Source organism: Pinus tabuliformis, chromosome J (assembly GCF_031772625.1).
Source record: "Pinus tabuliformis cultivar Carrire ecotype Pingquan chromosome J, CPIR1, whole genome shotgun sequence".
Classification (NCBI taxonomy): Eukaryota; Viridiplantae; Streptophyta; class Pinopsida; order Pinales; family Pinaceae; genus Pinus; species Pinus tabuliformis.
In genome coordinates this window covers 984,548,577-984,836,934 of record NC_142295.1, presented here as the reverse complement: position 1 = coordinate 984,836,934, position 288,358 = coordinate 984,548,577, and the positions used below count along the sequence as shown (strand labels likewise).

At 40.0% G+C, this 288,358-nt stretch overlaps 1 protein-coding gene across 3 annotated transcripts; it reads right to left on the bottom strand.

The window, feature by feature from the left end:
- Positions 1 to 83,050: 83,050 nt before the first annotated feature.
- LOC149230157 (bifunctional 3-dehydroquinate dehydratase/shikimate dehydrogenase, chloroplastic-like) lies at positions 83,051 to 261,253 on the bottom strand. 3 transcript variants are annotated; one of them, XM_089378870.1, is made up of 10 exons: positions 260,912 to 261,251; positions 205,128 to 205,233; positions 153,140 to 153,358; positions 151,975 to 152,321; positions 113,258 to 113,336; positions 113,043 to 113,151; positions 112,737 to 112,883; positions 112,444 to 112,592; positions 83,623 to 83,785; positions 83,051 to 83,522 (listed from the first exon to the last, which is right to left on the bottom strand). In XM_089378870.1, exons 1-10 carry the CDS (start codon positions 261,193 to 261,195, stop codon positions 83,482 to 83,484), a joined length of 1,644 nt encoding a protein of 547 aa, XP_089234996.1. In that variant the 5' UTR covers positions 261,196 to 261,251; the 3' UTR covers positions 83,051 to 83,481. The 3 variants fall into 3 exon arrangements, with proteins under 3 accessions (XP_089234996.1, XP_089234997.1, XP_089234998.1); XM_089378871.1 differs by having other exon boundaries at positions 113,258 to 113,321; positions 260,912 to 261,250; XM_089378872.1 differs by lacking the exon at positions 153,140 to 153,358 and having other exon boundaries at positions 260,912 to 261,253.
- Positions 261,254 to 288,358: the final 27,105 nt, after the last annotated feature.

Below are 288,358 nucleotides of genomic sequence, written 5' to 3'. Positions count from 1 at the left end.
GACCAAATATATATATTCTAAATGCTTTAGAAATTTTCCAATATTTAACAAATGTGCCTTTTTTTCTAGTGGCTTCCATCTTATTCCTCTCATCTTTCGGCACATGGAAATAAAGGGGCCAACTAATTCAAACCTGTGAATGCTTCTTCGGGAGTCTTGTTTTCCAATGCTTGATGAGGTACCAAGTTTTGAACATATACCATTGTATGTGTGGCTTCTACCCAGAGTAATTTTGGAAACTTTTGATCAGGCAACATAGCTCGAGCAACTTGTACAATGGACCTATTCTTTCTGTCAGCCACTCCATTTTAATCAAGATTATAAGGTATAATAGTTTCCTTCTTAATTCCATCCTTCTTTCAAAATTCAATGAATTCATTTCAAATGTTGAAAAAATGCAGCAAGAAAATCTCAATTTGATTTTGCCTTGGTCAAATTGAGAAAAATTGAATTTCCACATTAACAAACAATATGGATGTAGTCAACTTGTGTGACATGACTCTTGTCACTTAGTTAACGCAGTAAATTCGAGTTAGAGGAGTTAGAGTTTAGTTAAGAATGTGTGATTGCTAATTTGTAGAAATTGTTGGCTTAGTGGGGCCTGGCCCATGTTCAGAAATGATTTAGCCAAGCAAATCTCGGTACTACTGGCTCTTTCGGCAACAGTACGAGGAGCGTGGACTAAGGTCTCACTCAAAGTAGTATGGGAGGGTGCTAGAACTAGGCTTCCGCACCCTGGGGATGTCTGATATGAGGTGATTTATACACAGCCCAACCTTCGCACTTATTGCGCTACGCGCACCAGCAAGCACCCCACACCCTGTGGTACTGTCTTCGTGCAGTTCTAGCTGCAGCGCAACCCGTGTTATTTGCCCAAGTCTTCCTTAATTAGGCTCTGTTAGCTGATTACTTAGATTATGTTCATATATAAGCATTCATACAAGTATTCATCAATTGCGCGCAATAAATAAATGGAGTAAAAGTAATGTACAACATCAAAATACGGATTCAAGAACAGATGCATAGAGTAAACTTTTCTTTATTAACTTTCAATCCCAAGTACAAAACCGACTCCACCCTATGCACTCAATTGCAGAGCCTCTTCCTACTAATATGACCTAGTACGCTCCAGATTCAACTCTAACTTCGAACCATGCCTTTGCTATTCTATCTATCAGTCACTACTTTTACAACTTAAAGCCTCGCTGTATTTATACAATCCCATGGTACACGAACCATGGGTAGGCCGACACAACTTTACATTAAATTACAATATTTTAGGGTGGACAACCCTATGACTCATCCTAGACTTCGCGCTCTATGCCTGCAATTCATGGAGTCTTACAATCTAATTGACCAAAACTTGGGCTTTGAGCCCCAAAAATGTGATGCGGGGGATCCCATGCCTAACAAGCCCCCAACATAATCATCATGACTCATCTCAAGTCACTCTACTAGTGCAGTGATCTTGGCATGGAGCCCCTCCAACTGTGCTTATGCTACGCGAAGGTTCGTAGCGCACTGTTCTGTCGTCTGCTGTATCTGCTCCATTCCTGCTTCTGAATCATCTGCGTCTGACTCATGTCTTAATTTCATCGTGGGCACGCAGCCTAGGACCAAGCCTTCAAACAGAATTCCATCTGGGAGGAGCGGGTTCTGGAGTGCGCTCTTAGCGGCATCCAATTCCTTGGGTACTTTTGCTTTCCCTTTTCGTGGAGGGACATACTCGGGCAGTTTTGCTACAGTGCGCACCAGCTGGATGTCTTCTTCCATTTCTTCATCCACCTCTATCTCCTCTATGAAAGCCTGGAGGTCCTCCTCCTCATCATCTGTCTCAAGGTTAACAGTCTTGCCCTTTTCTTCCATATAAAGTTTACCAAACCGCAGATTTTGCGGGGACATGCGGACTGGTACCGATGCCTGTGTATCCGTCTTGGGCCTCGACGTCCGGGGCGATTTCGGAATTTCTGGTGCATTCCCCACCTACACCATAAGGCTCTGTGCGGCTTCCCTAGTGGTACTCTCTACAAATCCCACACCTCTCGTGGTATTTTTCATCTTGTTCGAGCTGTCTGTAGTTGTTCACAACTTTGGAGGCTCAAACACCGCTTGGCACTCAACACTCTGTGCCCTTTGTAAAAACTCAAATCTCAAACTAAAAAGTGTTGTCTTGTGGCTAGCCTTGCTAGTTTTATAGCGTCTTTCGAATTTGATTTGACCCTTCCCCCCATTTCAGAGTTATTAATGCATTCCTGGCAATAGATCGTCCCAAATCTAGTTCTGACTTCGTGTCTTAATTGCCCGCTGCTCGCTCCTCGTTGTCTTAAATTGGACATCTTGTCATGAACAGTGACACCAATGGTCACTTCCTAGCCTATCCGCACGTTAGCGTAGCCCCTTCTGTGTGGGCGCAATGCTTGTGAGATGCTGATGCTGCGTACAACCTCCTTATCGTGCAGCTCCCTGATAGACTCTTTTATAGTCCCGCGCTCTCTTTCAACTACTTGGAGCGTTGAGACTGTGCTCCCTATGACTAGTCAGGTGGTCGCACCACCTGTGCGAGACTTCAATTCACCTTCCAGCCTAGTTCATGGGCATTCCTTAATTACGCTCGCAATAGTTAGTGCCGCGCGTTCTTCCTTATGCGGTGCGCTCCCCTGGTTACTTTGTTTGGTAAGGTGTGGTCGCAGCCATGATAGCATAGTCACAAAGTCTCGGCGACAATCTTCTAATTCAGTAGTATGGTTGTTCTTATCTTGTCTTGTCATTCTTAGTTTATCGACAAGACATGCTTGCGTGATTTTGTTTTCCAGTTTTTTGATCTCCGCATCCATTAACATGCTCTTCTTCCTCAGTCGTACCCGATCTTCTTCAAGTTCACGAAGTTTAAAGTTCCCTCGCCGAACAGCTTCTTGAATCTACATATGTTCACCCTCGCGTAGCTGCATAATTCCTTCGTCCTGGTCCTCGCGTACTGTCCCAACCGTGGGAACTATTGCATGAAGATTCCTTTCCCCCAAGATTATGGTCTCGACTCTGCTCCTCAGCTTTAGAATCATCTTCACGCTCAGGTTTTTGCACATGGCCCTATAGGCCCATCAAATCACTGGCACGCGCAGGTCCCAACCAGTTCGTCTCGCCTAGTGAACCCTGTTCAGGACTGCGCATACCTTATTGAATGCTTCCACGTGGAGCACAGACTGACTGAGGTCTCACCTGAGGCAGTATGGGAGGGTGCTAGAACTAGGTTTCACACCTTGGGGATGTCTGATATGAAGTGATTGGTACGAGGTCCAACCTTCGCACTTACTGTGCTAGACATACCAGCGGGCACCCCGCACCCTGCAATACTATCTTCGCGCAGTTCTAGCCGCAGCGTGACCCGTGTTATTTACCCAAGTCTTCCTTAATTAGGCTCTGTTAGCTGATTACTTAGATTATTTTCATATATAAGCATTCATACAAGTATTCATCAATTGCACACAGTAAATAAACAGAGTAAAAGTAATGTATAACATCAAAATACAGATTCAAGAACAGATGCACAAAGTAAACTTCTCTTTATTAACTTTCAATCCCAAGTACAGACCCGACTCCACCCTGCGCACTCAGCTGCAGGGGTCCACGCACTCAGCTGTGGACTCTACTAGGCCTCTGCGCACTCAGCTGCAGAGCCTCTTCCTACTACTATGACCTAGTACTCTCCAGATTCAACTCTAACCTTGAACCATGCCTTCGCTATTCTATCTATCAGTCACTACTTTTACAACTTAGAGCCTCGCTCTATTTGTACAATCCCATGGTCTGCAGACCATGGGTAGGCCGACACAACTTTACATTAAATTACAATATTTTAGGGCGGACAACCCTATGACTCATCCTAGACTTCGCGCTCCGTGCCTGCAATTCGCAAAGTCTTACAATCTAATTGACCAAAACTTGGGCTTTGAGCCCCAAAAACGTGTTGTGGGGGATCCCATGTCCAACAAAAATCAAGGTCAATTATTTCAAGTTGTTTTCAGTTTAATTAGTTCTAATTATTGGAGGAACTAGTGGAAGGTCAGTTGTGGAGTGGGACTTTAGCCTAACTCAATGATCATCTAGTTAACTGATCAATCAACCCAAAATAGCTAGTGCATGTAGAGAATTTGAGTTCCCCATGTGTGGTGGAGATTCCAAGGTAGTGTAACATAAGTTGTAGACTAGTCTTGAGTGTACAGGTGTTGCATGCAGTCAGATGATCAACCTTGGGAATTGCACAATAATTTTGGAGGAAATTCCTTAATAATAGGGGCTTGATTTCCTCAAGAATTTTGTAAGGAAATAGGGGCTCAAGCAAAGGAAAAAATTGACTAAGTATGGGTCAGAGCTTCTTAGCAGGCAGAGAGATGAGTTATTCACTTATAGGTTGAGCTCAGATTGAGCTAGCAATTTTAATACATCTCTATTCATCATATTAATGCAAGAAGGAAAAGGGGTTTTTAGCAGATTTATTTCCCCTGTTAAAATACTGTGTGCATGTGTGTTATTTCTCATTGCATGTCTTTTATTGATGTTCTAAATTATGAATTTAATTCTGCAGAGTAGTAGAGTAGGTTTTTGTCTTGGGATTTTCATTAAAATTTCATGAGCAGTGGCAAATCTACACCATAATTTCTACATGAAATGTACTCTCCACAATTTTCAGACCTAAAGATTTTTATTTTCTTCCATTTTTTATTCTTTATCAATGCCTTGAAGTCCTTGAACATATCAATATACTCATCTTTATGCTTCAAATTGTATATCCACTTCTTGGAGAAGTCATTAATGAATATTATGTAGTAGATATGTCCACCAATAGAGTGCACAAACATGGGTTTGCACAGGTCAAAAATGAATGAATTGAATAATATCATTGGTCTTGTTCCTACTAGAGGGGAATGGTCCCCTTGTCTTGTTTCCACTGGCACACCCCAGACATACTCCATCATGACTAGCTTGAACATTTGGAGTCCCAGATACTAACTTCCTAAATTTCGGTATGGCTTCATAATGTAGATGTGCCAACCTTTGGTTCCATAACTCACTTTGATGATTAGTGTCATGGACCATTTCTAGTATAGGTCTTCCATTGACTATAAATAATCCTTCAAATCTAAATCCCAAGGTGAAAGCATCTCTCATGTGAGATTCCATAGACCATATGAGGAATTTTCCTTTGATGAAATCTACTCTCATACACTTATCTTCCAAAGAAAAAATAGATAGTGAGTTCTTGTTTAATCCCGAAACGTACATTACATCATGGAGAAGAATGGATTCATTAGAGTCTAAATGAAATTTTACAAAACCAAAACCCTTCACAGGATTAGAATTGTCTCCAAGAATGATTGTCAAACTTGTCTCCTTCTCAACTAGGTTAGAGAGGACTTCCTTATACTCAAATATATGGCCAAAAGCCGCATTATCTATTATTCAAACAAGCTTACAAAATAGAATAAAAGATAGATCAAAAACTTAAAAATTATCCTCTTCGATGGGAAACCTCCTTTTTTTTCCAAGGAAAAAATCAAACTTTTTATTAAGGCAATAAAAAGTTACATTTGTAGATGCAATTAAGCATTCCATGTACTATATGTCCATCAGGAAACCATAGAGTAGTTCATTCTAGGTTGAATGTACAATTGTGTACTATCCAAACCCATGACCAACAAAAACAGATCAATTGACTGTTCCTGGGCCTCCTCTATTTCGAGGAAAAAAATCTAAACAGGAACATGAAGATTGTGCAAAAATACAAAAAGTAGAGTTTTGATGTTAGCCTCACTCTCTCAAAAATCAATAATAAATCCAATTATTAAATTAAATAAATAAAATCATGATAATTCCTCAAACTAAGGAGTCTAGTTTGGATGAGAGATTCTCTCCAACTAGCTCTCCTAAATTAGTGTGTAAGTTGAGAAATTGTCTCAACCAAGTGAGTCTAAGATAGACACACTATCTTAAGACCACTTACTCATGTATTTAAATGTATTATTAAATTATTTGAATAATGTGAATTACATGAGCATGAGAGACCACATGATGGCTCTCTACCTTTTCCGCCAATTTAATTTTTGTGTGTTAATTTGCTATGCATATGGTTATATGGCTTTTTGATTCTTCTTCATGTGGTATCAGAGCTTTTTGAGGGAACCTGTGTAAGGAGTGTTCAGCAGAGCCTGTGCACAGATTGAGCCTGGGAAGTCCATCGAACGTGGAAGCCAGTTTAAGTCGGTCATAAAATGTGAAGTCTGCGTAAAGGAATTGAAGTCCTCTTGGTGTGTGCCAAATTTCCTGAATTCTTTCATAATCTCTTGTGTTTTGATCCATGTCACCATGGGTTGCAGAAACTGTGTAATCGCAAGCTCGCATTGCATCAATACCATCATGATTTCTTGTAAGGTTTTGTGCTCATAGCAGAAGTCTGATCCATCAAACCATGGTACTCAAAGGTAGAGATCAGTCGTTTCTGTATTATATATAGTAAAATCTGTCATCTTGTGCCAGAAAGACCCAGATCCAAGTGGTACCGAAACAATATTCATGAAATTGAGTTTAGGGTTACGGATCAGGCATTGAAGGCACCAGCTTTGTTTTCGTGAAGTCCTGTAATTTCTTATTTCATGGCTTTATTAAACCACGGGCTTGCATTCTGTTGAAGACATAGGTCAAACGGTCCCGATCGACCCAGAATTTGTAAATTAGGTTTTCGTATGAAGTTCCGGAATCCTCATCTTTTATTCTAAAAAGCATTTTTTTTTTGTTATCTTCTAGCATCGTAATTGTTTGCTCTGCGTTAGCAGTTTAAAACAGTTATGGCTCGGTCCATCTACTAGTGCATATGACAATTTTTAACTTTTTAAACACACTACTTGTTATATTATAATCTAGAATACAACAGTCTTAGGGTTCTCGAACTAGGGATCATGGCCTTTATATACATCCCTGATACAAGGACACAACTAAGGCTTGGTGTCAGTCACTTTGACCACCAATCTACTCTAAACAAGATAACACTTGACCTACTCGTTGATGGTGGCCACACACAAAATTTTCAACCCACGTATCTTGAATACATTTGGTGGTTGTCTTGCCTTCCCATTTACTGATCACTGCAACTACATCTTCAATTGCTTATCCAGCCACTATCAATCATCACATATCCTTTTGTGTCACTGAACTTTGGCTTATCGATCAGCGCACTAGTAGCCCTCCTGCTCCATTAGGATGACTGCTCATTGGTTCTTCTGGAACTGCCCACTTTTCACTCAAATCTTCCCATCTGCAACTCTTGAATCACAACTCAATTAATCTACCTCCTAACAGTCAACACAACTCCTTTAGGTCACTGTACTTTAGCAATCAGTTTGTTACATACTACATATGAAATACCATTATTCACAACTTCATTTGTGAATAATTCTCAACCTTGCAGATATGCCCACATGTCAACCTCCTTCCCACTTCAAAAGGTTGATCCTAGGGCCTCCAAAATTGTCCTTCCTCAACGGCATATCAACTGCTTATATCACCCTTCTTAGGGCTTTCAAATCTTCCCACATATAGTCACTCCTTAAATGATCTATGGAATTTGTAAATAACTCTCTTATCTTTGATTTCTCAACACCAACTCAATGAACTAGCGCTCCTTCATACCTACTGTTTAAGCCCATGAACGATCCTTTTCTGCTTTTACTAGGTCACCCTTCTCGTTCTCATTCCTTCTCAAACTTCTGCCCACAATGAAGAGTCATTTTGCCTCCCTTTCTAGGATCTCGGCCCTCTTCATTCATCATAGATTTGGGTTGTTCTTTAACTAAGATTTGGACAAATTTCATTAACCTTCAAAGTTTCCTTGAATCTGCCCACTTCTACTCACCCATGACAACCCACATTACCCTCTACCTTTTCCCCTTACACACACTTATTGGACAAACTTCAAAGCTGATCTATGTGACTATACATGCATATAGAGAACCCTAACTAGGGCTTCAAGATCTGTTGTCCTAAATCCTTTAGGATCAACTCCAACTAACAACTCTCCTCAACAGTCATCTGAACTCTTGTAGCCCTTCCACAGGTCTCAACACATGCTTGACCTCTCCTTTATGTCACTGTTTCTTACATCAAAAATTTCAACCTACATTCAAGGGTTTGTGGCTACATAAACTAGCCATGTAGCAACCCTCATCTCATCTTTAAGTACCCTCCTTCACATGCGCTAAGATATGAGGTAGCTCAGACTTAGGATCTACAAACATATAGGCCTTATGACCTCCTTCCCATCATGATTAGGGGCTTAACCCCATACTACATATATGCGATCTCTTACCTCTTCATAGCCAAGGATCTCAACCTTTCTTTTATGATATTCTTGGCTCCCCAACGCAGATCAGCCTTCCTCCTTCAGCGAGAAATCTTAGAAAATTTCCCTCATTGCTACAACTCCTTGAGTAACGACGAATCTGCTGCAAGATGCCTTTTGGAGGATACATTACCCTTATGGAGCAGAACTAAACCATCTCTAGTAGCCCTATTGGAAATACTAACAGGGGGGTGAATCAATATTTCTTTTCAATTGTTATTTTTACCAGTTATATTCTTCATAATTTAATCAGAGAAATGTAGAATAACAATTTTATTAAGTATAAATAACTAAATACAATAATTGTTGAGGGCACCGAGCCTTCAATGTTCCAATCAACAACCTGTATCCAAGAACCAACTTGGAATTTTAATGAGGCTTCGACCCTATTCTTTTCAAGGCTCCTACCTTGTGTTTAGGGGCACCAACCCCTAGGACACCAATCCTTTTGTCTTTTTGAGAGAGAATAAGAATAATACTTACTTGAATGTCTTTGACAAATTCTTCACTGTACAATCAGCTCCAAAGACTCTGCTGCTCAATCACCTTGTTGTACTGTGTCAACGTGCTCTTCTTTACCAATCCATTATTCAAGATATTACTTCATTGTTCAAAGGTGAGCTCTCACTGTGTTGTCTTCAATTCTGGGCTTCACTTAATCAACTGATTGTTCACAAAAATCTGAGTTCCACTGTGTATAAGAAGCTGCTCAAAATGGAGTTGTGGACACACTTCAAGCGTATATGCACCACACTTCAAGTATAGAAAGTGATATGCACTATGGAGTTGAGATTATAGAACCTTCAATCCACCTTTCTTATCATAACAATCATTGCCAAGAGATAGACATGTAGGAGACTGAGAGTTAGTTCTGTAGGAGACAAAGAGATGGTCTTGTAGGAGGCTGAGAGTCAATTCTGAAGGAGGTTGAGAAATAGACAGTCCTGAAGGAGGCCGAGAACTAGCTCGGTTGGAGGCCCTAGAAATAGTTCTGAAGGAGGTCCGAGAAGTAGTCCTGAAGGAGGCCCAAGAAGCAGTCCTCATGGAGGTCGAGAGATGGTCTTGCAATGGGTCTGAGAACCAGTCCAAAAGACAATCCTGTGGTGAGCACGAAATCCTGCAATGTGTTGATCCAAGGACTAGTATTTCATTCTAGGCTAGACACAAATATAAGAAGCAGTTTCTTTAGTCACTGAGATATAGCCCTTCTTCCTCTTCCTAAAAAGTTCACGAGATGTGAACCTGCGGTTGCCTTTGATCTTCGTTGATGATTGAACTGATGACAGAATAATGAATTTAAATGCCTAATATATAGTGTTTCTGTAATGGTAAATGAAGAGACATGTCTTTACAAATAGACTGACATGAGTATCCTAGTGTATAGGTCGAATCATAAGTAAATATATAAATTTTGACTTAAAAATTCATTTTCTCACTATTCACTAGGATTTTGGAGGCGAGTAAGGGCTCATTGGAAAGAGGAAAAAATCATCTTTCAGATGGCATGGAAATTATTAAGAAGAGATGCCTCTAAGGTGGTGAAAAATATTTTTCTTTGTCACTTCCTTTGAGTTATTTAGTGCAGAAGAGGATTAGGACAGTGTGGCTTCATTATAGGAGTCAAGTCATCATGAAAGTAATGCGATGATGGTGTAGTAATCAATAGGAGAGTGATTAGGACAATGTGGTTTCGCTATAGAAGTCAATTCATCATGAAAGTAGTGCAGTGATGGTGTAGCATAGGAGAGTTTAACTAGCATATTTTCCATCAATGACAATTATTAACCAACACCCTACTTGGCCTAGTAGCTCGGCCTACTCTTAGAGCTACATCTCTAAAAATCCTATTATCAAATGATCTCCTTCACTTGATTTTCAATAGCCTTGATCCTTAGCCTCTTCAAATAGTTTCTCTAGACTTAGGGGTTTGGTACTTTCATCTTAGGAAATAATAATAATTTTCATTTAGATTTTAAACCCCTTGTTGTGTCTAAAACCTCTCTTCTTGGGTTCTTCACCCACAAACCATTTTGTGGTGTAAACTCACACAAACCCAACTCCTAGGGTTGTGGGGTACCTCCCAAGATACATAATTCAACAAGTTCTAGAAGTTATCCTTATTAAAATAGTCCATCTCCATCATAGAGATTGGGAAGATCGGCTTCCAGAAGCATTGTGGGCATACAAGATCACCTTGCGGAATACAATTGAATTTTCACCATATGAATTAGTATATGGTAAACAAGTCTCGCATCCTATTGAGTTTCAAATAAATACATTTAAAACAACAACAAGGCTAGCCTTAAATATTTCATAGGAACAACAAAAAAATATAATACAACACAATAAATTGAATGAAACATGACAAGAGGCTATTCATCACACCATATTTATTTAACAACAAAATATGAGATGACATGACAAATTTATTAAGAAGAAGAAATTTCAATAAGATGATTGGGACCTTCAATTTAATTCCAAGTTTAACAATTTTAAAGGGAAATTCACTACTCATTGGCTAGGACCTTATGGTAATAGAAGTTTTTTATTATGGGTAAGGGAAGTTTAAATGATCCAGGAGGATTCCATTGATTCAGTTGCACAGGTGTTCAAGTGTCATCATCAGTGTTCAGTATCATCGTCAATTGAATTCGGTGTTGTCAGTTTTGACAGTATTGGTTATGGATCAGGTTTTTCAAGTAATGTTATGGTTTCATGTTGTTCAATTGATATGGGTTTGTACCTGGCTATCAACTTATGTTCATTGACAATTCCGCCAGGATTTGGTCGATGACATGTGTCTTGTCCTGCACTCGCAAGTTGATCATCGACATGGTTATGTCATCCGTTGCAGAGATTCGATATGGTTCATCAATAGGTTGTTGTCGCAAATGCCACTTGTGTCGACGATGTGCATTTGGTTTCATGCGACAAATTTCGCTAATGTCGCTTAGTGACAATAGATTGTAAAAGGGTAGATAAATTTCATGTACTAAACCCTAATCTACATCTAAGCCCAAAACCTATGCTAAAACCTAAGTCTTCAACCTTAATACATTGAAAAATGTATTAAAAACTAAGTTCTATTGCATAAAACCCTAAACCTATCACTATGTGCTAAAAAACTAAGTGTAAAACCTTACCACATAACCCTCAGTCTATTGTAAATACATTCAAAACATTATAAAACTACAAAACAGACCTTAACCACCAGTTTGACCGCGCGGGCAGCCTAAGTGCAATGGGGACATGTGAGCAGAGTTAACTAGTGGCTTGGAGTTCACTGCAGGAGTAGACTGTAGTGGAAACCGCAGCGGAGTTGCATGTGAACGTGTTGTGGATAAACCATTGAATTAGTCAACCGCAATCATGAGCCGTCGGTTCTATAAACAGAAACACCAACCGTCAGCGGAACCGTCGGAAGTCAGTTGCCATGTGAACACTATTATCATAACTGTCGTAGTTTGAATAGCAACACTGCCAGAGGTTGCAGCCTGCGGTTAGACCACAGCAGGTCACATGCAACTGTCAAACCGCCTCTACCCGATTAGCTGACCACCAATGGTCAAGTTCTTATCCAAAATTATTTTGGGTGTTTTGTTGGGTTTTTATGGTTTGTTTTGTTTCAAACTAATGCGACCACCATGTAACCTAGCCTAGGTGTCCAAACCCAACTAGACTAAGCTCTTAATCCTATCCAGACTCAACCAATTCATCCTGTAATCAGCCCAAGGAGGTTTCAATGTATCCACAGGCCTTTAAAAGGTAGTTTTGCTTCATTGATGAAGGAGAGTAGTTTTGGTTTTTGTATGCAGATTCTGGAGGTCATAGGCAGTTTTGTTTTCAGTGTAACAGGAGCATCCGGAGTCAGAATTGGGAACCGTGATAGGCGTTGGAAAGCTAGTTCAGAGGGCTATCTATTGAAAATGATTAGAAGTGCCCACGTGCACATTCAGACTGATCAAATCTTTGTGTAATCAAATCCTTCTTTTCATTCCAAATAAAAACGGTCGCCCATCTTGAAAGCGGACCCGGAGATGTAGTCCATCAGGGACGAACTCCATCATCAATCTCATTGTCTGGTATAACTATGTTTTAACAGTATATTGATTCATTTCTTATGCATCCTAATTGTGTTTAATCAGTTTCCATAAAGTCTTCCTTTTAAGCAGTTTTCCTCGATTTATGTGCTTTGAGCTAACATTCAATTCATTAATGGTTAATCGATTCTACATCAGTTTAAGTCTATGATCATTTTGGATCATATAATTTGGTATCAAAGCAGGTTGCATTTGTAAAATTTTCCACTAAATGTTAACCAGGTCAAAGTCACAACGAGGAGAAGGAATCCTTAAGCAGATCGATCTAGAGATTGGAAAGCAACGAGTCGTTCATAAATCGACCATGTCAGGACCTGATGTAGGTGAAAACATTGAAACTAAGATGAGTGATGAATAGTTTCAGCGAGCATTCTTGACTATGCAGCAGATGTTGAGAGAACTTTACGAAGACAAGAAGGCAAGAGATGCAGCTTCTTCTTCAAAGACATCGGAGAAGGACAAAGATAAATGGAAGACTGGTAAACCACCTTCACCTCCATCATCTCCATCATCATCATCATCTTCTCCTTCTTCTTCTTCCAATGCAGAATCTGAAACGGAAAAGAAACCTAAGAAAACATCTCTTTTGAAACTTGATGTGAAATTTGAGTTACCTATTTATGATGGCGAAATGAATCCTGAAAAGCTAGATAACTGGATTAAGCAGTTAGAAGTGTATTGTCGCATTTAGAACATTTCTAACGATAAAACAAAAATTCAGTTAGCTACACTTAGAATGGGGGGAACAACTTTAATCTGGTGGGAAAGTAAAACTCATATAAATGTGAAGCATAAAGAAAAAGTCATCTTGTCATGGTCTAAGTTTTTAAAAGCTCTTAGGAAATAATTCTATCCTTTAGGATACATGCACCAAGCTGTTATTGATTGGTAGCATCTGAGGCAAGGTAAAGGGCAGAGTGTTCAGGAGTTTACTCAGGAGTTCAGAAAGAAAGCATTGGCACTTGATATTTCATTGGATACATGTGAAACTTTGTTAAAAGACATCGGCAGTTTACATTTATATTTGCATCATACTTTATTGATGTTTAATCCTGATGATTTTGATGAGGTGTTTTTTCAAGCCATACATATCGAATTAGGTGGCAGACCATTCAAGTTTTCATCGCAGTCATCCAAAGAGTTGGAAACCAAAGATTCCAGTGATAGTAAGGGGAAGAACATTTCAAAGAGAAAGAAATCAATGATCGTTCAGAAGGAAAGACCTCCTTGTTCTCATTGCCAGAGAATCAGTCATGATCAATCTAAGTGTTGGAAACTTCATCCAGAACTTAAGCCCAAAAAGTTCCTTAAGGAGAAGAATGAAAAGAATGCCATTGCAGCAGTACAGCAAGATCTAGGTTCAGATTTAGGTGATGAAAGGAGGATAACGCTATGGTTACGACAGGTAAAACTTCTGACACTGGTTCAAGTTTGAAAAATATTGCATCTTCATCAAACATGAATCCTTCAAATGAGGATAAAAGAGTTGAATTGTTTAAATACAAAGATAGATACAATGTTTGATAGTGGATCACAGGCGAATTTAATCTTTGAATATTTAGTTAAAAGTTTGGGGAAACACAGAATCATCCAAGTCCTTACCCATTAGGATGGCTAAATAAATCAACTCAGATAAAAGTCACCAAACAGTGTCGATTAAGATTTGCCATAATAGCTAATTACATTGATGAAGTGGAATTAGATGTGGTTCCAGTAGACATATGTGGAGTTGTCTTAGGAAGTCCTTATCTTTATGATCGTGATGCAATATTTTACAGGATAGAACATAAATATCACCTTAAGAAAGATGGGGTTGAATTTATTATCAGGGCACATCAAAACAAAAATCATTTGAATTCAGTTAATGTTAATCAGATGAAGCAATTAATAATTTCAAACAAGAGATTTATAATCATGTGTATGAAAGGAAAGAATAACAATCGACATGATGGTTGTTTAAGTTATGAGACTCAGCTTAAAGATGGTTTTTTTAAAGAGATAGAAACTATGCCAGTTCTATGTAAAACTAAAAATCTTAATCATAAGCAAGGAATACAACATGAATTACAGTTTGTGCCTAAATATCCTATTCCTAATGTCAGAATGAATCAATTCAGTTTAAAGTTTGGAACTTAACAAATATAGGGATACCGGTCAGTATTGGGGAAAGTCAGTGTTCAATTTCTCTTGTATTGTGTTGCCATGTCATGTCTCGAATAGTTTGGAAACCTATTTTCAAGTGGAGAGGAAATCTATTTATTCTCATATCAAGCCTTTTTCTAAAGCAATGTCAAAGTATCTAAGGAGAACTTATGCATCAAAGGAAAGTGATAATCAATGGAAACATCATTTAAATAAAGGAAAAGTGATTCAAACAAATCAACAACTAATTCAATACTTTCATAATCGAACTAAGCTGCAGCAAATTTCACCTTACAGTTGGATAGGTTCATTATAGCAAGTTCAATTAGTAAATAGGAAACAGGAAAGTATGATTAATCAAGTATCTGGATTGATGTCAAAAGTATCTTTGATTGTCTCTGTTATTCTGCAAAATAGATTGTTGATACATGTTGATGGTATTAAACAACATCCAGTAGAGACTATTTTCAAAGATTATGAATCACTAACTCATGGTTCTTCATGGAAAGAAATCAATTGCCATGTTGATAACAGGTTGTTTTCCCATCGTCGCAAGTTGTTCATACTGCAGATGGATGGAACAGATCACTGACTCAAAATGTGCCATGGTCAGCATCATCACGGTCATCACTTGCAAGTGATTGATCGAATGTATTGGTACATCATCTGGTCAATGTGGAAAGAGAGTGAGTTCTACCCTCATCGACTATTTGATTAGTCAAACTTTTGTGGTCCAAAATCTTTCAAGTGGAGAGGAATGATCCAAGAGGATTCTGTTGATTCAGTTTCACAGGTGTTTAAGTGTCGTTGTCAATATTCAGTATCTTTGTCAATTCAATTCGGTGTCGTCAGTTTCGATAGTATTGGTTATGGATCAGGTTGTTCAGGTAATGTTATGGTTTCATGGAATTCAGTTGATGTGGGTTTGTACTTGGTTGTCGACTTATGTTCATCGATAGTTCCACCAGGATTTGGTCGATGACATGTGTCTTATCGTTCACTCGCAATTTTATCATCAACATGGTTATGCCGTCTGTTGCAGAGGTTCCATATGGTTCGTCGACAGGTTGTCATCACAAATTCCACTTGTGTCGACGACGTGCATTTGGTTTCATGCGACAAATGTCGCTAATCTCGCTTAGTGACGATAGATTGTAAAAGAGTAGATAAATTTCATGTACTAAACCCTAATATACATCTAAGCCCAAAACCTATGCTAAAACCTAAGTCTTCAACCTTAATACATTGAAAAATGTATTAAAAAACTAAGTTCTATTGCATAAAACCCTAAACCTATCACTATGTGCTAAAAAACTAAGTGTAAAACCTTACCACATAACCCTCGATCTATTGTAAATACATTCAAAACATTATAAAACTACAAAACAAACCTTAACCACCATTTTGACTGCGCGGGCAGCCTGACCGCAGCGGGGACATGTGAGCGGAGTTCACTGGTGGCTTGGAGTTCACCGTCGGAGTAGACTGTAGTGGAAACCGCAATGGAGTTGCATGTGTATGTGTTGTGGATAAACCATCGAGTTAGTCAAGCACAGTCATAAGCTGTCAGCTCTATAAACTGCAACACCAACCGTCAGCGGAACCGTCGAAAGTCGGTTGCCATGTGAACACTACTACCGTAACCACGGGAGTTTGAATAAAGGAACTGCCAAAGGTGGTAGCCTGCGGTTAGACCGTCATTGGTCACACACAGCCACCAAACTGCCTCCGCCTGGTTATCTGAATACCAGCGGTCAAGTTCTTATCCAAAGTTATTTTGGGTGTTTTTTTGGGTTTTTGTGGTTTGTTTTGTTTCAAACTAATGCAGCCACAATGTAACCTAGCCTAGGTGTCCAAACCCAACTAGACCGAGCTCTTAATCCTATCCAAACTCAACCAATTAATCCTGTAATTAGCCCAAGGAGGTTTCAATGTATCCACGGGCCTTTAAAAGGTAGTTTTGCTTCATTTATGAAGGAGAGTAGTTTTGGTTTTTGTATGCAGATTCTGGAGGTCATAGCCAGTTTTGTTTTCAGTGTAACAGGATCATTCGGAGTTGGAATTGGGAACCATGACAGGCGTTGGAAATTTGGTTCAGAGGGCTATTTGTTAATAATGAACAGAAATGCTTGCATGCACATTCATACTTATCAAATATTTGTGTAATCAACTCCTTCTTTTCATTCCTAATAAAAACGATCGCCCATCTTGAAAGCGAACCCGAAGACGTAGTCCATCAGGGACAAACTCCATCATCAATCTCACTATCTGGTATAACTGTGTTTTTATAGTATATTGCTTCATTTCTTATACATCCTAATTGTTTCTAATCGGCTATCGTAAAGTCTTCCTTTCAAGAAGTTTTCCTCGATTTCCATGCTTTGAGCTAACATTCAATTCATTAATGGTTAATCGATCCTACATCAGTTTAAGTCTATGATCATTTCAGATCATTAAAAATATTGATGAAGAAGGAGTTACTTTTATGGTAAATGGTAATATGTTATGACTTGATCAAAGACCTTTAACCATAAAATAATGTGTTAATAGTCTACTATAGCAATTTGAAATGGAGATTATAAGTAAGAGGAGTTTTCCTCTTACTCTTATCTCAAATTGAACCCAGAGATTAGTGACCAATACATCCACTGTTATGCTCTTAACCTACAAAAAGATACCCAAATACAGAATATGCAAAGAAAGATACCCATAACATAGAATAGTGAGAGACAATAGCAAATATTTTATTATTCAGAAAGCAATGTTCACTGGCCTCTTCGAGGGGGCAACCTCCAATAGAGCAGAGCTCGATTCAAAAATAAGACACGATGCTCCTCGCAGGGAGTCTCTATCCTTTATATATGGCTCATACATGCAATACCATGGATCAATACCATGGGTTTTATTAATACCATCTATCTAATACTACGGCCCATTTGCAACTAACTGTGGTCCCGTCATTAATTGTGGGTTAACCACTTACAATTATTAATATGGGCTTTATTGACTCTTGACTATGACTCGATCCCATTACATAAATAAGGGGGTTAGGGTGGGACCCTAACATGCCCTCCCCCTTAAGACTAGCCTTGTCCTCAAGGCTGAAGCTGCGGAAACTGTTGAAGAATAGTGGCTGGTTCCCAAGTTGCATCTTCTGGAGAGGTGTCCTCCCACTTGACGAGGACTTCCCTAATCATGCGGCCCCGCAGGTGCCTGTCTCATGTGTCTAGGACCTGTTCAGCTTGGAGCCAGATTGACCCTTCTTCGTCCAATTCAGGTAGACTGGTTTGAATTCTGCAATTGTTCCCAATCACTTTCTTGAGGCATGAGACATGGAAAACTGGATGGATTTTTGCAGTAGGTGGAAAAGCCAACTTGTAAGCCACTTCTCCAATGCGCTAAAGTACTTGATATGGTCCGTAGAATTTTGGAGATAGTTTCTGACAACCCTTGTCTTTGAGTGATGTTTGCTTATATGGTTGCAGCCTTAAAAAGACCTGATCCCCTTCTTGAAATTGGCGCTCTGAGCAATGCTGGTCTACCTGTTGCTTCATGCGGTTTTGAGCTTGATGAAGATTCTCTCTAAGATGGGCGAGCATGGTTGCACGGTGTTGTAGGAGTTGATCCACTGCTTGTACCTTTGAGCACCCCTTGATATAAGAAGCAGGGGAAGGAGGGAGTTGACCATATACTGCTTCATAGGGAGTCATTTTGGTGGTGGCATGATAGTTGGTGTTATACCACCATTCAGCCAGAGGTAACCACTGTACCCAAAGATGTTGCTTTTCTGAAGTGAAACACCTAAGGTAGGTTTCCAGACATTTGTTGACAGCTTCAGTTTGACCATCCGTTTGTGGATGATAGGAAGTACTGAGTTTTAGTTGAGTGCCTTGTAGCCTGAAGAGTTCCTGCCAAAAATTACTGGTGAAGATTGGGTCGCGATCAAACACAATAGAAGTGGGCATGCCATGCAATTTAAAGATCTGATCCATAAAATATTGAGCGACCAAAGTCGGTGTAAACGGGTGGGGTAGGGCACCGAAATGAGCATACTTCGAAATTCTGTCCACAACCACCATGATGACTGACTTGTTTCCTGACTTTGGAAGACCTGTAATGAAATCCATAGAAACCTTCGTCCATATTGATGCCGGGATGGGCAACGGTTGTAATGTGCCTGGTGCGTTGACGGTCTCCCCTTTGTGGCGTTGACAGACATCTCATTCTGCTACGAAAGTAAGGATGTCCTTTTTCATGCCTGTCCAAAAAAATGATCTTCTGGTGCGAGCATACGTCTTCTGCAAGCCTGAATGTCCTGCAATGGGGATGAGTGCAATTCTGCCAAAATTCAACCTTTGAGGGTGGATGTTGGTGATATTACGACTCTGTCCCTGTAGCGAAGAATCTCATCCTGCCATGGGTAGCCCTTGGTGGAATTTGGATCCGCCTGCAATTGAGAAATGAGTTGGGAGAGCCCGGGATGTGAAAACCATTCCCTGCGAGCCTCTTCAATCCATTCTGGAATGGGGAGGGAAATTGCTAGCAGAGTACTTTCCTCCTCAAATTGGCGAGATAATGCATCTGCTACACTATTGTCTTGCCCTTTCTTTTAAATGATCTCATAATCATATCCCAGCATTTTGGCGAGCCATTTATTTTGTTGTGGGGAGCATAGGCGTTGCTCCAAAAAATATTTAAGACTGTGATGGTCTGTGCGGATTTGGAAACGTTGCCCCAATAAGTAAGGCTTCCAGGTCTCTACTGCATGTAAGATAGCCATCATTTCCTTCTCGTAGGTAGATTGGCCCAGATTCTTCCCACTTAGTTGTTGGTTTGTGAAGGCCAAAGGTCGTCCTTCCTGCATTAAGACCGCCCCAATACCCGTACCCGAAGCATCACATTCAATGACAAAAGATTTGGTGAAATCAAGTAGTGCTAAGACTGGAGTGGAACACATGTCATTTTTGAGAGTTGTAAAGCCCTGTTGTGCATCCTCATTCCAGAAGAATGAATTTTTCTTCAGGAGTTGAGTGAGGGGCTTCGCTATGCGACCATAATTGCAGACAAATTTTTGATAATAGCCTGTGAGACCCAAAAATCCTCTCAGGCTCTTCAAGGTCCTAGGTTGAGGCTAATCCTACATTGCCTGGATCTTTTTGGGGTCCACCTTGACACCTTCACACCCCATAATGTGGCCCAAATACTCAACTTCTTCCATGCCAAACGAACACTTGGACATCTTAACAAATAATTTATGCTTGCGGAGCAGTTGCAAGAGTAGATCTACATGCTGAAGATGTGCGGCCCAAGTGCAACTATAGATGAGGATGTCATCGAAGAAGACAAGGACAAATTTCCTGAGATATGGTTTGAGAAGGTGGTTCATAAGGCTCTGAAAAGTAGATGGGGCATTACAAAGACCGAATGGCATGACCAGGAACTCATAATGGCCTTCATGAGTTCGGAAAGCAGTCTTTGGAATGTCGACTTCCTTCATGCGAATTTGGTGGTAGCCTGAGCGCAGATCCAGCTTAGTGAAGAATTGAGCCCCATTGAGTTCATCCAGCAAATCATCAACCACCAGGATGGGAAATTTATCTTTGATTGTAAACTTATTGAGGGCCCTGAAGTCTGGACACATCCGCCACTCCCCATTTTTCTTGATCACCATGACCACCGGTGATGAATAAGGACTAATGCTGGGACGAATGACACCTGCTTCCAAAAGTTCCTTGATTATTTTTTCTATTTCATTCTTTTGGGTGAAGGGATATCTGTATGGGTGCACATTTGGGGGTTGGGCCCCTGGAACCAAGGTGATGCTATCATCATGTTCCCCTCTCGAGGGTGGAAGCTCATGAGGCTTGTCAAAGACTGGCAAATGGTTATTTAAAATCTGTTGCATCTCAGGATGAATCGGCAGAGACTTGGTTGCGACTGCCTGGATAGCATTAAATTGAGCTATAACTCCATGATGGCCCTTTTTTTAGCAATTTTTCCATCCTATGCGCGCTGATGATAGAGGGAGCTCCCGCCTGGAGCCCACGGAGGGTATGTGTGGAGTTGTTCTGCTTAAAACTCATATATAACTCCTGGAAATCCATTGTGATTGGCCCAAGAGTGTGAAGCCATTCAGCACCGAGGACAATGTCGCACCCTCCCATGTGTATGGAAAACATGTGGGTCTTCAACTGATAATCCCCCATTTGAAGTTTGACATTTTCACAGCGGCCTTCACATTTCATTGTGCCCCCATCCGCAATTTGGACTTGGAAGTTAGAAACTGCTCATACAAAACAATGCACTGCTTCCGCGACTTTATGATGGATGGAATTATGTGTACTTCCACTATCAATCAAGACTACTATTGGGCGATGTTTAATAAAACCTCTGATTTTGAGAGTTTGAGGTGAAGAAATCCCTGCCAAAGCATGCAGTGAAATAACTGGTTCGTCAGGGACATTGTCCTTTTGGTTGTCCTCTTCTACCGCCTCATGTTCCTCAAGTGGTGGATCTTCCTCCGATGAGCTGTAGTCAGTGGCATCAATTTGAAAAAATTTGGGCTCCTTGCATTTATGACCTGGGGAGTATTTTTCATCACAGTAGTAACATAATCCTTGCTTTCTTCTTTCGGCCATTTCTGCAGGTGACACCTTTTGGACCTTAAGTGTTTGAGTCGTGTTGTGAGCCTGTGGGGGGTGACCCTTAGCAGAGAAATTTGGGCGACTGTACTGGGCTACTAATGCACGTTCCACGTTACGAGCTACCTTGCAAGCCTCCGTCCATGTGGGAGGATGGTGTAGTAGGACTTGGGATTTTATGGCTTCTTTAAGACTGCTGATAAAACATTCTATGTAGAACACATCTGAGAGACCCCTAGCGCAAAAGGCTAAGGCTTCAAAGGTTGTAATATATTCATCCATTGTGCCAGTCTGTCGGAGCTTAGTAAGACGACCCAAAAAAGAAGATTCCTGGTCAAAGCGGTCTGTAAGAGCTTTTTTGAAGTTGGTCCAACCTAGAAAAGGTCCATTGCAACATTGATGCCATTCCCACCATTGCCACCTTTCATTGTCCAAGTACATGCTCCCCACCATAAGCTGAGTCTCATTATCTAAGATGTTATTCAGATTGAAATACTGCTCCATTTGTGCTATCCATGTTGCTGGGTGAGAACCATCAAATTTATGCATATCCAACTTGGGAGGTCGCTTATTGGATTGTTGGTGGGTGCCCCAGACGTGAGGAGAGTGGCTAGACTCACCCTCACTATGTCCATTGCCATTATACGCCTCCTCGTGGGCTTCCTCCTGCCCTTCGAGATTAGGGTAGATATTCTGTCAAGTTGACTTTGGATGGATTGCAAGGTTCGTTCAAGTTTGTCAATCCTCTCATTGGCCATAGCTTGAGCTCTAGTTTCTACCATGCACTGATCAGATGTTCTTGAGATTTGGGACCGCCCAAAAAAAAAATTTCAGTAAGAATTGAATGGTAGCACCGTGCTCAACTCGTCGTTCTGATTCTGATGGGCTAGATCACCAATAAGCGCGCCTTATGAATACTGTAGTCACCAAATCCTCAAAATGTCAATGCTGCCAAAATTCCTGCGAAAATTATGCCCCGGCATAGGAACCCCACACAACTACTCAGGTCTGGTGGATCTGAGAGATCTGAATGGCGGATCAGATAGCTCTGGGCGGCAGAACAGACTGCTGTTGCAGATCTGATGGATCTAATAGATCAGAATGGTTGGTCTGCTAACTCGGAACTGCAGGACTGATGTCTGTTGTTGCTGCACCCCTTTGTACGAGCGGATCTGGCAGAGATGATGCGTGATCCCAAGATAGAAAAGGGAACTATGGTCTCGAGGAGTTTCAGGTGCTACAGATCGCAATACACATAAGGGTTTGACAGTAGTACTCGGCCCAATGTTTCAGGGCTCTAACTAAGGAGGATCAACCGTACCCTTAGCCGTACAACCTGACTACACTATCGTACGGGCGAGTAATCTCTCCGAGTGCTGTTCTCGGTGTACTGTAGCAGCAATACGGCCGACGGTTTATCTATGGCGAGGTTGCGGAGGAGCTAAGGGGCTTCCGATATACCCAGAAGGTACTTGGAAGACAGTCTGTACGCAGTTCTATCTAATGCGCTACTACTCAAAGGGGTACCCACAGGGGTTACAAGGGAGTCCAACAAGCGTGACCACCTCTTATATTTCTTGCATGCATGCCTCCCTAAATCCGCAGGTTTATGTGCTCAACGACAGATCTCGTGGTTTAAAGACGCCGGAACACATCTCTAGCCAAAAAAAAAATTGCTAAGAAATGGAGATCCCACTAGCCCTGGAAAGTGCTCTGATACCACTTGTTATGCTCTTAACCTGCAAAAAGATACCCAAATACAGAATATGCGAAGAAAGATACCCAGAACATAGAATAGTGAGAGACAACAGCAAATATTTTATTATTCAGAAATCAATGTTCACTGGCCTCTTCGAGGGGGCAATCTCCAATAGAGCAGAGCTCGATTCAAAAATAAGACACGATGCTCCTCGCAGGGAGTCTCTATCCTTTATATATGGCTCATACATGCAATACCATGGATCAGTACCATGGGTTTTATTAATACCATCTATCTAACCACTTACAATTATTAATATGGGCTTTATTGACTCTTGACTATGACTCGATCCCATTACATAAATAAGGGGGTTAGGGTGGGACCCTAACATCCACAGAATATGTGTACCAAGCAGATCCACTCGAAGGGATCACTTCTTTCCATCTCAACCATGGAGCCTAACCCCAAGGGTGTCGAGAGAATTGAATCTGTGACCTCTCAATAGCAAAGGTACTTTAACCACAAGGACTCGACCAATTGAGCTAACCCTGCGGCTAGCATATATATATATATATATATATATATAATGTTTCATTGCGAAAACCAATTCTTTGACATAGTTGAACATGAACTCTACTTGAAAACTAAATTTCTAGTAAGCAAAGTTCAAAATAATTATAAGATATTTCCAATTCAAATTTTATCAATATTTCATTTTTTTACTGTTAAATTTATATAAATTAAATATTGCAAAGGCCAACTTGATTATATAAATTTACTCTTTTGGAATATCCAAGCATTTAGAATCATTTCTTTGATTATCATATTTTAGTTTAGAAGATTATTTCTAGATATCCATAATTCAAATATGAAAACTTCAAAAATTTCCAAATTTATAGTCTTCAAATCAACAGATTTTCAGCCACCACTGGAATTTCTATATAGAAATTACTAAACAAAAAAAAAAGTTGTTTTCGGAGTTCAGGAAAAATTCCATACATTCTATCATGAAATTCTTCAACAAAACATGTTCAAAATTAGCCATCTATAGAATTCTATGTAGAACTCAAATCAACATCAACAATAGAGGATTCTTCCATGGATATCATCAACATCAATATTCTTCCAAAGGTCCAGTAGCCCAAAATTTTACGGACAAATTCAGGGTAAACCAAGGATTTTGAAGGTAAATGGTTTCTCAGTTAAATTGTTATTTTACATGTGATTTTTTTTTCCCCTTAGAAAAATCTAGGCAAATCAACCCCGGAGTGAATATTTTAAAGCCTATCAGCCAAACTAGCAGGACCTAACCCCAAGGGCGTTGAGGAGAATTGACCCTGTGACCTCCCAATCGGTGAGGTACTTAACAATGGGGACTCAACCAGCTGAGCTAACCCTTGGGGCTTTGTTTTACATATGAATATGTATATAGACAAACCTGAATAATTCTTTCAAACTTTATGGTATATATCATATCTTTCCATATCATAGAATTAAATCATATTCTACAATTTATAAAATATTTTAAACTAAACGATATATCACCCCCTAATACCATTATTACATCCGTTCATATCCAATTATACATGACATGAATTCTAGGTTTCATTGTAATGATATTGCTAAAAAATGATTTCAAAGTAGGATGCCTCAATCATCAGTATTAAATGAACCTTGAAGTAGATATCACTTGAACTAGCCGTTATCATAGAGATATGTAAAATTGGCAATTGTCACATCCTCTTGACTCCATTCTAGTTCAAAACTTCATTTCAACACATAGTTTGATAAGGTGTGGCAAAGGGAAAATTACGAAATTGAGCATCTCGTCTTGCACTTTAGGTTACAAAGATGGGTCTAGTGATGTGATATGAGCCAGATGATTCCAAGGTCCTACAAACATATCCAAAGTGCAGCCTAAGATTTTAAAAGATAATATGGTGGTCATTTTCCCATATATTTACAAGTGGTAATGATAAAGTCACACTAGAATTTTTCGAGACTTATAACAAAATTCGAGAACAAGTTGGTGATTTAAGGTTGCAAGTGATGGAAATCTCTTTAGCTCGAGCTACAAAATTATCACAGGGAGGGGAAAGTGGTTTAAGAACTAGAGATTGAAAGAAAACCGTTGGAAATAACTGTTAAAAGATCTGGAGCAAGCAGTGAGCTACGAAACATAATTATGAGGAAATTGTTAAAAATTGAATAGGTGTGGCATCATGCTCATCATCTAGAAGTATATAAATTGTGAAAGGAGGTATGGCCTTGTTTTATTTTACCATTTGAGGCAATTGATGTGTTTTCAAGCAGACAAGAAGATAAATTTTCCATTTTCTCTATAGAGTATAAATTTTCCATTTTCTTTATAGAGTAGTATGAAGACAATGGCTAAAGGAATTCCAAGAAACTCTATCTAGAAAGGAGTTTATTTGATTTTGAAAAATTGTAGTTGAATATGAGTTACAAATAAAAATTATACATGGGAGAATTTTTGGTTATAAATCAATTATAGAAATTCTCGTTGAAATAGAGCAACAAGGTGAGAAATTTGGCTCTGACAAAGCTGGGGATTCAAAATTGGATAACAAAGCAAAGGGTTGAAAAATGAGAAGTTCAAAAATTGAGTTTAAAAATATGATGAATGATTTGAACCTTAAGGAGGAGATAAGGGTTTCAAGGGTTTGAAAAACTAAAGGCCCAAAACAAAAAGAAATCAAGGATTTGAAATCACATGCAAAAGAGAAAAAGAAGGGTTTAAAATCCTAGGCCATAAAGAAAAAAGTAGTAAAAACAAAGAATAGGAAAGACCCCTTCGATGTCAGTCCTCCTCTTGAGAGAAGAGTCACATGAAACATGACAAGGAATAAAGGAAAACAAAGGATTGATGAAAGAGATGTCCATGAAAAATAGGTTATTGAGATTGATGAGCTAGGTGGATATTGGTGGCCACCCATCTATTCCACTTGGACCCCCACCGTTGTTTCTTTCAGTTTCCTTAATTGTAGCACAACTTACTATTTTTTGTAGTTTTTCGGGTCTTAAACTTTAGGAGTCATTTTAAGGGCTTAAAAGATGTTGTTTGGAAAAATGGAGAGATAAACAAAATGAAAGAACATTTTACAAATCGTTTTTGGCCTCCACTTGGAGATCTTCGAAACAACGTATTATGATAGTCAAACGGAGATTGTATGCCAAAGTTACAACCCTGGGAAATTGATGTTCCAACTAACCCTAGGAAATTGACGTTCTTTCACCTCCTAGGGTTATGTTTTTGGATTTTTAGGGTTTCCCATTATTTCTTAATTATAAAAAAGCTTCGAAGCCTCATTGTAACACATTTCAGAAGACATGTAGTTGTCACATCTCTTCTCAGAGGTAAACTACCATCACCCCAACTAGTTTATTTCCATTCTGCATGTAACAATTTTCAGTACTTTGTTGTTAATGAATTAATTTTTTTTTCATTGTATCTTTTTGTTTCTATTTATATATGTATTTCATATCGTTCCTGCATAAAACTGGATCAGTGGTATCAGAGCAGTCTACTCTTTCTCTGTCTTTATGTGCATGTCCCCAAAGAGGTCAAGGAACAAGGAGTTGGGACTTGAACTAGTTGAACCCTTGCAAAACCGTCTCCACTAACACTGATGACCTCCCATGGTGAAATAAAAGAAAGATGAGAGAGTAGGAGATCCTATCAAACTGTTGCTCGAAGAAGCACTCGAGCGGAAAATGAACGAGATTATGGACAACTTTTCCCAGATCCTTTGGCAGATGCCCATCAATGGGGAAGGTACAAGTGAACTTCTATATCTCTACATTCGAAGGTCAAATATATGCAGACGTTGTATATAAATGGTTTAATCTGTTGGAGGGTTATTTTTCAGTCCATAGTTTCTTCGATAGGGAGAAGATTACTTTTGCACTACTTAAGGTCGCCCCTCATGTCAAGGACTGGTGGGAAACATACTGTGAGAAAAGGGTAGAGGAACCCTCTCTTTTCACAGACTCACCCACTTGAAACTTTTTCTGAGATGTTGTCAAGGAACAATATTACGCCGTGGGGAGCTATGGGGAAAAATACATACAATGGGCAACACTACGACAACAAAGGGACCAAGATGTGCATGAGCTCACAAATATATTTCATACTCTATGCACAAACTTGGGTATTAAAGACTCTGAGTGACATCTAGTGCTCAAGTGTCGCGACTGTCTACAAAACATATTCAAGAAGAAATGGAGATCCTAGACATCTCCTTTCTTGGTGCAGCATACCGATGTGCTGCCAAGATTGAACAAAAATTTAAATAGAAGAAGTAAGATTTTAGATCTACAAATCCGAAGCAGAGAAAAGGCGCCCCCAAAACACAGAACAAAGCCAAGGTGGGGTGATATAGGACAACCAATTGAAGCCGCAAGCAAAGAAAAACACCACGAAGATGAAGAAGGACATTGGGAAGTGGTGTGAGTTCCACAAGAGCCCCACTCACAACACAAGTGAGTGTCATGCCAAGTATTCACTATTGGTTGAGCTAAAGGCTTCGGAGTTAGATGCATGTTCTGACTCAGAGTCATATCTTGACAAGGGGAATGAAAAAGAGAAGAAAATTAATGATGCAGATCCTAGTGCCACATTTTTCCACCACCAAGGTCCAGAGTATTGAGCTTGAAGACTGAGAGGAAAGGAAGTGTTTCTTCCACTCACAGATGTGGGTGAAGGGGTCACTGTTTCATTTCATTGTTGACAATGGGAGCCAAAGGAACCTCATCTCAGCAGAATTTATTAAGCGATGGGCCTGTTGACCACACCACACCTGCAACCATACACCATCAGGTGGCTCCACCAAGGATGAGATCTTTGCATCAGCCAGTAGTGTCACTTTCCCTACAACGTCAAACCCTTCATGGATGAGGTACTGTGTGGTGTTTCTCCTCTTGAAGTTTGTTATGTATTATTAGCCCAACCATACTTGTGGAAGTTTCATGTTGTGTATGATTCGAGAACTTGCACTATTATTATTACTTTGGGTAATAAGTTATACAAGATATCAGAGGTAGCCACACCTACTGCCATCTCTTTGATCTCTGCTAAGAAATGCAATAAGATCATCTCTAAGAACAAGAAATTTGTTTTCTTTCTGATTTTCTCTCAAAGCAAGGGGGAGATTGTGGCCACACCATGGCCCCCGAGAAGGGTTCCTCCATGCAACATAAACAAGTGGATAAGGTTGTGGAAGAATACAGGGACATCTTCTCCTCACCCACAAGGGTACCTTTGCATTGTTAGGTCAAACATTCAATCGATCTAACTCCCGGAACACCTCTACCAAATGGGCCGATATACCACCGCTCCATTATGGTAAATGAAGAGATCAAGTGGCAGATCCAGGAGTTGCTACAAAAAGTGCACATCCGACCAAGTTCCTCACCTTGTGGAAGCCTAATTATGCATGTACAAAAGAAGGATGGGACCTGGAAGCTCTGAATTTATTATTAGGCACTAAACAAAATCACTGTCATAAACAAGTATCCAATCCAACAAATTGATGACCTTTTAGACCAGCTCAAGGGGGCCAAGTATTTCAACAAGATCGATTTGAAGTCTGGCTATCACCAAGGTCTAATAGATCCCATAGAGATATGGAAGACCACCTTCACATCCAAGGAAGGCCTTTTTGAATGGTTGGTCATGCCTTTCGGGTTGGAAAATTCCCATGCTACTTTTATGAGGTTGATGGATGACATCTTGCAGCCTTTCACCAAATCGTTCATGGTTTTTTATCTGGACAACATCCTCATCTTCAACAAGGGTTGGGAAGAGCACTTGCAATGCATTCAACAAGTTCTTCAAACCCTGCGACAGCACAAACTGTGTGCCAACTTAGAGAAATGCACCTTTGGCATGAGCCAGGTCCAATATCTGGTTTACATCATAGATGAGCAAGGTATGCATGTGGATCCGATTAAGATCCAATTCATTCAGGTTTGGCCATCCCCGACCACTCTAACAAAGCTTCACATCTTTTTGGGCCTTACCAATTTTTATTGGAGGTTTGGGATTCTCCCATATCACTTGGCCTTTGAGTTACATTACCAAGGGCGGGGCGAAAGAAAACTTTTCTTGGTCCTAGTCCCAACAAAAGGTGTTCATTAAGCTGAATCATTGCCTCTACTCTACACCTATACTCACATTGTCATACCTGCAATAGCCATTTGAAATTGAGACAAGCGCCTCTAATTATGTTATTGTTGCAGTTCTCACCCAACATAGGCATTTAGTGGCATATCACAGTGAGACACTTTCCGATACAGTTCGAAAGCAATCCACCTATGATAAAAAAAATGTATTATATCATTCAGGCTTGTCGACAAAGGAAACAATACATTATGGGGAAGGAGATGGTCATTCACATAGATCACCGACCTCTTCAATTTATACAGACACAAGGGAAGTTGCAAAACAATTTCCATTAGAAGTGGTTTACATATGTGTAACAATTCCCTTTGAACATTAAATACAAAAAGGGAAGCACCAATCATGTTGCATATTTCCTCAGTCAACCCCCAGTTGCAGCAATGACTATTGTTCTCAACTCTTATGGCCACAAGGCCTCTGGATGGCCGCAATTATATAAAAATTATCCAGAGTTCACCACCACACACTAGATGCTAGTGGATGGAAAGAAAATTCCAAATTTCCACCTTCATGATGAATTATTATGCTACCTGTGCCAGCTTTGTGTTCTTTCAAGTGACCATGCCAAGCTGATTTGGGAGGTGCACCACAGTCAGGTCACAAGAAACTTTGGTGTGGAGAAAATTGTAGTCGTACTACAAAAGTATGTTTATTGGCCAAAACTATGACAAGATGTTGGAAAATATATTAGATCTTGAACTGTCTCTGTCATATGTTGGTGGAATTATATTTATTATAATTCCAACATTTAATTATTGAATCCGGGATCGTAAGATTTAGAGATGCAAGCACAGGAAATGCAAGGCTAGAGCCTATTCTAGCCTATGCTAACAATTAACACTAGAAAGAACTAATAACTAAGGATTATCACTTGTCATTGGATTGTGGGACTCTAATGCTTATCAGGTTTTGAACCACAATCTTTCATTAAAAATGTTCATATGGTTTTATATATGTAGCTTATTAGGTCTTGAGACTTCAGTGGTTTTAATCCTATAGTGACAAAAACCCATTAAACATGTTGCAGAAAGTAAATTGACGAAATGTAAATGTTGGCAATTATAAGCAAAAGTGTGCGAGGCAAGTAAAGAAAACAAGGAAATAAAATACAAAAAATGCATTAACAAACTATAAAAAATAAATGATAAGCAGGCTTAGAGATATATTGTAGGTTCTCATTTGTTGTAGGAATGTTTTGTCAAGTAGTTGCAAAGCTCCAATCAATTAAAGAATCTGAAACTGCAAATTATGTATTTTTCATACCCTGTTCTAATACAAAACCTGGTACTGAATTAAGTATAGAAAGGCCAGAAATTGAAATTCTGAATAAGTACCGAATTAAGTACGAAAATTATGTCAATCAAAATTCTGAATAAGTACTGAATTAAGCACGAAAATTTTGTAGATTAAAAAAATGAATATTAAAGTGTCTTAATAAACCATTTTTAAGTTTGTTTGACTCTTAAGCCTGAGAAAAATCAATTTGAATTTCATTGTAACATGTTCTATTAACAAATCTGAAAACAGAGAAAGCGAATTTAGAAAAACTAAAAACTGGAATAAAACATTAAACAAAATTTGCATTTAAGAAAACTGTATATTTTTTGAATATTACTCTACTCTACAAATAAAAATCAGGACGTTAACTGAGTCAAGGGGCCCTTCCCGGCCAAGAAACATGAATAGAGACTTAGATCAAAATAATGTGCAAAGCTTCAAAAACTAAATATTCATTACAATAGTATCAACTTCAACTTGCAAATGGAAGTTCAAATTTATTACAAAAGAGCAACTCAAAATAATGATAACCTATATGCGTCCTCTCCTTTCTCGTTGTGTAGATCTATTCTTTATATTACAATGGAGAAGAAGTGGTGATCCAAAGGATCATATCAACGTCCATAAAACTCTAACTCCCATACTATAATTGAGATAACAAATAATTTTTAAAATGGTCTTGTTATGATTTTGGAAAGCATTATATTATTGTTGGAGATAGAAACTATGCCACTTGGCATTAGTTTTACTTTCCTCCAAGTTTGGATGTAACTACAAATCTAAACGTAACTAGTTGTAGTTGTTGATGCACAGGTGCAGAATCAGGTACTGAATTAAGTACTGAATTTTTGTAGGTGGAATTTAGGTTTGAATGTAACTTTGAATAAAGTCTTTTTCTTCACATGCGAGCTAGGTGTGAACATAAATCCATCCATAAACATGTAGTTGCAACCCATGTCATCTTGAGAAGTTTCAATGTGTTAAACTTTACTTAGTATCGAAACTGATATAAGTACCAAATTGTCAAATTCCAGTACTAGAACTTGTTGTTTGGGCACATAAACATATTAGTAAATCGTCATTGGAAAACCACATTAAAAACTCATTTAATCATTAAAAATACAAGAAATCATTAATAATTAACCACAAGGTAAAATGAATGCATTTGGTGAAAATTGGTAATATAATAATTACAGAATATGTTATAAATGTATGAATATGACTTGTAAATGAAAGGTTTGGATAGCCAATATGATAACATATATAGGGCCCAACATCCCCTCATGCCTAAGACTTTTCATGCCCTCATGCAAACAAAATATGGACTACGAAGGAATGATGGATGATATAAGATGATAATGAAGATAATAGCTAAAGAAATATGGACTTGGAAACTTATAAGACCATTACTTATTTTGTGATTCTTTTCTCAGATAAGAAACAATGACCTCATCCTCTTATTGAGAGCATTTAGATGATGATTTTGTGAATACCTTATGATGTACAAGTAGAAGACACTATAGATATTCATGTACCACAATCATTCTTATGGTCTTCCTAGAATATGCATTAATATATTTGGAAATGGGGGTTTAATGGTGGTTTAAGAAAGGTGAAGAAATAGGAAGTGGTTAATCATCAAGATTCCTTAAATTTTAATGAGCTAAAGAGCCTTTAAACATGTTTTACCTCACGTATATCTTTTGAATTTTGATTTGCACCATAGGCTATAATGGAATTTGTATGACGCTGAAGATGAGGAAGAGTAAGGTTGAGAGTCCTGAATGATCTGGAAGAGCTGGAGTTGATGAGTGCTAATATGATATGTTGAAGGAAGCTAAAGAGAATGAACTGAAGATGTTGAAAAGATCCTAACAACGATTCCCCCATGTCTAAGGTTTTGCATGTCCTCATGCAAACAAAGTGAAGTACTGAAGAATTAAGGCGAGCTGTTGAGATGGCTCTAATACGAAAAGGGACCTGAAAAACAAAACAATGGAACTAATGAGATGAATACTGAACAAAAATAAGTCATCTCAGATTTATTAAAATTATGCTAAACTAACACCAAGCATAAAAGAAATTCCAAATCACTCATTATATATGATTTCATCAATCATTAACAGTTTTATCCTCAAGAAAAAGAAAAATTTTATAAATTTAATAGGCTCTCCTTCTTTGTAGGCAGGAGGCTTTTTATGATTACAACAAATGATGAATCAATCAAGAATTAGTCATTACTAACCAAATCCCAAAGTCTTATAGTCATCCAAGTATTACAGATAAGCTTTGCAGTTGAGTTTTATTATTTCTCTATGATCATAGTTCCCACTTCTAAGGTAACTAAATCTTAGATATAGTATGAAAAACCAATGATAGAGGACTCAAGGTTACCTTAAGGCCACTCTTTAGCAAGAAATTTATGGAGTTTATTTTTCCTTGACTTCAATCCACACATGATTCCTTTTGATTGTAACATTGTAGAGTAACCATCATACGTGTAGACAAAAGCCTTGGTTTGGTTGACACTTCTTTAGGTAGAATGCCCCATTTCCTATGAGCATCCATATCCCTGATGGGTTTTCCTAGTGATATCACAGGTTAGTACCCACTGCCAACATGAGTCTATAGCCTCAATGAGTTAACCTCTTAAACCTATTTTACATTGAATGCTCTAGTCCCATGTTTCCTACCATTTTAATTTTAAATTATGGATATTGCTTTTGCAATTGGTATATGGGGGAGAGGCTTCAAAAAGGCCCTTAAAGGAATAGGATGACACCTTTCAAAGTGACTTAGATTACCTGCATAATGTCTTAGACGCATAAGGTACTTATAGGTACTCAAAGGACATAGCATGAATGAGCCATTTTAATGTGAGATGGATGAAGTTGCCAAAGAATAACCAAAAGACACATAAACTCCTATGAATCATACTTTCCATGTATGCTTTTGCTTTTGAAGTAGTGTTCCACTATGAGTAGAGAATTTAGTAACTTTTTTGCAAGTCTTAGTAAAGATGCTCGGATACCATTTTTTGGTGTTATGGTTATAGTATTCAAGTTGTTTTTCATTGGTATCATTGTATGGACCTCTTAACTTTGTTATGATCCCCTTAGTATGTTTTGGTAACTATATTTTGAGCACTTGTTTTGTATTGATAATCAGAAATCTATATGAACAAGAGAAACGAAATTCCAAAAAAAGAAAAGGTATATCAACTATGAATAGTTTGGAATTATCATTCAATTCAAATTTTATGAAAATGAAATATGATATCAAATACTCCCTTAAGTGTTCCATTTTGTTGATGAAGATATTTTTTCCGCTTTTGAAAACATTCTTCCAGTATATAGGCGTCCCTAAATGAATAAGATCCTTGAATTCTGCTTTGTCTTGCAAAATAGTGAATTGGTACCAAAATTTTAAGTACTAGTTAGATGAAATATGGTACCAGATAGTTGATACGTACTATGGACATCAAGGAGATTGCCTTCACATAAAATTCCAAACAAAGTTATCATATCATACTTTATTGAAAATAAAAACTAGAAACAAGTCTAACTATCAGAAAGAAATAATAAGTGGGAAAGCAAAGTAATAATTGAACCATGTTGTTGTTGGAATAAGACCAAGTAGCAATATTTGTTAAAACAATATGTAGCTAAAAGAGACCTCAACAAAATTACGCAATAGGAACATAGATCTCCCATTTTCAACTACTTGTCTCTCTCTTTTTTAATTGTTAACATTCCCACTTATACAAAACAAATGAGAAAGATGATGCATTATATTTTAGAATTAAGCTAACTATTATATGTAGCAATTATTTATTTATTTATTATCCTACTCTACTTGAGAAAAAGAAGTTCTTCTCCTCAAGTATAGAATTATTTCCAATATAACCATGTGCGCAATAAATATAAAAATGCATTCATACTCAAGTTTAAAATATAATGTTCAATGCATGCCTGAGTATGAAGAACTGTCTGTTTTAATGATGATATCAAGAAGTAAGGAAGAATGGAGTGGTATGGCCTTACAATCACTTGAAACCAACTTTCAAAAAAATCAAAATGCTATTGGTTTACCTCTTTATTTGGCTCATTTAGCATATCATCCTTTACTATGCCATGCATATCTTCTATTATTAGATGATTATCCTTGTGTTCTTAGAGGATATATAGATAGACATGTCAAAAATTCTCCAATCTCGAGTTCTAATGCTTGCTTTCCATTAAATGCAGTCCATGATTCTTCAATTTCCTCAACAAGTTTTCAAGAGTAAAGATCTTCATGTGGATGTGATTCATGGAGTTGTTGTTCTTCTACTACTTCTAGGAAGGCAGATAATTTATTGGCTACTGTCAAGATTTGTTCTTCCTAAGAAGAAGAGACCCCAACTGCTGCTAGGATTTGAGAGAATTCTTTGAAAGTCTTGATCATCCTTGAATATTGCTTTTTTGGTTGCTAATCACTATGATGCACATGGATTATTGTACAAAATTATTATTAAAAATCCTAAAGAAATAAGAAGGAAACACACTTAAAACAAATGTAAGCAAACCAATAATGTATTCAAAGCACCACCATCCTACTAAGAGCCTGTTGTCACCAAGTTATTTGTTCACACAAGTTAGGCTTCTCTTCTTTTCATGAATCAATCTAAATGAAAACACATTTGAAAAGAAAAAGAAAGAAAAATGAGCCTTCAGATCCTACCTCTAATTCTATGCATATGAAAAAGAAACCAGAAAATCAATTAGTGACAACTAGGCTTTGGATCAACCCCACCATAGTGGATGTGTGACTCTTCACTCACATGTTATCGTACTTTCTCCACCCTCCAGTTGTCCCTGTAACAAAAATCATGCAGAAATCTTGTTAAGAAAACTATGCTCTAATCCCTTTAGCACCTCCCCAGAAACAACGCCAAAAAATGTTGGTGGAATTATATGTATTATAATTCCAACATTTAACTATTGAATCTGGGATCATAATACTTAGAGATGTAAGCATAGGAAATGCGGGACTAGAGTATATTCTAACATATGCTAACAATTAACACTAGAAGGAACTAATCACTAAGGATTATCACTTGTCACTGGACTGTGGGACTCTAATGCTTATCAGGTTTTGAACCACAATCTTTTGTTAACAATGTTCATGTGGTTATATATATATATATATATATATATATATATATATAGCTTATTAGGTCTTGAGACTTTAGTGGTTTTAATCCTATAGTGACAAAAACCCATTAAACATTCTGCAGAAAATTAAATGTAAAAACTATCAGCAAAAGTGTGTGAGGCAAATATAGAAAACAAGGCAATAAACTACAAGAAATGCATTAACAAACTATCAAAAATAAATGCTAAGTAGGCTTAGAGATACATTGTAGGTCCTTATTCTCTGTAGGAATATTTTACCAAGTCGCTGCAAAACTCCAATCAATTAAAGAATCCTAAACTGCAAATTACATATTTTTAATACCTCATTCTAATACAGAACCTAGTACTAAATTAAGTACAGAAAGGCTGGAATTTGAAATTTTGGATAAGTAACGAATTAAGTACGAAAATTATGTAAATTGAAATTATGAATAAGTACCGAATTAAGTACGTGAATTTTGTAGATTGAAATTATGAATATTAAAACGTGTTAAGAAACCAGTTTTAAATTTGTTTGACTCTTAAACCTAAGAAAAATCAATTTGAATTTAATTGTAACATGTTCTATTAAAAAAAAAAAAATCAATTTAGCAAAACGAAAAATTGGAATAAAGCATTAAACAAAATCTACAATTAAGAAAACTAAATGCTTTCTTAATATTACTCTACTCTACAAATAAAAATCGGGACATTACCTAAGTCATGGGGACCTTCCCGACCTGGAAACATGCCTAGAGACTTAGATCAAGTAATGTGCAAAGCTTCAACTATTAAATCTTCATTAAAATAGTCTCAACTTCAACTTGCAAACAAAAGTTTAAATTTATTACGAAAGATCAACTCAAAATAATGATAACCTCTATGTGTCCTCTCATTTCTCGTTGTGCAGATCTATTCTTTATATTACAATGGAGAGGAAGTGATGTTCTAAAGGATCCTATCAACTTCCATAAAACTCTAACTCCCGTACTATTATTGAGATAACAAATAATATTTAAAAATGGTCTTGTTATGATTTTGGAATGTATTTTATTATTGTTGGAGATAGAAACAATGCCACTTGGAAATAATTTTACTTTCCTCCAAGTTTGGACGTAACTGCAAATCTAGACATAATTGGTTGTAACTGTTGCTGCATAGGTACAGAATCAGGTACCAAATTTCTGGAAAATGCCAAACTGGTACCGAATTAAGTACCAAATTTCTTTAGGTGGAATTTAGGTTTGAATGTAACTTTGAATAACGTCTTGAGCTTCACATGTGAGCTAGGTGTGAACATAAATCCATCCATAAAAATGTAGTTACAACCCACATCATCTTGAGAAGTGCCAATTTGTTAACCTTTACTTAGTATTGAAATTGATATAAGTACAGAATTGTCAAATTCTAGTACTAAAACTTGGTTTTTGGGCACATAAACATATTAGTAAATTGTCATTGGAAAACCACGTTAAAACTCATTTAATCATTAAAAATATAAAAAATCATTAATAATTAACCACGTGGTAAAATGAATGCATGTAGTGAAAACTGGTAATATAATAGTTACAGAATATGTTATAAATCTATGAATATGGCTTGTAAATGAAAGGTTTGGATAGCCAATACGATGACATATCCAGGGCCCAACACCATCGCCAAGCCAACCATCAAGAAGCAAGACCTCTACACTCCTCTGCCTACTCCCAGCCAACCCTAGGAATCCATATCCATGAACTATCCGTCTGGTCTCCCTTCTACCAAGCATGGTAATGATTATGTATTTGTGGTCTTGGACCGATTTTCTAAGATGGCTATATTTGCAGCCTGCAAAAAGAGTATCACAACAAAGGACACTGCCAAACTCTTCTTTGAACGAGTGTGGGTACATTTTTGGATCTCGCAAACCATTATATCATATCGTGATAACAGGTTCTTGAGCACATTTTGGTCGAGCGTCTGGACACTATTGGACACCATGCTCACCATGTCGATTGCATTCCATCCCCTGACTAATAGCCAGACATAGGTCATCAATGGGATGATAATGCACATAATACACATGTACAACTCCAAGCATCTATGAAGCCGGGATGAGACATTTCCTTATGTGTAACACAAATATAACAGATCTATCCATAACCCTATTGGTCGTAATCCCTTTCAAGTGGGTTTGGGATTTCAATCATTGTGTCTGATTGATGTTTCCATACCTCAGGCGACTACATAAACAAAATCCACACATGTACAACCCAAGGGTGATAAAGAAACCAGATTTATTGAACACATCCAGCACATATGCCAATAGGTTCACAGCATCTTGGAGAAGTTTAATGTCAAGTACAAGCAATGGCATGATCAACATAGGGCGCCACGTAAGTTTCAGGTGGGCAACAAATTTGGTTGCATTTGCAGAAAGAACACCTTGTCGAAGCCCATCAGAATATCCGACCAATCTAATACAAGCCTTACACCATCACCAAGGTTGTGGGTGATAACACTTTTGAGCTCAACATTCCCCCATTCCTTGGCCTGCACTTAGTGTTCAATGTGGACCGCCTTTGACCATACTTTCCATCATTGTTGGACACATCAAACATTGCAGACAACTAACACCAACAGAGATCAACCCAAACTGCATGGAACATGACACAACTAATCGAATTATGGACACACAGATTAATACCACTCATCAACAGAAGATCCAATTGTATTGGGTTGTCAAAGATGACCAACTCCTGCACCAAGGAAAGTGGCTCACCAGGGACCAAGTTCAGCAGAAGTTTTCCCATCTCATGGAGGCACTCAATGCAATAGGGACCATTGCTTCCTAAGGGGGGGGGGACTGATACGGTTGGATATTGGTGGCCACCCACCTATTCCACTTGGACCCCCACCATTGTTTCTTTCATTTTCCTTAATTGTATCACAACTTACTATTTTTAGTAGTTTTTCGGGTCCTAAACTTCCAAAGTCGTTTTGAAGGCCTAAAAGACTTTTTTAGGGAAACTGAAGAGACTAGAAAAGTGCAAGACTAATTTACCAAGATATTTTCAAATTCCTCTTGAATTCTTCGAATCGAGGTATTATGTTAGTCAAACAGAGATCATATGCCAAAGTTATGACCTTGAGAAGTTGATGTTCCAACTAACCCCAACGGGGCCCAGAAGCTTTTGGCGCTTCATCTTATAGGGTTAGGTTTTTGGATGTTTAGGGTTTCCCATTATTTCTTAATGATAAAAAGGCCTTTGAGCCTCATTGTAAGACAACTCATAAGACATGTAGCCACCACATCTCTTTTAAGAGATAAGAAACTATCGCTCGAACTAGTTTATTTCCATTTTGCATGTAACAATTTTTCAGTACTTTGTTATTAATGAATTAAAGTTCTATTCTCGATGCAGTTTTGTGTTTTTGTTTATATATGTATTTCATTTCGTTTCTGCATAAATCCAGATCAATTGAGTATTTGAAAGGGGATTGATCATAGAGGAGAATGAGGATGATATATTTCTAAAAAGTTTAGTGAAGAAATTCAAAATGAAGTCTACTTCAAAAGATTCATCAAAATTTGGTATATATGACAACAAATAATAATGAAGGCATGGAAACAAAATCAAAAGATTCTACAGTTGTAGACCTTCTAGAAAACATTATAGCTGAAGGTCTCTTTGGACATTTTCTAGTTGAAAAACCTCTTGGGAAAGAAGAATTTGTACCTACTACTTCAAAAGTATAGAAAGAAAAAAAAGTAAAATTAAAAGACTAAAAACAGAGTTTCAAGAGCTAGAATTACTAGATAGGTATATAAAGAATGAAAATGAAATGCTCAAATGTAATGTTGAAAAAATACAAAGAGAGAAGGAACAATAGGCAGAAAAAGGAAATTATTAGCTAAACAAGCTAGGACATGGTAAGCCTCAAGGGATAGCTCAATTGGTCGAGTTCCTATTGCTAAGTACCTCACCTATCAGGAGGTCACGGGGTAAAATATCCTCGACGCCCTTGCGGTTAGGCCTTGCTAATTTGGTCAGCAAGTAGATCCCTTCAGGTTGATCTACCTAGATTTTCCCATGGATTTAGCGGCCACTCAATGTTCGTGAACAACCCTTAAAAAAAAGGTCAGGACATGGTATAGGAAAATCCAAAAACGAAAGGTGAAAATAAGAGGCATGAAATTACGCTGAATATACAAAAACAAAATAATAAGGCTAAAATATCTAGCTTGAATATTGTACATGATGCTTCATAGCACATCTAAAACCTTAATACAACGAAATTTTAAAATTTTCCCAAGGGAGGTAGAGTATTTTTAGGACAAATAAGAAATTTTGTTACATGAGGACATGTAACACCTTCTATATGGGAGGGATGTTGGGCCTTCATTTTTAACACTTTGATCACTCATTTTTTCTACAATTTTGTCTTCTAAACATATAACCTACAATGCTTTATACCACATTTTCGCTCCATTTTGTCATAATGCCTACTATATACAATATAGGGCACCAAGAAAGAATTTTAAGGTAAATTGTTTGTTGGAATTATGACTAATGTGTTGTTCTTGATGGCAACCTACTTGATCAAGATGTCAACATTATGGTTACAGGACGATTATGTAGGCTAGTAGATTATGCAAGCTGGTACAAATGTGACAGAGGTGATGGACAGAGGAATGTCAAATTTAGAGACAAATGAATGATAGAGGTGAAGTTTGGGAATGTATACATGGATTCTATGCATAAGGGTCGCATACATAATCCAAACCATGGTAACTTGAATACTAGGGGTCTTTACCATGGTATTGGCCCATAGTAATGAGTGTGTCAATGATTATTATATCGCGTCAAAGAATACCAATGAAATTACTAAGGGATTGGCCTAAGGTATTGGCTAAGGTATATAAGGAGATGGAGATCAAAGTGTTATGGGTGCAAGTATTGTGTTGTTTATGAATGATTTGATCTGAAACAGGTCTACACCAAGAATCAAGGAGAAGACTCAGATCTGAAGTATGGTGACATGTATGCTTGTTTTATGTACTTATTGAAAATGTCTAACAATGATAGATATGTGGTTGTAATAATGCTATGATATGAATGAAGTATTCTAAAGTATGTAATTTTGACAGTAAGGGTTGTAGAGTATGAATATTATGTTTACAACGAAAGTTTTCAGATCTGTATGTAGGTTTGTCTCAGGTTAGTTGCATACATACGCTAATCAACTTCTGGGTAGTCGCGATATTTTTTGAGAAGTGTTTTTCAGTTGTGTATATTTGTACGCAGGTGTTGTGAATGGTAAAAGCATACATACATAGATGTTTTTTGTGGAAGTCGCATACATATGCTAGGGTTTTGTAGTATGGCTTATTGATGACATCTGATCAATTTTGTTTTGTTTGTTGTTGTCTGTTGATGATGTATCTATTATAGTAATATGTGTTTGATAGTAATGATTGGGTTGAATTGATTATGAAATGGAATGTTGATTAGTAATGATAATACAATGTGGTGATCTGCAATTGGCTTAATGATCTATGATTGATTTAGTGGGTGTTTCAGTAATGCAATGATTTAGACTTAGTTGTGAGTCATTTGAGATTTGTACACGGGTATTATACAGGGGAAGCGCATACATATGCGAATATGATTCAGAATAGTAGTGTATATACTTTGATATGTGTTTGACCAAGGTTTGCAATGACAACACTATGTTTCTATGATGATGAACAATGCATGGTTTGGTTGTTGTGCTTTGGTATGATCTAATGGTTTATATAGGGTATGGAATAGTTGCAATGGGTAAGGTTCAGTGATTGTTTTGTTGGATGATTTTATTCAGTATTTGTTTTCAGTATTATATTTGGTTTGGGATTAATGATAGAAGTGGGTCTAGTCTGAAAATATTATGAAAGGTGGCCTACTTGTTTGATGTTTTTATTCAGGTGGATCTAGTATGAAATATTATGAAACATAGTCCACAAGAAGTGCCAAGGGTTGTAGCCTTCAGTAAGGAATTCAAAGCTTCCTTCCAATAGTAGCTAGTGAATTTGTGTAGGGGATAGGTGCTCCCTTGCGGTAGGAGCCGGTAAACGAGATCAGGGGGTTGGAGCTCCCTTCCAATGGGTGTTGAAGAACGAGAGAAGGTTGTAGCCTTCTGCAAGTGGGTTCTTGCGCACTGGTATGAATCTTGCCAATACACGATTGTAAGAAGTTTGTATTTATAATGAAAATAAGACAAAGACGACGACAACAGTGGTTTTCTCCCACATTGGGTTTCCACCTGAAATCCTGGTGTTCATCTGTGTTGATATGTTTCTTGTCTGTTGATGATCTATCTGCTTCTCACTGCTCATGATTATTGTTTAATTAATAAATAATGAAGTAATGATGCACTGGTTAAAGATAAACTGTTGATGAGATATATGAAAAGTTAGTTAACTTGATATATGTTGTTTTCCTTTACTAAAGTCACGTACATATGTTGGTTGCATGAATGACAATAGCGTATGGAAATCAGAATATGAAAAGAAAATTTCAAAGTAAGTTTAAAATACTTATTCACAACCCCCCCCCTGGTATTTTTCCCAATAATTGGTACTGGAGAAGGTCACTTCTGTTGAAGCTCAGCTACTTGAAGTGATTCACGAACGATGGGAAAGAAGAAAAAGAAGAATGAACCTCAAAGGAAGAAGTCAAATTAGGAGAACAATGACAGTGATGCATCTGATGCTATAGAATATCTGCATTTATGGGTCAAGAACAATATGCAGCAGAAGAACAAGGCAAGTCAGAAACCATGGACAATAAAGGTATGTTTATGTTAAGTGATGATAACTATCAAGAATGGAAATAAGAGATTAAGTCTCAATTAATAAATCTAGAATTTGATGTTTGGGATTTAGTATGTAATGGTTGCACTAAAACTCCTCCATCAAGTGAAGAATTACAAAAGAATAATGTTGCATTAAATGAAATCATTGGTAACTAATCAGATTCAACATTAGGAGAGGTTATGCACTATGAAACTGCAAAGGAAGTATGGGATAATCTGTAGGTCATTCATGAAGGTAAATTAAAGGAAGATTGTTCATCAAGAGAACCATCAGGTAATATTATTTCTAAATATGTGTCAAAGGATGAGTATGATGATAAAACAACCTTTGTTATATCAAATGGAGTTATTGTTTCAAAATATGACAAGTTAGAAGAAATTCTTAATCTTAGAAGAAAACTTGATTTTGATTTAAAAAAGATTAACAATCTTAAGGATAAGTTGTAGGCATGTGATGTCAGGGATCATGCCAAATCAATGAGTGTTGCAATAGAATCTAAACAATATTGTGAAGAACTTGAAGTTGAAATCATCTCTCTAAGAGCATACCTTGAAAAGTCAAACAAGTGAAATAAATAACTACTTCAAGTATTTGAAGAACAAAAGAATGGGTTGAAGGAAGAGATTATCAAATCAAAGGAGCAATTGGAAGAGGGATGAAGGGTTGAAGAAGGAATAAGGAAGAAATATCTGGGAAAGGAATATCAATACCAAAGAATAGAGGTTGAGGTAAACATTCCAAAAGGTAAATTAGAAGAAAATGATAAACACTTGATATTTCAAGATAGTACTAAGATTTTGGATAACATTCATAGTAGTCAAATGTCTCCTTACATTAAATCTGGTCTTAGTTTTCATAAAACTGCAAAAGGAGAATCTAGCTCTCGGGCTTGTGCAAGGATATTGAAGGATAAGAATACAAAATATGAATTCTTGTTAAAGATATAAGAAGTCAACCATATCAACATCCAAGGAAGATTAATTTTTAAAAGAAATAATTTCTCCTAATAATAGAAACATTAATCGATTCGCTCATCTGGTCAATAATGTTGAATGCTTTATATGTCATAATTATGGACATGTTACAACCAATTGCAAAAGCAGATTGTTTCGATCTCAAGCAAATATCCACTTCACGGGAAGTTCATCAACCCCCAGGTACTTAGGTTTCTTTAAGGGATATTTATTTTCTTGCAACATATTTGGTCAGAAAGCTATAGATTGCAATAATAGGAATATGAAACAAAAATATTATAATTCCTCTACTCCCTTTTCTGGTCATATAAGATGTTATACGTGTAACAAGTTTGACTGCGTACTAAAATAATACATGAACAAGTCAATGGACCTCCACAGAGAACGTGGCAAGAATTCAAATAAGAATATTATTTCCAAAAGACCTGAGAAGGATGGATCCACTAGCACTTCGCATAATAAGAAAAAAGAAGAAGAAAAAACTAGGTGTGGTCTTGCTCTATGCTCATTTAAAGATGAAGGAGAATGGTACATAGATAGCGGATACTCAAATCACATGACTAGAGATAAGGAAAAGTTTGAGTTTCTGAAGAAAAATAAAGATGGTAAGGCGATTCTTGGAAATAGTGCTCCAACAAAAGTTATGGGAAAAGGTAGAATCAAACTTGAGAAGTATGAAAAAGCAGTTGATGCATTATTAGCTCAAGGGCTAAAACAAAATATTCTAAGTTTAGGTCAAATGTCTGACAAAGGACGTATAATTATATTTACAACAACTAAATGAAAAGTTATAGATGAAGAAACTGGAAAGGTTATAGCAAGAGGATACAAAAATCCAGACAAATTATGTGTTAGCAGAGAAGAATTCAAGCAAGAAGTATAGTTTCTCTTCCTCTTCAGATTCAGAATAAAAGAAGATAGTTTATACAATGAGGTACATGACCTCATGAAGAGAAGGTGATGATTATCAAGTCCACAGGATTAGTAGTATATGATCTCAGGGGGAGCTATGCATGAGCATCTTGGTGATAGTTCTCTAGTTTGGTTTGTTATTTATTTGGTGATGCCTATACTGCTAACTTTGCATTGATAAAGTAGCAATGAACAAAAACAGGTATGGTATGTTCAGGGGGAGCTGCTGTCATGAAAATATCATCATTGTGCTTTCTGTACGCAGATATTATGAGGGAAAAACACGAGTTTTGATCTAGACAATCACATATGTTTCTCTAAGATAAAGAAACAATGGGACAAAATCAGGGGGAGTTTCTAATATGCTTTAATCAAATATTATTTGGCTTTCTAGTTCTGACATTGATTTGTTACAGTCTGATGATGATGCTCAGTTGTTACTTAGAAATGATTCATAAATGTGTCATTGTTGCTTTGGTTCTTTTGATGGATGTATTGATTGCTGAACTAGATATAATCAGATTTGATAATGATAAGTTGGATTTCTTGATCATTTCTTGTTGCATGATGATGTTCATGATGAATATATATCATTTGGTGATGTATAGTCGTTGATGTTGTTATTGGTAGAGATACATATTCTACCATCATTTTGTCATTAGTGATGATGAAGTCTTGGATGATGACTATATATTGCTTAAGTTGCACTTAGTGAAGTTGATCCTACACAATAGACTTGATGAAGATGATGTGCATGCTATGGTAGTTATTGACAATGGTTGATGATGATGAGTTTATGTTCACTCACTGCTTGTTGACATTTATATGTTGTTGTCATTATGTCTTTAATGATGCATAGGTTGGATATGGTGAAGTTATGAATGATTCCTATATGTTGCTTGGGAAAAGTTGTTATGATGTTGTTACATAGTTCTATGTGATATTCTTGGTTCTATCATATGTTGTTGATGCATGGAAAGATATGTTGCTTATGGTGTTGTGCTGCAAGAGATTAATAAGATGTTCATAGATTGTGGCTCTTCCTACAAATGGAAAGAACATGTTGATCTTGATGATATGAGGTTACTGGGATGAACTGCTGACAGAGATTTACTGCGCTATCTTATGCTTCTATTATAGCTACTTGGTGATGTTTAGAAGCATTGCATATTTGGTCAAAAGTCGATGATATTGGAGCTACATTATCATATCTTACATATTGATGATGAGGATGTTCATGCTGTTATCTATGTTGCTGCGATCAAATATTCATGGTGCAGGTTCCTATATGGTGTATGATGGTTGTTGATGACTATCATGGTCTTGCTACCTCATGAGCAAAGTTCTTAGTTTTGGTTATAAGTGTCATATATGTCTCTTGATGTAAAGGTCATGTAAATATCCATGTTATAAATCATTGTAAAATTCAATCATGTATGGGTTATTGGGGTCAAGTCATTTATGTATGTAATCCCATTATTTTGGGCAATTGATGTAATGGTGAGTCAAATATGTAACCCCATTGTGTTGGATGATTGATGTAATCATGAGCCATTGGTGATAGGAAAGGTCATACTTGGTTGAGTCATAAAGTCATGTGTTTTTATTGTATATATTTAGAGGTTCTATCATATGCTCAGGGGGAACATGGTTAGTATGTGATCCATATTTAAATAGGAACGCAAAAAATTACAAAGATAACCATAAACACAGAGATGCAGCGGAAATAATACTTCATTTCATTAATGTAAAATATTGAAATATGCTTACAAACAGAAATGGAAACAAATTAGCTAGGGCGATGGTAGCTTATCTCTGAGAAGAGATGTGGTGGCTACGTGCCTCTGAACTGCCTTACAATGAGGCTCAAGGGCCTTTTTATTATTGAACAATAAGAGAAAACCCTAAAGAACCAAAACCTAAACCCGAGGAGATGTAACACCAAGAGTTTATGGGCCCCGTTGGGGTGAGTTGGATAGCCAACTTCCCGGGGTCATGACTTGGTCATATTATCTCTGTTTGACACACATGATAACTCGTTGGAAAGATCTCTCCGAGGACTACGAAGAACAAAGCAATTTTAGTTAGGAAATAGCTGGCGGTATATTGCCAAAAAAACGTCGTTTAGGGCCTCAAAACGGCTTCGAAAATTTAGGACCCGAAAAATTGCTAAAAATAGTAAATTGTGCTACAATTAAGGAAACTGAAAAACTGAAAGAAGAAATGGTGGGGATCCACGTGGAATTGGCGATTGGCCACCAATATCCACCTGGATCATTCCTCCCCCCTTAGGAAGCAATGGTCCCCATTGCGTTGAGTTCCACCATGAGATGAGGAAACTTTTGTTGAACTTGGTCCCTAGTGAGCCACTTGCCCTGGTGAAGGAGTTGGCCTGGTTTGACAACTCGATAGAGTTGGGTATTTTGCTGGCGAGTGTGCTTGATCTATGTTTCCATGATCCGATCAGTTGCAGCTTTTTCCATGCAATCTGGATTTAACTCTGTGGGTGTGAGTTGTTATGCAACGTCAAATGTGTATAGTAATGGTGGAAAGTATAGCCGAAGGCGGTCCACATTGAACATTGGGTGCAGGCCAAGGAATGGGGGAATGTTGAGCTCAAATGCATTGTCTCCCATAGCCTTGGTAATGGTGTAAGGACCATATCGGAGTGGTCCGAGTTTCCGATAGGCTCCGGTAAGGCGTTCCTTTTGCAAATGCAACCAGACTTTGTCGCCCACTTGAAACTTGTGTGGCACCCGATGTTGATCATGTCACTGCTTGTACTTGGCATTTGATTTCTCCATAATGTCATGGACCTGCTAGTGAATATGTTGGATGTGCTCAATGAATCTGTTTTCCTTATTTGTTTCGGACTGGACGTGAGCCGAATCAGTGTGAGTAGCTGCAAATGGCATGGCCATATCAATGGGACATAACCTAAAAAGGGTTGTGTCCAGTCGAGCTGTGGAGAGCCCAGTTGTAGCTGTGTTGAACATAGGGGAGGATCTCGTCCCATGTGCGTGGATGCTTTGAGTTGTACATGCACAGAATTTGTACGATCATCTTGTTGACAACCTCTGTCTAGCCATCAGTTTGAGGATGGAAGGTTGTGGACTTAGTGAGTTTGGTGTCCAACATTGACCAGAGACTGGACAAAAATGTACTAAGGAACTTGTCGTCCTGATCTGAGATGATAGACTGTGGGATCCTAAAGTGTACCCACACTTGTTCAAAGAAGAATTTAGCAGTGGCTTCGGCTGTGATATTCTTCTTGCAGGCCACCATAATGGCCATCTTTGATAACCTATTGATGACCAAAAAAACACAGTCATTTCCATGCTTAGTGGAAGGAAGGCCTAACATGTAATCCATGGAGATGGATTCCCAAGGTAAACTAGGGGTAGGCAACGGGGTATAGAGGCCTTGCTTCTTGATGGTCGGTTTTAATGGCGTAGGCAGTGCATGATCTGATGTACTTCCCGACATCCTATTGAAGATTCGGCCCATAGAAATACTTCTGTAGTAATGCCATTGTTTTCTCGACCCCGAAATGCCCAACAGCCCGACTGTAGTGTGCTTCTCAAATCATCTTGGCGCGCTCACTTGAAGGAACACAAAGGTGACCCAGGTGGCATAACAAGGCATCTTGGAGGTGAAAATTTGGAACATGTTGATCCTCCAAGAGTGTCTGGTATGTGTGGCCGAATTCTGGGTCGCTTTTATAGAGAAGTGGCCAATCAAAAGTCTCATGCCCACAAGAGTTGAGCACGGTGGTTAATGCCATGATCAATAGTCGACTGAGGCAACCTGCAACCTTATTGGTGCTACCCTTCTTATACTTGATATTCAAATGGAATTGTTGCAGGTATGTGGACCACTTCTGATGGCGATCATTCTACAATTTCCCTTGGGTCTGTATGAACTGCAAGGGTCGGTTGTCTGTGTGGATGAATGTTTCCTTGCCCAAAATGTAATGCTTCCAATGTCGGCAGGCCTGGACAACAGAATAGATCTCTTTGTCATAAGTGGGATACTTTCGAACTGTGTCTAAAAGTGTCTCACTGTGATATGCCACTAGATGCATGTGTTGAGTAAGGACTGCCCCAATAGCATAGTCAAGGCATCTGTCTCGACCTCAAATGGTTGTTGCAAGTCTAGTAATGCGAACACTGGTGCTGAGAAAAGGCGATCTTTCAACTCTATGAATGCCTTCTGTTGAAATTCAGACCAAAAGAATTTCACTTTCGCTCCTCCCTTGGTGACTTGACTCAAGGGCCAAGTGATATGAGAAAATCCCAACACGAACCTACGGTAGAAGTTGGCAAGACCTAGAAAGCTGCGGAATTCTGTTAGAGTGGTTGGAGATGGCCAATCTTGAATGACTTGGATCTTGGTTGGATCCACATGCACCCCCTGTTCATCAATAATGTATCCCAGATACTGAACCTGGGTCATGCCAAAAGTGAATTTTTCCAAATTGGCATATAACTTGTGTTGCAGCAGTATTTGGAGAACCTGTCGGATGTGGTGGAGGTGCTCTTCCCAACTTTGGCGCTAAAGATCAGGATGTCATCCAAGTATACCACTACAAACGAGTTATTGAATGGTCGCAAAATGTCATCCATTAGCCTCATGAAGGTTGCAGGAGCATTCGTCAATCCGAAAGGCATAACCAACCATTCGAAATGAAGGTAGTCTTCCACACATTGAAGGGTTCGATTGGTATCTGGTGATATCCTGAATTCAAATCGATATTGCTAAAATATTTTTCCCCCTTCAGTTGGTCGAGGAGGTCATCAATCCATGGGATATGGTACCTATTACGGACAATGATCTTGTTCAGCACCCAATAGTCAATACAGAGTCTCCAAGTCCCATCCTTCTTCTGTACCAACACGATCGGGCTCCCAAAGGGCAATGAACTTGGACGGATGTCACCTTTCTGCAGCAGCTCCTGAATCTGCCTCTTGATTTCATCATTCTCTAGAACAGAGCGCTGATAGATTGTTCCATTGGGTAGCGGCGCACCTGGGGTCAGAACGATGGAGTGCTTGACCTGACAGTGCAGAGGAACCCCTGCGGGGGAGGTGAAGATGTCCCCGTACTCCTCCACGACCTTGTTCATCTGTTGTTGTCATGTGGAGGGGCCCTATCTGGAGGTCATGGCCACCATCTTCTCCTTTCCTTGAGGGCGTATCATCAGGAAAACAAATTTCCCAGTTTTGGAAATGAGCTTACTGCATTGTTTTGCAGTAACCGAAGAGATGGCAGTAGGTGGTGCTACCTCTGGTATCCTGTAAAACTTATTTCCCAAAGTAACAATAACAGCACGGGGCCTTGATTCATACACAGCTTGTCGCTTCCACAATTATGGTTGTCCTAATAATAAATCACAAACTTCAAGGGGAGAAATGTCACACAATACCTCATCCGTGAAGGGCTTGATGTTGTATGGAAGGCGACACTGCTGGCTCACGCGAAGATCTCGTCCTTGGTGAAGCCACTGGATGGTGTACGGTTGTGGATGTGATGTGGTCAATAAGCCCAGCCGCTTCACGAACTCTACCTAAATGAGGTTCTTTTGGCTCCCATTGTCGACAATGAACTGTAGCAGGGAGCCCTTTACCCACATCTGGGAGTGGAAGAGATGCTCCTCCTCCTCTAGATCTTCGGATTCCTCCTTCTGGATCTTCGTGGTGGCAACGGTGGCATTGGGCTCCGCATCGATAAGCTGCTTCCCTTTGTCATTCCCGTTGTCGGGTTCTGACTCAGAGTCGGAACATGCATCTAATTCTGAAACCTTTAGCTCGGCCACCAGTGACTGCTTGGCCTGACACTCACTTGTGTTGTGAGTGGAGCTCTTATGGAACTCACACCACTTTCTCGTGTCCTTTTTTGGCTTCGCGGCGCTGTTCTTTGCTTGCAGCTTTGGCGGGTTGTCTTGGACCGCCCCGCCTTGGCTTTGTCCTTTGTTCTGCGGTTTGGGGACACCTTTCCCTTGCTTCAGATTCGCAGATCCAAAGTCTCGCTTCTTCTGTTTAAACTTTTGCTCGACCTTGACGGCATATCGGTATGCCATGCCGAGCGAGGAGATGTTCAGGAATTCTATTTCTTCCTGGATGTACTTGTGTAGGTAGCTGTGGTATTTGAGTACCAAATGCTGCTTTGAATCCTTGATACCCAACTTTGTGTGAAGGGTATGGAAAATATTGGTAAACTCCGGCATGTCTTGGTCCCTTCCCTGCCGCAGCATGGTCCACTTTATGTATTGATCCTCATAGCTTCTGACATGGTAGTACTGCTCCTTGATGGCATCCCGGAATGAATTCCAAGTGGGTGCGGCTGAAAATAGTGAGCCTATACTTTCATCCTTCTGCTCGCAGTGGGTTTCCCACCAGTCCTTGATGTGGGGGATTGCTTTAAGAAGAGCGAAAATAATCTTTTCCTGATTGGAAAAATCATGAACAGAAAAATAACCCTCTAGCAGATTTAACCATTTATCGACGACATCTGTGTCTATCTGACCCTCGAATAGGGGGATTTCAAAATTAACTTGTACCTTAAATGGTGTGGCATTTCCAAAGTAGCTGTTGGAAGCCAATGCGTTGCCCCTAGGTAGTCGCTAAAGGATCTGGGCAAAGCTGTCCATCATCGCATTCCTTTGTCGCTCGAGGGCTTCTTCGAGCAAGATTTTGATAGGATCTCCTACCCCCTCGTCTTTCTTTTCATCTGCCATGGGAGGCCATCAGGATTTGTGAGGCTGGTCTTGCAAAGGTTTGACCAGTTCAAGCCCTAACTCCTTATATCACGACCTCATTGGGGACATGAAAAGAAAAACAGAGAAAAAAAGCAGACCACTCTAATACCACTGATCTGGATTTAAACAGGAACGCAACAAATTACAGAGATAACCATAAACGCAGAGATGCAGCAGAAATAATACTTCATTTCATTAATGTAAAACACTGAAATATGCTTACAAACAGAAATGGAAACAAATCAGCTAGGGCGATGGTAGCTTATCTCTGAGAAGAGATGTGGTTGCTACATGCCTCTGCATTGCCTTACAATGAGGCTCAAGGGTCTTTTTATTATTGAACAATAAGAGCAAACCCTAAACAACCAAAACCTTAACCCAAGGAGATGTAACACCAAGAGTTTATGGGCCCTGTTGGGGTGAGTTGGACAGCCAACTTCTCGGGGTCGTGACTTGGTCATATTATCTCTGTTTAACGCGCATGATAACTCGTTGGAAAGATCTCTCCGAGGACTAAGACGGAAAAGATGAATTTAGTAAAAAAATTCTAGTAGTAGATTTCCAAAAAAACGTCATTTAGGGCCTCAAAATGGCTCCAGAAGTTTAAGACCTGAAAAACTGCTAAAAATAGTAAATTGTGCTACAATTAAGGAAATTGAAAAAATGAAAGAAGAAATGGTGGGGGTCCACGTGGAATTGGTTGGTGGCCACCAATGTCCACCTAGATCAGTATGCATCTTTTAGCAGATCAGGCCTACAGTAGGGCAGAGAAGCCTTCATTCAAGATTGGTCAGCCCTTTTCCCTTGATGTCAAAGGGGGAGAGAAGCATGGTGTTTGGATGAGTATGCTTGGAGAAACTTGGTAGGAAATCTTGGTATTTGCAGGTGTGATTGCAGGAAATCTCAGATGGTACCCAAACACCAAAATGGTTGCCATCAAGTCCAAAGGGGGAGATTGTTGGCATTATGGCTAATGTGTTGTCCTTGATGAAAACCTACATGATCAAGATGTCAACATTATGGTAACAAGATGATTATGCAGGTTTGTATAGATGTGACAAAGGTGATTTTTATAGCACCATTTACCACTCTTGGTAGATCTGATGCTCTGATTATGGCCTAGGGCAACCCTTCCTTCCAGACTTGGTCCAAAATCTAAAAAACAGCGTTTTATTCCCTATATGCTACTTTGCTTTGTGATAAAAGCGTGTACACATGGGTCAGGATATATCCAACCCACGTACATATGTTAAAACACTTAAATAAAATAAATTTCCTTAATTTCAGGTAGAGTTCATGGGTTTTACCTGTTACTCACCTCCTATTGCTCGTGGCCCAACTGTTTCCCAGCTGAAAAAACTAATTTAGAGAGGTATAAATAAACCTCCATGGGAAGGCCTTAAGAGAGAAAGGATGAGACATTGATACTATAGTGAGATTATCCATGATCAAGTCTGAAGAATCCCTGTGCCTCCTACACTCCCCAAAGCTTCAGGAAACACTTGTTTCCTTGATTATAGATATCCCCCATCTTGCTTGAGATATCCTTGTATTGGTGATGGAGGAAGATTGTTGAAGGCCGGGAAAAGGTGGATCCAGAGGACGGTTCTGCTTGGAGCCGGAGGACTCAAGTTGTATTTCTCCACCTTATTTATAGCTTACTTCAATAAAAAGGAATGTTGTTCTGTTTCCGATATGAAATGTGTTTATGCATCAAAATTATGTTGTAATTCGTTTATGGATCTTATATTGATGTATAATTAGTCATTCATTTGTATGATTTAAAGTTAACATCATGTATATGCTTTATGTTTCTACTGTCATGTATGTTCCATTTGAATAATTTTCAAGTTTCAAGAACATTGGGAGAAATTGAGGGTTTGCACCCTATGGGATCTACCCAAACAAAGGACATCCGGGTAAGGACACTCCTACACGATTTAGTAGAATAAGGATTTTTTATGATTGTTTGAGCATTTCTTGTTAAGGTTTGCCCTCTGCTCTGTTGGGGTTCTCAACCCAAATCCCTAGGGTGGTTTCACCCATAACAGAATTGGCGACTCTGCTGGGGATAACAATCTTGTTATTCCTGGTTTGGGTTGTTTGTTCTCAATCAGGGTTCACTTTCTTGATTGCTTGCTTTTACAGTATTGTTTGGTCCATTAGTGTCCCAAGCATCAAGTCTGATCTTCCTGATCATACCTTGGTTTTGTTTTTCCTTATAAAATTTTGTATGCGTTGTTTATTTTTTTTACAGTAGCGTATACATGCAGGTTTCTGTAAAGAAGACTTATGTATACGTGAGTTTCCTGTATTAGAAACGCGTGTGCACGCTTCTGTGTTTTTACACAATCGTGTATGAAATTTTTTGGATGATTTTTTCAAATCTTTCTGCCCAGTTAGGTTTGTAGCCTGGTGATTTCTGTTGTTGTATGGTCATTTGTTGTCTGGAGAATTTACTTTTCCTACAAGCTTTATTTTTCAAAATCTCCTTCTCACTGAAAATATTTGGCCTAGGTTTGCTTCTTAAGCAAGTTTGTAGTTTGTATCTTGGTATTCAAGGCTTCGTTTTGAAGTTCTTGGTTGTTCTGGTATTCTAGAACAGGAAATTGTTTTCAATTTCCTTTTTCAGCCTGGATTTCAAGTTCTCTTGCTTTGCTTTCCCTTATTTGGTGGCCTTATTGCTTTTCTTGCTTTTTGAGAGTCTTTTTGACAAGTTTGAAAGTATTTCTTTCCTTGCCTTCTGGTCAGTTTGTCGAAATCTTTTGTTGCTATTTGGGTCAGTTTGTACAAGTTGTAGACTTTCTTGTTCAAGTTTCATTCATTTTCAAGTTTATAACTTGCAAGATTGAAAGATTCCTTGTGCTTATTTATTGATCTTTTCAGTAGTACTTTTCTGACTTCAAAAAGTTGTTTTTGTTCCCTTAAAAGAAAAAGCTCACAAAAAACATTGTTGTTGTTTTTCTTTTTCCAAGTTTTTGGTTTACAGTTTTGTTTGCTTTATTGTTGAAAAGCGAATTGCGATCTTTTGCAATTTGTTCTGCTTGTTTTGAAGAGAGATTTGTGTTCAAATTTTTGTCCTCTTCAGTTTTAAGTTGGCTCATTGTCTCTACAAAGTATTGCATTTGCTTATGAAGGTTGTTTAGGATCTTGCATCATCATTGTAACTTGCATTAGGGTAGTTTTCATTTTAAGGCATTCTTAGTCTTTTTATTTTTTGGGCGTGTAAAGATTGTTTCAGAAAAGAAAAGAAAAATATTGTGCTTTATATAAGTTTCCGTAGAACCCAAGTAGAGGTCACTCTTAATCGAAGAAAATGTCTACATTCATATAGTTAGTTTTCTATTGGTTTCTTTTGCATCATAAAAACATCATCAGTTTCACTCCCATATTTCCCCCTGACTTAAAGAACAACGATATAAAATCAAGCGATTAATAAAATGAACTAGAAATTTTATTGTTGTCATTAAACAAACACCAACAAGTTTAGGTTCATTAGGGCCTTGGATTAGGTGAGTGGAGAGTTAACTCTCCAAGGCCGCTCAAATTACAAAACGTAGAAGTTGAATAAAGAGCAAAACCCAATATCGTTAGAAAGACTGGAAAATCTCTGTGACTAGGAGTTAAGCACGAGGGAGAGTGAAGACAAGGAAGAGAGATACCCCCTCTCCTACTTGTTGGATCCTGCCTCACGATTATTCCACCCGACTTTTGATACGAGTTGGTATCCATAGTTTCCTTTCCTAGGAATCGCATAGGTGGCTGCGGAGGGGAATCCTGTGGCACCTGAGGCTGACGTTGCATCACGTTCAGCAGTACTTCTGGAGGGTACCCTTGCAAAGCTTGGGTGCTTTCACCGGCAAAGGTTGTTGTTTGGAGGTCAGTGTAACTGCTTCTGATACCTTCGCTAGTAGGCCTGGGGCATAATTACCCCAGTCTATTTTCAGAAGGCCCTTGATTTTGGATTTCTTGTATTTTGGTGTCTGGTCCTAATCACCCGGAGCGGAAATACTTGAGAGTTGTTTGATTGCTTGTATCTTTAGGGACTTTTAGAGAGTGCTCTTTGCTCCTAGTTGGCCTAGCTTTATAACTTTTTTGAGTCTTTAAGTAGATTTCTTAAAAATAATTCAAAGTGGTTGATCGACTAGCTCGTCAGTCTAAGAGACTTCGTGAGCTATCACCTACGAGTCTTGAGCCTTCTCCTAAAAGGCGTAGGAGCAATACTGCCAGTGGTTTTCAACCAGTGGCAGCAGACGTATCGAAGTTTGATCCTCCAGTTGGAGTCATTCATTCACAAGATAGACATGGCACAAGTAGAGAGTTAGAGAGGAACACTCCAGTTCTTTCTCAAGTCCTCTTCCAGTCGGAAGATAATATTGAGGTTGAAGAGCTTCCTGAGTCAATTGCGGCTCCTAATTCTCCTCTTCCTCCCAATCATCCAAACATTCTATTGTACATCGGAACTTTGACCAACAAGCCTTTGATCCTAGGTTTACATCAATCTATTTCTTTGATGACCACTGCTGGAAGCATGGCATCCATGACAAGTGCTATGAGTATGCAGACTCCCATATCTATATAAGGAGGAGGAACAATTTCTACACCTTCTGTTACCCTATCATTGCTATATTTTGTTCTACTTCCATTCCATCATCGAGTGGAAGTTCTCAAGTTGCTGCCTCTGGCATTGGTTTTTTCCTTTTTGGAATGCCAACTAGCGTGATTCCTTCGGTTCCATTGAGTATTCCATTAGTTGCCTTCACATCCATGGTGAGTGGTTCAGCTCTTTTCAAGGTTTCCCATTTAGGGGTGGTCATATACCACATTCCAACCCAATTGTGGGATCCATGCCTTTCTCCTATTCATGTCAAGGTAATAATCCACTTCAAAGCTGGACAAACCATGTAGTTAGTGGTTTAGGAGTCGGGAATCAATCTTATTTCAATCAACAAGGGAATATGTCGTATTCTTCTATCAATTCTTTTCAAAAAATTTCTCCCTATACTAATGCATGGAATCCTTATTAGGGGTTTTCAGCTCCTTTTAACACTTCTTTAGGGGCAACTTTACTAGTTACGGAGGATTTGCAGCAGGAGTTGGTTAAAATCTAAATTTCGCTAGATCACAAGGGTCTCCTTATGGTTCAATTGGGTCTAAGAATTACTTTGGGCAACCTGGTGCCTTCACAAATCTAGGTCATTCTTTTCAGAACGTTGGGAGTTCCGCCCACACCAGGTGGAATCCTCAGGGTCTGCCACGACTCCCTTTTCTGACAACATTAAACTTACCAGATCTCACTAAATTGACAAATGATCCAATTAGGTATAACCCGGTTTGGCCTCCGGTCCCAACCAAACTTCCCTTCGATATCCCAAAATTCGAAGGGAAGACAGGTGAAGATCCGGGTGACCACGTAACCACCTTCCACTTATGGTGTTCGTCCAACTCCCTGATAGATGATTCAATCAGGTTGAGATTATTTCAATGTACCCTAACTGGAAATGCAGCTAAGTGGTACATAGAGCTACCAGGGGGCACCTTCACTTCTTTCGGTGATTTGGCTACTATCTTTTTGAACCATTTTCAATTGCCTGTCCGATATGATGCCGGAACTGAGCTTCTGGCTAATTTCCAACAAGATCACACGACTCACATTTCTGATCATATTCAAGAATGGAGGAGAAGGAATAGGCTCATCAAAGTGAATATCCCACAAGAATTTCTTCTCGAATGGTTTCTTAAATCATTACAACCTGATATCTCTAAGGACATGTCCCTCTCCGGTGTTTTCACTGAAGAGCAGGCTATTTTTAGAGCCCAACAATTAGAACTGATCTATTCTCAATCTGGGGTTCTTCAAAAAATTCTACTTGGCGCTCCTAGATCCAAGGTGGATATAGCCAAACCAAATCCAGGTCCCCATGCGGACGGGCTAGTTAGATCAATTGATGTAAACACGGTTAACCCGCTAAATCAACTGCAGCAGTTGTCTTTACAAACGGCTTCCTCTATGCAGGCATCGCCATCCACATCTACATCTTCTCAACCTACGTCTATAAACACCATCCAAACTTCTAACCCCAAAGGAAATCAACAATCCGATGGAAAGAAGAAAGGACAAGGTAGGAAGAAGAACTAGGATGGGAAGGGCAATGCGAACAAACCCGACAATGATGTCAGAGAGGGTAAGAAAGAGTCCAAGAAAAAGGTAAAATTTCCATGCAAGTTATGCAATGGGGATCATTTGACTCATCTCTGCCCTAAGATCCAAGATGCTTAGCGCTTATTAGCGCAGTAGGGGTCTTCTAGCTCCCAGGCTGTTCTCACTAACCCTTTTCCCCAAGGGCAGCAATTACTTGCTGGCACAAATTCTAATGCTGGTACCCCCGCAGGGGGCAACCAGGAAGGGGACAATTTGTCAAATGTTTATATGATGAGCTCACATATCGACGTCGCTACGTGATCATGTGATTACGGTGAAACAAAATCATCTAAGGCTAAGTCTGCTTCCAATGCCTCAGAGCTGCTCCATATTGAGAGGCCCTCTATTGAGTCTATAACTCAGATGTCGAAAGGCTTCTCAAAGCGCTCGACCATTAACCCTAATGCTAGGGCAGCCTAAAACTACTCGATTGTAGAAGATCTGGCTCAGAGTCCTAGCGCTATGTCAGCATTAGAGGTACTCCAATCGCGCCCTGCTTAGAGGAGTGCTTTGCTCTTGGCAATCAGAGCAGTTAGATCCAAAAAAATCTCTTGTGCTCACTTTTGATATGTCAAACATCAAAAAGAGACTTCCCCATCATATGGCTTTCCAGATAAAGTCTGCATATCAAAATACTAATATCTTTTGAACAATTATAGATGAGGGGGCTTCGACATGTGTGATGTCCATGTCATGTTGGAAGGCCATTGGATCACCTTAAGTTGTTCCTTCACCGACTCTATTGACGGCATTTAATGGACATTATCATAGGCTGCATGGGATTATTCCAGCCTTTCCCATCTGTGTTGGGGGAAAGGTGGTAAATGTTGAGGTAGAAATTGTCAATGCGAACCTAGATTACAACCTCCTCTCAAGCAGGAATTCAATTTACAAGATGGATGCCATAGTTTCATCATTATTTCACATCCTTTGTTTTCCTCATGAGGGAAGGATTGTGAAAATTGATCAGATGGGTTATTCTCTGGGTGATTCTCATGCATACTCTGACTCTATTGTTCCATTAGTGGACAATCCCAGGCAACCTATTAAGAATTTAGGAGTTGGGATGTACTCTTCTTTAATGGGTATTTTTGATCTCCCTACTCCTTCAGCTAGAATCAATGTTATTTCATCCTCCAGGGGACCTTCTCAAAGAGAGTTCTTTCGAACTCATTATTTTTTGGACCCTTGGCCCTTACCTTCATCTACTACCACATTAGATGGAGGGCATGTAGGTGGAATGGCATTCCCCATGTCTACGATAGAAATCGCTTATCAGTCTATCGTTAACTCTACAAAATCCCATCCTACTCCTTTCTCACCAGAGGAGTTAGATGGAGATGTGGCTCCGGCCTGGACCCTCGATTCAACTTCAGCTCAGGATTTCCTAGATACAGTCTTACCATCTGAGGAAGCAATTCTGGAGGCAATGATGGGTGTTGATAGACCATGGGATGATTTACATCATCATTCATATTTCCTCCCTCATTTGTGCAAAATTGAGTCAAGTTTGTCCAGTTTGTCTACTAGTGATGTTCATACAGTTTTAAACCCTTTGGCTCCAGCACATTTTTCTGCCGAAGGTAACATGTTGGTTATCTCATGAACTGTACCTGTGAACATCTTTAGGAATCCTAACATAATAGAAAATGTCTTCATCGAAGCTGATTGTTCCCCTGAAGAAATTCAAATTTACACTGATCTCTTCAAAGAGTTTCGAAATGTGTTCGCTTGGTCTTATAAGTAAATGCCTAGAATAGATCCATCTATAGTCTAGCATGAGATCAAGACATACGAAAATGCTAAACCTATTAGTCAAAAACTTCGACCGGTCAATCCTAGAAAAGCAACAGCTATTAAAGCTAAAGTTGGAAAGCTACTTAAGGCGGGCTTTATATACCCCGTTCCTCTGATTGAGCGGGTCTCTAATCCAGTCCCTATAGATAAAAAGCAAGGAACGATCCGAGTATGTATTGACTTTAGGGACCTAAATAAGACTTGTCCATGAAACAATTACCCCACGTCCTTTATTGATCAAATTATTGATGAATGTGCGGGTAATGAAATTTTTTCGTTCATGGATGGATTTTTTGGTTACAATCAAATTACTATCTGTCCAGAAGATCAACACAGAACAACCTTTATTTGTCCTTGGGGTGCGTTTTCATACAAAAAGATGCCTTTTGGCCTTAAAAATGTTGAAGCCACCTTTCAGCGGGCCATGTATTATGATTTTCACGACATCAAACACGTTATCGAAGCATTTTTGGATGATTTAGTTGCTCGTTCTCGAAAGAGGATTGATTATCCTAAACACCTTTGGTTGATCTTTGAACGGTATCGTTTTTATAAAATCTAGTTGAATCCAAATAAGTGCGTTTTCGCCATCACATCCGGTCGGTTGTTAGGATTCATCATATCAACAAAAGGGATTCGTGTTGATCCCTTCAAGGTTGAGGCAATACTTCAGTTGCCTCCCCCATCTTCCATTCATTAACTTCAATGTCTCTAAGGAAAGGCAAATTTCTTGAGGAGATTTATAGCAAATTACGCTAAGATTACAAAAGGATTTATGCGTTTGCTTAAGAAAGGAGTCCCATTTTTATGGGATGATTTCGCATAGCGATCTTTTGATGCTTTGAAAAAAGCATTAACTTCTGCTCCATTGTTGAGTCCACCCAATTATAGCAGAGATTTCCTTTTGTATCTCGCTACTGCAGAATCAACCATTGATATGGTTCTGGTTCAGGAAGATGATTCTTTTTGTGAGAATGTAATATACTACCTAAGTCGAGGCTTGGTAGGCCCTGAACTATGTTATTCTCCCATCGAGAAATTGGCTTTGGCAGCTATCCATGTTGTCCAGCGGCTTCGGCATTACATTCTGCTTCGAAAAAAATTTGTCTTAGCATCCATCAATCCATTTCAGTTTGTTCTCAGTAGGCAAGTGATTGGGGGAAAATATAATATATGGATTGTTATTTTGCAAGAATTCGATCTAGAATTCATGTCGCCTAATCTAAAAAATCTTTAGTACTGACAGAGTTGATATCAGAACTGCCTTGTGAAGAAGCAGTTATTTACGAGGAAAATTTTCCCGATGAACATTTATTTCACATTTCTTCACAAGATTCTTGGTATGGAGATATCATTATATATCTCCAGACTTCGAAGTTTCCACCTTCTTTCTCTAAAGATGAGCGTAGAAAGTTGTGTCACCTTGCTAAGAATTATGTTATTATAGGTGACACATTATATCGTCAGGGGATTGATTCAATCCTTAGGCATTGTTTAACTTTGGAGGAAGTTGAGTCAGTTCTTAATGATTTCCACAGTGGATCTTGTGGCGGTCATCTATCATGGCTTGCAACAGCCCAAAAAAATTTGCAAGCAGCCTACTTTTGGCCTTCGCTTTTCAAAGATTGTATTGAAGCAGTCAAAATATGCCATCCTTGTCAAGTCTATACTCGGAAAATGTGCACGCATCCAGCTCCGCTTTTCCTTGTTATCACCGTCGATCCTTTCATGAAGTAGGGCATTGATTTTACTACTTGTAATCCGCATTCGGTCGGGAATCACAAGTACATCATTGTGGTCGTAGACTACTTTACAAAGTGGGCTGAGCCCATGCCCACTTTAAAAAGCGATAGTGAAATAGCGGCCTTGTTTCTCTTCAATCAGGTTATTTCACGATTTGGTATCCTTAAAGAGATTGTCACTGACCATGGAAGTCACTTCCAAAATAAATTGATGTTTGAATTGGCTCTCAAGTTGGGCTTCCAGCAAAAGCATTCATCTCCATATTACCCTCAAGCCAATGGGTAGGTTGAAGCTATGAATAAGTCCCTTAAAATCATCTTGCAAATGACTATTGACAAAGATCGATCCAATTGGTACATCATGTTGCATCCGACACTTTGGGCATACCGAACGTCAGTTAAGACTGCCACTGGTTTTACTCCTTTTAAACTAGTTTACAGATCAAAATCTATCATTCCTATCGAATGTGAAATTCCTTCTCTTAAGCTAGTTGTAGAACTTCTTCCAGAGACTTCTAGTCTCGAGGAAGGCCTCATTCATTTGGAGCATCTTGATGAGCAGCGTTGAGATTCTGCCATAACAAAAAAGCCCATAAGAAAAGGATAAAAACTCAGTACGATAAAGTTGTCCGTCCTCAGAATTTTTCTGAAGGCGACCTTGTCCTAGTCTATGATCAAGACAAAGACACCCTGGGGGCAAGCAAGTTCAAATCTATGTGGTACAGTCCCTTTATAGTCAAGCGCTTTTTGAAAAAGGGGGCTTATGAATTAATTGACTTTCAAGGAAACAAGTTGGCAGAGCCCATAAATGGGCTCTACCTTAAAAATTACTTTACTTAGGCTTCGGTCAAGCACTTACTTGTTTGTATATATTTTATGTTTGTACATATCTATCTAGCGGTTTTAGTGATGTCGATATTTTTGATCTACTTTGGCAGGTATTGATGGACGATTTAGTATATCTAGGATTCGCCGATGGTGCGAGTAAACATACCTGGAACCTTGCTTCTGCGGCTTGGGTGATTTATTATCCATCTGTCCAGTTGATGGTTTCGAGGAGTATGTATCGGTCCTGCTTCGAATAATATTGTCGAATACACTGTCGTTATTAATTTGCTCTCTGAAGCAATATCTCTTGGTATTGATTCGTTAGTAGTTTATTTAGACTCACAACTGGTGGTATCTCAGCTGAATAACACTTATCAGGTACAAGATACCTATTTATATCGCCAATTTTTTAGAGTGAGATTGTTGCAACAATCATTTGTTTATATCACATATGTTCACATTCCATGATCAGAAAAATCATTAGCAGATTCTATTGCTAATCAAGCATTAGATTGGCATATCAATCCTTCATCAAATTAAAAAACATAAAAAATAATCGAAAATATCATCTATATATACCATAAAATCGTCTGAATGTAGATAGAGTGTTTATGTCCAAAAAATAATATAAAAAAAAAATTGGGACAAAATTCCCTACAAAATCTGTGTAGAAATTTTGAATAATAAACACTTATTCACAGAGATTATCCCGATTATACACTATTGCGGAATATATGCACAATACATAACCTCCTCTACGTTGATCATCAATTTAGCAGCATTAAAAACAATGAAACATCAATCGCATGCACACATTAACACAGTATGTAACCTGGGGAAAGAATACAGTTGAAAACCCCACACTATCTGTATATTACAATGATTGAGAACATGTAACAATACATAGTACAATACACCTCTCAAGTACTCAGTACTATCTCCACCTGTTACACACAAACTAGCTCAGATCTGAATCAATCACAGGTTCAAATCTCCTCCGCTACTTGCCTGCCTCCACTGCGCAATCCTGCATGAAAATAATGATGAATGGATGATCCAAACTCATATTTCCTTGGCTGAACCACACAATCCTCATTGGCAATACTCAATCCATGCATGTGCAAAATCTCATGCACAACTATAGTCAAAACTGACAGTTGTCTTGCCCTTTCACTCACCTCTAACACCTGTCTCCATTGAACTGTCCATGCACTGAGTTAACTGATGTATTCTTTAGTTTCTTTATGAGTTAATAATTAGTGAATTAATTAATAATTAATTCACATCACTCATCACTAGTGTATTCTGCAGTTAGACTAAATACAACTAGTTCAACCAAGTCAAACTGAACACAACTCCATCAACTCCTCAATCAACTCCACCAAACTCAACCACTTGAGTTCTAACTAAAGTCCTTCATGCAATAGCTCAACTGACTCATAAGAAAAGCGTATTTCCTTCTGACAGCTGCATGTGCCACATTTGTAGCTCGAACTAAAGTGCTCGAAGAGGATAAGATAATGTTTATAGTCCAAATATTCTTAAGAGCTAATAATATTCGACTGTTCTATTTTTAGCCTGGCAGTCTAAAAATAAACTCCGCCCATATGTCTAAAAATAGAAGTCCATCTATTTTTACCAACATGACCAATCATCCACAAATAGCATCCTGAAACTCATAGACCATGATCCATATGTCTAAAAATAGACATAGTCTAAAAATAGACTTTGCACCAAAAATAGCCTGCGGGCCTACTTAGTGAAGGCGACTTCTTTTCACTAAGCTCCATCATCTTGTTGCATTTTCAACAATCTGGGCTTATGCCCATCATCATGTCCAATCATAAAAAGATTTGATCATCTATATAGTTGGCTCAGGATGAGCAGCTAGAAAATAAACAACAACATTGGCTACACGTCGGAATAGCCACACCCAGTCCTGTGGTACTCCTACAATGCGACGCTGCATCTCCTCGGGTGGAACCTCTATGGCTTTCATGGGTACTTGGTGAGTTAGCCTCACCAAGTTCCTCTGAATTGCATGAACAACTCTCTCCGTCTTAGCTGTAGCCCCTTTAGCATCTTGCCCGCGACGCCTATGTCTGGGAAATCCGTCAGGTCTCACTGGTCCCACATTTGAAACATGATCAATATATTTTGTAAGTGTCTTGTCTCATCAAAAATATTTTTAAGTTCATTCAAAAAAAAAAACCAAAAAAATCTTAAAAATTAAAAAATTGTTACCTATGGCACCCCACGTTGCATGCGATGGTAACACTAAATCTGGATCTCCTCGGAAATCCATCCCGGCATAGGGGTAGTCATCAACTGCGATGACCTATTGATCCCGCCATGCGAAAAACTCATCATCAAAAGTGTTGAAAATGCAACAAGATGATGGAGCTTAGTGAAAAGAAGTCGCCTTCACTAAGTGGGCCCGCATGCTATTTTTGGTGCAAAGTCTATTTTTAGACATATGGGATCATGGTCTATAAGTTGCAGGATGCTATTTGTAGATGATTGGTCATGTTGGTAAAAATAGATGGACTTCTATTTTTAGACATATGGGCGGAGTCTATTTTTAGACTGCCAATCTAAAAATAGAACAGTCGAATATTATTAGCTCTTAATAATATTTGGACTATAAACATTATCTTATCCTCTTGCAGTACTTCATTTCGAGCTACGGATGTGGCACAAGCAGCTGTCAGAAGGAAATACGCTTTTCTTATGGGTCAGTTGAGTTATTGCATGATGGAATTCAGTTAAAACTCAAGTGATTGAGTTTGGTGGAGTTGATTGAGGAGTTGATGGAGTTGTGTTCAGTTTGACTTAGTTGAACTAGTTGTATTTAGTCTAACTGCAGAATACACTAGTGATGAGTGATGTGAATTAATTATTAATTAATTCACTAATTATTAACTCATAAAGCAACTAAAGAATACATCAGTTAACTCAGTGCATGGACAGTTCAGTGGAGACAGGTGTTAGAGGTGGAGACTACTATCAGTTGTGACTATAGCTGTGCATGAGATTTGCACAATCAGCGATTGAGATTGCCAATGAGGATTGTGCAGTAAAAGCCAAGGGAAAACGAGCTTGGAAAGCAATCATTCTCACATTGAATTGCGCAGTAGAGGTAGGCAGACAGCAGAGGAGATTTGAACATGTGACTTGATTCAGATCTGAGCTAGTTTGTGTGTAACGGGTGGAGATAGTACTGAGTACTTGTGAGGAGTATTGTACTATGTATTGTTACATGTTCTCTATCATTATAATATACAGATAGTTGGGGGCTTTCAGCTGCATGCTTTCCCCAGTACATACTGTGTTAATGTGCGCATGCGATTGATGTTTCATTGCTTTTAATTTCGCAAAATTGATGATCAACGTAGAGGAGGTTATGTATTATGCATGCATTCCGCAAATAGTGTATAATTAGGACAATCTCTGTGAATAAGGGTCATATTATTCAAAATTTCTACAAAAAGTTGCCCTGGGCAAATCGCCACCCCTAAGGCGTTTCATCAGGTCAACCCACCTACCCATTCATGGATCTCTAGGGCTGCTGATAGTCGATAATACCTTGGGTCGAAGCCCAGGTACTTTCTCAAAGAAGAATGAGCATAAGATTGTGCCATACCCAAAATTCTTTGCCTGACCCTTCTGAATGGAGATCAATTGGTTCTTCATATTGGTCAGTAGAGGCATGCACCAATCAAACATTGTGATGAGACATTCCACTGCGAGGCTCATAGATACTCGTGAGGCCTGATGTAAAGCAGCTGAGCCATTTACCCTGGCAATGGTAAATAGTAAAATCTTCAAGGACAAGCTCTCTACGTGTTTGATTGGAATCTGACTTCCAATCTTTTCAGGATGATCGGGACAGTATATGTGGACGTAGTCTTCTACAGTAAGACTACCCCTCGTCCTGTTAGTCGAATGCACCACCTCTCCCCTTTGGGAAGGACTGGTAATAAAGTATATATCTTCGATATCGATCCTTAGGGTCATCTGATCGATCCTGAAGGTGTCATCCTCTGCGCTCCAATAATGAATCAAAAGCTCAAGTAATCGTGTGTTGGATTTCATATTTGGCATCTTAAAAAATTTTAGCAAACCGCAGCCTCTTAAAGCATCCAAAGCATTTTGGTCCTCCATTACGTCATTATCTATAGCTCTCTTTCGCTCCAGGTGATGGTCATCCTGTCCAAAAAGATGTTTCAAACCGTTAGTTTTATGTTTTAAAAATTTTACTCACACACATGCGGGTTCCCTTTTCACACAATCGCGTGTAGGGTCGTCGTTTACATGGGTTCCCTTTTCACACAGTCACATGTAGGGTCATCGTTTACGCGGGTTACCCATATTCAACCTGCGTGTACGCAGAGTTGAATTTTTTAACATATTTTCCCACGTCAAAACTTGAAAAAAATATCTAAAAAGTATCACAAACAATTAAAAGCAGGATATAAGGGTTACTTGGAAGTTTTGGAGTGATTTGAACGGTTCAATTGGTCAAAGGAAGCTTGCTTGAGTTTGTCTCCACAACTCCTTGCTCAAAACACAAATGAAAAAACTATGAGTCCAAAAGTCCTTATATAAGTTGGAAAATACAAAATATTTTTTCAAAAATTGATTTTTGTCTTATGGACTTTTTGACCTTTTGGCTTGGAGTGTCGAGACTGGGTTGTCTTTATAGGAAATTTTGGAGACTTCTTCGAGACATCATTTTGGTCCCATGACCGCAGACCCGTCATGACAGGTATCGTTTTCTTACTGGCATATAGGTTAGGGAATACCACTTTTCGCTGCATTTTGCATACTAGCCTCCATACTATGATACATTAGCCATAGGGTTGGCCCCATCGTATCTTAGTTCGCAAACCATTTTCACTCGCCGACTTTAAAAATCATGATGCGATGGTAGAGCCATCTTTTACATGGGCATCTTAGTTAGGTCCTCACTAGCATTGGCTGCCCATGCTGTTATATTGAGTAGGCTCGAGAGTCCTCTTTAGTCCCACTATGACTTGTGCATTGAAGACTCATTCTCATTCTTCTGCACCACTTTCTGGCCTTATACCCTAAAGGCTCGTTTGTGTTGAGTTGTACTGCTGCATTGCATATTGACTACTTGCACCTTTTGGCCTTGAGTCGGCTTCACTTGTACTCATGTTTAAGCCACTTATCGACCATGTCTTATGCAAAATCAACCTTGCAATCACTTAGCCTCTGCAACTTGACACACCCTTATACCCATGGAAAGAACATCCCTTTGAGTGTCCTTGACCAATTTCGCCACCTTGCATTGAGCATACGAATGTTCCCCTCCTAGGAACTAGAGCATCTTTTTTTTTCGACACTCATTCTTTCCACTATACTATAGCATTCTTTTATTCTTTTTCAAGCTTCATATAAAAGAAAAAGACAAAAAAATATATTCCAAAAAAAAAAACAGGAACGGGACATTATTTCCATATTTTGATGGCAACTAGAGTCGGTCGTGTCACCCTTGAACAAAGCACTCAAAAGAAAGTATTTCCTCCATTGGGGTGAGCTTTAGTTTGACTTAGGAGAGCCTCCGATTGGTTAACTTCCAATCATATGGAGAGTTTGTTTATGCCTCCTGCATGACAAACTTATACAAAGTTATCATATGTTGCCTTGTAGTCACAGTTGAGTCGTGCTTTTGTTCAAGGGAAGTAAACCTGAGTCGGCCTCTCTGCGGTGTCTCTTGACCTATTTTTCAGTCAACCATCCCTGGTTTTCAACATCATATTCATTATCACATTAGTTTTATTGGCTCTTTTCTTGTGCTGGTTTGAGAAGGTCTCCATTGACTTCTTGTTGGCGGGTCTTGTCCTTATCGACTACGACAAATTTCTTTGAGGGAAAATCTAGAGCCGCCCCCTGGCCCTATTTTCATTATTCATAGGTCACCTTGTGCTCAACATCGATCAATATTATGGGTCTTTTACTGGGTGGTTTCCCTTGTGTTCGACATCAACTTTCATTATCACACATTGGGATTCGTGCAGTGCCTTGGTTTCCATTTGACCCTATTGGCGGATTCCTCGCCTCTGTGTCAGCTTTCATTATTGGTTGGTTCAGAGGATTTCTATCGTGCACTAGCTACATCTTGTGTACGCCAGAAACGTGCTTCGGTTGGGTTACTACATCTTTGTTCGTCTGATTCCTTCCACATTATTGGCCTATGGGTTACACTTGCGCTAGATTGATGAAGGATGCCTTAATGCCTTCCTTCTAGCGGATCTTTTCCCATCAACTTTAGCGCATTTCTCTATGAAAGAGATCTAGAGTCCATTTGGCAGTACCTTATGGTTTGCAGTCATCAATGGCAGATTCCTTCGCTACCGACAGTGGGAAAACATCATTGTCTCCTGATTGATAGATTCTTTCAAGTGTTCGACTACAGTACATTTATTCGCACTTGTTAGATTGTATTGGGTACCTTGACTCTCATCATCATTATCGATGAGTAGTCTCGCGTTTGTTAACGATATACATCAATGACCGGTAATCAAAATATTTCTCACACGATCGACTTCATATCATTCATTCCCATTGCGTAGAAATGTACCAAGGCAGTCAGTGAAGACCTCGGGTTTGCATCAGCATGTCCTAGTTCACATGTCAGTTGCTCATGTTTCTGCTAGTTGACACCATCCACATTATATGTTGCAGTTCCTTACAGCAACATCTTATATGCTGGCACCCGAGTTGCAGTGTAGTACCATTTATTCCATCATGTTCACTTGGTACTATTTGGATCAGTTTCTTGGCTTCAGTGATCAGCTTCATACTTCAGCATCATTGATCAGCTCTTTATATGTGATATTCAAACATGTACTTTCTTGATTATGATCAGATGATCCATTATGTATTTCCAGTTCCTTTATACTTGTATGCATATTGGATCCGCTTTTGTCCTTGACATGCGGACATGCTTTACTATTTCTGAGTGTGGGTATGCCCGCCTCAGAAAATAGTTTCTTTCTAATCTCTTTCGAGGGCTTGGCAAGTTGAATTCTGGTGAACTCCTCCTTGGTCTCAGCATTATTCCTTTCATACACTTAATACATTTCGGCCATCATGTACCCCTTCTAACCTCATATATTAGGGAGCATCTGTTATAGCACCACTTACCACTCTTAGTAGATCTGATGCTCTAATTGTGGCCAGGGAAACCCTTCCTTCCAGACTTGGTCCAAAATCTAAAAAACGATGTTTTATTCCCTATACGCTACTTTGCCCTGTGATAAAAGCGTGTACATGTGGGTCAGCATATATCCAACCCACATACATATGTTAAAACACTTTAAAAAATTAAATTTCCTTAATTTCAGGCGGAGTTCACGGGTTTTACCTATTACTCACCTCCTATTTCCCATGGCCCAACTGTTTCCCAACTGAAAAAAAAAAACTAATTTGGAGAGGTATAAATAAACCTCCATGGGAAGGCCTTAAGGGAGAAAGGATGAGATATTGATACTATAGTGAGATTATCCCTAATCAAGTCTAAAGAATCCATGTGCCTCCCGCACTCCCTAAAGCTTCAGGAAACACTTATTTCCTTGATTATAGATATCCCCCATATTGCTTGAGATATCCTTGTATTGGTGATGGAGGAAGATTGTTGAAGGCTGGGAAAGGACGGATCCAGAGTACGATTTTTCTTGGAGCCAGAGAAGGACTCAGGTCGTATTTCTCCACCTTACTTATAGCTTACTTCAATAAAAAGGAATGATGTTTTGTTTCCAATATGAAATGTGTTTATGCATCAAAGTTATGTTGTAATTCATTTATGGATCTTATATTGATGTATAATTAGTCATTCATTTATATGATTTAAAGTTAACATCATGTATATGCTTTATGTTTCTACTGTCGTGTATGTTCCATTTGAAAAAATTTCAGGTTTCAAGAACATTGGGAGAAGCTGAGGGTTTGCACCCTGCGGGATCTACCCAAATGAAGGACATCCAGGTAAAGACACTCCTACACGATTTAGTAGAATAAGGATTTTTGATGATTTTTTGAGCATATCTTGTTGAGGTTTTCCCTCTGCTCTGTTGGGGTTCTCAACCCAAAGCCCTAGGGTGGTTTCACTCGTAACAGTGTTGGAAAAAGGAATGTCAAGTTCAGAAACAGATGAATGATAAAGATGAAGCTTGGGAAAGTATACATGAATCCTATGCATAAGGGTTGTGTACATACGCAAGTATTGTGAAGTAAAGTCACGTACAAAATCCACACCATGGTAACTTGAATACCAGGGATCTTTACCATAGTATTGGCCCATAGTAATGAGTGTTTCAACGGTTATTTGAACCTGTAAAAGAATACCAAAGTCATTACTAAGGGATTGACCTAAGTTATTGGCTGAGGCTAATGCTATATAAGGATATGGAGATCAAAGTGTTATGGGTGCAAGTGTTGTGTTATTTATGATTGATTTGATCTGAAACATGTGTGCACCAAAAAGAAAAGAGAAGACTAAGATATTAAAGATCTGAAGTATGGTGACATGTGTGCTTGTTTGATTTACATAATGAAAATGTATAACAATGATAGATTTGTGGTTGTCGCATACATACGCGGATCGACTTCTGGGCAGTCGCGTATATATATTCTGTGAAGTGTCAGTTTGTGCAGATTTGTACGATGGTGTTGTGAATGGTAAACACGTACATACGCAGATGTGTTTTGTGGAAGTCACATACATATTCTAGGGTTTTGCAGCATGGCTTGTTGATGACATCTAATCAGTTCCATTTTGTTTGCTATTATCTGTCGATGATGTCTCTATCATAATAATTTGTGTTTGACAGTACTGATTGGATTGAATTGATTATGAAATGGAATGTTGATTAGTGATGATACTACAGTAATATGTAATTGACTCAGTGATCTGTAATTGATTTGGGACATGATTCAGTGGTTGTTTCAGTAACGCAGTGATTTGAGATCTGTATGCAGGTACTATATAGGGGAAGCGTGTACATACACATATATGGTTCCAAACAGTAGCGTATATATTTTGATGTGTGTTTGACCAAGGTTTACAGTGACAACACTGTGTTTCTGTGATGATGAACAATGCATGGTTTGGTTGTTGTGCATTGGTATGATCTGATGGTTTATATCTGATATGGAATAATTGCAATGGATAAGATTTAGTGATTGGTTTGTTGGATGATTTGATTCAATGTTTGGTTTCAGTATTATATTTGGTTTGGGCTTAATGATGGAAGTGGGTCCATTCTAAAATATGATGAGAGGTGGCCTACAGGTTTGATGTTTTGAATAAGGTGGATCTAGTATGAAATATTATGAAACATGGTCCACAAGAGGTGTTGAGGGTTGGAGCCTTCAGTAAGGGAGTCAAAACTTCCTTTCAATGGTAGCTAGTGAATTTGTGAAAGGGGTAGGTGCTCCCTTCCGATAGGAGCCGATAAACGAGATTAGCAGGTTGGAGCTCATTTCCAGTGGGTGTTGGAGGACGAGAGAAAAGTGTAGCCTTCTGTAGGTGGGTGTCTACCTACTGGTATGAGTTTGCGTCAATACAAGATTGTAAGAAGTTTTTATTTATAATAAAAAGAAGACAGAGACGATGACATCAATGGTTTTCTCCCAAATTAGGTTTCCACCTAAAATCCTGATGTTCATGTGTGTTGATGATCTATATGCTTCTCACTACTCATTATTACTGTTTAATTAATAAATAATGAAGTAATGACGCACTTGTTAAAGACAAAATGATGATGAGATATATGAAAATTTGGTTAACTGGATATACGTTGTTTGCCTTTCCTAAAGTCGCATACATATGTTGGTTGCATGAATGAGAGTAACGTATGGAAATCAAAATATGAAAATAAAATTTTACAGTCCGAGTTTAAAATATTGATTCACCTCCCTCCCTCTCAATATTTTTCCACAACATTGTCTATTTTAATGCATTTTTGCTCTTTTAATTAGCAATATAGGTTATAAATCATTTTACTAATAAGTTGCTACAAGAATAATAGATTATGTAGCAACTGTGTTGCTTTTTGGTAGCATCGAATGTGCTCTAGCCATGAAAATTGGTGGAGAGGCTAAGGCACATGAGACCTCCATGTCCTAGAAATTGTTTGGGGAAATTCCAACCCGATGGAGAGGTATTAAAATAATTAATATTTTTAATGGGGTTCCTAAGTCTAAACTTACGAAAATTAAAATATTAATGTGTATTAATATAATGTGAGTGAGAAAGTTTGAAATAACGAGGATCAAGCCAGATCTAATCTTGGTCGTTGATTAGGGACTTAATTTCAGTCGTTGAATCGTCAATGAGAAAAGTATAAGAGGTGGCTTGAGGGTCGGTTGGAGACACATCAAGACACCAAGAGAGATCAGTCAGTTCGATTTTTTGGGGCGAGGTTTGCTGAGGAAATCGAACAAGTGATCAACTGCAGTGAGGGGAAGCTCGGCAGGAGGTCGAGGAATACATATCAGAGAGGCAACAATGTCAGAAGAGGCGGCGTAGAGCCTAGGAAGGCTGACGCAGAGGCAGCAAGGGTTGACGCAGAGGCTAGGGAGGTCAGCAAAGAGGATGCAGAGGGCCAAAAGGTTGACGCATAAGTCGTAGAGGCTGACGTAGTGGACACAGAGAGCTTCAAAGGCCGTGCTAAGGTGATCCAGTGGGACAAACTGAGAGCAGATTAGCCAGGAGAGGGTGACGCAATTCTAGAGAGGGTGACACAGTTCTAGAGGAGTGCTTGGAGCAACTTTCGCAGTCCAGCACAAGGAACAGTCAGAGTCAATGTGGGGTTGTTCATCTGGCTGTTGATTTGCCGGAATATGTCTCTGGAGAGAGGTATTGCTGCCAAGGATATTCTCTGAAGGGTGATACAATTATGGCACCTTAGTTATATTCAGAATCTGCTTAATAATAAAACCCTCTATATGTCGCATTGGTTTTCCCGCATTGGGTTTTTCCAGGGACGATTGTCCAAAAATAATGGTGTCCCTTGTGTTGTCTCAATTTATTTTAGTTGTTGATCTGTATGTTTGTGAAGGCTACAATTGTGTTTATTTCGATGTTTATATTATTAAATAACTTGTTAATGTAAATAACAAGTAGGAGATAATAAACCAGATATTGTAGTAGGGGTTTCTGATGTGTTAGATTCAGGAATTTTCACATGGTATCAGAGCGATTGGAGATCAAGGAGGATTGAAGACACCAACAGAAGAAATATGAGGATTTGCAGTAGAGAAGCAACTGTCTCGAGAGACAGCGTTGTTCCAGAGCTGAAGAGGCAAGAGGAGTGACGTAGTGCTAAGAGGGTGATGCAAAGGCTCACACAGAGCCCGCGTCAACATTCTGAGCTAGAAAACAAAGCCAACGCAGAGGCAAGGGGGGCAGATTAGGTCTATGCAATGCCCAGTCATCTTTCTCAGCTAGGAAGGATCGATGTTGAGGCCAGGAGGAGCTGATCCAGCTATCACTGTGATTGCACAGAGCCAGAAAGGGCTCAGATTCTTCAATTGTAGGGGGGCTAAAGGAGCTGTGCAGATTGTGATTTGAGGAGCTGGTGGGACGTTGTTTTTGTCTGTACAGAACAGTGTCGAAGGAGACGAAACCAAAGTAGAGGGAAGCACTACCTCGACAGATTTCTAGCCAAGAAATCCAGATCTGAGTTACAGCAACAAAGGGGGATTAGAGAGGAGTGATTCGACAGTTGGTAGGAGGATTTCCAAGAGGGGAGTCAAGACTCAGAGGGAATCTAGGAGAGGAGCAGAGATGGAAGTGAATAGATTGAGGGATCATGACAGATTGGACGAGGCATCCAATTTTGTCATCTAGAAGGCCAGGATCCTAACAATCCTGGATAAACATCGCATCAAGGACCATGCCTTGAGAACCGTAGCTACCCCAGTTGACCTAGATGGGAGAAGTATGAGGAGGCCCAAGCAAAGGTGAAATGCATGATTTTAGAAAAGGTCAAGGATCATTTCATACCACATATTGCTAAGAAGAACACAACAAGAAAAATGTGGGAGACCTTGACCACCTTGTACCAGGGCTCGTCTGTGTAGCGGAAGATGTTATTGGAGAATTAGTTGAGATGTAGAAAGGAGAGGAGATAGATCACTTCCTCCTCAGGTTGCAAGGAATTCACAACCAACTTACTTCTGTGGGGTCTACACCGGATCCAGAGTTTATGGTCAAGACTGCTCTGAATGCAGTCTCCAAGGACTGGGAGACGTTTGTCCAAAGCATTTTGGGCAGAGCAACTCCCCATAGTTGGGAGGGGATGTGGGCAGCTCTTCGACAAGAAGAGATTGGGAGGTTTACCAAGGTGAGGAGTAGTGGTAAGGGAGTTCGAGCCAAGAAAGAGGAGGAGGATGCGGCTCTAACATCTACGAGGCAACAAGGGAAGAGGAAGAAGGACATCTCCAAGGTCAAGTGCTTCAATTGTGGGGAGCTGGGACACTATGCATCTCAGTGCCCCAGGAAGAAAGGCAAGGGATAAGATTCTGACTCAAAGGCAGCTCTAGCAAAGGTGGAGAAGGATGTTGAGACTGATGATGATTGTGTCATGAATGCTCATGCACCTCTAGAGAAGAGGTAGGAGACATAGAGTTGTAGTCGAGAGGAGTACATGCACGGGCATGATCCTTGAGGTACCCAAACTCTTGGATCATATCCGGCTACAGGAGCCCTTAACGACAATAGCATGATGATAGGTGTCGGGTGGAGCAAGGTGTGATGGCGCAGCAAGGCAGTGCTAGAGTGCAGAATTTTGTAGCAGTGCAATTAAGGTTGCAACAACGGGAGAGGCACAAAGGTGTTTGCAGTGGCAGCAGAGGGAGCACAGGATAGAAGCTAAGATAATTTCAGCATCACAAGGCTTCTAGAATGATTGGGATGTCAGTATTTGGGTGAAGTCAGTTACTTACTTCTCGGTAACTGAGTTGCAGTGCAGCGGTTAGTAGTGGCAGTGCTATAGGTAGAATGATGCAGCTTTTTGAGAGGGAGATGCAATACAGATGTAGCAATGACAGTGGCAGTGTCATGGACAATGGTATAGGGAGCAATAGTGCAGTGGATGTAAGGCAACAGGCCAAGCATCAGCACAGGTACCGATGCGGAGGATCAATGTGACATTTCAGTAGGTGAAGCATTACTAGAGCACATTCCTTGCTAAGAGGGAGTGTTGATTTTTGGTAGCATCGAATGTGCTCCAGCCATAAAAATTGGTGGAGAGGCTAAGGCACATGAGATCTCCAAGACCCAGAAATCATTTGTGGAAATTCCACCCGAATGGAGAGATATTCAAATAATTAATATTTTTAATGGGGTTCCTAAGTCTAAACTTAGGAAAATTAAAATATTAATGTGTATTATAATATGGGTGAGAAAGTTCTAAATAAAGAGGATCAAGCCAGATCTAATCTTAGCCGTTGATTAGGGACTTAATCTCGGCCATTGAATCTTCAACAGGAAAAGTATAAGAGGAGTCTTGAGGGTCAGTTGGAGACACATTAAGACATCAAGAGAGATCACTTAGTTCGATTTTCTGGGTCGAGGTTTGCTGAGAAAATCGAACAAGTGATTAGTTGCAGTGAGGGGAAGCTCGGCAGGAGGCCGAGGAATACATATTAGAGAGGGAACAGAGTGTCGGAAGAGGCAGCGCAGAGCCTAGGAAGGTTGACGCAGAGGCTAGGGAGGCCAACTAGAGGACGCAGAGGGCCAAAAGGCTAACACAAAAGCCATAGAGGCTGATGTAGTGGACGCAAAGTGCTTCAAAGGCTATGCTGAGGTGATCCAGTGGGATAGACTGGGATCAGATTAGCCAAGATAGGGTGACGCAATTCCAGAGGAGTGCTTGGAGCAGCTTTCGATGTCCAGCACAAGGAACAGTCAGAGTCATTGTGGGGTTGTTCATCTGGCTGTTGATTTGCCGGAGTATCTATCTCCAGAGAGAGGTATTGCTGCCAAGGATATTCTCTGAAGAGTGAGCCACTTCTGGCACCCTAGTTGTATTCAAAATATGCTTAATAATAAAACCTTCTATATGTTGCACCGTTTTCCCGCATTGGGTTTTTCCGGGGACGATTATCCAAAAATAATGGTGTCCCTTGTGTTGTCTCGGTTTGTTTCAGTCATTGATCTATATGTTTGTGAATGCTGCAATTGTGTTTCTTTCGATGTTTATATTATTAAATAGCATGTTAATGTAAATAACGAGTAGGAGATAATAAACCAGATATTGCAATAGGGGTTTCTAATGTGTTAGATTCAGGAATTTTCACACTATGTATTATGTAGTAGAGTTTGTGATAGATTTATCATATTCTAAGGTTGCAAGTATCCAAAGGAGAAACCACAACTTGGAGGAGATCACAAATGATATGGAGATGAATATGTGTTCGTCAGCTAAGTTCTAGAGTAAACCGATCAGCAACAAAAATCAATAAAAGTCCAGGTCAACGAGAACTTTATGACATGTTTGACCACATCAACACAAATCCAATTTTAGAATCATCTTGAATATTGATCTATAGATTCTATGCAACTAGTCATTAAGTTCGTAATAGAGGGAACGATAACCTATGACTACCAAGGTGAATAAGAATCATATTTTTCAATTTTAGAAATACCTATTCTACAGTTGTGTTAAGTTTGTAAATCCGTACACTCAGGGCTGATAGTGATATTGACAAATCACTTCAGAAGGAACCTAGATGTTATACAAATAGTATTGTTAAATGTCGATGCCAATTGATCTATATAAGAAATCGTTTTTTGATATTGTTGAAACTTTGCAATTTGTTTCTTGAAGTTAATATAAACACAGTGATTTGTACCTTTCATATGTTTCAATTTTGAAGAAATGTATTAAGTCTGTGACATTTCTTGCAACAAACCCTAAGCCAAGAGGGCCCCCCATGTGAGGATACTTGTTTCTTAGTTAATTTTAATTAGTTATTGATTCATGTTGTAGTTTTGATTCGATGCTTAAATAATTTACTATATTTATATTTTATAGATTGATTTGATTAATGTTCACAATTTGCTGATTTCAATATTGTTTGATGCTTTTATCAAAGCTACAGGAATGTTGATGTATGGTTTGTAATTAAAGAAAATTAATTTGTTGTTATTATAAAAATCATCATTCATATTAAATAGTTAAAAATTGTAATGGGATGTTAAACCAAGTAACTTTGTAGATGACAAATTTGATTAACTCTTGTAGCATTTTATTCAATTGTTTTCAAAATTGTCATTAAGTAATTAACTCTTAGAGATAACTAAACCCTGCATAGATAGCAGAAACACATCACAAGATTACAATTCCGATTGATAATTAAGTGAAAGGAATTTAAGAACAATTAAGTTATCTGAAATGGGTAAGTCGGTTATCAAATTATGGTTTCCAAGGTGAGGTCTCATTATCAATAGTGATAAATGGCTAAAGGGTATAGAGACACTTTTTGTTCTAATTAAGGTAATGGAAAAGAATCATATCGGTTTTGTTTCACTATGCATATATGATCAGTATTCCTTGTTGATTTGGGGTAGCAGCGGATGTGCTATAGCCATGAAAATTGGTAGAGAGGCTAAAGCACATGAGATCTCCAAGACCCAGAAATGGTTTGGGCAGATTCTTCCCAGTTTAGGAGATATTAAAATAATTAATATTTTTAATAGAGTTCCTAAATCGAAACTTAGGAAAAATAAAATATTAATGGGTATTAATATAAAACTGGATTAGCAGGTTCCAAAAGTCATGGATCAAGCCAAAACTAATTATAGTCGTTGATTAGAGATATAATCTCAATTGTTGAAGGACCAACAAGAAAAGTATAAGAGGAGGCTTGAGGGTCAGTTGGAGAAAACACCAGAGTGATCAGTCATTCAATAAACTAGAGCGAGGTTGCTAAGTAAAGTCGAATCAATGATCAGGTGCGAGGGGCAGTGGGTACTGGATAGAGAGGCAGAGATAGTGCCGAGAGACCAGCGCAAAGGAAGAGAGGCAGACGCAGAAGCCAGAGCAGGGCACGCAAAGCCCAACAGAGACAACGCAGAGGCCAAAGGGCCTGCGTCATCCACGCAGAAGGCAACAAGAGTGACCCAAAGGGTCCCAGAGGTTGCGCAGTGCCTCAAAGGGCTGACACAGAGGGCTCTAAGGCTGACGCAGAGGCCAGGAGGGCTGACGCAGTGCTTCAGTGTTGCTGGAGAGGGTTTCATTGGGAAAGTTTTTTGAATACCTGCTTCTGAATAGAGAAGTATTATTTTCGGTTATTTTTCTCTGTTATGTGAGCCAGTTTGGCACCCAATTGTACTCAAGGATATATTGCATAATAATACAACCCTCTAAATTGTTGCACCGATTTTCCCACATTGTGTTTTTCCGGGGATGAGTTGTCCAAAAATAACGGTGTCACTTGTGTGTTTGCTATTTATTTCAACTGTTGATCTGTGGATGGTTGAAATTGTATTGTGTTTATTTCGATGTTTATATGTTTAAATAACTTGTTCGTAATTAACAAGTAGGAGAAATAAACTAGAATAATACAGATAAAATTTCTAATGGATAGACTTAGAAATTTCAGCATGGTATCAGAGCGTGGTTGCAAATCACAAGAGAGCTAAAGGCATCAACTGAAGCAGAGCATTTGCAGTAGAAAACAATTGTCCCGAGCGACAGAAGCCATTCATTGCAGAAAGCGACAGAAGAAGGATTGACGTAGAGGGACTGCGTCATCAATCTGGGCCAGAGACAGGCCAACGCAAAGGCTGAGGATGGCAGAAAGGGTCTCATGCAGAGCCACGCAGCGAGCAGGAGGGTTGACGCAGTTGGCTGGGGAGGCATTTTTGCCAGTTTCGGGATTGCGCAGAGCCTAGAGGCTCAGTCCTTCAGTTGTTGGGGCATAGGAAGCTGTGGGCAATTTGTGGGCAGTGAAGCTAGTGGGACGATGTGGGCAAAACAATACCTACCAGGGCTAAACCAAGGTAGAGAGATTCGCTACCGAGGCAGATTTCTAGCCAAGGAATCCAGATCGGTGTTGCAGGTGCATAAAATATCGGAGAGGTGTGACTTGACGATTGGCGGGAGGATTTCTAGAAGGGAAATCAAGACTCAAAGGGAGTCTAGCAAAAAACTTCCAGCGGGAAGTAGAGAGACTCAACAGGAGTTGAAGAGAGAACTTCCGGAGGGAAGTAGAGAGATTCAGAGGAGTCGACAAGAAGAGCAGAGATATGGCCATGAATGGGATGAAGGATCAGGACAGGCTAGACGGGGCATCCAACTTTGTGGTCTAAAAGGCCAGGATCCTGTCCATTCTAGATAGACATCGCATCAAGGCCTTCGCCTTGAGAATAGTGGCAATCCCATTTGACCCAGCTAATAATGAGAAGTACGAGGAAGCAATGGCCATGCAAAATGCATCATCCTTGATGGGGTCAAGGATCATGTGGTCCAACATATTGTCGAGAAGGAGACGACAAAGGAAATGTGGGACACCTTGAAGAAGTTGTAACAACATACTTCCGTGTAGAGGAAGATGTTACTTGAGAATCATTTGCGGTCATACCAGATGCAAAAGGGGCAGCAGATAGATCACTTCCTCGAGAGATTGAAGGAGATCTGGGACCAACTGACTTCCATAGGGGCCACACCGGATGAGGAGATGTTGGTGAGGACCGCTCTAAATGCAGTCTCCGAGGAGTGGGAGTAATTTGTCCAGAGCATTCTAGGCAGGGTGAATCTTCTAGATTGGGAAGAATTGTGGACGGCTCTTTGCCAAGAAGAGATTAGACAACTGAGAAAAATGGGAAGTAGCAGCAAAGGAGTCTGGATCAAGAAGGAAGAAGAAGAGGATACGGCCCTGGCATCTGCGAGAAAGCAAGAGAAGAGGAAGAAAAAGGACCTCTACAAGGTCAAGTGCTTCAACTGTGAGGAACTGGGTCATTATGCGAACCAATGTCCGAGGAAGAAGAACAAGGGAGAGACGTCTGACTCCAAGGCAGTGCCAACGAAGGCCGAAAAAGAGGTAGAAGAGGATGGCGATTGTGCCATGAATGCTCATGTACCTCTAGAGAAGAGGCGGGGTGACATCGAACTATAGTCAAGAAAACTACAGGCGATGAGGGGCAAGATCCTTGAGGTACCCAACCTCAAGGATTATACCTTTCTAAGGGAGCCTCGAGGAGAGAATAGTAGGACTGGCAGATGTAGGTAGAAACATATGCGTATGAAGCGACAGAGAGTGCTACAGTGCAGGAGTCCCCGGACAGCGCGAGACTAGCAGGCTGCAGCAGTGCGAGAGGCACGAAGAGTGTTGCAACAGTGCATGATGGCACATAAAGGTTTGCAGTGGTGCGGGACGCATGGAGTTGTTGAAGCAGCACAAGGCAGTAGAGGGAGCACTTATTAGTGGCAGAGAGAGCTTCAGCATCGGGAGTGTTTCTAGCCTGACAAGGATGTCAATAGTTGGGTGGATCAGTTACTTAATTCTCAGTAACTAAGTTGCAATGCAATAGCAATTGGCAGTAGCACGATGCAACATGATGAGAATGGGTTGCAGTGCAGTAGCAATTGGCAGTAGCACGATGCAACATGATGAGAATGGGTTGCAGTGCAGATGCAGTGTTGGGAGAAAGGACCAGCAGTAGCATGAATGCAGAGGGAGCTATCGTATGGATGTAGTAGTGGTAGTGGCAGAGCCATGGGTAGTAGTACAGGATGCAATAGTGCAGAGGATGTTGGGCGGGGAGGCCTAGCATTAGCACAGGAACCGATGCCATATAATTAGGGTGATACTCAATGTGGAGTATTACTAGAGCACAGTAATCGCTAAGAGGGAGTGTTGATTTGGGGTAGCATCGGATGTGCTCTAGCCATGAAAATTGGTGGAGAGGCTAAAGCACATGAGATCTCAAAACTCAGAAATGGTTTGGGCGGATTCTTCCCGGTTTAGGAGATATTAAAATAATTAATATTTTTAATGAAGTTCCTAAGTCTAAACTTAGGAAAAAATAAAATATTAATGTGTATTAATATAAAACTAGGTTAGAAGGTTCCAAAAGTCATGGATCAAGCCAAATCTAATCTTAGCCGTTGATTAGAGATGTAACCTCGGCCGTTGAAGGACCAACATGGAAAGTATAAGAGGAGGCTTGAGGGTCAGTTGGAGAAAACACCAGGGTGATCAGTGATTCGATTTACTAGAGCGGGGTTGCTAAGTAAAGTCGAATCAGTGATCAGCAGCGAGGGGCAGTGAGTACTAGACAGAGATGCAGCGATAGTGTCGAGAGACCAGCGCAGAGGTAGAGAGGTAGACGCAGAAGCCAGAGCAGGCCACGCAGAGTCCAACAGAGACAACGCAGAGGCCAGAGGGCCTGCATCATCCATGCAGAAGGCAGCAGGAGTGACGCATAGGGTCCCAAAGGTTGCGCAGTGCCTCAGAGGGTTGACGCAGAGGGTTCTGAGGCTGACACAGAGGCCAAAAGGGCTGATGCAGTGCTTCAGTGTTGCTAGAGAGGGTTTCGTGGGGCAAGTTTTCTGAATACCTACTTCCGAATAGAGGGGTATCACTGTCGGTTATTTTTCTCTATCAGGTGAGCCAGTTTGGCACCCAGTTGTACTCAAGGATATCTGCATAATAATACAACCCTCAGAATTGTTGCACTTGTTTTCTCGCATTGGATTTTTCTGGGGACGATTTGTCCAAAAATAACGATGTCACTTGTGTGTTTGCTATTTCTTTCAGCTGTTTATCTGTAGATGGTTGAGACTGTATTGTGTTTATTTCGATGTTTATATGTTTAAATAACTTGTTCGTAATTAACAAGTAGTAGAAATAAACCAAATAAATACATATAAAATTTCTAACAGATAAACTTAGAAATTTCAACATTCCTCATTGGGCTTTGGTTAACAAAAACACTATAAAGGACTTGAGAAAAAACCTAGTTAGATTTCCTTGCATGTGTTTGACTCTCTTCTAAATTGCTTTGTTAGACCTACACCTAGGCCAATGGTGGGGGTCATGACTATAGTATATCTTATATTTGGCAACATTTGGTGTGGTACCCACAATAGTTCAGAGTTTACAGCAAATCCACCTCACAGCAAGGGTACATAACCAAGGTGATTGATAAGGAAGAACTTGGTAAATAATCCATTCTTACCACAAGAAAATAAGAACTCTAGAGTAATGTATCATAACCGATAGGACAAAAGAAGAGACAAATTCAAGAATGATGCAATCAAAAGTATTGGTTGATCATTACAAGAAATATCATGAAGTCATCAAATGGGGGCAATGAAAGATTGAGAGGAGAAAATATGCCATAGTTACAACTAACGAGGAAAAGGAACTTGATCATGTCCTAGCAGACAATTTGAGAATATGCATCATATATAACACTGTTAAGGTTTCTACAAAGGATGAGACATGGATGCAACCGACTTTTGATAGGGAGGTACATAGAGATCATCTGTGGCTTAAGACAGAAATTTATAGTTCATACAAAATTGTAGAATTAGATTCCAAGCAATCAAAGATTGGAAAAATTCTAGCCCCAATTAAAGTATAATCACAGGAAATGAAGAACCAGAAACCCTATATAGTGTTGCAGCTACCTCGGGGATGGTCTCAGCTACCTAGGGAAAAGGCCATCTACCATTATGGTTCATTCCATAAGCTCCTTTATTTAACCTACAATAGTCATGGTGACCAAAGGATGACCCTTCCAACCATGAAACTGTACTTTTGAATAACATTGATCAATTATCAAATGTGAACGATGGATTGTGGGAATAGATCTAAAAGAATTTCCAAACGCACGATGATCCACTTGCTGACAGAAGAATAATATGTGCCGCTGCATGATTTATCTCTCTTAATTATGATTAGCTGGCCTTCGTTATTTTAGACCTTTATTATTATGTTTAAGTAGCTTTTAAGGCATGGACTATTGTTTTTTTGTATCCTGGGAGGAAATTGTGTGCTCTGGCTTTACTAGAGCCCTAGGCTCGTACAGTTTCTTTTGTTGAAACAACTTTCAACAACCCATTTTTTCAATTGTTTTATAAAATGCTCTGTCCATACTTGTTTTATTAATAATTAGGTGGAAGCATTTTATCCTCAATTAAAATAACCACCTCCAAAAAACATCAAAAATGTGGACGGCTGTACTAAGGCCATAATGGAAACATGTCTAGCACATGGTGAGCCAACTTGCAACTATGACCACAGCGTGAACGCCCTAACACCCAAGCTTGACATTGATAACAAAATGTCGTGAATCATGAGACCACCTTATTTTATTGCATTACATTTCATAAGCATCCACACACCTTTTATTAGCCAATTTTGCATCACCTAGCAGTTTCATTCAACTAAAATATTAAACATTATCTCACAGCTCTAGTATTTGTATCTTGAAAGTGTTGCCAAGATGCCTGAGAGACTTTATTTGTAAAGTGAAAAAACACTTTTATAACACTCCTAGCTAAAAGGATCCCAAAAGCATAGATAACTTCCACATATAATACATATGATCCACTTCTGCTTCAACTAGGCACTTCATACGTCTCCCATAATTTATCATGAGAACAAATAATTTTATCCAGAAGAATTATGACCTACAAATGTCAATAGAGCACAGAATTTTTTTCCAAAAGACAATGTCATTCCAAAGAACCTTTCAGAACTGAAACGCAATGTAGCACCAACAAGCTCCAAATAATCGCAGCTACATATGTCTCCAAAATCTGCCCAAGCATGTCTTACAGTCTGGCAACGATTTCCCGCATTAATACCCCAGGTGCTGCATTTAGTTGAAAAATCTACATTAGAAAACCATGAAGTTTTAGGTGCAACTATCCTATAGAAAAATAGTTATGTTCATATATCTTAAAATGTTTTACCTGGAGTACCAGTAAAGAGTTCAAATTGACCCATGGCCTGCCTTATAAACATTTCCAACCCGCTTACAACAGTAGCCCCAGCCTCTTCTGCTTCTCGTAAGAGTCTAGTAACTTTTGGTGTGTAAACAGCATCAAAAACAAGATCGTATGCCACTAAAGCTTCCTGAACAGTAAATCATGCATAAAAAACGAGATCGTATGCCCCTAAAGCTTCCTTAACAGACTCATGCATCAAAAACAAGATCGTATGCCCCTAAAGCTTCCTGAACAAGTAACTCGTGCATCAAAACCACCCTTTGAGTTCATGTCATCGAATGAAATAAGTATCTTTCTGGATACAAATAACTTATCCATATATATATGGCAAAAATTGGATACAAAGAACTTATCATACTAATGATAAACAAAATTACCGTATTTTGTCATTCAGGTATGTACAAGAATACCCTTTATGCTGCACAAAAGGACAACTCAATTGCATGCTTCCTTCAAACAAAAATATTCTTTAATTAAAATCAAAATTTTATTAGTTTTTTAGTAGTAGAAACTCAAGAGCTTTGTAATGAACAGAAGTTCATTAAATAACTTGGAATAATGTAATTATGATCAAATGTATGGAAATGCTCCACCAAGTTTATGGGAAGGGGGATGAGGGAACCGGGAGATAGATAGGGGTGCGTGTAAGAGCAACCCCAAATTAGGAATGAGGGACATTGGAATATATATATATATATATATATAAACATGATTCAGATTCAAATTCAATAATGAAATACATTGATTCATACATTATAAATGATTCAATGAAATAGAAATAGTAAAATATTGTATACATTGATTTAAATTCATCATTCATTATTCTAGAATCTAATTAGTACTAGGAAAAATAGTAGATATTAAAGTCTAAAGATTGGAATAGTAAATTGAAACTACTCAAACTCAAAAATGGTAAAAAGTGACAAGTCAAAGACTTGGTCTAAGGTTATTAATATCTAGAGTCGAGACTCAAAAGTTAAAATAAAAAATGAACCACGGCCAATGAACCAATGCTATCAGAACTAGATCATGATTGAACCGATAAACCCCAAAATTGTGAACTAGACAAACAAACAAAAAAAGCCATAAATATTCATATCCATCCATATGATTCCAAACCATTAAAAACAAAAATGCAAAGTTTCTCATATATATATCAAGGGTACATATAACCAAAATAGCACAGAGTGCAATCCATATTTGAATCAAAAACACATCAACAAAGAGACTCTAGATGGCCTCTATAATCCAAAAATGTTCATACTACAACAAATACCTAGATATCATCAAAATGTGTATATTGGGATCCTAATCATCAATATCACCCTCTAAGCATTAAAATAAGATAGAAAAACTTAGCATGTCAAGTCGAGATTTTGTTTGAGTGATAGGTACAATTTTACTAGGGTCATGACAAAGAAGTTCAATAATCAATGCTACCAACATCAAGGTACATAGAGGGCTTGGTGCTCTTGATTAAATCCTACTTCCATACCATCATACATCATAGAATCCAATGAAAACATTGCAATCTCCCCAACCATGAAATCCTGAAAACTATTAAATACATTGTATTTTGAGTGGGATCTCAAATTCTACTTTTTCCATATGAAATCCAATGAGGTCAAAACCACTCTCAAACACCCTGAGTCAATTAATGGTAATATTAAAAATTTAAGGATGGAAATGAAAGATAGAGGAGGATGAAAAAGTAGGATAAAGGAGAATGATGAAAATGAAAGATAAAGGAGGATGAAAATGAAATATAGAGGATGAAAAAGTAAGATAAAGGAGAATGATGAAAATGAAAGATAAAGGAGGATGAAAATGAAATATAAAGGAGAATGTCACTTTTACCTTAAGAATTTAACATTACCATTAATTATATGGTATTGGCAAAACCCTAGGATTGAATATTAGGCTTCCCCACTTAAATTATTGTTTTCAAGCAAAATTCAGCACGGACACCCATCCCTTTTTGATGGGGGGACACCCACAAGCACCCCTTTTGCGGAAACACGTCCTCCACATTGAGGAGACATTTTCCTCTATGTCTCCCTGAGTTTCCCCAAAAGGGGGATGTGAGGAAACATTTTCCTAGGCATCCTCCCATCCCGAGTGCATGGGAAACATGGGGAGAATGCATGTGTCACCATGGAACACTGATGTATTGATTTGCTATAGGTAGGTTAATTAATAATTACCACGTGAGTCGTGACAAAGATTTATAAACATGCATGGATTATACTTTCCATCATGTCATTGATCTCTTATGTCTCTTTGAAATATTTGTTATTGTGCATAATTTATACTTGTGTCTCTTACAAGTGGTATTAGAGTCTTACAAAGAAAATTTCCAAATAAAGATAAAAGATGAATGATATGAATTGAAAATACAATTCACATGTGTTTGTAAATACACCACATATGGTAATTATTAATTAGGCAGCTTATACATTTAATCATAACTAGTAAATTATAATATGCTAGCCTACATAATCTAGCCTATTTAACAAACTTATGTTCACTACAGTGTATACGAAAACTAATCTAGAGCAAAAGTAGAAGCAATGGCTACCCATAGATAGGATTGCAGTGCATTGCAGGCATCATAGGAGATGTTGATTAAAAAGCTAAAGAGTATGTAAGTCATACCCATGCTCAATCCAAGCTAACAAAGCATATCTTGCAATTGGTTATACTAAACATTCAAGTTTGGAGCCCCCTTAGCTACAACATACAAGACCAAGTACATAATGACTAGAAAAGGCTCATAATTGAGTCTACAACTGTAATCCAATTTTGTTGCACTTGACAAAAAGTAGATCCAAAAGCTCAAGCCACCTACACCTACTCCTCTTTCCATGTCATACTCTGCCTATAGTATGTCTTGGTTACCACCAAAGACTTACTTCACCTTTGACAATCCATCCTTGAGATTGTTTCAGCCATCTTATGAAGCAACATATATACCTCCAAGGATCTAACTAAACCATATGTTATTCATCTTTCTTTGCTTGATGAGAAAGTTCACACATGATACATTTCGCCACTAACTTGAACTCTCTTCAGTCACCCCTAACTTGTATGTTGGAGGTGAAGAGAATGTTTATTTCAAATAAGTGGCATCCTTTATAATTCAACACTAAAGTCGATAGGAAAACTATCCCTAGGCTAGTCCACTAGGAGACTTTTGGGAAGGAGTGGAGGCATGTGGGAAAGGAGTGGAGGTATGTGTCATTAGTGAACCTTTGGTGAAGGTATTTTTCTTGGTTGATGGGGACAAGCCTGCAATGGGCAATTTGTATGAGGCCATGAATAGGGCCAAGGAAGCTATTCATACCTATTATGAGCACAGGAAGGGTGAGGGATATGGAAAATAATTATTCATATGGAAGTTGATTGATGATCAATGGAACATTATACCCCATTAACCCATTCATGTTGCAAGGCTCTATCTCAAGCCACAATCTCTTACTCATGATTTAGATTTGATCATGAAGTTTTGGATAGATTATTCTCACATGTTCAACAAATGATGCCAAGTTTGCTTAAACACTTGGATATTTCTATACAAATGGAGATACACAGGATGACTGCCAGAACATTTGGATTTTTTATTGTTGTTCAAGACAAGACTACTAGAATGCTAGGTAAGCTTTATTTTATCTTTACTACCCCTTTGAAAATCTATGGCTCATTTTTCCTTTTTCACAGGCCTCGTTTCTCTCTCTAAGAACAACAAAAGACCCTTGGAGATTAGTAGTAGTTATAGCTTGATGGAGGCTTCTTTAGGACCACATTGATGAATGATATGAGAATGAAGAAATCCCTAGAACATGAACACACTACACATGGGAGGTCAAGAGCATAAAGGAAAGAAAATGCCCTAGCTTGGAGGAGAATTGGAGCATGCTAAGAGACAAAGGGAAATACTTGGGAGGTATGTCCTAGCTTGGAGGAGGCTTGGAACATGCCAAGAGACAAAGGGAAATACTCAATGGAGGTATTCCCTAGGTTGGAACAATATTTTGGTCAAAGGAGAACACTTAATGTCTAGCATTCAACTTCAAGGGAGCATTGTGGTGGCTTGATCATGAATATACCACTTGCAAGAGGGACACTTGGCGCATAAAGCGCTTTAAAAACCCAAACTAGCTAAGAGGGATTGTTAAATTTGGTAGCCCGAACCCAAGAGTATATACAATATTATGAAGACGAAACCTAGTTACATATTTCAACAGTCGGCTCACCTTGAAACAAATATAAATACCCCAAAGGGGTATTCTCCAACACACACACTTTGGATTGCTCTGAAATTTTCACAAGGGTTTGAGGTCATCACTCTCTCGCATATCTGAGGCTCTACTTCACTCTCGCTTGGCTACAGGAGCCTCGCATTCTGTCACAGAACTATATTTTGCTACAGAACTATACTTCTCGTGGTTCATTACAGGATGATTCTCTCACTCAAATTGCAGAACATCTCTTGCTCTATTACAAGACTATTCACAAAACCGATCTTGCATTGCCTTTAGGACTACACTGTGGTTACATGACACTACTCTTATGTCTACTCTCTCATGACTACTCTTGCGATATGTATGTATGTGAGGACACAGTTCATATAATGTTTGCACTCAGTTCGTATGGCATTTGCACACAGTTCGTATGGTGTTTGCATTCAGTTCGTATAATATTTTTGTGGCTTCAACACTCAGTTTGTATGGCACTTGTACACAGTTCGTATATAAAGTTTGGATTGCATTGTTGTGTGTTATCCTTATACAATTCGTATGCACTATTGTATGGTATCCTATAGTACGTATGGCTCTACGATGGAAGTTTACATACAGTATACAACTCGTATGGTATGTCTTCTCTGAGAATTGTGGCTTCTATACCTAGTTCGTATGACTTCAATATACAATTTGTTTGGTATGTTTCTCTATGGCATTGACTTACAGTTGCAAGTCTTCAATCTATGATTTGATTGATGGCATCAAAACCTTGTATTTTCTCAATATCATGGTTCATATTCTTTCTAGGATATATGTTGAGATCTTGTCATCAGGAACCCTAAAGTGAAACCCTAAGGAGGCTTGTAATCCTGATTCAAACATTCAAATGACAAAGATTTTCCTGATTGTCTCTTCTATGACACATATGATATGATGGCAGCTCTAAAGGACATATGAACAGTGACCCTAAGGAACCCTATATCAGTGATATTCAGGTTGGCAGCTAATGATATTCTTGACATATTATAGTGATCATCAAGAAAGTGAGAAAGCAGTCTATGTAACTGTCATCATGACAGTGACATAAAAAGTCATTCCTATACTTGTAGAATTGCCTTTAATGTAGGAATCCTTATGTACTTAAGTGACTTAGCACACCTATGTCTCTACATGATGATAGTAGTAATGCTTTGCTCCGTTATGACAGTGACCTCGTTACAACAAGGATCTCGATGTATCAATTCGACAAAGGTAGGGATGTATGATAGCTAATATTTCTGGTTGGCCCTAGGAGGCCTAATATGTTTAATTGTACTTTGTATCTCAACTGAACAATTGATGAACATCTAATAAAAGTAGAAGAATTGAATTCTTGTTTTTCCCCCTTGAGGGGTTTTTCCCTAGTCTTAGACCAAATCCTGGTGTCTCTATGTGTGCTTGCTTTTCTTCTGTTGTTCCTTTATGTTCTGCTGCATTGTTGTTGATATTGTTCTTTCTACATAATTGCTACTGAGGTTATGATGTTATGGGAATGCAAGATATAAAGGATGAAAAGTACGTTAATACAATTATCTAAAGCAAAGAACAATATAGCCCCAAGAAAATTAACACCGACAAATGATACAAACCCTTCCTGGCAACTCGCTCAGCTGGACTGGCTAACTCGCATTGCTTGGACAACTTTCTCTATAGAATATTTTGGCCTCCCTTTTCCTGCCTCTCTGGCACTAGAAAATTGCTAGGAAACTCCTCCGGAATTCTCTTTGCCGCTCCCTCTCTCTGATGCTCTCCCTCTGGCTCGAACTCTTCCCTTGCTAAATTTCTACGCATTGGGTAGCTCGATCTGTCAAGCTCTCTCTCACACAACTATGTAAAACTATATCTATCTCCATCCCATCGATCTGCTCTTACAATATCTCGTTGGATCTTCAACAGACATGATTAGATCCTCATCAACGACTAAGATCATCTTAGACTCAATCTGTGTGAGTCTCTAGAGCATTCTCGATCATCCTTAATTAATTCTCATTAATTAATCAATTTTCCTAAGTTAGACTTAGGCATTTTTTAATTATTGATCAATTAATTTAATTAAGGCATTTCACAAGCTTATCTTACGAAATCTTTTCTGGGTTTTGGAGATCTCATGTTCCTTAGCCTCTTAGACACAAATTGAGAATAGAACACCTATCCAATGCTACCAAAATCTAACATGTATGTCCTAGCTTGGAACATTGTTTGATCAAACGACGCCACTTGATGACAAAGATCTATGAAAATTCGGCTAACCCTGAATCCTATTGCAGCAACTAATGTTATTTCTTCTATTTGTTAATTTACTTAAACAAATTATTTGTTGTGTGCTACAACAAATATTGAAACAAATACACTGCAACCTTCACAGAATAAATATTGCGGAAGAAATAAAAATGCTGGAAGAATAGATGCACACACACACAAATACAAAGTTATTTTTGGACTACGTCCCCGAAAAACCCAACTCAAGAAAACCGGTGCAGTAGCTGAGGATTTTAATATTATGCAGTAGTAAATCTAAGTACAAGACTATGGATGCTCAAATCTAGCAATTCATACAAAGAAATGACTGACAATAAATCTAGTGAGAAAAATCTCACTCCCACAAGCAATCTGACACTGACCTTCACTCAAGTTAAGCTGCTCTTTGCTGCCTCTACGCAATCATTGTGTTAGCCTACACAGTACTGCGTCCTCACAACTCGGAATTGCTTTCACTCTCATTATCTGATCAACTGTTGTCTGGAATATGGATCCTCATAGCCTCCGAACTATGTCTCTGGCTTCTGGCACTAAATCACTACTTCTCCCCAACAAAATATGGAATCCCCTTTGAAGCACTGTGTTGCCTCTATGTGGCTCTGTGTTGCCTCTCTGTGGCACTTACTGTCTTTCTGCAGTGCACTCAATGCAACTGGAAAAACTTCCTCTGGCCTTACTATCCCTGCCCCTCTCTCACTAGCTCTCTCTCTGGCAACTCAATGTTGCTACGCTGGAAATCGATTTGCCAGTGAAATCGAATTGTTGGTGTGACTTCTCCAAGACCCATTGAGTTTCTTCTTATAATCTCTCGTTGAGACATCAACGACCACGATTAAAACTTAATCGATGGCTAGGATTAACTAGAACTCGATCCAAGTCTTTTTCTAGAAGATTCTCACCATGACTTAATTAATACCCTTTAATTAATCATATTTCCTAAGTTTAGACTTAGGAGATATTAAAAACTAATTAATTATTTTAATTAAGTCATCTCTAGGTGGAATTTCGAATAAGGATTTTTGGGTTTTGGAGAATATATGTATTCTAGCCTCTCCACCAAATTTCGTGGCTAGAACACATCTGATGCTACAAAAACTAACACTCCCTCTTAGTGACGAATGTGTTCTAGCGTTGCAACCCACTGAAGAAACACCCTGTCTCTGTGCCACCTCCTATCACGCTACTGATGTCTGACCATCGTTGTTCACCAGCTACTATGCAACTCTGATATATGCTGCATCTGTGTTGCTGTTGAACCGCTGCCAACACTGCATCTGCACTGCAACTCCCTTTCCATCCGTTGTTGCTGCAACTGAAACAACTGCAACTGAAAAGCATCCAAAATATTAAATCAATTGTGATCAGTATGATGCATCTACCTCCCAAGTCTCTGATTGCTGCTAGTCTTTGCACTGTTACTGAAGCCTCTACACTGCTGTTGAGTCTACTCTATGCCAACTGCACTACTACCAACTCTGCACTGTGCTGCCCAGTATCTGACTGCTACTAGCCATTGCATCTGTCACTCTGGCATCTGACTACACCATCTGCCACTGATCCATCCTGCTACTGAAATATTGCGGGCTCCCGTAGCAAGGTTATGATTGAAGAGGTGGACCTCCTCAAGAATCATGCCCATCCTGTAGCTCTCTGGGGCTACAAAAACAAATCCCCCACCTCACTCCTAGAGGTATATCGGTGATCATGGCAAACGCTTCCTCCAATCTAGAGGACAAATTGTCGATCTCTACATGAGCTTGGTCTTTCTTTTCCTCCTTGTCCTTCTTCTTGAGAGGACACTATGAAAATTCCTAAATCGAAATCTCTACTGCAACAATTGATGATATTTCTCCTATTTGTTAATTTCCTTTAAACAAATTACTTGCAGTTTACTACGGAAAATATCGAAATACATACACTGCAGCCTTCACTTAATTAAATATAATGCGGAAACAAGAAACTGAGCAAGAAAGAAAATACAACACAATGATACCATTATTTTTTGACAAAAGTCCCCTTAAAAACCCAATTCAGGAAAATCGATGCACCAAATCTGACGGTTTTATTATTATGCAGTAGTAATTTCTAAATACAAATTCTGGATGCCTTGCTGGCTTTCTAGTACAAAGAATATCACTCGGTAGAAGAAATTAGTGAGATTACCTCACTCTACACTGCAAGTCCTAGCTGATCCGACAGCGGAACCAACGAGTCCCCTAATACCTCTGCACTGCCCCTACGCAGTCATTGCATGGGCCTGCGTCACTGCCTTTGAGGCATTGCGTCACCTCTCTGCTAGATCGATTTTCTCTCAGGAGCTTCGACTTCATCCCCCTCGGCTTAGAACGTTAAACTCCCAACAAAATCTTGGACTTCTACTTGCAAGGCACTGTGCTGCTCTGCGTGAGCCCTTCCTGGCTCTGTGTCACCCTCACTGGGCACTATGTTGCATCCTCTATGTCTTTCTCTACCTCTCTGCTGTGTATTCTTGGCTCGAGAGAAGATCCTCCAGCCAAAACTATCTTTCCCCCTCTGTGTGATTACCATGAAATCACTATGATGCTCTCTAGCTCAGCAATTCGATCTAACTGATCAACTCTCCGTGTGTCTTCCAAATGACCCTCAAGCCTCCTTAAATAATCTTCTCGTTGACATTCAACAACCCAGATTAGAAGTTAATCAATGGCTAAGATCATTTATGCTTGATCCTCATCTTCTTCTAGAAGTTATACCCACAGTTAGATTAATACCCATTAATTATTTTAATTTCCTAAGTTTAGACTTAGGGGCCCATTAAAAATAATTAATTATTTTAATAAAAATGTCTCTGGGTGGAATTTCCCAAAACTCTTTTTGGGTTCTTTGGAATACATTTTCTTAAGCCTCCCTGCAAAATTTGACTTAGAGCACATCCAATGCTACCAAAAATCAACACTCCCTCTTAGCGAGGAATGTGCTTTAGCAATGCCTCCCACTGAAGCATCACCCTGACTTCATAACATGGTCCTCTGCATTGGTGACGTCTAACATGCTGTCCACCAACTACTGCACTATTGCTACAACTGTATTGCTGCTGACACTGCTACTGTCAACACTGCGTCTGTACTACAATTCCCTCTTAAGTGTTGCATCTGTACTGCTGCTAGCACTGCCACTACTAACACTCATCTGCACTGCAACTGAAAAACATCCCAAAATCTGAACAAGTGTTCAGCATAGATGCATCTCGATGTTGAAGATCTGACTGTTGCTAGTCCCATGCTATCCCTCTGAAGCCACTGCGTTGTTGTTGCTACTGCACTGTGCCTCCCTGCACTGCTGCAACTCTACACTACGCTGCTCAGACTTGGCGTTCTAGCCACTGCATATGTCGCTCCAACACTCCTCTACACCAACTTACACTGGTCCATCCTGCTACTTCTGATCTGGGCTCCCGTAGCAACGAATTGATCCGAGAGGTGGGCTCCTAAAGGATCCTACCCATCTGTAGCTCTTTCAAACGACAGCTCTAAATCACCCACCTCCCTCCTGGAGGTATCTCAGTTGTCATGGAAAACTCCTCCCCCTCGATCTTCACGGGTGCAGCCTTCAAATCGTGCTTCTCATCTTTGTCCTTCTTCCTGAGATGGCACTGTGTTGTATAGCGACCCATTTCACCACTTGAAGCATTTGATCTTCGAGATGTCCTTCTTACGCCTCCGCTGCTCCTACTGCCCCTTGGATGCAAGGGCTGCATTCTCTTCCTCCTCCTTGGGCTTCGACCCACTGCTGCTTCTTCCATCAAGCTTACACTTGACTAGATCTCTCCCCAACTCTTCTTGCTTTAGAGTTGCCCACATACTATCCCAGTCTGGCAAAGCTGCCTTTGCCCAGGATGCTTTGGACAAAGACTTGCCACTCTTCTAACACTGAGTTTAGGGCTAGCCTCACCATCTCGGAACCTTGAGGTGTGGACCCCACAGCTACTAACTCGTCCTGGGTCTCCTGGAGCTTTGTGAGGAATGGATCAATGCACTCCCCCTTCTGCATCTGTGCAGATCTCAATTTCTACTCTAAGTACATCTTTCGCTGCTCGGAAGATCCTTGATACTGTGTTGCCAAGGCATCCCACATCTCCTTAGCAGTCCCTCTGCTAGCGATGTGGCAAACCGCATGATCCTTTACTCCATCAAGGATCACCCTCTTGGCCTTCGCCATTTCTCCCCTGTAATTCTTCAGAGGATCTGGATCTACAGGTTCAACCACCACGCTGTCGACATAGGCCTTGAGAAAATGCTCATCTAGAAGGCACGACACCCTTGCCTTCCAGATAACATCGTTGGATGCCCAATCCAACCTGTCCTGATCTCTCAACCCACTGGCTGCCATCTCTGCCCAGAAAATGTCGAACTGCTCCTCTCTGTTTTTTACTGATGCTGCTCAGCCAATAAGAAAACGGACTTCTTGGCGAGAAGTCTACTGAGGAAAAATTCTCTCATTGTGCTTCTTCTCTCTTCTGACGATTTTCTGCCCAGCAAAATACCAGTAGAAAATTGCATCCCACCAGCTCCTTCCTCAACGCTGAGGCTCTGCGTTGCTCCCTCTGGCTTAGCAAGATTTCGATCTGGAAGTCTTCCCTCTCTGTCGACTCACTCAGAGAGAGACTTTCCTCGAAAATTTTGCCTTCCTAGCCTGGATTGTGCAATCGCTCTGGGGATCCGAACTGTTGCCCCCTGCAGCTATTCGACCTCCTTCTCTGCTCAAATCCGGGTTGTCTCGGACTGCTCTTCTTGTTTCACCTCACTGCTCTGATACCATGTAAAAATTCCTAAACCAGAATCCCTACTGCAGCAATTGATGATATTTCTCCTATTTGTTAATTTCCTCTAAACAAATTACTTGTAGTTTACTACGGCAAATATCGAAATACATACAATGCAGCCTTCACTCAATAAATATAATGCGGAAACAAGAAACTGAGCAAGAAAGAAAATACAACACAATGACAACGTTATTTTTGGACAAATGTCCCCAGAAAAACCCAATGCGGGAAAATCGGTGCAACAGATCTGAGGGTTTTATTATTATGCAGTAGTAATTTTTGAATACAAACTCTGGATGCCTCGCTGGCTATCCAGTACAGAGAATATCACTCAGCAGAAGAAATTAGTGAGATTACCTCACTCTACACTGCAAGTCCCGACTGATCCGGCAGCTGAACCAATGAGTCCCCGGCTACCTCTGCGCTGCCCCTACACAGTCACTGCGTGGGCTTGCATCACTGCCTTTGAGGCACTGCATCACCTCTCTGTTGGATCGATTTGCTCTCAGGAGCTTCGACTTCAGCCCTCCCGGCTCAAAACGTCAAACCCCTAGCAAAATCTCAGACTTCTGCTTGGAAGGCCTTGCGCTACTCTGCGTGAGGCTGTGAGCCCTTCCTGGCTTTGCGTCACCCTCACTGGGGCACTGCATTGCCTCCTCTGCGTCTATATTTGTCTCTCTGATGTGTATTCTTGGCTCCGGAGAAGATACTCTAGCCAAAACTCTCTGCCCCTCTACGTGATCACCACGAAATCACTGCGTTGCTCTCTGGCTCAACAATTCGATCTGACTAATCAACTCTCGGTGTGTCTTCCAAATGACCCTCAAGCCTCCTTAAATAATCTTCTCGTTGACATTCAACGACCCAAATTAGAAGCTAATCAATGGCTAAGATCATTTATGCTTGATCCTCGTCTTCTTCTAGAAGTTACACCCATAGTTAGATTAATACCCATTAATTATTTTAATTTCCTAAGTTTAGACTTAGGGACCCATTAAAAATAATTAATTATTTTAATAAAACTGTCTCTGGGTGGAATTTCCCAAAACACTTTCTGGGTTCTTTGGAATACATGTGCCCAAGCCTCCCTACAAAATTTGAGACTTAGAGCACATCCGATGCTACCAGAAATCAATAGACATTGGGTACTGTAGTGGCCAAGCTCACCACATCTGAAGCATTTGACCTTGGAAAGGTCCTTCTTCCTCCTGCGCTGCTCCTGCTACCCCTTTGATGCGAGGGCCATATTCTCCTCTTCCTTCACTTGCTTCGTCCCACTGCTGCTGCTGCCACTGATGGTGCTTTTCACCAAATCTCGCCTCATCTCCTCCTGTTGTAGATCAACCCACATTCAATCGCACTATGGCTGTTGTTGTTGCTGCCACTGATGGTGCTCGTCACCAAATCTCACCTCATCTCCTCCTGCTGCAGATCAGCCCACATTCAATCCCACTCTGGCAACTTGTCTATGCCCAGAATACTCTGGACGAAGACCTGTCAGTCTTTGGAAAGGTTGTTTAGAGCTAACCGCATCAATTATGTAGGCTGGGGCATTGATCCTACTGCAGACAGTTGGTCTCGGACATCCTGAATCCTAGTGAGGAAGGGGTCTATGCGTTCCCCCTTCTGCATCCTGGTGCAACTCAACTTTTCCTCAAGATACATCTTCCGCTGCTTGGAAGATCCCTAGTATAGCGTAGCGAGAGCTTTCCACATCTGCTTAACAGTATCTTTGCCAGTTATGTGAGACACCATGTGATCTCGAACCCCATCGAGAATCAGCCTCTTTGTTTTCGCCATCTCCTTCTTGGAGGCCTTCAACTAATCTGCATTCGTGGGTACAACTACCACATTATCGATGTAGGCTTTGAGTTCGTATTCATCTAGAAGATAGGAAATTCTTGCCTTCCAGATCACGTAGTTGGAGGCTTTGTCCAACCAATCCTGATCTCTCAGCCTTGTTGATGCCATCTCTGCAAAAAGTTGAACTCCTCCGTGCAACCGCTGACTGGCTCTACGCACTCCCTGCTGGAGTGGGAAAATCTGCTCACAACTACTGTTGCTCTGCAGTGAAAAATTGAACTTCTAGACTAGAAGTTCCCTGAGGAAAGAATTCCCTCAGTGTGTGCTCTTCCTTCCTCCTGACGTTATTTTGCACCAACAAACTGCTGCAAAATAACTGCGTCCCAGCTGAAGATCTTCTCTACAAGGAAAATATTGCTTCTCCCTCTGCCTCTGGTAATCTTTGATTTGGAAAATTTATTCTCTGTCGACTCTCTCAGAGAAATAAACTTTTCCTCAAAAATTGACCCTCCTGGCCAAAGGGACAGTGTAGGCCCTGAGGTTTCAAACAGCTGGATACATGGTGCTTCAAAGCTCCTTCTTCCAGCCTGCAACTGAGCTCTCCAGCTTCAACCTATGCTCTGATGCCATGTGAAAATTCGGCTAAACTCGAATCCTATTGCAGCAACTGATGTTATTTCTTCTATTTGTTAATTTACTTAAACAAATTATTTGTTGTGTGCTATGGCAAATATCGAAACAAATACACTACAACCTTCATAAAATAAATATTGCGGAAGAAATAAAAATGCTGGAAGAATTGATGCACACACACGCACACAAATACACAGTTACATTTTGGACTAAGTCCCTGGAAAACCCAACTCGGGAAAAACGGTGCAGCCGCTAAGGGTTTTAATATTATGCAGTAGTAAATCTAAGTACAAGACTATGGATGCTCAAATCTAGCAATCCATACAGAGAAATGATTGACAATAAATCTACTAAGAAAAATCTCACTTCCACAGGCACTCCGATACCAACCTTCGCTCAAGTTGAGCTGCTTTTTGCTGCCTCTATGTAGTCACTGTGCTAGCCTATGCAGTACTGCGTCCTCACAACTTAGAACTACTTTCCCTCTCGCTATCTGATCAATTGTTGTCTGGAAGATGGATCCTCCTAGAGTCTGGACTCTCTCTTCGGCTTTGGGCACTGAATCATGACTTCTCCCCAGCAAAATACAGAATCCCATCTGAAGCACTGCGCTGCCTCTCTATGGCACTTACTGCCTCTATGTAGTGCACTCACTAGAACTAGAAAAACTTCTTCCGACCTTACTCTCCCAGCGCCTCTCTCACTACTTCGAGCTCATTCGCTCTCTCTCCGGCAACTCAGCGCTGCTACTCTGGGAATCGATTTGCTAGTGAAATCAAACTGCTAGTGTGTGTTCTCCAAGCCCCATCGAGTTTCTTCTTATAATCTCTTGATGAGACATCAACGGCCACGATTAAAACTTAATCGATGGCTAAGATTAACTAGAACTCGACCCAAGTCTTTTTCTAGAAGATTCTCACCATAACTTAATTAATACACTTTAATTAATCATATTTTCTAAGTTTAGACAAGAAATATTAAAAACTGATTAATTATTTTAATTAATTCGTCTCTAGGTGGAATTTCCTAAAACGATTTCTAGGATTTCGAGAATACATGTATTCTAGCCTCTCCACCAAATTTCGTGGCTAGAACATATCCGATGCTAGAAAAACTAACAAGATCCACTTCAAGGAAGCATCATGGTAGCTTGATTATGAACTTGCCCCTTGCAAGAGGGGCATTCAATGAAAAAAGGGCTTTCAAAACATGATAAAGCGACTTTATCGTGCATTACACATTATTGGAGGCATATTCCCCATATTTGGAGGCATGTTTCCACTTCTGGGGTATGTGAGCTCAAGGACAATTCTCTAAGGCCTTTTCTACATATTTGGAGGCATGCTTCACCTTTGCAATGGGATATTGGGTGAGAACGCTTTGTTTGAGGAATTTTCTACATATTTCTTAAAGATCTTTGCATGAGGAGATGCCATGTGGCATTGTTGACCCTCAAATGAATAATAAATACATTCTTTGAAAGGATGTCATGAAATAAAAAGATGACAAGTGGCAACATGGAATCATTTTATTCGTTCAAAAACTAAATGGAGCGCTACACACAAGGGAGATTCTAGGGCATTCTAAAAAGAAATATTATCTTACGAACTAGGGTTTGATTTGAAAATATAAATAGAGTAGAAGATTCATTCGCTGGAGGTGTGGTTGGAATTGTGGGAGATCCCCTCCAAGCTTAGTTGAAGGTATATTGGGACAAAAATGTCAAGGGGCATTTAAAATGAGGTTCATCCATTTTTTTTTTCTGTTTTATTGGTTTGACTTGATGGACAAAAAGTACTTGCACATATTTGCTAGAATAATATTTGTAGAAAGGCATTTTTGTTCCAATAAGATGTTAGGGTTGAGATGAAACTCTCACTTCATCTTGTTGTAATTATTGGGTTTAATTGATGGATATTTGTTATTGTATTGTCTGGTTAGGTTTGTTCACCTTATTTTGAGGGTTACCCTAGCTAGGATTTCAAGGTTAAGTGTGGCATGTCTAGGCTCTCTTGATCTTGGGTGAAATTATATTTGAGGACATATGTATGGTTGACAGATCATCCCATAAAGAGAGATTCTTACTTGAATCTACTTTATTTATGATTTCATTTGTGGTTGTCATTTAATGATTCATGGTTACACATTATTACTTGGTTGATTTTTGCACCTATTGTTGAGACTCGGGAGTATCTTTGGAAGAGTTCTCCTTCAATCTTTGGCATATTGAGGTAAATCCGTATGGTTAATTTAATCATGTTTGTAGCAGCCTAACGTGCCTCTTCCATATTGTTTAAACCCTCTTGATTGTTCATCTTGACTCCATCACCCATTGGATAGGCACTAGTCTTGGCAATTCACCATCCCTTTTATTTCTAAAGCATAGCTTACAATTTTTTTTGAGGAATTCCCACTTGAGCTAGATGAGAGCCAACCTAAAGTGACAAGAAGAGTTGCTATGGTGACAATCAGAAAACTTCCTAAGTGCCTCTAGGGTTGCACTAGTTTTTGAGACTTGAAGTATCTTTGAGTGCATGTTTAGGAAAAAATAGATTAAAATTTCAATGTCTCTCATTTCTTTGTTTCAAATTTCAACGCCTTTATTATTCTTCTCATATTCATTCTAGTTGCTAAAGAAAAATAGTACCCAATTTACAATCATTTCACATTTGGGTGCTTAGTCAAATAGGAACCTCTTCAGGTGTTGAGCGCAACTTTAGTGAATTTGAAAAAAATACACACCAAGAAGTGCAACAAGTTAAATATTTCGAAATTAAAAATTTATTTTTTTATAAATTACAATTTATGACTCGTTACCGCAAAATCTAGTAGGCCTAGTGCAAAGCCTCACTAGGCAGGTCCAGACCTTGGCGCAACAAGAGATCTGCTACCATAGTCACCTCAACAACCTTTCTCTAACTATTTAATGGTATTTACACAAGGGAGACTTCCCTATATAGATCATCTAAGGATATTCAATAAGAATGGTTCAAGGTGATGGATGAGGATAAATGACTGGGAGGATACTGGAGGAGCCTGGAGGGTTAAAATAATCTCTACCAAAGTACAAGAACTGTGTCCCTAGACCTCTTAAGCAAATTATAGGGCTATTATAAGTTAGGGTTTGACAGAATTTCAACGATAGGCCATGCAATGTCATATAACAACCAAAAGAAATAGTCTTACAATGATTAATCAACAAAGGATCAAGACTATCAATTAGATATGCAAGGTTTAGGGTTTGCAATGGATATTTTATGGCTGAAACATGCATAAAACAACATAATGATGACATCAGCCCTAGAAATAGGGTTTTAACATGCAATAAATCAAAATGTTAGATTTTGCTTTTTTAACAATTATTTAATGCAATTCCTACTTAGAGGGAAATAACACATCAAATAAAATTACTTTTAGCAATATTTCAAAGAAACCCTAACCCTAGATATCTAGAATTTAAGAGAGAAGAAAGAGAAATTAGTAAAAGCAGAAGGTTTTATCACCACCACCTAGACTAGTGCCTTGATTTAAATGGGTAATGGAGTTGCCTAGGGTAAATGCAATGAGGATGGCCTTTTTGAAGAGGGTGAGAGGGATAAAACTTCTTTTTACAAACACTAGTGACTTCCTTAATATCAAGAGATGCACAATTCAAAGTTCTCTTAATGGATTCAAGAAAAATAATTTTGCATGGCATAGAGGTCAATATTTCTAGATAAATTTAATAATTTTAACCATGGCACATGTATAAACCCTAATTTATAGAATATAACATGCAAAATATAGAATATATGCAATAACTATTGGAAATACTAAGAGGGGGGTTAATCAATATTTCCCTTATTTTTCACAATTGATTATTTTATCCTTTTAAACATTCAGAGCATCAAACATAAAACAAAATAACATCACATCAATACACAGAAGATGTCACTCAACAGGGTTTGTTATGTATGGTTTACATACAAATTTACCAGATAAATTGGAAGGAAGTACAGGACTCCCCAAGGGGTTTTACCAGCAATGCTGAAAGAAGAAATGCTCCCTGAATGAGTTTGGGCTCCCGTACTAGGGGCAATGACCCAACTACAATCTGCTTTTCATAAAGCTATTGCCTATGTTGTTGCACTTCACAGCCACTGCTATCCATTGTTGTCCACTACTACCATTGTTATCCATTGCTGCCACTATTGTCCACTGTTGCTACTATCTCTGTCCACTTCTGTCCCACAAGGTTCTATTGCACTTAGTCATTTGGTCTCACAACATTCTACTCACAAAAAGCACGAGTAACATTGCCATACATCACACTCCTAGTGAATCTCAAATTCTCAGCTACATCAGATAGTTGTCAATCCTCTCACACCAAGCCTGGGGTGCTTGCTTCAAACCATAGAGATATTTCTTCAACCTTCTTATACGAGATTCCTGATCATGAACCTCAAGCCCCTCGGGTTGTTCCACATCTATGGTCTTGCTATTACTTGTAAGTTTTCCCTCGGTACATCCCGAACATATACCTTCATGCTCTTCTTTGAACTCAGGCATCCCTGTCACTATCTATCTCACATCGGGTAGGGCCTTACAATGAAGATGGGCAGACCTCCGGTGCCGTTGAAGAGATGTGTCACACGACATGGTCCCCAATGGACTTCCTGCAATTTGATACAAAGTGCCAACCCTGAACCCAAGAGTAAAAGCATCTTTAAAATTCCTTTTCCAAGCACGTACCTTTCCATCGATGAATGCCACCTTGTAACCTTTGTCTTCCATCGCCAAAATGGATACCAGGTTCTTCTTGAGTTCAGGTACGTAAAGAACTTCTTGTAAATGAATCGTGTTACCCTGATTCAATTGAAGGGTAACATTCCCTACACCCTTTACGGGATAGGTGGCATCGTCTCCAAGTTTGTTTCCTTCTCTATCAAATTAGAGAGAGCTTCCTTGTATCCGGTGAAGTGCCTTGAAGCACCACTATCAATAAGCCAATTTCCTAAAGTGTCCGGAGAAGAGGTGGTGGAGCCAGGCCGATATAAGACAATACTCCTTTTGCTTATTGTTAACAACATTTGATTCTTCATACCTGGAGTTCCTTGCTTTCTTAGAGGGTTGACCATTTCCTTGATGTCCTGCATTCATTTTTCCTTTGCCATTGTACCTGTCATTCCTTCGTGTGAAAACTCTATCACTGCAACATTTGATTTACTTTTCCTACTTATTCTTCAATAAGTTATTTATGAAATTCCTTCAATAAACATTAAAATAAATTCGGCTATAGATATCACACCGTAATACAGAAACAAACACTTGTATAAGAATCAACATATTGATACAGATATTTTGGACAATAGTCCTCGGAAAAACCCAATGTGGGAAAACCGGTGCAGCAAGGGAGGATTTTATTATTCAGCAATTCTTCAATACAACTGGGTGCCAAACTGGCTTACCCACAGAGAGAAAAATTCTCCAGCACTTCTCCTAGTCCCAGCGTCAGCTTGGCTGACCTCTGTGTCTAGTCAATTTAATGTCTTAAATTGCTTTACATAAATTATCAATCCGGGTATCGTAAACTGATGAAGTGTGGTGCACCATATGTGCTTAGTTAACCTTTCTCTTACTTCGTTGTTTTATAGTTTATGTTGTTTTTGGGGTTTTGTTCTTGTTGGTTTTCTAAAGTGTTTAATGCAAATGGAAATCCTATTCTAAGGTCTTAAGAATACTTTTAAAGGACAAGTATGGATAAAGATTTCAAGACAAGGCCTATGTCCCTAATGCTAACTTCCAAAACTTAGCACTTCAAAAGAACTTAAAACATGTTATTGACGGAATTAGTATTTAAACAAAAGTGTAAATATACAGCTAATTCAATCAAAATAAAATGCAATAACCAAACAATGAGCTAGTGACTATGAGACCCAGTATCCTTGCTGCTTCAGCAGAAGGACAAGATGATTCTATCATGTCATTAGTCATTAAAAGGCTATGTGCATCACTAATCTACAATCAAAATAAAATGCAACAACCAAACAATGAGCTAGTGACTATGAGACCCAGTATCCTTGCTGCTTCAGCAAAAGGACAAGATGATTCTATCATGTCATTAGTCATTAAAAGGTTATGTGCATCACTAATCTACAATCAAAATAGAATGCAATTTATGTACAGCTAATATACAGAAGCATAACAAAATTAAATGCAGAATTAAATGACAACTATACAAGGCTTTAGTGTGCAGGGGCCCTCTGCCACTTGCATGAATTAAAATTGCATGAATGAAAAATCTAATCTATCAAACTTGAAAGCAATTAAATAACATAATGAAATCAAAGCAATATTTACAAAATGAAATCTACTCTACCTTACATTCTAATATGCTCCATGACATCTACTTCACATCTCCTTCCATGTTGAGAACATCAAAGCTTTATTCAATTTCTTCAAAAGTACAAAGTACAACAAAGTTCTCCAAAGCTTTCAAAAGCCATCAAGGAAGAACTACAAACTTAAGAACTAGGGACTAAAAAGACTAACAAATGAAGGAGAGAGATCTCCTATTTATACAAAAAGATGAGAGCCATCTTATTAATGAGAGTCCATGAATCTCTCCCTCTACCTCTAGAGTCCTAATCAAAATAGGCACTGATAAGACACGTCTTCTTAGAGTTACAATACAATTAGGAGATGTGACACATATCCTCATGATCCCATGATTCTTTCCAACCAAATTCGAATTTAGCCTTAGAGTGCCACATAAGGGTCTTCTAGAAGTCTCCTTTCAACCTACACATGTCAACAACCTCAACCCATTTGTTAGGTATAAGCATATGCACATTATTTTCTAATTTTTAACCACAAATTCACTTAAAAGACTTAGAATTAATAAAGATTGGAAAAACATAAATGTGGCCCAATTATAATGAAAAGTGGGATGAATGTGGTGACATAGTAGTGAAGTGGAGGTGATATAATGGACATAATAGTGAAAGTGTAATGGAAATGAATGACATTTTCAAGGCTCAACACTCTGCGTGGCTCCCAGACACTTCTGCGTCAGCCCCTACTTGACTGCGTCAGCCCTGGGCCTCTCTGCATCACCCACACAAGCCCTCTAGTGACTGCGCAGTCTCTTGCTGCCTCTACATCTGCCTGAAATGCCCTACGTTTGCCTCTCCTGCCTCAGCGCTGGTCTCCAGTGGTTGATCCCTTCTCTATTTTCTGTACTTGTTGCCTCCTGACTGCTCACTAGACCACTAGTTCGAATTTCTCAGCTAACCCCACTCCAGAAATTGAACTGACTGGTCTCCCTCAGTGTATCCTCCAAGTGACCCTCAAGCCTCCTCTTATACTTTTCTCATTGACAAATCAACGGCCGAGATTAAGTCCCTAATCAACGGCTAAGATTAACTATGGCTTGATCCATGATTTTTGGACCCTTCTAACACAGTTTTATATTAATTCACATTAATATTTTATTTTCCCTAGGTTTAAACTTAGGGACTCCATTAAAAATATTAATTATTTTAATATCTCCCAAATTGTTTAGAATCTACCCAAACCATTTCTAGGTATTGGAGATCTCATGTGCTTTAGCCTCTCCACCAATTTTCATGGCTAGAGCACATCTGATGCTGCCCCAAATCAACACTTTGATCATTGTTGTTGAAGTTGCCCCTGGAATGATTATGATCATCATCATGTGATGTGTCCCTTCTAGTTGGACACTCCCTTGCATAATGGCCAAACTTATTACAAACAAAGCACCTGCCCTTTCTTCCACCCTTAGATCTGGGCTTTCCATTGAAATGACCTTTAGACCCTGCATTATTTCTCCTTTTGGCATGAGCAGAGAAAGCAGTGGGGTTGCCTCTATTAGAAGGCATTTCTTGCTCCACCATTCTTGTTTCTTCCTGAATGCATCTTGACATTAATTCTTCAAATCCCAGAATTCGATCATTATTGAGAATACTGGTTCTGAATATATACCACTCGGGTGGGAGTCCTCCAAGAGTAGTGATAGTAAGTTCCCTGTCAGATATGATTTCTCCAACCGATAGAAGATCATTCTTGATTTCGGTGATCCGTAAGAAGTAGGATTGAATATCCTCGTCCTTGCCCTTCTTAATATCCTTCAATGTATTTTTAAGAAATAAAATTTGATTACATCACTAACCTTGAACATGTTGACCAGCCTATCATTTATTTCCTTGGAGGTGTTTAGATTGGAGATGTAGGCCACCAGACGCTTGTCAATGGAATCTCTGATAATCTTCTTCACTTTGACTTCAACCTTGGTGTACTTGTTCTTTGTAGCAATTGGTGCATTTGATGGAGGCTCAGGGATTTTACCCTTCACATAATCCAACACTTCTTGTTCTTCCAATGTTAGATCAAGAGACATCTTCCATCCGTGATAGTCATATTTTTCACGGAGCTTGTCTTCAGCCGGGAAGTGGGATGAGGAACCCATTGAGCCTTTGACCTTGTCCAACTGTCTTTGGTGATTGCTCTTTCACTCTTGCTTGGGCTTTGCCTTCACCTCAGCTCTGATACCATGTTAAATTTTGGTATGTTCTATGCTCAAGAGCAATTTACTTCAAATTTCTTATTAGTCCAATATCAATTTCCAAATTAGCAATCACATCAGCATGATAGTAAAATGCAGATAGAACATAAACATAAACAGTAGAAGACAAGCCAAGACAAGAGGACACAAGATGTGGCACCAGCCAAGGACAAACCCCAATGTGGGGAAATCCTTGATTAATTCTTCTTATATTCTTCAATAGTTCAGTAGAGAGAGAGATAGTACAAATATACAAAAATGATATTTATGACAGCAGTAGAAAGTCCATCATTCTGCTAATGATGACTGTTCAAAGATGCAGCCCTGAATCCAATCACTAAGAGTGCTGAAGCAAATCCTTTGAGTAGATCATCAATCTAGTAGCCCTCCACATAACACTGCTGCAACATTCCTCTGATTGCTTGCTGCTCCTGCAATTCTGGTTAGGGCACAATATGCAGCCCTTAATCAACAAACTAAGTCTTCTAGGGTTGTGGTCCACCTAGGAGAGACTCCCCTTTATCCACGCTGCCTCCTGCAAGCAATGTACACCTCAATGCTGCCTTGGAACAGCCTTAGCTGCTTGCTATGGCTTGCAGCCTAGCAAAGCAGCTAGCTGTAGCTTTCACCCTGCCCAAATGACACTCAAATGGCAGTGTTTCCTTCCAGAAGATCTCGGCCTAGCTGTCTACTCTTGGCAGCACCCAAATGCATAACCAATTCTGCCCTACGCTGTCTTGAAGACAGACTTCTTCATCGCAATGCATCTCCTTATGACTGTAACTTCCAACCTTGCTAACAGCCCTTTAATTCAAGCCTTAAGGCTGCTTATTTGCCTTGCTGTCACCAACAGCATACAAAGGTTTCAGCGTTGTTCATCAAGAATTCTACACGCTATGATGAGGGCTCCTCTTGCTGTGCTAGGTCTCCTTCTTAGCTGTGTATAAGGGCTCCATTGTCTGTGGCTTTAGGGCTCTCTTGACAGTGAATTAGGGCTCCTTTATGACTGCGGATTAGGGCTTCTTTAGGCTGCATATATGAACTTCTTCAGGCAGCGTATTAGGGCCTTCATTGACAGCACATTAAGGCTACTCCTTGACTATTTATAACGGCCTCTTGGACAACGGATTAGGGCCTCCCTTTAAGTGTAGATTAGAGCTCTTCTTGACAGCATATAGAGCCTACCTTAACTGCGGATGGAGCCTTCCCTTTGATGCAGATTAGAGCCTCCTCTATTGCGTATAAGAGCTCCTTTGATCTGCGGCCAGATCTCCTTCAAGACTGCGGCTAGGGCTTCTCCCTTAGTCTCCTCTTCACCTGCGGCTAGGGCCACTTCCTCTTGACCTCTCTTGCCACCAAACCCAAACGAGTGGAGAGAGATCATGAGAGAAGTGTGTGTAACAAATGACTCGAGGCCTCCTCTATTTATAATGCCACGTTGAGGTTGAGCTCGAGGTAATTTGGTTGTTGGCCGACCTTGACAAATTGTCAAAAATACAAATAAATTCATATCTTCATAAATATATGTCAGAATCAGATGTTCTTTGATCAATCCTACACCTCTAGAAGGGAGGAATAGAAAAATATCAGCTGCCATAAATAAGATGACCCACATGGAGTTTGGCCCTAGTTGCCAATTTTAACACAATGTCATTCTTTTTAGTCTTCTGGAACTTGGCTAGGAGTTGCAAGCCTTCTTTGACAATGGCCCATCTTTTGTTAAATGCTTCGTGGAGCTAGACGAAGTCTTTAAGTCCCCCTGCATGCAAGTCTAGGAAACAATCTCAAGCATTTCCTTCCAATGAGAGGGCAAACAACATCATACTGATCTCTTCCTCTTCAATCATCCTTCCAACAACACACCAATAAAACTCATTTGTATGTTTCTCAGCCATGATTGCATCAGTCCTATTAAATTTGGGCAGCCATTCTGTTGAAATTTCTAAGTCTAACCGTCAAAAAATTTCTAGCACTATCTGGTTTATTTCACCTCCTTGTTTAATTACTGAACAAGTTATTTAACCATGTAAATACTGAAACACAATGCAATCTCAACCATCTACAAATCATCAACTGAAAGAAATAGACAAACACATAAGGGACATCATTATTTTTTGGACAATCGTCCCCGGAAAAACCCAACTTGGGAAAACCGGAGCAGCGGTTCTGAGGTTTTATTCTTAAGTACCTTTTCTTGAGCACAACTGGGTGCTAAACAGGCTCACTCGACAAAGAAATCAATCCGGCAGTAATACCTCTCTTCGGAAGCAGATATTCGATAAGTCTGCTCCACGAAACTCTCTCCAACGCCTCTTTGAGGCTCTGCGTCAGCCCTCCTGGCCTTTGCGTCAGCCTACAGATGCTCTGCGCTAGGACGCAGGCCCTCTGGCCCTCTGCACAGTCACTCTGGCCCTCTGCGTGGCTCCTGCTGGCTATGCGTAGCCTTCTCTGCCTTTGTGTTGATCTTTCGACACTATCTTTGCCTCTCTGCTATGCACTCACTGCCCCTCGCTGCAATTCTGATCACTGGTTCAATTTCTCTCAGTAAACCTCGCTCCAAAAAATTGAACTGACTGATCAATCTTGGTGTGTCTCCAACTGACCCTCAAGCCTCCTCTTATACTTTTTCTGTTGCTGGGGCATAATGGCCCCAGCAACTGAAGAAACTGAGCCTCTTGGCTTTGCGCAATCCCGGTAGTGGTTGAATCGCTCCTCTGGCCAATTGCGTCACTCCTACCTAGCTTAAAAAGATGACGTGGCTCCTCGTGAGCCTCTTCTTCCTTCCTCTGCTTCTGTGTTGGCCTCTCTCTGGCTCGAAACGATGACACAGGCCCTCTACATCACTCCTTCTCTGCTGCTTTCTGCTTAGGAACAACTTTTGTCTCTCAGGACAGCTGTTTCTGCTGCAAATTTTCTGATTCAGCCGGTGCCTTCAACTCTCCTGTGATCTGCAATGCTCTGATACCATGTTGAAATTTCAAAGTCTAATTTGTTATAAATTTTCCTGCATTATCTGGTTTATTTCACCTAATTGTTTAATTATTGAACAAGTTATTTAACCATATAGATACTTAAATAAACACAATGCAGTCTCAACCATCTACAGATCATCAACTGAAAGAAATAGACAAACACACAAGGGGCACTGTTATTTTTGGACAATCGTCCCCGAAAAAACCCAACTTGGGAAAACCGGTGCAGTAGTTCTTAGGGTTTTATTATTAAGCAGCTTTTTTTGAGTACAACTAGGTGCCAAACTGGCTCACCCAACAGAGAAATTAATCTGGAAGTAATACCTCTCTTTTGAAGCACATATTCGGCAAGTCTGCTCCACGAAACTCTCTCCAACGCCTCTTTGAGGCTCTATGTCAGCCTACAGATGCTTTGCATTGGCTTTTTGGCCCTCTGCACAGTCACTCTGACCCTCTGCATGACTCCTACTGGCTCTGCATAGCCTTCTCTGCCTCTACACTGGTCTTTCGACACTATCTCTGCCTCTCTGTTATGCACTCACTGCCCCTCATTGCAACTCTGATCACTAGTTCGATTTCTCTTAGCAAACCCTGCTCCAGAAAATTGAACTGACTAATCAACTTGGTGTATCTCCAACTGACCCTCAAGCCTCCTCTTATACTTTTTCTGTTGAGTTTTCAATGGCCGAGATTACATCTCTAATCAACAGCTAAGATTAGATTTGGCTTGATCCATGTCATTTAGAACCTTCTAACCCAGTTTTATATTAATACCCATTAATATTTTTATTTTCCTAAGTTTAGACTTAGGAACCCATTAAAAATATTAATTATTTTAATATCTATCTCTCTGGGTAGAATTTCCCCAAACCATTTCTGGGTCTTGGAGATCTCATGTGCTTTAGCCTCTCCACCAATTTTTATGGCTAGAGAACATCCGATGCTACCCCAAATCAACACATTCTTCATACTTGACATGAAGCTTATGGGGGGTACCCCTAAATGGCACTCATGTCAAGAGGCTTGTATTCGATGTTAAGCCATGACTTGGCCAATGTGGTTGAAGTAGGACTACCAAAGAGATTCTTGATTATAGGAGAGGGAAAATTTATAGATGATGTAAAAGAGATAGTAATCTTATGATTAGTCTTCTTCCTAGGAGGAATGGCTCCTTTTGACCTACTACCAGAGGGTTGAGAGGGGGAATTGGTGTTAGGAATCGCTAGATGAGAAATTCTAACTCGGGATTTGGAATGTTCTCATCAATTAATATTGAAGCATAGACTTCGGATCACGAGGAGGTGGACTCAACTCCTCCCCAGTAACAGTGCCAAAAATGTTACTGCAAAAAATAGCAAGCCTAGTGCAAAGCCTCACTAAGCATGTCCAAACCTTGGGGAAACAAGAGATCGGCTACCACTATCAACTCAACAGTGTTTCTCCAGCTATTTAATGGTATTTACAGTACAAAAGAGGTTTCCCTATATAGATCACCTACGGATATTCAATAAGGGTTCAAGGTGATGGGTGAGGTCTAATCACTGGGATAGGGTGCTAATAGAGCCTAGAGGGCTAAGATAATCTTTACGAAACTATAATCACTCTATCCCTATACCTCTTAACCAAATTATAGGGTTGTTATAAGTTAGGGTTTGACAGATTTTCAATGATAGGGCATGCAATGTCATATAATAGCCAAAAGAAAGTCTTACAATAATTAATCAACAAAGGATCAAGACTATTAATTAGATATGCAACCTTTAGAGTTTGCAATTGACTTTTTATGGCTGAAATATGTGTAAAACAACAATATAATAATGATGACTAATATTTCCTCTACAATGAAACTGTATCCTCTGGTTTCAGGGAAATTTACTCATTAGTCATCATTGTTCCTCTAGATAACCGGATTCGTCCTATAGGCCCCACGAATCCCAAATCCATCGTGTCCGACACGATTCTCTCGAGATTCGTGTCCAAAAACCATGACACGTCGTGTCCTATTTTGACATGTCGAATCCGATTGCGTGTCACAATTTTGGCAACGTGTCCTATTTTCCAGGACTCGTTAGGCAGCAAAAGTGACCTGCATGGGTATGAAAAGGCCGCATTTGGTCATTACAGCCACGCATATTTTCATTTGGCAAGAATTTTGGCAGCTTAATGATCAAGTCTAGGCCTTAGTATTGATATGCTATTCATGGTAATGTTAAATTCTTAAAGTAAAAGTGATGTCACTTTTACTTAAATTTTTAACATTACCATGAAATGACTCAGGATGTTTGAGAGTGATTCCGGCCTCATTGGATTTCATATGGAGAAAGTAGAATCTTAGATTTCATTCAAAATCCAACAGACTTAGTAGTTTTTCAGGATTTTAGGATTGGGGGATTGCAATGTTTCCATTGAATTTTGTCATGTATTAGGGTATGGAACTCGTATTTGATCAAGAGCACCAATCCCTCTATGTACCTTGATGTTAGTGACATTGGTTGTCGAACTCCTGTATCATGACCCTCCTAAAAATGTACGCATCACTCAAACAAAATCTTGACTTGACATGTTATGCTTGTTCTATCTTATGTTAATGCTTAAAGGGTGATATTAATGACAAATATCCCTATACAGATACAGAGGTAATGACAAAGATACCTCTGGATATTAATGCTTAGAGGGTGATATTAATAACAAAGATCCTGATTTTCCAACAAGACTAAAAAATTAGACATTTCTCATGGTGGCAAGAGGGCCAAGCATAAGAAATAGATAATAGATTGACATGTATTTGAATTTTGTATGTACTATGCATGCTAATAGCTATAGATGAAGACCTATATTTGAAATCAATAAATTTGTATCATTAATTAAAATTTGTGTAAGAAATATCTAATTTTTAATATATATATATATATATATATATTTTAAATATATATATATATATATATATATTAATAAAATAATATATAACGAATCCTACGTGTCCTATTCCGGGGGGTCAACGTGTTCGAATCCGACACCACGAATCCTGAATCCTACGAATCCCGAATCCCCGTGTCAGGTGACTACATAACTGCTTTCCCTTCTTCATGCAACTGTAGATTACCACTCTCCATTATGATTCCCAAGATGTTGAAGGTGGTTCACGTTGGTTACATGCGAGGTTTCCTTGACATGTGGTTGTGCAAATTATTATTTCCAGTTGATGTGCAGGAACATTATCTTCCGGGATATTGGTTTTCCAACTAAGGATTAGGGCATCTTAAAACTACATAGAAATTCTGTTCATCTTAACATCCAATTATTGTAAATATAGAATAACAATAAATAATGTAGACTCTAAACATAATGGAGATCAACCATGATAAGCTTACATAACAAAACAGGTTAAACCCTATCATTACTTGAATTTAAGAAATTATTCCAGCTTCCACTAATGCAACCATAAAATACTTATGTCAGTGAATAGAGGAAAACCTTCGATATAGGTGACTCCATCACATTTGGATGCATTCCAACAGAAGTAGTGTTTGCAAGAATCATTCCATTCTCTTGACAAAAGCTGTCCAACTTGTCTAGAGGGATAGCTTCCCCTCCAACTAAATTCGCCAGTGCCTTTGCCCTTTCTTAAAGGTTGAATAGACATAACAAACAGAATCAAACTAAATACAGTAGTGTGAGAGTATAATTAAGATAACAACATGCAATCTCCTTGAGGAAAACACATAATATCTATGTTATTCCGTGTAACTTAAGGGAAAAGAAGATACCATAATTACGATTAGCAATCACAACCCTCGCTCCCTTTTCTTTTGCCCCATATGCAAGGGCTTTACCAGCTCCTCCAGCTCCAACAACCACGAAGAGTCTTCCAGAAAGAGGGGAAGTATTTCCCCAATCTCCACTGCTAAGTCTACCTGTGAGACAAATGCCAAAGCTCATTGAGAAACAACCATAAGCAACTAACCAATCAGTCTATATGGGCTAATTTTATTGTTTCAATAACAATAGACCCATTCAAAAGGGAGAAAAGAAGAATGGTGTAAGAAACAAGACAAAGGTGGGAAATTGGGTACCTTTTAGTCCATCCTCAATTGCAGAAATGGCACCTGTATAGTCTGTGTTATACCCAATAAGTTTTCCATCACTTGGCCTCCTCACTATTGTATTTACTGCTCCAATAGACTGAATAACATAGAACATATGACACCATCAGGTCTTCATCTAATTGACATTCCTTTTCTTTCATTCAACAATATATCAGAAAAAAAAACAATAGCAGGAATGATACCTGAGCAATTGGTTCCACTTCGTCGCAACATTGAACAGCAGCCTCCTTGTGAGGTATTGTAACACTGATTTTAAACAAACTTCATCTCAGAAATATGAAAGCAAAACTTTGGCAGGTTAAATAACTCTTAAAACTGGAGATTGACAAGCATTTTTAGCATTCATGTAAAAACAAGTAATATGTGTGCGCAGTATTCATACAGAAATATTTTTAATGAGTAATTTTAATAAAACAGTTAACCACCTTTAGAGATTAAATCCTTAGTAATTTAGTAAAGTCACATCTTCATCAAACATCAAATCATAAAGCATTATGATTTATATCAATGTTACAGACATCATGCTGGTGAATGTGTCCCCAAGTGTCAGGACTTCAAAAAGCAACTTATAGGCAACAATGGGGAAAATATTGGCAAACTTAAAAAATACACAAATCCTATTTTTTCATTTCTATTTTTTTTAAACATCTACAGCAACAATAAGTTCAATAAACAGAATGATATTGAAAACATAATCCATTAGGGTTGTGATATTTTGTATTATTCACTTGAGAAGGAATATGAAAAATCACAACTGAATAGGAACAGATATTGGGAGTCCAAGGGACCTCTTGGAAGATGAATCCAAAGGTCAAGATCGTGTATTTATACGTGTATCATGTTAATGAAATGCAATATCATGCTTATCTCCATTCATGTGTTTTCCAACAGTGGTACCAGAGCAACAGGTTTGTGTATTCCATTTATCAGCTAGCAATTAAAGGACTTGTCACCCACAATTTGTCCTGCACAAAATTGGGGGGTTCAAAAGAGCTGATAGCAGCCAGTAGATGCAAACAGTGAAGGCTTTATGAGTTCTGAAGAATTTGCTGAATTTCAAAAATGGGGAAGGATTTTTCAAAATTCGGATGACACAGATGAGCAATGCAGTAGACAGTTAGGTGAGAAGATTCACAGTTCTCACACCTACCAAGAAGGAACTAGTAGTTCTGCTAGTGAAGCTTGTCATGACAATGGTTATGATATAGTTGAGAGTCTTCAGAGGAACGCAACCACAAAGAAACATGGGATTTTGTCTCAGTACATCACTACACAGACTGAAGTTCCTTCTGCAGACTTAACAGATACCACTGGATAACAGCTCTCCCTGTCCATATATACAATAAAAGCAGAGCATGGACATGAATGCAGTCCTCCCATGTTTATGATAAATCTATAGCAACTAGTAATTTCATTTGTACCTATGTTGCAGGAAACACGTAAACGCCCTGCATTCCGCCCATGTTTCTGCATGGGAATGCTGAAACACGTTTCGCAGGGGTGAAATGTGTTTCACAATTTTGGAATGTGTTTCAACCCCACAGAAATGAGTTTCAGGTGCCATACAACACGTTTCCATGCATAAATTCAGAAATGAGGGCCCAGATTTGCTTGGGACCCACAAATAATTTTTTAATCATTTACTCAATAATTTAATATATTAAATTGTCTTTTTAATATTTTTTTCGAGACAGGGCGTAGAGCAGAAAGCGAAAGGGTGTTCTGTTAAGTCACTCCATGGTGTAAAGGTCACCAGTTCAAAACCAAGGTTATTCGGAAGCAGAAGCGGGAGCAGAAGCAGGGAGCGGGAGTGGAAGCAGGAGCGGGGAGTGACATTTTCAAAAGCTCCCAGTTTGGGAGTGAATCGGGAGCGAATTTTTATATAATATATATTTTTATATATTTTGATGCATATATGTCAACAAAAGCATGTAGAATGATGAATTAGATATAAAAAGCATAAAAACATGGATTACACCATATAACATCAATCATCTAGAAGTTATAATCTTCATCAACCACGTCCACAAGTTACAAGTTCTCATTTATATAGCATGTAAGGGTGCACATAACCAAAATAGCATCAAGTGTAATCCATCTCTGAACTGAAAATACATCAACAAGTAGGCTCTATATGGCCTCTAGTATCCAAAAAAATCATGCTACAACAAATAGCTACATATCATCAAAATCATTGTCTATCTTGGGATCTTTGTCATTAATATCACCCTCTAAGCAATTAACATAAGATAGAAAAAATGTAGCATGTCAAGTCAAGATTTTGTTTGAGTGATGGGTACATTTTTAGTAGGGGCATGATAGAAGAGTTCGACAACCAATGTCACTAACATGAAGGTACATAGAGAGCTTGGTGTGTGAAAATTTCTAACTCGAAATTCTACTGCAGTAACTAATTTATTTCACCTACTTATTTCTCACAATAAGTTATTTACGAAATCCCTTTAGCAAATATTAAAATAAATTCTACTACAGTTATTACATAATTTCATATAGAAAATACAAGCACAAGAACCAATCACTTCAACACAGTTATTTTTAGACAATTGTCCCCGGAAAAACCCAATGTGGGAAAACTGGTGCAGCAGATGAGAGTTTTATTAATCTTCAGCAACAATTGTTTTTACAAGGAATGATTTTACAGAGAAACTGAGACACTACTAAGAGAAAACACCTGAGACAAGGTTTATCCCTTCCTTGGAAACTTTCTGACACCCTGGAGACCCTTCTCCCAGCTCTGTGTCACTCTTGAGTCACTCTGCGTGGTTCTGCGTCCCTCTGCATCAGCCTACGTGAGGACTGCGTCTTCCCTTTGCGTTGTCTCTCAATACCTTTGCGTCACCTCCTTTGTTGATTTTGGATAGCATCGGATGTGCTCTAGCCATGAAAATTAGTGGATAGGCTAAAGCACATGAGATCTCCAAGACCACGAAACGGTTTGGGGAAATTCTACCTGGTGAAGGAGATATTAAAATAAATAATATTTTTAATGGGTTCCTAAGTCTAATCTTAGGAAAATAAAAATATTAATGGGTATTAATATAAAACTGGGTTAGAAGGTTCTAAAGGACATGGATCAAGCCAAATCTAATCTTAGTCGTTGATTAGAGATATAATCTCAGTTGTTGAAGACTCAACAAGAAAAGTATAAGAGGAGGCTCGAGGGTCAGTTGGAGATACACCAGATTGATCAGTCAGTTCGATTTTCTAGAGCGGGGCTTGCTAAGAGAAATCGAACCAGTGATCAGAGTTGTAGCGAGGGGCAGTGAGTGCAAGGCAGAGAGGCAAAGATAGTGTTGGAAGACCAGCACAGAGGCAGAGAGGCAGACGCAAAGCCAGAGGGAGCCACGCAGAGGCCAGCAGTGACTGCGAAGAGGCCTAGAGGGCTTGCGTGATTGACGCAGAGGGCCAGAGAGGCTGCGCAGAGCCTCAGAGGGATGGCGCAAAGGGTTTCAACCTGACGCAGAGGCCAGGAGGGTTGACAATGTCTCATAGAGGTGCTGAAGAGGGTTTCGTGGAGTAGACTTTCAGAATATTTGCTTCCGAAGGGAGGTACTACTGCCAGATTATTGTCTCTGTCGAGTGAGCCAGTTTGGCACCTAGTGTATTCAAGAAAATTTGCTTAATAATAAAACTCTCAGAACTGCTGCACTAGTTTTCCCAAGTTGGGTTTTTCCGAGGACGATTGTCCAAAAATAACGGTGTCCCTTGTGTGTTTGTCTATTTCTTTCAACTAATGATCTGTAGATGGTTGAGACTATATTGTGTTTATTTCAGTATTTAGATGGTTAAATAACTCGTTAGCAATTAAACAAGTAGGCAAAATAAACCAGAGAATACAGAAAAATTTCTAACGGCAATACTTAGAAATTTCAACATCCTCCTCAGTCACTAACTGCTGTTGATGCCCTCCTCTTCCTCCACCCTGCAACTCTCCCTCTGAAATCGATCTCCTTCTCTTCGAGAATCAATTTTCCTTGGGATACTGAGTATCTACTGGTGTGTCTCCAAATGATCCTCAAGTCTCCTCTTCTACTTTTCCTGTTGATGAATCAACGGTCGAGATTAAGTCTCTAATCAACAACTAAGATTAAAACAAACTTGATCCTTGTCTCTTAGAAGCTTCTCACCCTTATCTTTATTAATACCCATTAATACTTTTATTTTCCTAAGTTTAGAGTCTAGACTTAGGAACCCATTAAAAATATTAACTATTTTATTAACTCCTCATCCGGGTGGAATTTCTCCAAACGATTTCTAGGTCTTGGAAATCTCATGTATTCTAGCCCCTCCACAAAATTTTGGAGCTAGAGCACATCCGATGCTACCCAAAATCAACATGCTGCTCTTGATTAAATATAAGTCCCATACCCTAGTACATGAAAAAATCCAATGGAAACATTGCAATCCCCACAATCCTAAAATCCTGAAAAACTGATAAGTCTATTGGATTTTGAGTGAGATCTAAAATTCTACTTTCTCTATATGAAATCCAATGAGGTTGGAACCACTCCCAAACATCCTGAGTCATTTCGTGGTAATGTTAAAAATTTAAGTAAAAGGGCTTTAATAATTTAACATTACCATGAATTGGATATTAGTACTAGGGCCATAAGCTTGAATATTAGGGATGCCCTACTCAAAAAAACCTTGTTTCTTTGAAAAAAATTGTGTTTGGAACATCTTTGTGACAAAAGTTTTGTGAAAAAATTTGGAAGTGAATTTTTTGCGAGAGCGCGACGGGAGCGAATTTTGGGAGCGCACTCCCAAGTCGCGCCCGATTCGCTCTGGGAGCAATTTGAAGGGGGGGAGTCGCTCCCTCGCAACCCTATTCAAAACTCCATGGGCAAAAATCCAACCATGCTAAGGCTGGTATGGCCTAGATAGGGTGCGATCCCCGAGTGATTTTGACAGCCTAGATGCTCCTGGGTCGCAGCTACCCAAGCCACAGGTTAGTCATGCCAATGATCTCAAGACTCACATAAACTAGCAAACAAAAAAATTATCTTTTCATGATTTCTAGAAGCTTCTAAAAATCAAAATTGTCTTATAAATGAGGTTGTCCCTGTAATATCCTTTTTTAAATATTTAGTACTATTTCTAACAAATTCCTTCAAGAATTTTTCTTGTAAACCCTCAACAAATTAAACTACAAATAAAATAGAGAATTTGCTAGAAATATCCATTTTTAAAAATTATGATAAAAAATGGATAATTTCTTCAATGAAAATATACCATAAAATTTCCCAAAAACAAATAAAATTGTTAGCCTTTAAATTACCAATTCAAAAAAATGGAGAGAAAATAAGGCAAAAACCCCAATTTATTTATTAAATGATCTTGAGAAGGGGGATTACAACACTAATTCTCATGAAAACTTGGTACCAGAAACTCCGTTGGTTTCTTCTGGATTCTACGCAATCTTCAAACTGCAGCAACAGCCTCATGTGAAATTTCCTTGATTGCAATCACTGGAAATTATTCTTCTATCTTATACAAATTATTTGTCTTCCAAAATTAATTACGGCAAATAACAAATAAAATCACCACTGCAATTTTCACCAACAATAATAGGAACTGAGAAAATAATGCACACATAAAATTTAGACACTGATATTTTTGGACAATAGTCCCTGGGAAAACCCCCTGTGTGGGGAAACCAGTGCAACAGATGAGGGTTTATATTATTAATAAATATTCAGCAATTGAGAATTACAATCGTTTACCTAACACTGGCAAAGCTCCGACAAATATTGTTCTCCACTCCTACTGGCAAAATCGAACTGGGAAAACATAAGTCTCCCTCTGCAAATTCACACAACCTCTCCTAGGCTATTTGCACGTCCAAAAATTTGCACTGGCAAACTAAAGAGTACGAACTCGCCACCCAGAAACTCGCACTGCCTCCGGGAAAATTAAACTTGTGTATTATCCTGCCTCCAGCAACCTGATAAACCCATTCGCTCTACCTCTAGAAAGATATACAGCAACTGGCAACTCACATCGGCTGAACTGGTTGCATGCACTGTCTGACTTGACTTTCTCTCTACAGAATAATTCGGCCTCCTTTCTCTTATCGAAATACTTAAATATCGGTAAAGAATTTCTCTGGAAATTCTCGAATCTCGCTATCACTGTGCCCTTGCTATCACTACAATTTTGTGTCTCAAATGTGATCTCCAAGTGCCCCATTGATTTGCTTTTATAATCTTGCGTTGACGAATCAATGACCACGATCTAACTCCAATCAATGGCTAAGATCATCTTGACCCCTTCTCATGAATTTTCTAGAGATCACTAGAGCAAAATCAATTTGTTCCAAGAAAGGTCGATTTGTACGGAATAGTGATTCCAGCAGGTAGAGGGAGTAGCAACAGCTCAATATTTTCGCTGAGCAAATTTTCTTATCTGAGCACAAAGTGTTTTGCAGCAGTTTGCTAGAGCAGGATCCATGTCGGGTGGAAGAGAAAGTGCATACACAAAGGGAGGAATTTCCAAATTTTACTAGAGAGTTTCTAGTTCCAGTTTTCTGGAGGAGATCCATATTTTTCCAGTAGCAAAAGGTCGTGCGAGTTTGCCAAACTAGCCAATTCGAGTTGTTGGGATTACAGTTCATGTTCCAGTTTTCCAGAGGACATTCAGAAAGATTGAGCGAATAGTTCTAGGAAGCAACTAAAGGTAGAGTGAGGCAGACAGAGCAGTTTTGCACATTCCATAAGGGAGTGCGAGTTTCATAACAGGAAGCCAAGTAGGAAACATGACGAGATTCTAGTTTTGAGATTTTGCAGAGATGGCCATAGTCGGGCTTAGGGATCAAGACAAATTAGCCAGTGCCTCCAACTATGTTATTTGGAAGGCTAAGACATCCTTTCTCCTTGATGAGCATGGTCTAAAGACCTACGCAAAGAACATTGTGGAAGAACCTATTGATGCAGATCAGCTAAAAGAATTGAAGAAGGAGATGGCCAAAACGAAGTGGATGATCCTGGATGGAGTCCGAGACCATATAATCTTGCATATATCGGTCAAGAAGATGTTGGATGCTCTCGCAAGGCTATACCAGAATCCTTTCGAGTAGCGGAAGACGTTCTTGAAAGAGAAGTTGAGGAACATCACGATGCATTAGGGTAAGGCATTGACCCCTTTTTCACTAGAATTCAGGAAATTCGGGATCAACTTGTAGCCGTAGGAGAAGTGCCTCAAGATACAAAGCTTGAGCGTTTAGTGTCTCAGAGGATTGGGAAATATTTTTCCAAGGTATTCTGGAACAAGATACATTACCAAGGTGGGGCAAGATGTGGTCAAACCTACAGTAGGAGGAGATGAGGCGAGCACTGGTAAAGACATCCATCAACGGTAGTAGCAGCAAGGGATCGAAAGGTGTGAAGAAGGAAAATAATGTGGCCCTTGCATCGAAGGGTCCCACTGAGGGACAAGGTTCGTAGGGGGAGAAGAAGAAAAAGAAGGATCTATCTAAGGTCAAGTGCTTCAGTTGTGGCAAGTTTGGCCACTACATTACTCAGTGTCCTCAGAGGAAAAAGGAAAAGCAGGAGAAGCAGGATCAGGCAGCAGCATCCGCAGAGATAGACAAGTTCTCCTCCAGGTCAGAGGAAGACTTCGCCATGTTTGCAACTATACCTCCAAGAGTGAGGTGGGGTGATATGGAGCTTTAGTCCAAGAGTTGCACAGAGAGTCGGGCAAGGTTCAGTGAGGCGAGCATCAGATGGTGTTTCCTCATGGATCATCACCTTGCCATAGGGGCCCACAATCTTTAGCAGCAAGAGGATCAATGTCAATTGGTGTAGTCAGATTCAAGAGTCACAGTTGCAAACTAGTAGAAGTAAGAAAGCCTAGTAGCAATCAAATGCTTAGGAGACAGTGGCAACATAGAAATGCAATTGATTCAGTATTTTGGATGCTTCTCAGTTGCAGTAGCAGCAACAACAGTTGAGAGGGAGTAGAGTTGCAGTGCAGATGTAGAGTTGGCAGCGGTACAAGATGTACAATGCAGTGTCAGCAGTAGCACAGATGCAGCAGCATGGTTCAACTACAGTCAGTGGCAGATGAATCAGAGTTAGTGCAGTGGTTCATGGACAGTGGTTGAGCACACAACGCAGTGACTAAGGGGACAACGCAGTGACTGAGGACGCAGAACGGTGACTGAGGGAGCAGCGTAATCATTTCCACCAAAGTTTCTTGTCAAACATCAGCAGCATGTATGGGAGGATGATGTAGGGACAAAGTGTTGTAGCAGTGCTACATTAGAACACCTTCCTCGCTAAGAGGGAGTGTTAGTTTTTGTAGCATCGAATGGTGTTCTAGTCTCGAGACTTTGTGGAGAGGCTAAAACACAGGAGTTCTCCAAAACCCAAAAATCGTTTATGGAAATTCCACCTAGAGATGGCTCAATTAAATTAATTGACCATAATTAAAAATTTCCTAAGTCTAACTTAGGAAAAGTGGTTAATTAATAGGAATTAATTGAGAAAGGTGTGAATCATCTAGAAACTCACATGGATCGACTTGGAGATGATCTCAACCATCGATTAAGTTTTAATCATGGTCGTTGGAGTCCCAACTGGAGATTATAAGAAGAGGTCGATGGGTAGATGGAGGACACACCAGTGCAGATACTCAATTTCCCAGGCAGGTCAATTTCTCAATAGCAAGAGTGATTCAGCAGTGGAGGTCGAGCCAGTGAGTGAGTAGTAGGTGGCAGGAGAGGTCAGCAGTGATCCAGAGGAAGTTTTCCAGTTCCAGAGAGTTAGGAAGAGGAGGCCTAAATTTTTCTCCAGGAAGCAGCGCAGGGACTGTGCAGTTGCTTCAACATAGTAGTTTGATTGGGTTGAAGGGAAGGTCGTTTTCAATTCTAGAGGTCGGGAAGATTTTCCAAGGGGCTGGAGAAGCATTTTCCCTGCCAGGAACAAGCAAGACAGATAAGATTGGCAACAATACCAAGCCAAGCATGTGAGGGTCTGCGCTAGGGTGATGCAGGGCCTGCGCAAAGCAGGTGGACGACTTGCTTTTCAGACGCAGTCAGGTGTCGAGATTGCTCAGAGAGAGGGTAAAATCCCTTAGTATATTTTTTCCAGTATTTATCTTGGGTAGAATCGCCAGTGTGGTGACATTTTATTGTATTCAGAATTTCTGCATAACAATAATAATATAAACCCTCACCTGTTGCATCTGGTTTTCCCACATTAGGATTTTTTGGGGACTTTTGTCCAAAAATAACGATGTCATTTTTATGTGTGTGTGCTAGCATTTCTCAGTTTCCAGCGCTTTTATTTTCTACAACATTTTATTTGTAAAGATTACAGTGTGATTAATTTGTTGTTGTCGTAGCAATAAACTGCAAAATTGATTTTATAGTTAGAAGAATTAATTCCAGTTGTTGCAATAGAAATTTCGTAGAAATTTTCACACATAGTATGAGACATATTGGTCACATAGACACCAAGCTGCTACAAATGTTACATACTATTGTGCATTTGAGTTATTGCCTCTATGATTACAAGGTCCTTACCTATGCATTCATTTTTTATTATTAGGCATAGATCATTGCCTACATACTGTTACCGCTCGAACTAACAGGGGTCCTAGGAGGGAATCCTAAAAGGGAAACTACTAGGTCAAGGGCAACAATGGAGGGATAGCCCACTGTCACCTCAGTTAAGGCTCCCTGCACTTTACAGACTTTCATCGATGGGAGGGGACTCGATATAAAGGGAATCACTAGATAAATGAGACAATAAGAGGATAAGGAGTGATTCCTAAGGCCTATTCACAAGAGAGACTCAATTGCATGGTTTCGCTACTTGAGAAGCAAGGTGTAAGGCTCTCTAAGAAGGGCGAAGGGAATTTCAAAGGCTAGGGTTTGCAAATAAGACTTGTAAAAGAGGGACCTAGTCCTAGAAATCCTTGTGAAAACTTGGTTTAAAAATGGTCTTTGTGAAATTATCTTCAGTAAGTTGTGGGACCACATGGGACCAAGTGGACCAAGAATTAGGTCAAGGGGGTGGAGTTGATCAATCAAGGGTGTTCTTGACCTAATTGAGTAGGAGAAGTGGATCAAAGGGGAAATTTTCACTAATTTTGATGCAATGATCCGAATGACGTCACTAGCCAAGGGAACCCAAGGGCAAGAATCAATCTCGGAGCTAGGGCTTGCTATATCTCAACATCCCACTATCGAATTTGCTTCAAATTTGGAAGGGCCTCTAGAGCAAACTCCAGCGCAGTGGTGGACCAAAATTCGAAGTGTTTGGATGGCTAGATAGTGAGATAATTGATGCGCTAGGTGACCTATGTAGGCTAAGCCTAGATAGAAAGAGAGAAGGTTGAGAAAAATATGTTTTTGATCACCTATGGAGGATCAATGCCTAATCCTTTGGGAGAAATGCGATCAATGATGTTTCAATACTTGGAATGAATTCACTTAGTCAAGGAGGCCTCTAGAACAATTTCGCATGGCAATTAGGGCATGGGACAATTGCTTCAAGGTATTTATACTTCGATATGCAATATATGATGACTTATCACAATAAAATTTCGACAAAATATATCTAGGAATGTTCACTTATGCATACATGGCCCATGACATGATGTAACACTATAAAAAGACAATTTCCACAATTTCACATAAGAAAAGTGTTAGCTTTTGTAGCATTGAATGAGTTCTAGCCACGAAATTTGGTCTAGAAATCGTTTCTGAACATTCCTCCTAAAAATGACTTAATTAGATTATTAACCAGTTTTTAAATATTTCCAAAGTCTAAACTTAAGGAATATGGTTAATTAATCAATATTAATTAAGTCAAGGCGAGAATCATCTAGAAACTCACACTAATCGATCCAAAGATGATCCTAGCCATTGATTAAGCCTTAATCTTGGTCGTTGGTGCTCCAACAGTGGATTATAAGAGGAGATCGATGTGGTGATAGAGAATACACCAGTGCAGATACTCGGATGCCCAAGCAATTCGATTTTCTCAGTTGCAGTAATTCAGTAGAGAAGATAGAGCCAGAGGGTGGGTAGCAGGTGGAAGAGGTAGGTAGTAGCATTCCGGGAGGAAGTTTTCCAGTTCCAGGAAGAGGCAAAGGTAAGAAGGTAGAAATCCCCACAGGGTCCGCGTAAGCACTACGCAGAGGGTGACACAGGAGGCTCTGTGCAGAGGCTAGGGAGGTAATTTCGGAGGCAGAAATTAGTTGTGGGGTGAGAGAAAATTCTCACAATAATTTTGCCAACATTTTCCTCAAATTAGATTGCCAGTTGAGCATCTAAATTATTGTACTCAAAATTGTTGTTGAAGAATAATAATAAAACCCTAATATGCTGCACCAGTTTTCCCACATTGGGTTTTTCCGGGGATGATTATCCAAAAACAACTGTGCCAAAATTCTTGTGTGTGTGCTAGAATTTCTCAGCTTTCAATATTTATTTTCCGCAATATTTTTACAGTGAAAATTGCAATTGTGATTTTATTCGTTGTTTGTCATAGCAAATAAACTGCATAATCAAATTTACAGTGAGAAGAATAATTTCCTATTACTGCAATAGATAAAAATTTCACTTGGCATCAGAGCGGATTTGATTAGTTGGATAGCTCAGAAATGAAGGAAAGGAATTTCGCTGCTCAACAAGAGCAACAGGCCGAAATTCCCAAGGGTGACGCAGTCTTTTCTTGGCAGGAGGTCGTTCGATTTTTCTGAGAAAGGGGCAGAAAAATCTGATTCTTCCAGTTTGACTGGTTCCAGAGGCAGAGGGAGCAGCTCAGTTATTTCGTTGGGTAAATCTCTAGCTAGACGCAAAAGGTTTTGCAGCAGATTGCTAGTGCAGAACCAGTGTCGAGTGAAAGAGGAATAACACACTATAAATTCTTCAGCATAACCATGGACAAAAGTGACATTCAAGAGACTTCAAATTTGTCTTCCAAGTTGGAGGATGAATTTGCTTGCTTATCAGGATCAGCTTCACAGGGTGTCTGGTATATAGACAGTGGAGCATCAGCTCACATGACAAGGGTTAGAGAACATTTCTCTAGCTACAAGGAGTAGATGGACTTCCAGATTACTATGGGAAACAGGACGAAATGTACTCTAGTGGGGAGAGGTACCATAGATTTTCAGAGGGAGTCAGGAGCAAGCCCCAACGCTACAGACGTATTACATGTGCCAGGATTGGTATGAACCTGATTTCAGTATCCCAGTTATAGGATAAGGGGTATGATATTCACTTCGTAGGGAAGAAAGTGTATGTCAAACACCCAAGCTGGAAAAAGGTAAGACAAATTAGAGTTCGAAGTAACAAATTGTACCTGTTACAGATTGACTCTCCAATGGCACTAATAGGCAGTGACAGTAGCAGTGGGAAGGAGTTGAATGAGTTATGGCATAGGAGAATGGGACATCTACACCATGGAGCACTTAGGATGCTCGAAGAAATAGTAACAAGGGTTCCAAAACTTGGCACAGAACATGATGATGTGTGCAGAGGATGTGTACTTGGGAAGTATGTCAAGGCAGCATTTCCAAGAAGTGACAACAGAGTTTATGGCGTGTTAGGACTAATACATTCAAATATTTGTGGCCCGATGTCCATTAGAGCTCTCAGCATGCTGAATATTTCATCACCTTTATTGATGACCATTCAAGGAAAACTTGGATCTACTTTTTGAAGACCAAAGATGAGGTCTTTGATCGTTTAAGAGAGTTTAAAGCTCTCGTGGAGAATGCGACAGGGAAGAAGAACAAGGTGTTTCGCTCAGATAATGGTGGAGAATATATTGATAAAGACTCCACAGATTTGTGTGCAAAGGAAGGCATCAAGAGAGAATGGATAGCTCCATATAATCCACAACAGAATGGTGTAGCAGAGCAGAAAAATAGAACCATTGTTGCAACTACAAAGGCTATGTTATATGACTAGTATTTACCCAGATTTCTATGGGTAGAGGCATGTAACACGACAGTATATATTCAAAACAGGACTCCAAATAGAGCATTAGGGAAGAAAACGCCAGAAGGAGTCTTCACAGGGAAGAAGCCAGAAGTTAGTCACTTCAAAAATTTGGCAGCATTGCTTATTGCTACGTGCCAGATGAGAAACGTACCAAACTGGATCAAATTGCAGAGAAGGGCTTCTTCATTGGGTACAACGAAACCTCAAAGGCATATAGGATCTACATTCCTAGCAATAGGAAGATTTTACTGAGGCAAGACGTGAAGTTCATGGAGGACCGAGCTTCCAAGAGATCTCGTAAAATGCCTGCAAGTGATCAGAATCACTCAACAAAAGCTCCTTTGGTCCAGCAACAGCGGTAGCCACAGGACAAGTGAGAAGACAATCACAAGGATCGAGTACTGTGACCAATAACAGTATTTCCTCAGGTGCAGGAAATCCATGGAGTTCTCAGCAGATGGAGCAACAGAGGCAAGATGAGGAGGAGCTAGTTGAACCTCCCACAACTAGTGGTCGAGCCAGCAGAGAGGTTCGTCAAACATTGAGAGATGCAGCAGAGTTTATTGGAACTACTAGGACGAACAAAAGACAGCACAGACAACCTAATAGGCACCAAGCATCAGTGGCTCCAGTTGCAGAACCTTCCATCTTTCAGAAGGTCGCACAGCATCAAGTATGGGTAGATGGCATGGTAGAAGAGTATAGCTCTACCATGACAAATGATGTTTGGGAGGTAGTGCCAGGGCCGGAAGACAGATCAGTTATAGGTTCGATGGATCTACAAGATCAAACATGTTATAGATGGCAGTGTGGAAAAATACAAGGCTGCGATCGTAGCAAAGGAGTATGCATAGAAAGAAGGGATAGATTATGAGGAGACCTTCGCCCCAATTGCCAGATACACTTCTATCCGGTGAGTTGTATCCTTAGTAGCTCAAATGGAATGGCAGATTCACTAGATGGACGTAAAGACAACCTTCTTGAACGGGGTGATAGAGGAAGAAGTGTACATAGAACAGCCAAAGGGTTTTGAGACTCATGAGAGGCGCACTCATGTGTGCAGACTAAAGAAAGCTCTATACGGACTCAAGCAGGCTCTTAGAGCATGGTATGGTAGGATTGACAGTTACTTGCAACAGATGGGATTCGTCAAGAGTGACACAGATCCCGACCTTTACTATTTGATGGTAGAGGGTGAGCCACTCATCCTAGTTTTGTATGTGGATGATCTCTTTTTAACAGGATCATCAGGGCTCATAAATGACTGCAAGAGGAATCTGGCGGCAGAGTTTGACACGAAGGATTTGGGGTTGATGCACTATTTCCTAGGCTTGGAAGTGTGGCAGGAGGATGGGGAGATCTTCCTTGGGCAAGGAAGATATGCTACAGATATTCTGAAGAGGTTCAGAATGCAGGATTGCAGACCCGTGTCTATGCCCATGATCACCAACTAGAAGAAGATAGATGCATCAGATGGCAAGGATGTCAACCCCACCTTGTATATATAGCTTATTGGATCTCTCATGTATCTAGTCCATAATAGGCCAAATATTTGCTTCGCATTCAATACCCTTAGTTAGTTCATGGTAGAGCCGAAGAGGGTACATTGGGTAGCAGTAAGGCACATTCAGAGGTATCTGCATGGCACAGTCAAGTATGGGTTGAGATATACCTGAGTATATGATGTTAAATTATGTGGATTCATAGATGCAGATTGGGCAGGCAGTTTAGTGGACAAGGAAGTACCTCTGGGTACTAATTCAGTGTTGGATCAAGGATGGTTTCTTGGTGTAGCAAGAAGCAAAAGTCAATAGCACTGAGCTCTGCAGAAGCAGAGTATATGGCAGCAAGCACAGCTATGTGCGAAGCTATATGGCTTCGGAAGCTGCTAGTGAGCTTGTTCAGGCAAAGGATGGAGGCGACCAGTGTCTATTGTGATAATCAGAGTTGCATAAAGCTCTCTGAGAATCCAGTGTTTCATGACAAGTCGAAACACATAGATATTCGATGTCATTTCATCAGATATTGTGTACAACGTGGAGCAGTCCAGCTACAATATGTTCCCACAGAAGTGCAGGTTGTAGATATACTCACGAAAGCTCTAGGAAGAGCTAAGTTCATCTATTTCAGAGAACAGATGGGTATGGTGGAGAACCCATTTCAGTAGCAGAGGCAGATTACCTTGGATGATTCTCAGCTACAGTAGCAATAGATGATAGGGAGTTGCAATGCAGATGCAGTGTTGGCAGCAGTAGCACAAATGCAGTGTATTTCAGAGTTGTGCAGTGGTTGGTGGGAAGTATGGCCAAACATCATTAGCGTGACAGGAGATGATGCAAAGACAGGGTGTTTTGGCAGGGATTGCAGCACTAGAACGCATTCCTCGCTAAGAGGAAGTTTTAGTTTTTGTAGCATCGGATGTGTTCTAGCCACAAAATTTGGTAGAGAAACTAGAATACATGAGATCTCCAAAACCCAGAATCGTTTCTAAAAATTCCGCCTAGAAATGACTTAATTAGATTATTAACCAGTTTTTAAATATTTCCTAAGTCTAAACTTAGAGAATATGGTTAATTAATCAGTATTAATTAAGTCAAGGAGAGAATCATCTAGAAACTCACACGAATCAATCTAGAGATGATCCTAGCCATTGATTAAGTTTTAATCTTGGTCGTTGGTGCTCCAACAGTGGATTATAAGAGGAGATCGATGTTGTGATGGAGAATACACTAGTGCAGATATTCAGTTTCCCAAGCAGTTCGATTTTCTCAGTGGAAATAATTCAGTAGAGAAGATAGAGCCAGAGGGTGTGTAGCAGGTGGGAGAGGTGGGTAGTAGAATTCCAAGAGGAAGTTTTCCAGTTCCAAGAAGAGGCAAAAGAAGCAAGGCCGAAATCCCCACAGGGTCTGTGTAAGCACTGTGCAGAGGGTGGCACAGGAGGCTCAGCACAAAGGCTAGGGAGGTAATTTCAGAGGCATAAATTAACTGTGGGGTGAGAGAAACTTCTCACAATAATTTTTCCAGTATTTTCCTCATAATAGATTGTTAGTTGAGCATCAAAATTATTGTATTCAGAATTGTTGCTGAAGAATAATAATAAAACCCTCATCTACGGCACCGGTTTTCCCACATTCAGTTTTCCTAGGGACAATTGTCCAAAAATAACTGTGTCAAAATTCTTGTGTGTATGCTAGAATTTCTCAGCTTTCAGTATTTTATTTTCCACAATATTTTTACGATGAAAATTGCAGTTGTGATTTTATTCATTGTTTGTTGTAGCAAATAAAATGCATAAGTAAATTTATAGTTAGAAGAATAATTTTCAGTTACTGCAGTAGATAAAAATTTCACAAAAAGCAGTAAATTTCAGCCTAGTATAGCAAAAATCCCCAACAACATGCATGTGGCATAAGAAAATGATAAAATAGCATTAAAAGAGTACTTGTATGTAAGAAAAAGTATATCCAATCATCATTATATGCCAATAGTGAAGCTCCAAGACAAAAATGAAGACATCCAAACATCAAAATTCATCCATTCATCCAATTGCATCCTCCAAAAAGAATAGAGAAAATCTCCCAAGAGAGAATGATCCAATCCAAGTGATGACGATCAAAATGATTCATCTCACTTCTATTTATACACTTCCTAATGAATTTGATTTATCTAATTAGGCCAAATTTAGCCCCAAAAATAAAATAATATGCTTAATAATAAAACTTTTGGTGACAAGCCCACCAAATAGCTCAATAATGTAAAGATAAGCCACTCAAGAGAGTCGAATGATCAATAAAGTGAGTTGTTGGGCCTTTGAGGAGGCCTAATGAATTCCAAGGGGTGTCATGATGTAGATACTAGAAACGGACTCCAAACATAGTGGACAAAGGGTTAGCACCTTGTTATCCAATCAAGAACCTGTGGTGCTCCCAAATGGGTGTGGGGGCACAAGGACATTCTCATGGGTCTCCAAATGGATCAAGTGCATGTAGACCATCTGTAAGGGTTGGAGTAATGACATTAGCCCTCCCTCTGTAGCAACAGGCATCTTAGAACATCTTCCATGTGTATGGTGCAACTTTGGAGCCCATTGGGCATGGTGGACCAGGTGCATCATCCTCATCCAAAAGGTGGAATACAAGCAATCAATGGACGCTGCTAGGGACTCATGAAGTAATATCTTGTTGATTTGTTGTAGCATCGGATGTGCCCTAGCCATGAAAATTGGTGGAGAGGCTAAAACACATGAGATCTCCAAGACCCAAAAAAGGTTTGGGCAGATTCTAACCGGTTTGGGAGATATTACAATAATTAATATTTTTAATGGAGTTCCTAAGTCTAAACTTAGGGAAAATAAAATATTAATGGGTATTAATATAAAACTGGGTTAGAAGGTTCCAAAAGTCATGCATCAAGCCAGATCTAAATTTTTCCTTTGATTAGAGATGCAATCTAGGCCGTTGAAGGACCAACAGAAAAAGTATAAGAGGAGGCTTGAGGGTCAGTTGGAAGAGACACCAGAGTGATCAGTCATTCGATTTACTAGAGCGGGGTTTGCTAAGTAAAGTAGAATTAGTGATCAGCAGCGAGGGGCAGTGAGTACTGGACAGAGAGGCAAAGATAGTGTTGAGAGACTAGCGCAGAGGTAGAGAGCGAGAAGCAGCAGCCAGAGCAGGCCACGCAAGGCCTAGCAGAGATAGCGCAGAGGGCATCAGGAGTGACGCAGAGGGTCCCAGAGGCTGCATAGTGCCTCAGAGGGCTGACACAGAGGGTTATGAGGTTGACGCAAAGGCCAGAAGAGCCAGCGCAGTGCTTCAGAGTTGCTGGAGAGGGTTTCGTGGGACAGATTTTCTGAATACCTATTTCTGAATAGCGAGGTATTACTGTCGGTTGTTTTTCTCTGTCGAGTGAGCTAGTTTGGCACCTAGTTGTACTTAAGGAAATACTGCATAATAATAAACCCTCAGAATAGTTGGACCGGTTTTCCCGCATTGGATTTTTCCGGGGATGTTTGTCCAAAAATAACGGTGTCACTTGTGTGTTTGTTTTATTTCAACTGTTGATCTGTAGATGTTGAGATTGTATTGTGTTTATTTTGTTATTTATATGTTTTAAATAACTTGATCGAAATTAACAAGTAGAAGAAATAAACCAGAAGAATACAGATTAAATTTCTAACGGATAGACTTAGAAATTTCAACATGGTATCAGAGGGTGGTTGCAAATCACAAGAGAGTTGAACGGATCAGCTAAGCAGAGCATTTGCAGTGGAATTAGCTATCCCGAGTGACAGAAGTTGATCATTGTAGAAACGACAGAAGAAGGGTTGACGCAAAGGGATTGCATCATCAGTCCGGGCCAGAGAAGGCCAGCGCAGAGGCCAAGGAGGGCAAAAAGAGGCTCACGCAGAGACCAGGAGGGTTGACACAATTGGCTAAGGGAGTTGTTTTGCCAGTGCCGGGATTGTGAAGAGCCTAGAAGCTAAATCTTTCAATTGCTGGGGCATAGGAAGTTGTGGGCAGTTTGCGGGAGCGACGCTGGTGGGGTATTCTGGGCAGAACAGTACCTAACAGGGCAAAACCAAGGTAGAGGGAGTTGCTACCGAGGCGGATTTCTAGCCACGGAATGTGGATCAATGTTGCAGGTGCACAGAAGATCGAAGAGGTGCAACTTGATGATTCGCAGGAGGATTTCTAGAAGGGAAATCGAGACTCAGAGGGAGTCTAGCAAAGAACTTTGAGGCAGGAAGTAGAGACACTCAACAGGAGTCGAAGAGAGAATTTCTGGAGGGAAGTAGAGAGACTCGGAGGAGTCGACAGAAGAGCAGAGAGATGGCCATGAATGGACTGAGGGATCAGGACAGGCTGGACGAGGCGTCCAACTTTGTGGTTTGGAAGGCCAAGATCCTGTCCATTCTAGATAGATATCGCATCAAGGCATTCGCCTTGAGAACAATGGCTATCCCAGTTGACCTAGCAGCTAATGAGAAGTACGAGGAGGCAATGGCCAAAGGCAAAATGCATCATCCTTGATGGGGTCAAGGATCATGTGGTCCAAAATACTACCAAGAAGGAGATGGCAAAGGAAATGTGGGACACCTTGAAGACATTGTACTAGCATACTTCCTTGCAGAGGAATATGTTACTTGAGAATCAACTGCGGTCATACTAGATGCAGAAAGGGGAGTAGATAGATCACTTCCTCAGTCGGTTGAAGGAGATGCGAGACTAACTAATTTCCATATGAGCCACACCAGATGAAGAGATGATGGTGAGGACCACACTTAACGCAGTCTCCGAGGAGTGGGAGACATTTGTCCAAAGCATACTGGACAGGGAGGATCTTCCAGATTGGGAAGAATTGTGGGCGGCTCTTCACCAAGAGGAGATCAAAAGGCTAAGCAAGAAGGGAAGTAGCAGCAAAGGATTCCATATCAAGAAGGAAGAGGAAGAGGATGCAGCTCTAGCATCTGCAGGAAAGAAGGAGAAGAGGAAGAAGAAGGAACTCTCCAAGGTCAAGTGTTTCCACTGTGAGGAACTGGGTCATTATGCGAACCAGTGTCCGAGGAAGAAGAACAAGGGAGAGGCGTCTGACTCTAAGGCAGCCAGTGAAGGCAGAGAAGGAGGTTGAGGAGTATGACGATTGCGCCATGAGTGCTCATGTGCCTCTGGATAAGAGGTGGGGAGACATCGAGTTGTGGTCAGGAAGACTACAGGTGATGAGGGGCAGGATCCTTGAGGTACCCAACCTCTTGGATTATACCTTACTATGGGAGCCCCGAAGAGAGAGTACCAAGACTGGCAGATGTCAGTAGAGACGAATGTGGATGAAGCGGTAGAGAGTGCTGCAATGAGGGAGTCCCCAAGTAGTGCAAGGATAACAGGCTGAAACAATGCAAGAGGCACGAAGAGTGTTGCAACGATGCAGGATGGCACAAAGAGGTTTGCAGTGGTGCGAGATGCAGAGAGTTGTTGCAGCATCGCAGAGGTCAGTAGAGGGAGCACTTGATAGCGACAGAGAGAGCTTCAGCATCGGGAGCGTTTCTAGCCTGACAGGGATGTCAGAAGTTTGGTGGATCAGTTACTTACTTCTCAGTAACTGAGTTGCAATGCAGTAGCGGTTAGTAGTAGCATGATGAGGGGGGGATGCAGTGCAGATGCAGGTTGGGAGGATGGACCAGCAATAGCACGAATGCAGAGGGACCTGTCGTACGGATGCAGTAGTGGCAGTGGTAGGGCCATGGGCAGCAATATAGGATGCAACAGTGCAGAGGATGTTGGGCGGAGAGGTCTAGCATCAAAACAGGTACCAGTGCCGTATAATCAGAGTGATGCTCAGTATGGAGTATTACTAGAGCACATTCCTCGCTAAGAGGGAGTGTTGATTTGTGGTATCATCGGATGTGCTCTAGCCATGAAAATTGGTGGAGAGGCTAAAGCACATAAGATATCCAAGACTCAGAAATGGTTTGGACAGATTCTAACCGATTCGGGAGATATTAAAATAATTAATAATTTTAATGGAGTTCCTAAGTTTAAACTTAGGAAAAATAAAATATTAATGGGTATTAATATAAAACTGGGTTAGAAGGTTCCAAAAGTCATGGATCAAGCCAAATCTAAATTTATCCTTTGATTAGAGATGCAATCTCGGCTGTTGAAGGACCAACAGGAAAAGTATAAGAGGAGGCTTGAGGGTAAGTTTGAATATACACCACAGTGATCAGTCATTCAATTTACTAGAACGAGGTTTGCTAAGTAAAGTTGAATCAGTGATCAACAGCGAGGGGCAGTGAGTACTGGACAAAGAGGCAGAGATAGTGTCGAGAGACTGACGCAGAGGCAGAAAGCGAGAAGCAACAGCCAAAGTAGGCCACGCAGGGCCCAGCAGAGACAACATAGAGGCCAGAGGGCTTGCGTCATCCACGTAGAGGGCATTAGGAGTGATGCAGAGGATCCCAGAGGCTGCGCAGTGCCTCCGAGGGTTGATGCAGAGGGTTCTGAGGTTGACACAGAGACCAAAAGGGTCAGCGCAGTGCTTCAAAGTTGTTGGAGAGGGTTTCATGGGACAGATGTTCTAAATACCTGTTTCCGAATAGAGAGGTATTACTGTCGGTTGTTTTTTTCTGTTGGGTGAGCCAGTTTGGCACCTAGTTTAACTCAAGGAAATACAGCATAATAATAAACCCTCAGAATAGTTGCACCGGTTTTCCCGCATTGGGTTTTTCCAGGGACGTTTGTCCAAAAATAACGGTGTCACTTGTGTGTTTGTTTTCTTTCAGTTGTTGATCTGTAGATGTTGAGATTATATTGTGTTTATTTCGATATTTATATGTTTTAAATAACTTGATCGAAATTAACAAGTAGAAGAAATAAACCAGAAGAATATAGATTAAATTTCTAACGAATAGACTTAGAAATTTCAACATATCTACTATGGTGGAGCCCCATGGCTTCAACACTCACCCTACAAGTGCCAATGTGGCTCTCTAGAGGGCTAAGACCCCGTATAAGGAAACCAAACCCCAAATGAAGACCCACCTGCAATCCTACATAAGATCTAATGCCTCCACTTGCCCTCCAATACAACAAAACATTAGAATAATCAAGTAATAATGCTTACAAGTCATGGGATCAATGAGGCACTTCATGGTGGCATGCCCTTCCATAGTGGGCTTTGGCATGTACAAGTGTCTCCAAGCTCAATAGGGGGTTAACCAAGGACCCTATTAAGTGGTTTCAACCTCTAAAGGGAGTGTCATGTCCATGGTACATCCTTTAATAGGTAGGTGGCAAATGATGTAATAATGGAATGGAGTGGGGGATCAGGGGAATCATCCAGACCACATGTCAAGGTGCAAAGGTAGCTATAATAAGGGAAGCCTACACCTGGGTATATGAGTGTAGGAGGGAAAAAATCGTGGTACATGAGTTACTCCGACCTTTGTTTTCCCACCCTTCTTCATATGCCTTTTGTTTTGATTTGGGGTAGCATCGGATGTGCTCTAGCCATGAAAATTGGTAGAGAGGCTAAAGCACATGAAATCTCCAAGACCCAGAAATGGTTTGGGGAAATTCTACTCGGTTAAGGAGATGTTAAAATAATTAATATTTTTAATGAAGTTCGTAAGTCTAAACTTAGGAAAAATAAAATATTAATGGGTAGTAATATAAAACTGGGTTAGAAGGTTCTAAATGACATGGATCAAGCCAAATCTAATCTTAGTCGTTGATTAGCGACATAATCTCGACCGTTGAAGACTCAACAAAAAAAGCATAAGAGGAGGATTGAGGGTCAGTTGGAGAGACACCAGAGTGATCAGTCAGTTCATTTTTCTAGAGCGGGGTTTGCTAAGAGAAATCGAACCAGTGATCAGTATTGCAGCGAGGGGTAGTGAGTACGAGGCAAAGAAGCAGAGAGTGTCGAAAGACCCGCGCAGAGGTAGAGAGGCAGACACAGAGCCGGAGGGAGCCACGCAGAGGCCAGATGTGACTGCGCAGAGCCTCAAAGTGCTGACGCAGAGGTCAGGAGGGCTAACGCAGTGCTTCAAATTGTGTTGGAGAGGGTTTCGTGGGGTAGACTTTCAGAATATCTGCTTCCAAAAAGAGGTATTACTGCCAGATTTTTTTATCTCTATCGAGTGAGCCAGTTTGGTACCCGGTGCACTCAAGAAAAGTTGCTTAATAATAAAACCCTCAGAACTGTTGCACTAGTTTTCCCAAGTTGGGTTTTTCCGGGGACGATTGTCCAAAAATAACAGTGTCCCTTGTGTGTTTGTTCATTTCTTTCAGTTGTTGATCTGTAGATGGTTGAGACTGTATTGTGTTTATTTTAGTATTTATATGGTTAAATAACTTGTTAGTAATTAAACAAGTAAGCAAAATAAAATAGAGAATACAGATAAAATTTCTAACTGGTAATACTTAGAAATTTCGACATGGTATCGGAGCATTGGAGATCATAGGGGAGCTGAAAGCGCCAGCTAAATTAGAGAATTTGCAACAGAAACAACTGTGCTCAGTGACAAAAGTTGTTCCTAGGCAAAAAGCCGCAGAGAAGGGTTGACGCAGAGGGCCTGCATCATTAGTTCGAGCCAGAGAAAGGCCAGCGCAGAGGCCGAGGAAGGCAGAAGAGGCTCACGAAGAGCCACGCAGAGACCAGGAGGGTTGACACAATTGGCCAGGGAAGCAAATCAGCCTTGCCAAGATTGCACGAAGCCTAGAGGCTCAGTGCTTCAGTTGCTGGGGCATAGGAAGCTGTGCGCAGATTGCAGAAAGTGAAGCAGGTGGGGTGTTGTTGCTGTCGGGGCAGAACAGTACCTAACGGGACAGAAACAAGGTAGAGGTATTCACTGCCTAAGCAGATTTCTTGCCAAGAAATCCAGATCAGTGTTGCAGGAGCATAGGAAATTGGAGAGGTGCAATTTGACTATTGGCAAGAGGATTTCTAGGAGGGAAATCGAGACTCGAAGGGAGTCTAGCAGAGAACTTCCAGGAGGAAAGTAGAGAGTCAGAGGGTGTCAAAGAGAGAACTTCCAGGAAGGAAGTAGAAAAGAAGAGCAGAGATGGCCATGAACAGACTGAGGGATCAGGACAGGCTGGACGAGGTGTCCAACTTTGTCATCTGGAAGGCCAAGATCTTGTCCGCTCTGGATAGACATCACATCAAGGCCTTCGCCTTGAGAACCGTGGCTATCCCAATCGACCCAGCTGATAACGAAAAGTATGAGGATGCGATAACAAAGGAAAAATGCATAATCCTTGATGGGGTCAAGGATCATCTGGTCCAGCATATTGTCGAAAAGGAGACAACAAAGGAAATGTGGGATACCTTGAAGACAACTTCCGTGCAAAGGAAGATGCTACTGGAGAATCAGTTGTGGTCGTACCAGATGCAGACGGGGGAGCAGATAGATCACTTCCTCGACAGGTTGCAGGAGATCTAGGACCAACTGACTTCCATAGGGGCCATGACGGATCAAGAGTTCATGGTGAGGACCGCCCTGAATGCAGTCTCCGAGGAGTGGGAGACATTCGTCCAGAGCATTCTGGGCACAACGAATTTTCCAGATTGGGAAGAACTGTGGGCATCTCTTTGCCAAGAAGAGATCAGACGGCTGACCAAGACGGGAAGTAGCAACAAAGGAGCCCGGGTCAAGAAAGAGGAGGAAGAGGATGCAGCTTTGGCATCTGCGGGGAAGCAGGAGAAGAGGAAGAAAAAGGACCTCTCCAAGATAAAGTGCTTCAACTGTGGGGAACTGGGGCATTATGCAAACCAATGTCCGAGGAAGAAGAATAAGGGAGAGGCGTCTGACTCCAAGGCAGCGCCAGGGAAGGCAGAAAGGAGGTAGAGGATGATGACGATTGTGCCATGAGTGCTCATGTACCTCTAGAGAAGAGGTGGGGAGACATCGAGCTGTAGGCAGGATCCTTGAGGTACCCAAACTCTTGGATCAGATCTGGCTACGGGAGCCCCGAAGAGACAGTAGCAGGATGGAAGATATTGGTATAAACGGATGCGGATGGAGCGGCAAAGAGTGCTAGAGTGCAGTAGTCCCTGGCAATGCAAAGAGGGTTACAGTAGTTCAAGAAGCACGAAGGAGGTTGCAGCAGTGCAGGATGGCACAAAGAGGTTTGCAGCGGTGCAAGAGGCACAGAGTTGTTGCAGCAGCGCAAAGGCAGTAGAGGGAGCACAAAATAATGGCAGAGAGAGCTTCAACATCGGGAAGGTTTCTAGCCTGATAAGGATGTCAGTAGTTGGCTGGATCAGTTACTTACTTCTCAGTAATTGAGTTGCAGTGTAGCAGTAGCAGTGGTAGTGCTATGGGCAGCATGATGAGAGAGAACTGTAGTGCAGATGCAGTGTTGGGAGAAAGGACCAGCAACAACACGAATGCAGAGGGAGTTGTCATATAGATGTAGCAATGGCAGTGGTAGAGCCATGGGCAGCAGTACAGGATGCATCAGTGCAGAGGATGTTGGGCAGGAAGGCCAAACATCATCACAGGTATTGATGTCGTATGATCAGAGTGATGTTCAGTTGTGGAACATTACTAGAGCACATTCCTCGCTAAGAGGGAGTGTTGATTTGGGGTAGCATCGGATGTGCTCTAGCCATGAAAATTGGTGGCGAAGCTAAAGAACATGAGATCTCCAAGACCCAAAAATGGTTTGGGAAAATTCTACCCTGTTGAAGTTTCTAAGTCTAACTGTTAGAAACCCTTCATGTACTTTACTGATTTATTCCTACCTACTTGTTCTGTTAATTAACAAGTTATTTACCACGTAAATACTGGAAATAAATACAAGTACATGCTCAACACTTTATAGATCATCAACAGAAAGAAACAAAGACAAGCACACAAGTGACACCGTTGTTTTTGGACTAATGTCCCCGGAAAAACCCAATGCGGGAAAACCCGTGCAGCTATCTGAGGGTTTGATTTATTAAGCAGTTTCAGAATACAATTTGGGTGCCAAATCTGGCTCACCCAACAAAGAAAAACCTCAGCAGTAGTACCTCTCTAGTCGAAAGCAGATATTCCAACTAAAACCCCGGATAAACACTCCAGCAGCTCCAATCTACCCCATGAAACCCCAGCGTCAGCCTCTAGGGACTTCGTCAGCTCTCTCTGGCCCAACGTTAGCCCATCGTCACTCTGGCTTGGCCTGCGTCAACTTCTGGAGGCACTGCATCAATCCTCATGCCCTTTGCATCCCTAATCAACAGCTAAGATTAGTTTTGGCTCGATCCTGACTTTTGGACCATTCTAACTCAGTTTTATATTAATTCACATTAATATTTTATTTTCCCTAAGTTTAGACTTAAGGACTCCATTAAAAATATTAATTATTTTAATATCTCCCAAACTGTTTAGAATCTTCCCAAACCATTTCTGGATATCGGAGATCTCATATTCTTTAGCCTCTCCACCAATTTTCGTGGCTAGAGCACATCTGATGCTACCCCAAATCAACACTCCCTCTTAGTGAGGACTGTGCTCTAGTAATACTCCTCACTGAGCATCACCCTAATCATCCGGCATCGGTCCATGTGTTGATGCTAGGCCTGCTGCCCAACATCCTCTGCACTGCTGCATCATGTACTGCTACCCATGGCCCTGCCACTGCCACTGCTGCATCTGGACAGCAGCTCCCTCTACATTCATGTTGTTGCCCATGGCCCTGCCACTGCCACTGCTGCATCTACACTGCAACCCCTCTCATCATGCTGCCCATAGCACTACCACTGCTAACTGTTGCACTGCAACTTAGTTACTGAGAAGTAAGTAACTGATCTCCCAACTTTGAAATCTTCGTCAGCTAGAAACACTCCTGATGCTAAAGCTCCCTCTGTCACTAACGAGTGCGTCCTCTCTGACCTCTGCGTTCCTACATCAACTTTGTGCATCTCGCATTGCTGCCTCACGCCGTCCTAGGACTCCTGCACTGTAGCTCCCTCTGCCGCTCCAACCGCATCCGTCTCTACTGACATCCGCCAGCACTGCTACTCCTCTTCGGGGCTCCCATAGCCACGTATAATCCAAGAGGTTGGGTACCTCAAGGATCTTGCCCCTCATTGCCTGTAGTCCGTCTGACTACAACTTGATGTCTCCCCACTTTTGCTCAAGTGGCATGTGAGCACTCATGGCATAGTCATCATCTGTCTCCACTTCCTTCTCCGCCCTTGTTGACACTGCCTTGGAATCGAAAGCCTCTCCTTTGCTCTTCTTCCTCAGACACTGACTCACATAGTGACCCAGTTCCCCACGGTTGAAGCATTTGACCTTGGAGAGGTCCTTCTTCCATTTCTCTTACTTTCCCTCAGATGTTAGGGCAACATCCTCCTCTTCCTCCTTCTTGATTCTGATCCCCTTACCACTGCTTCCCACCTTGCTTAGCCTTCTGATCTCTTCTTGGTGAAGAGTCGCCCACATTTCCTCCCAAACTAGAAGGGTCGCCCTGCCCAGTATGCTCTGGACAAACACCTCCCAGTCTTCTGAGACTGCATTCAAGGCTGTTATCACCATCAATTCTTGATCCGGTGTGGCCCTTATGGAATTCAGTTGATCCTGGATCTCCTTCAATCGACCGAGGAAGATGTCGATCTATTCCCCTTTCTGCATCTAGTATGACCGCAACTGATTTTCTAGTAGCATCTTCCTCTGCATGGAAGTATGCTGATACAACTTCTTTAGGGCCTCCCACCTCTCATTTGCATTATTCTTCTCGGCAATGTGTGGTACTACATGTTCCTTGACCTCGTCAAGGATGATGCTCTTGGCCCTCGCCATTGCATCCTCGTACTTATCGTTATCAATCGGGTCAACTGGGACTACTATTGTCCTCAAGGCGAAGTGCTTGAGACGGTTCTTGTCTAGAACGGATAAGATTCTGGCCTTCCAGACTACAAATTTTGAGGCTCCGTCCAGTCTGTCCTGGTCTCTTACCCCGTTCACTGCCATCTCGCTCCTCCTCCACTTCCTTTCTAGAAGTTCTCAGTGTGACTCCCTCTGAGCCTCAATTTCCCTCCTAGAAACCCCTTTGCCAATGTCGAGATGCCCCCACTCTGATCCTTACTACAGCTACACCACTAATCCGGATTTCTTGGCTAGAAATCCTCGATAGCAACTCCCTCCTCCTTGGTCTTGCCCTGTTAGGTATTGTTCTGACTACGGTACCCCACCAGCTTCACTCTGCAACTTACCCACAGCCTCCTAAGCCCCAACAAACTAAAGGTTAGAGCTTCTAAGCTCTGCACAATCCCGACACCAGCAAAATCCGCACCTCCTAGCCACGGGCATCAATCCTTCCTGGCTGAGAAAGATGACCGGGCACTGCGTAGGTCGAGTTTGCTCCTCTCTGCCATTGCGCTAATCCTCTTCCTAGCTCAAACTTGATGACGCAGGCACTGTGCCACCCCTTTCTTGCTGCTTCTTTGTTAGGAACAATTTTTATCACTCGGGACAGATGTTTTTTGTTGTTGCTGCTCTGCTCAGCTGATGTCCTCAGTTTTTCTGTGATCTACAACCATGCTCTGATACCATGTTGAAATTTCTAAGTCTAACTGTTAGAAACCCTTCATGTACTTTACTGATTTATTCCTACCTACTTGTTCTATTAATTAATAAGTTATTTGCCATGAAAATACTGGAAATAAATGCAAGTACATGCTCAACACTTTACAGATCATCAACTGAAAGAAACAGAAACAAGCACACAAAGTGACACCATTGTTTTTGGACTAATGTCCCCAGAAAAACCCAATACGGGAAACCCAGTGCAGCGATCTGAGGGTTTGATTTATTAAGCAGTTTTAGAATACAATCTGGGTGCCAAATCCAGCTCACCCAACAGAGAAAAATCTCAGCAGTAGTACCTCTCTACTCAGAAGCAAATATTCCAGCTGAAACCTCGGATAAACACTCCGGTAGCTCCAATCTGCCCCACGAAACCCCAGCGTCAGCCTCTAGGGACTCTGTCAGCTCTCTCTGGCCTAGCGTTAGCCCAACGTCACTCTGGCTTGGCCTGTGTCAGCTTCTGGAGGCACCGCGTCAGTCCTCTGTCCCTCTGCGTCACTCACGCTGGCCCTCTGAGGCACTGCGCAGCTCCTGGCTGCCTCTACGTGAGCCCTGGCTGCCTCTGCATGAACCCTTGGCTAGTTCTGCGTTCCTCTCTCCGGCTACTGCGTTGATCCTCCCGGTGCTATCTCTGCCTCTTTGCTTTTGTATTCACTACCCCTCAGTTGCAACTCTAATCACTCTATCAACTTTCTCAGCAAACCCAGCCCTAGAAAGTTGAAATCTTGATCTCTTGGTGTGTTCTCCAAGTGACCATCAAGCCTCCTCTTATACTTTTCTCGTTAACAAATCAACAACCAAGATTAAGCCCCTAATCAACGGCTAAGATTAGTTATGGCTTGATCCATGAATTTTGGACCATTCAACTCAGTTTTATATTAATTCACATTAATATTTTATTTTCCCTAAGTTTAGACTTGAGACTCCATTAAAAATATTAATTATTTTAATATCTCCCAAACTGTTTAGAATCTGCCCAAACCATTTTTGGGTATTGGAGATCTCGTGCTTTAGCCTCTCCACCAATTTTTGTGGCTAGAGCACATCCAATGCTACCCCAAATCAACATACCCGGTTAAGGAGATATTAAAATAATTAATATTTTTAATGAAGTTCCTAAGTCTAAACTTAGGAAAAATAAAATATTAATGGGTACTAATATAAAACTGGGTTAGAAGGTTCTAAATGACATGGATCAAGCCAAACCTAATCTTAGCCGTTGATTAGAGATGTAATCTCGATTGTTGAAGACTCAACAAAAAAAGTATAAGAGAAGGCTTGAGGGTCAGTTGGAGAGACACCAAAGTGATCAGTCAGATCGATTTTCTAGAGCGGGGTTTGCTAAGAGAAATTGAACCAGTGATCAGTATTGCAACGAGGAGTAGTGAGTACGAGGCAGAGAGGCAGACATAGTGCTGGAAGACCAGCGCAGAGGCAGAGAAGCAGACGCAGAGCCAAAGGGAGCCACGCAAAGGCCAACAGTGACTGCGCAGAGCCTCAAAGGGCTGACGCAGTGCTTCAGATTGTGCTAGAGAGGGTTTCGTGGGGCAGACTTTCAGAATATCTGCTTCGGAAGAGAGGTATTACTGCCAGATTTTTTTATCTCTGTCGGGTGAGCCAGTTTTGCACCCAGTGTACTCAAGAAAAGCTGCTTAATAATAAAACCCTTAGAACTGCTGCACCGGTTTTCCCAAGTTGGGTTTTTCAAGGTACGATTGTCCAAAAATAACGGTGTCCCTTGTGTGTTTGTTCATTTCTTTCAGTTGCTAAACTGTAGATGGTTGAGACTGTATTATGTTTATTTCAGTATTTATATCATTAAATAACTTGTTAGTAATTATACAAGTAGGTGAAATAAACCAGAGAATACAGATAAAATTTCTAATGGGTAATACCTAGAAATTTCAACATTTTGCCTTTTATTGATTTTTCTTCATAACTGCTCGGGGCTCCAGGAAATGGAGACCATGATGTGTAATATATAGCAGTGGATACCCCCTTGAGGTGGGGCAGTTCATCACCCACCAGTGGTTGGGACAATCATGGGTTCCTTAGTGATGGATGGGGCTCATCTAGGGCCCATAGGAACCAAGGTGATGGACATGAATAAGGGTAGAGGTCATGTTTGGCTTTTGCCACGTGCTAAATTTGTATGCCTCAACCATTTTTTGAATTTTGTGGTACATTTCCGATTGAAAGTGAACAAATTATGCTTTTTACTTTCTTTTTAGCTGCATCAACCTCTAGGGCATCGTTCCAGGCCCAACCCAAGGTGTGGATGAGGGGAGGGGAAGGCTAACTCTATGTGGACCTAGTGGACAGATGTGGACCCGGATGGGAAAAGAGATGAATGGGGCTCAAATAAGTGGAAAGGGAGTAATGTAGGTGGTATCGGGAAGCGGGACCATGCAACCAAAATCGGGATTTCCCATGTAGTGTCAACCCTAAAGCTAATTAATGGCCAGTAAAGGAGATCCCACGGGACTAGGATACAAGGGTAACCACGAAATCGGGCAATGGAGACAAGAATACAAGCCTAACCCACTCTTTCCACCGAATCCCCCCACCAATTCATGCCCAAAAGTGCCCATGACAAGTAAGGAAAACTACTCAACTATAGCAATGAAAAGACATACCTTTAGGGTCAGTAGGCCTACCTTCAAACATACATTCATAACAGATGGGTGAGGGACCACATGGTTGGCTCAGGTGGCGGAGAAAATGGCACATTGAGCTATCTGGGAGCTGCAAGGGGTTGTTGGTTGTCGGCTGAGGACCATATGGGAGAAAAAAATTCTCCCATATACATGTGAAAATTCCAAAATAGAAATCCAACTACAATGACTGATATTATTTCTTCTACTTATTAATTCAAGAATAAGTTATTCATAGTGTTTCCACAAGAAATATCGAAATAAATTCTATTGCAGCCTTCACAATTTAAATACTGCGTAAAGTAAATGCAAAGAAAAATACTAGTACAAGTACAATCACAATGATAGTTATTTTTGGACAACTGTCCTCTGGAAAATCCAATGTGGGAAAATCGATGCAACAGATGAGGGTTTCTTTATTGATCTTCAGCAAAATCTCATGTACAAGGTACAACCAGCAGAATAGAAGAGAAATTTTTGTGAGAAATTTTACAGACAATTTTCTCACGCTTCACAGTGAAATTCTAACTCTGGAGAGGACCTGTTGCCCTCACTGCGTCTCTCTGCATCACCTTTTGCGCAGTGACTGCACAATCCCAGCGCCATTGCCTCTGCATTGTCCCTCCTCTACTCTGCTTCTTCTCCTTGTTTCCTGCACTCCTGACTCTTGCTGATGCCCTCTATCTCCCACCTGCAACTCTCCCTCTAATTCGATTTTCTCTTGTCAAACTTCAACGAGTGAGAAAATTGATCTGCTTGGGCAATTGAGTATCTTCCTGGTTCATCTTCCAAATGCCCATCGAAGTCCTTATAATCCTCTCGTTGATCAGCCAACAGCCCAGATTAAATTCTAATCAATGGCTCAAATCACTTTGACTTAATCGTCGTCTTCTTCTAGAAGTTTCACCCTTAGTTTAATTAATACCCTTTAATTATTTTAATTTCTTAAGTTTAGACTTAGGCATCCATTAAAAATAATTAATTATTTTAATAAATTTGCCTCTGTGTGGAATTTCCCAAAACGATTTATGGGTATTCTGGAATACATGTGTCCTAGCCTCCCTGCAGATTTTGAGGCTTAGAGCACATCTAATGCTACCAGAAATCAACACTCCCTCTTAGCGAGAAATGTGCTCTAGTAATGCAACCTATTGAAGCATCACCCTTCTATGTAATATCAGCCTCTGCGTTGCCGATGTCTAACATCACTACCCACCAACTACTGCGCAAATGTTGCATCTGTACTACAACCCTCTCATCTGTTGCTGCTACAACTGAGAAACCACCTGTTTCTGCTATTGAAACGGGTTGTCTACCATACGCATCTGCTCCCTGAACTGGATGAACTTAGCTCTTCCTAGAGCTTTTGTGAGTACGTCTGCTACTTGATTTCCTGTGGGGACATACTACAGCTGTACTACCCCACGCTGAACACAGTCTTTGTTAAAGTGACATCTAATATCAATGTGTTTCGACCAATCATGAAATATTGGATTCTTAGAGAATTTGATGCAAATCTGATTATCGTCGAAAATACTAGTTGCTTCCATCCTCTTTTGTTCTCTTCCTGAACAAAATCACAAGAAGTTTTCTAAGCCATATAGCTTTGTACATAGTTGTGATGGCCGCCATATATTCTGCATTTGTTGAGCTCGGAGCTACCAACTTCTGCTTCCTACTACACCAAGAGATCATTCCTGATCCAACTCTGAAGAATACCCAAAGGTACTTTTCCGGTCTACTGAACTACCTGCCCAATCTGCGTTTGTGAATCCATTCAATCTGACGTCATCTCCTCGAGTGTATTTCAACCCATATCTGACTATTCCACGCACATATCTAAGAATGTGCCTAGCTGCTGCCCAATCACCCTTTTCGATTCCACCATGAACTGACTAAGGGTGTTGACAATGAAGCAAATGTCTAACCTAGTGTTGACCGAATACATGAGCGACCCAATGAGTTGTCTGTACAAGGTGGGGTCCACTTCCTTGTCTCCTGATGCATATATTTTCTTCCAGTTGGTGATCATAGGCATAACAATGGGCCGAAAATCCTGCATTCTAAATCTCTTCAGAATCTTTGTAGTATATCTTCCTTGCCCAAGGAAGACCTCCCCATTCTTCTGCCATACTTCCAACCCTAGAAAATAATGCATTAACCCCATATCCTTCATGTCAAATTTTGCTTCAAGATTCTTCTTGCAGTCCTTTATGAGCTTAGATGACCCTATTAGAAATATGTCATCCACATATAATACCAAAATAAGTGGCTCATTCCCCACCATTAGATAGTAGAGATTGGGATCAACATCACTCTTGATGAATCCCAACTGCTGCAAGTAACTATCAATTCGACCATACCATGCTCTGGGTGCCTACTTGAACCTATACAGGGCTTTCTTTAACCTACATACATGAGTCCTCTTTTCATGAGTTTCGAAGCCTTCGAGCTGTTCTATATACACCTCTTCTTCTATCACCCTGTTCAAGAATGTTGCTTTGACGTCCATCTCATGAATCTCCCATCCCATTTGAGCTGCTAAGGATATAACAGATCTGATAGATGTATATCTAGCTACTTGGGCGAAGGTCTCCTCATAGTCTATTCCTTCCTTTTGTACGTACCCCTTTGCCACAAACCTTGCCTTGTACTTCTCTATACTACCATCTGCAGCATACTTGATCTTGTAGATCCACCTTGATCCTACAACTAATCTATCCTCTAGTCTAGGTACCACTTCCCAGACATCATTCATCATGATAGAACTATACTCTTCTACCATGGCATCCACCCAAACTTGGTGTTGTACGGCTTCTTGAAATTTGGAGGGTTCTTCAATCTGTGCTACCAAGGCTTGGTACTTGTCATGTTGTCTACGTTGCCTTTTCTTGGTTCTAGGAGAACCAACATACTCATATGCGTCCCTCAGTGTCTGTCGTACTTCCATGCTGGTTCTACCACTGGTGGCAGAAGGCTCAATCAAATCCTCCTCCTGTTCCTATTGTTCCATCTGTTGAGAACTGCTTGGATTTCCTAGTTCTGAGGAAATACTAATGCCGGTCACTGTGCTCAATCCTGGTGTCTGTCCTCCTGCTTGTCCTCCGTGTTGCCCCTACTACTGTTGGACTAATGGAACATCCACTGGCTGATCTTTCGCTGGCATCTCTTGATATTTCCTGAAATATCTATCCTCGATGAACTTTGCATCCCATCTTACTACAATCTTCCTGCTGCCAAGAATGTAGATTTTGTATGCCTTCGAGGTCTCGCTATATCCTACAAGGTACCCCTTTTCTACAGTCTGATCCAATCTACTACGCTTCTCATCTGGAATGTGACAATATGCCACACTTCTGAATATCTTGGGATGACTTACCTCCAGCTTCTTCCCTGTGAAGACTCCTCAGGCATTTTCTTCCCCAACGCTCTGTGAGGAGTTCTATCCTGGATATACACTGCTGTGTTGCATGCCTTTTCCCATAAGAATCTAGGCAAGTCTTAGTCATACAACATAGCCTTTTCTGCCCCAACAATAGCTCTATTCTTTCACTCTGCTACTCCATTCTACTCTAGATTATATGGAGTTGTCCATTCTCTTTTGATGCCCTCCTTTGCACAGAAATCTGTGTAGTCTTTGTCCGTATACTCTCCACCATTATCTGAACACAATACCTTTATAGTTTTCCCTGTCATGTTCTCTACGAGAGCCTTAAACTCTCTGAACCAATCAAAGACCTCATCCTTGGTCTTTAAGAAATAGATCCAGGTTTTCTTAGAGTGATCATCAATAAAGGTGACAAAGTATTCACCACGACTAAGAGCTCTCGTGGACATTGGGCCAAAAATATCTGAGTGTATCAATCCCAATATTCCTTTTGCTCTGTTGTTACTTCTGGAAAAAGTTGCCTTAGCATACTTCCCTAGTACGCATCCTTTGCATACATCATCATGCTCATTGCTGAGGACTGGTACTCTTGTAACAGTCTCTCTGAGCATCCTCAGTGCTCCATGGTGTAAGTGTCCCATTCGCCTGTGCCACAGTTCATTGAGTTCCTTTTTTCCATTATGATTGTTGTCTATCGGTGCTATTGGAGACTCAAGTTGCAATCTATACAATATGTTGCTTTGAGCTCCAATTTGTCTCATCTTTTTCCAACTTGGATGTTTGATGTATACTTTCCTTCCAATGAAGTATACATTGTATCCCTTGTCCTGTAAATGGGACACTGAAATCAGATTCATTCCTAACTCAAGCACATGCTAAACATTAGTGGCTCGGATGTTGGTCCCTGCTTCTGTCTGAAATGCTATGGTGCCTCTCCCTACTGGAGTACACTTCGTTATGTTTCCCGTAGTGATCTGGAAGTCCATCTGCTCTTCTTGATAGCTCGAGAAGTATTCTCGTACTCCAGTCATGTGAGCTGAAGCCCCGCTATCAATATACCAAACATTTGCTGATGCTAAACTTGACAAGCATGTGAATTCTTCTTCCAATCTGGAAGATAATTCAGAGACATCTTGATTTTCCATCCTTATTTGTGCTATTTTTCCTATCAATTTCTGACACTTTTCTGCCCAACAAAAACTGTGTCCCACCTGAAGATTGCTTTGCGCTCAGACTGTTGTGCCGCTCCCTCTGTCACTAGCAAATTTCAATCTGGAAATCTTTCTCTCTGTTGACTCACTTAGAGAGAGATTTTCCCACGAAAATTTTGCCCTCTTGGACTGCACAATCCCTCTGGGGATTCGATCTGCTGCCTATGCAGCTCCCACTTTTGTTCAGCACTGGCTCTTCTGGGTTCGTTCTCTTGTTTCTCCTTAGCTCTGATACCCTGGGAAAATTCCTATATAGAAATCCAACTGTAGTGACTAATATTATTTCTTCTACTTATTAATTCAGAAATAAGTTATTCATAGTTTTTCTGGAGCAAATATCGTAATAAATTCTACTGCAGCCTTCACAATTTAAATACTGCGGAAAGTAAATGCAAGGAAAAATACTAGCACAAGTACAATCACAATGATAGTTATTTTGGGACAATTGTCCCTGGAAAAACCCAATGTGGGAAAACCGGTGCAGCAAATGAGGGTTTCTTTATTGATCTTCAGCAAAATCTCATATATGAGGTACAACCAGCAGAATAGAAGAGAAATTTCTGTGAGAAATTTTACAGACAATTTTCTCACGCTTCACAGTGAAATTCTGACTCTAGAGAGGACCTACTGCCCTCACTAGGTCTCTCCGCATCACCTTCTGCATAGTCCCACCATCACTGCCTCTATGTTGTCCCTCCTCTTCTCTGCTTCTTCTATTTGCTTCCTGCAGTCCCGACTCTTGTTGATGCCCTCTCTCTCGAACCTGCAACTCTCCCTCTGATTCGATTTTCTCTTGCCGAACTTCAGTCAGTGAGAAAATCGATCAGCTTGGGCAACTGAGTATCTACCTGGTTCATCTTCCAAATGCCCATCCAAGTCCTTCTTATAATCCTCTCGTTGATCAATCAATGGCCCATATTAGATTATAATCAATGGCTCAAATCATTTTGACTTGATCCTCGTCTTCTTCTAGAAGTTTCACCCTCAAGTTAATTAATACCCTTTAATTATTTTAATTTCATAAGTTTAGACTTAGGCATCCATTAAAAATAACTAATTATTTTAATAAAATTGTCTCTGAGTGGAATTTCCCAAAACGATTTCTAGATATTCTGGAATATGCTACCAGAAATCAATAATACACTACCCACAAGTGGTGGGAAACATATACCAATGTCACTATGCATAGGGGTAATGGAAATTTATGAATGGTCAAAGGAATGGGTTGTGCATGATTGCACAAACCCTAATTGTTACCTCCATTTATATCAAGAGGCTTCAAGGCACTATGGTGTATTTCGGTGCCTCTAGTTATATGTTGATGAGGTGGAGCCAGATACAAGGCATTTGATTGGTAGTTGATGGGTAGATCGTGACCATGTGGCACTAACCATTGGAGAAGCAACTCCATGTGAGCTTTAGGTTGGTCTCATGATTTCCTAAAGGCAGGGTGACTATCAAATACACAAACAATAATATGCTTGATTATCACATTCCCATATAATAAAGTGCAATGCTATAACATACTTTGCTTTTGTGCCTGTTTTGAATGTTGGAAAACAGTCTATATCAAGCGATGTAGGGTAAAGTTATAAACATGAGAGACATGCACAACTTGTACCAAGAGACAATCACCAATTTCTTTGTTGCAAGGACTTAAGCCTTAAACGAGCTACTACTAAATTTAATTATTATGAAACATAAAGGGTCATTAAATGCTCTGCTATGGATGATTATAAAGCAAAAGACAATTGACTATGATGTGGATAAATTAATCTGGCATGTTGTCTATCGTCACTCGTCATCACTCAAAATTGGAAGCGCTGTCAAAAAGTAAATGTAACTCTGAAATCTCATTAGCACTTTAGACTGATGAATATGAATAAAGGCCTTTGAAATTTGAATAACTTTGTGAGATCTCCACTTTGTACTTCTTTTTTTTAACTTTTGGATGGAGATGATATACATCATTATATATATCCAGAGTTCAGTAGCCCTATTTATGACTTTCCCATCACCTTTGGGCATTGGAATTTCTTTTTATTTCTAAAAAATGGATAAGTGGAAGTTCAAGGAGTGAATTGGAGACTTTGTTTACTGTTTACAAACTGTTGTTGCATTTCAAAGGATGCAAGAAAAGAACGAGAATGTGGACAGATGGGAAAAAATCTATGTTACTGGATCCGCGAGGGTAAAGAGAAGGAAACACATATCCCCACACCGAACCGGATCCGGATCCAGATCCGCCTAGATACGTGTACGATCCACCAGGGTGGCATTTCAGCGTCAAACGGAACATTGTCGTGTGTTTTGGAGACTATTTAACTGGTTTGGTGGCAGATTTCGGTGGTTTTGAAGACAGAATAGGTGTTCATAGCGCACTGCGGGAGGTTGGCTAGTCGAGCCACTGTGAGACTTCGCGTGGTTGGGGCAGCAACACAATGCAGGAGGTGTAACTATGAGATGTTGCATGGTCAGGGTGTCAGCAGCGCATCACACGGTCAGCAGAACAACGGTCGCTTGGTCGAGGTTGTGGGCAGCACAACGATGGTGATGCCAGCTGGAGAGGGCGTAGGCATTGGCGAAAGTTTTTTTATTACGTTTTTTTAATAATTTTAATTAATTTTTTATTATATTCAATATATAGAATTATTAATATTTTGTTTACATTAATTTATAATGTTAATTATAAATCAAATATAATATTAAAAATTAAATATTAACATTATCATTTAATATAATATTAAATAGTAATATATTTAATTTATATTTATAATATTAATTTATAATATATATTATAAATTAAATATTATTAATATTTAATTTATACACATCTAATTTATTAGTGTGTAATTTATAATTTTAAAAACATATATTTAATTTATATATAGTTTTATTAATATTTAATTAATATTAGTGTTTTAATTTATAGTTTTATATATTAATTAATTAATGTTTAATTTGAGATTAAAAAACATATGTTGCTACTTTTGTATGGTTTTAATTTATATCTAATTATAAAGCAGAGTGAAGAAACAAATATCAATAAAGACCCAAAATCTCCTTTGTGATGGTATGTGGAAATTCTTGGCAGAAATGTTGGGGATGGTTCATACAAATGGAGATGTAGTGAAAACAATAGCATTCCAAATGGCTCATACACTAGGGTGAAGGCCCATCTCACATGGCAAATTAAAATAGGTGTGTTAGTATGGAGTCTGGACCTACTTTATATTATCATATTAGTAGAGTGACCACTCACGAGGCACTCATTTTTGTATTACTGCTATCATTTTTGTATGAGACAACACGCATTATTTCAGTGTTTAAATTCATAAATTATTTAATGATTTAATTATAATGTTGTGAGTTAGTAATGGTTTTGATTTAGAACTATGGTTTTTAAAATATAAAAAATAGTATTATATTTTTTTTTACTCACCGTATCCGGATCCTGGCTTTTCAAAAAACCAACAGATCCGGATCGGGATCCGTATCCGTATCTTGGTAACTTGGGGAAAAAGAAGTAAAAAAGAACATCATGGTACGAATAAAATCTTAATCATTATCCTGCACAAGGAAAAAGTGTACCTGAAACCAGAAAAATCAGGGGAGGAATAAACCCTTAGAAACTCTGCAAGATCATCAACAAGAAAAGGTACATAGACTGCATCAAGTCCTATCTCTCTGAATGCCCGATTGTGCAGAATTGGTCCTTTGCTGTGACCTACTGGATTTCCTATGATTCCAAAAACCTTGGTATCTTTACCCAAGTTCTTTATCCTGTATATGTTTATTAGATCCGTCAATGCTGGTTGACCTGAAGCTGATTCCTTCCCTGGTCCCAAGGAGCCAAACGTAAGATATCCACCAAACTTTGGGCAAAGAATCGAGCTAATTAGCCCTCTGGAAGAAATCACCGATGCAATAATGGGAACCTACACACAATTTCACCTTTGAAATGAAAAAATGACACAAGGAGAAGCTTATCTCCTATTTTACAAACTCTTTCCTCTGAGAATATGACTTCAAATATGTTTTTATGATATTTCAGCAGTGGTAAGGAGGGTTTCTTGAAAACATCTTGAACTAAATGAATTGCCCCCCTGATGCTACAAATCTTCTACCCAAAGAATGTGAAGTTTGATGGATGTCAGAAGGATAGCGGAAATATGAAAAGATGAAGCACATATCAGAAGTGCAGAATTAGTAATCTGTGCATATAGCTTATGGTGGTAAACTCGAGAGAATAGCCGTTACAAGTGCTGGATTGCTTTTTTATACTTCAAGTGGTGGGTTTGAACTTTCAGCATGCATGTATTTTCTGAAAGCCTTTTCTGATTAATAATTGAATGGGCAGCCAAGGATTTATTTTCAACAATCAACTTATCACAATAAAAAAGCTCAGCCCTGAACCCCAATATAATGATGCATATATTTGTTTGTTTAACATAATAAAAACACAGGTGACAAAATTGCGTAAACAAAGGAAGTATGTCTGGAATTAAGTTTTATATGAAAAAGCAGCACATCATAAGCATGGCAAAAAGTCTGGAAAGAAAACAAAGCAAGACAGTTAAGGACGCAAAGAACAAATCAACCATGAATGAGGAAAAATAAAGAAAGAACCTGAAGATGGGGAATGAAAAGACAAAATGCACCAACATGCTTATAGAATTGAAGGGCTCAACTCTTTTAACTTTCCCATCAAAAAAAAGGATCGGAAACTGTATTTCAACAATGTCTGTGAACTCACTTGAGAGTGAGGAAACACTTGAAAAACCCGAGCAACGTCAGTAATATTAGTGGCAGTTGTCGTAAATTTTACAATGTCAGCTCCTGTAGATTGTAATCTTTCAACAAGATGACGAAGTTCCTCAACTGATGGAGTACTTTCAAAATTATGATTCGAAACAATGATCTTGCACATTCTTGATTTCTTGTCACACATGCTTTTTATGAAATCGGTTGCCACCTGAAAAGTATCAGTTGCCTTTGAATTATGTAGGGTCACTGTTGCCAACATGAAAAACATGCTTAAATTTAAAACATGACAAAGAAAGAAAACCAGCAGAAACTTTAAAATTTCAAACTGCATCTACACTGATTGCAAAAAGAATCACAGTAATCACCCAAGAAGAATTACAAATTGTAGGACTCCATGAAAAACACCAAACTGTGGAAGTATCTGTAACAAGTAGCATAGTGCATTCATAACGAACAATATTCCGCAGCCCTAGTAGCTTTATGGAAGAGGTTATGATGTCCCCTGTATATAACCTTCCACTTTTTGCTCTACTGTTTGCAAATATTTTTCTGTAAATATAAGACGTATTTAAAAAAATAAAAAAGAAGTATAGTGCATGCATTACAAACAATTTTTTTCCTCAAATAATGGTAGGAATATTTTCAGTAACCTTGCCTAGAAATGAATGGTTTGATGCAGGGAAACATCAATCAACGCACCAAATAATGGTTTCCTTTGTACGCCTTAATCACACCATCATATGAAGAAAAAAAAATGTCGGACTTATTGCTGCACAAACTAGCAGGCCTAGTTTGTAGGCTAGAGCTAGAAGGCACAACAACAATTTGGGACAAAGGCCCACTATCACCACAGCCTATGTTCCCTTCTCTCTTCTGATTTTCACCAATGGGAGGAATCCCAGTATCCCTCACTTGTGACAGATATTCCTAGGATAAGCTTGGAGTGAGGCATGATTTCTCATTCAATGGAAAGGCTCAACAAAGATGCAAGCTTTGGGAGAAGCTAGAAAAGGCTATCCATGAAAAACCCCTTGTAATAGATAGCTACATGAGACCTAGGGTTGACGTATATGCCAAAGTATGGATTCATCCAAGGCCAAAGTAGTTAAAAGAAAAGGTTTTGTATGATGTACTTCAACAAGTAGTTAAGCATGAACCTTCCAGAAATCCCCAAGTCAAAGCAGCTTCAAGGATTCCCACCTGGTACAAAGGCTAGGGCATCAAATATATTGAAATTTAACCGTGAGAATGACCCCAAAACCGGAGGAGGCCTAGAAGAAACACCAGCGCAGAAGACTATCAGATTACTTTTGCGAGATCTCACTCCTAGGGAAGTTCATACCAAGCCCTAGAGGGGCTACCTATTCTTGAAGGGATGAAGAATGAGGAGAAGGAAAGAAGGTGAAATAACGATGTCTCCTTAAGTGATATGATCACTAAGGATTTCTAGACCATTCCTGTCTATTGGGAAATATGGGGTCAAGGCTTACTTTGATTTGATGATTTTCGCTCTATCAAGGATACCTATGCAACTTCGCTAGCCCTAATGGAGGCAACAACACCGCTACAAGAGGATTTTATACTTTGATGACAATGTTTAATCGAGTTTCAAGGATGCAATTGTAATAACCCTAAGGAAATTTTACAATAAATAATCAAAGTGTGCATAGACATAAACACACAGAAAAATTACTCAAACATCAAAATACCAATTTAGAGCCAAAAACTACATTCCTTAGCCATTTTATTGATAAATCATAAAGTACAATGGGTGCTTGGAAATTATGCACCTGGGCTTGCCCAAGGAAAGCTAGCTAAGCCCAAGTGATGAATATGAGATCTCCTCCAAGCGTGCTCGCTGGTTCTCCTTGGCTCTGCGTTGGAATGCCCAAAAAATGAGTTTTTGGCTGTGTAGAATCGTTGTTAGGGCCTCCTCCGGTGCTCAGAAAATTCTGGGAAATTAACCCCGACCTCTCCACCAAATACCCAGAATAACCCACGAAGGAATTGGCCAATGGTTGACCTTGGAATTTCAGCCCTATTTTCCCTCAATGGCTCTGCTGCTAGGTAATTCGACCCACCTGTCAATCCTACTGCAAAAGGCCCCCAAAATAGTTGCAATCTCCAACAAAATACTTCCTCGGACTCCTCCTCAAGTCTCAACCCCAAAATCACTTCACTCCTCAACCTCCAAGTGTGCCTCCTCCAAGAATTGCGCAATCCCTGCGCTGTTGTTGTTGAACCTCTCCACAAACTCGCACTCCCTGCTGCTGGTACGAACTGGAATAGATGGGACTCCCTCCTTGGGTTGGCACTCGAAGTCCACCGAAGCAAGGGTTGAGATTTCCGCTCGGAAACACTCGTGTGCTAAACAACACTTGCAAACTTGGCTTCAGCTCAAGCTTGTTGTCTAAGACAATTTCTCAAATATGCATGAATGACCTAAATGAGTGCCTCTTTCTCTTTTTATCAAAGAGCCTCCAAAATGCCCATGTGGGTCTAGCTAAATTTCCCCCCACCAACTTCACTCCAATGAGAGCGTTTTTCCCTTGTGGGTCGCAATTCTCCATGAGTGACCCCCACGTACCACTAGTGGTGCGATTTTCTCCTCCATCCTCTAATGTTTGGGCTCACATTTGATCAAAAATACATGTGGGGCCTCTAAACCCACACTTCCTAAGTGCTAAAGCGAATTAATTCAAAACTGGCCAAAAATGGATATTTCCCTTAACAATGTTTCTAAGTGGGAATATCTCAGTCCTCCCCACTAAAGCATTGCCTGTCCTCAAGCAATTGTAATGAAGGATGCTGAAGTATCTGTTCCCCCTCCCAAGTGGCATCCTCATTCGATAGGTTCTTCCACCTGGTCAAAAACTCCTTGATGACCCTATTCTGAAGTGCCTCTCACAGGTGTTCAAAATAGCCTTTGGCTGCAGAACTAGGTGCCCCTCATCATCCATAGGTGGTAGCTCTGTAGCCGTTGTCACTTGCTGTCCCAGTGCCTTTTTCAGGCAAGACACATGAAAACTGTTATGTACTCGACTCCCCGGGGATAGCTCCAACTCATATGCTACTTCCCCTACCCTCCTGGTGACTCTGTACAACCCATAGAAGCGAGGCTTGAGCTTCTCGGCCTTGTTCTTCTTGAGTGATGATTGTTTGTACGGTTGGAGCCTCAATAAGACTAAGTTCCCAACCTCAAACTGCCTCTCTACTTGGCCCCTGTCTGTGTAGAGCTTCTATTGGTTCTGCGCAGTTTGCAAGTTATCCTTGAGAGCCCTCAAGATATCTTGGCTCTCCTGTATCCAATCCTTGGCCCTAGGGGCCTTGCTGTCTCCAAACATCACGTCAGCAAAAGATAATGCATCATAACCATACAGGGCTCTGAATGGGGACATACCTATGGACATGTGGTACGTGGTGTTATAGCAGTACTCGCCCAAGTGCAACCACTGTATCCATGCACGTTGTTGCCCTGTCACGTAGTTACGCAAGTAACCCTCCAGCCATTTGTTGACAATCTTCATCTGCCCATCTGTCTGGGGGTGATAACTAGTGCTCGGAGTGAGCTCTATGCCTACTAGTTGAAACAACTCCTGCCAAAATCCTCCCATGAACCTGTTGTCCCAATCACTGACTATGGTCTTCAAAAGACCATGAAGTCGAAATACCTCCCTAAAAAATAATTCAGCCACCTGTGAGGCTGAGGACTGGGCTGAGATGGCGAAAAAGTGTGCAAACTTTGTCAATCGGTCCACCACCATGTATATGCAGTCCTTGCCCTGCGTTGTGGGCAACCCGGTGATAAAGTCCATCGACATGCTCTCCCACTTCCCCTCAGGAATAGGAAGAGGTTGTAGTAGCCCAGCAGGGTGTGTCTGCTCACCCTTGTTCCTCTGGCATGTGTCACACTCTCGAACATGCCTCAGAACATCATCCTTGAGGCCCTTCCATGCAAAGCACTCTTTGATGGTCCTGTAAGTCTTGGTAAACCCTTGATGCCCTAATAATGGTGAGTCATGGGCTCTCTGTAAGATCTTCTCCCTCAACTTGGAGTTGGGTACCAAATAAATCCGATTCCGAAAGTAGATCACCTCGTTCATCACCCAGTATTGTTCATCAACCACTGCACCATCAAGGACCTCACATGCAAAACGGTCCTTGTACTACTCTACTAGCAACTGTGCCTACCAATCTAGTGCAATGCTCATCAATGAAAGGGTAGTTGGCCTCCTAGACAACACATCAACTACCACGTTGTGCTTCCCTTTGACATACTCAACATCAAATTCATATGCCTGGAGCTTGCTCACCCATTTCTGTTGTCTCTCCTACAACTGCTTCTGCTCTAAGAAGAATCTGAGACTGTTGTGGTATGTCTTGACCCTGAACTTGTTCCCCACCAAATATTGCCTGAACTTGGCTAGCGCATGCATGATGGCTAGCATCTCCTTATCGTAGATGGAGTACAGTCTCTCGTGGGGTAGTAGCTTTTAGCTCTCGAAAGCTATCGAGTGTCCCCCCTGCATCAAAACTGCTCCTACACCCTCCCCTGATGCATCACACTCAAGCACAAAGGGTTGTGTGAAATCAGGGAGTGCCAACACCAGGCAATTGCTCATGACCTGTTTGAGGCACTCAAAAGCCTCTTGCACCCCATTTGTCCACTCAAACGCCCCCTTCTTCATCAAATCAGTGAGAGGAGTTGCTAGCTACAAGAAGCCCTTCACAAAATTCTGATAGTAGGTGCAAATGCCCACAAAACCCCTCAACTCTGTCACATTTCAAGGCTCTGGCCAATCCTGGATGGCCCTGATCTTCTCCTCATGAACTCTCATGCCATCCTCTCCAATAATGTGCCCTAGATAGAGCATCTTTGTCAAACCGAACTCGCACTTGGACAGCTTAGCGTAGAATTGTTGCTCCTCCAGAATATGCAACATTGTCTCAACATGCTGCAAGTGCTCCTCCTAGGTCCAGCTGTAGATCAGTATGTCATCGAAGAACACCAACACGAACTTCCGCAGCTACACACGAAATATGTGGTTCATGCATGATTAGAAGGTGGTTGGTCAGTGGGTCAGCACGAAGGGCATAACCAAGAACTCGAAGTGCCCATAGTGGCACCTAAAAGCTGTTTTAGGGACATCATGGTCCCTCACCCTGATCTAGTTGGTACCCCGAGCACAAGTCAATCTTTGAGAAGAACTTAGCGCCCCTCAACTCATCCATCAGCTCATCTATCAGTGGTATGGGGTAGCGGTTCTTCATGGTCTTGTTGTTGAGGGTCTGGTAATCTATGCACATGCGTAAGGACCGATCCTTCTTCACCAGGACAACTAATGAAGCAAAAGGGTTGTGTTGATTTGGGGTAGCATTGGATGTGCTCTAGCCATGAAAAATTGGTGGAGAGGCTAAAGCACATGAGATCTCCAAGACCCAGCAATGGTTTGGGGAAATTCCACCCAGTTAGAGAGATATTAAAATAATTAATATTTTTAATGGGGTTCTTAATTCTAAACTTACGAAAATTAAAATATTAATGGGTATTAATATAAAACTAGGTGAGAATGTTCTAAATGACATGGATCAAGCCAAATCTAATCTTAGCCGTTGATTGGGGACTTAATCTCGGCCGTTGAAGACTCAACAGGAAAAGTATAAGAGGAGCCTTGAGGGTTAGTTGGAGACACACCAAGATTGATTAGCCAGTTCGATTTTCTGGAGCGAGGTTTGCTAAGAGAAATCGAACCAGTGGTCAGAGTTGCAGCGAGGGGCAGTGAGTGCATAGCAGAGAGGCAGAGATAGTGTCAAAAGACCAATGCAGAGGCAGGGAAGGCTACGCGGAACCAGCAGGAGCCACGCAGAGGGCCAGAGTGACTGTGCAGAGGGCCAGAGGGCCTGCGTGGGTGATGCAGAGGGCCAGAAATCCAGCACAGAGCATCTGTAGGCTGACGCAGAGCCTCAGAGAGGCGTTGGAGAGAGTTTCGTGTAGCAGACTTGCCAAATATCTGCTTCCGAAGAGAGGTACTACTGCCAAATTGATTTCTCTGTTGGGTGAGCATGTTTGGCACCTAGTTGTACTCAAGAAAGTTGCTTAATAATAAAACCCTTAGAACTACTGCACCAGTTTTGCCAAGTTGGGTTTTTCTGGGGACGATTGTCCAAAAATAACGATGTCCCTTGTGTGTTTGTATATTATTTCAATTGATGATATGTAGATGAGTTGAGATTGCATTTGTGTTTATTTTCAGTATTTATATGGTTAAATAACTTGTTAAAAAATAAACAAGTAGGTGAAATAAAACAGATAATGTAGGATGAATTTCTGACGTGTTAGAATTAGAAATTTCAACATGGTATCAAAGGATTGCAGATCACAGGAGAACTGTAGAGATTGAGGAGGTTACACAAATCACAGGAGGACCAGCACAGAGATTGAGGAGGCTATGCAGAGCCAGTAAGATCCACGCAGAGGGCCAAAGTGACTGCGCAGAGGCTAGCAGGGGCTGCGTGGGTGACGAAGAGAGCCAGAGAGCCAGCACAGAGCAACAGAAGGCTAACGCAGGGGGTTTCAGAGTGACGCAGAGGCCAGGAGGGATGACGCAAAGCCTCAGAGAAGCGTTGGAGAGATTTTCGTGGAGCAGACTTGCTGAATATCTTCTTCCAAAGAGAGGTATTACTGCCAGATAGATATCTCTGTTGGGTGAGCCAGTTTGGCACCCTAGTTGTGCTCAAGAAAGCTGCTTAATAATAAAACCCTCAGAACAGCTGCACTGGTTTTCCCAAGTTCGGTTTTTCCAGGGACGACTGTCCAAAAATAATGATGTCCCTTGTGTGTTTGTCTGTTATTTCAGTCGATGATTTGTAGATGAGTTGAGACTAAATTTGTGTTTATTTTCAGTATTTATATGGTTAAATAACTTGTTAAGAAATAAACAAGTAGGTGAAATAAACCAGATAATGCAAGAAGAATTTCTGACATGTTAGACTTAGAAATTTCAACATGGTATCAAAGGATTGTAAATCACAGAAGAACTAAAGGCACCGGCTGAAATCAGAAAATTTGCAACAGAAATAGTTATCCCGAAAGACAGAGTTGTTCCTAAGTAGAAGGCAGCAGAGAAGGAGTGATGCAGAGGGCCTGCGTCATCATTTAGAGCCAGAGAAAGGGCCAACATAGAGGCAATGAGAGGTAGAAGAGGCTCACGAAGAGCCACGCCATCCTACTCAGCCAGGTAGGAGTGACGCAGTTGGCCAGAGGAGCGATACAGTCTTGCCAGGATTACGCAAAGCTAAGAGGCTCAGTTTCTTTAGCTGTTGGGGCCTAGGGAGCTGTGAGTAGATTGTGGATTGGGAAGCTGGTGGGGTGTTGTTGTTGTCGAAGCAAAACAGTACCTAACGGGACAGAACCAAGGTAGAGGGAGTCGGTGCCTTGAGGGATTTCTAACCAAGAAATCCAGATCCGTGTTGCAGGTGCAAAGAGGATCGGAGAGGAGCAGTTCGACAGTTAGCAGGAGGATTTCTATAAGGGAAATCGAGACTCAAAGGGTGTCCAGGAGAAGAGCAAAGATGGCAATGAACAGACTAAGGAATCGAGACAGGTTGGACGAGGCCTCCAACTTTGTCATCTGGAAGGCCAGGATCATGTTTGTTCTAGATAGACGTCACATCAAGGGCTTCGCCTTGAGAACCGTGGCTATCCCAGTCAACCCAGCTGATAATGAAGGTATGAGGATGCAATGGCCAAGGCAAAGTGCATAATCCTTGATGGGGTCAAGGATCATGTAGTTCAGCATATTGCCGATAAGAACACCGCAAAGAAGATGTGGGATACCTTGACGACATTGTATCAAGGCACTTCCGTGCAGAGGAAGATGCTACTAGAGAATCAGTTGTGGTCGTATCAAATGCAGAAGGGGGAGTAGATAGATCTATAACTCAGCAAGTTGCAAGAGATTCGGGACCAACTTACTTCCATAGGGGCCACGCCGGATCAAGAGTTCATGGTGAGGACCGCCCTGAATGCAGTCTCCGAGGATTGGGAGACATTTGTCCAAAGCATTTTGGGCAAAGCTACTCTTCCAGGTTGGGAAGAGATGTAGGCAGTTCCTCGCCAAGAAGAGATCAGACGGCTGACCAAGATGGGAAGTAGCAGCAAAGGATGTCGAATCAAGAAACAAGAGGAGGAGGATGCGGCTCTGGCATCTGCGGGATAGCAGGGGAAGAGGAAAAAGAAGGACATCTCCAAGCTGAAGTGCTTCCATTGTGGGGAGTTGGGTCATTATGCAACCTAGTGTCCCAGGAAGAAGAATAAGGGAGAGGCTTCTGACTCCAAGGCAGCCCCTGCTAAGGCGGAGAAGGAAGTCGAGACGGATGACGAGTATGTCATGAGTGCTCATGCACCTCTAGAGAATATGTGGGGAGACATTGAGCTATAGTCAAGAGGACTACAAAAGATGTGGGGCAGGATCCTTGAGGTACCCAAACTCTTAGATCATATCCGGCTACATGAGCCCCAAGAGACAGTAGCAGGATGACAGATGTCGATAGAAGCAAGATGCAGATGGAGCAACAAGGCAGTGCTAGAGTGCAGTGGTCTGTGGCAACGCAGTGGGGGTTGCAGTAGTGCGAGAGGCACAGAGGTGTTGCAACAGCGCAGAGGCAGCAAAGGGAGCACAGGATAGCAGCAGAGGGAGCTTCAGCATATGGAGGCTTTTAGCCTGACAAGGATGTCAGTAGTTGGGTAGATCAGTTACTTACTTCTCAGTAACTGAGTTGCAGTGTAGCAATTAGCAGTGGTAGTGCTATGGGCAGCACAATGCAGCATGGTGAGAGAGAGTTGCAGTGCAGATGCAGTGTTGGGAGGAGGGACCAGCAGCAACACGGATGCAGAGAGAGTTGTAGTATAGATGTAGTAGTGGTAATGGCAGAGCCATGGGTAGCAATACAGGAGGCAGCAGTGCAGAGGATGTTGGGCAGCAGGCCAAGCATCAGCACAGGTACCAGTGTCGGATGATCAGGGTGATATTCAGTAGTGGAGCATTACTAGAGCACATTCCTCGCTAAGAGGGAGTGTTGATTTGGGGTAGCATCGGATGTGCTCTAACCATGAAAATTGGTGGAGAGGCTAAAGCACATGAGATCTCTAAGACCCAGAAATGGTTTGGGGAAATTCCACCTGGTTAGAGAGATATTAAAATAATTAATATTTTTAATGGGGTTCCTAAGTCTAAAGTTTAAAATTACGAAAATTAAAATATTAATGGGTATTAATATAAAACTGGGTGAGAATGTTCTAAATGATATGGATCAAGCCAAATTTAATCTTATTCGTTGATTAGGGACTTAATCTCGACCGTTGAAGACTCAACAGGAAAAGTATAAGAGGAGGCTTGAGGGTCAGTTGGAGACACACCAAGATTGATCAGTCAGTTCGATTTCCTGGAGCGGGGTTTGTTGAGAAAATTCGAACAAGTGATCTAAGTTGCAACGAGGGGCAGTGAGTGCATAGCAGAGAAGCAGCGATAGTGCCAAAGGACCAGCGCAGAGATTGAGGAGGCTACGCAGAGCCAACAGGAGCCACGCAGAGGGCCAAAGTGGTTGCGCAAAGGCTAGCAGGGCCTGCGTGGGTGACACGGAGGGCTAGAGAGCCAGCGCCGAGCAGCAGAAGGTTGACGGAGGGGGTTTCAGAGTGACGCAGAGGCCAGGAGGGCTGACGCAGAGCCTCAGAGAAGCGTTAGAGAGATTTTCGTGGAGCAGACTTGCTAAATATCTGCTTTCGAAGAGAGGTATTACTGCCAAATAGATATATTTGTTGGGTGAGCCAGTTTGGCACCCTAGTTGTACTCAAGAAAGTTGCTTAATAATAAAACCCTCAGAATTGTTGCACCGGTTTTCCCAAGTTGGGTTTTTCCGGGGACGATTGTCCAAAAATAATGGTGTCCCTTCTGTGTTTGTCTGTTATTTCAGTTGATGATCTGTAGATGAGTTGAGACTGCATTTGTGTTTATTTTCAGTATTTATATGGTTAAAATAACTTGTTAAGAAATAAACAAGTAGGTGAAATAAACCAAATAATGCAGGGAGAATTTATGAAGTGTTAGACTTAGAAATTTCAATAGGCTGGAGGTAGGTCTGATGTGCCCAAGTGCCAACAAATCATGGATGGCCCTCTCAATCTCATCCTTGTATGCCTTGGGATGTTTGTATGGTGTAGTGATCACGGCCTGTACCCTTGGCTCCAAGTCAATGGTATGCTCAAAACCCCGATCAGGAGGTTGCCCAAGTGGTATGTCTCCAAACACCACCGAGTACTTGTCCAGAATAGCATGTATGTCTGGATGTGGTGGATTGGGCTAACCCTTACCCTCAGAAATCCTCAACTCCACGTCCCACTCAATATCTCCATTCCTCGAATCAACCTTCATCCTATGGGCCGAAACAGTCTGTGGAGGGTAAGAGTGCATACCCCTCAGCAAAACCAATTTTCCATCTAGCCCTGTGAACTCCATCTCCAGCTTCCTCCAATTTGTAGTGACTCAGCCAAGTGAATAAAGCCATTGGACACCCATCACCACGTTGGTGTCCAGTACATCTACCACAAAAAAGTGGTTTGTCACTGAATAAGTCGCCATGGTGATTGTCAAGGCGGGAACATAGCGAGTGCATTGCATGGTCCTATCTCCCGGCATAAGAACCGAAAATCCTTCAATCCCTTCGGTTGTGATGCCCCTCCTCTGAACCATTTGTGCATCAATGAAGTTGTGGGTAGCCCCATTATCCACCAAAACTAACACATGCTGCCCCTGCACCATGCCCCTGATCCTCAAGGTCAAAAACTTGGGTACCCCTCGCAATGATGTAAGGACCCCTCCCGATGGTGCGAAAGAAACTCCCCCGGGTGGTGGTGGTGGTGTTCCCCTTTCCACATGTGTTGCACTGTCATCTCCACCCACTTCCAACTCTAGCTCGTCCTCCATGTCACTGTCAAAAAAGACCTCAATGTAATGGGCCTTGCCTGTTGTACATCTATGGCCTGGTGCCCATGGTTCCTGACAGGTGAAACACAATTTCCTCCTCCGGAGGTCCCTCCTGGTCTCCTCATCCAACTGCCCTCGCCCCTGGTTGGCTCTTGGTGGTGGAGCCCTCGTGTCTCTTCCCTCTGCTGGAATCCCTGTCTAGGTGGAAACAGTGCTCTAGCCCTGGGTAGGGCATCCTGCAAATCTCGGGCCCTCCCTACTACGTCCTGCAAGGTAGTGGGCCTATTGGACCTCACCAGTCCCTTCAGTGGCTCTGTTAGCCCCTCTATAAACATGAAGACCCTCCTGGCCTCTGACAGATCAGGCACCATCACGGACAACCTCAAAAACTCTGAAATGTAGGCCTCAATGCTTCCCGTCAGTTTGAGCTTTGTCATCTTCCCAAATGCTCCTCCGGGTCTCTCCTCTCGAAACGCTCCAGCCTGCACTGGGAATAACTCAGTCTCTTGCTACTGCCTCTCTGGATCTGGAATCTTCCACTAGATCACTGTCCCTGCCCCTCACTGACACTGCGTCCCACTCTAGCTCAAACTCTATTGTTGCTAGCCCGATCTACACAAGGAACTACTGCTCCAATGTACTCTCCAAGTGCCCATCGACTTCTTCTTATAATCCTCTATCAAGACTCCAGCAGCGAAGATTAAATCTTAATCGATGGCTAGGATTAACTTGAAGTCAATCTGTGTGAGTTTCTAATCCTCTATCAGGACTCCAGCAGCCAAGATTAAATCTTAATCGATGGCTAGGATTAACTTGAAGTCAATCTGTGTGAGTTTCTAATCCTCTATCAGGACTCCAGCAGCCAAGATTAAATCTTAATCGATGGATAGGATTAACTTGAAGTCAATTAACTGTCAATCTGTGTGAGTTTCTAGAACATTCACACGACTTAATTAATTTTGATTACTTAACCATATTCCCTAAGTTTAGACGTAGGAAATATTAAAAAAAACTAGTTAATAATCTAATTAAGACATTTCTAGGCGGAATTTCCAGAAAAGATTTATGGGTTTTGGAGATATCATGTATTCTAGCCTTTCCACAAAATTTTGTGGCTAGAACACATTCGATGCTACAAAAACCAATGATTTAAAGGCATAAAAGGAAGGTCGCACAACCCTAACAGACAGATCTAACTTTAATTAGGCGTTTATGCCTTAATAGAAATCAAATCACCAAAAAATGCCCAAGCCAAAACACCCTTATCCACAGGCTTTAGAGGGAGGACTGAAACTTAGAGGATGCATGCCCTAGCCGCAAAGATTTGTACACAAAACTTAATGCACAAAACTTACCTTAAGACTGAAGACAAGAAGAATCCTTCACTCCTTTGTACTAAAGACAACCCTCAAATAGTCTGAACCTTGTTAATTTCCTTAGAAGCTAGGCCGAAAAGTTTTGCCTCAGATTCCACAAGCTGGCCGAAAATTTCAGAGATCTAATTCAAGAAAATTCATTGATTAATTAATGACTTAGATGATTGATGGAGATGCTTCTTTTATAGTGTATAGGAGGGGTTTTATGGAAATGTTGGAGGAGGCCTTTTAGGATTTTTCAAAAACAATTTCCTTTTTAATAAAATTAATTTAATTTAATAGTTATTAATAAATTGTTTGTTTAAGCTCTAAGGAATTTTTACACTAACCCTTAAATACCCTATTTAAAGTTTGAAATCAATGATTGGCTTAATGCATATGGTCCTACCTAGTTGTGAAGTCAATGATTGGTTTATTGCCTTTGGTTCTTGCAGTTATTCAACTTATACGTGATGAGATTACGTGATAAACAATGCCATATATTGACAACGTAAGAGGAGGTGTCATGTCACTACCCCCTAGGGTTTTAACCCACAAAATTGGGTCTTCAATTTCAAACTTAATTTTCTCTTAAACCACGAGGAACCACGAGGTGTACCACATATCAACAGAGACATCTCTTCGAGGAGAATCTAATGACCTAGATCTCCAACACAAACTCAATGGTTTGATCCTTCAAAAACCCTTGACAAGGTCGGGGTACATCCTCAGTCCAGGGAACCCAAACCCTAGGACTTGGGTTTTCAACCATCCACAATATAGCTTCCATCTTGATGTAATCCGAAAATTACTAGGAAGCGTTCATTAACCATTTGACATAAATGACTAGTGGTTTTAGTCAAAGTCAAACCCAGTCAACTCCATGGGTTGACATCAATGACAACACCATCCAACAGGGTCTTCAGAAAATCTTATACAATTGGTGTTATTACAATGTATCATTTTTCAACAGAACACACTTAGAGAACGAGTTTCCTTGGGCAGTTTGATTTTCCAGAGAGCAGCATTCTGTTGGAAGAGTTTGAGCCAGAGAGGGGACGCAGAGACAGAGAAGGGCAGAGACAGTGAATTTGGAGGAAGTCTTCCAGTTCTGAAGAGTAGCTTGCAGAGAGGCAAAGATAGCCACAGAGAGGTTGCACAGGGGCTGCACAGTAGCCTCTAAAGGGAAATTCAATTTAGCTAGAGGAAGGGTCGTTTCAGGTGCTAATGGTTGGGAGATATTCCAAAGAGCCAAGCCAGAGGCTTCCAGACCAGCAGCAGTCAGTTAGTAGTTGATTCGAGGCAGTTTCGAGCCAGTGAGTTTCAGGCCTACGCAGAAGTGATGCAGGGCCTGCGCAAAGATAGTTGGAGAACCAGTTCAAGTGGGGCTTGATTGAGCCAGGATTGCTTGTGGGGTGAGGAATATTCCTCACAAAATTTTTGCCAGTATTTTCTCTATAGGATTGCCAGTTTTCAACATCCATATGTACTTAGAATTTTCTCACTGTTGCTTAATAATAAAAACCCTTAGTTGCTGCAACCGGTTTTCCCACAATGGATTTTTCAGGGACTTTTGTCCAAAAATAATTGTCACTCTTTTGTGTGTGTGTGCCAGTATTTTCTTAGTTTCCAATTTACTTTCCGCAGTATTTATTTTACTGAAGGAATTGCAATGTGAATTTTCGATATTTCTCCACAAACAAAATACACTGTTAATTAATTTATCAGTTAGAAGAAATATTTCCAGTTGTTGTTTTTTCAAGGAATTTTCATATTACCATTACCAAGTAACCAAATGATAACAAAGAATATCTAGCATGAAATGAAATGTTTCAACTTTCACGAAGCATCATATTCATAATTCATTACCAATGAGTTATAATTGCCAACTTCAAACTTAAATTGTCATGTATTGTTTACAAAAAATATCATAATAAATATGAAAGAGTCAACAATTATAAAAACTGCTAGAAACTAGAAAAGACAAGTAAATCTATTATCTATCACTAATGCTTGGGCCTATTGCCACCACGAGAAATGTCTAATTTCTAAGAGAGCAAGTAGAATGATGAATTAGTTATAAAAAGCATAAAAACATGGATTAAACCATATAACATCAATCATCTAGTAGTTACAATCTTCATCAACCACAAGTCCACAAGTTACAAGTTTTGATCTATATAGCATGTAAGGGTGCACATAACCAAAATAGCATCAAGTGCAATCCATCTCTAAACCAAAAAAACATCAACAAACAAGCTCTAGATGGCCGCTAACATCCAAAAAAATCATGCTATAACAAATACCTACATATCATCAAAATCATTGCCTATCTTGGGATCTTTGTCATTAATATCACCCTCTAAGCATTAACATAGATAGAAAAAAGCGTAGCAAGTCAAGTCAAGATTTTGTTTGAGTGATGGGTACATTTTTAGTAGGGTCATGATAGAGGAGTTTGACAACCAAAGTCACTAACATCAAGGTACATAGAGGGATTGGTGCTCTTGATTAAATACTAGTTTCATACCCTACTACATGACAACATCCAATGTAAACATTACAATCCCCGCAATCCTGAAATCCTGAAAAACTGATAAGTTTGCAAGATTTTGAGTGAGATAAAAAATTCTACTTTCTCCATATGAAATCCAATGAGGTCAAAACCACTCTCAAACATCTTGAGTCATTTCATGGTAATGTTAAAAATTTAAGTGAAAGGATGAAAATGAAAGATAAAGGAGAATGTCACTTTTACTTTAAGAATTTAACATTACCATGAATTGCATATCAATACTAGGGCCATAGGCTTGATCATTAGGCTGCCCCACTCAAAAATTATTGTTTCTTTGAAAAACAATTGTGTTTGGAACATGTTTGCAAAAAAAATATGAAAAAAGTTAGGGAGCGAATTTTTTTTAGGAAGCACGCTCCCGGGGTTGCTTGCTTCAGACGCAGATTCGAGGGGGGGAGCACTCCCCTGCAACCATGATCCCAGTTTGAAATATTAATATGCCCTTAACATACAAGGTTCGTCTACTTAGATGCTTATGTGATCTTAGTCTCTAATGAATAGTTTCTTTCACTTGAGTTTAAGTTGGCCTTGCCTGGTGGTCCACAGCAGCACCGTCTTGAGGGCACCCACTCCACAGGTACCCAGGACTTATAGAGAGGTTAATGACTTAGCAGATGCAGCGTCACCCACCTACTCATAGCATTGGGCATTATGATGACTTGAGCAGATGATGCACATCCCAGAGCACCCCCAGGACCGAGGACGCTAATCTTCTTTGGCCCAGCACAGAAGATTCTTGATGATTGCACCACTGGACCCAGCATGCCATGAGGCTGGCCTTGACCATTGGAGACCCATGGGGATGACGTGAGGGCACCACAACTTGATTTGGGGCCCCCATTCAGGATTACTCCTAAAATTATGGATGATCATGATGTTTGAAGATACTTCCAGCCTTCCCCTCACTGTGACATGGCATTCAAAGCCCATAAAGGGCATGAAGTCATCGTTTGGAGGCTTATGGCTCACACATGTGGGTCTATTTTGGCATATTTTCACATTAAGCTAGTGGGTTGACTTGTAGCCCAAGGATTATTTTGTTTTTACTCATTATCAAACTTGTTTAGGGACTTCATTAGCTAAAATTAAGTGAGCTATACCTCATATAAATAAATATCACCACACTCTTTCATTTCATCATCACGTGTGGACTATTTCGACCCTCTTAAAGATTTATGGCCTAGCTTTTGTGGCCTACTACTCTTGTGGAGATGTGATCTTTGTGTACATTTTTGCTACTGGAGACTAGTCCTTGTTGTGGAGATGTCACTTTTGGACAATAAAGGATTGTTCATTGATATCTTGTGAGTATTTTTATTGTTGAATATCTTTTATGGTTATTGTATGCAATATCTTTTCCTAGGGTTTCTATTTTCTGTAACAACCTATCTCAAATCACAAGTGCATAGCAATATTAGCATGCAAGGCATGCATATGATAGTTACATATGCATGCATCACATACATTGCACTAGTATATATATCAACTACTCATGAAGAATGTCTAAATATAGGATAAATGAATTAATTATCAAAGGTGATAATTAAATACCTAACTCTCGTAGATAGAATGAATATATATTGAGAAATATAATGAATATATTGAATTTATTCATAGGTTTACCACCCTGTATATAACCCAAAATATATTTTAAATAAGCTAAATCCATAAACTTTATTATTAAATCTTATATGTTATAAAAATAAAATAATATTTAAATCATTAGAAAAACTAACCATCATAGTTAAAAGTGATTTCACTCTATGTTATAAAGTCATCCGATTCAATTAAATGCAAGAAACATGATGAGGCAACCATTGTTTGACAGAAACTAATATTCTTTTATAAAGACGGTGAACAAATGCATAGAGGTGAAGGAACCGCTGTTATTTAAGAGAGGAAGAGGGGTTTGGAGAAGGTATTCGAGGGAGTTTATTTTCGGATAAACAGAGGACGAATCTACAATAGAGAGCCACAGACAGAGAAAGCAAATGAAGCCTTGATTGTTCTTGAAGCTTTTGGCACGGGGGCCAAATTACTTCAAATTTTCAAGTACTTTGGAGTTGGGTACCGAGATTGTGCCCAATTTGGCTGGGAGGTTTTGGTCTTTTGGTAACGGGAGCAAGTTTGGAGCTACGATAGCTTGGAATCGACTTCAAACGTGAAAACCAGGCATGTATTTGTGTATTAAATTGACATATTCTGTTTTAAAATATCATTGTCTGAATTTTGAGCATCGATTGTGACCAATTTTGTCAATTTCTGAATTTGGGGTTCTACAAACTGGTATCAGAGCATTAATATTATTAAAATTTGTCAATTTCTAAATTTGGGGTTCTACAAACTGGTATCAAAGCATTAATATTATTAAAATTTGTCAATTTGTGAGTTTGGGGTTCTACAAACTAGTATCAGAGCATTAATATTATTAAAATTTGTCAATTTTTGAATTTGGGGTTCTACAAACTGGTATCAAAGGATTAATATGATTAAAATTTGTCAATTCTTAATTTGGGGTTCTACATTTTCCTTGTCTAAATGTATATCTTTATATGAAACTTTGGTGAAATGTTGCATGCTTTGATTAAGAATCTTGAACATCCCTTGAAAACCTCCTAGAGAGCTATTTTCTCTTTCCTTTATCCCCATATTGAGTGATAGCTAGTGTTTTGAAAGTGGAAACTTAGAGTTCCCCCCCTTACTCCCTTCCAAGATTTGATATCTCCATAGTAAATTTTCCCTTATACTCCATCACCTAAGTACTAGGCACTAGCTTTCACATAGATAGTCAAAAATTACAAAAACTTTATTTTTTCACTCTCCTAATCAATTTCGGCCCTTCAAGGCAAGCCGTTAGGGCTAAGGCATAGGGTCGAATTCAACTAGGGTCAAGTCATTGGCTTGTTTTGAGGTTTTTCTTGGTGATTGGACCTCGTAACATCAAAATATTCCTTTTTACATGATTGAAATAGCCTCCCTAGGACTAACATCACAAACCCTAGGCAATTTTTCCCTAGGAAACCCTAATCTAGCATTAAAGCTTCAACTTAAGGCTTGTTGAAGGCTCATGGCTCCTACTTGTTGATTATACCTAATTTTACAAACCTTTTCTTGGTCATATATGCCTAAAGTGTGCCACTTTTGCACCATATTACTCAAACCCTAGGCTATAAGTACTCTTGGTAGGTTCCTTAGAGGGCATGCTATTCCTTGTCATAGTAAATTGAGCCTTGTTCTTAGTCCTAGACTCCTAGTGCCTTTCCTAAGCCTATTCATCTTGTCACCTTTGAGTTATTACCTTAGAATATATATTAGGTGACTTACACCAAGAAGCTTGCCGTGTGGTGAAACTCCACTAAAGAGTGGGGGGTGGAGTGTTGAGGTGAAAGTGGCCTCCACATAATTGTTGTATCTTGGCCTAGCCCTTGTCTTGTGAGGCCTATCACAAAACCTGCTAGATTTTGAGGTAACAGAGCATTTAACCCAAATTTAATGGCTACTCCATGACTTACATATGCATATAAACCTTTTGATTTCACAAATATTACAGGGCAATTTCATGCTCTTCTATATTCTTTGAAGGATACACCCACCTTTAATGGTGATCACTCAGAGGGAGCCAAAGAATTATAGGATGAGTTCCTTCAAAGCATGATGGTTTTGTGTATACCTCACCTTGATGTATTATTTAAGCAGTTTTTTGTTTCTATGACTAAATATGCATCAAGATGGTTTGAATTGTTTCTTTGACAATAACATTAGTACAATTGATGGTTTGCGAGATACATTTCTAAATAGATGGACTTCCAAGAAAGATGTTTGATTTTTATTCAATGCTTTCACTAACATTAAAAGGAAGGATAATGAGATTATTGATGAGTTCAATGATAGGTTCGACAAGGTTGTTTGGGAAATCCTACATACACATCTGTTACAAAATCAGAAAGGCAGAAAGATTTTCTTGTTCTTGATAATTACTTGTGATGTTTCTTATTATTACGATTCTTTATATATTCTTTCTTTCGTTCATCAAACAATTACCAAAAGCAACAGCACATAAAACAATAGACACCAGATGTAGGCACATGCCAGGGCAAAAACCCCCCTCGAGGGGAAAACCCAATCAAGATAGTTCTTCCTTTCAATAGTATTCTTTGAGACTCTTCACCCTAAACCAAGACAAGATCTTCCCTCCACACCAAGTCAGCCTCCAGAATTTCGACCTCTTTCCCACAACTTCGACTACGCAGCAGCTTACGGCAACTGACAGCTTCTAGCAACAGTGAAACTTGGAAAACTTCGATCTCCCAATCCAGAACACAAAACAGAGAAATAGAAACACCAAAATTTCGATTTTCCTTTTCTCGTTATACTTCCCCAAACTCACATTCACTTCATCTTCCCCGCAACCGACTTCGCACGTTTTTCCAGCTACAAGACAACTTCACACTTCTTCCCAACTACAAGAGATTTTCGCACTTCTTCCCAACTACGAGAGATTTTTGCACTTCTTCCCAGCTACAAGAGAATTCGAACTTGTGTGTGAGATTGATACTCCAAATGAATTCGATGAGCTTCCTTTTATAGGCTTCTTGTGGGGTCGAATAGGGTTCTTAGGCCGACTTGATCTTCTTCTAGGACAACATGGTGTGGAGGTTACATAATTCATATTTGACTCAATACTTAACCTTTTTACATGATTCAAAAGCCCAAGAAGGGTCTCTTGAAATGTACAATGACTCTATAGTCTCAGAATATATCCTATAAGTCCTCAATGGGGACTTTGAATTAAAACCTGGTGACCCAAGCATGAAACCCATGCTTTAATAAGTCACAATAATAATAGTAATAAATTATTTTCTTTATTCTTTTGACAAGTACATTACGTGATGACTCAAGTACATTATTGAAGACCGAACACAGTTACATTTTCCAACAACATCAACCAACTGCTCGAGCCACATTGACATACTACATAAATGCCTTTCAGGGAACATTCAATTTCTTCCTAAACCAATCCAAGCCAAACACAATAGTTGAGGTGTTAAATTTAGTTGACAATGGTATGTTCAATGCTTAGCACAATTACTTCAATGTTCCTTAAGCAGCCCAATAGCAATTTCCAATTTAGATTTCCAGTAGCAATCACATTAACCATTAATCACATTGACAGTAAAAGTAGATAGAACATAAAACAATATGCAGAAGACAAGCCAAGACAAGAGGACACCATATTTGGCGGATGCTAGGGAAAAACCCCAAGATGGGGAAAACCCTTGGATCAATTCTTCTTATTTTTATATCAAAATGTTCAGCACAGAGAGAGTACAAAGATTAAATTGACTTGCCCAATTCAAAGTCAAAATAGCCTTGTCAATATCTGCAGTCAAACTTCAGCCCTTACTAGAAAGTCAACGTTGGTCAAAGCAGCAATAGAATGTCCTCAAAATAGCTCAGTCTTCCCCAATCAAACTCGGCCTGATCAGGAGGTCAAATTCAGCCCAAAACAGTGACAAAGCCAACAATCAAACTCTGTCAAACTGTTGTCTTGATATCCACAATCAAAGTGCTCTGAAAACCTCAGTTTTTGTGCCAAAAGTTGCGGCCTACTAAGACAAAAATATCCCCAAAAGATTGAATTCAAATAATGCACAGAAGGTGTTGGTCAACGCTGGTCAAACTGCAGTCATTTCTGTAATTTCAGCCCTGTAATTCAGCTTCTGAAATTTGTCCTTCTTGATCCACACGTGTGAGAGAGAAGAATGCCCAATGTGGTACAAACCAATGAGAGAAGGAGAGAGAATGTGTGAGTGAAGAAGATGCCAAATGAGGTGAAAGGTCCATTAGGCTTTCTAAGCCTACATGATATGTGGCGACCTTGACAATTTGCACATGTGTGGGCATAAATTCAAAATCACACTTCTGCTTGTCAAAATGAGATGATCTTTATATCAATTTTGTTCCTCTCGAAAATAGTAATTTAACGCAATCATCATCTCCATAAAATGAGATGTCCTAAGCTGGAATTTGGCCCTAGTTTCCAATTTTAACACTTCCTCTCAACTAGGGAGAATTCCACCTGCCAATCCATCCATCATCATCGTCAACCATCATGTCATCATGTCGTCATGTACCATCTCTGTCATCTCATCTCTGCTTTGTTGAACCATGAAGTAATAATGAAGAAGAATTAATCGAGAGTGAGTCACAGGACCTTACCACTCTCCACTGACAAAAGTCAGTCCAGAGGTAAAACCTCAATTGATCCTAGATCAAGTTGTTGAATGTAAAAATTTGGAGACCCAAATCCCTACTGCAGCAAACTCATATTACTTCTCCTACTTGTTAATTCATGCAAGTTATTTACTGTGTTACACTGTAAATATCGAAGTAAATACGACTGCAGCCTTCACTAATTAAATTATATGCGGAAACAAGAATTGAGCAAGAAGAAATAACCACACACACAATTGACACCGTTGTTTTGGACAAACGTCCCCAGAAAAATCCAATGCAGGAAAACCGGTGCAGCAGCTGAGGGTTTGTATTATTATGCAATAGCTTTTGAATACAATCTTCGGATACCTTGTTGGCTATTCGATACAAAGAATCTGACTGGCAAAGAAATTAGTGAGAAACACCTCACACTATCACTGACAAACCGACACCGATCCAGGCCCGGGATGGCTAGCCCCACACTGGCTCTACGCAGCCTTTGCGTCAACCTACATAGATTTGCGTCAGCCTCTCTGGGGTCTGGGTCACCTCTTCCATAGATCTTCTATTGTCTGTAACTTCGTTCCTCTAGCCCTCCTGTCTCACACCCCGACTTCTGGCTCTGGAACTTGACTTTCCAACTGAATCTTGGACTCCCTCTGAAGCTCTGCGCTGCCTCTTTTGGATCTCTCTCTGCCTTCTCTATAATGTATACCCGATCAGGAAGCTCACCAATGGGAAACTATCCCTGCCCCTCGTTGCAAGAAATCTCCTCGATGACTTCTCCGGCAACTGTTGCGCTGCTCTCTTGAGAAATCGATCTCTTGATCTCACTCGATGTGTCTTCCAAATGCCCATCGAAGTCCTTCTTATAATCTTCTCGTTGAGTAATCAACGACCCAGATTAATTTCTAATCAATGGCTGAGATCATATTGACTCGATCTCCGTCTTTTTCTAGAAGATTCACACCCAGTTTTATTAATACCCTTTAATTATTTTAATTTCCTACATTTAGACTTAGGCATCCATTAAAAATAATTAATTATTTTAGTAAAACTGTCCCCAGGTGGAATTTCCCAAAACGAATTCTGAGTATTCTGGAATACATGTGTCCTAGCCTCCCTGCAAATTTTGAGGCTTAGAGCACATTCGATGCTACCAGAAATCAACATTGAACACCATCCATCCTAGACACAAGGAATACGACAGTACATGATGCGTCCATCGGTAGTGCTATGGTCCCTATCCACGTTTCCCAACTCATTGGCCAGATGAGAGGTACTTCCCAAGATTACCGGACTACATGAGTAGGATGTATGATGGGGCATCACCAGGAGAAGGAAAACCACTCATCTTGCTCATATGCCATAGGAGAAGGTGAACCACTCATCCTATGCATATTGCAATCGTAGGGGAAGGTGAACCATTCACCCTACATACATGTGTTCGTAATCGTAGGGGAAGGTGAACCACTCACCCTACACACATGTCTACCATCATGGGGTATCACAGGGGAAGGTGAACCACTCACCCTACACATAGCGCACCAATAGGGGAAGATGAACCACTCACCCTATGGTCACCCATAGCTCCAAGAAGTACCCCAAGCCCCCAAGAGCTCCCAGAGCTCAGTGTCCAACTCAAGTGGGACCCTCATAGGAGGGTCTTTCCACGACTCCAAGTCTCTCTTGGAAGGCTAAGAATTTGACCTTCCCTAATGGCTTTATGAAGATGTTTGCGACCTTCTCATCAGCCCTAATGTGTTGGAGCCTTATTGCTCCCTGTTGTACCATATCCCGAATAAAGTGGTACCTGATATCAATGTGCTTGGAGCAGTCGTGGAACACGGGATTCTCCGAAAGGTGAATCCCACTTTGATTTTCGCAGTAGATCATGGTGGTATCCAGCACATGCTCAAATAGCTCACTAAAGAGCTTCCTCAACCAAACATATTCACAACACGCCATACTTGTTGCAATGTATTCGACCACGGCAGTGCTTAAAGCAACCGATTTCTGCTTCCTACTCACCCAAGAAATTGATGCAAGCCTCAATGAGAAGCAACATCTAGATGTTCTCTTACGAGCCACCACATTGCCAGCCCAATCAACATCAGTATATCCATGTAGCCTCAACTTCCCAGCAGTGTATCTCAATCCATAGTTTATTGTACCACAGAGATATCTCAAGAGATTCTTAGAAGCAATCCAATGTATGTGATGAGGCTCGACCATAAATTGACTCAACGTATTCACATCGAAGCATATGTCAGGACGAGAGTTTACCAAGAACATCAAGGCCCCCACAAGTTGTCAGCCCCATGTTTGATTTTGTAAATCCATTTAAAAGTGACCACAAACTTGTTCTTGGATCTAACAACCACATGCCAGACATCATTCTTCATGATTGATTCATACTCTTTATTCATCGCATCCTTCAATACTTGGTGTTTCACGGCTTCTCCGAACGTACATGGCTCAAATTGAACAATAGTACTCACAGCAACTAAGTACCCTTGATACATGTTTGGCTTCTTACTTTCACGAAATGTCCCTCTTGGAGCAATATGTCTTTCAACATCTTCGAAAGAATCCTTGAGCCACAAAGGTCTTTTCCTTGAGGTAGACGGATCACCAGGAGGTGGATCAATGGGATCCATCAGGCCTTCAACATCGATTATCGATTCATCTGTGGGAGATTCATTCTGCTTTCCTACAATGTTGATTTGGGGTACCATTGGATGTGCTCTAGCCATGAAAATTAGTGGAGAGGCTAAAGCACATGAGATCTCCAAGACCCAGAAATGGTTTAGGAAGATTCTAACCGGTTTGGGAGATATTAAAATAATTAATATTTTTAATGGAGTTCCTAAGTCTAAACTTAGGAAAAATAAAATATTAATGGGTATTAATATAAAACTGGGTTAGAAGGTTCCAAAAGTCATGGATCAAGCCAAATCTAATCCTAGTCATTGATTAGAGATTTAATCTTGGTTGTTGAAGGACCAACGAGAAAAGTATAAAAAGAGACTTGAGGGTCAGTTGGAGGACACACCAGAGTGATCAGTCATTCTATTCTCTAAAGCGGAGTTTGCTAAGAGAGATAGAATCAGTGATCAGCAGCGAGGGGCAATGAATACATAGCAGAGAGGCAGAGTTGGTACCAGAGAGAAAGCGCAGAGCCCGGCGAGGTTGATGCAGAGGCAACCAGGAGTTGCATAGAGCCAGGAGAGGCCAGCATGTGAGACGCAGAGGGTCTAGGGGCTGACATAGAAGCTCCAAAAGCTGACACAGAGGCTAGCAGAGTTGACGCAGGGCCAAGAGGTAGCGCTGGAAGGATTTCGTGGGACAGACTGGGTGTTGGTGAGCCTTTGCCTCAGCCTACACAGATCTGTGTCAGCCTCTCTCGGGTCTGGGTCACCTCTTCGACGGATCTTCTGTTGTCTGTAACTTTGTTCCTCTGGCCCTCTGGTCTCACACCCCGGCTTCTGGCTCTGGAACTCGACCTTCCAGTTGAATCTTGGACTCCCTTTGAAGCTTTATGCTGCCTCTTCTGGATCTCTCTCTACCTTCTCTGCAATGTATACCCGAATCAGGAAGCTCACCAACTGGAAAACTATCCCTGCCCCTCATTGCAAGAAATCTCCTCGATGACTTCTCCGGCAACTATTGCACTGCTCTCTTGAGAAATTGATCTGTTGATCTCACTCGATGTGTCTTCCAAATGCCCATCAAAGTCCTTCTTATAATCTTCTCGTTGAGTAATCAACAGCCTAGATTAATTTCTAATCAATGGCTCAGATCATATTGACTCGATCTCCGTCTTTTTCTAGAAGATTCACACCCAGTTTTATTAATACCCTTTAATTATTTTAATTTCCTATGTTTAGACTTAGACATCCATTAAAAATAATTAATTATTTTTGTAAAACTGTCTCTGAGTGGAATTTTCCAAAACGATTTCTGAGTATTCTGGAATACATGTGTCCTAGCCTCCCTGCACATTTTGAGGCTTAGAGCACATTCGATGCTACCAGAAATCAACATTGAACACCATCCATCATAGACACAGGGAGTACGGCAGTACACGATGCGTCGATCGGAAGTGCTATGGTCCCTATCCACGTTTCCCAACTCATTGGCCAGATGAGAGGTACTTCCCATGACTCCTGGACTACATGGATAGGATGTATGATGGGGCATCACCAGGAGAAGGAAAACCACTCATCCTGCTCATATGCCATAGGAGAAGGTGAACCACTCATCCTATGCATATGTGAATCGTAGGGGAAGGTGAACCACTCACCCTACATACATGTGTTCGTAATCATAGGGGAAGGTGAACCACTCACCCTACAGACATGTCTACCATCATGGGGTATTACAGGGGAAGGTGAACCACTCACCCTGTACATAGCACACCAATAAGGGAAGGTGAACCACTCACCCTGTGGTTGCTCATAGCTCCAAGAAGTACCCCAAGCCCCCATGAGCTCCCAAAGCTCAGTGTCCAACTCAAGTGGGACCCTCATAGGAGCGTCTTTCCATGACTCCAAGTCTTGCTCGGAAGGCTAAGAATTTAACCTTCCCTAAGGGCTTCATGAGGATGTCTGCGACCTGCTCATCAGTCCTGATGTGTTGGAGCCTTATTGCTCCTCATTGTACCATATCTCGGGTAAAGTGGTACCTGATATCAATGTGCTTGGAGTAGTCGTGGAACACGGGATTCTTTGAAAGGTGAATCCCACTTTGGTTGTCGCAGTAGATCATGGTGGTATCCAACACATGCTCAAATAGCTCACTAAAGAGCTTCCTCAACCAAACAAATTCACAACAGGCCATACACGTTGCAATGTATTCGGCCTCGGTGGTGCTTAAACCAAATTGATTTTTGCTTCCTACTCACCCAAGAAATTGAAGCAGACCCCAATGAGAAGCAATATCTAGACGTGCTCTTACGAGCCACCACACTGCCAGCCCAATCACCATCAGTATATCCATGTAGCCTCAAATTCCCGGCAGTGTATCTCAATCCATAGTTTATTGTACCACAGAGATATCTCAAGAGATTCTTAGAAGCAATCCAATGTATGTGATGAGGCTCGACCGTAAATTGACTCAACGTATTCACACCGAAGCATATGTCAAGATAAGAGTTTACCAAGAACATCAAGGCCCCCACAAGTTGTCTATGTTCAGAAGGATTTACCAATTCGGGCCCAACAACACTTCCAAATAGCTTCTTGAAGTTGAGTTCCATCGGAGTAGACACAAACTTGCAAACCACCATCCCACATCTCTTGAGTAGCTTTACAATGTATTTTCCTTGAGAAAGGAAAAGCTCACCTAGCTTTTTCCAGACCTCCAAGCCTAAGAAGTAGTGCATCAAACCTAGGGCCTTCATCTCGAACTCGGAAGCCAACTCCCTCTTGCATTGATAAATGAGAGGGTATGCACTTCTCAGAAAGAGATCATCTACATAAAGGACCAAAATGAGAAGCATGTCCTTTTTAACCTTGAAATATAGGTTAGGATCAGCTTCACTCCTTGTAAATCCTAACTTCATAAGATAGCTATCATCCTCTCATACCAAGCCATAGGGGCTTGCTTCAACCCATAGAGGGTTTTCTTCAATCTGCACACATGTGTCGTTCGATCTTGTACTTCGAACCCCTCAAGTTGTTCTACATAGACTTCCTCCTTAAGCGAGCCATGCAAGAAAGCAGTCTTAACATCCATTTGGTGTAGGCTCCATCCTTGAGAGGCAACAAGGGCAATAATGGATCAGATAGTGGTATATCGAGCAACTAGTGCAAATATCTCATCATAGTCCACTCCTTCCTTTTGAGAGAAGCCTCGAACAATGAACCTGGCCTTGTATTTTTTAGCAATCCCATTAGCTCCATGTTTGATTTTGTAAATCCATTTAGAAGTGACCACAGACTTGTCCTTGGGTCTAGGAACCACATCCCAGACATCATTTTTCATGATTGATTCGTACTCCTCATTCATCGCATCCTTCCATACTTGGTGTTTCACAGCTTCTTCGAACGTACAAGGTTCAAATTGAACAATAGTACTCATAGCAACTAAGTACCCTTGATACCTGTTTGGCTTCTTACTTTCACAAAATGTCCCTCTTGGAGCAATATGTCTTTCAGCATCTTCGAGAGAATCTTTGAGCCACAAAGGTCTTTTCCCTGAGGTAGAGGGATCACTAGGAGGTGGATCAATGGGATCCATCGGGCCATCAACATCAATTATCGATTCATCTGTAGGAGATTCATTCTGCTTTCCTACAATGTTGATTTGGGGTAGCATCGGATGTGCTCTAGCCATGAAAATTGGTGGAGAGGCTAAAGCACATGAGATCTCGAAGACCCAGAAATGGTTTGGGCAGATTCTAACCGATTTGGGAGATATTAAAATAATTAATATTTTTAATGGAGTTCCTAAGTCTAAACTTAGGAAAAATAAAATATTAATGGGTATTAATATAAAACTGGGTTAGAAGGTTCCAAAGTCATGGATCAAGCCAAATCTAATCTTAGTCGTTGATTAGAAATTTAATCTTAGCCGTTGAAGGACCAACGAGAAAAGTATAAGAAGAGGCTTGAGGGTTAGTTGGAGAACACACCAAAGTGATCAGCCATTCTATTCTCTAGAACGGGGTTTGCTAAGAGAGATAGAATCAGTGATCAGCAGCGAGGGGCAGTGAATACATAGCAGAGAGACAGAGTTGGTACCAGAGAGACAACACAGAGCCCGGAGAGGTTGACGCAGAGGCAGTTGGGTGCTACACAGAGGCAGCTAGGAGTTGCGTAGAGACAGGAGAGGCCAGCGTGTGAGACGCAGAGGGTCTAGGGGCTAACACAGAAGCTCCAAAAGCTGACGCAGAGCCTAGTAAAGCTGACGCAGGGCCAAGAGGCAGCGCTGGAAGGATTTCGTGGGATAGACTGGGCACTGGTGAGCCGAATAGTGATCCGAATTGGATCCTCAAACAATTCCATGATTGTTAAGAATGAATGACAGACTTCAAAAAATCTTATAGCTATCAGAAATAACCTCTGAATAATGGTAATTTGCAGCCAGCACGGAACAACGAGGACCTTCGGTCAAAGCGCGCTGACCGTTGGCCCATGGAGACCGCGCATGGTGCAAAAATGGCAATTGGGAAGCTCAGACCCAGAAATGGAGGTTGTTTCTGATATGCGTATCGCTAGGCAAAACCCCTCGAGAAGGAAAGGCCCTGAGCGCTCGGTCACAAGGGAAACCAGAAAACCATGGGAAAGAGCTAAAATCGACAAGGCGGGTCCCGCGCTCAAACCCGGGGAATATCGAAGGCATTTCGGCGGTAAGCGGGTTTGGCCGAGGACCTAGCGATTCCATACACCAAGTGATGCGTGTCCGGCAGGGAGAGAGAGAAACTGCTTACATCACGGATTAATGGTCGAGCAACTCAACCATGCGATAGGAGCGAAGACTGTAGGATCTAGGGGCTCCAGATCAATGGCGGAGGTTCAACCCGATGGATGACCGGACCCGAGGGAGAAATAAACTACGGCACATAAGATTTGAAGTCCAATTTGACCGATGAATCGACAGAAGGATCTGTTTCGCAGGCATCTAGGAAATAACAGAAAAAACGACCGTTCAGGAAGAACTGACACTCAGTTTGCAAGGAGACAAGTGGCCACCTCTCTGCGAAGCGTTACGCAGCAATGATGATGCAGGGCAGAGGAGTCCCAGCGGACAGAGGCAGGTGATCCAGAGAGCCGGGAAGCCGAAATGAACAGTCGAAGGAGCGAACTGGCTTTAAAGCCACAAGCTGACAAAGACAAGAGACAGTGAGGCAGAGAAGTAGTGAAGAAGCCAGAGGCCGAGAGACACCGAAAGAGAGGCAAAATTGCAGAGGACAGAGAAGCCGAGCTGACCGTCAGAGCAAGGGCAGCATCGAGCAGACAGAGACCAATTGAGTCGAAATTCGGTAAGGGGAGTTTGTGAACTCTAAGGACTTGGGAATTCTAAGTGCCATCCTACTGATCATCCTCTGTCAAGTGAGACTCAGATTGAGCTCCTTATTGTAAGACTATGCTTTAAAAACATAATAAAAAGGCCACCATTGAAAGCTGGACCAAGAGACATAGCCCAGGAGGATTGGGTGAACTCCTTATTAAATTTTGTTGTGTTTATGTTTTGCTTACTGTGATCTCTTACTGTTTCAAGTGTCTGTGTATTTCGCAATCTTATCGATCCATTGCACAAGATAACATAGACACACACACCAGCACATGAGTCTGTAATACCTTCATTAATTTCCTGAGGTCACCTAGGGGTGATTTCAGATCAAGTGGTATCAGAGCTATAGGTTGTTAAGGTTAGACAAGCTTGTGCTAGATTTAGCTGTTGAATGCTAACTAGATCAAAGCTCAAATTAGGAGAGGGAGAGTTGGTCGAAACTAATCCTGAAATTGGAAGAGTCTATCCTCAGAAGACAATGTCGGAGGAAGGTTCTGTGGGCCCAGACCCACAATTTATAGATAGTTTCCTGGCCATGAGGTCCATGGTAGAAGAAATGTATAAGGACTTTAGAAAACACAAAGATGAGGAATCATCAGGCTCCAAACAAGATAAGGGGGAAGAAGAATCTTTCCTCCATGACCACTCCAAAGGCAAAGGGAAAGAAGAAAGCTTTCTCATACCTCCTAATAGCCTTGAACATAAAAAGAAAGCATCTTTGATTAAACTAGATGTTAAATTTGATTTACCAATATATGATGGAGAGTTGAATGCAGAAAAGTTGGACAATTGGATCAGACAAATTGATGTTTATTGCAGAGTGCAGAGTATCAATTCAGACAAGAGCAAGATTCAACTAACCAGCCTACGCCTTGGCGGCACTGCCTTGGTTTGGTGGGAAGGCAGGACCCAAGCTGACATGAAGAAACATGGTAAGACTCTTTTTGTCTGGAGTGAATTTGTTTCTGCAATCAAAAAGCAGTTCTATCCACTGTCTTACATGCAACAAGCCATGATGAGCTAGCAAACTCTTCGCCAATTGAAAGGGCAAAGTGTACAAAGTTACACCCAAGAATTTAGGAAGAGAGCATTGATTCTAGGAATCTTATTAGACTCACCTGAGACTCTGTTGAAATACATCGGTGGTCTACAAAGCTACATGAGGCACACTATCCTCATGTTTAATCCCACTAGTATAGATGAGGTATCTGTTCAAGCTACGCGTCTAGAAGCTAGAGGAAAGAATGGGAACCTAGAAGTTGGAGGATCATCCAAGCCCATTGCAAGCAAGAATAAGGAGAAAAGAAAACAGAAATGGAAAGAGAGGAAGGCCAACACTGCACAAAAAAGCAAATCTTCATGCACTCACTTTAAGAAGGATGGGCATGATGATGAGCACTGTTGGATCCTGCATCCAGCACTGAGACCTAAGAAGTTCGAGGGCAAGAAGAAGAAGACTGCTGCAGTTATTCAGAAAGATTTGGGGTCGAACTCAAGAGATGAAACAACCATTGCAGCCACAGGTATAAACGGTAAGAATTCTGAAGCATTTACTAGTAATTCTGCACAATCTACTATTGATGCAGAAAATGAGAGAAAAAGACATAAGCTTTTCCATATTCGAGTTATTTCCAAACATCAAAAGATTAATACTTTGTTTGATAGTGGCTCACAAGTAAATTTAATTTCTGAAGCAATTGTAAAGAAGTTGGGATTACTGACTACACCTCACAAAAAACCATACCCATTAGGTTGGTTAAGTGATAAAGCACAACTACAAGTGACTAGACAATGCAAACATAAGTTTTTTTTTTGGTCAGCATTTGTAGATGAGGTTGAGTTAGATATAATTCCTTTGGATATATGTGGAATTGTTTTAGGAAGTCCTTACTTGTATGACAGAAAAGCTATTTTCTATAGAGTTGAGAACAAGTATCTACTCGTTAAAGATGGAATCGAATACTTTGTAAGAGCTCATAAGCTCAAGAATAATTATACTCTCATAAACTCAGCGCAGATGAAACGAATTGTAAATTCATGCAAACAATTTTTACTGATGGTTGTAAAGGAAAAGAAACCTGATAAAACCAATGTATTTGAGCGCTGTGATGCTAAACAGCAAGCTGATTTAGAAAAAGTTGTTTCAGAGTATGATATCTTGTTTCAAGAACCTAAAGGTTTGCCACCCAAAAAGGAAATAGTGCATGATATTAATTTGCAGCAAGATGCTCCATTGCCTAACATTGGGATGTACAGGTTGTCCGCTTTAGAGAATGCAGAAATCAAGAAGCAGGTGCAGGAATTGCTCGAGAAGGGGTTCATCAGACCTAGCACATCACCATGTGGGTCACCAATCATTTTGGTGAGAAAGAAAGATGGCTCGTGGAGAATGTGCATTGATTACCGAGCACTGAATAAGATAACAATCAAAAATCGTTATCCCCTTCCTCGCATAGATGATCTATTAGATCAATTGAAAGAAGCTGTTTATTTTTCCAAGCTACACTTGCATAGTGGAAATCATGAGGTCAGAGTTGCAGAACAAGATGCATGGAAGACTGCTTTCAAAACAAAGCAGGGATTGTATGAGTGGTTGGTTATGCCTTTTGGCTTAACTAATACTCCTGCTACTTTCATGAGAATAATGAATGATGTGCTCAGACCTTTTCATGATGATTTTGTTATTGTATATCTGGATGAAATTCTTATATTTAGCAAAACATGGAAAGAACATTTAAAGCATGTTAAGCAGACACTAGATGTTTTGAAAAAAGAAGAACTTTATGTTAAACTCTCAAAACGTGAATTTGGCAAAACATCTTTGAATTATTTGGGTCATATACTAGGGGTTGGTGAATTGAAAATAGATCCCTCTAAAGTTGCAGTCATTGTAAACTAGCCTAAACCCAAATCTGCTACAAAAGTTAGAAGCTTCTTAGGAGCAGCACAATATTGGAGAAAGCTCATTTCTAACTTTTCCTCAATTGCAGCTCCCTTACATGCTTTAACAAGATTGAACAAGGTGTTTCAGTGGGGAGGCAAATAGCAGAAAGCCTTCGACACCTTGAAAGAAAAGATTAGTACAGCACCAGTACTAGCACTGTCAGATCTTCAAAGACCGTTTGAGATCCAAACAAATGTCAGTGACCATGCCATGGGAGCAGTGTTGATACAGCACGATAAACCCATATGTTATCATTCTGAGACGTTTAACTCTACAGTAGTTAACTATCCCACATATGATAAGGAATTGTATGCATTAGTACAGAGTGTGAAAAAGTGGAAACATTACTTAATGGGCAAAGAAACAGTTATACATATTGATCATCAACCACTTCAATATCTACACTCCCAAACTAAGTTGCAGCAATCAAAACACTACAGGTGGATGGGGTTCCTCCAGCAGTTTCATTTATTCATTAGATATAAAAAGGGCATACATAATAAAGTTGCAGATATGTTATCTAGACCCATTATAAATGCATCTACTATACTTAAGCATAATTATGTATTACATGAAAGCTACATTTAACAATATGCTCAAGATATAGACTTTAAAGATGTATATGCAACCTTAAGTCAAGGCAAAAGAGTAGAAAAATTGGATTATCATATTAAGGACCAACTCTTGTGTCATTGTGGGAAGCTATGCATTCCACAGACTGAAAGAGTGTAATATTCCTAATTAACCATGGCTAATTGGAATATTCGATTTTGTTCAAATTTTGCCTTCTATAGTTACTTGTAAATAAATAAAAAAGTAAGGAAGGGGGAACATAACTCACTTTTAGAATAAAAAGTCACTTCCTAGTAGCACAATGTTGTAACTTAAAGGGGAGCCAAGGGGGCCAAAGGGGGACACAGAAATGAAGCCCACGCAGACACATGGAGGGACTGCGCAGGAGGGAAGACACACGTGGCAAGAGGGAATCACGTAGGAAGAGGTGAGTCTTGGGATTGAAAGAGGCAAAGGCTATAAATGAGAGAGGAACCCCCTCATTTTGATCATTCAGTTATGAGCATTTGTGATAGTCGTTTTGACTTAGAGCACATTGGTTGTTTAGCTAGTCTGCAGCACTATTTAGTGCATTGAATGTCTCCGTTCGAAGATCTCACCCTTAGCCCCGGGGGACTTTGAGTGCCTGCTCGGGCAAGGTATTTCCATTGGCATTTTAGCAGTAGATACATCAGCATTTCAGCGGCAGTTTTATTAGCCTTTTTGGAGGACTGCACAACACTGAGGGAGGGACGCAGTTCTGGAGGGCTGCGCAGCACTGAGAGAGGGATGCAGTTTTGGTTTGGTGCTGGGAGGTAAAGCAGGAGATCAGCCCTTGCAGCTGGAGAGTTTTTGGCAGGGGTTTCAGGCATATTTCGGGAGGGTTTCATTCAGTGGCAGCGTAGAGCACTGAGAGACTGCGCAGAACCCCAAGGGGGTGATTTTCGGGGTCGGCCATTCCAAGAGAGCTTTCTGGGTTTTTCTGGGTTTCTTGAGTAGAGTCTGATTCCAGAGTTTCAGCCTTTTCTGAGGAGGGGAGCAGCCCCAAATCCTCATTTGATTTCTAGCAGTAGCAGCAGCATAGCAGTTTCCCAGCAGCTTGGACGTAGATCAGAGAAGGGCCATTCCTTCGCTATTCTGAGTGTATTTCTTCACTTGCCTAGTGCAAGTAGAGGTGCCATCTTCCTGATCACCTCCTGTACTCATTTTATTACTCAGTATAATAAAATGGCTTAGCATTCTCTCTGCATTTCTTGTGTATCTGCTTATGGTTTATTTGATATATATCGTATCATTGTTATTTGTATCTCTTTGAGCATTCTCGGCTATTATACCACTTGTGTGTTTCTATTATACTCTTAGACAGAGTCTGGAAAGGGCCAGGTAGCCTCCGGATCTCGTCCTTTTTTTAGAGGCGATATATATGGTAAATGCCCTCCTAGTCCATCTCTGGTTGGAGTTTGCTTGTGTTTGAGGTATATTTCTGATAAGGGATATTACAAAGAGTAAAGATAATTAGAGAAGCACAAACTTCTCTAATATCAGGTCACTTTGGGGTCAGCAAAACAGTTGCACAGCTGCAAAGGTTTTGTTATTGGCCAAAAATGAACGAGACAATTTCTAGATATGTAAGAGGGTGTACTATGTGTGCTAAAAGCAAGCCCAGCAATAGGAAACTAGGCTTGTACACTCCACTACCAGTTCCTTCTCATCCTTGGGAAAGTGTTTCCATGGACTTTGTTGGAGGACTGCCTAAATCTAGGAAAGGTCATGACTATCTATATGTTGTTGTGGATAGGTTCAGCAAAATGTGTATTTTGATACCTTGTAATAAACAGATTACAGTTGAACAAACTGCAAAACTGTTCTTTCAGCATGTATGGGTTCATTTTGGATTACCCACTTCCATTATATCTGATCGAGACACCAGATTTGTGGGAAAGTTTTGGTCAAGTCTGTGGGAACTGATGGACACCAAACTGAAGAAAAGCACAGCTTTCCATCCACAAACCAATGGCCAGACAGTAGTCAATAGGACAGTGATCCAGTTTCTTAGAGGATATTGCAGCAAGCATCCCACGCTTTGGGATGAACATTTGTGTTATGTGCAGCATGCTTACAACCGAGCCAAACATTCTTCCACACAGAGATCTCCTTTTGAGACCTGTTTTGGTTTCACACAAAGATCTCCCTTTGATTTTGTCTTTGGTAAGGACACAGCAGTTGAGGGACACAGCGATGTGGACAAGGCAACTAGGTTCATTGAACAAATCCAAGAGATCCATCAGGCAGTATAGGAACAGCTGGAAAAGAGCCAGGCCAAATACAAGGCAAGGCATGACAAGCATCGGATGGAGCATAGTTTCCAAGTTGGTGATCAAGTCTGGCTGTATATCAGCAAAGACAAGATGCAAGGTGAAGGTAAAAAGCTAAAACCAATAAGGTATGGACCTTTCAGGATCCTTGAGAAAATTGGTGAGAATGTTTTTCGCCTTGATTTGCCAGCTTATATGCACATATACTCAGTCGTCAATGCAGACAGCTTGAGACTATTTGAACCTTCATTAATTGAAGATCCTAAAGAGCAGACTCAATTGTCTTCTATTGATGCCTTGCTACCTGAATATCTTAATGAATAGTAGGAAGACACAGTTTTGGACAGGAAGGTGAGGACGACGTGCAAGGGAGATGTTGAGTACCTCAGAATTGGGCTCAGGGGTTCAAACCCAAGCAATGCAAAATGGATAGAGATTGGACAGGTGAGAAAGTTATATCCTCACTTAGTCGATGCTTGAAAACCAACTTTTGGTGGTCCAAAAGCCTTTTTCAGTGGGAAGGTCGTGATCCAAATTGGATCCTCAAACAATTCCATGATTGTTAAGAATGAATGACAGACTTCAAAAAATCTTATAGCTATTAGAAATAGCCTCTGAATAATGGTAATTTGCAGCCAGCACGAAACAACAAGGACCTTCAGTCAAAACGCGCTGACCATTGGCCCATGGAGACCGCGCATGGCACAAAAATGGCAATTGGGAAGCTCAGACCCAGAAATGGACGTTGTTTCTGATACGCAATTAGCGCAAAGGCCCTGAGCGCTCGGTCACAAGGGAAACCAGAAAACTGTGGGAAAGCACTAAAATCGACAAGGCGGCTCCCGCGCTCAAAACCGGCGGAATATCGGAGGCATTTCGGGCAGTAAGCGGGTTTGGCCGAGGACCCAGCGATTCCATACACCAAGTGACGCGTTTCCAGCGGGGAGAGAGAGAAACCGTTTACATTGCGGATTAACGGTCGAGCAACTCAACCATGCAATAGGAGCGAAGACCGTAGGATCTGGGGGCTCCAAATCAACGACGGAGGTTCAACCTGATGGATGACCGAACCCGAGGGAGAAATAAACTATGGCGCATAAGATTTCAAGTCTGATTTGACCGATGAATCAACAGAAGGATCTGTTTCACAGGCATCTGGGAAATAACGGAAAAAAACGACCGTTCAGGAAGCACTGACACTCAGTTCGCAAGGAGACAGGTGGCCACCTCTCTGCGAAGCATTATGCAACAATGATGATGCAGGGAAAAAGAGTCCCAACGGACAGAGGCAGGCGATCCAGAGAGCCAAGAAGCCGAAACAAACAGTCAAAGGAGCGAACTGGCTTTAAAGCCACAAGCTGACAAAGACAGGAGGCAGTGAGGCAGAGAAGCAGTGAAGAAGCCGAAGGCCGAGAGACACCGAAAGAGAGGAAAAATTGCAGAGGACAGAGAAGCCAAGCTGACCGTCAGAGTAAGGGCAGCATCGAGCAAACAGAGACCAATTGAGGTCGAAAGTCGGTAAGGGGAGTCTATGAACTCTAAGGACTTGGGAATTCTAAGTGCCATCCTACTGATCATCCTCTGTCAAGTGCGACTCAGATTGAGCTCCTTATTGTAAGACTCTGCTTTAAAAACATAATAAAAAGGCCACCACTAAAGGTTGGCCCAGGAGACGTAGCCCAGGAGGATTGGGTGAACTCCTTATTAAATTTTGTTGTGTTTATGTTTTGCTTACTGTGATCTCTTACTGTTTCAAGTGTTTGTGTATTTCGCAATCTTATGGATCCGTTGCACAAGATAACATAGACACACACACCAACACGAGTCTATAATACCTTCATTAATTTCCTGAGGTCACCTAGGGGTGATTTCAGATCAGATAGGGTGACGCAGTCCCTATCAGAGTGATACAGAGCAATGGGAGCTGCAATTGTTGCTGTGGGATCATTCATCCGGTGATTATTCAGCCGAAATATCTGTCTCCGAGGAGAGGTACTACTACCGAGGGCATTCTCTGTTCGGTGAGCCATTTCTGGCACCCTGGTTGTATTCTGAAAACTGCATAATAATAAAACCCTCTGAATAGCTGCACCTGTTTTCCCGCATTGGGTTTTTCCGGGGACATTAGTCCAAAAATAACGATGTCACTTGTGTGCGTGTTTTCTTTCAGTTGATGATCTGTAGATGTTGATACTGTACTTGTGTTTATTTTCAGTATTTACATGGTAAATAACTTGTTAAGAAATTAAGCAAGTAGGAAGAAATAAACTAGATAGTACAGGAAGAATTTCTAACGGGTTAAACTTAGAAATTCCAACATGGTATCAGAGGGTGGTTGCAGATCACAGAAAAACTTAAGGCATCATCCGAGCAGAGCATTTGCAGCAAATTCAGCTATCCCGAGTGACAGAGTTGATCCTTGCGGAAGGCGACAAAGGAAGGAGTGATGCAGAGGGACTGCGTCATCATTCTGGGCCAGAGAAGGGCACCGCGAAGGCTAAGGGAGGCAGAATCAGGCTCACGCAGAGGCCCGGAGGGCTAACACAGTTGGCTGGGGGAGCTAATTTGCCGGTGTCGGGATTTTGCAGAGCCAAGTGGCTCAATCCTTCAGTTGTTGGGGTATAGGAAGCTATGGGTAATTTGCGGAGCGAAGTTGGTGGGGTACTATGGTCAAAACAGTACCTAACAGGGCAAGACCAAGGTGGAGGGAGTTGCAGTCGAGGCAGATTTCTAGCCAAGGAATCTAGATCAGTGGTGCAGTTGCACAGAAAATCGGAGTGGGGCAACTTGACGTTGGCAAAGGGATTTCCAGAAGGGAAATCAAGACTCAAAGGGAATCGAACCGAGAACGGAGTCGAAAGAAGAGCAACGAGATGGCCTTGAATGGACTGAGAGATCAGGATAGGCTGTACGGAGCGTCCAACTTTGTGGTCTGGAAGGCCAGGATCTTGTCCATTCTAGACAAACATCGCCTCAAGGGCTTCGTCACGAGAGTGATAGTTGTCCCAGTTGACCCAGTAGCTAATGTAAGGTACGAGGAGGCAATGGTGAAGGCTAAGTGCATCATCCTTGATAGCGTCAAGGATCATGTGGTACCACATATTGCCGAAAAGGAAAAGGCAAAGGAGATGTGGGATGCCTTGAAGACATTGTACCAGCATACTTCCCTGCAGAGGAAGATGCTCCTGGAGAATCAGTTAAGGGCATACCAGATGCAGAAGGGAGAGCAGATAGATGTCTTCCTTAGTCGCATGAAGGAGATCCGTGACCAGCTAACTTCCATAGGGGCAACGCCGGATGAGGAATTGATGGTGAGGACCACATTGAACGCAGTTTCCGAGGATTGGGAGGTATTTATCCAAAGCATATTGGGCAGGACAAGTCTTCCAGATTGGGAAGAAATGTGGGCGGGTCTTCGTCAAGAAGAGATCAAATGGCTAACCAAGGCGAGGAGTAGCTGAAAAGGGGTCAGGATCAAGAAGGAGGAAGAAGAGGATGCGGCTCTAGCATCTGCGGGAAAGAATGAGAAGAGGAAGAAGAAGGACCTCTCCAAGGTCAAGTGCTTCCATTGTGGGGAACTGGGTCATTTTGCGAACCAGTGTCCTAGGAAGAAGAGTAAGGGAGAGGCTTCGAACTCAAAGGTAGCGCCTGCAAAGGCGGAGAGAGAATTTGAAGAGGAGGACGATTGTGCCATGAGTGCTCATGTGCCACTTGAGAAGAAGTGGTGAGACATCGAGTTGTAGTCAGGAAGACTATAGGCGATGAAGGGCGGGATCCTTGAGGTACCCAACCTCTTGGATTATACCTTGTTACGCAAGCCCCAAAGAGGAGTAGCAAGACTGGTGGATGTCGATAGAGATGGATGCGGATGGAGCAGCAGAGAGTGCTACACTGCAGGAGTCCTGGGACAGCGCGAGGCTAGCAGGCTGCAATAGTGCGAGAGGCACGGGAGTGTTGCACCAGTGCAGGATGGCACAGAGAGGTGTGCAACGGTGCGAGATGCAGGGAGTTGTTGCAGCAACACAGAGGTGAGTGGAGGGAGCACTTGTTAGTGGCAAAGGGAGCTTCAACATCGGGAGTGTCTCTAGCCTGATAAGGATGTCAAAAGTTGGGTGGATACTTACTTCTCAATAACTGAGTTGCAGTGCAGTAGCAGTATGCAATAGCACGATGCAGCTTGATGAGAGGGGGATGCAGTGCTAGGAGGATGGACCAGCAGCAGCACGGATGCAGAGGTAGCGTCCGTACGGATGCAGCAGTGGCAGTGGCATGGCCATGGTCTCCCACTCGATGACTTATTTTTGTTTTTGTTCTAGGACCGTCCTTGTACAGACAAGTCATCACCATTATGGCTCTCCATATTTTTCCGTCTCATCTCCTCCGTTAGCAAGGATGACACTATTTCATCAAACTGCAAGGCAGTTGCATTGCTACCTATTGCAATAACCAGACTATCCCACAAATCTAGTAGAGAACACAACAAACTGATGCACTTATCTTCATCTGAAATTTTAATATCAATAGATGCTAACTGACTTACCACAGTATTAAATGCGTTCAGATGCTCTGTCACTGAGTCTCCATCTTTCATCCTCATGTTATACAGCTTTTTCCGCATAAACAGTTTATTCACCAGAGACTTAAATTGGTACAAAGTCCCTAACTTGTCCCACAAAGCCTTCGTTGTAGCTTCCCCTGATACATTCAACAATACTGAATCTGAGACACACAATCGTATTGTGCTCTTTGCCTTCCGATCCAACTTCTTCCATTCTTCATCGGACACTCTCGTTGGTTTAGTACCCGGATCTACCGCGATTCACTGATCTTTATCCACCAATAGATCCTCCATCTTGAGTTTCCACAACTCAAAACTCTGACCATTAAATTTCTCGATCTCTATCTTTCCACTGCTCGCCATCTTCTTTCACCACCAGAATCAATCTCATAGATCTCCCACTGAACAGGGTCTACCACAGGCCCGAGCAAAACCCCTCAGCAACAAAGGCGTCCCCTTGAAGCCAAAATAGCTCTGATACCAAATGTAGGTTTTAACCCCATACAGAAATTACTTGCATACGAATTCTAAAACACAGAAAATAAACAATGCGAGAGCATAACACATAAAACACATATAAACAGAGATTTTCCCCTAGATCCCAAAATCGGGACTACCAGCTTGATTTTTCATTATGTTCCTTTCAATGTTACAATACATATTTATACATGCTGAAGCATCCAATACCATGGACCGAAACCATCACGTCCAAAACCATGGACCGAAAACCATCGCATCCAAAACCATGTGCGAAAATCATGCACAAAACCATAGATGGGTCCGCCCAACCTAAGATTTTCCCCTAGATCCCAAAACCGAGACTACCAGCTTGATTTTTCATTATGTTCCTTTCAATGTTACAATACATATTTATACATGCTGAAGCATCCAATACCATGGATTGAAAACCATCGCATCCAAAACCATGGACCGAAAACCATCGCGTCCAAAACCATGTGCGAAAATCATGCACAAAACCATAGGTGGGTCCACCCCGGACCCCATAGAGTGGGGTTACCTGCACCCCTCAAAATTCCTGTGACCCCCCTGCTACGCAATTAGTGCAACGAAGGAGGGCCTCCGCCCTCCTCCTAACCCCCCGGCTAACTACGTGGGCTAGTCGTGGAAAGAATATAACACAACCCAACATGACCTTGATTTAAGTGAAGAGTGGTAGTCCCTATCCCTTTCACGGGGTAGGTGGCATTGTATCCAAGTATGATCTCCAAATTAGTCTTCTTTTCAATCAGATTTAAGAGGGCCTCCTTGTACCTAGTGAAGTGCCTTGAGGCACCACTATCAATCAACCAATGATCCAAAGTATCCGGAGGAGAGGTAGTAGTGAGGGCAGAAATAAGTTAAAATTCCTTTTGTTTTTCTACAACATTACTTTCCTCATACTTGGAGTTTCTCGTCCTTTTGGGAGGTCGACCATTACCATATTGAGCAGCGAGAACATTCCTCTTTCCTTTATTGTTGAACCTATTGTTCCTTTGATTGCCATTGTCTTTGAAATTGTTGTGGTTGTTGTTGTTGTTGTCGTCCCATGGAGTATCCTTCTTGTGAGGACACTCTCTAGCATAGTGGCCAACCCTGTTGCAATTGTAGCACCTTCCTTTTCTTCCTTCTTTGAATCCCTACTTGAATCCTTGACCTTGTATTTTTAGACCAGCATTGTTCTTCCTCTTTGCATGAGCAAAGAAGGCAGCAGGTTCATTTCCATTTGAAGGCTTGTCTCTCTCCATCATCCTCGTCTCTTCTTGCTTGCATCTAGCCAATAATTCATCGAAATTAGGAATCCCGTCATTGTTAAGAATAGTGGTGTTAAACACATCCCATGCTCTTGTGAGACCTCCAAGAGCAATGAGAGTGAGCTCCCTGTCAGTGACAACTTCTCCAATAGATAGAAGATCATTCTTGATTTCTGTAATACTCATGAAGTAGGATTGGATAGACTCCTCTTTGTCCATCTTGATATCCTTCAACTTGTTTTTGTGAAAGAGGATTTGATTTGCATTGTTCACTTTGAACATCTCGACCAGCTTATCGTACATCTCCTTAGATGTTTCTAAATCAGAAATATAAGAAACCAAATGCTTTTGAATAGATTCTATAATGATTCTTTTAGCTTTGACCTCACCTTTCTTGTATTTCGTCTTTGCAGCAACATCTGCATTTGAAGGAGGCTCCACCACTCTTCCGTTTACATAGTCCATAACATCATTCTCCTCCAAAGTCATCTTCCATGCATGATAGTCGGATTTTTCCTTGAGCTTATCCTTGGATTTCAAATATGATGTAGAAGCCATTGAAGCTAGACCAATATTCATGTCCAACAATTCTTTCTTAGTGATTGTTTTTCTCTCTCTTGCTTGGGCTTTGTCTTCACCTGGGCTTTGATAACATGTTAAATTTAGTTAGCGATAGTATGTTTTATGTTTAGCATAATTACTTCAATGTTCCTTAAGCAACGCAATAGCAATTTACAATTTAGATTTCCAGTAGCAATCACATTAACCATTAATCACATTGACAATAAAAGTATATAGAACATCAAAAAATATGCAAAAGACAAGAGGACACCAGATTTGTCGAATGTCAAGGAAAAACCCCAAGATGGGGAAAACCCTTTGATCAATTATTCTTATTATTATATCAAAATGTTCAACAGAGAGAGTACAAATGCCAAATTGACTTGCCCAATTCAAAGTCAAAACTGTTGATTTGGAGTAGCATCGGATGTGCTCTAATCATGAAAATTAGTGGAGAGGCTAAAGCACATGAGATCTCCAAGACCCGGAAATGGTTTGGGCAGATTCTACCCGGTTAAGGAGATATTAAAATAATTAATATTTTTAATGGAGTTCCTAAGTCTAAACTTCGGAAAAATAAAATATTAATGCGTATTAATATAAAACTGGGTTAGAAGGTTCTAAATGACATGGGTCAAGCCAAATATAATCTTAGCCATAGATTAGAGATGTAATCTTGGTTGTTGAAGGACCAACAGGAAAAGTATAAGAGGAGGCTTGAGGGCCAGTTGGAGAACACACCAGAGTGATCAGTGATTCGATTTACTAGAGCAGGGTTTGCTAAGTAAAGTCGAATCAATGATCAATTTGCAGCGAGGGGCTGTGAGTACTGGACAGATTGGCAGAGATAGTGCCAAGAGACCAGCGTAGAGGCAGAAAGGCAGAAGCAGAAGCCAGAGCAGGCCACGCAGAGGCTAGCTGGGACAACGCAGAGGCAGAGAGGCAGACGCAGAAGCCAGAGCAGGCCACACAGAGGCTAGTTGGGACAGCGTAGAGGCCAGAGGGCCTGCGTCATCCATGAAGAGGGCAGCACGAGTGACGGAGAAGGTCGTAGAGGCTACGTAGTGCCTAAGAGGGCTAACGCCGAGGCATTTGAGGCTGACGCAGAGGCCAAGAGGGCTGACGCAGTGCTTCAGTTGTGCTGGAGAGGGTTTCGTGGGGCAGATTTTCTAAATATCTGATTCCGAATAGAGAGGTATTACTGTCGGTTATTTTTCTCTATCAGGTGAGCTAGTTTGGCACCCAGTTGTACTCAAGGATATACTGCTTAATAAATAACCCTTAGAATCGCTGCACCGGTTTTCCCAAGTTGGGTTTTTCCGGGGACGAGTTGTCCAAAAATAATGGTGTCACTTATGTGTTTGCTATTTTTTTCAATTGATGATCTGTAGATGGTTGAAACTGTATTGTGTTTATTTCGATGTTTATATGTCTAAATAACTTGTTTGTAACTAACAAGTAGGAGAAATAAACCAGAAGAATACAAATAAAATTTCTAACGAATAGACCTAGAAATTTCAACATGGTAGCAGAGCGTGGTTGCAGATCACAGGAGAGCTGAAGGCATCAGTTGAAGCAGAGCATTTGTAACAGAGATAGCTGTCCCAAGTGATAGAAGTTATTCCTTGCAGAAAGCGACAAAAGAAGGGTTGACGCAGAGGGACTGCGTCATCAGTCTGAGCCAGAGAGAGTCCAGTGCAGAGGCTGAGGAGGGCAGAAAAAGGCTCACGCAGAGACCAGGAGGGTTGACACAGTTGGCTAGGGGAGCATTTCAACCAGTGCTGGGATTGCGCAGAGCCTAGAGGCTCAGTCCTTCAGTTGTTGGGGCATTGGAAGCTATGGGCATATTGCGGGGAGTGAAGCTGGTGGGGTGTTGTGGGCGGAACAGTACCTAACGAGGCAAAACCAAGGTAGAGGGAGTCGCTACCGAGGCGGATTTCTAGCCAAGAAATCTGATCAGTGTTGCAGGGGCATAGGAGATCGGAGAGGTGCAACTCAATGGTTGGAAGGCGGATTTCCAGAAGGGAAATCGAGACTTAGAGGGAGTCTAGTAGAGAACTTCCAGACAGGAAGTAGAGACTCGGAGGAGTCGACAGCAGGAGCAGAGAGATGGCCATGAATGGACTGAGGGATCAGGACAGGCTAGATGGGGCATCCAACTTTGTGGTCTAGAAGGCCAGGATCCTGTCCATTCTAGATAGACATCGCATCAAGGCCTTCGCCTTGAGAACAGTGGCTATCCCAATTGACCCGGCTGATAATGAGAAGTACGAGGAGGCAATGGCCAAGGCGAAATGTATCATCCTTGATGGGGTCAAGGATCATGTGGTCCAACATATTGCCGAGAAGGAGACGGCAAAGGAAATGTGGGACGCCTTGAAGACATTGTACCAGCATACTTCCGTGCAGAGGAAGATGTTACTTGAGAATCAGCTGCAGTCATACCAGATGCAGAAGGGGGAGCAGATAGATCACTTCCTCGGCAGATTGAAGGAGATCCGGGACCAACTGACTTCCATAGGGGCCACGCCGGATCAGGAGCTGATGGTGAGGACTGCTCTAAACGCAGTCTCCGAGGAGTGGGAGGCATTCGTCCAAAGCATTCTGGGCAGGGCGACTCTTCCAGATCGGGAAGAATTGTGGGTAGCTCTTCATCAAGAAGAGATCAAACGGTTGTCCAAGATGGGAAGTAGCAACAAAGGAGTTCGGATCAAGAAGGAAGAGGAAGAGGATGTAGCTATGGCATCTGCGGGGAAGTAGGAGAAGAGGAAGAAAAAGGACCTCTCGAAGGTTAAGTGCTTCAACTGTGGGGAACTGGGTCATTATGCGAACCAGTGTCCGAGAAAGAAGAACAAGGGAGAGGCATCTGACTCCAAGGCAGCGCCAGTGAAGATGGAAAAGGAGGTAGAGGAGGATGACGATTGTGCCATGAGTGCTCATGTACCTCTAGAGAAGAGGTGGGGAGACATCGAGCTGTAGTCAGGAAAACTACGGGCGATGAGGGGTAGGATCCTTGAGGTACCCAAACTCTTGGATTATACCTTGCTACGAAAGCACCAAAGAGAGAGTAGCAGGACTGGAGGATGTCAGTAGAAACGAATTTGGATGAAGCGGCAGAGAGTGCTACAGTGCAGTAGTCCCGAGCAGCACAGAGCTAGCAGGCTGCAGCAGTGCGAGAAGCACAGAGGAGCTTGCAACAGTGCGGGATGGCACAGAGAGGTTTGCAACGGTGCGAGAGGCAGGGAGTTGTTGCAGCAAAGGATAGACAATACAGGGAGCACTTGACAGCGGCAGAGAGAGCTTCATCATCGAGAGTGTTTCAGGCTGACAGGGATGTCAGGAGTTGGGAGGATCAGTTACTTCTCAATAACTGAGTTGCAGTGCAGTAGTGGTTAGCAGTAGCACGATAAAGCATGATGAGAGGAGGTTGCAGTGCAAATGCAGTGTTGGGAGAAAGGACCAGCGGCAACACGGATGTAGAGGCAGCTGCCATATAGATGCAGTGCAGATGCAGTGTTGGGAGAAAGGACCAACAGCAGCACAGATGCAGAGGGAGTTGTCGTACGGTTGCGGTGCAAATGCAGTGTTGGGAGAAAGGACCAGCAGCAGCACGGATGCAGAGGGAGCTGCCATACAAATGCAACAGTGGTAGTGGCAAGGCCATGGGCAGCAGTACAAGATGCAGCAGTGCAAAGGATGTTGGGTGGGGAGGCCTAGCATCAACACAGGTACCGGTGCCGTATAATCAGAGTGATGCTCAGTGTGGAGTATTACTAGAGCACAGTCCTCGCTAAGAGGGAGTGTTGATTTGGGGTAGCATCGGATGTGCTCTAGCCATGAAAATTGGTGGAGAGGCTAAAGCACATGAGATCTCCAAGACCCAGAAATGGTTTGGGTAGATTCTACCCGATTAAGGAGATATTAAAATAATTAATATTTTTAATGGAGTTCTTAAGTCTAAACTTAGGAAAAATAAAATATTAATGGGTATTAATATAACACTAGGTTAAAAGGTTCTAAAGGACATGGATCAAGCCAAATCTAATCTTAGTCGTTGATTAGAAATGTAATCTCAGCTGTTGAAGGACCAATAGGAAAAGTATAAGAGGAGGCTTGAGGGTCAGCTGGAGAACACACCAGAGTGATCAGTCATTCGATTTACTAGAGCAGGCTTTGCTAAGTAAAGTCGAATCAGTGATCAATTTGCAGCGAGGGGCAGTGAGTAGTAGACAGAGAGGCAGAGATAGTGCCGAGAGACCAGTGCAGAGGCAGAGAGGTAGACGCAGAAGCCAGAGCAGGCCACGCAGAGGCTAGCTAGGACAGCACAGAGGCCAGAGGGCCTGCGTCATCCACGCAGAGGGCAGCAGGAGTGACGCAGAAGGCCGTAGATGCTATGCAGTGCCTTAGAGGGCTAACGCAGAGGCCAGGAGGGCTGACGCAGTGCTTCAGTTGTGTTGGAGAGGGTTTTGTGGGGTAGATCTTCTGAGTATCTGCTTCCGAATAGAGAGTTATTACTGCCAGTTATTTTTCTCTATCGGGTGAGCCAGTTTGGCACCTAGTTGTACTCAAGGATATACTGCATAATAAATAATCCTCAGAATTGTCGCACCGGTTTTCCCAAGTTGGGTTTTTCCAGGGACGAGTTGTCCAAAAATAACGTTGTCACTTGTGTGTTTGCTATTTCTTTCAACTGTTGATCTATAGATGGTTGAGACTGTATTGTGTTTATTCCGATGTTTATATATTTAAATAACTTGTTTGTAATTAACGAGTAGGAAAAATAAACCAAAAGAATACATATAAAATTTCTAACGGATAGACTTAGAAATTTCAACAAAAATAGCCCTGTCAATTTCTACAATCAATTGCAGTCAAACTTCAGCCCTAACCAGAAAGTCAACGCTGGTCAAAGCAGCAATAGAATGTCCTCAAAACAGCTCGGTCTTCCCCAATCAAACTCGACCTGATCAGGAGGTCAAAGTAAACCCAAAACAGTGACAAAGTTAACAATCAAACTCGGTTAAACTGTTGTCCTGAAATCTGCGATCAACCTGCAATTTGGTTTGCAGTCAAAGTGCTCTAAAAACCTCGGTTTTTGTGCCAAAATTTGCGGCTTGCTAAGACAGAAACATCCCCAAAAGATCGAAGTCAAATGATGCCCAGAAGGTGTTGGTCCACGCTGGTCAAACTGCAATCAACTCTGTAATTTCAACCTTGTAATTCAGCTTCTGAAATTCGTCCTTCTTGATCTACACGTGTGAGAGAGAAGAATGCCCAATGTAGTACGAACCAATAGGAGAGAGAATGTGTGAGTGAAGAAGATGCCAAATGAGGTGAAAAGTCACTTGTATTTATACAAGTTGTTGAGGGTGAAGGGACACATCCATTGGGCTTTCTGAGCCTACATGATGATGTGGCCGACCTTGACAATTTGTACATGTGTGGGCATAAATTCAAAATCACACCTCTGCTTCTCCAAATGAGATGATCTTTATATCAATTTTGGTCCTCTCGAAAAGAGGAATTTAATGCAATCATCATCTCCAGCAAATGAGTTGTCCTAAGGTGGAATTTGGCCCTAGTTTCCAATTTTAACATGAGGCCAAAGCAAGCACCAAGAACATCGATGACAATTGAACATTATCTAGAAAGCCACACATTCTAACCCCAGCGAGAGCAAAAACTAAATTGAATACAAAGGCATCTACCTGAGCAGAACTATAAAATCCAATGACATTCTTGGCATAGGAGTTTTAAAAATTGCAACTCGTTATCATGCAAAACCAAGCAATTATGCAAGATCACATTGTCAAGTTAGAAAGAGGACAACAACCATACCCAAATGGATTCCACAGGGGTTGTACGGAGCTCCATTCAAGAATCATAAACCTCCAAATAACCTTGAAGAAATTAATGTAGTTGATCGGCCATACCCACATTGGCATGGGTATTGACAAGCTTTTCATGCAATGGAGACATGTGCCATAACAGAGAGCCTTAACGCAGAAAGCTCGCAAAAAAATTGGTTTCATGAACACATGCAACATGATGTTGGGAGGTGGTATTGATGTTATGGATCAAGTAAACACTCCATAGTTAGACTGAGTAACAATGTTATTCGGGGAGATGCCAATACCCAAAGAAATCCAAGGAGTGCTTGAAGCTAGATTTAAAGGTATAACATACATCAGGAGGAACAAGAATGCACCTGACACAAGTCAAGAAGAGCCATCTACTCCAAGAAGTAATGAAAGAGAAGTTCCAAGAATTCAGAGAACACAAGAAGCATCAATCTCGAGAGGTACAAATTTTGACATCACACGTTGGACTAATAATGTGAAGGTTCCAATGCCAGTGGTTGAATAGTAAAGTTTTTGATGTTTAGAAAGCAAATTGGGAAGGCATTGCGAGTGAGGCCACAAGTTTTCAAAGATCAACATCATAGGGAGAAGAGGATCCTTCCATCTTCTTTTGAAAAGTCAACCACAAACCCTTTGCACAAGCCTTTCTTCATATCATTGGCGGTGACACATCGGATCTTACACGATTGCATGTTAGATTTAGGGGGCGCCCTGAATGTGATGACTCTTGAAGTGGCAAAGAAAGTGGGATTGAAGACTTCAAGACCATATAGAAATGTATGTCCCTTTGATTCACAAGAAATTCCATCAATTGGTTTGATCAAGGCTATCCAAGTCCATCTAACAACATATTTGAATGTTTTCATCAACATGTACATAGTGGTATTGGATGCTCCACTATCGTGGAGAATGTTGTTGTCCTACAAGTGGGCGTCTGATATAGGAGGAAACATTCAAATGGACTTGTCATATGCCACCATTCCCACTCCATCTGGTGAGATAGTCACACTATAATGGGAACCCTTCAAGCAAAATCATGTGGAAGATCCAAGGAAGCCTGAAAATAATTTTGCATGCTTGGAAGAGAGCACGGGACCCTATGCCATGCTTGCAGCCAAGGCAACACCCCGAGCAGACACTGACAAAATGTGGAAGATGAACTTTGACGGGGCAAGCTCCAAGCAAGGTAATGGGGCAAGTAGAATGCTAACCTCCCCTAACAAGTGGTGATGATTCGGACCTACAAATGAGTCACTAGTGATGTGGCAAAACGTATGGTCTATTTTCCCTCTCCTAGTGTGCATTGTTTTTTCCTCTCTAATTTGCATGCACTTGACCATTTTATAGCAGTTTCTCTCCTCCAACTCACACTCTTTTTCCACCTCACTCCACTCATCCCTCAATTGACAAAAAACCAATCCTAGTAGACTAATGTGCATTCCCTCAAGGATATTTTAGGCTAGTTTGAATTCCTTTAAGATACACCAGAGATATTTTTACCCAAGTCGAATTAGTCTCAATCTCTTCAAAGATATTTTTATCCTATGTCAACTTTGCCAAAATTACTTCAATATTATTTTTATCCCAATTCAAAAATGTAAAATTTACCCAAGGACATTTTTATCAAGTCGAATTTGCTAAAATTGTGCTCAAGGTTATTTTATTTCACGACAACTCAAAACTACTTAAGTTAAACTTAAGCATGTGCCACTTCACTCAGTTTTTCTCTTCAGTTCAATTTAGTTAAATGGTGAGTTGACTCTACCTCAGTGACTCAGTGCACATTGATTTTCTTTTTTGGGAAATTCGACCTCTCTTATTCTTAGTGCTCATTGGAAGAAGTAGAATACAGGTGCAAGCTATGGGCTTAGTTGAATTGTGTCTAGCAACAACAGCATATGCTATCTTTCTCTCTTCTCTCCATTTACTTTATCTCTTCTAGCTTCTACTCAATCGTATTTGAATATCATTGTCATCAGTTCTATAATGGTCATTTTGGCACAGCCATCTTTGTATAATAAAGCTCGATTTTGATTTATTCTATTTCTTTGGGTTGTTTGATGTCTTAATTCTTATCTTATCAATATTGTAACAGTTTATAAGCCATTTTCATTGGTTTAAATCTTCCATTTAAATGTGCTTCCTGACTATTTTATCTTCCATATAAAAGCTAATCCTAGATATTATTCCACTTCTAAAAAATGCCAAAAAAATTATAAACATGTTTGGCCACTAATTTGCTGGTCAAACAGCCATTGCATTGTTGTTTTTCTATGTGATGTTGCAGATTTTTAGGTGAGAACAGTACATGTCAGACTAGGGACACACCCCTATCGTTGGCAAGCACCAGCCCAAACAGAGACGAAGATTTACAAGTGACACGAAAGGCAGATTTTCCTAGATGTCTATTTACACCCAGTGTAGAAATTTCTGCTAACACTACCTAGACTAATTGAAAAATGGAACATATCTCCAATTCGGTGCTCTAAAGGAAGCAAGGGCAATCCAACACACATCAGTGACTTGAGGGTGCATGAGTCGGGTTGGAATGCATGTCCAAATAATTTATAAAAAAACATGCTATATTGAAAAGGTATGGTTCACCATAGAAAATCCTTTCCCTTTCCACCTTATTTTCGAAGACTATAAAGCATTCCTTTACCCCATTAGAAAAGGTATATTTGGCAATTCTGCCCCAATGGTTATCTATCCCACTCTTTAGCATCATAAATCAATAGCCATATCCCAATTTACTTGCAAATTAACATTGGTTCATTTGGGAAAGCTTTTTTTGAAAGGATTCTATTTACATCTGCTCTTGACTTTCTCTACTGAAAACGTACAGTCCACCATTGAAAATGATTACTCTTGTTACCTTACGGAAGACCCAAAATTATCCCCTTACCACACAAGTGTAGGTATGGTTGACACTTGCGCTTCGAATTGCTCTCCATCCAACTCTTTAGAATAATTTTACTGGCCATGGCCCAACCTACAAACAGATTAGTGTTTTATCCTTGAATTGGAAAACCTTTTCCTTGGAAGGACTAGATTCAAAGGAGATTCTCAACCCTTCCTTTGCCTTCTCCAGATAAGCATAGCAAAGCAGTTTTACAGGAGGTTTTAAAATCCCCTTCCCTAACAAAAATGAATGCAGTCCATCATTTGAAATTTTTACAGGCCCTGGCCCACAAGTTGTGATCATGGCATATGATGCTAGGGAGCATGTCCCACCCCCAACCATTGATCATTTAGTTTTCCAGCAACCACAGTGTTGCCTGCATAGCATTCTCGATTGAGGCCAGCCTTGACTTAATTTATATACCAAGCTATTGAACTCTTCACATTTTTCATAATCATTCAATGCTTTCGATTTATGTTGATTCCAGTAACATGGTCTAAGGAAGTGGCAGGCATGAGTATTAGCAATTGCCAACTATGGCATTTACAAACTGGAGCACAAGGAGATCCCTTTGATCACTTCAATTGTTTCTTTGAATGTGTCTTGGTTCTGACATTTTCACTTTCTACATTATTTTCTATTATAACATTTTTTGCCAACGTAGGCTGCTTAATTAAACACTAAGGTAATATGGGTTTGCTCAATAAAAGGCTCTGTGAATTTTGAGCAATCAAACATGTTTTAAAGATGGAATAACAAACTGAAATCAGGATGAAAAATCAGGACCAGAAAATACTCAATGAGATCTACAATATATTACTATAGTATTAAGCTAAAGGTAATAAACTGACATTAGTCTTCACATTAACTGAAAAAATATAAACCTCACAACCCTCCCACACTGCAATAATTTAGTGTCTTCCATCCATGTTTTGCAAGCCTTATATCCAAGTCAGAGCTTGTCATATGGAAAGACCCAATGTTTAAAAACAAAAGATGTAACAAGTGCTTACAAACAATTGTTCGTCATCCTCTTGCAGTAGTACATTAGGACATAGTCAGATAAGCTAGTCTACAAAACGAAAAAAGAGTAGCACACAAAAAACTCGTATTATTCTATCGTGCAAACACAATGACACTCACTGTTCACAGCATTCCAACACTAGCTCCCACAGTAATTCCACCACTGAATTTGAATGTTTCCTCCTATATCAGACACCCACTTCTAGCCTTACCACCATTATCAAATTGAGTATAGGGAAAACACGAAATTAACTTGAAAACAAGAATTTACTATAACTCTACAGAAAAAAAATAATAGAACTTCAAAAACATATGCATAACAAGCTCTCAAATGTATGTGATGCTTCTGGGTGCAAACAGAACCTGGAGCTCCACATCAACATAGTCGGCATCCAATTCTATAGCCAAACGAAGTACATCAAGGCGTGTTGCTTCATCACCTTCATACTCACCTCCCTCCCATTTTGGCCTGAAACACGAGAAAAGGACCAGAGGTCAAATTATGGATGCAAGTAAAAGAATTTGAGAGCAAATATGTCTAAGTGTTTTATCACATTCAAAAACTGATCATATGAGCCTAAATATATAAGTAGTGGAGAATTGAATACTTTATTAAAATGGTCAACAAATTTAGTAGTAACTCGTAACCTGAATAACACTTTTCTTGGCCTTAAGAGGAAAATTAAGCTTCTATTTCAATTCAACTGTATTCCCTTGGCAATTTTTTACCAGTCAAAAAAATCACGATAATATCATAGAACTGGTGATAAAATCACAACATGATCCAAAAAATAGCCAAGCTGTAAATGGGGCACTTTAATGGTTTTTTTTTGAGATTTTTTTTACTCATTTTGCAAACAAAATTAAGGGTTTGGAGATCAAATTAGGAGGAGACCAGTTTTGCTTGAGCCAAGGATTAGGATACCATTTTTCTTTGCCATCACCGTGCGTTTTTGGAGAGGGGATTGATTCCTCTCAAATGTGGATGCATGTGCAAGTATGGGAATCAATTTCCACTATTTTTTTAAGATTTTTCATGGAGTTTCCTTTACCCATTAGTTTTCCTTCACCCATTAGCTTTCCTTCATCTTGCTAGGGAGAATTAGAAAGTGTGTTTTGTTTGCCATCATCAATTTATTGTGGAGTGGCACGGGTTTCCCAAATTCCCACAACTGGTGGTGTATTTGTGGGTATGTCAACCTTTATTTCTTTTTTAACAGATTTTTGATAGGGTTTGCATGCCTATCAATTTTCCCTCTTTTTCCTTAAATTTTACTGGATTATAGGAGATCTATTGTTTATGTATCATTCAGATTTGTACTTTTTATGCAAATCTTTTGTATTTTGATTCTAAGAATGTTGGTTTTATGCCTATCAATTTTCCCTCTTTTTCCTTAAATTTTTACTGGACTATAAGAGATCTATTGTTTATGCATCTTTAGATTTGTACTTTTTTATGCAAATCTTTTGTATTTTGATTCTAAGAATGTTGTTTTACTTTTTTTCATTTTTTTTTGCATCCTAGGTTTATTCACTATATTGAACACTAAAAATGCCAAGAAATTATGTGGGAATATGGGGAACTCGAGGGGGGTTTTAATAGACAAACTTTGAACTGAAAGTTGTGTGAAAGCATATGATGAGCGGAATCTCCCAGTTGAAATTCCACCTTGCACGATTTCGAAGACATGACATAGATCTTTGCTTAGAAGCATGTCCAAAAACCATCCATATTGCCACCAAAGCACTGGAAGATAAAGATGCAGCCAAAGAGAATGCAGAAGTTGTGAAAATTCAAGTTGCTAGGGGAGGAGTGGGGGAAGAAGTGAGAGTGGTTCTTCAACATCACCTTCCACAATAGCCGACCCCTCATATACCTCACCTTTTTTGGTTACTTGAACCAAACCCGGATGCACAACCTTCTATCAACTTGATGCTTAAAAGAATGGAGAAGGAAGACGCTGACAAGCTAGTGGGTAGGCGTTTTCTATGGAGGGTATTCCTTTCAACATTGCCAAGAACAATCCATTCTACCAACCTATGTTTGATGCTGATACTATTGCTAGTCCGAGGTACAAAGCCCCTTCCTATGATGAGTTAAGAGAGCCTATTCTTCCAAATGGAAAGTTTGATTGAACTGCTAGATTGGATGGGCTTAAGGCATCATGGGAACACATTCAATGCATTGTGTTGTCAAATGGTTGGATTGATCAGAAGGATAGGATTATTCTTAGCTTCTTGGTTAATTGTCCCAAGGGGATAATGCTTATTAAATCTATTGATGCATCTGCACAAATTAAAGATGCAAAATTATAATGTGAGTTCTTGGACTTATTTATTCAGAAGGTAGGTCATAGAATAGTGTCCAAGTCATAATGGACAAGCAAATTATGTCATCATTGGTAGGTTGCTTATGGAGAGGTATCCTACCTTGTTTTGGACACCTTGTGTTGCACATTGTATTGATTTGATGTTAGAGGATATAGGGGAAATTCCTTATATCAGGGAAATTGTTGAATCATCAAAAAGCATAACAAATTTATATATAATCATGCATTTGTGCTTAGCTTAATGATAAGATTAAGATTCACCAATAACAAGGAGTTGATGTGTCCTCCCATGACACGGTTTGCCACTAGCTTCATATCTCTTCAATCTCCCTTGACTTTTATGTGGGATGTAAACAAAACATTTCTTTCAGAGGACTGGCATGTGATATCCCCAACTTCATAATTTTTGCTAAGTATAGCCCATTTTGAAATTTTGGCATTGGAGGCACAATGGCCATTTCTGCACTAAGAGAAGTGGGAAAAATCAAGTTCATAGTGGAAGGTGGAAGCCACTAATGGAGGCAATTCAACCCTCAAGGAAAAGGAGGAGAGTTAGTGGATTGTGGGGGTCACCAAGGGGTATGCATGGGCCTAAAGTACTTGAGGCGAGAAGGGAAGCATTTGGGGCATCTTTTGAGTAAACTCACTTGATGACAATGTCCCAAGTTACCTAGACCTATTACATGATTCAACTCATCATACTAGCATCACTTTACATCATCCCCGCAGGCCTTGTGGAATCTGAATACAATAGAAGAAGATGAGAAGAAGAAGTAGAGTTGAAAAACTTTGGTGATATGATGATCTTTGATGGTACATGAAGCCTTTGATACATCCTTGGGCATGGAGTCTTCAAAAATCTTTGGGTATGCTTCAGTGGTCAACAAGAAGTATGGCAAACAATGGCTTAGAGGTCATTTCAGCCAGAAGAATGGAATTTATCTTCAAGCACAACGATGTCGCATATGCAGTAAACTGCAAGATCATGAGCCAAAACATACCCAACAGCGATAAACCACAGTACAACACGGATATTCAACAAATAATAGACAAGCATGCTTCAATGTTTGGTGATATTCCTCCAAGATTTCCTCTTAAGAGAGGATTTGAGCACACTATAGAAGTGGAAGAGGGAGCTAAGCCTGTGATCACCACACCTTACCGACTTCCGAAGAAATTCAAGGATGAAATAGAAAAGACCATCCACGCGCTGTTGGAAATGGGCTACATCAAACCTAGCTCAAGTCCATTTGCCTCATCCATGGTCTTAGTAAAGAAGAAGGATGGCACACGGAGAATGTGCATTGATTACCGAGCACTCAACAAGAAAACTATGAAAAACAAGTACCATATCCCTGGGATCGATGAATTACTGGATGAACTTCACGAAGCAATTTACTTTTCAATAATTGATTTACGATTGGGGTACCATCAAATCCGAGTTCAAGAAGAGGACATGTCAAAAAAAACATTTTGATGCCATTATGGACATTTCGAATCTTTGATCATGTCGTTTGGGCTAACCAACGCCCCTGCCACTTTCCAATCCTGTATGAATAATATCTTCAACAAGCAGTTAAGGAAGCTTTTATTAGTGTTCTTTGACGACCTTCTCATTTACAGCAAAACATGGGATGATCATCTGAGGCATTTGGATACAATTTTGATCATTATGCAAGAGAAATATGTTTATGCCAAAGCATCAAAATGCGAGTCTGGATTGACAAAGATTCTTTGTTTAGGACACATAATTAACGCAAAGGGAGTACAGGTTCATCAAGAAAAGATTCGGGCAATATTGGACTAGCCCACGCCCAAAACCCTAAGAGAATTATGAGGGTTCCTCGAGATCTGTAGCTACTACCGATAGTTCGTTAAAGGTTTCTCTTAGTTAAGTGCACCTTTGACAAACTTAACCAAAAAGGGAGCATTTGGGTGGACAGAAGAATTTGACAAGACGTTTAACAAGTTCAAAGATATAATGAGCTCATGTCTAGTCTTGACTCTTCCCGACTTTAGTCAGCCATTCATATTGGAGTGTGACATGTCAGGGGAAGGAATAGGGGTTGTCTTAATGCAAAAGGGTCACCCTATCGCGTTCAAAAGTTGGAAGCTTTAGGACACAAAGAAGCTTTACTCCATATATGACAAGGATATGTTGGCTATCATGCATGCTTTGGCAAAATTCAGGCCATATTTGGTTGGAAACAAGTTCATAGTCAAGACAGACCACAACAACCTGCGTCATTTCCTAAGGCAAAAGGACCGAAACGAGCGGCAACAGAAATGGCTAAGCAAGATCCAAGCTTATGACTTTGATATTGAGTATGTGAAGGGAAAGAAGAATGTTGTGGCCTATGCACTTTCCAGGAAACCGATAGCATGTGTCCTTATGGAACTCACAAAAGATTGGAAGGCACACCTCATAGCAAAGTATGCCAAGGATCAATTTGCCTGCGCACTAATCGACGAGATCATCCAGGATGAAAGGTACAAAAAAAATGATGGAGTCATTTATTATAAAGACAGGGTATACCTAGTTCCTGAATCTACACTTAGGGAAAAGATTTTGAAGGTTACACAAGATATTCCCTCGGCTGGGCATCAGGGATTCTTCAAGACATATCGACAGATTTAGGAATTATTCTTGTGGAAAGGGCTCAAGGAAGATGTGATGAAATACGTCAAGGAATGCATGACATGCCAATAGAATAAGGTTGAGCATACACATCCTGCAGGGCTTCTCCAACCCCAGAAGAAAAATGGGAGAGCATCTCGATGGATTTCATCACAAGGTTACCCAAAGCGCAAGGGAAGGACTGCATCTACATGGTGGTAGACAAGCTGACTAAATTCACACACTTCTTTGCCATCTCAGCTGATTACTCGGCCAAACAAGTGGCAAAATTGTTTTTCAAAGAAGTCTTTAGATTGCATGGGCTGCCAAAGAATATAGTCAGCGATCATGACAGTAGATTTATGGGTGCATTTTGGCAGGAACTTTTTAGGCTAGTGGGAACTGAATTGACCCCTAGCACTAGCTATCACCCTCAAACCGACAGTCAGACAAAAATTGTGAATAAGTGGATTGAGGGGTACCTACGCAACTATGTGACAGGTCAGCAGAAGGCATGGATTAAGTGGTTGTACCTTGGGGAGCATTGCTACAACACCACCTACCACTTATCCATTGGGATGACACCCTTCAAAGCTCTATATGGATATGATGCACCATCCTTCATTGACAGAATTTTTGGAGACAATAAGGCACCTCTTGCTAAAGACTAGATATAGGAGAGTCATAACATTCTTAGGGTACTCAAGGAAAACATACAAGTTGCTCAAAATCGACAGAAGTTGTATGTAGAACAGCATATAACAGAGCACAATTTTGAGATAGGAGTGTTGGAAATACTGAGAGAGAGGGTGAATCAGTATTTCTTTTCAATTGTTATTTTTACCAGTTAGATCACTTATATTTAGAACACAAAATGAACAATAAGAATAAATGTTTTTATTAATTTCTTCTTTACAATAAATCAAGTACAATATATGTAGGGCTCCAACCCTAGATGAAGACACTGATCTTCAATCTCCCAGGCTCCAACTTGTAATATGCCAAGCACCGACTTGGACTTCCAAGGCTCCAACCTTGTCAATTTTGAGGCACCAACCTCAAGGGCTCCAACACTATATCTGGTTCAGGCTCCGACCTGGTTTCTTGAGGACTCTGATCCTCTAGGGCTCCAGCCCTATATTCCAAGGCACCAACCTTGTCTTTTCGAGGCTCCAACCTCTTGGGGTCCAACCCTTAGCTTCACTTCGTCGAGATACATTTGGTTATACTTCACGGCTCCCAATGTCTTCTTCAACAAGCCCTGTCAATCTTCAGTTATCCCTTCAATTTCGTCTCCACATCTCGTCATCAATGATAACCTTGTTCTTCACATGAAGGTGTCACCACTGCTCTTCATGTTACCCAAACAAAATTCTCCAAGGTCACCTCATGATGGCTTCAATGCATCATGGTCTTCAATGATCTCCAAAAATCTTCAATATGCTGCTTCACAAAGTTCTCCAACTCTTCTATATTTTGTTCTCAAGAGAAGACTTCAACAAGCTCTATTTGTCCAATCCCAATAAATCAACACTTTGACCACCACAACTATGACAACTTCGACCACGGTAGCTTCAACCACAGCAACTACGGCAGCTTTGACCACGGCAACTACGACAACTTCGACCACGGCAACTACGGCAGCTTCGACCACAACAACTACGGCAGCTTCGACCACGACAACTACAACAACTTCAACCAAGATTTTATGCCTGTTGACCACTACCGGTCAACTACCCATGCAGTACCCCCCCTTTTCTTTCCAAAAAGGGGCAGCACTTGATCGACGTGTTTGTGCCATCCTGCAGTCTTTAGCAGCTTGATCATTTTAATTGTAAACCCAGTATGCATGTATAAATTGTATATAATCTTAGCAGATATGAGTCGTTTATGTAAAATTGCCTAGGTGGACCTAACTTTCTAATGATAATCTACGTCCCGGAATGTTTTTCGTCTCACCGATCTATGATCGGCAGAGTTTTCCTTCAGCCTGACCCCAAAGCCGGGATGCATTTTGTTGTTAGAACTTTAGGAGAATCCTAGTGTGTTAATCTGCTAGATTATAGTTGTGTCGCAGAAACTGAGTGATTTATGAGGGTCTATGATAAAGGGGTTTTCCCCCTTAAGATGTAAATTGTAAAAGTCATGATGTATTGTGTCTTGAGGGTTGGAAAATGTTTTCAATCCCCTCATGAGTCCTAAGTCCTAGGTCCTAGGTGATGTTTCCAAAGGCTTAATTCGATGATCCATTTAAGAAAATAAAGAAAATAATAAAATAATAAAATAAATAAAAATTAAAAAATGAAATAAATAAAAAAATTATAAAATAAAGCAAAAACCCTAAATAATAAAATAATAATATTTTGAGTGAATGCATGCAAAATATTATTTTTAATAATAAGTTAACAATTTGGACGGATGAGATTAAGAGATGTCTTGATCCTCATCGATGGTCGAGATCATTTCGACATGGATCACTCGAACTAGCCGTTGGGATCATTTCCTTTAAATAGGGTGCTAGGGGTCATTTCAGATCATTGGATCTGTGAGTCTTGTACTGAAGAAGCTCTCTTGTAATCTGTTTCTGGTTAATAAAAGAAGACTTTGGGGTCCAAATCTTGCTGGTGTTACTCTCTGGAAGTGCTGTGAGCTAATTTAGTTTCTGCATATTTTATTTTTCAGCCATTAATAATAGCTTATTGTAGAGTATTGTGAGCACAGGTATCTTGTTCACTTGCTAGGGTTTGAGTGGTGTTAGGGTTTCTGAAGTAATGGCAGGTATCTCCATTACTTTTTGAGATCTAGCAGCATTTTTGCCCTCTTTACTGATGGTTGAAGTGAGTTGTGCAGGAAACCCTTATCGAAGAAGATTAGCGGGCGTTTGGGGAAGTTCTCGGCTGAACCAGCCAACTCCCGCAAGAATTTTTTGCTGAGCCCAGTTGGATTTGATCCTGGGTCTATCATTCAGTTTATTTTTCCTAATTTGCATGAGAGATTTTCTGAAGTTCTTCATAGTGAAAATCTGAAATTTTTTTAACAAAAAAAAATAAAAAAAAATATTTCTGTTCTTATTGCTGAGTCTGGCTATTAAGGGGCCAAAATCTGTAAATTAATCAAGCTGATCTAGGGTTTCAATTTTTGCCTTATACGCAGTCTTCATTAGGGTTTTGGTTTCCTTGCAATTGCAGGTACAAGGTTTTTCTTCAGGGATTTCTGAGCGAGAAAGGTAGAAAGTTTTCAGACTGCCCATCCTCAACATCAATCCTTGAGCGTCTGCGTGGAACAAGCACTCATCAGCTCCGCCCCTTAAATCCTTCAACGCATGCTTGTTCTCATCGCATCTGCAATAGCAAGACTAGCACAAACTGCGTTAGCCTTTTTCATTGCTGCAAAAGATCAAAGCACGTGCGTGTCCCTACCTGCCGTCGAAAGCCCTCAGCGTGAGTAAGTTTTTGTTTGATTATGCATGCGAAATCAGGTAAATCTCCCAGCTCAGGTCTCAGTTTCCATTTTTCCTGAGGGCATGACAGCGTATGATCATCAGGTAAATCGACTGCCAGGTAAGAAAATTTAATGCAATTCGATCTCAGTCAAAAAAAAAAAAAATGTTCCCATCAGAAATGCTTAGATCGATTTAATTTTTTTTTGCTGTCGCCATCAAATGTGCTTTCGAGTTTTCTTTTTTACGTATTTAAATCTTTCCGCTGCAAAGTCTGCGTAACATTTTATCTTCTCAGCGTGAATGAAAACTGAGCATCCGTCTAGGGTTATGTTATCGTTTTGATATCGGTATTTTTGTATTTTTTGACAAATCGATTTTCATTTTGCATCCTTCTATTGTGCTCGTGGTCCTGGATCATATGCGGTGCTCCATCATCGCATTCCCTGTGGATTTCAGCTGCAGAAAACTGACCTAAACACGCCGCCTTCGAGGGTATCCACAGACAGTGAGAAGTTTTCGATTGCAGTTTTCTGTGCTAAAGCCGTCAACAGAGGAAGTTTCTCTCAGCGTCCATTTCTACTGAGGGCGTGATTGCACACAATCGACAAATGCCAAAACACTGTTGCCTGGTGACCGAACCTGTCAATACGTTGTCTGGCGTCTAAGTTCGCTGAGTCCGCGGATTTAATCAGCATACATTTCAAAAATTTTATGATATACCCTTCAGAAACGCCGTTAATCAGCAAATCTCAAAATCGATTTCCATTTGCCACCGTTATACCTGTATTCCTCCATCGAAATCCCGCGGATCTGCACGCGTCCTGAGGTATGCCTGCGTGTGGAGCTAGACCGTTTGAAAACTCCCCTGCGTAAAACATTTTGCTCCAGACAAACAATGGCTTCAGCATGGGCGCCAACCCAAAATTCGCACAGCATCAAGTCTCATTCACGCGCGGTAACAGGTAATCAAATTTTTCCGTAACAGGTAAATCGAATTTTCATTGTACATATTTGAGTTCTGCGTGGTTACATAGGTTTTTAGTCTAGGGTTTAGTTATAGTTTCGTATTTTATTTCTTTAGATTTTAATAGTATTTTAAATAGTTTTCTTTTTAGATTTTTTATTTAATATAAACTCATAAAAAGGTAAAAAATAAAAGGGAATAGGATTAAGCTTTAGTTTTTTTTTTGTCATTTTAATTTTTCAAATTTTGATTTTAGTGTTATACGTTTGTGTAGTTAGCTATTAAGTTTAGCTTTAAAATTAGAATAAGACCCCTTTTTGATTTAGATAATTTTGTATTAAATTTATTTTTAGCTTTAGTTAAATAATTTAAATTTAAAAAAAAAAAAAAAAAAAAAAAATTGAAAAGGTATAAAAAGTATTGTGAAAATTTTCTTTTGCCAGATCCAGTGATTTTCGGGAAATTATTTGATGTGACAAGTCTGCGCATGAATGATCATCTTAAAGATTAGCTACATATGGTATTTGGTTAATGATTCATGATTTTGTGTGGTTGTTTAAAGGCATTCTTCTCTTCAAAAAATTTTAATTATTGGATATCGTTATTGAGCTCTGGTCATCGAATATCCTGCATCTGTTTTAGTCATTTGATGATAAATGATTGCTACACGTGGTTTACATTTCCGAAATATTTACTAAGTGATCATTTAAAATTCAAACCCATAAGGCACTGGTCTTTAAACTTTCTAAATCCATCTAGTGCTTATCATATCGTGTCTCCCAACCAGCTGGTCGACAGTTGGTCTTCGTCATATCATAGGGTCTACCCCCCTTAGCCGCGGGAGACAAGCTTAAATGGAGGGATCGGGGATTAGAGTGACAGCCCCCGGTCTGAGGGTTGTCGTGTCAATCTGCGCGACAACAATGCCCAAACAAAATTATCATTTTTTTGTCCTAAACAATAGTCTCCTTGTTCTCCTCGGCCTTCTATCTTCTTCTGTACTTCGTATCTCAGAATTCTTGCCCGAATTGTTGATCAAAATGAAGTGTTTAGAGGTCTATTTATAGAGATTTCATTTATAACTGAAGGGACACGTCTATTTGAAGTGAGGCCGACTTGTATGAATAAGTGTAGATCGGCTCACTGCTAGGAATAATTTTCTTAACTTAAAAATTCAATACCTCACAAACTATTGGGAGTTTTGGGGCAAATAAAGGCTCGTTAGAAAGAGGAAAAAATCCTCTTTAAGATGGTCTAGGATCCATTTCGAAAAGATGCCTCCAAGGTGTCCAAAATAATTTTTCTTTGTGACTGTCCTTAAATTTTATGCATAAAAAGTTTGGGACAGCATGAGGAATGTTTGGGACAATGTGGCTTCTTCATTCTTTGGCTTCTTCATTGTTATCAATGTCATTATAGGATCATAGAGTCATTATGTAGAGTGCAATATCCATGTAGCATGACACACCAACAATGTCATCATATACTAGTGCAGTGATAGTGATGTAGTGATATGTCATAGGTTCCAAGGTAGTCTTCCAATCATGTTCATCAAGTGTGGTCCACATATGTCATCATCATGGTCCACATAAGTCATCATGTAGACATGTCATAGCATGATTGACACTTCATCATCTTAAACAAGAGTTGTAGTCATCTTCTGGCATCTTCAAGAATATTTTCCATCCAGTCACTGCTATATCAACGATCAACTATTGACATCAATGACAACCTAGATTAACAAGGAGATATAGTTTTCTTACGATTGCAGCCCTATAGACAATTTACACTCAAGAAGAGCAGGGCGGAGAAATTGAAGCCAAAATTTTATGGGCCTTACAAAGTTATCTATAGAGTGAGTGAGGTGGCATATGAGTTGAAGCTACCAAGTGACAGCAAAATCCACAATGTGTTCCATGTGTCCTACTCAAAAAGGTTGTGGGTCAGTAGGTCACTACCTCTGTCGAACTACCACCTTTGGATGAAGAAGAGCAACTGGAACTGATTCCGGAAACAATCATGGACATGCAAGAAAAGCAGTTAAGAGGAAGAGTAATTCTGAAATATCTCATCAAATGGAAAAATTTACTGATGGTGGGTGCAACATGGGAAGGAGAACGGATTTTGCAGCACCCGAACTTGCAATTGCTTGAGGGCAAGCAATTTCAGGCAAGGGAACTGTAATGTCCTCTACGAATTGAGGATGAAAGGGACTCATTAGCCTATCTATCCCTGTAGGCTATAGTCCACCAAAAAGGGGAAACCCCAAAATAACCATTACTGGGCAAGTTTTGGGGCAGCTGGGCTTAAAAAACCCAAAGTTGGGGTTTGGAGTAAGGTTTACTCAATCACTTAAGAAAGATGAACCCCTCTAGAAATCTATAAATGAAGAAGGATTGAAGTCATTTTGGAGCATCAATTATGGATCATCTCATTTGTTTTTTAGCATTAGCTCTAAGGGTTTTAAGATCCCACTCTCTCTTGTCAATTTCAGTGGTGAAAGATTCCACACTAGTTGACCAATTCTCTCTCTCTTTCTTTGTTGGGCATAGGAATCTTTGTAAGGGAAGAATGCAGCTCCTGAAGAATTGTTTTCTTTTATTTGGGCAGCGAATTCCTCTGGGTTGGTGTTTGGTATATTCTCTTTCCTTCGTTTGGGCATAGGAACGAACTGGAAAGCAATGAAGTTTTGGAACTTGGTTTGGTACAGAAATTCATTGAGGATAAGAGCTCTATCATGAAACATCTACAACGAGTTATACTTGGGAGAGCGTCCTAACTCAGGAAATATATTCAGAAGGCAGTGAGGACGATTGGTTTGTTCTGGGCCGACGCTACACAAAGGACCTGAGCAAAGTTATCGTGGAAGGAAGCGAATCTTTGAAATGCAATCTAAAATCTAACACTGAGCCAAATTCATCCATGTTACCAAGCGAGGGTTTTCAGAGATGCTTGAAGCATGCAAACTCGGGATTTGCGGTTGGTTGCGGAGGAGAAATTACAGAACACGTAATTGATCTGCAAAAAACCAAGCCACCTATGATTGAAGCCAGTAATCTATAGGAAAATCACGATCTCGACCGACTGTTCTATGAAAATTAGACGAAGACACGAAAGAATATCTTAAGTGTGATTTGAGGCGTCAAGGGTTTTTCCCTAAAGCCGACTCTCCCAATTTCGAACATCTAAAGAGTGTGAATCCGTAGCCACATAGCAACACTTAGGGATAACAGTGTGAGTATGTAGCAATGTAGCAAAATTGGAAGAGCGCGAGGACCATATTACAAGGGTGTGGACCTGAAGCGTCCATGCAGTTCTGATTATCATTGGTTGGTTATCAAATTATATATTAAAATTGGGTCGACATCTTTAATTTATTAGGATTGCCGAAGTTGGAACTATTGCACAAACTAGTGGAATTATGGAATTATAATGTTAAACTTATTTCTATTCGTGAAGGATATTCCTGGAGCATGGGATTATATTGTTAGATTTATTTCATATGGAAAGACTATTGATGGTAGTTATCTTATTTTTGTTGGATTAAATAGTTTAAGAAAATTTATGAAACCCTAGCTACTTGAAGGGAAAATCCCAGGCAAAAATTTGCCTAGTACCATTACATGTTGACATTCATATTGGTCTTTGCATAACTAGTGGATTAATGATGGCTACTTCAATGCATGAGATGTTTTCTAGAATAATTCTCCATGCATTTGGCATGCTTATCTAGAGCACATGCCTTGAAATTGTTGATGGGAACTATTAGTTTTTTTGGGTAGCAACGTACATGTGTTCTAGTCTCTATGGTGTCTAAGAGGCTAAGGAACACAAGATCTCCAAAACCTAGAAATGTTTCGCGGGAAAAGCCTTAGAGACACCTCAATCAGATTAATCATCCTATAATTAAATATTTCCTAAGTCTAACTTAAGAAAAATGGTTAATTAAATCAGATTAACTGAGGGACGTTGATTTTGCTCTAGAGACTTCTGAAAAAGTTAATTGATGGAGTCAAGATGATCTCAGCCATCAATTGAGATGTGATGATGGTCGCTGGTTGCCCAACAGAATATTATAAGAGCAAGTCGATGGGGTTTGGCGAAGACACACAAGACATTCAAGCAGTTTGACTTACCCAATTGCAGTGATTCAGCGAGGGCACAATTGAAGCAAAGGGAGACACCAACAGTGGGGTTTTCAGCAATGAGAATTTCTTGAGAAATTCTCAAGAGGTTTCCAACATTCTAGTGACAGGAAGGGAGGTCGAAATTTCCATCAGAGGAGGTTGATTCAACTAGTGCGAGTAGCTAGTTTCCCCAGTGCATGTAGCAGGGGCAATGTTCCCACTTCCAGTTGCTGGAAGAATTGCCAGAGGAGGTACGAGTAGCTTCAGGAGACAGAGGGAGGCAGAGAGAGGAAAATCGAATTGTAGGGAGTAAGTCTGGGAAGCTATGCGAATTATTTGGAGGTTGCAGTGCGCATTTTTGGGCAGCAATGCGGTGCCAGAGAGGAGTGCAAGTGGCTAAGAGGAGGCCAGTTTGATTTGCTGGAGGGAAAAGTAGTTTCCCAGATTATTTTGCCAATTGAGAAAGTTGTATGCCAGAGGTTTTCCATTCTACAGCAACCAGTTGCAATTTCTCAAATTGTTGAATAATAATAAAACCCTCATTTGTTGCATTGGCTTTCCCTTTGGGGTTTTTCCAAGGACATTTGTCCAAAAATAACGATGTCAAAATTATTGTGTGTGCATTATTTTCTCAATCCTAGTATTTTATTTTCTACAACATATTTTATTTGTGAAGATTGCAGTAGTGGATTGTTCATTATTTGTCATTTATAAATTAACAAAAGACAAATAAATTGCATAAGTTAGGAGAATAATTCTCAATAGTTGCAATCGTGTTCCAATCATGGAAATTTCACATGGTACCAGAGTTGATCAGATCAGAGAAGCTCTAAAGCGGGATGGGTGTAGATCAGAGGGAGCTTTGAGCACTGAAGAGTAGATCTTATTAGTTTTTGTAGCATCGGTGTTGATTTGGGGCAGCATTGGATGTGCTCTAGCCATGAAAATTGGTGGAGAGGCTAAAGCACATGAGATCTCCAAGACCCATAAATGGTTTGGGCAACTTGTACACGATTTGGGACATATTAAAATAATTAATATTTTTAATGGAGTTCCTAAGTCTAAACTTAGGAAAAATAAAATATTAATGGGTATTAATATAAAACTGGGATAGAAGGTTCCAAAAGTCATGGATCAAGCCAAATCTAATCTTAGTCGTTGATTATAGATGTAATCTCGACCATTGAAAGACCAACAGGAAAAGTATAAGAGGAGGCTTGAGGGTCGATTGGAAAACACACCAGAGTGATCAATCATTCATTTCGCTAGAGCGGGGTTGCTAAGCAAAGTTGAATCAGTGATCAGCAGCGAGGGGCAGTGAGTACTCGGCAAAGAGGCAGATACAGTACTGAGAGACCAGCGCAGAAGCAGGGAGAGCAAGGGCAACAGCTGGTTCAGGCCACACAGAGCCTAGCAGAGACAGCGCAGAGGCCAAAGGGACTGCGTCATCCACGCAGAGGCTGTGGGAGTGATGCAGAGAGTCCCAGAGGCTGGACAGTGCCTCAGAGGGCTGACGCAGAGGGTCCTGGGGCTCACACAGGTCAGTAGGAGGTTGATGTAGAGGCCAGAAAGACCAACGCTGGGCTTCAGTTGTGCTAGAGAGGGTTTCGTGGGACAGGTTTTTTGAATACCTGTTTCCGAATATAGAGGTATTGCTGCCGTGTATTTTTCTCTGTCGGGTGAGCCAGTTAGGCACCCAATTGTACTCAAGGAAGTACTGCATAATAATAAACCCTCTGAATAGCTGCATCGGTTTTCCCGCATTGGGTTTTTCCGGGGACATTTGTCCAAAAATAACGGTGTCCCTTGTGTGCTTGTTTTCTTTCAGTTGATGATCTGTAGATGTTGTGACTGTATTATATTTATTTCAGTGTTTAAATGTTTTAAATAACTTGTTCATAATTTACAATTAGAAGAAATAAACCAGTAGAATACAGATTAATTTTCTAACGGATAGACTTAGAAAATTCATCATGGTATCGGAGCGTGGTTGCAGATCACAAGAGAGTTGAAAGCATTAGCTGAGCAAAGCATTTGCAGCAGAATCAGTGGTCCCGAGTGACAATAACTAATCCTTGCAGAAGCGACAAAGGAAGCGTTGACACAGAGGGACTGTGTCATCAGTCTAGGCCAGAGAGAGGCCAGCGCAGAAGCTAAGGAGGGCAGAGAGAGGCTCATGCAGAGGTCAGGAGGGCTGACGCAGTTGGCTGAGGGAGTTGTTTTGCCGGTGCCGGATTGCGCAGAGCGGAGGAAGGAAGTTGTGGGCAGTTTGCGGGAGCAACGCTGGTGGGGTACTGTGGTCAGAACAGTACCTAACAGGGCAAGACCAAGGTAGAGGAAGTTGCTGCCGAGGCAAATTTCTAGCCAAGGAATCCGGATTAGTTGTTGCAGTTGCACAGATGGTTGGAGAGGGGCAACTTGACAGTTGGCAGAAGGATTTCCAGGAGGGAATTGGAACACAGAGGGAGTCCAGAAGAGAACTTCCAAACGAGAAGTAGAGAGACTCAACAGGATTCGAACCAAGAAATTCCAGACGGGAAGTAGAGAGACTCAGCAAGAGTCGAACCGATAACTTCCAGGCAAGTCGTAGAGAGACTCAGCAGGAGTCGAACCGAGAACTTCCAGGCGGGAAGTAGAAAGACTCAGAGGAGTGGATAGAAGAGTAGCGAGATGGCCATGAATGGGCTGTGAGATCAGGACAGGCTAGACAGAGTGTCCAACTTTGTGCTCTGGAAGGCCAAGATCGTATCCATTCTAGATAGACATCATATCAAGGGCTCCGCCTTGAGAGTGATGGCTATCCCAATTGACACGGTAGCTAATGAAAGGCATGAGGATGCAATGGCTAAGGGAAAGTGTACCATCCTTGATGGGGTCAAGGATCATGTGGTCCCACATATTGCCGAGAAGGAAACGGCAAAGGAGATGTGGGACACTTTGAAGACATTGTACCAGCATACTTCTGTGCAGAGGAAGATGCTCCTCGAGAATCAACTATGGTCATACCAAATGCAGAAGGGAGAGCAAATAGATGTCTTCCTAGGTCGATTGAAGGAGATCCGTGACCCACTGACTTCCATAAGGGCCACGCCGGATCAGGAGTTGATGGTGAGGACCGCACTTAACGCGGTCTCCGAGGATTGGGAGACATTTTTCCATAGCATAATCATAGGGCGAGTCTTCCAGATTGGGAAGAACTGTGGGCGGCTCTTTGTCAAGAAGAGATCAGACAGCTGATCAAGACAAGTAGCAGCAAAGGGGTTAGGATCAAGAATGAAGAGGAAGAGGATGCAGCTCTGGTATCTGCGGGAAAGCAGGAGAAAAGGAAGAAAAAGGACCTCTCCAAGGTCAAGTGCTTCCATTTTGGGGACTTGGGTCACTATGTGAACCAGTGTCCGAGGAAGAAGAGTAAAGGAGAGGCTTCTGACTCTGTTAAAATTGGCAACTAGGGCCAAACTCCATGTGGATCACCTTATTTATGGCTTCTGATAGTTTTCCTAGATTCCTCTCATCGAGAGGTGTAGGATTGATCTAAAGATCATCTGATTCCGATAAGTATTTATGGAGATATGAATTTATTTTGATTATAGACAAATTGTCAAGGTCGGCCAACACAATTATGTAGGCTCAAAAGCCCAACAGTCATGTCTATTCAACCTCAACGTTTGCATATAAATACAAGGAGCATTCTCCTCATTTGGACAATTCAATTCACTCATCTTCTCTCTCTCTCTCCTACGCATAAAAGGAGCCTCTCTCTCTCTCACACGTGTGGTTGAAAGGAAGACGTCCTAGGGCAAGGAAGACGCAGAAAGGACGCTAGGGCAGCAGGTCATCTCTTTGACCAACGTTGACCAAGCATTGACCTTCCAGAAGTGCGGATTGGGTGTGGTTGCCTCTCCTAGGCAGGCCGCAATTTTTGGCACGAAAATCAAGGTGATCTGACCTCTGGTTTGACCGGTATTGACTGCCCTAGTTTAGGGCTGCAGTTGACTTCAGAAATCTGCAAATTGACTAAACTTTTGGGGCTGTTCAAGGGCTGTTTCTTCAAGCTGTTCGAGGACAAGTTGACCGGAAATTGACCAAGCATTTTAGAGGTCAATTTCAGCTAGTTTGACCAAGTTTGACTTTGTTGATCTAGGGTTTGTTGCCGCTGATATAAAATTACAGAATTCAGATTTTGTACTATTTCTCTCTGTTGAACTATTGAAGATAAAAGAAGATTTGATCAAAGGGTTTCCCCGCATTGGGGTTTGTCCCTGGCTAGCCGCCACATCTTGTGTCTCTTGTCTTGGCTTGTTTTCTGTTGATCATTTAATGTTCTATCTGCACTTTACTTAATGTATATGTGATTGCTAATCTGTGGCTAATAAGAAGAAAAATAAGTAAACTGCTCTAAGCATAGAACATACCATAATTTAACATGGTATCAGAGCTGAGGTGAAGACAAAGCCCAAGCAAGAGCAAGAGCAAGAGCAATCACCGAAGAGAAGGTTGGCAAGGCTATCTTAAATAAATCATGGGGTCCTCAACACACTTCCCTGTTGAATACAAACTCCATGAGAAGTCTGACTATCACGGATGGAAGATGTCTCTCAATCTAACATTAGAAGAACAAGAAGTGTTGGACCATGTGAGAGGCGGAATTGTTGAGCCTCCATCAAATGCATCCGCTGCTGCTAGGAAAAAATGGACCAAGGGAGAAGTCAAAGCAAGGAAGATCATCCGAGACTCTATCGACAAGCGCTTGATGGCCTATGTTTCCGAGCTGAACACCTACAAGGAAATCTACGATAGACTGGTGAGTTTATTTAAATTTAATGATGCAAATCAAGTCTTGTTTCTTAGAAATAAGCTGAAGGAAATTAAGAAGGGAAAAGATGAGAGTATGCAAACATATTTCTTAAGGATCACCGAGATCAAGAACGATATCCTATCGATCGGGGAAGTAATTACTGACAGGGAATGACACTCACAACTCTTGGAGGACTACCATCTGAATGGTATATATTCAGGACTACTCTTCTCAACAATAACGTAATTCCTAGATTTGAGGAATTAATTGCCAAATGCATTCAAGAAGAAACAAGGATGGAAGAGCAAGAAATGCCCATACTTAAAGGTCATCCCTCTGCCTTTTCTTCTCATACTAAAAGAAGAAACAATTCCGGGGCTAAATTCAAAGGAAAGGCTGGGCCTAAGAGTGGAAGAAAAGGACGATGTTACAGTTACAATAAAACAAGTCACTATGCAAGGGAGTGCCCTGATAAAAGGGACTCACACTAGGACGATGATCAAAATCCCTCTCAAGGCAATCAAAGGAATGGCAGGTCAAATGGCAGAGGTAAAAGAAGTGTCGGAAATCAAGGAAGAGGACAACCATTCAAGAAGGCAAGAAATTCTAGGTATGAATCTAACACTGTTAACAATAAGCAAGATGAATATTATATACCAACTGCTCTATCTACTACTGCTCCCCTGGACTCGCTGGGAAATTGGCTTATTGAAAGTGGTGCCTCAAGGTACTTCACTGGTTACAAAGAAGCTCTCTATAATCTAATAGAGAAGGAAACCAACCTGGAAATTGTTCTTGGAGATAATTCAAAATATCCCATGAAAGGCGTAGGAAATGTCACTTTTCAATTGAATCGGGGTAATACCATTCACTTACAAGATGTATTATATGTACCTGATCTCAAAAAGAACCTGGTGTCCATTTCGGCAATGGAAGACAAAGGCTACAAGATGGCTTTCAGCGATGGCAAGGTACGTCTATGGAAAAAAAAACTTTAAAGATGCTTTTACTCTTAGGTTTCGAGTTGATTCATTATATCAGGTCGGAGGAAGTCCGTTGGGTGTCATGTCTTATCACACATCTCTTCAGTCCAAACTATGGCACCGGAGGTTTGCTCACCTTCATTATAAAGCTCTGCTTGATGTAAGAAAAATGGTGACCGGGATGCCTAAGTTCAGATTAGAGCAAGAAGATGTATGTCCAAGATGTGCCGAAGGAAAGCTCAAAAGGGGACTATTCCCCTCAAGCCAGAGCAAGACCTCCGATATATTGCAGTTGGTTCACTCAGACATATCCGGTATGATGCCTGTGAACTCCTTGGGAGGATATTCATATTACCTCACTTTTACAGATGATTATTCTCGCAAGACTTGGATATACTTCCTGAAAAAGAAGGATGAAGTGTTCTCCTGGTTTCAACACTTCAAAGCCTTGATCGAGAATCAAATTGAAAAGAAGATCAAGACCTTAAGGATTGATAATGGGACTGAATATGAATCCAATGAGTTTCATGACTTTTGTAAAGAGGTTGGCATTAAGAGGGAGACTACTACACCATATACTCTTGAGCAGAATGGTGTGGCGGAAAGGAAGAATCGTACAATTGTGGAAGTTGTTCGTGCTATGCTCCATCATCAAAGACTTCCGAAGTTTCTATGCGCCGAAGCTGCAAATACCGCCATATATGTACAAAACCGATGCCCTCATCAAGCATTGGGTTCCAAGACTCCTGAAGAAATGTTCACCGGTAAGAAACCTGACGTATCTCATTTTAGAATTTTTGGAAGCCCTGTATATTTTCATGTGCCGAAAGAGAAAAGGAATAAATTGGGTGCATCTCGAAAGAAAGGAATCTTCATGGGCTATAGCGAAAATACTAAGGGCTATAGAATCTATGTAGCTGGTCAAAGGGAAGTCGAAATTAGTCATGATGTCACTTTTGACGAAGATATGGCTCTTAGCAAAGCAGATAATCTTCCTACTTTAAGGGGATATAAAGAAGCTGACACCGGGGAACTGAAGGAAAAGGAAGATGAGGCGATGCTCGATGTGGAAGAACCTATGGATCCTATTGATCCTCCTCCGCAAGAGCCTTCCTCTTCTAGGAAGAGGGCTTCATGGCTTAGGGGGACACTTGATGATGTTGAAGGACACATTGCACCCCGAGAAACCTTCCGTGAAAGTAAGAAGCCGAACAGGTATCAGGGATACCTGACCATCATGAGCACGATCATCCAAAATGAGCCTTCGTCATTCACAGATGCCATCAAGCATCAAGTATGGAAGGATGCTATGACCGAGGAATATGAGTCCATTATGAAAAACGATGTTTGGGATGTGGTCCCCAGACCCTAGGACAAAGCAGTTGTCACTTCAAAATGGCTTTACAAGATAAAGCATGCAGTTGATGGAAGTGCGGAAAAGTATAAGGCTCGTTTTGTCGCTTGTGGCTTCTCCCAGAAGGAAGGTATAGACTATGACGAGATATTTGCACCTGTTGCCCGATATACCACCATCCGCTCGATCATAGCCCTTGCTGCTTCGCAAGGATGGAACCTACATCAGATGGATGTCAAGACTGCATTCTTACATGGTTCGATCAAAGAGGAGGTCTATGTGGAGCAACCCGAAGGATTTGAGATTTATGATCAAGAATCTCATGTGTGCAGGTTGAAGAAGGCCCTCTATGGGCTAAAGCAAGCACCCCGAGCATGGTATGAGAGGATCGATAGCTACTTGATGAAGCTGGGATTCACTAGGAGTGAAGCCGACCCTAACCTTTACTTTAAGGTTATAGATGAAAAGCCTCTCATACTGGTGCTATATGTTGACGACCTCTTTCTAACAGGTGCAAACCCTCTCATTCATGAATGTAAGAGGAAGCTAGTTTCTGAGTTCGAGATGAAAGACCTAGGACTTATGCACTATTTCCTAGGACTGGAACTCTGGCAGAAACCGGGGGAGATTTTCCTTTCTCAAGGAAAATATGTGGTGAAGATATTGGAGAGGTTCGGCATGGTGGACTGCAAGCCCGTAACTACCCCAATGGAGCTTGACTTCAAGAAGTTAAGCGGTAGTGCTGCCGGACCTGTTTTACAAAATGCTACCGAGTATCGTCAACTCGTCGAAGCATTAATGTTCTTGGTGAACTCCCGTCCGGATATATGCTTTGCAGTCAACACATTGAGTCAACATATGGTTGAGCCTCACCGCTCACATTGGATTGGTGCCAAGAATCTGTTGAGATATCTTCGTGGCACAATCACTCATGGGTTGAGATACATTGCCGGAGATGCGAGACTACTTGGGTATACTGATGCTAATTGGGCAGGCAGTGTGGTGGACCGAAAAAGCACTTCCGAGTGTTGTTTCTCTTTGGGATCTACCTCGATATCCTGGATGAGTAGGAAGCAGAAGTTGGTGACTTTGAGCACCGCCAAGGCAAAGTACATTGCTGCTAGCATGGCCTCTTGTGAGGCAGTCTGGTTGCGAAAACTCTTCAGTGAGCTATTTGGATTTACATTGGATACCACCGTGATGCTGTGTGACAACCAGAGCGGGATCCATTTATCAGAGAATCCCATATTTCATGATCGCTCCAAGCATATCGATATCAGGTACCACTATATTCGAGATATGGTGCAGCGAGGAGCAATAAGGCTCCTACATATCGGTACAGATGAACAAGTCGCCAACATCTTGACAAAGCCCCTAGGAAAGGTCAAATTCCTGACTTTCCGAGAACAACTTGGTGTCGTTTAGAGACCCTCTTATGAGGGTCATGTATGATGTATTGAGCTCTGGGAGCTCCAGGGGGCGCGGGGTACTTCTTGGAGCGACATGTGACCACAGGGCGACTCACCATCCCCTGGTGGTGCACTATGTACAGGGTAAAGGTTCAACCTTCCCCTGTGACACCCCGTGGCGACTGTGGAACAGGATGATTAGTTCTCCTGTGGGCCAAGATGATTCGTTCTCCGTGGTGACTGTGGAACAAGATGATTAGTTCTCCTGTAGGCCAGGATGATTAGTTCTCCGTGGCATCCACTGGACAGGATGATTCGTTCTCCTGTGGACAGGATGATTAGTTCTCTTGTCGAGGCATCCTACCCATGTAGTCTGGGACTCATGGGAAGTACCTCTCATCTGATCAATGAGCAGGGAAATGAGGATAGGGACCATAGTAGTACTATCGATGGACGCATCGTTGTATCTACCGTACTCCCTATGCTAGGATGACCTCCATTGATCTGGGATCAATGATACTGATCTGGGATCAGTGAGAGTGGTTCACACTCTGAGACTGACTTCGGGTCAGTGGAGGATGGTATGATACATCCTCGATCATTTCTTCTTCTTCATAGTTCAAGTAGAGCAGAGTGGGGTCAAGTTGTACAGGACAGTGCATTTGATGGATGGATAGCAACGACGATCTGACAGATTGCAGATGAAGTTCTCCCTAATTGAGAGGGAGTGTTAAAATTGGCAACTAGGGCCAAACTCCATGTGGATCACCTTATTTATGGCTTCTGATATTTTTCCTAGATTCCTCTCATCGAGAGGTGTAGGATTGATCTAAAGATCATCCAATTCCGATAAGTATTTATGGAGATATGAATTTATTTTGATTATGGACAAATTGTCAAGGTCGGCCAGCAAACTTATGTAGGCTCAAAAGCCCAACAGTCATGTCTATACAACCTCAACATTTGCATATAAATACAAGGAGCATTCTCCTCATTTGGACAATTCAATTCACTCATCTTCTCTCTCTCTCTCTCATACGCATAAAAAGAGCCTCTCTCTCTCTCACACGTGTCGCTGAAAGGAAAACGTCCAAGGGCAAGGAAGACGCAGAAAGGACGCTAGGGCAGCAAGTCATCTCTTTGACCATCGTTGACCAAGCATTGACCTTCCAGAAGTGCGGATTGGGTGTGGTTGCCTCTCCTAAGCAGGGCGCAATTTTTGGCACAAAAATCGAGGTGATCTGACCTCTGGTTTGACCGGTATTGACTACCCTAGTTTAGGGCTGCACTTGACTTCATAAATCTGCAAATTGACTGAACTTTTGGGGTTGTTCAAGGGCTGTTTCTTCAAGCTGTTCGAGGACAAGTTGACCGGAAATTGACCAAGCATTTTAGAGGTCAATTTCAGCTAGTTTGACCAAGTTTGACTTTGTTGATCTAGGGTTTGCCGCTGGTAATATAAAATTATAGAATTCAGATTTTGTACTATTTCTCTCTACTGAACTATTGAAGATAAAAGAAGATTTGATCAAAGGGTTTCCCCGCATTGGGGTTTGTCCCTGGCTAGCCGCCACATCTTGTGTCTCTTGTCTTGGTTTGTTTTCTGTTGATCATTTAATGTTCTATCTGCACTTTACTTAATGTATATGTGATTACTAATCTGTGTCTAATAAGAAGAAAAATAAGTAAACTGCTCTAAGCATAGAACATACCATAATTTAACAAACTCGAAAGCGGAGAAAGAAGTCGAGGAGAATGACGATTGTGCCATGAGTGCTCATGTGCCACTAGAGAAGAAGTGGGGAGACATCGAGCTGTAATCAGGAGGACTACAGGTGATGAGGCGCAGGATCCTTGAGGTACCCAACCTCTTGGATTATACCTTGCCACGGGAGCCCCGAAGAGGAGTAGTAGGACTGGTGGATGTAGGTAGAGACGAATGCAGATGAAGCGACAGAGAGTGCTACAGTGCAGAAGTCCCCGGGCAGCTCGAGGCTAGCAAGCTGCAACAGTGCGAAAGGCACAAGAGTGTTGCAATGGTGCAGGATGGCATATAGAGGTTTGCAACGGTATGAGATGCAGGGAGTTGTTGCAGCAGCGCAGAGGTCAGTAGAGGGAGCTGCAGCATCGGGAGTGTTTCTAGCCTGACAGGGATGTCAGAAGTTGGGCAGATCAATTACTTACTTCTCAGTAACTGAGTTGCAGTGCAGTAGCACGATGCAACATGATGAGAGGGGATGCAGTGCAGTAGCACGATGCAGCATGATGAGAGGGGATGCAGTGCAGATGCAGTGTTGGGAGAATGGACCAGTAGCAGCAAGAATGCAGAAGGAGTTGTCGTATGGATGCAGTAATGGCAGTGGCAGGGCCATGGGCAGCAGCACAGGATGCAGTAGTGCAGAGGATGTTGGGCAGGGAGGCCTACCATCAGCGCAGGGACCGGTGCCGGATAATTAGGGTGATGCCCAGTGTGGAGTATTACTAGAGCACAGTCCTTGCTAAGAGGGAGTGTTGATTTGGAGTAGCATCGGATGTACTCTAGCCATGAAAATAGGTGGAATGGCTAAAGCACATGAGATCTCCAAGACCCAGAAATGGTTTGGACAGATTGTACCTGGTTTGGGAGATATTAAAATAAATAATATTCTTAATGGAGTTCTTAAGTCTAAACTTAGGAAAAATAAAATATTAATGGGTATTAATATAAAACTGGGATAGAAGGTTCCAAAATTCATGGATCAAGCCAAATCTAATCTTAGCCATTGATTAGAGTTGTAATCTCGGTCGTTGAAGGACCAACAGGAAAAGTATAAGAGGAGGCTTGAGGGTCAGTTGGAGAACACACCAGAGTGATCAGTGATTCATTTTGCTAGAACGGGGTTGCTAAGCAAAGTTGAATCAGTACTCAGCAGCGAGGGGCAGTGAGTACTAGGCAGAGAGGCAGAGACAGTACTGAGAGACCAGCGCAGAAGCAGAGAGAGCGAGAGCAACAGCCAGTTCATGCCACGCAGAGCCCAGCAGAGACATCGCAGAGGGCAGAGGGACAACGTCATCCACGCAGAGGCTGCTGGAGTGATGCAGAGGGTCCCAGAGGCTGCTGGAGTGATGCAGAGGGTCCCAGAGGCTGCGCAGTGCCTCAGAGGGCTAACACAGAGGGTCTTGGGGCTGACGTAGGTCAACAAGAGGCTGACGCAGAGGCCAGATGGGCCAGCGCTGAGTTTCAGTTGTGCCAGAGAAGGTTTCATGGGACAGGTTTTCTGAATACCTGTTTCCGAATATAGAGGCATTGTTCTCGTGTATTTTTCTCTGTCGGGTGAGCCGGTTAGGCACCCAGTTGTACTCAAGGAAATACTGCATAATAATAAACCCTCTAAATAGTTGCACCGTTTTTCCCGCATTGGGTTTTTCTGGGGACATTTATCCAAAAATAACGAGGTCACTTGTGTGTTTGTTTTCTTTCAGTTGATGATCTCTAGATGTTGTGACTGTATTGTGTTTATTTCGGTATTTAAATGTTTTAAATAACTTGTTCAGAATTTACAAGCAGAAGAAATAAACAAGTAGAATACAGATTAATTTTCTAACAGATAGACTTAGAAAATTCATCAATCTGATGGTGTTCTAGTCTCGAAACTTTGTGGAGAGGCTAAAACACTGGAGTTCTCCAAAACCCATAAATCATTTCTGTAAATTCCACCTAGAAACAGATCAATTAAATTAATTGATCGATAATTAAAAAATGCCTAAGTCTAACTTAGGGAAATCGATTAATTAATAGGAATTAATTGAGAAACGTGAGAATTTTCTAAAAACTCACACAGATCGACTTGGAGATGATCTCAGCCATCAACTAAGTTTTAATCTTGGTCGTTAGAGTCCCAATTAGAGATTATAAGAGGAGGTCGATGGGTAGATCGAGAAACACACTAGAAGAGTGAGTTTCCTTGGTCAATTTGATTTTCCAGAGAGAAGCATTATGTCGGAAGAGTTCGAGCCAAAGAGGGGACGCAAAGATAGGGAGGGGCAAAGACAGGGAGTTCGGAGGAAGTTTTTTAGTTCTAGAGAGCCAACAACAGGAGGGTCGAGTTTCTCAGTGAGGCTGTGTAGGGACTGTGCAGAAGCTGCAAGGGAAAAGTTCGATTTGGCTAGACAAAGGGTCGATTTAGTTGCTAAAGGCCAGGAGAATTTCCGGAAGGACCAATGAATCATTCTCAGAAGCTGAGTTGGGCTAGACGGCTTGAACAGAGCAACTTCAAGGCTAAGCATGTGAGGGACTGCGCAACATTGCGCATAGGCTAATGCAGAGGTTTTGTGGAGCCCAATTGGTGGTCGAGTGAGACATAATTTGTCTCACTAATTTCTGGCCAGTTTATCTCGCAGAGGATTGCCAGTTTGGGCATCCAGTTTTACTCAGAATTTCACTGCTGCATAATAATAAAAACCCTCAGCTACTGCACAGGTTTTCCCACATTGGGTTTTTCATGGGACATTTGTCCAAAAAATAATTGCGCTAGTATTTCTCAGTTCCTATTTTTCCTTCTGCAGTATTTTATTTGGTGAAGAAATTGCAGTGTGATTAATTAGATATTAATCAGAAAATTAATAAATTGTTAATCAGTTAGGAGAATTAATTACAGTTGCTACATTTCAAGGAATTTTCACAGATTTGCGTAGGCCAGCCAGGCAATGCGAATTGCAGAGGCAGTTTTTTGATTTCCAGTCCAGGGAGGTGATCCAAAGGAAGTGTGAGTTGTCTCAGTGAGCAACAACAGGCAGTGAGTTTACCAGAAACGGTTTCTGGAGGCAAATCAGATTTCGTAGAGAAAATCTAGTGCAAAAGGTTTTGCGGTAGCAGATTAGCGTAGGGCAAGAAAGAGAATGCACATGAGGGTTTTGACACAGTTTCTCAAGTTATTTGTGTTTTCCAGAGTTTTCCAAAGATGGTCGCCGCAGGATTGAGAGATCAAGACAGGTTAGATGGAGCCTCCAACTTTGGTATCTGGAAGGCTAGGATGTTGTTTCTATTAGATGAGCACGGACTGAAGGAGTTTGTTATAGCAGTCATAACAGTGCCAACATATCCCATCCAGTTTCATGAATACAGGAGGGATAATGCCAGGGCCAAGAGGATGATTCTTGACAAAGTATAGGATCATATTGTTCCACACATCGCAGAGAAGGGAACCACGAAGGAGATGTGGGATGCCATCGCCAAGCTGTACCAGGATCCATCAGAGAGCTGAAAGATGATCCTCAAAGAGAAGTTGAGGACGATCAAGATGCAAAATGACGACAATGTGACCACCTATCTCACCAAGATTTAGTTTGTCAAAGACCCTGTTTTAAGAAACGGCCGTTTGGAAACCGAAACGGTCGGCTTGATCCGAGTCAAAAGGTGGCAGAGTGACCCGGCCTAGGAAACGGTCCGGTTGGCCGAGTCATGACTCGGCCGAGTCATGGGTGACTCGGCCAACCCGGCCGTTTCCGATATGACTCGGCCGAGTCACAAAGGGACGGCCCTCCACACGTAAACAACAATAAAAAATTGATTTTTTTGGGATTTTTAAAATGTTTAATGTTTGTTTTGGATGTCAAACTGTTATACCAATATGCTAAATGATTTTTGGGGTCCATTTCCCCCTCCCAAACCCTATTTAACACACCCAAGTGCTCTCATTCACTCACAGCAGTCTTATGCATTTGAGTGAGAGTCTTCTTTGAGAGTTAGTGAGCAGTTCTTGAGCTTGTTTTGGAGCAGCAGTGAGGAGTCTTGGAGGAGCATTGTAGCTGGAGTGAGGAGCTTCTTGGGCAGCCATTTGGAGCAGCATTGAGGAGCTGATTCTTGGAGCAAGCTTGAGGAGGCAGTTTGTGCCTGGAGGTATTTTTTTCCACCTCTATAAATCTGTTTTTGCTTAGTAATTTTTAGGTGCATATCTAGAAAGCTTAGAGAGTGTTTTTTGTCAAATAAATGAACAATGAATCAATGTTTTTTTTTTTTTGTCATTTTCAGATTGTTTGCTTTCATTTCCTAGTCAAAAAATGGCATCTAGAGCAAGAGATCCTACTTGGGCATATGTTGAAATGGTTGATAATCAAATGCAATGCAAATTTTGCCATAGGAAAATTAAGGAAGGTCCTGGGGGCATTAATAGGCTGAAACAACACTTGGCAGGGATAAGAGGCCAAATTACCCCATGTACCTCACCAGAAATTGGGGAGATTAGAAAGAATTTGTTGGCCAGCTTTGAGAAATTTAAAGAAGATAAGGCTAGGCAAAAAGACATACAGGCTGAAATTGGGAGGAAGAGGGAGATACAAAAAATGATGGCTACCAACCCCCACTATGATTTTGAGGGTTCTTCCTCTATCCCTCAAACTGAGGCATCCAACCCTTTCCGATATGTTCCTCCCTCTTTTGCTTCTGTTCAAGATAAGGGAAAGGGTAGAATGAATTTGAAAAAGGGTGATGTGACTATCAAAAGTTATTTCACTCCCTCCTCTCCATCAGATGCACATGGTCCTGAAGTTAGTAAAACTCAAATGCAGCCCACTATAGATGACCATTGGAAGAAAGAATTGAGGGAGACTGCTTGTGATTACATAGCTAGATGGTGGTATGATGCTGATATCCCCTTTAATGCTGCTCGTTCACCATATTATGAGCCTATGTTTGATGCCATACATGCTGCTGGAAAAGGCTTCAAAGGCCCTACTATGCATGAGCTAAGGGGGTTTCGTTTGCAGAAAGAAATTCAATCCATTAATGAGTATTTGCAAGAGTTCAGGGACTCATGGGCAAGAACAGGGTGTACCATCATGTCAGATGGATGGACTGATCAAAGAAACCGTACCATCATAAACTTTCTTGTCTTCTGCCCACAGGGAACCATGTTTTAAAATCAGTTGATGCATCTAATAAGATAAAAGATGGCCACTTGTTGTTTCAGCTATTGGATCAGGTTGTTGAGGAGGTGGGGGTGGCTAATGTTGTTCAAATCATCACAGATAATGCCTCTAACTATGTTCTTGCTGGTAAACTGTTAGAGGAAAAACACAAGACCATATTTTGGACCCCATGCGCTGCACATTGCATAGACCTCATGCTTGAGGATATTGGAAAATTAGATTGGGTCAAAAACACTATAGATCATGCCAAAAGCATAACAAAATTTATCTACAATCATACATTGGTTTTGAGCCTCATGAGGAAACACACTGGGGGCAAGGATATTATTAGGCCTGCCATCACTAGATTTGCTACACATTTTTTGACATTGCAATCTATGCTTTCCCAACATAGAAACTTGCAAAAGATGTTTTCCAGTGATGAATGGAATCAAAGCAATTGGTCTAACAAACCAGAAGGCAAAGAATTGAAAAGGAAAGTCCATGAAGAAACTTTTTGGAGAAAGGCAGCAGAGATTGTGAAGCTTGCTGAGCCACTAGTTAAGGTGTTGCGATTGGTGGATGGGGAAAGGTTGGCTATGGGCTTCATTTATGAGGCTATGGATCAAGCAAAGGAGCAAATAAAGACGGTATACAAGGATAGAGTGGCAAAGTATGGGCCCATATGGGCAATCATTGATGAAAGATGGAACAATCAACTCCATCGCCCTATACATGCAGCTAGGTATTTTTTGAACCCACGGTATCATTATAAAGCTAAGGAGTCAGGAGCTTTGACGGGGGAGGTCAGAGATGGACTGGTTGATTGCATTGAACGCATGATCCCATTGGAGTCTGATCAGCTGGAGATACACCGACAGGCCAATATCTTCAACAATGCAGCACGTACCTTTGGGAAGAACCTAGCAAAGATTGCAAGAGAAGCAGATGAGCCGGGTAAACAAAAATTTCAATTTTCAAATTCTTAATAGTTTTACTTCTTTTTTAAGTTTGTTAAATCGTTTATAATTTGAAAGTTAGATATAATTTGTAATTTTGTTGAGCTAACTCATTACACTCCTATGTTTTTTGTAGCACAATGGTGGGAGGCCTTTGGTGGCCATTGTCCTGAATTGCAAAGGTTTGCAATTCGTATTTTGAGTCAAACTTGCAGTGCATCTGGGTGTGAGCGCAATTGGGCTGTCTTTGAGAGTTTTGTCCAATACAACCTCCGGCTCAGACGAAACCATTTGCTGAACAAAAGACCGGATTCAGATCCCATTGTGTTGGAAGACATTGATCCAACCTCAGATTGGGTAATGGAGAGTTGTCCAGCAGAGTTTGATCCTGATGAGGATCTTGATTTAGATTTAGATCTGGAGACATCAGTTGAACTTGAACATGATGTTCAACTTCAGCCTATTCAGTTGAATGCAGATCCCAATCCACCAGCCTCAGTCTCACAGGCAGCAGGGACTCCAGTTGTAGGTGCTTCCTCTGCTCAGCCACGACAGAAGCGCAGCCGCATATCTACTCTATCTCAGCTTGCATCTGCTGCAGTTGCACAGCCTACTAGTGGTACCACTTCTACAGTTGCAGTTGGGGATGATGATGATGAGGAGGAGCCATGGGGCCCCCTGTCTAACTCTGAAGATGATGATCCAGAGATTGATCGACGTGATCTTGGCTCCTCTGACAGTGGCTACTAGCCAGTGGCCCAGTAGTACTGTAGTACTAGTACTGGAGTCTGGTCACCGTCACAGTTTACTTTTGTTGTAGAGGCCATTTCTAGCCTCCTTGGTTATGTGTTTTTTGTTTTGAGTCTTCGATCATGTATGACAGTTGACTATGTATTGCCATTGGGTACCATTTTGATATAATGGATTGGTTCATGAGCCTACTTTGATCATATGTTGTCTTCCATCTATATTATAATGCTGTGTGTTTGGAAACATGAATGAAAATCTTTAAAATTATATTTAAAATCTTTAAAATTATGTTTTTTTATTAAAAAAAAAAATATTTAATGTATTTTTTACAACGACCGAGTCATTGAAATCGAGCCGGCCGAGTCATTACCGTTTCGGAGTCGAAGTCGGAGTCGATCCTCGACCGAGTCGGAGTCGGAGTCGGAGTCTTAAAACATTGGTCAAAGATGAACTTGCAGCAGTTGGAGAGAAGTCGGTTGATGACGAATTAGTGCATATAGCACTCAATGGGTTTACCAAGGAGTGGCATACATTCATCCAGTTGGTTTCTAGGCGAGACACACTTCTAGGATGGGTGTGACTATGGAGTGATTTCACTCAAGAGGATTTGAGGCTTAGCTTGGTCGAGGGTACTACCAGCAGTAGTGGTAAGGCAGCAAAGTGAAGGAGGAGCAAGAAAATGTTGCTCTTGTAGGTACAGGAAAAGCGAAGAAGGGTCCCAATCAAGGACAAGACTCGAAAGGAGAAAATAAAAAGAAGGACTTGTCAAAGGTCAAGTGTTTTGGTCGTGGTGAACTTGGTCACTATGTCAACCAGTGTCCTAAGAGGAAGAAGGACAAGGGGAAGCAAACAGTTTCTTCAATACATATCGAGGATTTGTCTACCAGGTTGGAGGATGAATTCGCGATGATAGCAATAGTACCTCCAAGAGGAGGAGTATGACACTCTAATATGTCAGATCGAGCAGGTTTTGAGGAAGGAGAAACAAGCACATCCAAATCTAGACAAGGAGGGCTTGATCAGTAGATCAGTTCCAGTCGTTGTGTTTATGATTCCTCAGTTGGACCATTACCCTTGCTACGGGAGCCCAAGTATTAAAGTAGCAGGAGGATCGATAGGTCAACAAGGCACAGTCAAATACTTGATAGATAGTGCAGAGCCAGTTGCAGTGTAAGCAAGGCACAATCAAACACTCGAGAGACAATTTCAGAAACAGTTGCAGTGACTCAGTAGATCGGTATGAGATCGAGACTCATCATTGCAGTGATAGAAACAACACAAAGACGGGAGGTAGGCAGTATGAATTGGTTAGTTGCAAAAAGCAAGGTATAGTTCCAACCATAGAGACTCCAGCGCAGGGGCATCAGTGGTGTCAGATCAGAGTAGTGCAGTGGAGGCACAGATTGATTCAGCTACAACATGTAGCAAGTGAATCAAAGTAGTGTAGTTAGCATGGTGGACAATGATAGCCAAAGGATTTTCTTCACGGATATTTCCAACTTCTCAATGGCAGAGGGAAATCTAATTGCAGAGGAAAGATGCAGTCTCTCCAGTAGTGTGAGTTGACTAAGGCAGAGGGAGTTGTCGGTGTTAGTTTTTGTACCATTGGATGGTGTTCTAGTCTCAAAGTTGGTGGAGAGGCTAAAACATATGAGATCTCCACCCAGAAATCGTTTCTAGAAATTCCATCTAGAGATAGCTCAATTAAATTAATTGATCGATAATTAAAAATGCTAAGTCTAACTTAGGGAAATCGATTAAATAATAGGAATTAATTGAGAAAGGTGAGAATTCTCTAGAAACTCACTTGGATCGACTTAGAGATTATCTCAACCATCAATTAAGGTTTAATCGTGGTGATTGAAGTATCAACTGGAGATTATAAGAGGAGGTCAATGGGGTTGGAGAAGAATAGACAGAGTGAAAGCCAATAGAGCGCGTTCCTTGGCAGGTCGAGCAAAGGAAGAGGGATCGAGCCAAAAGGGACGCAGAGGGGTAGAGATAGTGATTCCAAAGGAGGATTCCAGTTCCAAAGTCAAGAGAGGCGGTCGAGTTATTTCTCCAAGAGGTTGCGCAGGGACTGCGCAGTAGCTTCAAGAAGGAAATTTGATTTGGCTAAAGAGCAGGGTGTTTCAGGTGCCGAAAGCCAGGAATATTTCCAAAGGGCTTGGCCAATGACATCCAGCAACAGCTAAAGGCAGGACTGCTTGATTAGAGAAGGTTCCAAGGCACATGTGTGAGGGTCTATGCAGAGGCAGGGCAAATGGGCCTGCATAAGGGTTGGACAGTCAATTTTCAGAGGGAGGCAAGTGTCGGAATTGCGTGTAAAGGAGGGTAAATTCCCTCAGTTGATTTTGCCAGTATTTCTTTCAGACAAGTTTACCAATTTGGCATCCATTTTATTGTACTTAGAATTTCACTATTGCATAATCATAAAAATCCTCTGTTACTGCACCGGTTTTCCCACATTGGGTTTTTCCAACAACAATTGACCAAAAATAATTGTCATTTTTATGTGTGTGTGCTAGCATATTTCTCAGTTTCCAACATTTTATTTTCCACAGTTTTTTTTATGTTGAAAAATTGCAATGTGATTTATTTGATATTTGTCGTAGCAAATAAACTGCATAATTAGTTTTCAATTAGAAGAATAAATTTTCAATTGATGCAATTAGAATTGTAAATTTTCAGTCGAGGCAATGAGATTCTTTGCTAGTCAGGTTGATTTGCAAAGAAGCACTTCCAGTGGAGGCCGTGGATATTTCCAACATGTTCAAGTTTGCGGGAGAGAATTGTCGATATGCAGTTGCAGAGGTCAATTCAGAATCTCAGAGGGAGGCTAAATTGATTTGGAGGGCCAAGTAGCTTCCAGGAGTTCAGATCAGCTAGCAGAAGTGAAGAGATGAAACTTACCATAGGTTTGCCAATTTATGGCAACTAGTTGGATCATAGGTGTTAGACACCAACAGCATGGATCAGTTCAGCTACAGCATGTTTCCACATATCAGCGGGTTGCAGATACACTCACAAAGGCCTTGGGTAAGGCAAATTTTGTCTACCTCAGGGAGCAAATGGGAGTAGTGCAAAGCACCATCCTTACAAAGAGGGAGAATTAGTAACAGACAGGGTTTCTAGTCTCTATGGTATCTAAGAGGCTAAGAAACACAGGATCTCCAAAACCCAAAAAAGGTTTCGCGAGAAAAGCCTTAGAGACACCTCAATTAGATTACCTAGCCTATAATTAAATATTTCCTAAGTCTAACTTAGCAAAAGTGGTTAATTAAATCAAATTAATTAAGGGAGGTCGATTTTTCTCTAGAGACTTCCTAAAAAGTTAATTGATGGAGTCAAGATGACCTTAGTCATCAATTGAGATGTGATCATGGTCATTGGTTGCCCAACAGTAGATTATAAGAGCAAGTCGATGGGGTTTGGAGAAGACACACAAGACATTCAAGTAGTTTGACTTACCCACTTATAGTGATTCAGCAAGGGCGTAGATGAAGCAAAGGGAGACACCAGTAGCGGGGTTTTCAATAGTGAGAATTTTTGGAGAAATTCTCTGGAGGTTTCGAGCATTCTAGTCACAGGGAGGCCGAAATTTCCAGCAAACTGTTAGTTTTTGTAGCATCGGAGGTGTTCTAGTCTCGAAACTTTGTCGAGAGGCTAAAACACATGAGATCTCCATAACCCAAAAATTGTTTATGGAAATTCCACCTAGAAGTATCTCAATTAGATTATTAACCTATTTTTAGTATCTCCTAAGTCTAAACTTAGAAAATCCGGTTAATTAACCAGTATTAATTGAGATAAGGTGTGAATCATATAGAACTCACATGGATCGATCCAAATATGATCTCAACCATCAACTATGTTTTAATCTTGGCCGTTGGAGTCCCAACTGGAGATTATAAGAGGAGATTGATGGGTAGATGGAGAATACACCAGTGCAGATACTCAGTTGCCCAAGCAGTTTGATTTTCTTAGTAACAAATATCTAGCAGAGGAGATTGAGCCAAAGGGTGAGAGGTAGGTGGCAAAGGAGGCCAGTGGCATTTTCGGAGGATGTCTTTCAGTTTCAGAAGAGACAATGAGAGAGAGTGTGAGTTTGCCCAGAGGGACAGCGCTAGCAGTAGTAGCAGAGCAGTTCAATCTAGCTGGAGGAGCAGTCGATTCAGTAGTTGGTGGTTGGAATTTTGATTAGGTGAATCAATTCCAAAGCCAGAGAAAAATTGAGCTGCAGATTTTAGAAGCTTCCAGAGGCAGCAGCAGCAAGGCCTACGCAAGCACTGCACAAAAATTGATGCAAAAGGAATTGTGAATTGCAGAGGGGCCAATTTCGGGAGCTAAAATCAGTTGTGGGGTGAGGAAAAATCCTCACAACAATTTTGCCATTAATTCTCTCAGATTGGATTGTCAGTTTGACATCCAAATTATTGTACGCAGTTTTGTTGTTGAAGAATACCAATAAAACGCTCATCTCCTGCACCGGTTTTCCCGCATTGGGTTTTTCCAGGGACAATTGTCCAAAAATAACTATGTAATTTTGATGTGTGTGTTAGAATATTTCTCAGTTTCCAATTTATCTTTCGCAGAATTTAATTTGGTGAAAATTGCAATAAAAAATTATTCGTTGTTTGTATGGGCAAATAAATTGTTAAATTAATTAACAATTAGAAGAATAATTTCCAGTTGCTGCAATAGAAGTTGGAATTTTCACATGGTATCAGAGCTTGATTGATCAGCTGGGAAGCTCAGAGGCAGAAGAAGAAAATTTCGTTGTTCAGAGGGAGCAGCAAGCCGAAATTTTGCAGTGTTGTCTAGTGCCTAGCCAGGCTGGCCAAGTTGCTTAGGGGAAGTTCGATTTTTCAGTGTAGAGTGGCAGAAAAATTCGACTTTCCAAATTGAGTAATTCCAACAAGCAGAGGGAGCAGTTGCAGCTCAGATATTCACTAAGTAGATTCCTTGGTTGGACACAGAGGGTTTTATACTAGATTGCTAAAGCAGAATCCATGTCAAGTGCAAGAGAAATAACACACTAAAGAATTCTTCAGTATGGACATAGATCAATCTGATATTCAAGAAGCTTCAGACTTGTCTTCCAGGTTGGAAGACGAATTTGCTTGCCTATCAGGCTCAACTTCACAAGGTGTAAGGTATAGAGGCAGCAAAGCATCAAATCATATAATAGGGGTTAGAAAATATTTCTCTAGCTACAATGAGGAGTAGATGGATTTCCAGATTACGATGGGCAATAGAACGAAATGTACTCCAGTAGGGAGAGGTACCATCGATTTTTAGAGGGAGTCAAGAGCAAGTACCAATGCTACATATGTGTTGCATGGGCCAGAATTAGGTATGAATTTGATTTCAGTATCCCAGCTACAGGATAAGGGATATGATATCCACTTCGTAGGGTAAGACAGATTGGAGTTCGAAGCAACAGGTTATACACGTTGTAGCTCGATTCTCCAATGGCACTGATAAGCAGTGACAGTAGCAGTGGGAAGGAACTAAATGAGCTATGGCACAGGAGAATGGGACATTTACATCATGGAGCACTCAAGATGCTCAGAGAAACAATAACAGGGGTTCCAGAACTTGGCACAGAACACAATGACTTGTGCAGAGGGTGCGTGCTTGGGAAATATGCTAAGGTAGCATTCCCAAGAAGTGACAGCAAAGCAGAGGGCATGTTAGGACTTATACACTCAGATATTTGTGGCCCGATGTCCACTAGAGCTCTCAGTGGGGCAGAATATTTCGTCACCTTTATTCATGACCTTCCAGGAAAACCTGGGTCAACTTCTTGAAGACCAAGGATGAGGTCTTCGATCATTTCAGGAAGTTTAAGGCTTGTTACCACTCAAACTAGCAAGGGAACTAAGAGGGGTTCCTAAGAGGGCAACTGCTAAGTGATGAAGATAAACCTAGCTCATCTCAAGTCCCTCGCCTAAAGAGCAAGCAATTTCCATTTTCATTCCATCCTTGGGAAAGGGTTTTCAGGGCCACTTCTCGCCTATCCATTGACATCTACTTTACAAAGTGATCCCTACACTACCGGGACTCCTCCTATCGATGAAAGTCCGTAAAGAGCAGGGAGACTTAGTTGTGGTGACAATGGGCTAAGCCTCCACCGTTGCCCTTGACCTAGCAGTTGCCCGCTTAGGAACCCCCCTTTAGGTCCCTTGCTGGTTTGAGTGGTAACAAGGCTCTCATGGAGAATGTGACAGGGAAAAAGATCAAGGTTCTTCGCTCAAATAATGGTGGAGAGTATATTGATAAAGACTTCACAGGTTTTTGTGCGAAGAAAGGCATCAGAAGAGAGTGGACAACTCCATACAATCCACAGCAGAATGGAGTAGCGGAGCGGAAAAACAGAACTATAGTCGGGGTTGAAAAAGCGATGTTATATGACCAGGATTTGCCCAGGTTTCGATGGGCAGAGGCATGTAACACAATAGTGTGTATTCAAAACAAGACTCCTCGTAGAGCATTGGGGAAGGAAAAGCCAGAAGGAGTCTTCACAGGAAAGCAGTCAGAAGTTAGTCACTTCAGGATATTCGAGAGCATTGCTTATTGTCATGTGCCAGATGAGAAGCGCACCAAATTGGATCAGACTGCAAAGAAGGGTTTTCTTGTTGGGTATAGCGAAACCTCAAAGGCATACAGGGTCTACATTCCTAGCAATAGGAAGATTGTAGTAAGATGGGACATTAATTTCATGGAGGATCGAGCTTTCAAGAGATCTCGTGAGATGCCTGCAGGTGATCAGAATCAGCCAGTAGAAGTTTCATTGGTCCAGCCACAGGGGCAGCCAGGGGGACCGTCAGTAGGACAGTCATAGGGATCTAGTACAGTAACCAGTACCAGCATTTCCTCAGGCACAAGAGATCCAGTGAGTTCGCAGCAGACGAAGCAACAGAAGCAGGATGAGGAGGAGTTGGTTGAACCTCCCACCACTAGTGGTCGAGCCAGCAGAGAGGTTCGTCAGACATTGAGAGATGCAAAGGAGTTTATTGGAACTCCTAGGACGAACAAGAGAGAGCATAGACAACCTGACAGGTACCAAGCGTTGGTGGCTCAGGTTGCAGAACCTTCTAGTTTTTAGGAAGCCGCACAACATCAAGTGTGGGTAGATGCCATGGTGGAAGAATACAGCTCTATCATGACAAATGATGTTTGGGAGGTGGTGTCAAGACCTGAGGATGGGGCAGTTGTAGGTTCTCGTTAGATCTACAAGATCAAATACGTTGCAGACGGCAACGTAGAGAAGTACAAGGCTAGATTTGTGGCAAAGGGGTATGCGCAAAAAGAAGGGATAGATTATGAGGAGACCTTCACCCTAGTTGCCATATACACTTCTATCCAGTTAGTAATATCCCTAGCACCTCAGATGGGATGGCAGATTCACCAGATGGATGTCAAGACAACATTCTTGAACGGGGTGATAGAGGAGGAAGTCTACATAGAACAGCCAAAAGGGTTCGAGACTCATGAAAGGCGCACTCATGTGTGCAGGCTAAAAAAACCTCTATACGAGCTCAAGCAAGCTCCCAAGGAATGGTATGGTCAGATTGACAACTACTTGCAAAGATGGGATTCGTCAAGAGAAATGTTATCAGAACGAACCAATGATCGAACCGAAAAAACTTGTGGACTAGGAACCAGTCGGAACCAATAAAAACAAAAAAAACACATAAAATATTCATATTTTAAAGAAAAACATATATATTCATGTGCATCCATATGAATCCAAACCATTTATACACAAATATGTAAAAGTTCTCATTTACATAGCATGTAAGGATGCATATAACCAAAATAGCATCGATTGCAATCCATCTCTAAACCGAAAATACATCAACAAATAGGCTCTAGATGGCCTCTAGCATACAAAAAAAATCATGCTACAACAAATGCCTACATATCATCAAAATCACTGCCTATATCGGGGTCTTCGTCATCAATATAACCATTCAGGTATTAAAATAAGATAGAAGAAAACATAGCATGTCATGTCAAGATTTTGTTTGAGTGGTGGGTACATTTTTAGTAGAGTCGTGATAGAGGAGTTTGACGACCAATGCCACTAACATCAAAGTACATAGAGGGCTTGGTTCTCTTTATTAAGTACTAGTTCCACACCCTCGTACATGACAAAATCCAAACGAAACGTTGCAATCCCACCAATCTTGAAATCCTAAAAAGCTATTAAGTCTGTTGGATTCTAAGTGAAATCTAAAATTCTACTTTCTCCATATGAAATCCATTGAGGTTGGAACCACTCTCAAACATCCTGATTCATTTCATGGTAATGTTAAAAATTTAAGTAAAAGGATGAAAATGAAAGATAAAGGAGAATGTCACTTTTACTTTAAGAATTTAACATTACCATGAATTGCATAGCAATACTAGGACCATAGGTTTGATCATTAGGCTGAGGGCCATAGGCTTGAATATTAGGCTAGCCTAGAGGAGAATTCGAAGTGGGCCAAACAACTGAAAAAATTAAAAAATTAAAAGAAGGCAACTTTTTATGTTGCTTGCATAGGTACATGGAACCGGTCCTGAACCGTACAATTCGATGAAATAGGCCGGTTTGGTACCGAACCGGCCTATTCCATTTCGGGCCGATTTTGTGCCAAAAACGGTCGGTTCGGTCCGGCTCTGATAACACTGAGTAACGCAAATCCCAACCTTTACTATTTGATGGTAGAGGATGAGCCACTCATCCTAGTATTGTATGTGGATGATCTCTTCCTGACAAGATCGTCAGGGCTCGTAGAGGACAGCAAGAGGAACCTGGCAACAGAGTTTGATATGAAGGACTTTGGGTTGATGCACTATTTCCTAGAATTGGAAGTGTGGCAAAAGGACTGGGAGATATTCCTTGGTCAAGGAAGATATGCTACAGATATCCTAAAGAGGTTCAGAATGCAGGATTGTAGACCCATGTCTATGCCCATGATCACCAACTAGAAGAAGATAGATGTGTCAGACAACAAGGATGTTAACCCCAACTTATATAGACAGCTCATCAGTTCTCTCATGTATCTGGTCAACACTAGGCCAGATATCTGTTTCGCGATCAATACCCTCAATCAGTTTATGGTGGAACCGAAGAGGGTACATTGGACAGCAGCGAGGCACATTTTGAGGTATGTGCATGGCACAATCAAGTATGGGTTGAAATATACCCGAAGAGATGACATCAAACTATGTGGGTTCACAGATGCAGATTGGGCAAGCAGCTCAGTGGACATGAAAAGTACCTGTGGGTACTACTTCAACGTTGGATCAGGGATGGTCTCTTGGTGCGGCAGGAAGCAAAAGTCAGTAGCACTGAGCTCTGCAAAAGTAGAGTATATGGCATCGAGCATAGCGATGTGCGAAGCTATATGGCTCCCGAAGCTGCTAGCAAGCTTGTTCGGGCAAAGGATGGAAGCGATCAGTGTTCACTGTGATAATCAGAGTTGGATCAAGCTCTCTGAGAATCCAATGTTTCATGACAGGTCGAAACACATTGATATTCGACATCATTTCATCAGAGATTGTGTGCAGTGTGGAACAGTCCAACTACAGTATGTTCCCACTGATGAGCAGGTTGCAGACATACTCATGAAAGCTCTAGGGAGCACTAAGTTTGTCTATTTTAGAGAACAAATGGGTATGATGGAGAACCCATTTTAGCCGACAAATACAATATTTCAAAGGCTTCTCAGTTGCAGTTGTAGCAGCAATAAATGAGAGGGAGTTGTAGTGCAGATACAGAGTTGTCAGAAGTATAGCAGTGTCAGCAGCAACACAGATGCAGCATCAGAGTTGCGCAGTGGTTGGTGGGCAACATAGCCAGACAGCAATAGCCTGACAAAGGGTGGTACAGAGACAGGGTGTTGTGGCAGAATGTGCAACACTAGAGAGAACACCTTCCTCGCTAAGAGGGAGTGTTAGTTTTTGTAACATCAGAGGTGTTCTAGTCTCAAAACTTTGTGGAGAGGCTAAAACACGAGACCTCCGTAACCTAGCAATCGTTTCTGGAAATTCCACCTAGAAGTATCTCAATTAGAATATTAACCTATTTTTTTATTTTTCTGAAGTCTAAACTTAAGAAATTCGGTTAATTAATCAGTATTAATTGAGATAAGGTGTGAATCATCTAGAAACTCACACAGATCGATCTAGATATGATCTCAGCCATCGATTATGTTTTAATCTTGGCCGTTGGAGTCCCAACTGGAAATTATAAGAGGAGGTCGATAGGTAGATGGAGAATACACCAATACTCAGTTGCCCACACAGTTCGATTTTCTTAGTAGCAAAGGAGATTGAGCCAGAGGGTGAGTGGTAGGTGGCAGAGGAGATCACTAGCATTTATGTAGGAAGTCTTCCAGTTCTGAAAGAGGCTGTGAGAGGGAGTGTGAGTTTTCCCAAAAGGATTGTGCAGGGATTGCGCAGGCAATAGCAGCAGAGCAGTTCGATCTAGCTGGAGGAGTTGTCGATTCAGTAGCTGGTGGCCGGGATTATGATCAGGAGGACCAGTGAATCCATTCTAGAGCCAGAGAGAAGTTGAGTTACAGATTTCAGGAGCTTCCAGAGGTGGTAGCAGCAAGGCCTGCAGAAGCACTGCACAAAAATTGACACAGAAGGAATTGCGAATTGCAGAGGGGGCAATTTCAGGAGATGAAATCAGTTGTGGGGTGAGGAAAAATCCTCACAAGAATTTGGCTAGTAATTCTCTCAGATTGGATTGTCAGTTTGACATCCAAATTATTGTACGCAAATTTGTTGTTGAAGAATAACAATAAAACCCTCATCTGTTGCATTGGTTTTCCCGCATTGGGCTTTTCTGGAGACAATTGTCCAAAAATAATTGTGTTAATTTTGATGTGTGTGTGTTAGAATATTTCTCAATTTCCAGTTTACCTTCCGCGGAATTTAATTTGGTGAAATTGAAGTAGAAAATTATTTGTTGTTTGTATGGCCAAATAAATTGTTAAATTAATTAACAATTAGAAGAATACTAAATAGTTTCTAGTTGTTGCAATAGAAGTTGGAATTTTCATACAAAGAGGTCGATTCAGGTAGGGCAAGTAGCTAGTTTCCCCAGCGCGTGTCGTAGGAGCAGTATTTCCACTTCCAGTTGTCAGAGGAGGTGTGAGTAGCTTCAGGAGGCAAAGGGGGGCAGATCAACTTGCAAGGAGTGAGTCTTAGAGGTTGTTTGAATTATTCGAAGGCTGCAATGCGCATTTCTAGGAAGCAGTGCAAGTGCCAGAGAGGTTTGCGAGTGGCTCCAGTTCAATTTGCTGGAGGAAAAGTAATTTCCCAAATTGTTTTGCCAGCTGAGAAAGTTGTATGTCAGAGGTTTTCCCTTCTACGGCAACCAGTTGTAATTTATCAAATTGTTGAATAATAATAAAACCATCATCTGCTGCATTGGTTTTCCCTTCAGGGTTTTTCCAGGGACATTTGTCCAAAAATAATGATGTCAAAATTATTGTGTGCGCGCATTATTTTCTCATTTCCAGTGTTTTAATTTCCGCAACATATTTTATTTGTGAAGATTACAGTAGTGGATTGTTTGTTATTTGCCATTAATAAATTAACAAAAGACAAATAAATTGCATAAGTTAGGAGAATAATTCCTGGTAGTTGCAATCGTTGAAATTTCACAGGAACTACATCTCTTGAAGGTCGGGTCACTTGTGCACATATTCCTAGAACACCCTCATGTTTTATCCATGGTTTTGGAGGTGATATGACGGTTTGAGCAATGTTGCAAACATCGGCATCGGCATAAAATAGGCAAGAGTCTAGAAAACCAAAAAATCTTAAAAATCAAGAAAATATTGATAAAATCAGCAAACCTCAGCTAGGCCAAAAAATCGTGATTTTTTCACTATAAAATTGGCATATTTGCAACATTGGGTTTGAGCACATGGTTTCACATTGTGGCACGTGTTCTAGCTATTTTATGCTTATCTTTGTAGGTTGCACCACCCTTTCATGCACACTCTGTTGATGTTTTGGTTAACATCGGGAGTATTCTCACGTATGGGGCAAGTGAGCTAAGTGATGGGGCTTTGCACCCATAGACTGCTAGAGTCTGTGTAGCATCAGACAAGCATTCTAGTCTCAGATGACGCTAAGTGGCTAAGGAACACTAAATCTCCAAAACCCATATAAGATTTCGTGAGATAAGCTTAGGAAACACCTTAATTAAATTAATTTGCCATAATTAAAATATTTTTTAAGTCTAGTGTAGGAAAAGTGCTAAATTAAAGTTAATTAATTAAGGATGTTCAAGATTTCTCTAAAGACTTCTAGTGATGAATTCTAATTGATCGAGATTAAATCGTGGTCGTTAAGACTCCAACGAGAAATTATACGAGCAGCTTGAAGGGTTAGAGAGAAACACATCAAGCATCAGAGTGATCATTGTGGCAGATTGAGCTACCCAATTCGCAGAGTTAGTGAGGGCATAGTTCGAGCCAAAGGGAGAGCATCGAAGAGAGGGAGCAACAGATAATTTGGCAGCAGAATTCCAAAGAGTTTCCCAATGATTTTCAAGTCTCGGAGTGGCAGGAAAAGGGAGGTCGAATACATCTGCAAAGGAGGTCGTACAAGCAATGAGAATAGCCATAAACCTCGGTGTGAGTTGTCAGAAGAGGGTTGATTCAGTTGTCGAAGGACAAATTAGCTTCCAGGAGGTAGAGCGAATCACTTTCAGAGGTAGAGCGAATCACTTCCAGAGGCAAAGGGAGGCTAGACAGCCCAGTTGGAGGCAGTTCCAGGGCTATGCGTGTTGCTTAGAGGCTATAGTGCGTGCTCCAAGGAACAATGTGAGTTTCCAATGTGGGGTACGAGCAGGCCAGAGGAGGTCGAGTTTATTTGCAGAGGAAACCTGAGATCTCTAGATTATTTTGCCAGTATATTTCTGGAGAATAGCCAATTGGGAATCCAGTTGTATTAATTTCCAAATTGCTGCATAATAAAATAAACCCTCATCTGTTGCACCAATTTTCCCTTCAGGTTTTTTCTTGGGACGTTTAGTCCAAAATATTGGTGTCATTTTTATTATGTGTGTGCATCTATTTCTCAGTTTCTTATTTATAATTCTGCAGTGTTTTTTTATTGTGAAGAGTGCATTAGTGATTTAATCGTTATTTGCCCTAAACAAATAAACTGCTAATAGTTTGAAGATTAAACTCCAATTGGTGCAGTGATGGAAATTTCACATGGTATCAGAGCTTGATTAATCAAATCAAAGGCTCAGAGGCCAAAGGAAGAGAGATCGTGCAGTTTCAAAGGGAAATCTGAAGTGCATTCTCCAGATCTACACAGGCCAACTAGGCAATATGAATTGTTGGGCGGGAAAATCAATTTCCAGAACCAGAGAGGAGGAAAAGTTTGATTTGTCCAAAAACAGTAGCAGCAAGCAATGGATTTGCCGAAGAGAGGGTCCCGATGAGCAGATCAGCGAATTCGCAAAGTAGATCTAGATGTAGAGATTTGCAGCAAGAGTTTGCAGTTGCATATCTGCACAAGACGGGAAGAGAAAAGAACACAGAGGGAATTTCTAGTTTATTTCTCAGTGGGTTTCCAATTTTCCAGTGTAGGGAAGGAGGCCTTGATTTCTAGAAGCAAAAGTTCATAACAAACTTGTCAGTCCACCCAGTATGAGTTTCAGGGTTAGCAGTGTGTGTCCCAGATTCCGGAGGACTTCTAGAAGGTAGAGAGAATTGCCCAGTGAAGTAGCAGGCAATGCGAATTCTGCAAAGGACACTAGAGGCAAGTGCAGGGGAAAATTTGCGCATTTCCAGAGGACTTGTGAGTGCAGGAAGAAGGTCGGATTGAGTTGCTGGAAAGAGAAGGAGATTTCCCATATAGATAGTTCTCCAGTTTATTTGAGTTTCACATAGATGGCTTCAGCAGGACTCAAAGATCAAGATAGACTTGAAGAAGCCTCAAACTTTGGCATCTGGAAGGCTTGAATGCAATTCCTACTGGATGAGCTTGGCTTGAAGGAGTTCATGACAAATGTCATGGTAGAACCAACAGATGCATAGTAGTTGGCAAACTTCAAAAAAGAGATGGCCAAATCCAAGAGGATGGTCCTAGAAAGTGTTCAGGAGCATAATGTCCCACATATTGCTAAGAAAAATACGGCAAAGGAAATGTGGGATGTTATTGTGAAGTTATACAAGGATCCATCTAAGAATAGGAAAATGATTCTCAAGGAGAAGTTGAGGACAACAAAGATGCAGAAGGGTGAGCGCATAACTTCCTATCTCACTAGGATTTAGGAAGTCCGAGATGAGCTTGCAGCTGTTGGAGAAAAACCAAATGATGGTGAACTAGTGCGAATAGCTCTAAACAGGTTTACCAAGGAATGGCAGACATTCATTTAGGGGATCAATGGACAAGATCAGCTACCAAGATGGAAATGCCTATGGAGTGATTTCACTCAAGAGGAGCTACAGCCCAGTCTCATCGAGGGTGCTACTAGCAGCAGTGGCAAAGGGACCGAAAGTTGAGATGGAAGAAAAAGAGAACCTAGCCCTTGCAAGTAAAGGTAAGGCGAAGAAGGGTCCTAGTCAGGGACAGAACTCAAAAGGAGAAGAGAAGAAGAAGGACCTATTAAAGGTCAAGTACTTCGAATATGGTGAATTTGGTCACTGCGTCACCCAGTGTCCCAAGAGGAAGAAGGACAAGAAGGGGCAGCAAAGATCGATGAGTTGACCTCTAGATTGGAGGAATTTGCATTGATAACAGCGATACCTCTAGATAGAGGAGGAGCATGATGCTTCATATCACCAGTATGGGCAGGGTCCATGGGTGAGTAGCAGGAAGTCCAGATCAAATCCAGTAGTTGTTCATATGGATCAATTCCTTTACTACGGGAGCCCACAGTTAGAGTAGCAGGAGGGTCGAGATGTTAGCAAGGTGTTGTCATATCTTGAGGAGCAGATGCAAAGCTAGTTGCAGTCAAATTCATGAGCTATAGTAGCAGATCCAGTTGGGCACAGTAGTGCTCAGTGGACAGTGCAGAGCTAGTTGCAGTCAGAGACTCAAGGGACAGTTGCAAAGCTAGTTGCAGTGACAAAGTATATCTGAGATTCATTCAACTACAGTTGGTAGCAGGTGCTTCCATAGTTTATAAGGAGCTGGACAAGGAAAGGAGGGTGCTTTCAACTTCCTTGTTGGAAGGAAATCTTATTCTGGTAAGGTGAGTAAAGAAAGGTAGCTACTGGTTGTCCTGCAGAGCCCGGCCCCCAGGAAACACTCCTTTTAACCGGAATGCGGTACTGTCCTTGCTTTCCTAACGTCAAGCAAGCCCCTACCGGTCCTTGCCCCCGGAGGGACAAGCGGCTTCGCACCTTTACGGAACTTGAAGCGTTTGTTTGGGCAGCTCAACATCAGGGGTCCTTGCCTCAATGTTATATTTTAATTGTGTGTTAAAATCTCAGCGGTACTTTTTATCTGGTAGATCAGCAGTAAGAAATTAATTTACAGAAAGGTATCTTCTAGGTTAATAAATTGTCAATGGCTAGGGTTAGAGAAATTAACAATCTTGGAGGACAACTTTGTTGGTTTCTTCGAGAAAACGCTGTAGTTGTTCTTGCTATTTCGGGCATGTGGTAATATTTAATGATGATTTATCTCTTAGTTTAGTGGAGTGCTCCCTTGTATGAGATGTCCTTTCCCACATTTTGAGGTCACCTTGAAGGGTGCACTTTAGAGGAGGATCCATGTGGCATTCTTAATGAATGGATTTGCATTGTCAAACAAGCCAAGTTCAAGGACATCCCCTACTTGAGGAAAGGACAAGTAGTTCCCTTGTATGAGATGTTTTTGCACACATTTTGAGGTCACCTTGAAGGGTGCACTCTAGGAGGAGGATCCATGTGGCATTCTTAATGAATGGATTTGCATGGTCAAACAAGCCAAGTTCAAGGACATCCCTACTCGAGGAGAGGACAAGTAGTATATCCACTCTTCTGTCCCCTTATTTTATTATGTATTTTTTTACGTGTCTTTAGGAGTTTATTATAGAAATTATATTTTAGCTGTCCCTAGGAGTAACCATGGATCTAAGCTTGGATTATATTATTTTATGTTTGATGGTTTTGAGCTCGTAACTCTATATAAGAGAAGCTCCCTCACATAGTAATGGTTAGTTGAAAGTTTGATAAAAATACTCTAGAGCTATTGTTAAATATTCATTGAAGGCTTGGAAATTCAAGGGTTTCTTTCTTGCTAATGTGTGGCTTATGTTTTCATCTCCAATTATTGAATGTCAAAGCTGGAAATTGCTTGTAAATTCTGCGTCAAGGACTATTTTTGAAAGGTAACTCTACTCCAATAGAAGGAATTAGGTGTGGGCTTTCCTCTCTTAATCTCCTCTTTTTCCTTTTTTCTTTTTTTTTAATCGAATGTGTCAATCTTGAACTATCACTTTTAAGGTTGCTACAAGTTTTATACTTCACTGTAAGACACATCCTCATAGCAAATTTTAAAAATTGCACCTTTGGAATAGAGCTCCAAGTTAATTTATGCATTAATAAACAACAAAATAGGTCTGGTTGGATTTTGGACAGTCTGTTCCTTTTATCAGGTCGGATTACAACAGACTCACAGGGACAGATCCTTTCTTGTTCCATAGGGGCCATACAGGTCTTGTTTTGGGGTTTTTTTCATACAACCAAATGTTCAGCTGAATAGTTCTTTTTCATCAGATTTTGTGAAGTTGTTTACTATAGATACTTCTTGGTTGCTGACATTTCTTATGGACAGTCCGGCCTTCATGGTTTCTTCTGATATATGTATGTTGTATATGGAGATGTAATTTTCTTCCCCTTGAGCACAGTTTTTTTGGATGACATATGCTCTATAATTTTGTTTCTCTTATCCGTTGGCAAGCTAAAAGACATTGCTGCTGTTGGGATTTTCAGGAATACACTCTTGTAGTGTATATGCAAAATGTAACTTCATCATTTTACTATGAAAGAATTTATGAGTACATTATGAAAGAATTTATGGGTACATTGCTGATGTTGGGATTTTCAGGAATACACTCTTGTAGTGTATAGGCAAAATATAACTTTATCATTTTACTATGAAAAAATTTATGAGTATTTTTCTCTAATAAAATAAAAAATAAAAAATTATGGGTATTTTTCTCAGGAAAAACAAAATAGGTCTGGTTGTAAGATGCTATTTATTACAAAATGAGCTAATCACTAAATGATGAAAGCCTAGATAGAGTTTAGTCACATAACTGAGTTCAAAGAAAAATACCCATAAAAATATAATAGGATATTATCAATGAATAACTAATACATTTATTACAATGGAGTTCACCTCCTTATATACACTTTCTCATTGAGCAAGTCATTTCCACTTGAATGTGGGATAGACTACTCTACAAAAAAAAAGAATGAACAAAAGCATAAACTATACCCTGAAGTCATAAAGCGATTTTATTAAGCCTTATATCCTAACACTATTGCAGCTTTGTTGTGTCCTAATCGCTTATAGAAAACAACCCTCTAAGACTAATTTATTGAATCCATAATCCATATGCCTTGGATTGTTTTAGACACTAATCTCTCTTTCAACCACCTCATAAAATACAAAAAAAAAAATACTCATTTACTTTCAGTTTCCCTAAATTTGAAATATACTTTAAGAAGCATCATAAATCAAATTTGTTGCCAAGTATATAACCCCTTTCAAGTAGTCATCATAAGTTGGACTTAGCCATTTGTAGGCACTTCACCCTTATGTCAAAGGAGATCCAGCCTAGAGAGAGTGAAGGAGCTACCGTGGCGACAATGGGTACCCTTATTCATAAACTCAAGGGACTCACTTTTGTTTAGGGCTTTCTCACTTAAAGCGAGGATTTGGGAGGTAAGAGGTCCAAATGGCCAACTTCACACCTAGGGCCAAAAAAATGAAAAATATGTACATAAAACATTGTTCGACATATATATATTTATATATGAACTTTCTAAAATCATTCTATAATCCATAAACATTTGATAACAAGGGGTGAGTAGTATGCCTTCTACAAACCCTTGCATAAATTGGAAAATATTGAAGTGTTGTGTTGCTTAATTAACACATACAGAATGAAAATCTTGGGCAGCAATGAATCCCTCCATAACTCCAAGAAAATGCTTCAATGGTGGTGAAAACAATTATTTCTCTCTCCAAACCAATGCTGGATTCGCTCAACTAAGTTTTCCACCATAACAACTGAAAAGAACAATAACCCAAAAAAATTATAGTGTTCCATCTTCATTGGCACTTTTCCATGCAAAGGCAACAAACACCCATCGACTCACAATTTTTTTGAATTAATCACTATTTTTTTTATTAAGTATGAATTTTTTTATTTTCCGAATTAATCACAAATATTACCCAGTGACTAATTGTTTTGACATTGTGATCAAAGATTAACCATAATTAATTCAAGTAATCGATGATTTTTTCATCTATATGTCAAACAACAATGACACTCTCTTCCACTTCCCTACACAATACAAAAAAAAATCTATTAATTCAATTAATTGATGATTTTTTCATCTATATGTCAAACAACAATAACATTGTCTTCCACTTCCCTACACAACACAAAAAAATCTTCCCTTTCTCTATTCAATAGTCCCTCAAGGATATTTCTTTTCCTTCTAATGCTCTTTCATATAAGCAAAAAAAATCCAATCTGCTGAATGCTTTCTAAGAATAACTTAAAAAAGTAAAAATTGACTCTCAAACAACCAATGAACAGCAGTAACTAGTGGGTGAAAGCTTCCTAGCTTGCCCAACCTCTATGCTCATCCACAACCTCTCTCTCTTCCCCGTGGTTTGTCAATTCCTCTGTCGTGGTGCTGATTTCGTCATCTTCAAATTTCTAGTTAATCAGTAGCATATGGAGAATGCATCATGAGAGTCGGAAAGCTTTAAGAGCACTAATCTATTATTTCATACTTCATTCAAATCCCCTGAGCAACTTTCGGAGTTTCCCTAATCAAGCCCCTAATAGAGGTGGGAATGGTGAGAATTGTGAATGAATAGAATGAACGGAAATAAGAGAGTTGAAAAAATGATGAATTACTTTCCTTCTAGCAGGAGAATGAATTACTCTTACATTCCTCCCAAGGTAATTGTAAACAGTGCATGCCCCAATGACTACATGAGGTGGACTTCCTCACCAAATTTCTACATGCATTTAGTGATTTGATTTGATTTGCTTTCTAAGTTGGCAGAAGTGGATGGCTTCATTTAAATTACAGAAAGAAAGAAAGAAGAAAGAAAGAAATTATTTTAACGTCCACGAGGCTAAAGATAGCCTTTGGGACAGATTGCTTCTTCATCTGCTTGATGTATTCGGCCCTTTTTCTGTGAAGCTTCATAATAAATGCTCCCAGCTTTTCAACAAACCCCTCGCTATATAGATTATCCTAAGAGCTCGCTGCCAGCATATCTGCAAAACTTTCCCTGTTGTCTTTGAAGGCCTCACATTCTAAAATGAAATGTTTTTCTGTTTCCACTTTTCCGGAAGAACAAAAAATGCATACCCTTTCCTCCCACACTTCCTTTGGCCTTTTCCAGCGCCCTGTTTCACAACAGAGTTGATGAGAATTGTTTCACAACAAAGTTGATGAGAATTGTTTCACAACAAAGTTGATGAGAATTAGTCCTTAACTGAGCAATAAGAATTTTGGCTCTCCAAGAGATATTGGCCTCTGTGTATGCTTTTGGTTGATGATTATGAGTGGGATTAAACACTTCAATATAGTAATGTTTCTTTCTTCCTAGCTCCTTATCCCAAGTACATTTGTGGAACTTTTCCATAACAAAAGCTTTTATCTCTTTGCTGTTTATGGGACACACGTTCAAGCAAATACCCCATTTACTAAACCATTTGTTATTTTGCTGCATCCAAGTTTTTTTGCTCTTGCACAATCTATCGTTAAAGACAACCTTAGGCCATCTACCATCTTCCATTTGCTCAATTTTTTTTAAATACCTTATGACTCGCACCATAGCAATTGCTTCAATAGGAGCAATCCCTATTTCACTTAACAAGATATCATAAGGAACTGCACTTTTCATCTTAAATTCGTTTGTAATCAAACACTTCTGAATTTTCTCAATTTGTCTCCACTGCATGTCGGAGGTACTGCTAGCCCACAGTTCACAACCATAGAGAATCACCGAAATCACTAGAAGCCCAAAAAGAGTTTGAGTGGTCTTCCAGTCCCATAACTCTGCCTCTCTACACCTATTTTGAAAAACATAAAATGCTTTCCAACCCCCCAAAGTTCTTTTCTTTCTACAGCCATTCCAGCTTAGATTTTTGTTAAAGCCATCCCGAGGTATTTGTAATCCGCAACTTCTTCCAAAATGTTGCCTTCAAAGTAGAACTGATGTTGGTTATGTTTTCTTTTCTTAGAGAAGACCACTACTTTCGTTTTGCTGATATTGACTTGCATCCCCACACTTCTACAAAAATTCTCAAGGGATAGTAAGTGCTCTTGCAAACCAAGAGCCGATTTAGCAATCAGAATAAAGTCATCTACATACAAAAGAAGCCTTATAACAAACTTGCACAAATAGATACCATCACCCCCTTGCGAATTTAACCACTCCTCGAGCTTGTCGATATATAAACCAAAAAGGGTAGGACACAGTGGGCAACCTTGCTTGACCCCAATATCGCTTCTAAAACTTTCAGAAATGCCTGCTGAAGTTCTAATTTTGACTTTTACATCTTCATACAACCTATGCACAGCTGCTCTCAAATGTTTAGGAACCCCAAGTTCCTCCATTCTTTGCCAAAGTTTATCCCTAGGAACCGAGTCAAATGCTTTTCTGAAATCAACAAAGCAACAAAAGACTTCTTCCTTTTCCTCCCAAACTTTTTCAATGATGTGCCTTAAAGTTATGCAATGATCAACTGTGGAATGTTTAGGTCTAAAACCTACTTGCCCTTTAGCACACTTATCTCTTTTTTCTGCCCACTTGCTAATTTTGTTTTCTAGCATGCTTCCAAATAGCTTTGCAAACAAAAGGTTTATCATGATGGTCCTATAATTGGAGGGATTATTGACGTCACCGCTCTTGAAAAGAAGTATTGCCAAACTAGTTGACCAATCTGTGGGGAGCCCTTCTTGTATGATGTTGTTGAAAATTTTTGTAATTTGAGGTGCAAGAATCTTTGAGCCCCACTTTAGATATTCTACTTGGAGTTCAGCTAAGTCTTTTGTTTTTCCAACGCCCAACTTCTTGATACCCATCTCTACCTCTTGTACCATGAAAAGTTCAGTATCAGTGTTGACCAAGGGGAGAGGGTCAACCTTGGGAACCTGCTCATAGAGTTGTCTTGCATAGTCAAACCATTTAGAAGCTGTAATATTATTTCCAATTTGTATTTTTTTTGGTTGGAGCTCCTTCCAAAATAATTTGGGATTATTTTTCCCAAGGAAGATTAGTTCTTCCCTCCTTGAAACCATGAAATCAGCCTTTTTCTTGCTTAATAACTACTTGTACGGTTTGAGCTTTATGTTATCCTTGTTTGACTCTTTCCACATTCTCCTTGCCTTTTTGCATTCCTCGTCAAACCAAGCATTAACCGGAAAGCAATTTGTTTCAGACTTCTTAATTTTTGTTCTTTTGCACTTTGCAAGTGCGCATTGAATTAAATGTGTTAATTCATGACTATGAAGGCTGTGAATTGTAATTTTCTCATTCTCAAAGAGCCTCTCTAGCGTCATTTTGAAGGTATTACAATTTTCTGGCATCAAAAGAATTCTGCCCTGTGGGAGATTTTGTTGGACATGCTGAATTTTTGACTCTAATTGTTTTTTTCCAATCCAAGAGAAACATAAATAAATTGGCTTGTGATCTGATTTCAAATCCCACAGCTGATCTCCAACCAAAACTTCTTCCATTTTCTCACACAAACCATGCGAGCAAATTACATAATCTACCACACTTGCTCCATTGTAAATATTGCAAGTGAAATTACCGGACTTTGCCCATCTAGTCAAGCCATTACAAATGACTAAATCAAAGGCCCCACATAGAGTAAGCAACTGTTCACCAAAGAGATTACAGCCTTTGTCCTCTGAAATTCTTTCCCACTGATGATTACTTTCTTCTATAAGCCAAATAGGGTCACAATCATCTTTACAACAAAGAATGTTAGCTTGCTCACTTGCAGTCCTAGCATTGAAATCACCCACTATAAGAACTTCACCTAGCTGTGAATATGTTGCAATATCCGCTTTTAAAGTTGCAAATGGATCTTTGTGGTCAAGCCCTCTACCTTTGTAGATTTTTGAAACCTGTGGCGCAAAATAGCATGTTGCAATTCTGATGTGGTTTCCATTTTCTAATATTTTAAACCAAATGAATTGCTTATTTGAGTCTTCTTTTTCTAACTGAATAAGACGACCTTCTTTCTCCCTTACTAAAACCATGATACCCCCGTGCCCTTTGCCATTCCCTGCTGCCTTGTTCCACATTGCCATCTTCCAGTATCCTTCAAACAAAGGTGTCTTGCACCCTTCATGCTCATGTGTTTCTATGAGGCAAATTATGTCTCTATTTTCCGCAATAGGCCCTAACCCAGGTCCTTGTCTCCATGGGTAACCTCTGCAATTCCAACAAACTAATCTTAAGGAAACCTAGGTATGACTTGATTGCTATTTATTTTGACATGAAAGACTCACATTTGAGTCTTTGTCCCTGTTTTCCCATACCGACCTTGCTTTCTGATTTCCTGTTGAAGAGTTTGTTGTCTCTTCTTTATTACCATCTTGCTGCTCTGTTCTGGAAGGAGGTCCAAATTGCGCTATCACAGCTTTGCCTTTATAAATCCATGCTCTCTTTCCTTCATCTCTTGCTGCCCTAACCTTTAAAATTTCTCCCTTCTTTCCTCCTGTTGTTTTACAGTTAAATCTTCTTCTACGAAAAAACGAGAACCCCTCAAAAGATGTTTCTTGCTTAGAATAATATATTTATCACGCAAGCTAGGCATAATGACTTTTATGGGCTTGGCTCTCTCCCCTTTAAACTTACCCACCCTCCATACTTGACATATTTGTCCTTGCCATAGCAACTTGTCTTTCAAGAAGTCTCTTGCAAGGTCAAGAGTACATTCATTTTTCCCATAGTCTTTCACCCCTTTAATAATTATGTTTGCTGCCCTATTTTGTCTTTCCTTGCCTTCACTATCTTGCATGTTGTCAACTTGAATATTTGTTTCTCCTTCCTTATTAGCAGAATTGCTAATAACTTGAGCCCAAGTTTTGGAAACTTTGGTGGAATCTCCTTTCGTTTCTTCTCTTGTGTTCTCTTCATGATTGTTTATTTGGGCAATCATTTTCCCTTTATCTTGGGATGATTTCACATTCACCACCTCTGTACTTTCCACTACAGATTTCTTTATGTTTTGCACATTCTCTTTCATGCGTTGCCATTCTGTCTTCCCTATCAAGAGAGCTTCCTGTAGCAATGCCACTTGTTCTTTTAAAATTTTATTGTTTTCTGCTAACGTATTGTTCTCAGTCGTTATTATATGAATTTTATGATCTCTTTCCTGCCCTTTAGCTTCTAAAACCTCCAACCTTTGTTTTGCATTTAACAATTCTTTCACATAAAAATCAAATGACCAGGTGAGAAGTGTGGATGTGGGACTATATAAGACAAAATCATCAATGACTTTTCCTTTGGACTTCTTGTTGCCACATGCTTGTGGAGGAGACTTGTTTGAGTGCTTTTTGTGAAGGGCTCAATTACTTTTCTTTTGAGACTGTTTCTTCCTTGCTTGCTCCCATTTCAGACGGGCTATTCTTTGTTTTAAAATGCCCCGATATTGTTTGGCATTGACCCAAACCCACTTCCCAGCTTTGGCGGATGAGGCAATTTTCACTTGTCCTAAATCATTTGTCTCCACATGTTCTGAAATTTCTGGTTCCTTTGTCATGTTTAAATGCATTTGCTGCTGCTTGCTCGCTGCTCGATACTTCTGCTGCATAAAAACTCCCTGCTCTCACACTGCTCACTGTTCACTGTTCGCTGCTCTCACTACTGCCCACACTGCTCTGTTCTGCTCATACCTCTGACCACAACGCGCACCACGTTGCTCAATGGTTGGACAAAAACCTCCAGCCAATTCAAACCCAGCTGCTCAATAATTCTTCTATTATTCTTCCAGATAATAGAGGATTATTTATGCTAAGCATTTCTCTACCCCGGTCTCTGTTCTCTTTCCGCTCTGCAGAAGTCATATTCCTTCATATGTATGATACGGTATCCGCATATGATACGGTATCACGAGAAAGTTCCACCAAGAAAATCGGCAATGAGCACAGTACCTACAATTTGTCAGTCAAGAGATGCAGCATTTTCTCTTTCGTGCTTACCTTTAGAGCTACCGATCACGCCCCCATCCATGATAGTGTGATTCTCCTATATCGGTTTTTGACGTACCAAAATTGACACTTGTACATGATGGAAAAGAGATCAAATATTATAGACCAACAGCTAGCATTAGCGGATTACTTCCTCAATCCCCCTTTCCTCTTCCCCTCGGGTGGAATCAGCCTTCTTATGCTCTCTATAGTCATCTTGGACCATTTATTATAGGCTTTTTTCTTTCTTTCTTATTTTTCTTTCTATATTATATCCCAGCATCAATATTCATATAGCTTTAGTTCACCAAGGTAAGCTTACTACACAGTTCATCGAAATATATTTACAACATGTATATACGTAGTTATTCATTTTAGAATGTGAGGCCTTCAAAGACAACATGGAAAGTTATGCAGATACACTGGCAGCTAGCTCTTGGGATAATCTATTTAACGAGGGGTTTGTCGAGAAGATGGGAGCATTTATTGTGAAGCTTCACAAAAAAAGGGCCGAATACATCAAGCAGATGAAGAAGCAATCTGTCCCATAGGCTATCTTTAGCCTCGTGGACATTAAAATAATTTCTTTCTTTCTTTCTTTCACTAATTAGACCTTGGTCTTGAGCCTCGCATTAAAAAAACAAGCAAGGTATTTTATTTAACATTAGTAATTTATACATATTACAATACCCTCATCCATTTACTAAAAGTTTTCCGGTCTGTTTCCAAAGAGAGAAAAACATGATCAAGATCCAAAATAGAAGCAATGGAGTTTCTTCCAGTGCAGGACATATTTATTGCTGATTACTCCGGTCGGAACATAAGCATTTCATGACACAGATTACGGTTTACCCTTTTTAATTAAACATAGTGTTGAGGTCATTTCCCAATTCTGATTAGAAATACGCCGTGATAGTATTCCAGGAATGACCTTAAAACAAGTCTGGATGAAGTAGCCCATTTCAAGTACATAATCTATATCTACCCATTAGCAGGAGCGCACCCAGAATGAAAACTGGCTAAACTCACATGGTAAAATACTTCAATATACACACGCTGATACAAAGTCGACTGCGAATTAAAGGCTGAAGTACGTGAGTATACCTGTAAGTAATGATGATGGGCAGTGGTCTTTCTTTGAGCAGAATTGCTAAATCAGCCTTTGGATTGAAGTTATTTAAGAGGTCAATCCTGATCTCAACAATGTCTGCACCATCAACTTTGGCTTGTTGCATTTGCTCCAGTGTCTCTTCCACTGAACGTGATATGACAGGGCAGCAAACAAGGCATCCTCTGTTTTGCGCCATTGCTGGTTTGCGACTTGGACGGATTTTAATTGAATGAATAGAATGGGATGTGATTTTAGAGCGATTGATTATATTTCCCATTCCAGCCCAAGCTGCCTCTAGACTTCCTCAGTTCCCACAAATCGATAGACTGACCATTCAACGGTTGTCACGTGGTGGTAATGTGAAGACTTTGGCATGATCTTTATTTGATTATTCTCTATTTATTGAATTTTTTTAAGCCTGGTTTAAAGAATCCATTAATTAGCTTTTTTTAAAACCGGTTTAAAAAATCAATAAATTAGTCAGGGAAATAATGGAAATTTACCTAAATATTATGATAAAATTTGGTCGAACTTTTTTAAATTTTAAATTATAATGGTTAAATTTCAAAATTTGGAGTGCCAAAAAATAATCAAAATACTTCAACAATTTTTTTAACTAAACTCCGACCAGAAATTTTCAGTCAAACACTCCAGCATTATGAATATTTGAAATTTGAAAATTTTTCCACCGAATTTCAGCCAGAAATCTCCGGTCAAGGCGTATGTAAATCTGCCGTCAGGGGCTTCTCTAGACAACACCTTTTTTAATTCTATTGCCTTCGGCTTGGGGACCGGGCGCACGTGAAAATGAAGTGCATGTGGCCTTTGTATGGGAAGGGAATAATTAAAAAACACGCTGGTGTTTATTATGAATATTTAATTTAAACAATATTGTACAATAAGTTAATTAAATATTATTTTAAAATATATAAATATTTATTATTTTTGGTTTAAATTTTTATTAAAAGTTTAATAAAATTGTTGAGTTTTTATAGTAAAATTATATATTTGTTTATTAGAAAATAAATAAATAAAAATTTATTAAAATTATATATTTATTAAGTATTTAGAGAAATTAAATTTATTTATATATTAAAATTATAATTTTAATAATATTACATTACAATTATGTTATCAATTTTATAATAAAACTTTATTAATAGTTATTATTAATAAAAAAAAAGAAAATTAATTATAATTTATGTATATAAGGAAAAATATTGTCTGGGGGTTATCTTGATTGGTTGAGAGGAAGAAATAGAATCCTCCCTACTCAGAGTTAATTACGATAAGTGACATGATGTTCATAACATTGCCAAAAAACACATTGTTAGATTTAAGACTTTTGTGATCCATAATGTAGAAATATGTCTTTCGGATTAATCACATTATTAAGATTTGGTCCACATTTATACCCTATTATATTTGGAAAAAAAAAAATCATTAAAATAAATAATACATTTTTGTTAACTTTACATTAATTTATGCCTTGATTAAATACTTTACATAATACTTCAAAATTTTACATTAATAAATTCATTTTTTATTTTCTTATTACTTTGAAATTCATTTATGTGTTTTGAAATTGGTTGTCTAATTAAAAAATTTACAAAATAGCCGTTTTCCTATTTTTTTTTGGGGGCATTTTCATGTGTTTTTTATTTTCATTTCATATATGTTACTCAGTGATTCGACAATTAAAAAAAACTTCAATTCTTTTTACCAATAAAATAATACAACATTCAAATTTTAATATATTAAAATTAAAATATATATATATATATATATATATATATATATATATTTTAAAAATTAGATAAATATTTAATATATTATTTTTATTATTTATAACTTTTTTAAATATAGTTGTCTTTTAATTTCAACTTTTTAGTTTTTAATTTTTTTAGTTTTTAAATTTTCTTTTTTACCATTTTTAATTAGGATATATGTTAATACAATTTTTCACATAATTTAATTATCCACATTTTTTTTTCTTTAATTTTGACTATTCAAATTATTTCACATTTTTGTTTTCCTTAATTTTGACCATTTAAATTATTTCACATTTTTCTTTAAAAGGAAAATTAATATAATCCAAAAGACTTATATTTACATTATGGATCACAAAAGTTTTAAATCTAAAATAATTAAATTCTCTGGAGTTTTGGCGTTTAGAATCGATTTGCAGTAATCTCGCCTGTATTCTCTCATTGTATTATCTCAGGATAATTATAAATTGAGTGACTTGGTTGGCAAGTTATAAGGACTCTGGCTCTTTAAAATTGCCAAAGAAATAAGTTTTTTCTTTAAAAGGAAAATTAATATAATCCAAAAGACTTATATTTACATTATGGATCACAAAAGTTTTAAATCTAAAATAATTAAATTCTCTGGAGTTTTGGCGTTTAGAATCGATTTGAAGTAATCTCGCCTGTATTCTCTCATTGTATTATCTCAGGATAATTATAAATTGAGTGACTTGGTTGGCAAGTTATAAGGACTCTGGCTCTTTAAAATTGCCAACTAAATTATAACTTATTTGGGTGGGTTTTTCAATGGCTAGCGAATGGGTATGCTTTATTTTTAGGTTTTGTATGTTTCATTTAACTCTCTTTGCATTTTCTAATTGAGAAATCTGTGAGTAGATTTGAAGTTGAGATGATTTACGGTGCTTTTTAATAATATTATTTAATTTATATATATGTATTTTTAATTTATTAAAATTTCAATAATATATACATATATTTCTATGTGGTTTTTAGATTCGGGGACTGCGATATCAATCAAGAAATGATAGGACTGTTATGTTGAGAGAATTGATAGAGGATGCACATGTGCATTTTTAGAGAAAGAGTTTATTGTAAATATTAAGTTTTTTGAAGAGAATTGAGAATTGATAGAGGGTGCACATGTGCACTCTTAGAGAAAGAGTTTATTGTAAATATTATGTTTAATCTAAATGATATGAAATGGCCATTTTTATGGTTTTCCTAGGTGAGTAGGCTTTGAAGAATTGATAGAGGGTGCACATGTGCACTCTTAGAGAAAGAGTTTATTGTAAATATTAAGTTTAATTTAAATGATATGAAATGGGTCTTTTTCTGATTTTTCTAGGTGAGTAGGCTTTGAAAGAGAATTGATAGGATTGTTATTGATAGGGCTGCTATGTCAAGAGAAAGAATTGATAGAGGGTGCACATGTGCACTCTTAGAGAAAGAGTTTATTGTAATTGGTAGAGGGTGTGCATGTGCACTCTTAGAGAAAGAGTTTATTGTAAATATTAAGTTTAGTCTAAATGATATGAAATGGCCCTTTTTTTTGTTTGTCTAGGTGAGTAGGCTATCATAAACAAGCATGTCAATATCAGTGGGACTAGAACTTGGGTAAGCTTGGTAGGATTGCATCTTCATCATGTCCAACTTCTCACCCAAATCGAGGGATAACACAAGATTTGAACCCAAGACTTTCGGTCCAGTGAGACTTCATTTCCACTGCCATTGCCAATTGAGCTACCCCAAGCAGACGACAATATTTTTATTTCTAATTATATGTTTATTAATTGAATTTATTAAGTTATTATACTTTATTAATTATATGTAATGAAATATCTTGTTGCAAATATGAATCATTATTATTTAAATTTATTTTAATGTGATATGCATATTATGATTTTTCAAAAAATTGTTTGTAATTTTATTAATAAAAATAAAATTGTAATAAGGGGGAAGCAGGAGCATAAGGGGTCATAAACAACCTTGAAGGAGAAATAGTGACGAAATTTGCTTGGGACTTAGGATTGACATCAAACAATCAAGCAGAGGCCTTATCATTATGGCAAGGGCTGAGGATAGCCTTAGCAAAGGAAATTCGTCATCTTATTGTAATTGGAGACTCCATAATAACATTCCAAAAGTTCCACCAAAGTAAGAGATTATGACAAGGGCTGAGGATAGCCTTAGCAAAAGAAATTCGTCATCTTATTGTAATTGGAGACTCCATAATAACATTCCAAAAATTCCACCAAAGTAAGAGATCACTCGGGAAAGATCAGACTCCAATAATTGCAAGAATACATATGTAGATACAAAAGGTTGAAACCATTAGTTTTTATCATATAAAAAGGGAAAACAGTCCAACTGTCGATGAACAAAAATAAAGGAGCAAATTTAGAAGAGGGAAACAGTATCCAAGATCAAGGTAATCCTTCTTTTATTCATATTTCATGAATCTCAATTTATTAGTTCATAGGAATATTAAGGCCCATTAAAAGTATAAACAAGTGGATTATATAGCTCGATAGTATATCTATTACTGGCTCTAACCTTGATTATATGATAACATAGGTGGTTCGCGTGTCGAGGAAACAGATTTATTGGGAAGAGCCTCCCAGATGAGGAAGCAGGAAAATGAAATCCACGCCAAACGACAGGTGGAGGTTAGATTTAAGCAATATTAATTTGAAGATTAAGGATCTGCAAGGTAGTACCCCATCGACGTTAAACCATTCCAGTACGACTACAAACGGAAGTTACGTGAAGGATTTTAAGCAGGGATATTGTGACTCGATGATGCAGACAATAGATAGGGGCATTAAATATGAAGTGATGGTTGTTGGAGTAAAGGGGAAGGAAGTATGGAAAGTCTTATTTTCAATCCTATTGCATAGTAAATGCGCCCTGACATGGAGTCAATATAACACGATATAACACGCCGCGCGGTGATGAGAGAGAAAAAAAATAGCAGCGTGTTATATTGTGTTATATCGGCTTACTATGCAATAGGGTTGGAAATAGGGCTTTTCAGGAATTATGCATTATAAAAAAAGTGTATTATCTTTGAAATATTCAATTGAATTTAATATTATTAATTTTATTATTATACTATTAATTATAGGTTAATTGTTGCATCGCTACTATATTTATTTGTTCCCTAATCAAACTATCCAATTCTGTCTTGATGATGAAATAAAATAAATGGTTCTAAACCCGTAATTTATTTGGAAAATATTTTATATAAATCATAAATCACAAAAACCTACATTTTAAGATAAATTAAATAAATTTATTATTAGACATTATATTTTATTATTAATTTTTTTAAATATAAAATAATATTAGCAAATTGACAATTAGCAATTATATTTAATAAAACTTTTAGTATTATTTTTATTTCTAATTATATTGAAAATAAAATCTTTAATATTATTTTCAATATACAATTGGTTTGAAATCTATGATAAAATAGTTAAAGGCCAAGTTAGGTTTAGGATATATCATTCGACTATGAACCATCTTGTTACTCTTAAGATAATTGTAGAGGAATATCGTGATAATAAAGTTGATCCCTTATGTTGTTTTGTTGGCTTTAGAAAAGTTTTTGATATTATTCCTAGGACAAAGCTTTGGCAAAGGCTAGAAGAGATAATGGTTCCTCTTGAGTTGAAGGTTAATGTGACAAGGTTATACAAGAATATTATTGTTAAGCTTAGGACCATTGAGGGTTGGTCAGAGGAAATTAAATGCAATATCCAAGATTTTTGCTCCAAGATGGGTATGACTATTAACACTGACAAAGCTAAAGTCATGATAATTAAATCCAAAAAAATCATATATGATACTTTCATTTATGACAATAGCTTATTGGAGGAATTTCCTTTATACAAATATCTGGGAATCAACATCATTCATAAGCTCAATTGGAATTATAACATTGAGTTTGGAAAACTTACTATGGGCTTGAAAACGATTATAAGATGACCACTCTTTGGATATGGGATTTTAAAAAAAAAAAAAAACTCCTCTTTAGGACTTTGACCACTCTTATTATTATATATGGATGTGAGGTATGGGGTTGCATTATATCTAAACAGTCACGAAGGAAGATTGAATAGATCCAAAATTAGTTTATAACCTTCAACCTCAAGATTAAAGGCAATACTCCTTACTCTACCCCCCTAATTGAAGCAAGTATTTCCCGCGTTGAAAGCTTGGCTATGACTAGGTAACTTATGTATAAGAAGAAGTTATACAACATGGAATCCAAGAGATTTTTCTAAAATTGCTTCTAACTCTAGCAAAAACTCTCACCTTTAGCTCAAGTGAGGATGACATAAGGATGTCTTGTCTTGGCTCCACCACTAGGGGATAAAGGAGGAGATCATCTTACAGAACAAGGATAATACTAAAAATATTATTACCTCCAAATTTAAGGAGATCTTATGTGGCGATAAAGAGTTAGAGGGAAAAAGGAAAAAACAAAACTAAGATATTATAAAGAGGGGATCAACCTCAATCTCGAAAACCAAAAATATCTTTATGTTTTGACTAGTGTTAAGAAAAAAATTTACATTGCTATGATAAGAACTAATTCGCATGAGCTTCATAATGAAGTTGGGCATTGGTCAATTCCCAAAATGCCTTGGGATGAAAGAATCTATCACCTTTGCGATTCTAGGAGGGTGAAGATGAAAAACACTTTATTTTAGATTGTCCATCTTATACTCACAATTGTCAGCGAAACTATGGTGATATGGTAACACTTCTTTTTTAGCATAGAAATAAAATATTAAAGAATTGATTGAACTCACACCTTCTTGAAATCCAATAAAACATATAAGTATTAGTGAATACTCATTATCTTCACATTACCTTCATATTATATATATACATAAATATTAAACTAGTTAAAAAGATTATTATTAATATTTTGTATAAATATTATATACCAATTTTATATTAAATATAAAAAGAATCATACATATTTTTATTTTTATAGTATATATAAAAATTATTTTTATAAAACATTTTAATTAAAGAATATACTTTAAAAATGTCTATGGATTTTGGATAAATAGCGATCAATTACTTTGTTAAAGTACTCTTTGATGTGAAGTGAGTTCAATTCCCTACCTTAATCAAGTGATATATTAAACATAATATATATATATATATAAATTCTAATTACTTTATCTTTATCTTTATCTTTTCATTATTATAAAACAATACACTTTCATTATATGTCTCCTTTAAATCTCCCCATGTGCTCATGGGAAAGACGGCAAAAAAATGATTTTGATACCAAAGATGGAAACATTAAAATGAATCTCATTCTTTCTACTCACCTTTGCTTTTACTTTCCGTTATGGCGAATATGCCCTTTTTAAAGACCACAAAAATGGTTTTCATGGAGACATTAAAATGAATCTCATTCTTTATACTCACTTTTACTTTCCATTAGGATGAATTGTTAGTAATATTTTATAATTGATGTTATAATTTTTTTATTTAAATATTAATTAAAAAGTTAGATAATATATCTGGTGAAAAGAAAAATAATTGCATTGCTTTATATTTTTTAAGTTAAAAATCGATTGGTTTCTCTCCTAATAGGTGAGTATCCCGAAACCTACATGCACCGTCGCTCCACTGATGTCACTTACCTCGATCTCCTTTCAAATAGTCAAACACTTGGTGCTCTTGTGACATTTTCGTAGGTTGCATTCAATGAAGAGGATGATGGTTTTTAGCTTGTGTTCAAGCCAATTCAATTGATGTTTATTTCTGCTGCCAACCATTATTACAAACTAGTCTTTTTGCATGGTTCAAATATGATAATGATGAATATGATCACTCCAATTTAGTTGATGTTTATTTTTGCTACCAACCATTATTACAAAGTAGCCTTTTTGCATGGTTCAAATATGATAGTGATGAATATGATCATTGCTTATTCAGTTGGCTACCAACTATTATTATGAATTAGCCTTTTTGTATGGTTTAAATATGATAGTGATGAATATGATCATTGAGCTGGTTACTTATAAGAACCTTAGTTTTTTGACTCGCCATTCTTACTTCTTTTTATTTTGGGCAGATTTATTACTCTAGCTTAATATGATGCATCTTTTTGTTTATAGCTTTTGTGTGGGAGTTTATTGGTTGTGAGGTTAGGGCAATCCCCTCATCCTAGTCCTCTTCTCTTGGTTATTCTTTCCCTCCACCCATCATTCTTTCTTCCTTTTCATTGTCTTTGTTCGTTACCTCTAGTCTTTTCGGTAACCCTAGTGGTTTTGTGGCATGTATTTCTCAATTGTTGCTGCAATTTTTCCCATCTTCTTGCTTAGTCATTCAACATGTTACACCCTGGCAACAACTCTGGTCATGGTCAAGATCGTCATTATCGTCATCATCTTAAACAACCCTTCTTGAGGGCTCAAAGAAATGTAAAGGCCTTTGTAGCTCTCTTTTGGCAGAATACTCCCTAAGCCATGTGAAACAAAATTAACACTATTGAGGAAAACATTAAAGTGGAGGAATTGCCTTCATGATGATGAAATCAATGAGGATGTGGATCCCCCCAAGGAGGGTGCCCAGAGCGGGCGTTCCCCCACTACCTTGATATGATTTTAGCTCACATGAAAGGAGTTCTGACTCCCACTATACTTGGCGCATTGTATGCATTGCCATCGCTTCATCGATCATGGCACGAAGTGAACACTCCCATCACCTCATCGATCATGGCACGAAGTTGGCACAAGGTTAATTGTAATTTGAATATTACAAGTTGCATAGGGAGGTACAAGGGGACTTAAAAAGAGAATTCTATTATATTGGTAGAGATGGAGGGCAAAATTGACAGTATAAACCGCAAGTTGACCATTCTAGCAAGGAGATCATCCAACATCTCCTCAGATGAGGCTAGTGACCAGCCAACGCGGATACTAAAGTTTTTTCCCAATAGTTGTTATGACTCACTGATTGTTTGCTTGGAGGATTAGTAGTCTTTTTTGTCTTCTCATGTTAATGTATATCAAGGTCTGGCACAACCAACTTGTTTTTATAAGTTTCTATCTACAAGATGCTCTAGTTAAACGAGGTCTTAGCAACATCAAGACTCTGAACTTATATTATTGGTATGGTTTCAATTTGGGAAAACCAGTAGCATAAAAGTTTTGGTTTGTGTAATCCTCATTTCACATAATGCAAAGTGTCTAACTTCAAAAGAAAAAATGAGGACATGGTGCACTGGGTTCTGAACACAAGAAAATCACATAGTTACATTGTTAAATACTTCTAAATAGTCAACATTTACTAGAATCTCAAGACCACATTGGAGAAGATGCTCATGGAATGCACTGAGGCTCAATAGGAAATCTCACCCTACAATGATGTCTTGTAGTTCTATGTTAAAAAATAGGACAACAAAGTCACTCTCCTGGCAAAGAAGATAGTGGGTTTGGACTTTCCACCTTTAAATGAGGAGAATAACAATCTAGAGGTCATCCCTATTGACTTTGTGACTCTTTAATTATATTTAAGTTTAATTTTTTTTGTTTATCTATGTATGAGCAACATCTCTTCTCCTTGGTTTAAGCATGATAGTAGGAAAATTAGTAGTTTTTCAGATAGTATTAGAGTTATTATGCTTTATTATGGTAGCTTTGAAACTCATATTTAATTTGGATAAAGAAATCTTTGTCTGTGACTGATTTCGTTTCAACAAAGTTAGCATGTTAACAAGAAATGTAAACTCCAAACGAGAACTCTAGCCCAAATAACCCTTATTTTTGAGCAAAAAACATGAAAAAACACCCCGAAAACGAAAAATGTTGATGTTGCATCAACGATTTTTTTGGGTAAAAATTCCAATTTTTTTTAGCAATGACATTAAAAACCAAAAATTTTGTGCAATAAACATGAAATGACACCCGAAAATGAAAATTGTTGATGTTGCATCAACACTTTTTTTGGAGTTTAAAAAATAGCATTAAAAAGCTAAAATTTTCGTGCAATAAACATGAAAAACGCCTTGAAATTGAAAAGTTTTGATATTGTATCAACATTTTTTTTATTATTAAAATTCCAACATTTTTTTAGCAATGGTATTAAAAAAATATCATGACTTTGAAAAACCTTAAAATTTCAATAGTTTTTTACAATAACATTAAATATAAAATACCATGGCCATTAAAAACCTTAAAATTTTGACATTTTTCAACCATGGCATTAAAGAAAAAATATCACAACTCTGAAAAACTTTAAAATGTCGACATTTTTCCACCATGGAATTAAAACCAAATATCATGACTAAAAAACCTTAAAAATGGATACCTAAATTAAGGAGTCATTATACCAACTGTATATTTTTTTTGACACTAAAAGTATAGCTCTTTTAAAATCCCGGCCTAAGATAACTTGACACATTGCAATGAAAATTTAAAAATCAACCATCATATTGACACGAAGTGGGGGTGGACTTGACCCATTACATCGAAAACTTAGAAGGCAACTATGAAATTGACGCACATTAGAAGTGGACTTGATTCATTGTAACGAAAACTTTAAAGTCAACTATTAAATGGACACATAATAAGGTCAAGTTGCCAATCGAACATCGACATAGTTCTACGGCCAAAATAAAAATAAATAAATGAAAAAATGAAAATCAAAAAAAAAAAATATAATAATATTTTAAAAATAAATTAAAACAAAAACTATATATATATATATATATAAACAACCAAAAAAAAAATTATGCTAAAAAAAAACCTACAAAAATTTCCCATAAAGAAAAAAATCCAAACACAAAATAATAATAATAATAATAAAACATATCAAAATAATAATAAATAAATAAAATATCTCACTAAAAAATATAATTAAAAAAATAATAATAACAATTAAAAATATATATTTTTTAATTATTTAAAAAGTTATTGATTTGAGGCTTTTGTGATCTATACTCTGTGAGGTGTTATCTTCCGGAGTCATTGCATTCATATTTGTTGTAATTGACGTTTCGAACCAACCTTCGTGGTTCATCATCAGGATTAGATCCATGAGAGAATAAGTGAGGGTAATAAATAAGGCTAGGGTAGGGATGGGAATGAATGACAACCGACGAGTATGATAATGTTATAATTCAGTGTAGTTGTAATTTATTTATTTTATTTTAATTTTATTATTGTTAATTTGTTAATAATTTTAGTTTTAGTTATTAATTATTAATTTAATGGCTAGTCTATTTTTAAGAATATTATTTTTTTGAGAAATGTATTTTCGTTACCTTATTTAATGATTGAAAGCAACTATTAATTCATACTATAACAATGAATAAATTATAAACTCACTAAAATTTGTAAAATTAAATTAATTTATTAATTATATGATTAAGATGAAAATAATGATGTACATTTTAAAAATTAAAATATATGAAAAAAATTAAAATTAAAAAATATATATATATTAAAAAAAACATTAAAAATTTCTCAAAAAAGATTGAAAAAATAAAATAAAATAAATAAATATTTTGGGGTGTGGCGATTGGGGGATTGACACCCTGCTCCTCCCCCACCTAGTGCCAAAGGGTCGTAGGCAGGCAGCTGGAGCGGCAATGTCACTCTAGCTACCTTGGACGTGGCCCTTTCATGACAGGGCAAGGTGGAGTCTCGATTCCCAGAATTGATGACCCACCCACACATTGTTGGATTTCGGGAATCAACGCTCTGCCCCACCATGACGCTAAAGGGCTAGGGCCAAGGGCGGTTGGAGCGACTATTATGTGGATGGGGCATCGATCCCCCGACTCCCATGCCACAAAACTCGTTGCTCTAGCAGCCCTTTCTCATGATCAATTGGCACATGGGCGAGGTGGGGCATTGATCCCCAATCCCGATGCCACAAAATATTAAATTTTCAGTTTTTTTAAAATGTTTTTATAATATTTATTTTTATTTTTTATTTTTTATTTTTTAGATATTATTTATTTATTTGCTTTAATTTTTTTATGAATTAATTATAATATTTCATTTTTTCTTTTCTTTTCTTTCCATTTTGATTGGTATTTTATTTTATTTTCACTTTTTTTCTAATCTTTAATAATATTAAAAAAAATCATTTTTTTTAATTGTTTAATTTTTTTCTTATTTCTTTTTTTTAGTATTTTTTATTTATTTATTTTAACTAGTTTATAATATATATATATATATATATATATATATATATATATATATTTTGTTAAATATTTTTTTAGCAATTTTTATTTGAAATGTTTTTGAATTTTGGTTTTAAATTATTATGTAAACACTAAAGGGGTTTACATGATCCCTTGTTCCTATGGGAAACCTTATATAGGTGAGACAGATCGTTCTATTAAGTGTAGAATTCAAGAGCATATTATGGACATCAAGCATAATTGTTCTCATTCTTCAGCTCTTGTTGAGCATTTTGCAAAGACTAAGCATCACATTTGTATTAAGGATGTTTGCGTCCTTGCTAAGATTTATCATTATCATCACATAAAGTTCACAAAATCCATCGAGATAGAGAAAGGGGTCATTGAGAATCTAAACAGGGATGACGACTGGAAAATCAGTGGAAATAGGATTCCCACTTTCTTCTAAAGGCATACTTCTTTTTAACTTCCTTGGTTCTCTGACCTTCCTCGGTCACTGATTTTCCTCTATTAGTTTTTGATTTGTTTCCTAGGTTTTGCCTTTCTCTCCCCCCTTTTTTGTTTGAGTATAATTTAATTATTCTGGTTTTTAATGATTATTACTATTTACTTATTTGGTTATTTATTTTCGATTATTACTCATTTTTAGTTGTTATTATTAATTAATTTTTATTTTATTTTATTATCTATTTACTTATTTATTTGTAATTATTATTATTTATATTTTATTATTAATTATTGTTATTTTATATGGATGTGAGGCTTGGGGTTGCAATATATCTAGAGAATTGTGGAGGAATATCGAGCTGATCCAAAAGCAATTTATAACCTACAACCTCAAGATTAAAGGAAATACTCCTTGCCCTATCCTCTTGATTGAAGCTAGCCTTTCCCCCATTGAAAGCATGACTATGTTTAGCTATTTGATGTATAAGAAGAAGCTTTACAACATGGAAACCAAGAGGTTCCCCAAAATTGCTTCTAACTCTAGCCAAAACCCCCACCTTCGGCTCAAGCAAGGCTGACATAAGAATGTTGAATCTTGGCTCAACCATTAAGGGATAAGGGAGAAGATCATCTTGGAGAATAAGGATAATATTAAAAATATTATTACTTCCAAATTTAAGGATAAGTTGTTGGATGATAAGGAGTTAGAGGGAAAAAGGAAGCTAAGGTATTATAAGGAGGTGATCAACCCCAATCTTGCTAACCAGAATTATCTTTCTGTCTTGACCAATGTTAAGAAGAAAATGAACATTGCGAAGATAAGAACTAATTCTCACGAGCTCTTAAATGAATCTAGAAGTAGGTCAATTCCCTAAGCACCTTGGGACGAAAGAGTCTGTCACCTTTGTGATACTAAGAGGGTTGAAGATGAAAAACATTTTCTCTTGGATTGCCCAACTCTTACTCATATTCGTTCTCATTTCCAAAACCTTTGCCACACTACCAACCTTCTTGACTTGTTAAGTCAACAAAACTATAGTGACTTAAGAATGCTTCTCTCCCTTCTTTTTGATCATAGAAATAAAATATTAAAGAGCCTAAATTAATCTCTTACTTTCTCAAGGTTTGATAGACCAAGTTAGTTGTAGTAGACGTTCATCGTCATCATCATTAGTAATTATTTATTTTATTTTATTATTTGTAATATTATTACTTTATAATATTATTATTATTATTATTTAATTATTATATATTTAACCCTTAATATTATATATATATATATATATATATATATATATATATATATATTTTATTTTATTTTATTATTATTTTTTTCTAAAGAAGAAATCATAATTTTATTCAACCTGAAAAAGCAAGGACAAAATTACATTTTGCATATGTGGGGGAGCATTCAATCATGATAACCAAAATGCCTCCTTAAGGATGAGCACAGAGCTCCAAGAAAACATCCCTCCAATAACTGAAGGTCCATGAAACAACTATAAATATCACAATTTTGGGCTAAGTGTAAAAACACCTAGCTACCCTTTTCTTCATTTATTTTTCTCCACTTTTTGCCAAACTCCTTAACTCGGAGTGGCATCTACAATTTCCAATTGATTCTCTTTTGTAATTACCATTTGATTCATTTCCACCTTCAAAGAGGCCTCTTTGTTTATGTTTGAACTATCATATGTGTGTGGTCTTTTAATGCCTCTCGCCTCAAAGGGAGGCACTTTGTTTTGTTGTACTAGAACTATGGTTGTTGTTGTTGTCACTTATGTGCTTTGAATCATTGCTCCCTTTTGTTCCACCCCTTCATCCACATATGTTCCTTGTGATTTTTGGGTGTCCATAGGGTTCTCCATTATTCTGTTGTCCTCTTCATCTTAGGAAAGTTTCTCCTGAAATTTCCAACCCTTTGGATTTTGGGGTTTTTTCTTTTTCCTTTTTGGATATTTCTTTGCCTATGGACACAAGTTTCGTAGATGTCCAATCTAAAGATAGATACAACATCAAAATGCCATATTTTTAAAATCTAAATTTCGGGGCCATTATAAATTGTTATGGATTAGGTGAATACAATAAGGTAAACCCTTACTAAGGTCTATTTCTACACATATCCTGACAAAGGTAAAAATTCCTTTTGAAGGTCTATCCAGATCCATCTTTACATACTTCCCTAGAGTGTTTCCAATTCCTTCTAGAACTTGGTGGTGCCAAAACCTATTAAATCTACAAATGTCTAGTTGAGATTGGAGGGTGGAGAACCATTTTGTAACTTCTAGAATATTTATTGCCATTGTTGGGGCATGATCTATCAATTCCACTATGTAAGGTCCAGGAATATTGATATTTAGATCAAATTTATTTTATGACTCTATCGGTCTCTTCACTACATCCTTAAATGAAACTATACCCTTAGTGTTATTAGGGCCAGGAAAACCTCCCCTCAACCACAAAATGATGATGAAAGAGGAGTTTCGTTCAATACCATAATCTTGCAGCAAAAAGTCATCTTGGATAGATCTACTCGCATAAATCAAATTTTGGAACTCCATCGGGATACCTGTCCTATTTTGAATATTTTGCTTTAAATCAAACATCATATTCATGTCCCAGACCCCTAAAAGGATCGATCTCCCACAAGATTTTTTACAAAGATTTGAATATAACCCTTTGTTTCCGACTTTAGCTGAAAACCCTCGCCACACGTCATATTTTTCATTGAGAACCCCTCCTTCGAGACCTTCCATTCCAGATTCATGTTGTTGTCACGCTTTGCGAGGAAAAAGGGGCTTGTGGGACTATGTAGGACCTTGTTGTGTAACCTTGGCATAAAGCACCACAACACATTCGCCAACCAATCAAAACCTACATCCTCAAATAATTAGGTGCTCAAAATTTAAAGCTATCACATCGGTGTGGAACCTGAACGACCACATAGTGCTCGTCATCCTAAAGCCAGTGCAACTCATTTTGCACGAAACAGGCACCGTATGCTCCCAGAATCATGTTATGTTCACTTTCCCAAACAGGGGAGTTTTTGTACAAATTTGACAGCCCAGTCAATCGTCTGTACTACTGACATAGCGCTGATTGTGCAGGGTTATGTGGTAGGTTTACTAGTCAACATTCTCCGGTGAACCGTATTGTGCCAAGTGGCACATTCTCATTGGGTGAAATCAACGGTTTTTGATTGGTTGGATTGGTGGCCAACCACGGGCTGATACATGGCCCAGCCAGAGGCCGCCATGTGGCAGCCTGGGGGCCACCAAAATTTTTGGTCAAGTCTAGGCAACAACAGCGAGGGTTAAACCCGCGATCACCAATGCGCCATTCAATTAGTTCTTAATTATATAAGAACTCGGGTTCTATTTGAATTTAATGAACGCGCCATTTTGGGGGAGGGGCCAGTCCATGGGGGTCGGCCCTTGGTTGCACCACCAGCACACAACCATTGGTGAAGAGGAGCGAAGGGGCCCGGCCAGTGGGGGCAGGCCATTGGCCTTAGCCCCGGGCACGTGCCCCCATATGGCCATGTTTTTCAGATATAAGGCATTAGAGGACATTTAACGCGTCTGACAATTTCGCCCGAAAATCGGTGAAATTGTCACTCTGTTAGCGCGTTTTGGGGCAAATTTGTAGGATGGTGCCAGATTTTGGGGAGTTTGCGGTGTGATTAGCAGAAAACTTGGAAAGGCCATAATTTCTTTACTTTTTTACCAAATCAAGAGCATAAATAGGCTACACATGCATTTTTGGGTATTCTGGAGCCATTGGAACATGTTTCAGAGCTTTCTAAGCATTGTAAACTGATGTATTCACACTTTTGAGCATAATAGAGAGGGCCAAGCCATTGGAAGCTGGACCAAGGAGACGTAGCCCAGGAGGGGTGAACTCCTTCATCATGTGTTGTTGTGATACTGTTTATGGTGATGTTTATGTTTGTTATATGTTGTTGTTTAGTCATTTGTTTATGTTAATTTGCACATAAAAATTACATAAAGCACTCAAAAAATCATGTTTTAAACTTGCAAATAATCTCATGAATCCTTAAGCACATTTAACATATTTTGAAAATGAATTTAGCACAACAAAACTAAATTTCCCAATCAGATCAAGTTTGGTATCAGAGCTCTCGGTTTTATTTGTGCAAGAAGGATTTAATTGTTTGCAAGTGAATGCCATGATTACAAGGTTGAAGCTCAAGAGAGGAGAAGGGAAGCTGGTTGAAAGCCCTGAAGTTGGGTCAAGGAGAAGGAGTGCAAGGTTGCCACAATCTCCACCACCAATTCTTCCTCAAGTTGCAGTTGAGGCTTCAGTAAGCATGTCTCATGAAGGAGAGCCTACAAACATGACAAAGGATGAGAAGGTCTTTAGGAAGGCTTTCTTTGACATGATAGAGATGGTGAATGTCCTCTATGAAGAGAGGAATATTAGACTATAGGGTGAAAGTTCCAAGCCTCCCAAAGGAGAAGGTTCTTCAAGAGGACGAGGTAAAGGAAATGGAGGTAAACCTCCACCCTCTCCACCATCATCATCTTCTTCTTCAACTTCACAAGCATCTTCATCCTCTTCCACTAATACAACCCTTACTCATACTCATCAACATACCTCAAAAGGAATTGGTAAATCACCCTTGTTAAAACTTGATGTTAAATTTGAGATGCCCATATATAATGGTGAAGTGAATGCAGAGAAGCTTGAGAATTGGATTTCTCAGTTGGAGGTCTATTGCAGAATTCAAAACCTTCAAGACGATGACATAAATATTCAGCTAGCTTCCTTGAGGATGGAGGGTGCAACATTAGTATGGTGGGAATCAAAGACACAAGAAGAGATTAAAAACACGGTAAGATCTCAATTTCTTGGTCTGATTTCATTGCTTCAATTAAAGATAATTCTACCCTCTAGCATATATGTAGAAATCCATCATGAATTGGCAGAACTTTAGACAACTTAAAGATCAAAATGTGCAATATTACACCCAAGAATTCAGAAAAAGGTCTCTAACGTTAGGTGTAAATTTGCAATCACAAGACACGTTTTTGAAGTACATAGGGGGTTTACACAGTGACCTTAGGCATATTATCCTTATGTTTAATCCCAATAATCTAAATGAGGTGTGTGTGCAAGCTAGCTACTCATCTTGAGGCAAGACGAAAAATTACACCAAAACAGGGTAGTAAAAACCCATTTAAGGGTAAAGGAAAAGAAAATGATTTCAAAGGGAAGGGAAATAAAAATGAATCTATTAAGAAGGAAGGAGAGAAATTAACATGCAAGCATTGTTCCAAAGAGGGTCACAATGAAGCTCATTGTTGGAAGCTTCATCCCGAAATGAAACCAAAGAAATTCAAAAACAAGGGAAAACAAAAGACAATTGCAACCACTCAACAAGATTTGGGATTCGATTCGGGTGATGAAACTAAAATTACAGCCATGGGTGTGAAAGGAAAATAATTCACTGCTAGCACTAGTACTTCAAATTTACACAATGAAACTCCAAATGAAAAGAAGAGGATAAAACTTTTTCACATAAAGGTAATCTCAAAACATAAAAAAATTGATACTCTTTTCGAGAGTGGCTCTCAAGCCAATCTTATCTCTAAAAACATTATCAAAAGTTTAAACTTGGAAACCATTCCACATCATAAGCCATATCCATTAGGATGGGTGTGTGACAATGCACAATTGCAAGTAACTAGAAAGTGTAAACTGAAATTCGCCATTATTGCAAATTTCATAGATGAAGTGGAGCTTGATGTTGTGCCATAAACATGAAAACAAATATCATTTGTTCAAAGATGGATTAGAATATATCGTGAGAGCCCATAGCAAGAAACTAAATCTTTCACTTGTTAATGAGGGGCACACGAAAAGACTAGTGAATTCAAACAAGAATTATGTGCTTCTAATAATCAAACCCAAGAATGATGTTGATAATGAAGATTTTCAAGGTTATGATTCAAGATTGAAATCTGAATTGGTTGATCTTGTTAACCAATATGATGAGATGTTTCAGGAACCAAAAGGATTACCTCCCAAGAGAGGAATCCAACATGAGATACAGTTGCAGCAAGATAGTCCTCTTCCTAACATTGACATGTATAGGATGTCAGTGATGGAAAGTGCAGAAATTAAAAAGCAAATTCAAGAGTTGTTGGATAAAGGGATCATCAGGCCATGTTCTTTGCCATGCGGTTCACCTGTTGTTTTGGTGGCAAAGAAGGATGGAACATGGCACATGTGTGTGTACTTTTGTGCATTGAACAAGATTACGATAAAGAACTGTTATCCACTGCCTAGAATAGACGATTTACTTGATCAATTGAAAGATGCAAAGTATTTTACCAAGTTGGACTTAAGGAGTGGCTACCATCAAATTAAAATTGCTGAAGGAGACATTTGGAAGACATCATTCAAAACAAAACAAGGTTTGTTTGAATGGCTAGTTATGCATTTAGGTTTATGTAATGCTCTTGCTACCTTCATGCTTGTGATGAATGATGTGTTGAGGCCATTACTTAATGAGTTTGCTATATTCTACATAGATGACATCTTAATTTTAAGTAAATCTCGTGATGAACATGTCATGCATGTGAGAAAAGTACTTGATGTCTTAAAGAAAGAACAATTGTATTTAAAGATGTCAAAGTGTGAGTTTGAAAAAACTTCTTTAGTTTACTTGGGTCATATTGTTGGAGGAGGTGAGTTGAAAATAGATCCCTCCAAGGTTGATGTCTTTTTGAATTAGCCAAGGCCCGAGATAGTTACTGAGGTAAGAAATTTTTTGGGAGCAGCCCAATATTGGAGGAAATTCATTGCTAACTTTTCTTCTATAGCAACTCCTTTGCATGCATTGACAAGTGTGAAAAAGGTTTTCTATGGGGAGGCAAACAACAAAAGGCCTTTGATGCATTGAAGGAAAAGATTAGTTCAACTCCAATACTTGCACTTCCAGAGTTGAGACTATCCTTTGAGATCCAAATTGATGCTAGTTACTACGCCATGGGTGCTATCCTCATGCAACATGGTAAGCCTATCTATTTTCATTTGGAGACTTTCAGTGGTGCAATGATTAATTATCCTACATATGACAAGGAATTGTATGCATTGGTGCAAAGTGTGAAAAAGTGGAAACACTACTTGATGGGTAAGGAAACAATCATTCACACTTATCATCAACCATTTGCAATATTATCAATCTCAATCTAAGTTGCAACAATCAAGGCACTTCCGATGGATGGGTTTTCTTCAACAATTCCACTTCGTAATAAGGTATAAGAAAGGTATCTACAATAAAGTTGTTGATATGCTTTCTAGGCCTATTAATAGTGTAGCTACTTTACTCAAGCATAATTTTGTTTTGCATGAAAGTTATATTGAGCAATCTGCATTAGACAATGACTTTCAGGATGTTTATGCAAGCTTGAGTTTAGGTAACCAAGTAGAGGAATTGGATTATCATTTGCATGATAACTTGTTGTACCATCTTGGAAAGCTTGTATTCCACAGGGAGAAAGAGTAAACATCATAAGAGAGGCACATATTTTTCTTATTGCGGGTCATTTCGGTTTAAGTAATACGGTGGCACATCTACATAGGTATTTTTATTGGCCTCGTATGCTTGAAAGTGTCTCATGTTTTATTAAAGGATGTCCATTATGTGCAGTCAGTAAGCCTAGCAATAGGAAGTTAGGATTGTACACACCACTTATGGTTCCTGCACGACTGTGAGAGAGTGTTTCTATGGATTTTGTAGGAGGTCTTCCATTTTCAAAAAGAGGTCATGATTATTTGTATGTAGTTGTGGATAGGTTCAACAAAATGTGTATTTTGATGCCATGTAAAAATCAAATTACAGCTAAACAAACTATTCAGTTATTCTTTCAGAAGGTATGGGTGCACTTTGGATTGCCCACATCCATTATTAGTGATTGAGATTCTCGCTTGGTTGGGAATTTTTTGTCAAGCTTGTGGGGATTCATGGACACCAAATTGAAAAAGAGTACAACATTTCATCCACAAACATATGGTCAAACAGAGGTGGTAAACAGGACAGTGGTACATCTACTTCATGGGTATTGCAACAAGCATCCTAAGTTGTGGGATGAACATTTGCACTATACTCAACATGCTTACAACCGGGCCAAGCACTCTTCAACTCAAACATCGCCATTTGAAGCATGTTTGGGATACTTGCCTAAGTCTCATTTGGATTTCATTTTTGGAAAAGATGTTGCTATTGATGGTTGTAGTAACATAGACAAAGAAAGAAGGTTCATTGAACAAATCCAATTAGTACACTAAAGACTTCAAGAACAATTGGAAAATAGCCATGGCAAGTAAAAATCAAGGCACGACAAGCATCGTGTAGATCAAAAATTCCAAGTCAGTGATGAAGTTTGGATTCACATTAGCAAAGAGAAGGTAAAAATCTAAAACCAATTAGATGGAAAAGATTGGTAATAATGCCTTCAGGTTGGGTTTGTCTTCATATATGTAAATTTATGTTGTTGTTAATGTTGAGAACTTAAGGTTGTATTAGCCTCCTTTGGTTGAAGATCAAGGAGAAAATGTCCAAATTCCTTCCTTTGAGGATTTTTCTCTTGAATACCTTGATGAACTACAACAAGACACCATTCTTGACAAAAGAGAAAGGTCTTCAAAACGAGGGAATGTGGATTACCTTCGAGTGGGGTTCAAGGGAACAAATCCTTCAAAGGCCAAATGGATCGAGATTGGAAAGGCAAGGGAACTGTACCCTCACCTACTAGACAAATCAAAGTGATATTTTAGGGTCCAAAAGGCTTCTAGTGGGGATGAATGATCAGGGGCTCAAAATTTATCTCAAAATTCAAAGTCTCGATGTGGAACCTAAACGACCGTGTAGGGCTCGTCATCCAGAATCTGGTGCAACTCGTTTCGCGTGAATTTTGTTCACTTTCCCAAATAAGCGATTTTTGTAAAAATTTGACAGCCCAGTCAGAAATTCATACTGCTAACATGGCACTGACTTTGCAGATCTATGTGACAGGTTGATTAGTCAACATTCTGTAGAAAATCATATTGTGCCAAGTGGCACATTCTCATTGGGTGAAATCGACAGTTTTTAACCACGGGCTAACACATGGCCCAGCCAGAGGTCGCCACGTGGCAGCTTGAGGGTCACCAAAATTTTTGGTCAAGTCCGGGTCGTAGTAGCGAGGGTCGAACAACCACTAACGCGTCATTCAATTAGTTCTTAACTATATAAGAACTCAGGTTCTATTTAAATTTAATGAACATGCCATTCTGGGGGAGGGTCCAGCCATTGGTCGCACCACCATCACACGACCATTGGGGGAGAGGAGCGTGGGGCCCTGATCGGTAGGGGCGGGCCGTTGGCCTTAGGCCTAGGCACATGGCCCCCATATGGCCACGTTCTTCGGATATAAGGCGTTAAAGGACATTTAACATGTCTGACAATTTCGCTAGAAAATCTGTGAAATTGTCGCTCAGTTAGCGTGTTTTGGGGCACATTTGTAGGATGGTGCCGAATATTGGGGAATTTGCGGTGTGATTAGAAGAAAACTTGAAAAGGTCATAAATTCTTCAGTTTTTTACCAAATCAGGAGCAGAAAGAGACTACACAAGCATTTTTGGGCATTTTAGAGCCATTGGAATAGGTTTCAGAGCTTTCTGAGCATTGTAAATTGATGTATTCACACTTTTGAGCATAATAGAGAGGTTCAAGCCATTGGAAAATGGACCAAGGAGATGTAGTTGAGGAGGGGTGAACTCCTTCATCATGTGTTATTGTAATATTGTTTATGGTGATGTTTATGTATGTTATATGTTGTTGTTCAGTCATTTGTTTATGTTAATTTGCACATAAAAATTACGTAAAGCACTCAAAAAATAATGCTTTAAAATTGCAAATAATCTCATGAATCCTTAAGCACATTTAACATATTCTAAAAAGGAATTTAGCACAAAAAATTAATTCCCAATCAGATCATCAGCCTGCAGATCGACAATTGCTAAACACGTCCAAGCAAATTTGTGAGCTTTTGACTCCACAAAATCTTCAATCTATTGCGTCCTCCATTACAAGTATCCTTGTGCAGGTTTTAAAATACCGACAAACACAAATACCCCATCATATCCCTTAACGATTTGTATTCTTGAGCCATCATACCATGTACCATTAATATCTCTAGGGTCGTTATTGTCAACAATGATCATATTTACAACAACCAAGCTCAGAACCATAACACTACTCTAGATCCCCATTGCTTCCTCTTCCCCAATCAGATTTTCCTTAACCCTTAATAATATTATTAACCTTAATTTTATATTTCTTTTGACTTAGTATATATATATTTATTTATAATAATAATAATTTAATAAGATTATTAATATTTAATTATTATATAATCCTTAATAATATTATTAACCTTAATACTACTATTATTATTAATACCCTTACTATAATTATTTAGATATTTTTATTTTTATTTTTTTTAAGTAGTAGCATATATTTCTTCATGAAAGAAAAATGTTGATACATCAATTTCACTGCAAGTCGGCCAGTTTGGAAGCCTAACTATCTGCAGTATTATTAATCTTTGGTGTTTCAAACTGACATAGACCCATAATCCTGCTATACCTAGTTGCTAACATAATTACAATGTGGTGGGAAAAACACTCCTTGGCAGAGTTTCCTTTAATGCTTCTTTTATCTATATGACTTGGGTTGGGTGTTGCCAAACCCTTTCTATACTAATGGACTAGAAGGCTAAGAAGCCACAAGGCTGAATATACAAAAATCATACAAAAAAATGGTAGTCATGACAATTAACTATGAGTCTTCCTAGATGGGAATTGGGTCAGTTGGAGATCCACTTGCTTCAGCGTCATCCTCCTGCAAATGGGTCAGGATGTGGTAGGTGACTCTCGATCCCTCGACCTTGTCTCAATGTTTTATGTTGTCTGTTGCACGCCACACCTGGGCTTGAGTGACAAACTTTTGGTGGTGCACCTTCTCAACATACAAAGTCAATTTTATGTCCAACAGATTGATATTGTCCTCCAGGCTTCTCATGGCATTTTTGGTCTCCTATATGGCATAGGAAATCATTACCATGCTTCCAAATTTGAACCACTGTTGGCAACAATTATACTATAATAAATTATTAGGCCACGAATATTCTGGAAGATAAGGAAGAACTTTGGAGGCAAAAAAGCAGAGGAATTTGGCTAAAAAGCAGAGATGAGAATACAGCTTTTTTCAAAAAAAAAAAAAAATCTAAGGGTTGAAAAGCATGTAATACTATATGTACATTAAATTCTCTAGATGAGGGAAAAGTCTCATCATTTGAGGAGTTGGTTTCACTTGGAAAAATTCACTTCAGCAATTTGCTTATAGTGTATGTGGAATTGTCAATAGCTGAAGTGATTTCTCTAGCTCGAGCTTTTCCCTGGGTTGTTGAGGAAGAAGATAACCAATTGTTAATGGTGCTTGTATTAAATGATGAGGTACAAATGATTCGTCACTATCTATAGAAAGATAAGAGTCCCGAGCCAAATGGTTGGACAATGGAATTCTTCTTGGGCCTATGTGACATCTTGGGCATTGATATGTTAAGAGTGGTGGAAGACTCCCATCAAAATGGTAGGATCTTAACCTCTTTTAACTCAGCCTTTATCACTCTCATCCCTAATTCAGATGATCCTTATTATTTTAATGATTTCTGCCCCATCTTCCTCTGCAACTACATCTACAAAGTGATAAAAAAATTAATTGCTAAGAGGATCAAGTTGATTCTTTCTAAAAATGTGTCCATAGAGAAATTTGTTTTTTTTAATGGGAACAAATACATGAAGTAATTGGGGTCACTAAAGGTCTTCACAACCTCAAAAAAAGAAAGATCAAAGGATTAGTGATTAAAATTGACCTTTTAAAAGCTTATGATAGTGTTGGTTAGATTTTTATTCGTCTAATTCTTACACATTTGGGTTTGGAAATCCCTTTTATCAATTGGATCATGAGCTGTGTAACTTCAGTTTCGTTTGCAATTCTCAGTAATGGTTAGACATTACCTTTCTTCCATGCCTAAATAGGGTTGCATCAAGGATTCCCTCTATCCCCTTTATTATTCATTCTAGTGGTGGAAGGTCTTAGTAGGATCCTCATCACAGCAAAAAGGAGGGGGAGTTTAAAGGCTGTGACGATGGTTGAAGATATAGAAATTACCCACTTACTTTTTATTGATGACATTTTATTGTTTTTTGATGGTTTTAGAAGGGACTCTGCTACTATTAAAGAATTTTTCTTTATGTTTCAGAATGCTACTAGGATGCAAATAAATGTATTGAAATCCTCTCTCCTATTTGTCCCTCTTCCCTGGAGAAGTGAGAAATGTTTAGGCCCACTTTCCCTTTCATGCCAATATGTTTGTAGAAGGTATGAAGTATCTGAGCTTTCACCTCAATCCTAATGACTATAGGAAGGTTTATTAGCTTTGGTTTCTAGAAACATTTGAGAAAATATTAAGGACTTGGAGCTTCAGATGATTATCTAGAGTAGGAAAACTATGCTTATAAAGTTAGTGTTGGAGGCTTTCCCAGTTTATTGGATATCCTTATCTTGGATACCAAAAGGCATATTAAACTTGGTGCGTAAGATCTATTGTCAATTTTTATGGGCAAGCTCCAAAGAGGATTATGTTCTTCCATGGGTGCATCTGGAAAAAATAGTTGTGCCCAAATAATTGGGGGATGGGGCATTAAAAACCTTCCTTTATTTGTGAAAGCTTTCACAGTTAAGTTGGGATGGAGGTTGTTGTCCACAAACAGCCTTTGGACCTTTGTTGTAATTAGGAAATATATTTTTCCAACCTTTGTTGAAGAAGGGGTCAAATTTCTAGACAAGAAGAAACCTAATGTCTCTGTTATTTGGAAAATTTTCTTTCTTTGTTCGTTGTGGTTGACGATGGCCTTTCTTGGAAAGTTGGAAATGGAGAAATATGCAATATTGGCATGGATCTCTGGATGGTTTGTGGGGAAAATTTCCATCTTCTGCACAATTTTGTCACTTTCCTAAATGCCAACGAGAGCTTTACTCTCAATCAGATTGTTGATAATTCTCATTCTTCTATTTGAGCTCAAGGTTAGGTCGATGCCAATAAACTCAATCACCTGAATTCTTATGTAGATACTTGGAAAGAATATATATAGCAGCTTTAAACATGTCTCATGTAATGATACGAGATAGGGATGACACTCTTTGTTGGGTCCATTCTCCGCCTGGGGAATATACCCCTAATATTGGTTATTTATTCTTGACAAATGCTAGAAGGCATGTGGAGCCTGTCTGGTGGTGGAATAAGATTTGGAAACTGAGTTGCCCTCCAAAAGCTCAGGTTTTTCTATGGTGTTTGCTAGAAAACAAAATTCCCACTTAGGATACTTTACAAAGTGAAGGAAGGGCGCAATTGTGTGCTTTGTGCAAAAATGTTGAGAAATTGGTGGGTCATTTGTTCCTGGCCATCCTTTCATTTTGGGTATATGGGCATCATGAAAGAATAATCTTGGTTATGGTTTAAATTGGCTTGGGGCGTCCTTTAGCAATTCTTATAAATATTGGTTGGATCATTCAAATGTTAAACAATTCATAAATACCCCCCCCCCCACTCATTTGTTGGGGGTTTGACTAGCTAGAAACAAGGCTATTTTTCAGGATCATCCCCCCACCCCTGACAGGGTCACTGCCCAGGTCCTAGTAATTTATCCTCTTATTCCATCCTTGGATCATGTTCATATTTTGTGAATCATATCAACAAAATTTATAAATTCCTCTAGGCTTAGTTTGATGGGGCCTCTATTACGAACAAAGTTTGTGGGGAGGGGCAGTTCTCTATTTATAGGAACATCACTTCTTCAAGCTACATATAGGCTTGGGCAGGGGCACAAACAATTTTATAGAGTTGTTAGCGTTAAAATTTTTATGATGTTTCGCCATTGAAAAACATTTTTGTTCTTTGCAGATCTTTGGAGACTCCATGAATGTTGTAAATTGGTTTAATGAGACTTTAAGATGCCATTGTCACACATTGCTCCCTATTCATGATGAGATATTTCTTCTAAAACATTATTTTAGTCAGATTTCTTATTGCCACATATACAAGGAACGAAACTCAACAATGAATGTCTTAACTAAATCAGACACTAAATAGACTCATGGCACTTGGAAAATCATTGAGTGGTTAGGAAAACATGCATAGGAATACTATCATCATCTATTCATAAATGGTTTACAAAATGCACAATAATAGAAAATCCGATGTTTTATGCTATATGTTTATGATTGATGGTTTTTTTATGATCTCAATATGCAAAAAAACATATGGTTTCTGCTATATAGGCATATTGTATAATGACTTTGTTGAAGAATCTAGGGAAATTAGGTGTAGAATGATTCTTAGGGACTAGATAAAAATTTGTTAAGCCTTTTTATAATTTGTCTTTGTTAGCTTAATCTTCTTCCTCTCTTATTAATGCATGTGTGTGTGCTTCATCAAACTGTTATCAAAACATAAAACAAGAACACAAGATGTTGGCTCTCTTCCAGGGCCAAAACCTTTCTTCTCTTGAGAGGAAAACCCTTCAGTAAGTTTTCTCTTATTGAAGCTTCTTTCTTGATAAATGCCAAACCCTAGACCATTGACAAGAATATACTCCAAGCACAAGTCAAGCCCTTTCAAGATTACTTCTTCTTATAGCACTTCGTCCTCCTTCTTCCAGCACTTTGTCTTTCTTCCTTCACCACTTCTTCCGGCAATTGTAGAGACCTTCTATTGTACACTCTAGAATGTTCTTTGACCTTTTCCTCCTTCGCTTGTGATGGAGCCTTTCTAACTTAAGGAGATGACCTTGTTTCCTCCTAACCGAACCTTCTTCTCTTTCACAAATATTGCAGACTTATAACAGCAGTAATGCAGCCCTAGTTCTTTGCACATGTGAGAGAATCTCCTCACGAGAACTATGTTAAA

What these genes read in the sequence shown, in the direction of transcription:
- LOC149230157 (XM_089378870.1), bottom strand. Translation starts at nt 261,195, where the DNA reads ATGGGAAATATAATCAATCGCTCTAAAATCACATCCCATTCTATTCAT. An exon ending in CCCATCATCATTACTTACAG is followed by an intron (nt 205,234 to 260,911) that starts GTATACTCACGT and finishes CTCGTGTTTCAG; the next exon opens with GCCAAAATGGGAGGGAGGTG. An exon ending in CCTGATTTTTCTGGTTTCAG is followed by an intron (nt 113,337 to 151,974) that starts GTACACTTTTTC and finishes TCTGAGATGAAG; the next exon opens with TTTGTTTAAAATCAGTGTTA.